This window comes from Punica granatum, chromosome 7 (assembly GCF_007655135.1).
Source record: "Punica granatum isolate Tunisia-2019 chromosome 7, ASM765513v2, whole genome shotgun sequence".
Lineage (NCBI taxonomy): Eukaryota > Viridiplantae > Streptophyta > Magnoliopsida > Myrtales > Lythraceae > Punica > Punica granatum.
In genome coordinates this window covers 25,910,254-26,155,449 of record NC_045133.1, presented here as the reverse complement: position 1 = coordinate 26,155,449, position 245,196 = coordinate 25,910,254, and the positions used below count along the sequence as shown (strand labels likewise).

The 245,196-nt window shown below is 38.1% G+C and overlaps 33 protein-coding genes, 2 long non-coding RNA genes, 1 other non-coding gene and 3 pseudogenes across 56 annotated transcripts; 31 read left to right on the top strand and 8 right to left on the bottom strand.

Annotated features, from left to right (window-relative positions):
- The first annotated feature begins 6,613 nt into the window (after positions 1–6,613).
- Positions 6,614–10,850, top strand: LOC116214759 (LRR receptor-like serine/threonine-protein kinase). Its single transcript, XM_031550211.1, has 2 exons — positions 6,614–10,015; positions 10,148–10,850. Exons 1-2 carry the CDS (start codon positions 7,201–7,203, stop codon positions 10,606–10,608), a joined length of 3,276 nt encoding a protein of 1,091 aa, XP_031406071.1. The 5' UTR covers positions 6,614–7,200; the 3' UTR covers positions 10,609–10,850.
- A 310-nt stretch (positions 10,851–11,160) lies between these two features.
- On the bottom strand, positions 11,161–14,173 carry LOC116214760. 2 transcript variants are annotated; one of them, XM_031550213.1, is made up of 7 exons: positions 14,008–14,170; positions 13,574–13,869; positions 13,365–13,433; positions 13,102–13,282; positions 12,850–12,942; positions 12,625–12,712; positions 11,161–12,252 (listed from the first exon to the last, which is right to left on the bottom strand). In XM_031550213.1, the coding sequence occupies exons 1-7, from the start codon at positions 14,079–14,081 to the stop codon at positions 11,959–11,961; spliced, it is 1,095 nt and encodes a 364-aa protein (XP_031406073.1). In that variant the 5' UTR covers positions 14,082–14,170; the 3' UTR covers positions 11,161–11,958. The 2 variants fall into 2 exon arrangements, with proteins under 2 accessions (XP_031406073.1, XP_031406074.1); XM_031550214.1 differs by lacking the exon at positions 11,161–12,252 and adding an exon at positions 12,259–12,406 and having other exon boundaries at positions 14,008–14,173.
- A 9,987-nt stretch (positions 14,174–24,160) lies between these two features.
- Positions 24,161–30,955, top strand: LOC116213412 (uridine kinase-like protein 3). 3 transcript variants are annotated; one of them, XM_031548329.1, is made up of 14 exons: positions 24,161–24,356; positions 25,185–25,345; positions 25,517–25,608; positions 26,268–26,337; positions 26,583–26,701; positions 27,022–27,118; positions 27,779–27,858; positions 28,027–28,221; positions 28,376–28,459; positions 28,558–28,618; positions 29,268–29,328; positions 29,898–30,145; positions 30,392–30,474; positions 30,590–30,955. In XM_031548329.1, the coding sequence occupies exons 2-14, from the start codon at positions 25,195–25,197 to the stop codon at positions 30,767–30,769; spliced, it is 1,521 nt and encodes a 506-aa protein (XP_031404189.1). In that variant the 5' UTR covers positions 24,161–24,356; positions 25,185–25,194; the 3' UTR covers positions 30,770–30,955. The 3 variants fall into 3 exon arrangements, with proteins under 3 accessions (XP_031404189.1, XP_031404188.1, XP_031404190.1); XM_031548330.1 differs by lacking the exon at positions 24,161–24,356 and having other exon boundaries at positions 25,086–25,345; positions 29,898–29,991; positions 30,073–30,145; XM_031548328.1 differs by lacking the exon at positions 24,161–24,356 and having other exon boundaries at positions 25,083–25,345.
- Positions 30,956–31,121: 166 nt separating this feature from the next.
- Positions 31,122–33,027, top strand: LOC116213413 (fructose-bisphosphate aldolase, cytoplasmic isozyme 1). The gene is made up of 3 exons (XM_031548331.1): positions 31,122–31,472; positions 31,635–32,317; positions 32,427–33,027. The coding sequence occupies exons 1-3, from the start codon at positions 31,445–31,447 to the stop codon at positions 32,787–32,789; spliced, it is 1,074 nt and encodes a 357-aa protein (XP_031404191.1). The 5' UTR covers positions 31,122–31,444; the 3' UTR covers positions 32,790–33,027.
- Positions 33,028–39,651: 6,624 nt separating this feature from the next.
- LOC116213254 (receptor like protein 22-like) lies at positions 39,652–43,472 on the top strand. 2 transcript variants are annotated; one of them, XR_004158030.1, is made up of 2 exons: positions 39,652–43,036; positions 43,170–43,472. XR_004158030.1 is itself a non-coding variant. In XM_031548126.1 (2 exons), exons 1-2 carry the CDS (start codon positions 41,589–41,591, stop codon positions 43,189–43,191), a joined length of 1,470 nt encoding a protein of 489 aa, XP_031403986.1. In that variant the 5' UTR covers positions 39,684–41,588; the 3' UTR covers positions 43,192–43,472. The 2 variants fall into 2 exon arrangements, 1 of the variants encoding a protein (XP_031403986.1); XM_031548126.1 differs by having other exon boundaries at positions 39,684–43,036.
- A 6,382-nt stretch (positions 43,473–49,854) lies between these two features.
- On the top strand, positions 49,855–50,373 carry LOC116213255 (sufE-like protein 1, chloroplastic/mitochondrial). Its single transcript, XM_031548127.1, has one exon. The coding sequence runs from the start codon at positions 49,909–49,911 to the stop codon at positions 50,284–50,286; it is 378 nt and encodes a 125-aa protein (XP_031403987.1). The 5' UTR covers positions 49,855–49,908; the 3' UTR covers positions 50,287–50,373.
- Positions 50,374–50,430: 57 nt separating this feature from the next.
- LOC116214561 lies at positions 50,431–51,534 on the top strand (annotated as a pseudogene).
- A 2,456-nt stretch (positions 51,535–53,990) lies between these two features.
- LOC116212678 (receptor-like protein Cf-9) lies at positions 53,991–57,527 on the top strand. Its single transcript, XM_031547320.1, has 2 exons — positions 53,991–57,169; positions 57,299–57,527. Exons 1-2 carry the CDS (start codon positions 54,048–54,050, stop codon positions 57,318–57,320), a joined length of 3,144 nt encoding a protein of 1,047 aa, XP_031403180.1. The 5' UTR covers positions 53,991–54,047; the 3' UTR covers positions 57,321–57,527.
- A 2,988-nt stretch (positions 57,528–60,515) lies between these two features.
- Positions 60,516–61,905, top strand: LOC116214784 (sufE-like protein 1, chloroplastic/mitochondrial). Its single transcript, XM_031550243.1, has one exon. It carries the CDS (start codon positions 60,542–60,544, stop codon positions 61,661–61,663), a length of 1,122 nt encoding a protein of 373 aa, XP_031406103.1. The 5' UTR covers positions 60,516–60,541; the 3' UTR covers positions 61,664–61,905.
- A 768-nt stretch (positions 61,906–62,673) lies between these two features.
- Positions 62,674–64,011, bottom strand: LOC116214785. Its single transcript, XM_031550244.1, has one exon. The coding sequence runs from the start codon at positions 63,964–63,966 to the stop codon at positions 63,184–63,186; it is 783 nt and encodes a 260-aa protein (XP_031406104.1). The 5' UTR covers positions 63,967–64,011; the 3' UTR covers positions 62,674–63,183.
- A 1,718-nt stretch (positions 64,012–65,729) lies between these two features.
- On the top strand, positions 65,730–67,241 carry LOC116214560 (annotated as a pseudogene).
- Positions 67,242–80,410: 13,169 nt separating this feature from the next.
- LOC116214558 (uncharacterized protein At4g26485-like) lies at positions 80,411–81,166 on the top strand. Its single transcript, XM_031549948.1, has 3 exons — positions 80,411–80,555; positions 80,767–80,803; positions 80,968–81,166. The coding sequence occupies exons 1-3, from the start codon at positions 80,411–80,413 to the stop codon at positions 81,164–81,166; spliced, it is 381 nt and encodes a 126-aa protein (XP_031405808.1).
- Positions 81,167–82,368: 1,202 nt separating this feature from the next.
- LOC116212838 lies at positions 82,369–83,298 on the top strand. Its single transcript, XM_031547554.1, has 2 exons — positions 82,369–82,767; positions 82,958–83,298. Exons 1-2 carry the CDS (start codon positions 82,476–82,478, stop codon positions 83,014–83,016), a joined length of 351 nt encoding a protein of 116 aa, XP_031403414.1. The 5' UTR covers positions 82,369–82,475; the 3' UTR covers positions 83,017–83,298.
- Positions 83,299–85,077: 1,779 nt separating this feature from the next.
- LOC116212839 lies at positions 85,078–85,976 on the top strand. The gene is made up of 2 exons (XM_031547555.1): positions 85,078–85,545; positions 85,754–85,976. Exons 1-2 carry the CDS (start codon positions 85,275–85,277, stop codon positions 85,810–85,812), a joined length of 330 nt encoding a protein of 109 aa, XP_031403415.1. The 5' UTR covers positions 85,078–85,274; the 3' UTR covers positions 85,813–85,976.
- Positions 85,977–86,727: 751 nt separating this feature from the next.
- LOC116212837 (disease resistance protein RGA5-like) lies at positions 86,728–87,714 on the top strand. The gene is made up of 2 exons (XM_031547553.1): positions 86,728–86,928; positions 87,313–87,714. Exons 1-2 carry the CDS (start codon positions 86,835–86,837, stop codon positions 87,633–87,635), a joined length of 417 nt encoding a protein of 138 aa, XP_031403413.1. The 5' UTR covers positions 86,728–86,834; the 3' UTR covers positions 87,636–87,714.
- Positions 87,715–92,410: 4,696 nt separating this feature from the next.
- Positions 92,411–93,216, top strand: LOC116214557 (annotated as a pseudogene).
- Positions 93,217–93,543: 327 nt separating this feature from the next.
- LOC116212836 (uncharacterized protein At4g26485-like) lies at positions 93,544–105,768 on the top strand. Its single transcript, XM_031547552.1, has 4 exons — positions 93,544–93,985; positions 104,504–104,862; positions 104,990–105,188; positions 105,342–105,768. The coding sequence occupies exons 1-4, from the start codon at positions 93,645–93,647 to the stop codon at positions 105,613–105,615; spliced, it is 1,173 nt and encodes a 390-aa protein (XP_031403412.1). The 5' UTR covers positions 93,544–93,644; the 3' UTR covers positions 105,616–105,768.
- LOC116212840 lies at positions 101,680–102,175 on the bottom strand. Its single transcript, XR_004157943.1, has 3 exons — positions 102,125–102,175; positions 101,891–102,019; positions 101,680–101,814 (listed from the first exon to the last, which is right to left on the bottom strand). It is a non-coding gene; the product is annotated as an uncharacterized LOC116212840 (long non-coding RNA).
- Positions 105,769–108,473: 2,705 nt separating the features above from the next.
- LOC116214031 (uncharacterized protein At4g26485-like) lies at positions 108,474–111,420 on the top strand. Of its 2 annotated transcripts, none has more exons than XM_031549246.1 (6): positions 108,474–108,963; positions 109,710–109,874; positions 110,131–110,254; positions 110,353–110,487; positions 110,607–110,805; positions 110,961–111,420. In XM_031549246.1, the coding sequence occupies exons 1-6, from the start codon at positions 108,775–108,777 to the stop codon at positions 111,232–111,234; spliced, it is 1,086 nt and encodes a 361-aa protein (XP_031405106.1). In that variant the 5' UTR covers positions 108,474–108,774; the 3' UTR covers positions 111,235–111,420. The 2 variants fall into 2 exon arrangements, with proteins under 2 accessions (XP_031405106.1, XP_031405105.1); XM_031549245.1 differs by having other exon boundaries at positions 108,475–108,963; positions 110,128–110,254.
- A 3,120-nt stretch (positions 111,421–114,540) lies between these two features.
- Positions 114,541–117,288, top strand: LOC116214032 (enhancer of mRNA-decapping protein 4-like). The gene is made up of 5 exons (XM_031549247.1): positions 114,541–114,967; positions 115,368–115,835; positions 115,953–116,072; positions 116,552–116,722; positions 116,965–117,288. The coding sequence occupies exons 1-5, from the start codon at positions 114,839–114,841 to the stop codon at positions 117,133–117,135; spliced, it is 1,059 nt and encodes a 352-aa protein (XP_031405107.1). The 5' UTR covers positions 114,541–114,838; the 3' UTR covers positions 117,136–117,288.
- Positions 117,289–120,259: 2,971 nt separating this feature from the next.
- On the top strand, positions 120,260–126,942 carry LOC116214556. The gene is made up of 9 exons (XM_031549947.1): positions 120,260–120,730; positions 121,130–121,600; positions 121,699–121,818; positions 122,287–122,457; positions 122,643–122,807; positions 122,977–123,115; positions 125,856–126,017; positions 126,145–126,343; positions 126,483–126,942. The coding sequence occupies exons 1-9, from the start codon at positions 120,260–120,262 to the stop codon at positions 126,754–126,756; spliced, it is 2,172 nt and encodes a 723-aa protein (XP_031405807.1). The 3' UTR covers positions 126,757–126,942.
- A 3,041-nt stretch (positions 126,943–129,983) lies between these two features.
- LOC116215375 (varicose-related protein-like) lies at positions 129,984–132,566 on the top strand. The gene is made up of 5 exons (XM_031551062.1): positions 129,984–130,089; positions 130,354–130,524; positions 131,364–131,499; positions 131,598–131,732; positions 132,169–132,566. The coding sequence occupies exons 2-5, from the start codon at positions 130,372–130,374 to the stop codon at positions 132,219–132,221; spliced, it is 477 nt and encodes a 158-aa protein (XP_031406922.1). The 5' UTR covers positions 129,984–130,089; positions 130,354–130,371; the 3' UTR covers positions 132,222–132,566.
- Positions 132,567–136,304: 3,738 nt separating this feature from the next.
- LOC116215373 (enhancer of mRNA-decapping protein 4-like) lies at positions 136,305–139,648 on the top strand. Of its 7 annotated transcripts, none has more exons than XM_031551059.1 (6): positions 136,305–137,887; positions 138,283–138,642; positions 138,725–138,844; positions 139,156–139,280; positions 139,379–139,510; positions 139,630–139,648. In XM_031551059.1, the coding sequence occupies exons 1-4, from the start codon at positions 137,048–137,050 to the stop codon at positions 139,207–139,209; spliced, it is 1,374 nt and encodes a 457-aa protein (XP_031406919.1). In that variant the 5' UTR covers positions 136,305–137,047; the 3' UTR covers positions 139,210–139,280; positions 139,379–139,510; positions 139,630–139,648. The 7 variants fall into 7 exon arrangements, with proteins under 7 accessions (XP_031406919.1, XP_031406917.1, XP_031406916.1 ...); XM_031551057.1 differs by lacking the exon at positions 139,630–139,648 and having other exon boundaries at positions 136,305–136,575; positions 136,881–137,887; positions 139,153–139,280; XM_031551056.1 differs by lacking the exon at positions 139,630–139,648 and having other exon boundaries at positions 136,305–136,575; positions 136,670–137,887; positions 139,153–139,280.
- LOC116214555 (uncharacterized protein At4g26485-like) lies at positions 139,387–140,241 on the top strand. The gene is made up of 3 exons (XM_031549946.1): positions 139,387–139,510; positions 139,630–139,828; positions 139,968–140,241. The coding sequence occupies exons 1-3, from the start codon at positions 139,387–139,389 to the stop codon at positions 140,239–140,241; spliced, it is 597 nt and encodes a 198-aa protein (XP_031405806.1).
- A 3,192-nt stretch (positions 140,242–143,433) lies between these two features.
- On the top strand, positions 143,434–145,683 carry LOC116215559 (uncharacterized protein At4g26485-like). Of its 3 annotated transcripts, none has more exons than XM_031551309.1 (4): positions 143,434–143,596; positions 144,570–144,758; positions 144,878–145,076; positions 145,212–145,683. In XM_031551309.1, exons 1-4 carry the CDS (start codon positions 143,506–143,508, stop codon positions 145,504–145,506), a joined length of 774 nt encoding a protein of 257 aa, XP_031407169.1. In that variant the 5' UTR covers positions 143,434–143,505; the 3' UTR covers positions 145,507–145,683. The 3 variants fall into 3 exon arrangements, with proteins under 3 accessions (XP_031407169.1, XP_031407167.1, XP_031407168.1); XM_031551307.1 differs by having other exon boundaries at positions 144,405–144,758; XM_031551308.1 differs by having other exon boundaries at positions 143,455–143,596; positions 144,400–144,758.
- Positions 144,774–146,260, bottom strand: LOC116215560. The gene is made up of 3 exons (XR_004158497.1): positions 146,103–146,260; positions 145,712–145,870; positions 144,774–145,427 (listed from the first exon to the last, which is right to left on the bottom strand). It is a non-coding gene; the product is annotated as an uncharacterized LOC116215560 (long non-coding RNA).
- A 2,379-nt stretch (positions 146,261–148,639) lies between these two features.
- LOC116215321 (heavy metal-associated isoprenylated plant protein 47-like) lies at positions 148,640–149,806 on the top strand. Its single transcript, XM_031550979.1, has 2 exons — positions 148,640–148,924; positions 149,468–149,806. The coding sequence occupies exons 1-2, from the start codon at positions 148,834–148,836 to the stop codon at positions 149,614–149,616; spliced, it is 240 nt and encodes a 79-aa protein (XP_031406839.1). The 5' UTR covers positions 148,640–148,833; the 3' UTR covers positions 149,617–149,806.
- A 6,154-nt stretch (positions 149,807–155,960) lies between these two features.
- On the bottom strand, positions 155,961–158,480 carry LOC116215512 (UPF0481 protein At3g47200-like). Its single transcript, XM_031551249.1, has 3 exons — positions 157,387–158,480; positions 156,868–157,305; positions 155,961–156,703 (listed from the first exon to the last, which is right to left on the bottom strand). Exons 1-3 carry the CDS (start codon positions 157,912–157,914, stop codon positions 156,236–156,238), a joined length of 1,434 nt encoding a protein of 477 aa, XP_031407109.1. The 5' UTR covers positions 157,915–158,480; the 3' UTR covers positions 155,961–156,235.
- A 5,743-nt stretch (positions 158,481–164,223) lies between these two features.
- Positions 164,224–167,074, top strand: LOC116214873 (BTB/POZ domain-containing protein At1g55760). The gene is made up of 4 exons (XM_031550356.1): positions 164,224–164,823; positions 165,150–165,295; positions 165,982–166,100; positions 166,228–167,074. The coding sequence occupies exons 1-4, from the start codon at positions 164,705–164,707 to the stop codon at positions 166,828–166,830; spliced, it is 987 nt and encodes a 328-aa protein (XP_031406216.1). The 5' UTR covers positions 164,224–164,704; the 3' UTR covers positions 166,831–167,074.
- Positions 167,075–169,665: 2,591 nt separating this feature from the next.
- LOC116215588 (RNA-binding protein pno1-like) lies at positions 169,666–170,739 on the top strand. The gene has a single exon (XM_031551348.1). The coding sequence runs from the start codon at positions 169,858–169,860 to the stop codon at positions 170,515–170,517; it is 660 nt and encodes a 219-aa protein (XP_031407208.1). The 5' UTR covers positions 169,666–169,857; the 3' UTR covers positions 170,518–170,739.
- Positions 170,740–171,167: 428 nt separating this feature from the next.
- On the bottom strand, positions 171,168–171,922 carry LOC116213020. Its single transcript, XM_031547820.1, has one exon. The coding sequence runs from the start codon at positions 171,658–171,660 to the stop codon at positions 171,445–171,447; it is 216 nt and encodes a 71-aa protein (XP_031403680.1). The 5' UTR covers positions 171,661–171,922; the 3' UTR covers positions 171,168–171,444.
- A 2,461-nt stretch (positions 171,923–174,383) lies between these two features.
- LOC116213258 (enhancer of mRNA-decapping protein 4-like) lies at positions 174,384–181,697 on the top strand. Of its 2 annotated transcripts, none has more exons than XM_031548130.1 (12): positions 174,384–175,365; positions 175,754–175,803; positions 175,883–176,045; positions 176,127–176,345; positions 176,493–176,621; positions 176,734–178,314; positions 178,710–179,069; positions 179,152–179,271; positions 179,776–179,946; positions 180,124–180,288; positions 180,538–180,663; positions 180,872–181,697. In XM_031548130.1, the coding sequence occupies exons 1-12, from the start codon at positions 174,649–174,651 to the stop codon at positions 181,178–181,180; spliced, it is 4,110 nt and encodes a 1,369-aa protein (XP_031403990.1). In that variant the 5' UTR covers positions 174,384–174,648; the 3' UTR covers positions 181,181–181,697. The 2 variants fall into 2 exon arrangements, with proteins under 2 accessions (XP_031403990.1, XP_031403989.1); XM_031548129.1 differs by having other exon boundaries at positions 174,385–175,365; positions 180,535–180,663.
- A 240-nt stretch (positions 181,698–181,937) lies between these two features.
- Positions 181,938–182,854, bottom strand: LOC116213259 (chaperone protein dnaJ 11, chloroplastic). The gene has a single exon (XM_031548131.1). It carries the CDS (start codon positions 182,724–182,726, stop codon positions 182,262–182,264), a length of 465 nt encoding a protein of 154 aa, XP_031403991.1. The 5' UTR covers positions 182,727–182,854; the 3' UTR covers positions 181,938–182,261.
- Positions 182,855–189,714: 6,860 nt separating this feature from the next.
- LOC116215592 (cytochrome c oxidase assembly protein COX15) lies at positions 189,715–192,918 on the top strand. Its single transcript, XM_031551352.1, has 7 exons — positions 189,715–189,972; positions 190,658–190,956; positions 191,301–191,526; positions 191,634–191,879; positions 191,972–192,082; positions 192,244–192,375; positions 192,511–192,918. The coding sequence occupies exons 1-7, from the start codon at positions 189,787–189,789 to the stop codon at positions 192,682–192,684; spliced, it is 1,374 nt and encodes a 457-aa protein (XP_031407212.1). The 5' UTR covers positions 189,715–189,786; the 3' UTR covers positions 192,685–192,918.
- An 862-nt stretch (positions 192,919–193,780) lies between these two features.
- LOC116215752 lies at positions 193,781–193,883 on the bottom strand. Its single transcript, XR_004158552.1, has one exon. It is a non-coding gene; the product is annotated as a U6 spliceosomal RNA (small nuclear RNA).
- A 1,604-nt stretch (positions 193,884–195,487) lies between these two features.
- LOC116214949 (vacuolar cation/proton exchanger 5-like) lies at positions 195,488–199,990 on the top strand. Of its 6 annotated transcripts, none has more exons than XM_031550472.1 (13): positions 195,488–195,691; positions 196,838–196,944; positions 197,066–197,345; positions 197,452–197,519; positions 197,637–197,665; positions 197,756–197,952; positions 198,044–198,256; positions 198,545–198,694; positions 198,802–198,918; positions 199,008–199,061; positions 199,148–199,264; positions 199,400–199,493; positions 199,600–199,990. In XM_031550472.1, exons 2-13 carry the CDS (start codon positions 196,874–196,876, stop codon positions 199,620–199,622), a joined length of 1,413 nt encoding a protein of 470 aa, XP_031406332.1. In that variant the 5' UTR covers positions 195,488–195,691; positions 196,838–196,873; the 3' UTR covers positions 199,623–199,990. The 6 variants fall into 6 exon arrangements, with proteins under 6 accessions (XP_031406332.1, XP_031406335.1, XP_031406333.1 ...); XM_031550475.1 differs by having other exon boundaries at positions 195,490–195,691; positions 197,082–197,345; XM_031550473.1 differs by lacking the exon at positions 195,488–195,691 and adding an exon at positions 195,723–195,973.
- Positions 199,991–212,374: 12,384 nt separating this feature from the next.
- LOC116215632 (probable amino acid permease 7) lies at positions 212,375–215,435 on the top strand. 2 transcript variants are annotated; one of them, XM_031551416.1, is made up of 8 exons: positions 212,375–212,757; positions 212,864–212,978; positions 213,161–213,397; positions 213,715–213,808; positions 213,871–214,085; positions 214,175–214,308; positions 214,416–214,643; positions 214,762–215,435. In XM_031551416.1, the coding sequence occupies exons 1-8, from the start codon at positions 212,752–212,754 to the stop codon at positions 215,161–215,163; spliced, it is 1,431 nt and encodes a 476-aa protein (XP_031407276.1). In that variant the 5' UTR covers positions 212,375–212,751; the 3' UTR covers positions 215,164–215,435. The 2 variants fall into 2 exon arrangements, with proteins under 2 accessions (XP_031407276.1, XP_031407277.1); XM_031551417.1 differs by having other exon boundaries at positions 212,376–212,548.
- A 6,512-nt stretch (positions 215,436–221,947) lies between these two features.
- On the top strand, positions 221,948–225,039 carry LOC116215108 (probable amino acid permease 7). The gene is made up of 8 exons (XM_031550688.1): positions 221,948–222,096; positions 222,295–222,413; positions 222,609–222,845; positions 223,190–223,283; positions 223,346–223,560; positions 223,652–223,785; positions 223,888–224,115; positions 224,235–225,039. Exons 2-8 carry the CDS (start codon positions 222,317–222,319, stop codon positions 224,634–224,636), a joined length of 1,407 nt encoding a protein of 468 aa, XP_031406548.1. The 5' UTR covers positions 221,948–222,096; positions 222,295–222,316; the 3' UTR covers positions 224,637–225,039.
- A 17,055-nt stretch (positions 225,040–242,094) lies between these two features.
- Positions 242,095–244,849, top strand: LOC116215107 (probable amino acid permease 7). Its single transcript, XM_031550687.1, has 7 exons — positions 242,095–242,239; positions 242,446–242,682; positions 243,004–243,097; positions 243,160–243,374; positions 243,466–243,599; positions 243,707–243,934; positions 244,055–244,849. The coding sequence occupies exons 1-7, from the start codon at positions 242,158–242,160 to the stop codon at positions 244,454–244,456; spliced, it is 1,392 nt and encodes a 463-aa protein (XP_031406547.1). The 5' UTR covers positions 242,095–242,157; the 3' UTR covers positions 244,457–244,849.
- The last annotated feature ends 347 nt before the right edge of the window (positions 244,850–245,196 follow it).

Below are 245,196 nucleotides of genomic sequence, written 5' to 3'. Positions count from 1 at the left end.
CGAGCGTATTGACCTCTCTGATCGGCAAATCCCAAACCTAAGGGATAATGCTAGCAGCATTGGAAACAGAATTAAGCCATGAATCGAGTAATTAGACTTGGACTTCCCCTCGACCGGTCGAAATAGCCGAGCGTCATAGGAGTTGTTGGATGATAATGTTGGGGGGGGAGGGGTGAGGGCGGCCCATTGGGCTTGGTGTGAAATGATCGGGCTGTCTTTGATGGGAATGGGGGTAATGAGTCTGAGAGTAGCCCAATGGGGGCCCGTTTTGTACTTTGAAATGGTCTATTGTTTACTGAACCGGCCCACTACCAGTATAGATTTTGGACCGGGCCGAGGGAAATAGGCTGGGCTATCATGTAGTGATTGAAATTGTCAGCTCCATTTCTAATGATTTGATTGATAGACTATGAATTTCCATAGCAATCAGATTGGGCTTTGATCACTAACCGATCAGGGCCGGATACATGGACCGCTTATACCGGATGAGGCATTGCTACTATTCATAGTTCATTCTCCTTTCCATGCGGAGTATTAGGGGTGTGCATGGATATCGGGGATAGCGGAGATATCCGGAACCGGTTGGAATTTACCCGTTAGAGTAGGGTTCAGGTAACTCCAATTGAAAATAAAGTAGGGTCCATATAGTAATTTAAGGAACTAGTGAAAGTAAGTTCTGGTTCCAGTTGCAACATACAGGATACTCACGGAACCGGTAAACTATGTCGATATTTATTTGTTTTGCAGGATTGCAAATGAGATCTTTAATATGGTAGCCGGAACCTGTTATATAATTCAGGTTCCGGATAGGTTATGGTTTCAATTTTCAACAAGGTAGGGTTCGGTTCTAAAATCTTGGAACTTATCTCCTACAAGATAGGGTCCGGGGTATCTTGAGAAAAAAACAGGGTACCTGGATCCCTACACCCATACGGAATACATGCAATATGTCGGTGTTGAACTCAAATAATGTACGTATAGACTGGTAGCACAAACTCCTCTCTCGAGCCCTAGATGTCTAGTCTCAGCTCACGACCCAAGTCATAATCTTGAATCAGCGAAACAATGCGTACCTTTCGAAAGGAAGAAAGGAACCGGGGCTACACGATCTTTGACTGAAGATGTTTTGATTAGCTTTATCCTTTCAGTAATTTCTATCATTTATTTATATTCGCACTGTGCCGTTCCGAAACAAGTCCATGGACGATTGATATGGATATAACATACGACATATAAAAGGGGGATAGGAGACACAAAGACCCGAAATTAAGGAATGGATTAGGACAGGAATTATATATGTTGTGACTAGGATGCATTAATGATTTGACCTTTAACTTAATTAAGGTTTATTTTCTTAAATTATATGTTTAGGTGTGACAAAAGCTTCGATCCCAAAAAAAAAAGAGCCTTCCTGCATATAGTTTAATAACAAGATTAATGGTGATTGAAAGCCAAAGCCCACGATCACACCCAAAGAGACACAACAAAAAGATGAAAGTGACAATGTCAAAGGTTTTCTGCAAGTCTTTCGAACGTATACAAATGGACAGAAGATTTAACTCCTAAAAGGCCAAAAGCCAGATAGTATCACCAATGAATATCGGTCGTAAAGAGATGGCTATAAAGTCACTTCCGCGCCGGGTTCGGTTAATAAATTAATCCTCACACGCAGGTCCCCGAGTCGAACTTGATCATTATAGCTGCTAGTGGGAAGTACTACATCATCCGCTCCCTTGAGCCCTCGGGCTCACTTTTGGACGCTCCAAACTTCAGAAATTATGTATTGAATTGCTTAAGGTCGTCACCATATATCTCCATAAATGGATAATGTATCAACAGGTCGATTCTAGTTCAGCACGTAAACCCTCCTCATCATCTCTATCCATATCGGTGTAAGTGTAACAACTGTAACGAAGTAAGAAAGAAGGCAACGCATCAATCATCTTTCACGTTCCCTTTCTTTTACTATGTTGTCCAATACACCTCGAAGTTCACCTTAATCGTCTCATAATGCACTCCAGAAAGTTCAATTTCGTCAGAATGTTTAAACGAAGCTGAAACTTTTCTACTAAACAGATCGGGAAATAATTTTAAGTCGCTCTAGATAGATTATTGAATTATACGTTCTGATGCATCGACTATCTGCGACACATACGGATTGGTTCTCTTCAGATACGAACTGAACAAGGAGCGAACTAAGTTACATGGATATTTAAAGATCGGAATATAATTTAACCAAAAAAAAATTACCCAAAAAAAAAGAACGGAATATAAATGGAATGCTATTCCTAAGTTGGCCTAATAAAGTTGGCATAAACGTTGAGTTTGGAAGAGGGACCATTGGGTTTTATATAATTCCTCCTCCCTTGTTTTATCTCATTTGATTGTCTCTTCTTTTGATGTTTGTCCTTTGGGCCCTTCTTCTTCTTCATCTTCATCTCCTCCAAAATTAGGGTTCTTCGAAATTTCTCTTTTTTCCTCCCAAAGAAATTCTTTCCAATTTTACTCAATTCTTGAAAATTGAAGTACCTTTTTACTTGCCAAAGTACAAATGCGGAACTCATTTCAATGTCATGTTCCTATCAACACCACCGGCCAAAAGTGTAAAATGGTAACTCAAGTTCCTAACGTTAGTATGTGAGAGCTCATAAAGCAAAATGGGAGAAGAAGGGAGAGCATTCCTATTCCCAATTGATTGACTCGAATTATATATATATACACACTTCAAATCAACTTAATCATCATTTGCCCCCCAACCTAAGGGCCAATTTTGGGACTTGGGGGTTGTTTCTTTTATTTTACGACAGGTGCCGACATTTGAGTTTTTTTTAGGTCAATGAAACTAGAGTGTTTTGATCACTCATAAGCTCCTTCAAGTCGATTTTCAGATCTTTATGGTGCGTTTGGTTTCAGAGTTAAAGTAATTTTGATTTTGATTTTAATTTTGATTGTAAAAAATAACAAATGAGATGAGATTATAAATTTGACTTGGGAAACGTGTGTTTTTGTTGTGTAGTGTGTTGAGTTAAAGTTAAAGTTAAAATTTTTGACTTGGGAAGTGTGTGTTTTTGTTGTGTAGTGTGTTGAGTTAAAGTTAAAGTTTTTTAATCCACAATCCAAACAAGGCCTTAATGATTGGTTGATAAATAAATCTTTATTTATCAATTTGTAATGGTGCGTTTGGTTTCAGAGTTAAAGTAATTTTGATTTTGATTGTGGAAAAGGATAAATGATTATGTAGTGTGTTGAATTAAAGTTAAAGTTAAAATTTTTAACTTGAAAGATGTGTATTTTTGTTGTGTAGTGTGTTGAGTTAAAGTTAAAGTTAAAATTTTTGTGATTTTAACTGCGAAATCAAACGGAGTATAAGTTTTTATTATTTATTGACTCATGAGCCTATTTTAACTTTCATCCATCTTATAATTGAGAAACTCGTAGGTTATTTATAGGTCTCGTGGGTGTCTATTGGGTTCATAAACCTTGAAATTCTAGAACCCGTAGGTTTATTATTAACCTTGTGGGTCTTTATTGAATCCGTAGACATTGAGATTTTGGAACTCGTGGGTTCTTTATTGACCTCATGGGTCTTTACTGGATCCATAGACATCGATATTTTGGAACTCGTAGGTTCGTTATTGACCTCATGGGTCTTTATTGGGTTGGTATTTATTGGGTTGGTAGACCTCGAGATTTTGGAACTATGAGGTTTTTTATTGACCTCGTGGATTTTAATTAGGTTCGTAGACCTTGAAATTTTGGAACCCATAGGTTCTTTATTGACCTCATAGGTCTTTATTGGGTCCGTAGACCTTAGAATCGAGGAATATGTAGTCCCATCGTACATCTACTTTGGTGTATAAGTGTGATAATAGTAATACAATACTACAGTTATTTTAATTACCTCAAAGGTTTCTTCCATTCTCACGAGAGTGTTGAAACATCTTTTTGCCCCCACTCCAAGTTTCAATGTCTCAAGTGCTTAGAAGTTTGTGAACATCAAACTTTCATTTGATGCTATTTTCTTTTTCCGATCCTTGATAGTCTTGATCCCATATGCTTTCCAGCGACTCATACATTTCTGATACACATTTCAATGATGTGGCTTCTTCGGCTTGGTGGCAATATCGCGCCCTTTCTAATAATTTTGCCAAGTCTTTTGGGGGTTTTTTGTAGAGCGAGTAATTGAATCTTGAGTCTCTTAACCCGTTAATAAATGCAAATATTGCTATCGATTCTTCCATTTGTGGGATCTCCATTTTAGTCACTAAGAATCATTGGATATAGTCTCATAGGCTTTCTTCACTTCTCCACAAAACCTGCATTAAATTTCCCAGGTTTTTGTTATGTTTCATGAAGCTTGTGAAGTGTTTCAGAAATGCTTGAGACAATTCTTAGAATGAGCCGATTGATTTGGGTCTTAGATTTCGAAACCATGCTCTAGCATTTTTTCCAAAGTAGAAGGAAATGCTTGACACAATGCGGCGTCCGAAGCATCTTGTAACACCATGCTATCACGATAGCTTTCAATATGTTCCAATAAATCAGATGTTCCATTGTCTTGTTTCGATACGGGTACTTTTAGTTTTGATATATAAGTCTGGGTAATGCTATCAATAAAAGGTGATTCCCCTATATAGATTTATGAAGACGAAAATTGCATATCTGACTATTTTTGAAGGCCATTGAAATCTTCTCTTTATGATTTCGCGTTGGACCTCCCAACCTTTTTATTCCTTCTTTTTTGCGAATTGGCTTGTCGTCTTGATATTCATCTTCGCATGTTGCTGCCACGAGCGGGCTTCTCAAGGGAGCCCGATCTTGTTCTGCAATCCATTCTTGGAATCGTTCAAATAGTGCAATTATGGCGTGTTGATGATCATGCATCTTCTTTGATGCCGTCAATTGGTTTAGCGAACCTCTATTGCTTGGAGAAAGCGCATTCTTACTTGTATTTTCTTATTGAGCCATGACCTTTCTTTTCGAAGGTTCCCATAGACGACGCCAAATGTTGATACAAAAATCGGACTACTGTTTTACATCATCAAATACATAACTCAGGGAAAACTTGAAGCATCCCCTCTTGCTCACTTCCATTAGACTTCACTGCCTTCCCTCCTTTATCTAAATCTTTGTTATAATTTCATGGGGAAAATGCCTCTGCTTCCCCCATTAGCCGAAGATGTGAGCCTCCTTTCATAGAGTGGAGATATTGCAAATTGCAGCAAGTTGCAATGCAAGAGGATTAAAGAATCTTCTTCTGCCCTTTGCAACTGTATCGAGCAATTGGATGGGTTTCAGCAGTTTAGCAAGTAGGACAGAGCACCATGAGCCCATCAATAATCCCATACAAACACACGTATATGTGTATATATATACACTTCAAATCAACTTAATCATCGACAACCGTATAGGTTATAATAATTTTTTTGATCTTTCCGCGATGGGGTCCGGTAAAAAAAGGATGATATATTTTAGGCAAGTAGTTTTTTTTAGTCTCACCATTACGCAGTCCGATTCTTTTTTCGAGCACATTTAGAGTAATACATCCTTTATCGAGAGCTTCAATAAGCTTAACAAAAACAAGCATAAATTTTAATTGTTAACCTTTTGGCACCTTTTATACGGGTTCGGATAGCTGAATATAGAGCCTTAATACCACTCTACTTATTAGAGGGCTCCCCATAATCATATGATATATAGGAACACCGCCCCGACCATGCCTGCCTTAATCTAAATTGAGACTGATCTAATAATTGATTAATCAATTAATTTCTTGGATCGAACCACATGACCAAAGTTTTGATATGGGAAGATAGGTCACCCGTCATCTACTTTCTATTAGAATAATATACTATTGTCTTTTACTTAGTTGCAGGCCATGTTGGTTTCTAATTAATCAGTCACGAGAAGGTGAAAATTAATTATTATAATTAAGAAAATCCTAATCAGGTGTGACATTGTCCCTCCCACTCAAAGGCCACTCTCTATCTGTCCATTTTATTTTTAGTTTTTCGTACATATTTATCAATTCTTTTAGCTTTCCTTTTGGTCCTGCCCGGCAAAAGCTACCCGACAACCTGACCAGATTTGCATTCAAATGAATTAAATTAACAACGTTATTTCCTTATTATCACGAGATTTTGTCAATCTATTAATTGATACTAGCATCGGTTTATCTTAACAATGAGGTGCTCCAACGATTTTCAAATTTTTATTAAAAGTTGTTTGCTAACAGTGTAATTTATTAACTGGACAACATTTATACATTACATTTATTTTTTTATTATTTGTTCATTCAAACATACTCATCATATTTAGTTCCTTGCATGTGCATTTCACCACTCATCCCATTACATTAATTCCCCGACCGCCACAAATAAACAAACACTAATCTCCAGATCCCCAAAAATTCTTGTAAACTCAACGCTCTAAAGCATATTAAAAGACTTTGTTTGGGCTTCTTCTTTTTTATCATAATTCAGTTGACTTATTGGTTAATTTTTGTCATGCAAATTCATGAAATTTTACTCAATGCATGTAAAATGCTGTTAGCCAATGGGGTGGAAATTTTATTTATTTTCAATTGTTTTGATCCAAATTATGAAATATAAATAAATAAGCAAATAAATAGAAAAGAAAGAAAAAACAGAAAAATCAAGCAGTGGGAGGTCCTGTTATGCAACCATAGAGTGATGGACCACTTCTGGAGAGACGTTAAATGCTTTCTTAAGCAAATATGATTAACAAATTACAGTTGATAAGTCGCTCCCCGTGCCTTTGCTTCGATTGATCAGGCCTCAGATCCTCAACCATTTTCGAAGACAACAGCAGAGTCAGGATCAACCGAATTTCATGTCGATGTCATGGTTCAGCCAGAAATCCAATGGATAGCAATACTGGAGCACAAATTCCGTCCCTTATGTGCAGCCTTTGCACGCCGGATAAGAAACTCGAAGGGTCTGTTTACTTGACAAAGAACTCAGGAAGACATCACAGCTCCATCTTTGATTATTTTAATGATCTCTGTCATTAAGGAACAGCATTAAAAAACAAAAGGGAAGGTCCAATTCTTGATTCAGATCGTCTTCCTCCTCTTCTGCAACTTTTCCTTTTCCTATAAACAAATCATGGGGTTCCCCCCTCAACAATCCCAAAACAGATCATTCTGCAGCATTGCACTCCCCTCCATCTGCTGCAGCAATGCCTGCAATTCCAAGGAATAACAGTCACAATCTCCTCCTCATAATCATCTCTCTTCTCCTCCTTTCCACTTCCGCACACTGTATAGACTTGCAGGGCCAAGCTCTCCTCTCATGGAAGAACAGCCTGGACAGCTCGGCCGAAGTGTTGAGTTCATGGAAGCCTTCGGATTCCTCCCCCTGTCAGTGGTTCGGGATCCGCTGCGGCTCCAATGGGGAAGTGGTAGAAGTGAGCATAAAGGAAGTGGACCTGAAAGGATCGCTGCTGTCGAACTTATACTTCCAGCAGCTCAAGTCCCTCAAGAGCCTGGTCCTTTCCTCAACCAACCTCACTGGGACGGTCCCGAGGGAGCTGGGGGACTATGCTGAGCTACGTCTTATCGACTTAAGCGATAATGCTCTCTCAGGAGAGATTCCACCGGAAATATGTGGGCTTAGGAATCTCCGGAGTCTTTCCCTCAACTCGAATTCTCTCGAGGGTGGGATTCCTTCTTGTATTGGTAACCTCTCGAGCCTCGAGTACTTGACTCTCTATGATAATCAACTGAAGGGAGAGATACCGAGGAGCATTGGCGAGCTGAGAAACTTGCAAGTCTTCCGGGTAGGAGGGAACCAAAATATTAGGGGCGAGCTACCGGACGAGATAGGGAACTGCTCGAACTTGATCTTGCTTGGACTCGCGGAGACGAGCATTTCAGGAGTCCTTCCTTCTTCTATTGGACAGTTGAAGAGGATCCAGACGATTGCTATATATACTTCTCTCCTTTCGGGTCCAATTCCTGAGGAGATTGGGAACTGCAGCGAGCTGCAGAACCTGTACCTCTTCCAGGCTTCCCTCACAGGACCGATCCCAAAAGGAATTGGTAGGCTCAAGAAGCTGCAGAGCTTGCTTCTGTGGCAGAACAGCTTAGTCGGGTCGATCGCCGATGACTTGGGCAGCTGCACCGAGCTCACAGCCGTGGACTTATCAGAGAATCTTTTGACAGGCTCGATTCCAAGAAGTTTCAGGAATCTCCTGAAACTTCAGGAGCTCCAGCTGAGTATTAATCAATTATCAGGTACGATCCCTCCGGAGATCTCAGACTGCAAGGCCCTGACTCTTCTTGAAGTTGACAATAACGACATCTCTGGGGAAATCCCAGAGACTATTGGAGATTTGAGGAACTTGACGCTTTTCTTCGCTTGGAGAAACAGGCTAACGGGCAAAATTCCAGAGAGCCTGTCCAACTGTGAGGAACTCCAGGCTCTTGATCTTTCCTACAACGATCTGACTGGTCCAATCCCGAAACAGATTTTCAGGCTGAGAAATCTAACGAAGCTTCTATTGCTTTCCAACAATTTATCGGGTTTTGTTCCGCCCGATATAGGCAATTGCGCGGCTTTGTATCGGTTGAGGTTGAATGGGAACAACCTTGGAGGCACCATTCCATCACAGATCGGAAACTTGGTGAACCTGAATTTCCTTGATCTGAGCAAGAACCAGTTCGTGGGAGGAATTCCTTCATCGATATCGGGATGCAGAAATCTCGAATTCATTGATCTCCACTCGAATGGGCTAACAGGTCAAGTCCCTGACAAGCTGCCTCAGAGCCTACAGGTGGTGGATTTCTCAGGAAATAGTCTTAGTGGTCCATTGAGTGGGGATATTGGGTCGTTGATGGAATTGACCAAGCTCAACCTTGGAAAGAATCAGCTTTCTGGTCAGATTCCAGGCGACATTGCCTACTGCAGTAGGCTCCAATTGCTCGACCTTGGCAATAATGCATTCTCCGGTGAGATTCCAGAGGAATTAGGCACTATTCCATCATTGGGGATTTCGCTCAACCTGAGCTTCAATCGATTATCAGGCCAAATCCCGAAACAGTTTTCCAGGCTCACCAAGCTGGCAGTCCTGGACCTCTCTTACAATGAGCTCTCGGGGAATCTCAGTTCTCTTGCGAGCCTCCAGAACCTCGTCTCCTTGAACATCTCTTTCAACAAATTATCTGGTGAGCTCCCGGACACTCCATTCTTTAGGAATCTCCCACTCGAAAACTTTGCTTCGAATGAAGGCCTGTACTTCCCTGATGGGACTGTGGGCGCTCTTCAAAGGCCAGGGTCGAATGCCTCGGTGAAATCAGCCGGAAAAATGTTGATGCTGGTCCTTGCCACTTCCGCCGCCGTACTTTTTGTACTCGCGATCTATATCCTACTTCGAGCCCGAGCCAAGGGATTCGCTTCGGGAGGTTATGAACCATGGGACATGACCCTTTATCAGAAAATGGACTTCTCCATTGATGACATCCTCAAGAATCTCACATCATCCAACGTGATCGGCACCGGGAGCTCAGGAGTTGTATACAGGGTTGTCCTTTCTAACGGAGAGTCCCTGGCTGTGAAGAAGATGTGGTCAGTGGAAGAGTCGGGTGCATTCGGTTCAGAAATACGGTCCCTAGGCTCAATCCGGCACAAGAACATTGTCCGGCTCTTGGGATGGGGATCCAACCGGGGCATGAACCTCTTGTTCTACGACTACCTTCCAAATGGAAGTCTAAGCTCCCTTGTTCATGGAGCTGGCAAGGGAGGAGCAGAGTGGGAGATGAGGTACGATGTTGTCCTAGGAGTCGCGCACGCACTTGCCTACTTGCACCACGACTGCGTCCCGGCAATCCTGCATGGAGATGTTAAGGCCATGAATGTCTTATTAGGTCCCAGGTTCGAACCTTACCTAGCTGACTTTGGACTGGCTCGGACTTTTTGCCTTGGTGACGGTGAAAATCTCTCGAAACCGAGCCAACGGCCCCGCCTTGCCGGTTCTTATGGCTACATGGCTCCAGGTATATTCTCCTTGCTAGTTGATACTGTCACTTTTTATTTACATTTGGTCTAGACAATAATATTTTCCGACCGAACATGTTATTGCTTTCCATTCAGTGACGTTCCGTTTCTCCTTTTCTATGGTGAAACAGAACACGCATCGATGCGACCTATCACAGAGAAGAGTGATGTGTACAGCTTCGGCGTGGTCCTTATGGAGGTGTTAACGGGAAGACACCCTCTAGACCCAACCTTGCCTGGGGGTGCATCCCTGGTCCAGTGGGTCCGTGACCACCTATCGAGCCAGCGGGACCCAATCGACGTCCTTGACCCTAAGCTTAGGGGAAGGGCCGACCCTACAATGCACGAGATGCTGCAGGCACTGGCTATCTCGCTGCTCTGTGTGAGCAGCAGAGCAGCAGACCGTCCAATGATGAAGGACATTGTCGCCATGCTGAAGGAAATCAGACATGTCGAGACTGAAAGGACTGATTGGGGGACACTGAAAAAGGGTCTACCAGGTCACGGTTCATCCATGCCTCCACCAATGAGGAGCGCGGTCTCTCAAGGCTCGTCAAACTGCTCATTTGTCTTCTCCGACTGTTCCGTTTGATGAAAAAGAGCAGGTAGCAGGTTTCTAGGAAAGACTAGTCGTCGACATGTATGTGGATAATCGATATAGAAGGATCCGTTTGGTCGATCAGGGCAGGGAAGAAGATTTAGCTGCATGTTCGGTTGCTATTTAATCAACTGCAGCAAACACAAGTTCAGTTACTGTAAATTTCTGCATTATAATGGCTGATATTCGATGATAATCTTTATTTATCCGAAATTTAACAAGATTCAACTAGAAAAGTTTGTCCTCGTAAAACATACGGCTTCCCGAGAGGGATGATCCAAGGAGCCATGACTTTCAAAGCAGTCGAACAATGACCGAACCGGCACTGCCGGCTCTATTTGGATCTTTCTTGGACAGGCATCTACAGATGCAATGCATGCACTTACCTTTCGATGCAAGTCAAACCAACTCACAAACCAATGAATTCATTTAGATCGACGCGACTCGAATCCGTGCCAAAGACATTCCAGCCTTGCTCACATGGTCCCTACCTCTGCTGTCACGTGCCCATGTGCAGCCTAATAAACTTCTCCCCACTGACAAAAATTAAACCAGAAAGCATCATCTTGTTCACCTTTTCCAAATAAATTTACAGCAAAAGTACATACAAAAGCTTTGTTTCAAATGGCTGCCACATCTTTCTGGCAGGGCCATTTGTACAGAGATCTACAAGAGAATGCCAAAGACAAAAAAACAAATAAGACAACAAAAAAGTTGTATTTGTACAACCATGCTCTTCCTATGCTTGTTCGATATGAAACAATATCTCCACAAAAGAAAATGGAAGCAATCGGAACTCGGGATTTGAGTATTGATTATCACACATTGGTGAACTGGGGGAGGAAAATAAAAATTTCAGTATGTCCGTCAACTTCAAGGGCGGGATGCAAGGGTAAATCGATTCTCGAGCGCTGCCTTCGATGTGGCCTTTGTGTCTTGTAGTACACAAAATTACCTTCGGGATGATGGTGAAAACCGTGGCATGTTGGAAAGCATTCCTCCATAATGTGTGCCAGGCAAGCCATTAGAGGTGGATGAATAATATATGCTTGTAGTAGCGACATGATTTGGAGTTCAAAACAGTAAGAACAACTTCCCACAAAAGCAATTGAATTGGGAATTTTGGGTGGTGACGGGGAACCAGATGGGGGTGAAAGGAAGATATGATGGCCGACTTTTGGGGAAACAATGGAAGATCGTTGAAGCACATAGCTGTTCCTTTTAGACCTCTTCCCCTATTGAAATTCCTTATCTGCTGGCAGGAAGGTATCCCTCATTTCATGTTCACTTGGTGCAGTTTCGCGGCTTAAAGGAATAATCCATTCGGAATAATCCTACAAAGACTTATCTCATTTCGGAAGATTCTTGACATTCTAGCCTTCTCAATATGATGCTTGTAACCCCCCAGTTGAACCCGCGATACTGAAGCCACCTAACAATCCTTGATTTACGAGTCTCAACAGCTACGCCTTGGCTTCGAAGCCACTGCTTCGAGGCCTGAGCAAACAGACGATCCAACAAATCCCTCGATAAACCAACCCTGGATCCCTCATCAGAAGTAGAATTTTCATCACCCTCAAACACTTGTCTCACGGCTTTGTCCACATCGACTCCACTAACTCCTTTCCTTAACAGTTCCTGGTTCAACAACAGCAGCCACAGGGCATAGGCATTAATTCTCAAATTGAATGCCCTTCAATGATAACATGAGACTCGGAAATCCAGACTTCGCTTGGTTACATAGAATCAGGAAAAAGCTTTCCACTTTTCCCATACATTCTTTTCATAAAACCTGAGGAAGTAAGAAAGTATGTATTGAATTGCACTCTTTGAAAGATGTGGGGATTATAAGTTGTAACTATCCTATGAAGTGCAATTGGCACATTTTTCCTAGGTGGTTCTAGAAGAGAAAATTTTCCTATTCACTTTCTAGAACTGAACAAATCCTGTAATGCCTATTGGTACATGATCTAGGAATTAAATAACTACAAGAGGTAATAAGTGACATACTTGCTTTATCCGCCTGGGTCCCCAACATGACGAAGACCATCTAGACTGGGAGAATGTTTCCGCGTAGAGAGTGTCGTTAATCAAACCTCTACAGACAATTTAAGAATCAAGGAATTTACCTACATCTATATGCAATTTTAAATCTTATCATACATAATATAATATGAACATATACGTTGTACAAATATATGAGGGAATGACTTTTCTTGTTATTCTTCAACTCACCTTCTCTCGAAATCATCTATTACAGAATCAATGATAGCAGGGGCAAATCTCTTTCCATGCAACTTCTTTCTCATTTCAACAGCTGTATACGCCCTGCAGTAGAGGGATTTGGAATTCATTAAGAGGGAAATGTCACCTAAAGGAACATGCACGTAACAGCTTTTAAATTGGACGTTAGACGACATTTTCGTTTTTGGACAGTAAATACTCTAAACCTCTGAAATGTTGCGCAAGCAGAAAAAAGGTAACAACCTCGTGGCGAGTAGTTGAATTGCCATGTCCGACGCATCTTTTCTAGTTTTCCCATTGAAAGGGACATCCCTTTTGCAGATATTCTCTTTGTCAAGGTTGTGCTCTTCACCAGACTCGACCGGCCCTGTCATGAATTCATCATCTCGGGCTTCTTGATCGTGGCTCATCTCATCTTCCATCTCTGAGAATCTGATAAGGCTCAGCACATTTTCTTCACTAAACCAATAAGGGAACACATAGCTGTAAAGAGAGAGACCCAGTACCCGAGAACGGCAATTCAATAACCTCATCATCCACTTGCACTACCTCACGAGTCTTCGTGAACCCTTTCTCTGTAACAGAAAAGGATTACCCATCTGCTTATGATTGACCTCTCATGCCTAAGCAGTGCATTCGCACTTTGCTCAATATATGCTAACGATGCTTATGCAGATAAAGTGGACGAAAACAAGCTCAAGAATTAAACACCAACCTGCCAAAGATGAACCAATCACAAAGCTGTTCATGGGATTCCGCTTATCATTAGAATCCCAGCGCTCCTTATTCGATAAAATCACTTTAGCTACCCCTCCTTTATCCTCATGAGACAATCCGAACCTCATCGCATTTGCATTTGCTCGACGAGGAACATGTTCCTCACAGCCATTTGTCGGAGAAGACCTTTCTTCCTTGTAGCCTTTCGAAGATTTCTTTGGAATGTATCTCGTGGGAATCGAAGAACCATACTCCCTGCTCCCCAAGCATCGGACGGCACCACTCTTCCTCACCCTGAGCAGGAAAAGCAAGAACCCCATCAACAGAGCTATTCATTTACACAAAGGGCAGAAGAACTTGGGATTTCCCAATTTTCTCGGCAATCAAACGTTGGTCAAAGTAGCTGAAGCTAATTTTGATTGAATTACTCACCCGTTAATCAGGAAGACTCGGTTTTGAAGCCGGAGAGGGGCTCTGAGACTCAGAATCCCGGCGAAGGTCGCCATTTCGGATTTCAATTTCAAGAGAAGAGGTCGATGGAAACCTGAAATTCGTAAATTAGGGTGGCGCGTGACATTCAACCAACGGAAGCCCATAATAGGAATAGAAGGAAATTCTAAATATTATTATTATTATTATGTGTCGCCTAAATATTTTAGTTAAATATCTGGTATTTTAATTAAAGCGTCTAATATTTTTTTTATTGACTATATAAAATAATAAACACTTGAATCGTAATATTAAAAATCAAAAATTAAAAATAAATGTAAAAAATGCTTGTACAAATTACGATTACTAAAAATACTAAACAGTTGAATTGAAATAATAAACGTTTGAACTGAAAGTATTAAATCCGTCACGAAATCATGTTAGCGAAATGGAATATTATATATAGAGAGATTGATGATATATCACCGCGTGAAATTCAACCAACCCATCCTCTGAGTCTGAGACCCAAAGGCCCGAGCACGAAATCCCAGCCCGAAACCCCGAAAGCCCAAAATAGAAATATTTTATATTTTTTAAAAGAGTTTAGAATTAAATATTGAAATTTGTTTCTTAATTAAAATGGTTTTGATCGTGTCCTATAAAGAAAAGGAAAAAGAAAAATTTTAACATCCAAAAAGTACATTAATAATAATATTCCTTTTAACACTAACAACTATTGGTATTTGCAGGTTTCGTGAATCTCTTGTGGTCCAATGATCAATGGGTGCGTCGAAGGACTGGAGGGTCGAACTTATGTCCACTTAGCCCGAAATTGTCACACGTGCTCCTCGACTGCGTGTTTGTTGGGACAAGCCAAGGATTGCGACTAACACTGGTGCTATCTTTCTCTTCAATGCCTCTATCTACTTGGCTCCTTTCGAATTTGAGGCCATATAACCTGCTATGGTTTATGGTCGTGGAGAAATAAAAACTCTATTCGAGAGGGTTTTACATGGCCTCCGAACACACCTCACTAATTTTTTTTTCCCTTCGAGTTGCTCAAGAGTTTTCTCGTGCTCGAAGGATTTTGGTGGAGGTTGAGTCGAGCTTAACATGAATGATTCCTCTAAAGGTAATTTGAGAGTTGCTGGGGCAAGCGGCTTGATATCGGGATCACAACGGCAATTGAATTAGTGGTTTCTCCCATAATGCTGGTTTCATTTTCAGCCGTTTATAACCAAACTTTGGAGTGTAGCTTCAGTTTAGAGCCGGCCTAGGCGCTCGGCATTAGACGAATCATCGTACCATCATAACTTCAATCTAATGGTTCCTATTAGCTAAATATTGTATGTAGTAAGGACAATTCGGCAATAGTAGAGATTCGTCGTACTTTTAGGGTGGATAATACATGTGCATAGACTGACTAGCGAGACGAGCATTTTCATTCCCTTAGGACCTCCATGCGTTTGATGCTGTAAGACAGTAGAAGTAGGTCGGACAAGAGGTGGGTCGGCCGACCTAACTGGTGGGTCCCAGAGACAGATTAATCCTAACTATTCTCACAGACAAGACAAGGTGGGGCCGGGCCAATTTCATCCCGTCCTACAGCATGTCGGAAAATTATTTAATTAGTCGTATAATAAAAAAAATGACGCTTTAATCAAACGTTCTCGGGAGAGAAATCGACACGTATTATCTAAATCTAGTGCATGAATAATCCATGGCTGCTTGCCGCTGCCCTTCTCATGTTCTTCACGTGAAGACAAATATATTGAGTGGCCCAATGGCCTTTCGTCGGTCCCTTGACATTTCCTTCTTCTTTTTCTTTTTCTTTTTCTTTTTTGTAATACAATTAATCGATGATTTATTCCCCAAACTAAATAAGAAAAAAAGAACCTTTTCTGCAAATGAAATAATAAATAGTCGAATGGTCGTGGACCGCGATACGGTGACCAGAGTATTGATGGGTATGATTCCTCATGCTAGAATCTTTCGTAGATAAATATTTATATGCTAAGAGCTCATCTTCCGAAATTTAATTAAAATTACGAAGTAATAATGGATATTGCGTATTATTTTTTTTTTTCAATTTTTTGTTTTTTTTAATAATCGCAAAAGAAAAATAAATATCATTTTGCATTTTAGACAATATTCTCATTCTTTTGAATTTCTAAAATAAGAAAACCCATATTTTCATTTTTTTTAAAAAGAAAAAATGTGCTTGACATGCGTATGGCCACAAATTGGAGCCTTTTTTGGTATTGGACCGAATGATGCACACAATAACACATTTTGGATGAATAGTAAACAAAATAATGACAGGAGAAAACTCGAATATGAGCTTTTATTTTTCTAAAATGTACAAAAAATCACGTCCACATTAAAAGTATCTATTAATTCATTAATTAATATAGAATTTCTTAAAAAGAAAATTAATTTAATGAAATGGAAGATCTTATCGTATCAATTTCATTTATGAAAATAAATTATATTCATGAGGGAAGAGTAAAATTTAAAAGAAAAAGAAAAAAAAGGAAGAGTGGCGTTGAAGCAAGGGTGTATAGCCGAAAGAAAATTGGGGTAGGTTTTTATGCTAAGTTATCATCATAACCATAATCCAATAATCACCATTAATTACGTATAATAGTTATTACGGATTCTTTTGAAAACTCAAAGTTACGTTGATAAGGAGTTCTCCGATCTAAGCTGTAAGAGATAAATTTCTAACATTTTTTTATAATTTAATTTAATCTTATAATACAAGTTTCTTTTAATGTACATCACTTGATATTGCGAAGTTCAGAGAGATCTCACACAAAGTGAGTAAGGTGGATTTCCTGACCCATGGGAACCTACCTTTCTATCTCTCTTTTTTTTAAAAACTTTTTAGTTATACAAGTTTTTTTTTTCAATGCGCACCATCTAGATTCTAGTGTTTGAGGATTCAATGGATTTTATTAATCTAGGTTTGACAAAGATTGCCCACTAAGGTATAAACTCTCTTGTTCGTGAATTTTCGCCAGTAATAAAATTAAGCACTCAATACCTTGATTAATGATAATGGACGTAGAATCATATAAAACCAACCCATGTTAATAAAAAAAACTTATTTTAATAGATTACAAATTTAAATAGTCACTTTTTATTTGCATCGCTAAAAATGTCCTTGTAATCAGTGAACCACAACATTACGCCACCCTATTGATTGATATTAATTCTCGTGTGGTCATTGACTTGTTTGTGACTATGAGATTCTTTTAATAAATGACAGAAGGAAAGTTCGCTCACTTAAAATTAACGAGTTACTTAAGACCTATAACGTTGCGATCATGGTTTTCTAATAAAAAATATTGAATACTCAAATTTAAATTAGCAAGGAGAAATGTTAACTTTTATACCCTAAGAAAGATTAATTAATACAATCTTTAAAAAATCTGAATAATTTATTATCAATTGTGAGTTTATAAATTTTACTCATAAGTAATTTTATAGTTAATTTCAATTATATTTTATACACAAACTATTATGATGAATCAAAATATTAAGATAAATTTTTTTGACCCGGGACGTCGTACAAGTGCCTACTCTGGTACCATTAAATTTCCAAACTCACACAGAGTTCATAGTTTCGTCATTTATTAACCGTCCCAAAAGAGAAAGCTGATTTTGTTTTAAAAAGGAAAATTCATTTGCATTGGCTTAGATATTTTTAAATTAAGAAGAAAAGAAATTCTCTTTCTTCGGTTAAAATCAATTATTCAGTCTGTTTAAAATCTTATCATAGTAATATGCCTACGTAGAACGTTGTTTTACCTTATATATATATATGTGTGTGTGTGTGTAGAAGCAAAAGCATGAAATATGTCTTTCATTAAACGAAATAAGATGGCCTAAATTTGAATAAGAATCGGAGCACAATCACATAAATATTTTAATTTGTAACGAGATCCAGTATACATGGGAGTATGATTTAATCATATGTGGCTTTGAGACGTTGCTCATTTTCTGCTACATATGTCAAGTTTAGAGGTCATTTTTACATATATCTCTCATTTCACAAGCCATTAGTCCGATGTTAATACTAATAGGATAAAAGATTCGTGCATAGGCACGGGCTAAAATTATTAAGATAACGAAGCAATGACTACTATTGAAAATGATGTGTACGTAGCATAATTTGTAGCTCATGTAAAAAATGAAATTTCATCTCATCAATTGATCTACATAGTAAGTTGTTCAATCAATAAAATATTATATTTTATTGAGTATAATATTAACATTTAGAAATTAACTGAACCACAAATATAATTTTCAAATGTGAAATGGGAATAGACATATGATATACAAGTATGCATAGTGTGTATATAACAATTTCTTCATTCAGATAATTACTATTTTGAGTATTTTCACAAATTAGTAAATCATTTTAACTTAATAAGACTATTGACGCCAATATTAAATCACGTCAAAATAGAGTAAACTCAAAAATAAAAACTTAACAATTATGACAAAGTCCACTGTCATTTTAATGTACTAACAATAGAGGTCGACAACCAATAAAATCAGGACGGTATATTATGGGCCGTTTGGATTCAAAATTAAAATTACTTGGATTTTAATTTTTTATTTTGATCTTGAAAAAGGACAAATGGGATGTGATTATAAATTTGACTTGAAAAACGTATATTTTTATTGTGTTGTGTATTGAGTTAAAGTTAAAATTAAAATTTTTGAATTGAAAAATATATATTTTTATTGTGTAGTATATTAAATTAAAATTAAAATTAAAATTAAAATCAATTAACTCTCAATCTAAATCAACCTTACAATCTTATCAATTTAAATTCGCCGTCATTCCATCGTCATTTTTATGCATAGCTGCCCACTGGTCCAGCAGCTGAAGGTTTTGACTTTTGGACTTCGTAAGTACAAAACTTTTTGACTTTATGCGTTATGACAATAAACTCCCCTAAGTTAGAATCTTTTGGAACGAATTAAAAATTCTAGTATTTTATTGAACTAGGGACATAATTTGAAATTTTATGAGTAAGGTGACACCATAATTTTGTATCATTTGCAATATCTTCATTTGTAATGACATTAAAAGTCATTCAACCGTAATGTTACTTCGTCCTACATGACATCAATATATACTTCACTCCATCTTTTTTATGTGTATAGATTTTCCTTAATGACTTTCTTCCATCGTGTGGCAGATAAACTCAGTTTTAAGTATTGCTTATGTACATATGTATTTGATTATGATAACTACTTTAATGTGTTATTGAATTGCCCGTAATGTGAATGAAATCTTTTTTTTATGAATATAATGTTGAATTAAATCGAATACAAGCATAAGGAGTTAAAATAGAGAAGGAGACGAGGTGAAACCGATTGGAGACAACAAATGGAACATCAAATCACCTAGAAAATTACACCCGCATTGAATCGACCAAGGTGACAATGGGACCCGCGCGTGATTTGGAGCTGACGTGGATTCTCAGCTTGATGACTCCTATCTGACTCAGCCGATCCACAAATAGCTCTTCCTTAGTTAATACCACATAATAAGATCACAGTGTCCAAATTTTCTCTCTCTCTCTTTTATTCTAAAATTTTAAAAGGGGTGTTCGAATTTTGTTCAATTATTTCCATTTGCTCACAAAATAAGTAAGTCCCGTCCCACAAGACGCGCAAGAGATCCTATAAGGGGTATTTTTTAATATGATTTCACAGTAAGTCAAATATATTTTTATCGATAAAGTTGAACTATTCAATAGCAAATCGATCCTATAAAGTTTTACCTTTTTTTTAGTATCCAAAAGTTTTAGAAAAGTATGCTTGGGAGCTTTGAAACAACCACGTATGGAATCCCTCTAGTATATGACGTATCCGTACATAGAAAACTATGACAGATAAACTTTTTTTACTTTGCTCTGCAATGACATAAGGAATCCATATCCTTATCCATAAATAAAACTAAAACTCTTGCTTGATGGGACACATGTCAAGCTAATAAATATTTGCTTTTTTATTTTTATTTTTTATATTAGTTTATATAATCTCATTAAGGCTTATATATATTTTAATAATTTATTTACCTAAATATAAATCCATATATCCAACTAAAACTCTTGCTTGAATGGGACACATGTCAAGATAATAAATATTTACTTTTTTTAATTTTAATTTTTGATATTAGTTTATAGAATCTTATCTAAGGTTTACAAATATTTTAATAATTTTTTTATTTTAAGCCACACCAATTTTCGATGAAATGCAAGGTTACTTCAGCTTATTGACAATCTTAGCTTGGGTTGGTACTTGGCTGTGGTCGTTAGATACTTTATATGAATTTCAAATACTACTTGAAATTAACGAAGTTTTTAATGATGAGTTTTCAATTTAATTTGTACTGAATAAAAATTATAAAAATTATAAATACTCCCTATTTATAGGTTTGTTGTATTATTATAATGTGGTGCATATTTTCAAAAGCTATAATGTACCCCTTATATTTTTTTGCTTTTTATTACTAAATAAAAGAATCCTCATAATTTTACACAAAAATAAAGAATCCTCATAATATTTGAATACATTCTAACATAACATCATGCGTCAAAAAGGTATCGGGATCAAATGAAATTTATTGTAGCAAGACAAGTTACAATAGTAACATATAAAAAATATGAGATACTTAAAGTAGAGGAATTAAGTAGAATTGTATACTAATAAATACAGTGGCAATTCTATGTTTAATATAAATAGATATGCTATAGTTATATCTATAAACCATGCATCAATATTTTATTTTTTATAAAATTAATTATATCTCTATATTTAATATTTCATATAAACTTTATACTTTCTTATCATGTTATCTAATTAAGTTTCTCATTTTTTCTTCAAGTCTATATGTTTATTAAACTAAGACAATTTCAAAGTTAGAACCTTATATCAATTTTAAAATAAGAAAAGCAATGTCAATTTGTTAATATTTTATTTTTTTCAATATTACTAATCTCATTTCTCTCATTTCTATCATATAAAAATATTATTGATTGAGATCTGTTTTGAAGACTCGTGGCATCATGCGGGCCCCTTTGCTAGTTCATGACTATGATCAAATTATAAGTAAAAGTGCGACTCTTTTAACAAAATTGTTTGAGTTATTTCAAATAGTACATATGACTTGAATTCAAAAATATATTACTCGTCAAAATCAAACTTATTGAATACTAGTATTTTATAAAATAGACAAATTACATATACTCAACTCAATAAATAATAGTTTAGCCATTGCGTGCACCCGTACACAGCGTAAGCTTTTACACTAGTAATAAATAAAACTAAAACTCTCGTTTAAATGGACACATTCAAGCTAATAATTTTTTGTTTGTTTTGATTCTTTTGATATTAGCTTATAATAATATCATATAAGGCTTACATATATATTTAATAATTTCTTTACCTAAATATAAATATTTTTATTTTAAGTTGCCACCAATTTTCAGTGAAATGTAAGGTTATTCTCACCCATTGAAAATCCTCGCTTTTAGTTAAATTTATACTTAATAAAAATTATAATATTTCATATTTATGGATTTGTTGTACTATTATAATATGGTGCGTATATATTTTCAAATGCTATAATGCACCCATATATTTTTTGCTTTTTATTACTAAATAAAAGAATCCTCATAATTTTTAACTAAAAATAAAGAATTCTCACAATAATTGAGTACATTCTAGCATAATATCATGTGTAAAAAACGTATCGGGATCAAATGAAATATATGTAGTAAGGACAAGCTATAATAGTAACATATAAAAAATGTGAGATACTTTAAATTGAGGAATTAAATAGAATTATATGCTAGTAAATATACTAACAATTCAATGTGTAATACAAATAAATATGGTATAGTTATGTCTACAAGTATGAATTAATATTTTAATTTTTATAAAATTAATTATATCTATATATTTAATATTTCATATAAACTTTTGCATTTTTATACTTTCTTATCATGTTATCTAATTAAATTTATCATTTTTTCCTTCACGTCTATATGTTCATTAAATTGAGACATTTCGAATTTAGAGTGTTATATCAATTTTAAAATAAGTCACGCAATATTAATTTATTAATATTTTATACTTTTCAATATTACAAAATTATTTCTCGCACTTCTATCATATGAAAATATTATCGATTGAAATCGTTTTTGGAGTCCTATGGCATCACACAGGCCCTTTTGCTAGCTAAATGTAAAGGAACAACACAACGTCAACTTTGACTTTTGTGAAGTCGGTACACTTATCGCAATTATGATTACAGTTGATGAATCAATTGACATTTTAATTATGTTAAGATGCAAATCCAAAAATTGATTGAAGAAAAATTTATTGGTGGTCCAATCTAAAAGTTCTCTTGACATAAAAAAACATCATTTAATTATCAGATATAGTAACTTTAAAGATAATGGTAAATAATTGAATTGATGTTAATTTCTTCTTCATCTTCTCATATAATCGTCAGGTATAGTAACTTAAGATTTTCTTTTTTGGCATGATCCTTTAATTTGTTTATTTTGAATAAAATAAATTATTACTGACAAAAGAAAAAAAAGAGGGACAAAGAACCAAAAAAGGAAAAGAAAAATCGTGAGTTTACATCAACTTAACGACACGGAAAACTCGTGAAGGCCCTCATTTATTCCCCTTTTTCCTATTTTTTTCTTCGGGTTTATTTATTTATGGAAGCTCTTGGCTCCGGCGCTGGACCCTCTGGTCAGAGAGGGCCCTCATTTTTATTTATTGAGTATTGATGTTTTGATTTATTGATTATTGATGATTATTGATTTATCAAATATTGATTATTGATATTGAAGCGAATGAGTATGTTTGGTTTGCATAATCTAGAGGGGTGGTGAAGGTCTCCATTTTCCCTTATTTGGATTTGTCAATTTCAAGAAGAGAGAGGAAAACAAATTGAAACAAAATTCTTCCTTCTGTCGTACCTTCTTAAATTTGTAATAAGGGGAGGATTTGAAGAGAAAATACGTCATTAAAACATTAAAAATCTAAAAATACTGATTTACTATCATCTAACTTAGGAAAATTAAAATCATAATATAATAGTCAATTAGTTTACTATTCATGTGTTGCACTGATTTATTTCATTTATATTTAGTATAGTATTTATCTATTTATCACGCTAAAATATGTATTATTAATTCTTTCAATATTTTAACGCGATCTTCAACCTTGTGTATATGAATCCAATAAAATTGAAAATGTTTGATATTATTTTAATTATAGGTTTTTTTAATTTATATTATATGTTATTTTGATAAAGTTATAAATATTTCATATGAAAAAAAATTTCAGATGATGATTAATTATTACTTATTTTTTATAATAAAAATAATTTATTCCTAATTAACGTTTCATTATTTTAAATTATTTTTTTACATAATATTATTTTTTTCCTATTGCGTTAATTGAATCACAGTTACTGCTTATACAAGTCAATTTTAATATTATATATAATAATAGGATTTTTTTTCTTTCATTTCCTTTCTCTCTATTATTATTTCTATCCAAACAATAAAAATTGTATTGCTCCATTTTCCTTCCCTTTCCTCCCATCCCTTCCCTTTTCCTTGTTTAATGAAAATCAAACATAATATATAAGACTGTAAGTAGGAAATAGGGGTACAATAATCCACTTATTCCTTGTCACACGCAATTCCGATTCCATATTATATACTACTCGTACATGTCTTGTTTTAGCAGGGGAGGTGCTTATCGATCGGGAAATTCTTTGATAATCTTATTTCACTAAGTGACTTAATGAAACACTAATCAAATCACAAGAAATGAGAGAATGGTGTTAACTGCTCGACCCACTTTTCCATAATTATTCTTAATCGTATGAATGAATTTAACTGTCCTTTTCCTGACTACATCATTATTATTGGGGTACGATCATCTAAAATTTTATCGTGTTCCTCAATTCAACTGACTAGTATTTATGGGGAATAGTTATAAGACATCAAAGTCAGAGGACTTCGGTTGCAATATCGGCGTCATTCCGATCCTCCATTTAAAATCTGCCGATTCATTTCGCTGAAAGGTCTCCCTCCCTCCCTCCCTCCCACCGCACTATATAAACTCTCTCTTTCTCTCTCTCTTAACAGCAGCAGCTCAGCTCCAAACCGAAGAGGAAAGAGGAGAGAATCCCCAAAAAAAAAAAAAAAAATTTAAACAACGCACAAAAATCTCTGCGTCTCTCCTCTCCCTCTCTCTCTCTCTCTCTACATCGCAGCTCGCCTCGGCCGCTCCAGGTATATTCAATAATCCGCATTCATGCTCCTCCCGCCGGCGTTTACTGTTCCGCATTCATTACGCTTTTTTGACTGTGACACTTCGGTACTGGCGGTCCGGCGGAGCTGAGCCCGCTTCCGCCGCGATCTCGTTCGGCGATCGGACCTCGCCATTGCCGACTCCCTATCGCCGCCCGATCCTCATTGGATCTGGCTGCTGGAATCCGATGGAGCTGACCGATCCCGTGGAGCTGATTCCACGATCGGAGTCTTTATCCGATAGGCTCATGCCCGCCAGCTCCATGAGCGAAATCTTACTTAGTTATGCGTTACGCACGTAGAGAGATACGTGCGGGCTGCGACCGACGGGGCTGAGATAAGGTGTCGCTGTAGTGCCTTTAGTATTGGCTTTTTGCTCCAGTGGAGGGTAGTGAATCCTTCGGAATATCGCGTTGTTCTACGTTTTGGCGCCCAATGGAAGTAATGCGTCAAGGAATATCCCTCTGCTTTATTATTATGAATTTAAAATGACCGGTGTGAGTCTTTTAGCATCTCCGTCTTTTTTTTTATTCCATGATCGAGACGTCTGAGGGTAAATACTCAGATCTATGGCTCTGGTCCGTCGACGAAAAGTTATTGAAAAGCTGCAAGAGCTTTGATTTTGAGTTGTTGGGGTGGAGGGACTCTATTATTGCTATCGACTGGTCAAATAGATAAGAACGGATAGACATCGCAAGAGGAAGCAGCGTAGGCACCGGGATCAGTAGAAAATCCAAGAAGTTTCTTTGTTCGAGCTGTGATCTTGATTTCTGGAACCATGAGCCTCCGTTTTCTGGATTTCCTGTCCAGGTCTTCCCCTATGGACTCTAAATCCGTCGTCGACATGATCGAGGCATCGTCTGGTGCCCACTTTTCGGGGTTTCACATGAATGGGTTGCAGCGTACTGTTGCAGCCGAGCAGCCATCAACCTCCTCCCCTGACAACATGCACAAGCAACCGTTTGTGATTGGTGAGGACCCGACTCTGTAATTTTGGGTAATATCTAATTCTGTAGTAGCACGAGTATTTTCATGGATAAATTAGTATTAGTATGACAAAATTGATGGGGCACCGGCTGTATTTTGATTTTCTCCGTTTCTTCTATGGTTTGGTTTGGTTAACTGTGTTTGTTTCATGACAGGGGTTGCTGGAGGGGCGGCATCTGGGAAGACTACAGTTTGTGATATGATCATTCAACAGCTTCACGATCAGCGTGTCGTGCTTGTTAATCAGGTGATGTTTGAATACAAAATAAGCTGCTTCAATAAAGCCTTCTCCTCTTCTGCCCCGAGTGTTTTTTCATTTTTTCTTTACAACAGTATTTTTAGGTTCCGTCAGAGATTTTTCTGCTTTTCTTTCATGATTTGTACGTCTTGCTAGGTTGATTATGATAGCTAGTGCGGTTGTCTCAACTTCTTTTTGCGGATTGTAGTAGCTCAATAATGGACCCTTGTCTCTTTCTCACCGTTAACATGCACTAAGATATAATGGATATACATGAAATCATTGGCTTCAGGCGTTAGCATAAAAGTGATCCTCATACTTATGCCCTTGAGAAGTTGCCTGTCAACATAATATGCTGTCCCAAATATACCAAGTCACCGATTTTATTGGTTCTAGATTTTGTTTGTCAACTTTCAATCCGGTGTTTAGGAGTCAGATCTCTCTTTTTATATGTTAATAACATTCTTCTCTTGTCTAGAGGCCTTTTTTTTTTTTTATCATTACATTTCACATCTAGTCTTAGGTACCACTCGAGTTCCTTTACTTCCTTTTGTCGATTTGTTGCTGTAGAATATCCAGCAGTATATCTTTTATCACGCCCATTCTTCCTCATGCAGCATATCGATGAGCTAATGTGAACTTGAATTTTTGTGTTAATGATGTCACAGGATTCCTTCTACCATAATCTAAGCGAAGAGGAACTTACTCGAGTCCATGAGTACAACTTTGACCACCCTGGTAAGCATATTTCGTTGAGAAAAGAATGAGGTCAATTCATTTCTCATTTCAGTGCTACAACTGAGCATCAAAGAATATAGCTGATCTTGCATGTCTGTGGTTGATGAAGCATTGCCATAATGCAGAGCTTAAGTTTGTGATTTCTCTCTCTTTTCTCCTGTTAATGCTCCTCATGACTCACCACAATTCCTGTAGTGGTGAAGTATGAGCAAGCTTATGTTTAACATGATATCAATTTTTTGCAGATGCATTTGATACTGGGAAACTACTCTCCTCAATGGAGAAGTTGAAGCATATGCAAGCTGTAGATATTCCAAATTATGACTTCAAGAGTTACAAAAACAATGTGTTTCCTGCAAGAAGGGTATGCTTCTTGGGAAAAAAAAACATATGCATTCGTTAGACACAATTAAGATAGCTTCTCTCCTCTTCCATGGTGCTCTTTTCTATTTGACATATATTTTTTTTAGTCAATTGCTCCTCATAATGTCAATGGACTATTCATCTTTTTGTGATTTTGTATATGGAATTGCACCCTCTTGCTGCATGATGGTGATTCCGTTAACAAAAATCTTTTTGAACTGGTCTGAGTCATTTAGAGCTGGAAGAGTGCAAATTTCAGTTGTATTTTCTATCAAAAATTGCACATGCTGCTCCCCTCATTCTCTATGACATTATCAACAGGTTAATCCATCCGATGTTATAATCTTGGAGGGAATACTTATCTTTCACGATCCTCGTGTCCGAGATTTGATGAATATGAAGATATTTGTTGATACAGGTTAAATTCCTCTTCTCTCTGCTCCGAGGTGTTCGTACCATATATAATATTCCCTAATCAGGCAAGAACACTCTCCCAAAAGTTTGCGCAAAATGCTACACTGTATAAACACTATGCTCTAAGGCATCTGCAGCCTGCAGGTGTCTCTCCTGACTAATAATTTGTACGATATTTGATTAATGAAGCTGGAGCTTACTAGGATAGCCTTTTTAATCCTTCCGGATGTATTTGCTTATTATTCAGCATCTCCTCTCTTTAAATCCTGATTACTAGCATGCTCATAACAAAATGTTTATAGTACCACCAATGTTGCAATATCTGATACTTTTATCTGCTCATGGCATTTATTCTTTGCTCTTATAACCCTGAAAAAACAGGGTTACCCTCTGTAATTAACACTACTACCATCTTCAGGCAAATTTGTCATCATCCTCCCGACTTATTTTCTTCCTTGATAGTATCAGGTGTTATGAGTCTAGATTTACATCGTTTACTCTTATTATATATATGTTAAAACAGCCAAATTTGTTGCTTCCACTATGCTGCAAAGGCTGTTCCCTTCAAGCAAATATGCATGATTACCAGCCACCATATTTGGCATGACCCATGTTTTCAAATATGAAAGTGGCTATTACTTCACACTCCAAAATTTCAGTGCAGATGCTGATGTACGTCTCGCAAGAAGGATAAGGCGGGATACTGTTGAAAAGGGAAGAGATATTGGTGCAGTGCTAGATCAGGTTAGTGGCTTCTCTTGAATTTGTGTCTGGGGATGTTATTTATTTTAGTCAATCTATTTTGAAATGGTTTCCGTGTTGCACGTGATTAGCTTCCACAGATCATCAATAATTTTTATTATTGTTAAATCGTGTCATTTTAACTGTATTATCTTGAAATTTTTGGTGCAGTACTCAAAATTCGTAAAGCCTGCTTTCGATGACTTTATTCTCCCTACAAAGAAGTATGCTGATATTATTATTCCTCGTGGAGGAGACAATCATGTAGCGGTTGATTTAATTGTACAACACATAAGGACAAAGCTTGGGCAGCATGATCTTTGTAAAATATATCCTAACCTATACGTCATTCAATCAACTTTTCAGGTAGCTCTCTTTACTGGCTCCCTAAGCTTGTAACTACTTAATTACCCATTGGCCTTTACTACCTTGAAAATATTAGTTTTGGCATGTTATATTCACGTAAATATGCAGTTTCTCTGCATTTCAGTAACCGTTGTGTGCTTCTTGTCTCCTTTAGATACGGGGTATGCATACTCTCATACGTGATTCTCAAACCACAAAGCATGATTTTGTCTTTTATGCTGATCGTTTGATTCGTCTGGTAAGTGCTTGTTTGTCTTAACCTATTTCACTTAACTTCATATGCCCTTCACCTTTTAATTTAAAATTAGTATATTCTGGCAATGGTACCTGAAACAGGTGGTGGAACATGGCTTGGGACACCTACCATTTACAGAGAAACAAGTGATCACTCCAACAGGTAGGCTGATCAATTTGTTCAAATTTAACTTTTACTTCTTCTAAGTGGTCTAATTTGTTTGCAATTTTTGCTTCTTGTCTTATTTAGTATCCTTTAAGATGTCTCCTAGTATCATCATTTGTAGCATTGTTCATCATACTGTTCAGTCGGCTACATCTCTCTGCTGGCATATACATCTTGTGAAGATGGTCATGATTTCCGCCCAGAGTCAGCTTTTATAGCATTCTACTCTTTCTCAGAAATTTTCAAATATTAAATTTCGTATAAGGAACTGAAACTGTGGTTGGATGTAATATTGATCTTTCTCGCTTAGACTTGTTAGTAACTAGCCATCCTAAAAGACATGGAATGACACAGACCTTATTCTTCTAGATATTTTACAATTTTCATGGGAAATATGGATGCACTCTGCAAGTCCTATACGAAAAGGAGAAACCTTCAGTGAACTTTTGAGCACATTTTTCATAATGTTGGATCTCTTGAAATGATTGGGGTGTTAGTAAAGTGCATCTCTAATAAATTCTATTTAGTCCCCGTCTTTTGACCTTCTTTGTATTTAATTACTTTCTCTTCGAAGCTGGAATTCTGAGTTGCCTGCATCTCATTGGATTGCTCACTGCTGGTAATGTATGTACTTCTATTATTGCAGGCTCTGTATATACTGGCGTGGACTTCTGTAAGAGGTTGTGTGGTGTCAGTGTAATCAGGAGGTATTTTCTTTGATCCAGCTTTGTATTGCTTAAATGACATTATCTTCTTGAGAGAGCATATGTAATATATCCAAGTCGATGAGTTATTAGCATGAGATACGCTTTGAGTGTCCAGTATTCTTCTGCTAGTAATAGTCCAATTATTCTCTTTCGATTAAGATTCTATTTTCCTCCACTCACTATCAGAAAAGTAGCACTATGACTAAGATATAACATTTATTCTTCTAATATGAACATCTGCCAAGAATGATCCGGCGTGGGAAGTCTTTCTAAATGAAACAGTCATGTCACAAATTAAGAATTCAGAAGTTACTTTCCTCTAACTAAAACTTACTGTGAAAGTGATCCAACGGTAACCTACTAGCTTTCCTCTCACCCTTGTCTACATAACCTCATGAATAATCAGGTTTAATAACTTTGTATAGTTGGGGTTCAACTAGATCCCTTTTTTGATCATATTTCCTGTTGCGATATGCTAGCAATCACATCAAATCACGAGACCGATGCTTACCATGAAATGAAGCATGATGTTTTATGTTGTTCTCATTTGAGTTCATAATACATGGCAGTGGGGAAAGTATGGAGAATGCTCTCCGGGCATGCTGTAAAGGTATCAAAATAGGGAAAATTCTCATCCACAGAGAAGGTGACAACGGTCAGCAGGTACTAAACACTAGACAGTTCCCCCTTTCCTTCTGCCCCAGTCTACTCATTTTTGTAACCTCTTCTATATGTGGCATCCAGCTAATCTACGAGAAGTTGCCAACAGACATCGCAGATAGGCATGTATTATTGTTGGATCCCATCCTCGGCACAGGTTTGAATTTTGTTGGGAAATATCGGAATGCTTTTGCATATCTCCTATTAATGCGAGTTTTACTTCTTACTTTTACAAGCTAGCATAGTTCACATTACACGAGCATGACCAAGTATCCTAGAAAACTGTCATAATTCAGATTGTTCATCTACTGCTTACATCACTTTAAGATATGTAACCCACAAAAGATGATGGACTTTCTTTCTTTTCTGGGTGAATGCTGACATCAAGATTTCTCGTTTCCAGGAAACTCGGCTGTTCAAGCTATTTCTCTACTCATAAGAAAGGGTGTTCCGGAGTCGAACATCATCTTTCTCAATCTAATATCTGTAAGTGTCACATAAACCGTAATCCAACCTTCAGTTTACATCATATTTTCTCGCTCTTTATGGGGTATAAACTTCTCAATTCATCAATATACGGTGTTAAAACCTTTCTGGTCAGGCACCCCAAGGAGTGCATGTGGTGTGCAAGGCCTTCCCGAGAATAAAGATCGTGACATCTGAGATCGATATCGGCCTGAACGAGGACTTCCGCGTCGTACCTGGGATGGGTGAATTCGGAGACCGTTACTTCGGGACAGATGACGATGAGCAGCAAGTGGTGCTGGCCCCACCCCAATAATTCCCCGAGGGTGCCTCTCTCCCTCTTCCTCTCCTGTTCTTCATATCCTCCGTGTCACTTTCACCCGAACTTTCGTGCCTCATTGTGATGTATTTCTCCAGTCTCTAATTTTTTTTTTGATTCTGAAACAATTTTGACTCCCATCAGAACCTCCAGCTTCATATTTATAATCTCTGCTACTCGATACTCATCTCCTTTACTCCTTCCCTCGTTTCTCATTACCATTTTTCTAATTCCGAGGCGGCTGACTATGTCCCGTATTAGATTGTTACGTAAGATATAACAGAGGAAGAGACCGCCATTCAATTGCACCCGAATTATCCTATTGGTCGGTTTGGACGTCTTAACTGAGATAAAGGATTATGAAGTGAAATGTAAGGTGGGAGCTGGTCTTTTCCTCAAATGCAAATCGAACTGCCACTTGGGCAGGGGAGGGATCACTCGTTGCTTTTCTTTTTCTTTTTTTTTGGTTTAGTATCACTACTTGCTTTATCCGAGGACGATAACCTTCGTCGGGCTTAGACATTGCCACGCGTGCAGTATGATGCCACGGTGGATTCTGATGGTATATTCCTCCCAACGGAATGCTATATATGAGTATGGGATGTGTGGGTATATCTTCGCATTTTCGTCTCCTGTCCACTTCGCCCCGTCCAACCTAATATCTTCGCAGCCATGTCTGCCTTCGTCGGAAAGTATGCAGGTATTACTCTCACTCACTCCCCGACTCTCCTCGAGTGACCCGAACCATTAGGTTAACGTATCGATTAATGTTCAGATGTTATCGTGAGAGTTCCTGTTCGTGTACTGACATGTTCCATTGAAGTTGAACGTGGGAATTGATGTTTACTTTGTTATTGCACAGACGAGCTGATCAAGACCGCCAAGTACATTGCCACCCCGGGCAGGGGCATCCTCGCTGCGGATGAGAGCACGGGCACCATCGGGAAGCGCCTCTCCAGCATCAACGTCGATAACGTCGAGTCCAACCGCCAGGCCCTCCGGGAGCTCCTCCTCACCTCGCCCGGTGCCCTCCAGTACATCTCCGGGGTCATCTTCTTTGAGGAGACCCTGTACCAGAAGACCTCCGGAGGGAAGCCCTTCGTCGAGGTCCTCCAGGAGAATGGCGTGGTCCCCGGCATCAAGGTAGACAAGGGTACCGTGGAGCTTGCCGGCACCAACGGGGAAACTACCACCCAGGGGTTCGACTCCCTCGGGGCGCGGTGCGCCCAGTACTACAAGGTTGGGGCCCGGTTCGCCAAGTGGCGTGCTGTCCTCAAGATCGGGCCAACCGAGCCGTCCGAGCTCTCGATCCAGCAGAACGCCCAAGGCCTGGCCCGATACGCCATCATTTGCCAGGAGAATGGGCTCGTCCCCATTGTTGAGCCTGAATTGCTCACTGATGGACCCCATGACATCGCGAAGTGTGCCGCCGTCACCGAGACCGTGCTGGCCGCGGTCTACAAGGCCTTGAACGACCACCACGTTCTTCTTGAAGGCACCCTCCTAAAGCCCAATATGGTGACCCCCGGGTCCGACAGCCCCAAGGTATATCAAAGTAGCACGTTCGTTATTTAATCAATGGGCCCTCACGGGCCTCCATTGTTTATGGACTTTCACATCAAATATACTGAGAGCTGCTTGTTGGATGCTACAGGTGGTGGCGGAGGTCATTGCGGAATACACTGTCAGGGTGATGCGCCGGACCGTGCCACCAGCTGTTCCGGGGATCGTGTTCCTGTCTGGAGGGCAGAGCGAGGAGGAGGCGACGGTGAACCTGAATGCCATGAACAAGCTCGAGGTTCTGAAGCCTTGGGTGCTCTCCTTCTCGTTTGGCCGGGCTCTCCAGCAGAGCACCCTCAAGACATGGGCTGGAAAGAAGGAGAATGTCGCCAAGGCCCAGCAGGCCTTCCTCGTCCGCTGCAAGGCCAACTCCGATGCCACTCTAGGGAAGTACATCGCCGGAAGCGGTGGCGAGTTGGCCTCGGAGAGTCTATACGTGAAGGGTTACAAGTACTGATCGACGAGCTGATGCGCCATGTCAGGTAGCGGCCGCCAGTGCTGCCTTGGCTTGTCCAGGGAAAAAGTAAAAGTGCAGTGACTCAATTGTATTATTTAAAAACCTTTGTACTTCATATGTTCTTCTCCTTCCCTTCCCTTTTGGTACATATACTTTATATTGTTGCTTCACTTTAACTCTTTGGCGATAATCTAAACTAAAGCACTTCATTAACAGATGGGAAGTTGTATTATTCTGAGATCCTTACGCAGTTTCCTTCATTAGGTCTGAGTTGCTTATCATATGAATCAATATAATCATTAATATGCAGTAATCGATCACATACACATGTTCTATTTGAAATATTCACTAGAGATGAAACAATAATTAATTGGTATTATGAGATGATTTCGCAGTTACTAAGATAACCGATTCCCATGAATTTTTAACAATTTACATAATGACAAAATTATGTTTCGCTGTTTCTCTTTACTTCACTTACTTTTTACGATGACCTAAATAATCACAATTGTTTTTGTTTTTGGCTCAGACATTGTTTTTCCTTTTTTCATGTTACAAGACAAGGCCATCATCTCCCTGGTAGGGGAGAAGAGAGGGAAACTAATGGAACGTAAGAAACCCATTTTTGAGAATCGAATCTAAAACCTTTTTATTATTGTTCATCTGTTGACTGAATTCTTCTCTATGAACTATAGGCGCCATAAAGTTCAGAGTATCTACGATCTCAACCTTCGTATAATTAACTGCAGATGATAATAACCGATTACCTAATCGATCTTGTTTACTTATTAGCGGTAGGAAAGGACCCATAATACAGATTTTGGGGGTGAGGTTCTTGAGGGGGCAAAAAAGAAGATACTTTTCTCGCAATAGGGGGTGAATACAAGAAATTTAATCAAAATTTAAAATATAATCAGTTAATTTTCTTAAAACTTTCAAATTTTTAGGGGGCGACAGTTCCTTAACCCCTTGATCCATCCCTAATTGCATAGTAATGCTTATTTGGCTGAGCTCACGCCCTTCCAGACCACCAGTACAGATTTTTAGGTTGATCCTCTGCTTCTCCCATTAAAACATGGTAATAATATCGAATCAACTCCCCCAGGCAAATGTCACAAATAATTCAGATTACATCGTGCGCAGTTTTGAGATATTTGTAAACCCGGCAACTCAGTTAAACTGCTCCATCTAGCGATCAAAACAGTAAATATGTTCCATAAAAATATCAACCTTACTGAGTACTCATGACTATAAAAAAGAAATTCACGATCTTACGGTCATCCCCTCTTTCAAGGACATCCTTAAAAAAGTTCATTCGAATGTTAAATATATATATATATATATATATTGTGGAAAAAATGGATTCACTTGCTTTATCAAAGCCAGAAACTTAAAAAAGACACTTTCTTCATAATTTCCCTCTTTTATCTGTTCTCTTCTCATGTTTTAACTGAAAGGTGAAAAAGAAAGGCATGTTCTCTCTTCACATTTGTAACCATTTTGCAATTTGCACGCAGTGGTCTTTACTCCAAACAAGAAAGGTAAAAAAGAAAGGCATGTTCTCTCTTCACATTTGTAACCATTTTGCAATTTGCACGCTGTGGTCTTTACTCCAAACAAGAAAGGTAAAAAAAGAAGAAGAGAAGATTAAAAATAATGAAAAGGCAAACATGAACTTCCGATGATGTCCCCCGATCGACTTTTGAGATAATTGTCTATCTCTATGTGAACTTGCCGAATTAGTTTTCCATAATTTGGTGTGTCTGGAACTCATGGAAGCATCGAATTGGATCAAAGAGGAACGAGTCAGATGCGTGCTTTGCTTCGAGTCAATAGAATGATTGATGACTAAATCCAACTAAACCCGATCAAACTCGAAATCATATTGGAGAAGTTTAATTTTAATATTTATGCAACTACAATCTGTCCAAATTCAACAGAATAGAAAAAAATCCGAAACCGCTTGTTAAACAAACTGTTTATGTGACAACACATGAATCTATTCTTCATTGCAATTTCGACTAAGGAAAGAAAAATTTATTAGTGAGTTGCCTTAATCTACAGTCTACATGAATCACATGAATCTACTCTACACATCAAATCAAAACGGACTTCCATAACAAAAAGTTCAAAAAAGGAAAAGCAATGGGAAAAGGAGAGTTTCAAAAAAGGAAAAGGGAAAGGAAAAGGAAAAGGAAAAGGAAAAGGAGTTTTCTCAAGAAGATTGGGGTTGACTTAGACTGACCACTATTATCTGTCACCACCGCAATTAATATTATATATTCGAGTTATCGGTAAGCTATAGGAATTGGTTGCACATGTATTATTGAGAGTAGTGTTTTACACGTATTTTTCATGGGATTTTGACATGAATTATTTTTCAAAATATTGCGTGTTTAGATTGTACAATTCTTTATACTCATGTATAAATTTATTTTTAGAAATGTTGTTCATAATCGTATATATATACCTCATTCATTCTTTCATTACTACATAATTTTATTTTATAAGTATCCAATATTGTTTTTAAGATTTAGTATAAACATATTTATATATTGGGAATGTTTTGATATGACTGGTAAAACACGATTAATCAAATTGCTAATATAAGGTCTTTCGTTGCTTATATTTGAAAGTCCAGTGAATGGTTCACATAAAGATTTAATGATAGGTGTTTTGATATTTTCTTTTAACATTTGATCACGATCTTTCCATTTAGTTCTTTACCTTTTGCATTATGTCCAAATTATAATTTAGTACAATGAAAGATAAATCCTAAATAACTAATAAAGGGCATTGGTTGTCTCACTAGGTATCGAACTTGCGACCTCTAGGTCAATAGACAAGAGCGTGTGTCACTGCGCTGTACTCTCTTTTGATTACCTGGCTTACTTTATAATTAATTAAATAGAACACCAATTTTTGTTTGAGATAAATGGCAATGCTTCATTAGTAGCAAAATGTATTTACATCGATAAGCCATTCACCCCAATATAACCTGTACAAACCAAAATACCCCAAAAGTCTACCAATTAACTGTGAGCAACATCAGAAGAATGAAGCATATGACTTGCTAAGACAAAATGTATAATCTTAAACGAGACTAGAGGGTGAATAGACAATTTCGCTTGTACATCTACAAAGATCTTCCGAACTATAAAACACAATTTTATCTTATTACATAAATTTTTTATTGTTTCATTTTTGGATAAGTTACTTTTACTTTCTAATTATGATATTTTCAAAAAATTATAGGTAAAAGAAATTCTCCATTGAGTGATTCACTTAAAAAAATTGCGGAAAAATATTCATATATTTTATTTCATCTTTAACTAATATTTCCATTTTATAAATAATATTGATAATGCATGTCGATAATAACTAGTCTGGTTCTTTAAATCAAATTAACATATTGAACTTTCATATTGAGGTTTAATGGGTATTTCGATTTTCAGTTAAACAAACAACTACATTTTACTTTTCTATTAATTAAATGATCAAAATTGTACCCTTGGGTATTAATATTCTAATTTTTTTCATTTTTTGATTTATCGAGTGTAGTTGTTCAAAATTATTAATCAAATATCTGTTTTTATTTTTATTTTAGTTATATATAATAATAAATTGAAACCAATTCTCCTTTGCTATATAGATTATAGAATATGGATTAAATAGAACACAAAATTAATCTTATTATAGAAACTTTTGATTGTTATATTTTCAAATAAATTATAGTTACTTGATAATTATTATATTTTAAAAAATTTATAGGTAAAAGAAATTTTACATTGAGTAATTCACTTTATATAAAAATCGGAGACGATATATATATATTTTCCATCTTTTAACTAAAAATTTATATTTATAAATAATATTGATAATATATGTAGATAATAACTAGTATAATTCTTTAAATCAAATTAACACATTGGACTTTTTTATTCAGGTTTAAGTATTATGGGCATTTCCCTTTTCGGTTAACTATGCAACTACATATTTATCTTTTATTAATTAAATGATCAAAAATTGTACCTTTGGGTAATCATACTTTACTTATTTATCTTTTTTTAATGATTTATAGATTGTAATTGTTCAAAATTCTTAATCATATATATATATTACATACATTTTTTAATTTTCCTTTTTATATGATAATAAATTGAAAAATTTATTAATGCATAATTAATGTACCAATTTTCCTTTAGTATTCATGCATTGCACGAATTTATTTTTGCATGTCTATTACACATTTTATAGTAATTATCTATATTTTTGGAAGTTAAATTAGCGCTTAGGAATAACAAAACTTTTTAGTAATTAAATTCAACATTCAAAAAAATAAAATTTGTTTGAACCAAAAATAATTTTATATTGTTTCCTAATAATTTTGCAACTAATCGATCCTATTTAATATACACAAATGAATTTTCTATATATATCCACTTCATATATAGATTTTATACAAACTTAACCGTTTTCATTTTCTAAAAATAACATATTTTATCGATATTATTTTTATGTTACTATAAATTCATAGAAGCTGAGATTTGTGCTTCTTTTCAACTCTTTATACGTGATAACTTGAGTATATTTTAATGTACTAAAGTTGATTTATATTTCTTTGCATTAATTGTACAATAATAGCACTCAAGTCAATTTCACTATATATATATATATATATATATATACATATATAGCTTATAGATTAACTAGAACACGAATTTAATCTTATTAAACAAATTTTTATTGTTTCATTGGCTTGATAATTATGACATTATCAAAAAATTATCGGTGAAAGAAATTCTCCATGGAGTGATTCAGCTTATATAAAAATTGCAGACAATATATTCATAAATTTTATTTTATCTTTTAACTGAAAATTTATATTTTATAAATAATATCGATAATATATGAAGATAATAAATATTAAAATTCTTTAAATTAAATCAACGAATTGAAATTTCATATTTAGGCTTAAATAGTTTGGGTATTTTGATTTTCGGTTACTTAAGCAACCATATTTTACTTTTTCATTAATTAAAGAGTCTTGATAATTATGACTTTATCAAAAAAATTATCGGTGAAAGAAATTCTCCATGGAGTGATTCAATTTATATAAAAATTGCAGACAATATATTCATAAATTTTATTTTATCTTTTAACTGAAAATTTATATTTTATAAATAATATCGATAATATATGAAGATAATAAATATTAAAATTCTTTAAATTAAATCAAAGAATTGAAATTTTATATTTAGGCTTTTGTTTTCGGCTAATCATACTTTAACCTTTTGTTTTCATTTTTATGATTTATTAACCATAAAAATTGAAAATTCTTAATCGGGTATACATATTATGTATTCTCTTTGTTGTTACCTATATATTAAAATAAATTGACAATTAATTAATACATAATCAATTTATAAATTCTCCTTTTACTATATATGCATATTATTGATAACTAGTTTAATGGCCCGCGCAAGGCACGGATTTACTTTTTAACGCTAAATGTAATAATATTTTACAACGGTATCTTAATTTCATCATTTTGATCTTTTTATAGTTTTGTCTTTTTATTGTCTCTATTAACTTTTGTAGTATAAAGCATTGAACTATGTAAAATTATTTATAAGGATACCAAATTTTATAATCCCAATAAAATTTTAAAAAATACTATAATCTCAATAAAAGTGTTTGTCCACTCATGCGATTTCTATATCCTCATTATATAATTGATTTTTTTTTTCTCGGGAAAAGTGTTGGAATTTCCATTCAATCAACAATCTAGACAACCACCCTCCCGAGCCCAACAACACCGGGGCTGGACTATGACTATCAAAACAAAATATAACATCCAACTGCCTGGGCACGCATGCTTAGCTTGACGGCTAAAGATGAACTCGCTATTTTAAAAATGACTTTAGGCAAAGCATAAATTCTCCGACTAACACTATGAATAATTTTCTTTACCAACCCAGGAATTGAAGTAGCTGCCTTCTTATAATTTTGACGAAGCCCGATTCACCTCAAAAACCTTCAAATCACTCTTCAAAGACTGTTTTGGTGACTTCTCCATCGCACCGCAAAAGAGCTCGGTAATGACGAAAATTCACAGAGTAGGTGGAGGTTAGCCTGCTATATAATTAATTTTTTAAGTAATAGTTGGAATTTGTTATTAACTCTGTTTATTCCTTATCATTTCTAACAAAATGTTGTTTATAATAAATAAAAGATTAAATTAACGTGTTGTTTTTAGTTTAAAAAATAAAATTTATTATAATTTATTAAAATATTTAAAAATTATTAATTAGTCTTAAAATCACAAAGACTAATTATAATTTTTTATACTATACTCTTCTATAGAATTTCGTATGATTATAAAAATAGTCTTTGAAGGTTATTAATTAAGTAGTTTTTAAATCTATACTTCATATTATATTATTCTACATTGAGTGCTAATAATAACTATTATAACTGCGAGGTCTAATATAGCATATTTTAACCATAAAATATTTTTAATGTTTAATCATATGTGCAAATTAATCTGCATTTTTATTTCTGTTAATGCACCTCATCAAATGTGCCAATTCTCTTTTACATATGTAATAGATTAGTTTAGATTATAGACTCACGTTGATTTTCCCATGCATTCTAAGGCAGTAGCCAGGACCATATGAAATTGACAATATATATATATATATATATATATATATATATCTAGAGCCTCAGATGAAGTAAAAGTTTGGCAAGTATATTTACTTATCCCAAAAAAAGAGAAAAGGATGAAAACCAACTTCTTATCAAAGGTATACAGTGAGCCTGGAGAACAGACTTCTTAATTAAGAATTTAGTATTTCCAGGTAGTTACGAATCAGAATTAATAGGCCATTTCCTATTAAATTTAAGGAACTATAGGAGTCAAAACGCAATGAGAGACTACCAACCATATAATATAAATTTAAGGGATGGGATAATGTCATTCATTCCATCCTTATTTAGCACAACAAATTTCATCATCGCTTAGCGAGTTCTGGCATAACTTATAACTAGGACACGATGAGGATGAGAGATGTTTGGGTCTTCCCTTTCCTCTTCCTCTTCTCATCAGCTTTTCCGATCACCTTACCCCTCCATTCTGTATCAGCTGCTGCTGTTCTCACCACATCATACCGACATTATCTGAGCAATATCGGCGAGTGTGATGCCTTGCTTCAGTTCAGCAACTCATTCAACATCAAAGAGAATGCCCCTGGATACTACTGTGTTGTGCTCTCCTCCATTTCTTCACATCCGAAGACGGCCTCATGGAAGAACGGGACAGATTGCTGCTCATGGGATGGGGTCACATGCCACATCGCAACAAATCAAGTGATTGGCCTTGACCTCGCTTGCAGTTGGCTCCGAGGACCCCTTCATTCCAACAGCACCCTTTTCTCCCTTCCCAGTCTTCAACGGCTCAACCTTGCTGGTAATGATTTCTACGGCTCACCAATATCCCCCAGCTTTGGTATCTTCACTGGAATGACACACCTCAATCTCTCATATTCCCAATTCTCGGGACCTATTCCTCTGGACATGATCTCTCAGCTTTCCTCCCTAATTACACTTGATCTCTCTTACATAAATCCTCTAATAACAATAGGAGATGATCATAGTTTGAGAAGGCTTGTGGGTAATCTCACTCAGCTGAGAGAACTTGTTCTCGATGGTGTAGGCATGTCCAGAATTTCTCTTGTTTCCTTGTCCAACTTGTCTTCCACTCTGACATCTTTGAGTCTTCAACAATGCTCTCTCACGGGCACTCTCCCAAACAACATCTTCCATCTCCCACGCCTCCGTAGTCTCTCTCTTTACGCGAATTCTGATCTTATCGGTAGTCTCCCCCAGACAAACTGGAGTACCAGTTCGCTCGTCTCCTTGGTTTTATCGGACACAAAGTTCCACGGGCCAATTCCTGCTTCAGTGGGGAACTTGACATCCATGAAAATTTTGGACCTCTCTTATGCCAAATTTACTGGCCCCATCCCATTGACACTAGGAAACCTTGCCCATCTCACCGACTTGGACCTTGGTTCTAACACCCTCGGTAGTACCATGGAATTTGAAATGTTTGCAAGGCTCAAAAGTCTCCAACTTCTTTCCCTTCAATATAACAACCTCTCTGTGTTGTTGCAAAGTAATGGCAACTGTTCCTTCCCCATGCTCAAAGTTTTGATGCTGTCGAGTTGCAGATTGACCGGCGCCACATTCCCATATTTCTTGAATTCTTCAGCTGAGCTGGAGGAGTTGGACCTTTCTAGAAACATGATTAGTGGTGGGATTCCTGATTGGATTGGGAGAGTAGGGAGGGACACATTGGCACTGTTGGATCTCTCATCCAACAATTTCACAAGAGAGATCCCATCCTCAATTTGCCAACTGAGTTCACTAAGTGATTTGGACCTCTTTGATAATGGATTCAGCGGCAGCATTCCAAGGTGCATTGGAAATTTAAGCAACCTCTTGAAGCTAGATGTCTCAATTAACAGTTTCGCTGGAGAGATCCCATCTTCAGTGTGCCAAGAGAGTTCAATTATGGTTCTATGACTCTCAAGTAACAGACTCGACGGCACCATTCCCAGTTGTTTGGGAAATTTAAGCAGCCTCACCGACTTGGATTTGGGCGACAATCAATTGCAAGGTCGATTGCCCCAGTCTCTTGCAAATTGTACAAGGTTAGCTTATTTAAATGTCAGTTACAATAGAATATCCGACACTTTCCCACAAGGGTTATTAAATGCTACCCTCCACAGCTTGATGGGTCTAAGTTTGCAGTCAAACAAGTTTCATGGGGTCATTAACGAAATTCCCCTCCCTCCTCTGCTTAAAGACTTCGGAGTCTCCGACAACCATTTTTCAGGACCTTTCCCTACAAACTTCTTCCGAAATTCAAGTGTATACTTCATTGACTTAACCGATAACGATTTTGATGGATTACTTCCCATTCCACCACCCACCGTTCAGTATCTTTCCGTTGCAAACAATAAGTTTGGTGGAGACATTCCTTATGAGCTCTGCAATGCCACTGAGCTATATCTCATCAACCTCTCCAACAACAGCTTCACCGGCACTATTCCTCCTTGTTTCCCAAATTTAAATTTATCTGTATTGGACCTTCGAGCAAACAAGTTTGTTGGTCAGATACCAGATATTTTCCCCCCCGGAAACATCTTGAGGACAATCCGCTTAAGCCAAAATCGACTTGGGGGTACGGTGCCACGATCTTTGGTACATTGCAAGGAGTTGGAAGTTTTGGATCTCAGTGAGAATGAGTTGGGCGGCCGCTTCCCTCATTGGTTGGACACTTTTCCGAATCTGCAAGTACTTGTCCTGAGATCCAACAAGTTCCATGGGCCGGTTAAGAGTTCTAGCAAAAGTGATCATCCCTTCCCCAAATTGCGCATTTTTGACCTCTCTAACAATAGACTTTCGGGTCCATTGCCAGCTAAGTATATCGCCAAACTAAAAGCCATGAAAAATGAAGAGAGAAGCGGTTTACATTACATGAATGAGAATAGCTACTGTAAAGATGCCATTGAGGTGGTCATAAAAGGAATGGAGATTGAGCTGGTGAAAATTCTGACTATATTTACAACCATCGACTTCTCAAGCAACTGCTTCGGAGGAGAGATTCCAGAATTAATTGGAGATCTGAAGGCACTCAAGGGACTCAACTTTTCTCACAACAATTTGACTGGCAGCATCCCTTCTTCTGTCGGGAATCTAACTAACCTTGAGTGGCTGGACCTCTCCTCAAACAAGCTCAATGGGAAGATTCCTGGAGAACTCGCGGATGTTACGTTTCTCACCACCTTGAATCTCTCAAACAACCTGCTTTCGGGACCAATTCCCAAGGGCCCACAAATCGATACATTCGTGCACTCATTTGATGGGAATCCTGGATTGTGTGGCCATCCCTTGCCAACGGCATGTGGGCTCGATGGGCTGCAGTCACCGCCTACAACTTCTCCTGCAGAAGAAGAAGAGGAGGAATCTGCACATTGGATTGAATGGAGGGCAGTGGCAATCGGCTATGGATCTGGACTTGTCATTGGGATATCAGCAGGGTACATTATGCTGGAAATTGGGAGGCCAAGATGGCTGGTGAGAATGGTTGAGAGATGGCTGGTGAGAATGGTTGAGAGGAAAAGACGCAGAAAGACAACTAGGCCGAAGAGAGATGCGGCTCCAAGAAATCACCCGAGGTAATTATCCATGACAGATTTTGCATTAACTTGTGGTTATATATATATATATATATATATATAGTGGCCATCAAGGTGCGTAGTTATTAATCTGAACCTAATTTTCTCCCTGCAATAAATACAAAATAATCAGGAGGAGCACTAGAGGCCAGTAAGATGGGAGGCCAGTAGAAAAATGGTGCATGGAGGCTTCCATCGACCGAGGAGATTGGCAATTTATCAGTGAAGAGGAAAGCTTAAGCACTCTATTCCTTCAGCATCTTTTTCTTTTTTTCCCAGTTTCAAGTAAGCTGATGTAATCATGTATATCGTCGTTCTGCATGATAAATTAAAGTGCATGAATAAAAAAGCCTTCTGATGCCTCTGATGATGTAATCATGTATTTCGATAGCAAATCACTCTGCTCCCTGGAGAAAGTGACGCTTCTTTGTCAATCGATATGTTCCTTTTTGTCCCACAGAAAGGCTGAAGCCATTTTATCCTATGAATTTCATCGACAATCATACCGCGGATGTGCACTTCAATGTCACCACAGGCTCCTGCCCTGTCTCTGTCTCTGTTCCTGCATTACAGTCTGAACTTAAGAGAGGTCACATGACAAATATTTTCTCACATTCCGGAGACATTTCCAACCAGCAAAGTTCTTTTATTTGGAGAAATATCTATCTGATCTATGTCACTTTTGATTAGGACGAATCTAATAGTCAGTTGCCTTAATCTATGCTCCAAATGAAAATAGACCTCCGCACAGCCAAAAAAAGTCAAAAAAGGAAAACAAGAATCCATCACCCCTAATTTTATCTGAAGAGTGTTTTCGACTTGGGGTTGACTTATTAATAATTAGCTAGAAAATAAGTGTCATCATAAATAATTCAGATTAGATCTTGCGCAGTTTTGAGATGTCTGGAAACTTGGCAACTCTGTTAAACTGCTTTGTCTAATGATCAAATCCGTAAATACGTTCCATAAAAGATGTCACCCCTTGCTGAGCACTGAAAACTATCAAAAAAAGAAATTCAGGGTCTCCATACGGTCTCCCCTCTATCGACCTTGGTTCTGCAATGGATTCATGTGCCTTATCAAAGCCAAAATTTTTTTTTTTAAAAAAGGGACACATTTTGAAATAAAGTAAAAACTGAACAGCTGTATGGACACTTTCTCCAAGTTGATTTTTCAAGAATAGCATGTTCTCTCTTCACAGTTGTAACAATTTTGCAATTTTGCAGTGGTCTTTACTCCATAAAAAGACCGGGCAAAAAAGAAAAAAAGAGAGAAGTATAAACCTTCTGAATAGGCATACACGGACTTCCGATGATGTCCTCTGACTTTTCAGATAATTGTTTATCTCTACGTGAATTTGCGCTGAATTAATTTTCCATAATTTGGTGTGCGGACAACCCATGGAAGCATCTAATTGGATCTAAGAGGAACGAGTCCGATGCACTCTTTGCTTCGAGTCAGTAGAATCATTGATGACTGCATTCAACCAAACCCGATCAAACTGGAAATCATATTGAAGCAGTTTAGTTCTATTTATATAAAACCTGCAGAGTTTCCTCTGTATTCCCTCAATATCCAATATCACATAAACTATTTATATAAAACATGCTTTCCACATTTCCCAAAAACATATGATCAATCCAGCAAGTTCTAATAAACATATACATCTCCAAGAGGATATTTTCTTCTCAACCACATCACTAAACCAACTAAACAAAAGTTTCAAGTCGTAACATAATCATAGCATTCTACAAGAACTTATTACTTATACTATGAGTGAGCTTAACTGCAAAAATCCTCCAAGCTGAACCCCGTTGTCCAAAAAGTTATCCTGTGCGGCTAGTCTAGCTCCTAGCTCATCTGAAAAATATATGTAGGGGTGAGTTGCATCTCAGTAAGTATTAAATTCCACAATAAAATGAAGTATCAAACTTGTTTATGCATTCACAACAACAATTACAGTCATATCATCTACTTCAAAATTTCTAATGATATATATACCTACTTTGCTGCCTTAACCTTTCTCTTAACAACCGATTCAATATCACATAACTCAAGCAATCATTCTAAAGCAACAAATAATAGTAGCCATAGGGTCGCAATCCTCGCGACAAAGTTTTGACGGTACCGTGACATCGCACTCATATCCACAAATTCCTCATTTCATTTCTCATAAACGGGGGCTGCCCATTATCCTCCAGCAGTAGGAGTCTAGGCGTCCATTTTATATCCCGTCGGATCAGCGGTCTAAGTATCCCTTTTTGTATCGCGCCGGATCAACGGTCTAGGCGTCCATTTTTTGTATCCAGCCGGATCAGCGGTCTAAGCGTCCTATTTATATATCGCCAGATCAGCGGTCCCATGGCTATACACAATAATATCACAACACCGCAATTAACCGACTTCATTTACAATAAATCTTCAAAATCCTCATACTATCTTCATTCAATTTATCTCATTCAAACAAGCATTGATATAATTAATTTAAGAGTTAGTTTCATTCTATAGTAGAATAAAAATACTCACAAAGATCATAACTCAACGAGTCGAGCCTTCTGGGTGTAATGTCTCAGTCTCCTCAGCTCCTAAAAGTCCATGTAGCAAGAAAACAAGTTATATCTCATACTCATGTTCTCTTAAATTTTACATAATGAATCACACTGAATTGGCCTTAAAATGATCAAAGAAATGGAAAGGATATAATCAAACCAATAATAACAACCACTTAGCATTCATACAAGAAACCTAACACAATCAAAGACATCAAAGAAGCAAAAATCAGTACTGCTTTAACCATCTTCACAACCAACTCTTCATTGTACCCGTAGGTAGGCAAGAATAAGCAAGAGAATATCAAAGCAAATTGCTAACAGGACAACCCAAATACAAATAAACAACTTCAAGTCTACTACTACTAACAACATGGACGATCCACAGAGTAATTTCAGTGAAAAATATACAGAAAACTGGAGTAATTAACTAAGCAAGCAAGCTGAGTTCCACATTTGCAGGGCTTAAACCATTTCCTGATTCTCATTCTACTCCGTTCCTTACTTCTTTCTTGTAGAATTCTACCTAGAGCTGTAGTAAAAATCCTTTTTTTTTCCTCACTCTCTCTATTTCCTGTTACTCCTGCTGAAGTTATCCCAACCTACAGAACAAAAACGAAATTCACACTACGTACCCGAAATTGGTCGACAATTGAACCAGAGGGCAAAGTCGAGCTCTTCCTTGTAAGAGGATTTCCTATCTCAATACTTCTCCCTCTCTCTCTATTTGATTTTGTTTTAAGCTCATTCCAATATCTCTCTCTCCCTCTCTCTGTGTTTCAGACAAAATGGCCATGCAATCTCTTTCCTCCCTTTTCTTTTCGACAACTCAACCACAACAGTATAAAATAAAGAAAAGTTATATGAGTAAGGCAGTGGAAATGTAAGGAGGAAAAGGAAATATATCATACCAACAAAAGTGTTGGTTGAGTGGTAAGCAGCTCACCCCCGTAAGGAGGAGAACACAAGTTCGAATATCGGAAAACGCACTTGTTGGGAGGGAGAATAACCTTTAATGCTCGATCTCCCGACTAGATTAGTCAGATCCCATTAGGCTCTGGATACCAGGATACACACCGAAAAGGAAATATATTATGGGTTCACTGGGCTTAGGCCCATGAAACATTTAATAAGCCCAATTCATATGCATATATACTTATAATGCAAGAGCGTGTATATTTATGTATATACGTTTGTCTATACGAAAAATATAGGTGTTCCCAATATTAGACAAAACAAACAATCAATTGATGCAGATGAATAAGAATTGCAGATTCTGCCAATGGTTAAAAGGCATATGCAATTTTTTTAAGCTCTTGAGAACAAGTGCATCCCTGGTACGGATAATCTCCTCAAGTTCAGCCGCTCCCAATTGTTCATCCAAAAGGACCCAATCATCTTCAAGTCGCATCTCACCAACAGCCTAATTTGATGTTAGGTTAAATTACGAGGCAGTAAACAGATTACTGAGAAGAGCCATTGATGGAAAAGTTTGGATTCTATCATGACCTCATCTTACGGTTTCCTTTAAGAGAAGTATCAGGAATCAAATCGGCCAGCTGAGGAGGGTCATCAAAAGGATCGTCCAACATATATATGTGTTATATTTTGTTTAAAAATAACCAAAAGGCAAGATAAGTAAAATAAGATCATTTGAATGCCCCTCACAAGGTAAATTAACAAGGATACTAGGTTAACAGCCTTCTTCTATAAAAAATGAAGCGTACAGGATATATGTGCAGTGGAATGCTGTGGATCGAAGCTTGACTACTGCAGTACGCATATGATTGTTCTGTGCAGGATCGAAGCAAGGCGCGAGTACAATACGAGTTGAAACCTTCACTATATGCTGCAACCTCATTCAGTCTTGACACTTAAATATCGATCTTATGCATGCTTCAACAGCTATCGGTGGGGAAGTGAAGCTCGTCTCAAGAAGAAATGGAGTTTCTCTGATGAATCACCTTCCTTCCTGAGACAGGATTCGTTTTCTCCTTGCCCCTTTGGCCTGCTTTCTAGTTTTCTTGGCTGCACTATGGTTATATGATGTATCAGAAAGTTCAAATGGTCGCATGATATCATGATGTTTCAACGATGGAAAATAATTCCACACCTTGAAACTCTTTTGCAGGCAGAGCAAGATCAGGGATGCAAATACAGTGTCTGTGGGCTGCCTTCCAATTCATGATGTCGTCAACCATAAAAGACACATACAGATGCGTCATTTCATTAGTGGGCAGGAAAAGATAATGTAATTCCACAATGAGCTGAAACGTGATTTTGCTTCTCAGTCGACTACTCCATTCCAAACTTCGGGTGCAGATTAGGCTGATCCCCTGTTCCACCTCTACCCTCTAAAGATGGTAGAAGCATTGACTGTCATAAATAATTCGGATTTCATAATATGCAGTTTGGAGACATCTGAAATCTCGCAAGTCGGTAATTGTATATGGGCAAATAACATCTCATCTTAGGGCTTAACAGCTCCATCTAGTGATCAAATCCGTAAATATATCTGAATACTCACAAAAAAAAAAAAAATCATTGCACTTATTACAAACTGTTTAACCTATGAAGACGTCCTTGGCTCTGTTATGGATTCATTGTCTCATCACAGCGAGAAATTATAAAGTGATACAATCTTCATATTGTTTCCTGTTGTTTCTTCTCTTCTCATGTAAAAGTTACTCCGATGCACTGTACAGTGGAACAGTTTCCAAGCTAATCTTTATCAGACTTGCAGCGAATGCAAACCTGAAATGGGAAAAGAGTGGGAAAAAGAAAAAAGAAAAAGAACATTATAACTTATGAGATGATGCCTTCTTAACTTAACTATTTGGATGAATGTCTTTCTGATCTATGCGAATTCATGGAAACATTGAATTGGATAAAAGAGGAACGAGTCAGATGCGCGCTTTGCTTCAAGTCGATAGTAAAATTTATGACTACATGCGATAAAGCACAATCAAACTCAAATCATGTTGAAAATACATAGTTTTAAGATTCATGCAAATGATGCCTAGTTAAACAAACTTTTTTATGTGACAACATATGAATTATCATAAAATTGCAGTTTAGACTAAGACAACTGTTAAATCTACCAGTTCAGTTGCCTTAATCTACACTCCAAATGAAAGTAGTTCATTTGTTCTGACTCCTAATTGAGAAACATTAATTTGAAGAGTGTTTTCTCTCAAGAAATAATTCATCTATAGTGTTCCGAGTCATTGGCTAGCTGGGAAATAAATGTACATGTATAATTGAGATTAGTCACATTGATTTTCCATGCAACCTAAAGCAGTAGCTAGGACCATCTGAAATTGACATAACAGCAAGCATATCGTCATGTCACGATTTGCAGAATAATCTTCTTCTAACCCCTAAGGAAAGCTACAAATAGACTTGTAAAATGATCTTCTTCCCCACATATCATCAAATTTGCATGTCTTCTCTTGTTGCTACCTAGCTAGCTCTACATACTTACGATCATTAGTTTGCATACGGTCTCTGTCACCGCTACAGGTTGAATACTCTAGGTTTGCAGTCAAACAAGTTTCATGGGGTCATTAATGAAATTCCCGTCCCTCTGCACCATTCATTCTCAAGGCTCTCCAAGATCTAGTTCCCTGGAACATTTCCAATAAACTTGGACCCAAACTCAAGGGTTGATTTTGATAGCATCGATTGATACATATCCCGATTGCATGCTATATGGAATTTGAAACCAAATACTGATAAATTTAAATTCATGAAATAGTGAGAAATTGAAAGGGAGGGAAAATTGTAACCTTATTTTGGATATATACTAGTAAAGGAAATGGAAGGGAATGGAAGGAATTTGAAATCAAATTATTATATTATCATTTTATATGAACTTAATTAACAAAGAAAGATGAATAGTTCATCTTTTTATATTAACCTGAATGTTTCAATTTTGTTTCACCTTCATTCAACCCCAAATCGGGTTGAAAGAAAATGAGTTCATGAAAGAGAAAGTTTCATCCTATTTCCCTTACCCCTCCCCCTCCCTCAAAATTTCAAATCCCATGGACTGCATCGGAATGTGTTTTCCCTTGGGTAATAATATCTTGCAGTTGTCTATCGTCGACGACCGCATACCGGGACTGACCTCGAATTTGGACATAAGAGGCGAGGTTTTTGAGGACTCCGTCCTCACCAAGAGCCTCATCGCGTTGCTTGTGCAGGGCCTCTTGGGCTCCCTGGTCAACAAGATACAACGGGGTCTTGAACATATAATTTGTCATCACCCTGCTCGGGCTGCAGCAGAGCTTGACTCCTTCTAGGAGCAACGTGGTCTTGAACATGCTGAGGCTTATGCAGAAGAAGGCCCTGCTCTTGCTCTCGGAGGGTGAAAGCGAGGGAACTGAGTCGAGCTCTGATACGGGTGCTGATGGTTCTCCGGTTTCGGAGCCCAAATTCGATGTGGGCACCGATGGTTTCAATAAAAGTTCGGTCCTTGAAGCTGAAAACGATGAGATTCAAGTGAACTCTGATGTGGGTACTAATAGTTTGGCAGTTTCAGAGTCCAAGGCTTCAACTTCTGGACCCGAGACCGAAGCCACGAGTGGTTTAGGAAGCAGGGGGCAGAGGATTAAGGGGATATTGGAGAGGGAACTCAGCCCCGTTGTATTGGAATTGGAAGACATCTCGGACCAGCGCGCCGGGCATGCTGTTGCCTGAGGGAGCGATGGAGAGATGCATTTTAATTTGAGACTAGTGTCGAAGGAGTTCTAAGGGAAGAGCTTGGTTAAGAGGCACAGGCTTGTTTAAGATTTGCTGGAGGAGGAGCTACAGAGTGGGCTTCCCGCTCTATGCATTGTGGCAATGACACCATCTGAAGTTTGATTGATTTTGAAGGGGGCCTAAGTGGTCCATTCTGCTCGAATCTTGTTGGATCATCGATTCTTTTTTATTTCATTGCTGAGTTTATAAGATTTTTGTTTGCTTAACATAGCAAGATGGAATAAATGAGACGAACTCTCCTTATAGTTAAATTAACACTTGTTAATGGCGTATCCTTGAAATAAAAAGGATATTGAATCAGAAAGGATATAATCCGTAGGATTATACCCCCATCATTTGCCAGGAGAAAGGGCTCGTCCTTATTGTCGGGCGCCCGAGTTGCTCACTGATGGGCCCCATGACATGAAGAAATGTGCCGCCGTCAATGAGACCATCCTTGCCGCAGTCTATAAGGCGTTGAACGACCACTGCGTTCTTCTCGAAGGGACCCTCCTAAAGCCCAATATGGTCACCCGCGACAGTCCCAAGGAATATCAGAGTAGCATGTTCGTTATTTAGTCAATGGGCCCTTACGGGCCTCCATTGTTTATGGACGTTCACATCAAATATACTGAAAGAGCTGCTTGTCGGATGCTATAGGGGGCGGCGGAGGTGATTGCGGAATACACTGTCGGGGCGCTGCGCCGGACCATGCTGCCAGCTGTTCTGGGGATCGTGTTCTTGTAGGGAGGGCAGACCAAGGAGGAGGCAACGGTGAACCTGTATGCCATGAACAAGCTCGAGGTTCTAAAGCCGTGGATGCTCTCCTTCTCGTCTGGCCGGGCTCTCCAGCATTGCACCCTCCAGACATGGGCTGGAAAGAAGGAGAATGTCGCCAAGGCCCAGGAGGCCTTCCTCTTCCGCTGCAAGGCCAACTCCGATGCCACTCTAGGGAAGTACATTGCTGGAAGCAGTGGCGAGTTGGCCTTGGAGAGTCTATACGTGAAGGGTTACAAGTACTGATCGACGAGCTTATGTGCCATGTCAGGTAGCGGCCTGCCAGTGCTGCCTTGGTTTGTCCAGGGAAAAAGGAAAAAGTGCAGTGGCTCAATTGTATTATTTAAAAACCTTTGTACTTCATATGTTCTTCTCCTTCCCTTCCCTTTTGGTACATATACTTTATATTGTTGTTTCACTTTAACTCTTTGGCGATAATCTAAACTAAAGTACTTCATTAACAGATGGAAAGTTGTATTATTCTGAGATCCTTGCGCAGTTTCCTTCATTAGGTTTGAGTTGCTTATCATATGAATTGGGATAATCATTAATATGCAGTAATCGATCACATACACATGTTCTATTTGAAAGATTCACTAGAGATGAAACAATAATTAACTGGTATTATGTGATGATTTTGCAGTTACTAACATAACCGATTCCCATGAATTTTTAACAATTTACAGAATGACAAAATTATGTATCATTGTCTCTCTTTACTTCACTTACTTTTTACGATGACCTAAATAATCACAATTTTTTTTTTGTTTTTGGCTCGGAAAATGTTTTTCCTTTTTTCATGTTACAAGACAAGGCCACCATCTCCCTGGTAGGGGAGAAGAGAGGGAAACTAATGGAACGTAAGAAACCCATTTTTGAGATTTGAATCCAAAACCTCTTTATTATTGTTCATCTGTTGACTGAATTCTTCTCTATGAACGATAGGCACCATAAAGTTCAGAGCATCTACGATATCAACCTTCATATAATTAACTGCATATGATAATAACCGATTACCTAATCAATCTTGTTTACTTATTAGCAATAGGGACAGACCCATAATACGGATTTTGGGGGCGAGGCTCTTGAGGGGGCAAGCAAGAAGATACTTTTCTCGCGTTGGGGGGTGAATACAAGAAATTTCATCAAAATTTAAAACATAATCGGTTAATTTTCTTAAGACTTCCAAATTTTTAGGATGACTGTCCTTAGCCCCTTAAAATTTCCTAATTGCACAGTATTGCTTTTTTGGCTGAACTCACACACTTTCAGACCACCAGTACAGATTTTTAGGTTGATCCTCTGCTTCTCCCATTAAAACATGATAATAATATCGCATCAATTCCCCCAGGCAAATGTCACAAATAATTCAGATTACATCATGCACAGTTTTGAGACGTCTGTAAAGCCTGCAACTCAGTTAAACTGCTCCATCTAGTGATCAAAACAATAAATATGTTCCATAAAAATATCAACCTTATTGAGTACTCATGACTATCGAAAAAGAAATTCAGGATCTTACGGTCATCCCTTCTTTCAAGGACATCCTTAAAAAGTTCATTCGAATGTTAAATTTATCTTTTTTTGTGGAAAAAATGGATTCATTTGCTTTATCAAAGCCAGAAATTTCAAAAAGACACATTCATAATTTCCCCCTTTTGTCTGTTCTCTTCTCATGTCCAAACTGAAAGGTGAAAAAGAAAGGCGTGTTCTCTCTTCACACTTGTAACCATTTTGCAATTTACACGCAGTAGTCTTTACTCGAAACAGGAAAGGTGAAAAAAAAACGAGAAGATTAAAAATAATAAAAAGGCAAACGCGAACTTCCGATGATGTCCTCCGATCGACTTTTGAGATAATTGTCTATGTCTATGTGAACTTGCCGAATTAGTTCTCCATAATTCGGTCTGTACGGAAGTCATGGAAGCATCGAATTGGATCAAAGAGGAACGAGTCAGATGCATGCCATGGTTTTAGTCAATAGAATGATTGATGACTGCATCCAACTAAACCCGATCAAACTCGTAATCATATTGGAGCAGTTTAGTTTTAATATCTATGCAACTATAATCTGTCCAACTTCAACAGAGTAGTAAAAAAATTCGAAACCGCTTGTTAAACAAACTGTTTATGTGACAACACATGAATCTATTCTCAATTGCAATTTATACTAAGGAAAGAGAAATTTATTAGTGAGTTGCCTTAATCTACCGTCTACACATCAAATAAAAACAGACTTCCATAACAAAAAGTTCAAAAAGGAAAAGGAAAAGGACAAGGAGTCTTCTCAAGGAGACTGGGGTTGACTCATACTGACTCCACTATTATGAGTCGCCACATGTATTATTGAGAGTCGTGTTTTACATGTATGTTTCATGGGATTATGACATGAATTATTTTTTAAAATATTGCGTGTTCAGATAATACAATTCTTTAAACTCGTATAAATTTATTTTTAGAAGTGTTGTTCATAATCGTACAACATCACGACGTGCCTCTATATAATTAATTTTTTAAGTAATAGTCGAAATTTGTTATTAACTCAAGTTTATTCCTCATCATTTTTAACAAAAATGTTGTTTATAATAAAAAAATATTAAATTAACGTGTTGTTTTTAGTTTAAAAAATAAATTTTCTTATAATTTATTAAAATATTTTAAAATTATTAATTAGTCTTAAAATCACCAAAACTAATGATAGACTTCTTAATTAAGCAAAGCTATAGCTAGAATTTAGTATTTCCAGGTAGTTACGAATCAGAATTAATAGGCCATTTCCTATTAAATTTAAGGACATGAAGGAGTCAAAACGAAATGAGAGACTACCGACCATATAATATAAATTTAAGGGATGGGATAATGTCATTCATTCCATCCTTATTTAACACAACAAATTTTATCATTGCCCAGTGAGTCCCGGTATTACTTATAACTCGGACACGATGAGGATGAGAGATGTTTGGGTCTTCCCGTTCCTCTTCCTCTTCTCATCAGCTTTCTCGATCACCTTACCCCTCCATTCTGTATCAGCTGCTGCTGTTCTCACCACATCATCCCGACATTATTTGAGCAACATCGGCGAGCGTGATGCCTTGCTTCAGTTCATCAACTCATTCAACATCACAAAGAATGCTTCTGCAGGATCCTACTGCGATGAGCTCTCCTCCGTTACTTCACATTCGAAGACAGCCTCATGGAAGAACGGGACAGATTTCTGCTCATGGGATGGGGTCACATGCCACATCGCAACAAATCAAGTGATTGGCCTTGACCTCAGTTGCAGTTGGCTCCGAGGATCCCTTCATTCCAACAGCACCCTTTTCTCCCTTCCCAGTCTTCGAAGGCTCAACCTTGCTGGTAATGATTTCTCCGGCTCACCAATATCCCCCAGCTTTGGTATCTTTACTGGAATGACACACCTCAATCTCTCATATTCCCGATTCTCGGGATCTATTCCTCTGGATGTGATCTCTCATTTTTCCTTACTAATTACACTCGATCTATCTCACCCAAATACTCTAACAATAGGAGATGATCATAGTTTCAGAAGGCTTGTGGGTAATCTCACTCAGCTGAGAGAACTTGCTCTCGATGGTGTAGACATGTCCAGAATCTCTCTGGTTTCCTTGTCCAACTTGTCTTCCACTCTGACATCTTTGAGTCTTCAACGATGCTCTCTCACGGGCACTCTCCCAAACGACATCTTCCATCTCCCACACCTCCGCAGTCTCTCTCTTTCCGGGAATCTTGGTCTTATGGGTACTCTCCCCCAGACAAACTGGAGTATCAGTTCGCTCGTCTCCTTGGTTTTATCGGACACAAAGTTCCACGGGCCAATTCCCGCTACTGTGGGGAACCTGACGTCCATGAAAATTTTGGACCTCTCTTATGCCAAATTTACCGGCCACATCCCATTGACACTAGGAAACCTTGCCCACCTCACCTACTTGGACCTTGGTGCTAACATCCTCGGTAGTACCACGGAATTTGAAATGTTTGCAAGGCTCAAAAGTCTCGAATATCTTTCCCTTTACAACCTCTCTGTGTTGCTGCGAAGTAATGGCAATTGTTCCTTCCCGATGCTCAAAGTTTTGAAACTGTCGAGATGCAGATTGACCAGCACCACATTCCCATATTTCTTGAGTTCTTCAGCTGAGCTGGAGGAGTTGGACCTTTCTGGAAGCATGATTGGTGGTAAAATTCCTGATTGGATTGGGAGAGTAGGGAGGGACACATTGACACGGTTGGATCTCTCATCCAACAATTTCACAAGAGAGATCCCATCCTCAGTTTGCCAATTGAGTTCACTAAATTATTTGCACCTCTTTGATAATGGATTCAGTGGCAGCATTCCGAGGTGCATTGGAAATTTAAGCAACCTCTTGACGCTGGATGCCTCAAATAACAGTTTCATTGGAGAGATCCCATCTTCAGTGTGCCAAGTGAGTTCAATTATAGTTCTACGACTCTCAAATAACAGACTTGACGGCTCCATTCCCAGTTGTTTGGGAAATCTAAGCAACCTCTTGACGCTGGATGCCTCAAATAACATTTTCACTGGAGAGATCCCATCTTCAGTATGCCGGGTGAGTTCAATTACGGCTCTACGACTCTCAAGTAACAGGTTCGGCGGCACCATTCCCAGTTGTTTGGGAAATTTAAGCAGCCTCGAAGACTTGGATTTGGGTGACAATCGATTGCAAGGTCGATTGCCCCAGTCTCTTGCAAATTGTACAAGGTTAGCCGAATTAAATGTCAGTTACAATAGAATATCCGACACTTTCCCACAAGGGTTACTGAATGCTACCCTCCACAGCTTGATTAGTCTAAATTTGCAGTCAAACAAGTTTCATGGGGACATTTCTCTTGAGCTCTGCAACGCCACTCAGCTATATCTCATCAACCTCTCCAACAACAGCTTGACTGGCACTATTCCCCCCTGTCTCATAAATCTAAATGTATCTGTATTGGTCCTCTGTGCAAATAAGTTTGTTGGTCAGATACCGGATGTATTTTTCCCTGGAAACATGTTGAGGACAATCCGCATGAGTCGAAATCAACTTGAGGGTACTTTGCCACGATCTTTGGTACATTGCAAGAAGTTGGAAGTTTTGGATCTCAGTCAGAATGAGTTGGGCGGCCGCTTCCCTTATTGGTTGGACACTTTTCCAAATCTGCAAGTACTTGTCCTGAGATCCAACAAGTTCCATGGGCCGGTTAAGAGTTCTAGCAAAAGTGATCATCCCTTCCCCAAATTGCGCATTTTTGACCTCTCTAACAATAGACTTTCGGGTCCATTGCCAGCTAAGTATATCGCCAAACTAAAAGCCATGAAAAATGAAGAGAGAAGCGGTTTACATTATATGAATGAGAATAGCTACTATAAAGATGCCATTGAGGTGGTCATAAAAGGAATGGAGATTGAGCTGGTGAAAATTCTGACTATATTTACAACCATCGACTTCTCAAGCAACTGCTTCGGAGGAGAGATTCCAGAATTAATTGGAGATCTGAAGGCACTCAAGGGACTCAACTTTTCTCACAACAATTTGACTGGCAGCATCCCTCCTTCTGTTGGGAATCTAACTAATCTTGAGTGGCTGGACCTCTCCTCAAACAAGCTCAACGGGGAGATTCCTGGAGAACTTGCCGATGTTACGTTTCTCACCACCTTGAATCTCTCAAACAACCTACTTTCGGGACCAATTCCCAAGGGCCCGCAAATCGATACATTCGTGCACTCGTTTGATGGGAATCCTGGATTGTGTGGCTGTCCATTGCCAAAGGCATGTGGGCTGGACGTGCCGCAGTCACCGCCTACAACTTCTCCTGCAGAAGAGGAAGAGAAGGAATCTGCACATTGGATTGAATGCAAGGCAGTGGCAATCGGCTATGGATCCGGACTTGTTATTGGGATATCAGCCGGGTACGTTATGCTGGAAATTGGGAGGCCAAGATGGCTGGTGAGAATGGTTGAGAGATGGGTGGTGAAAATGGTTGAGAGGAAAAGACGCAGAAAGACAACTACGCTGAAGAGAGATGCAGCTCCAAGAAATCACCCGAGGTAATTATTCATGACAGATTTTGCATTAACGCGTGGTTATATATATATATATATATATAATGGCCATCAAAGTGCGTAATTTTTAATCTGAACCTAATTTTCTCCCTGCAATAAATACAAAATAACCAGGAGGAGCACCGGGGGCCTGTAAGATGGGAGGCCAGTAGAAAAATGGTGCATGGAGGCTTCCATCGACCGAGGAGAATGGCAATTTATCAGTGAAGAGGAAAGCTCAAGAACTTTATTCCTTCAGCAACTTTTTCTTTTTTTCCCAGTTTCAAGTAAGATGATGTAATCATGTGTATCGTCATTGTGCACAATAAATTAAAGTGTCTGAATAAAAAAGCCTTCTGATGCATCTGTTTTGAGTTTCTGGACATAGCGGTACCTATCAAAATTCAGGAAACTAAATCTACGAACCCGAAGATGCATATGTATCAAGAGGAAAAACACTAACGTCTCTGTCGAATGTTATTTATGGCCAAAACTATGGTTTCTTACCCCCTAAAAAGAATCAAGGAAGTGAATTGAAGCACTATCTAACAGCTTAGGCATCGATACAAAGATGACAGGTCTGGTGTGTCAGCTGTACTAACATAATGCAGTTCTCAGAACTCACAATTTCGAGGGCAAATCACTCTGCTCCCTGGATGAAGTGACGCTTCTTTGTCAATCAATATGTTTCTTTTTGTCCAACAGGAAGACTGAAGCCACTTTATCCTATGAATTTCATCGACAATCATAGGTCGTTCCGCAGATGTGCATTTCAATGTCACCACAGGCTCCTGCCTTGTCTCTATCTCTGTTCCTGCATTACAGTCTGAACTTAAGAGAGGTCGGTCACATGACAAATATTTTCTCACATTCCGGAGAGATTTCCAGCCGGCAAAGTTCTTGCTTTCTGGAAATGAAAGGAATACAGAAGAAACATAAGAGGCTTTTACTGCAGGAAATTGTTTTCTTCTGGATTATACAAAATATCTCGTTAAGCACAATTCAATCCCTTCTTTCCTTTTCATCTTGCTTCAAGTAAATAATGAAGTGAAAATGTGAAAATTTGAGAACTAATTTCTTCATGGCGGACATGAATGAGGCAACCCCATATCGTTTTCATCAAAATAACAGACGATTTTCAAATCAAATGATTTATATATAACAAACAAGAATCTCTTCATCACATAAAATAAGTCGAACAAGTATGTAGAAAGATCTAAACATCTGCCTCGAGCTTTCCTGTTGAGCTTGGATAGATCCTGTAAAACCTACATAAACTAGATGTAAGATCAAATATGTGCCATGTCAACGTCACAGCAAGCTTCAATCGTTTCCCTTGAAGTGCAAAAAAATAAATTATATCTAATCAATAAACACTCCAATGGAAGTCTAAGACAAATGGAATGAGATGGCCACCTTAATGAAGAATTTAAGCACGTATCTTCAACTTACTCGGATACATTCTACTCAACAGCCTTGATATGTATGAACTGAAACATACAGAATATACTTGTGGTGGAATGCTATCGAAGCTTGATTACTGCAATATGCATATGATTGTTCCGTGCAGGATAAAATCAAGGCACATGCACAAATTCAACCCTTGCTCACTACATGCTGCAGCCTCCTTCAGGCTTGACACATTAATATTGATTTATGCATGCCTCAACAGCTATCAGTGGGGAAGTGAAGCTCGTCTCAAGAAGAAATGGAGTTTCTCTGATGAATCACCTTAGGTAGGATTCTTTTTCCCTTCCCCTTGCCCCTTTGGCCTGCTTTCTATTTTTCTTGGCTGCACTGTGGTCTTATCAGAATGTTTCACTGGTCGTATCGTATCAAAACATTTCAACAATGGGGAATAATTCCACACCTTGAAACTTTTTGCAGGCAAAGCGAGATCAGGGATTCGAAAGCGGTGTTTGTAGGCTGCTTTCCAATTCATGCCGTCATCAACCGTAAAAGACATACAAATGCTTCATTTCACGAGCGGCCAAAAGGGTTATGTAATTCCACGGTGAGCTGAAACGTGATTTTGCTTTTCGGTCGAATCCTCCGTTCTAAACTCCCAGTGCAGATTAAGCTGATCCTCTGCTCCAGCCTCTGAAGAGGGTAACAGCATACACTGAATTCCCTGAGGCAAATATCAGAAATAATTCATATTTCAACACATGCAGTTTCGAGACATGGGATCAAAACTCAGCAACTCGGCTGATTGTATAAGGACAAATAACATGTCATCTTAGGGTTTAAAAGCTCCATCTAGTGTTCAAATTTGTAAATATACTATGAATACTCAAGACTGTTAAAAAAAAAGGAAAAAAAGAAATCATGGATCTTTAACCTATAGTCGAGTGCAATGTCCATGATTTTTTAACTAAGCCATATACAATACTCTGCAGGATCTATGAAGACATCCTTGACTCTGATATGGATTCTTTGTCTCATCAAAGTGAGAAATTTTAAAATGATACATTCATGCATAATTTTATCCTGTTGTTTTCTTCTCTTCTCATTTAGAAAGTTACTTCGATGCACCGTACAGTAAAAACCGAACAGCGAGACACTTTTCCAAATTAATCTTTCAAATGCACGAAAGGCTCCTCTCGTTATAGTCATAATCTTTTCCGGAGTTGCAGCAGTCGCGAACCTGAAATGGGAAAAGACGAAGGAACAGAACGGTAAAACTTATGAGATGATGCGGCCTTCTTAATTATTTGGATAAATATCTGTCTGATCTATGTCACTTCTAATTAGGACGAATTTACTAGTCAGTTACCTTAATCTATGCTCCAAATAAAAATAGACCTCCACACAGCCAAAAAAAGGAAAAAAAAGAAAAGAAGAATCCGTCATCACTAATTTTATTTGAAGAGTGTTTTCGACTCGGGGTTGACTCATTAATAATTAGCTAGGAAATAAGTGTCATCATAAATAGTTCAGATTACATCTTGCGCAGTTTTGAGATGTCTAATGATCAAATCCGTAAAAACATTCCATAAAAAATGTCACCCTTACTGAGCACTGAAAACAAAAAAAAAAAAAAAGAAATTCAGGATCTCCATACGGTTTCCTCTATCGACCTTGGCTCTGCAATGGATTCATTTGCCTTATCAAAGCCAGAATTTTTTTTTTTTTAAAAAGGACACATTTTGAAATAAAGTAAAAACTGAACAGCTGTATAACACTTTCTCCAGCCGTATAAATATATATATATATATATATATCTTTAAGATTTCAAAATTTTAATATTAGTTGGGCCTTCTGGGCCGGGCTCCAGGACCTTGGATGAGCCCGACAGCCCAAGTAGGCCCAGAAGTTTGTGGCTGGCGAAGTTCTTCTCCTTCTCCATAGCTCTCCAGCAGAACGACAAGAGCAGCCATGGCTTCTTCCGCAACTTCTTCCCTCTCCCTCCGCTTCTTCTTCACCAAGAAGCTCTCCGCCTTCACATCCCCCTCAAGCTTCCCATCCCCGAGAGCCCTTTTCCTCTCTCCCTCCAGACCCTTCTCCATCTCCTTCCAGCGGATCCAGCCAACGACCAAATCCTCCGCCTCCTCGCCGCCATCCACCGGAACCTCCGCATCCCTCCAGCCCATCGAGGAGCTCCCCCCGAACCTCCAGCAGATCGTCGCCCTCTTCCAGTCCGTGCCCGACCCCAAGTCCAAGTACCAGCAGCTCCTCTTCTATGGCAAGAACCTCAACCCGCTCGACCCCCGCTTCAAGACCCGCGAGAACAAGGTCGAGGGCTGCGTCTCCCAGGTCTGGGTCCGCGCCTACTTGGACCCCGGCAAGAACGTCGTCTTCGAGGCGGACTCCGACTCCGTCCTCACCAAGGGCCTCGCCGCGTTGCTTGTACAGGGCCTCTCGGGCTCCCCAGTCGACAAGATCATCCGGGTCTCACCCGATTTCATCACCCTGCTCGGGCTGCAGCAGAGCTTGACTCCTTCTAGGAACAACGGTTTCTTGAACATGCTGAGGCTTATGCAGAAGAAGGCCCTGCTCTTGCTCTCGGAGGGTGAAAACGGGGGAACTGAGTCGAAATCCGACACGGGTGCTGATGGTTCTCCGGTTTCAGAGCCCAAATTCGATGTGGGCAGTGATAAAAGTTCTGTCCTTGAAGCTGAAAAAGATGAGATTCAAGTGAACTCCGATGTGGGTACTAATGGTTCGGCAGTTGCAGAGTCCAAGGCTTCAACTTCTGGAGCCGGGACCGAAGCTAGCAGTGGTTTAGGAAGCAGAGGGCAGAGGATTAAGGAGATATTGGAGAGAGAGTTCAGCCCCACAGTATTGGAATTGGAAGACATTTCGTACCAGCACGCTGGGCATGCGGGTGCCCGGGGGAGCGATGGAGAGACGCATTTTAATTTGAGAGTCGTGTCGAAGGAGTTTGAAGGGAAGAGCTTAGTTAAGAGGCACAGGCTTGTTTATGATTTGCTGAAGGAGGAGTTGCAAAATGGGCTTCACGCTTTATCCATTGTGGCAAAGACACCATCTGAAGTTTGACTGATTGTGAAGGGCGCCAGAGACTCTGCTTGAGACTTGTTGGATCATCGATTCTTTTTGGTTGCATTTGGGAGTTTAGAAGATTTTTGTTTGCTTAATATAGTGAGATCGAATGAGTAAGACGCACTTTCTGTATAGTTAAAGTAACTCTTGTTATTGGCGTATCCTTGCAATAAAAAGGCTACAATCCTACAGAGTTCCAAACTTCTGTTGCTATATGTCTTCGGAGATGCCTATTTCTACTTTGGCTTGTTTACTTAAATTCCGGGATCATTTTAATTTTGCTATTCAAATTCCTTTTGTGTTGGAACTTTTATCGCAAAACCAGATTATGAATACGAGACTGGAACTTATGAGTTATTACCTGGTTAGGGAGGTTTGTGGTTCGTGAAAGAGATTGTATCGAGCTTCTTTGATTTTTGGGGAATGCAGTCTCTTTGCTTGTAAAATTCTGGTGACATAAATTCTGATGAAGTCGTGCTTTCTTTTAGTGGGAGGATTGTTCTTTTGGTTGATAAGTTCTGCAACCCACTAAATGACAGCCTTATGTTTGTCACGTCTTATGAATCTTTTATGATGAAAGTGCATAGTCGATTTGTTCAGAATATGAGTGCAGGAGTTGCAATATCCTTTGCTGTTCATTTTCATGGATAAGTGATGGTATAATCTTGATTCCGTAGTGGCTTTTGCTGAGAAAGGTAAGTTACTGAACTTGATAAGCTCTTGCACTTTGAGGCAGGAGACTCACGAGACAGTTCATCACTGCTTTAAGCAATGCCCTCAAGTTCTTGGGGTATTGCCTGTCTATATATTTCTTGACGCTGAGAAGCTGCCACAGTGGCTGAATTCGAGATCACAAGGTTCAGCATTTTCCGTTTTCTGCCTACCTTTTCCTTCCTTCCTCTTTTGTCCCGTGCTTAATTGCTCCTGATGCAAATGAAAATCCTCTAATGTTTTATAGATGCTTACTTAGCTGGTATATATGTGATGCTAAGTTCTTGCCCGTTATCTAGATTATGTAGGACATTCTTTTCTTAAAAAAGTTTGCAGAAACCTTATAATGGAGAAATTGAATAGAAAATACTGACATATATCATTTGAAGAATATTCAAAGGAGGGGACATAAATCTGCTCTAACAAACATTTGATTCCTTCTCCATCTTTTCCCAACATTTAGCTGCCCAATTTCCGGCTTCTGGAGTTATAAATATATCAGAATTTGCTGGATATCAGCTGGAGTTCTGTGCCTTACTATTTCAGTCTTAAACTGTTCTTTTTTTCAGCTTTATCGAGCTTTCTTGCTTCCCATTGTATGAATCACTTTGACCTCAACCGCTGGGAAGCCTGTGGAATTTTTCAGGATGTTGCCTTGGAAGTGTATCAGATGGCTCTCATCCGATTTCAATGCCTGAAATTTTTTTCTGCTGATAGTTGATACATCTTTGGATTACCCCAGAAGGCAAAAGAGAAGGTCTCAACCAAGAAGAAGAGAGATAAAGGTCCAAGAAAAATCTGATTTTTCATCTCCTCCTTTTACAACTGGTGGTTATGAGTACTCCCGTCGGTGGACTGGTCATATCAATCTGGCACCGAGGATGCAACCAGTACGAGAAATGGAAAATACCTAGATTTGCTCTTACCTTGAAGTTCCCTCTTACATTGTAAATGACTCTGTTCTCCTGTACCTGCTTCTGGAGTTGCAGGGCTAGCACCGGCGGCAAATAAACCAAGCTCGATAAGAAGTGTACAGAGTCCAGGCTCTTCTCTCCAGGCTTCAGACCAAAAGGCTGAACCACCTGAGTTGCTACGAGCCTGTCGGAGAAGTAGAGCCCTATGTCAAAGTACTCAAATCTCAAATCGAGCTTTCTGTTTGGGTTAGTGAAGTTTGCGAGGAAGATGAAGTCCCCATTGAAGTACTCGGGTGAGTCGAAGTAGATACTATTGAGGTTCGCAGCAGGTATCTCGAACGAAGGGTGCCGTGGCTTTATTGTGAGAAAGACGATGAGAGTTGCAATCCCAAAGAAGATGAGGATGAGGCTGAATATAAGGCAGAATATTGCCCCACTCCATACCAGTAGGTTAGTCTTGTGTGGTCGGGTTCGGTGAATTAGTAAGCCTGGTCTCGATTTCTCGGGTTTGATTGCACTGGTGGACCTGTTTGGTGCCAAGATTAGCGGGCTTCCCTCTAGCTTCGAGATTACTACTTGGTCGAGGGAAACTGCTTCTGGCTTCCGTCGAGGATTATGGGGCAGCGGCTGTGGTGCTCCTGGTGGCGGTGGTAGACGAGGAGGCAGAGTCTGCATTTTTCCGTAGGAGCGTCCTGAAGACCAATGATAGGAGAAAGATGAATGAAGAATGGGTGTTGTTTAAAACAGATAGAAGTTTGATTATATAGTAGATCAATAAAGCAAGCAAAAGGAGGAAAGGAGGCTTTTGATTGTGGTATAGTGGGACCAACATGTTCTTGAACTTGGCAAAATAATGTGTCCTGTTGTTGGATTTAAAGCATAAAAGGAAAATCCCTATGAGCTGAGATTTGAATTGCTTTTTCCCAACTTTTGAATTTGCTGCTTTTTTGAGGCCATTACTAATTGTCTTGTGTAGTAAAGGGATTGTCCCTGTGATCTGTCCAATGGGGCTTGGATTCTTTGTTGTGTAATGTAAAGGCCCAACCCCATCAAAAGCTAACCCTTTATCTTACTGCCTAAGATAACTTAATGGTCATCTGAGGCGAGAAAGTACTTACTCTAGAAGCCGGTGGGGTTCTCCATGATACGATCCTGTTCTGAGAGAGTGCGATTTTGTTGGTAATAGTTACCATTGCATAGGGTCATGACTTAAATTATTTTCAGTACCGGAAATCATGTGTGACTTAAAGCTACGCTGGGTTTTATCCATCTGTGCTTCCCTTAACAACCTACAAGGAGGGTAAATCCTTTAATTGAATTTCAAGTGCAGCGTGGGGGAGCTGCTATTACTTGACCGTATGAACCGAGGAAAAGGCAGCTTCGGATGTGGTACGAGTTCGGTCGGTCACCCTGCACTCTGTAGTAATGTAGCAATCACTAATGAGGCCTGGTGGATCCAGGAAAATGCTTCGGAAGACAAGTCCATGAAATATGTAACTGCAATCTCCGCATTTGCATTGCATTTCACCTGAGTCTGCTGTCCTGGACATGCTCTAAGTTCCGGTGGCAAATAAAGCAAAGCCTGAAATGGAGTGATGCGAGCCCAAACTTATATCTGTTATTATATCAGGCTGAAAGGATGAATTGAAAAAGAGCATACCCCCTGTATCGATATACTGAAACATCAGAGATCCAGATCTTGGTATAAATGAGAGAAATTTGCCAGAAAGACAGAGTCACGGCTGAACTGAAAGTAGTTGGATCCGGTGACTGAGAGAAGTCGCTTGTAGCGGATTTTTCTTATAATGAATCACTAGGCGTGCTCTCAGACAAAACCTATGGGTTGATGACTTGGTTGAGAACTGTAAAACAAGGGCTTCCACGGCTTATCATTCCACAGAACTGTCAGCAGAGGTAATTTTCACGGCTATAAGCCCATGGGAACCAAAAAGCTGCTGGACCTTGCATAGACTATGCAGCCCACCTTCAATGATTATGACAAACATAAAAACGAAATAACCATTACGGTGGAATAGTCAGGACATTGAACAATTAATCAGATTATCAGTTTCCTTCGCCGCACTGGCAGTAAGTTCTCGGAATGCATAAATACAATGCGATGACTTTGAAGAAGTCAAAGTCGATGAAAAAAAAATCAAGAAGCCAAACAATGCTTCATCTTACTCAAATATCTCGAGGGCTGTTAGTCTGTTACTTCCCAGCACCACATATTTACCAGACAGAGTTTCTCACCTGTACGAGGATATGCAAAAAGAAAATGGCAGATGTTGCTGTTGCAGGAGCTCTGGAGCTGTTGCCAATGGTCTTTTCCTTCATACAGAAGGAAGTTAACCTGAAAAATGATGTCTGGTCCAATATCAACTGCATTACGAGTTGGTTACCCACGATGAAGACATTCCTGCAGGATAAAAGAAGGAATGGAACGGACCTGGGACCAGGTGAGGCAGATCCGAGATTTTGCATACGATGTTGAGGACAGTATTGATCAGTTCCTGTTCCATGTCCTCGGCACTTCCACAAGCTCCGAGACTTGCAGCTCGCCCATGATTGGTAAGAGGGACATAGATGGGTGGGTGAAAAGTTGCCGGTTCCTGAATCTTCCGAGAGAATTAATCAATTCAGCAGCAGAGGTTCATTCGCTTATGGGCTGCAGAAGGATTTGTGAAAAAAACAAAGACACTAAAGCTTGGAGGAAGTAGCAGAGAAGAGAATCTCAACAGCATGTCCACAGGAATTTGCTTTCTGTTTGTAAGAGGGAGATCGATGGGCAGGTGAAAAGTTGCCGGGTCCTGAATCTCGTCCTTGAGTTCATAATCTCTAAAGCTAAGGAAGAGAACTATGTTCAGGTTTTGGCCAAACGATCAAGGAAAAAGTTCGTTGCAGTGTCGCTGGCTTTCTTGCCAAATGACAACTTGGATCATACTCACTCGGCCTTTTTCTTTGGGAAAGCGAACTTTTGTTCCTTCAGTGCACTCTTCAAGTTGTTAAGGGTGGTAGACATGAAAGGAGCACCACTGGAAAGCTTTCCTCAGGGCACCCTAAGACTCTGCCTTCTGAGGTATCTGAGCGTACAGAACACAAGCATCCAACAGATACCGAGGTCCATAAAGAAGCTCTCTCTCTTGAAAACCTTGGACCTCAAGCAGACTCTTATCACGCAACTCCTGAATATTATGTTGTGGCTGCATAATCTTCGCCGGCTTCTAATTTAACACTATGAATTCAGCAGCTACTTGCCTTTCACTGGCGTGACAGGAGTCCAAATAGGTAATGGTATTGGAGCTCTATCTTCAATCGAAAAGTAGTCTCTTATAAACTTGAACTCAGAGATAATCAAGGGATTGGGGAGTTTGATCCATCTGAGGAAGCTGAAGAGCGTAGATCTCAAAGAGAAAGATGGGAAAGGATTGTGCAAGTCTCTCCAGATGATGCCTGACCTTTCGACTCTTGATGTCAGGTAGGAACGAGAGGCTGTCCCTCTTGACTTGGACAACATCCCGAACAAGCCTGCATTTGAGTTTCTGCAACGGCTTTACCTGAAGGGACGTCTCGAGAAATTGCCCAGATGGGTCTGTTCACTCCAGAGTCTGATCAAGATTCACCTAAAGTAGTTGAGACAGGAATATTCTCCGGTCGAGGCTCTCCAGAATCTCCCAAACCTGATGGAGGCTGGAGCTCAAGACGGTTGATAGTTGCACCAAGAGTTGCTTGGCTTTCAAGGCAGGTACCTCTAGGAAGCTGAAGGTACTCGTCATCAAGTGGTTTGAACAGCTTACTATGATCATATTGCTGGAGAGGACAATGCTGGATCTCGATAAGCTGAAGATGAGCAAGTGTTAGAATCTAAGGTCCTGCCTTTAGATATCAACAGCCTCTCTCATCTCAAGGAGCTTACCCTGCATGATAGGCATGAGGAGTTTGTAAGCTAAGATACAAAGACTGTTCGACAGTCAGAAATATTGGAGTTATCGAATCATATGATCTGAAAAGCAACCAACTGTGGTCGAGGAGAACCGCTTCTTGATTTCCATTTCCATTTGGAAGGGAGAAATGGAAATGGAAAATAATCATAAAACCAAAGAAAAATTGTTTCCCTTTTTCCGGATGCATCCATACTAGAAAGTTTCGATTTCTTCATACCAATCATTACCAGAGTTCTTGGAGAAGGAATACTGATGATGAACGGCTGCACCTGCAAGCAATAACTGTGGAATGATGGAAGAGGGATGAAGTTTTCATGTTTTTATCTTTTATATTTCCCCCCCTTAAGTCCCAATTTTCTTAACTCTCAGACACACACACATACACACACTCTTATCGTTTATTATAACCTTTGAATTTTCTGCTGTATTGAGGCAATTACTAATTGTGTTTTGCAGTAAAGGTATTGTCTAAGATAACCCCATGAAAATGGGTTAGCACAAAAAGCTAATCCTTTATCTTACTGCCTAAGATAACTAAATGATCATCTGAGGCAAGAGATTGCTTATGAATTATCTGTTTATCGATTAGAGCAGTTACTCTATAAGATGATGGGATTCTCCATAAATAATCCTGTTCTGAGAGAGGTGCCCGCTGAGGGTAGGATTTGTTGGTAGTAGTTATCGTTGCATGGATCACGGTTTCAATTAATTTCGGTCCCATAAGCCATGACACCAAATGCTATTACCCGGTTTTCTTTGATCTGTCTTCCCCATAACAACCTGCAAAGAGGATGGATCATAGATTTGCAATCTTGAGTGTGGCGGCCAGGAGCTGCTACTTATCGGCAGTATGAACTCAGAAAAAGTGAAGCTTGGGATGTGGGATGAGTTCGGGCAGCCACCCAACACTCTGCAATAATATAGCAATCACTAATGAGACTGGGTGGATCATGAAAATTATTTATGGAGACGATAGAGTCTGTGAAATATGCAACTGAAATGCCCGTGTTCCTCTTTGAATTTTAGCTGCCTTGGCTGTCATAGACATGCTTCTGAAGCTGCCCAACAAGTTCCAGTGCCAAATAAAGCAGAGCCTAGAATGAGGTGAACCAGCCCCAAACTTTTCTGTTATTCTCCGAGACTGACAAGAAGAAAGAGTAGACCCCCGACATCCATATGCCGAAGTATTAGACATCAAGCTTTTATTATGGATGGGAGAGATTCCATGGAAAGATGTAGTTCATGGTTGAGCTTGATGTAGTTCGGTGACTCAGGATAGCTGCTGGCAGCAGAGTCTCCGGTTCAAGGAACTGGAGAAGCAGCAAACCAGGTCACAAATTTTTACATGATAATTACTGGTGTGTTTGGTTTTAGAATTAAGTAGAGCTGAATCTTGATTTTAATTGGGTTGTAATGATTGTGTTGTTGAATTATGGAAAAAGTAATGGATAGTTGAGATAATTTAGTATTAAAAATTGAATTGAATGGTTAAAAAAATTGAAGAAAAAAGGAAAAAGTAATAATTGTGTTGATTTTTATTGTGTAGTAAGTAGAGTTAAAGTTAGAGTTAAAATTTTGAAAACTTGATTGTAAAATCAAACGGGGTGTTACATCATTAGGCCTGCTCTGAGCCAAAACGAACGGGCCTTGTGTCTCGCTTCCACATGGTGACTTGGTCGAGAACTGTAAAGCGCAGGACTTTATGACCTATTGGTCTGCAGAACTATCACTGCATTTTTATTATCATGATAAATAAACCTGCAGGGGCCAAAGACTGCTGGAATCTCATGTAGAATACGCAGTCCACCTCCATTGATTGTGACAACATAAACATGGAATGATTAGTTTGGCGCAATAATCGCGTTTCAAAGCTTAGAACGTGCAATGAGATGATCTGTTCCTTGCACCAGCAATAAATTATCAGAAGGAATACAATATAGTATAATGACTTTGGAGAAGTCAAAGTCAACCAAAGATTCCAGAAGCGAAATATGGCTTCATCGTTTTTCGCTATCTCAAGGGCTGTTACTCCCCAGCACCACGTATACTTCACAGAACCAGACATAGTTCCTCAGCTGGCAGAGGAAAACCGAAAAAAATGGCGGACATTGCTGATCCCAGAGCTCTGGCATTGGTCGGGATCATCTCTTCCTTCCTCTACCAGGAGTTCAACCGCAAAAATGACGTCCAGTCTGATATCAACTGCATCACGAACTGGTTGCACACGATGCAGGCGTTCCTGCTCGATAAAGGAGAGGAATAGACCCAGGTGCTTCGTGACCAGGTGAGGCAGATCCGGGATTTCGCATACAATGTCGAGGACATCATTTGATGAGTTCCTGTTCCATGTCCCTCACCACTTCCACCAGCACCTAGTGTCGCAGCTCGCCCATGATGTGTATCGCTATCTCGAGCAAAGGAATGCCCTCTGTGAGCTGGCTTCCAGGATACAGGACATCAGGAAGAAGATGGGAGAACTTCGGGGCCATGAATCAGTTTCGGTTCAGTCGAGCTTTGGGGAAGCCTCGAGCTCGGGAAAAAGGCCAGTGAGTCATTTCGCTCACGTGTATGCTGAGGAAGACGAGGTTGTCAGCTTCCAGAAGCTCGCAACACAGATCCTTAATCAACTGCTGTCAGAAGAGCAGATAAGGTTCACCGTCCCCATCGTGGGCCCTGCCGGTTCAGGAAGCAAAGAAAGTCTTCCAGGATCCTAGGGTCCATTAGGCATACAACTTCATTTCCTGGATTAGCGTTTCTACTTCATTCCATCTCGACAATCTATTGAGAAGCATAGAGCTGCAGCTATGGGGGCAAGTTGAAAATGACCCGCTTCCCTTCCCAGGAAATAGAGTTGGCACGACGGATAAATTGAAGAGACACTTAGCAGACAGGAAATGTTCTGGATGACGTCTGGAGAAAACAGGACTGGGAACGTATCATCAATGAATTGCCTCATGGGGCCCGAGGAGGTAGAGTGATCATCCCTTCCTGTAATCGTGATCCTTCTGCATCCATGAACTGGGTCATCTCCATGAGCTGAACGGGTTAGATTGGAAGGATGCACGGAACCTCTTCTGCAGGAAGGTCTTCCGGCCTAATGGTGGAGACTGCCCGCCCAAACTAGAGGAATGGGCCGAGAAAAATAGTGAAGAAATGCGAAGGACTGCCTTCAGCTATCGGTACTGTTGGTCCTTTGCTATCAAACAAACCCCAGATTCCGGTTGAGTGGAAGAAGTTCTGCGACAACCTCGGGATGGATCTTTCTGTTATTGGGAGTCTCTTACCAAGCTACAATGATCTCCGAGCTCGGAGTGACCTCAAGAGTTGTTTTTTGTACTTCGGAATCTTCCCCGAGGATTACTCAATTCAGCAGGAGAGGTTAATTCGATTATGGACCGCAGAAGGATTCGTGAAGAAACAGAGGAACAAGAACTTGGAGGAAATAGCAGAGGATAATCTCAACGTGCTCATCCACAGGAATTTGGTTACCGTTTGCAAGAGGGACATCGATGGGCGGGTGAGAAGTTGCCTTCAAATCTTGACTCAGTCTGTCCCGCAGTAGACGGACTCCAGCTCCTTCAGGGAGAGATGCTTCTCCACCTGCATCACTCCAAAATTGTACTGCCATGCTACTAAAAAATTCCTTCTCGTCTAAGGAAGAAGATATGGGAACCCAAGCACGTCAGTTGAATTGTTCCTTGACCATCTGGTCTTCGTAGATATCCCGGGCAAGGACTGTCTTACCGGACCCAGAGGGACCGACTATAGATACCATTAGGCGCCTCAGTTCGTCGGACAGTAGCTCGTCAATGATGTCTGCTCTCACCTTGAGAAAGCCCACAATCTCGTCTCCTTCTCCCAGGCCATGGTAGGCCACAGAATAACCCTCCAGCTTCGGATCAGAGCTCAACCTTGGCCCCAAGGTTGCACTATCACTACTTGTGTGGGCTCCTAGATCCTTCATCGTGAGTAAGTTCTTAACCTGGTTCTTAATGTCATCAATCTTTGTGGACAACTCACCAATGGCTTTCTGCTGCCGGGATTTGTAGTGCACGTTGTGAGCAAGCTGACTGACTTTATGCTGGTGGAATTGGCACTCGACATGGAACTTGTAACTCCTCATAACATCCTATATGCAAGATCTCGCATCTGCATCACGTTGTTCTGGAACAGCTTATTCCCGCCGGTCCCATCACTGTCTTGCAGAAACTGTTGGGGTTAGGGATGTACTCAACCAAACAATAACGCAGCGATTAATCTTCCTCCCCTTCTAGTGTAATCGAGATAGGAACTAATCAAATCAACCAACAAGCAGTAAAGTAAAACAACACCAAGAATTTTACGTGGAAAACCCCAATGTGGGGAAAAACCACGGGACCAACTCCGAATCAACGATCCACTATGAAGATTATACAATGTCTTTCATCAAGGGTAAACCCTTGGATCACCAAACTCAAGAGAAACACTCTCTTGGATCACCCAAATACTAAATTCGTCACCCACACCGGGTGGTTCACAAAATCAGCTGAAACAGCACCTACAGAGCTCGAATAGAAATTCTGACCGTTCAGAAGTTAGCCCCACGTGTTGTGAAGCTGCTGTCAAAATTTCGTCCCAATCGGAGTTCGTTTGATGTCCCGATCGAGGTTTGATCTCCAGCTGCGCGCTGCCCCTGTTGAGCAGAATTCTCCTCTGCTCTTCCTCTGTTCTGCTGTGCTGTTCTGCTGCCCCTTTGCTGCTGCTGTTCTGCCGCTGCGGCTGCTGCTTCTGCTTTTATACCTCAGCTGATTTGCTGAAGAATAAACCCTAACAAAAATGGGTTCTTGGGCTTATTAAGGCCCGATAAAAGCCCAATACAATTTGAGCCCAACTTCCTCCAAATTGGAGGGATACCCAACAAACTCCCCCTCCCGACTATTTGGAGGCTTCAAGCATACCGGCTATACTTCGGCAAACATGAAGTTTCTCCCTAGCGAGAGGTTTTGTCATCATATCAGCTCCATTCTCATCAGTGTGTACTTTGTCTAGCTTCACCAGCTTAGACTCCAACACATCTCTAATCCAATGAAACTTGATATCGATATGCTTCGACCTCGAATGGAAAGTAGGATTCTTGCAAAGATGAATGGCGCTTTGACTATCACAGTGTAGAACATACCTTTCTTGCTTCAAGCTCAACTCCTGCAAAAACTTTTGCAACCACAACATCTCCTTGCAACCTTCGGTCACCGCAATGTATTCGGCTTCCGTTGTAGACAAAGCGATGCACTTTTGAAGCCTTGATTGCCATGAGATAGCTCCCCCTGCAAAAGTCATCAAGTATCCCGAAGTGGATTTCCGGGAATCGATATCTCTTGCCATATCTGCATCCGTGTAGCCCACTAACTCCGGCTTACCAGTGCCAAAGTGTAAACACACCTTGGATGTTCCTCTGAGATACCTCAGAATCCACTTAACTGCATTCCAATGCTCTTTCCCCGGATTGGAGAGAAAACGACTAACCACACCAACAGAATGAGCGATATTTGGTCTTGTACAGACCATGGCATACATCAAACTTCCTACAGCTGATGAGTAAGGAACTTTCTTCATCTCTTCTTTCTCCTTCTCACTTGTAGGACATTGCTTCGAGCTAAGTTTGAAATGAGAAGCAAGTGGTGATGAAACTGGTTTAGCATTACCCATGTTGAACCGATCCAAAATCTTCTCGATGTACTTCTCTTGAGAAAGCCAAAGTTTTCCACTTGATCTGTCACGAGAAATATGCATCCCAAGGATCTGCTTTGCCGGTCCCAAATCCTTCATGGCAAAGGACTTGTTGAGCTCCTTCTTCAACTCTGTAATCTTGCTCATATCATGACCGACAAGCAACATATCATCCACATATAACAGTAAAATGATAAAATCACCATCCGAGAATTGTTTCACGAACACACAATGATCTGAAGTTGTCCGTGTGTAGCCATGGCTCAACATGAAAGAGTCAAACTTTTTATACCACTGCCGAGGTGCTTGCTTAAGCCCATACAAGCTCTTCCTCAGCCTGCACACCAAATGCTCCTTACCTTTAACTCGGAATCCTTCAGGCTGCTCAATATATATTTCTTCCTCCAAGTCACCATGTAGGAAAGCTGTTTTTACATCGAGCTGCTCGATCTCCAAATTTAGACTAGCTGCCAGTGCGAGAACAACTCGGATCGATGACATCTTGACAACGGGCGAGAAGATCTCCTCGAAGTCAACTCCTTTCTTCTGGTTGAAACCTTTCACTACCAGTCGAGCTTTGTATCGAGGTCGCGAGTTCTCTGTCTTCAACCTGTAGACCCATTTGTTCTTCAATGCTCTCTTACCTTGCGGTAGCTTCACTAGGTCATACGTGTGATTTTCAGACAAGGAGTTCATCTCCTCATTCATCGCCTTCAACCAGTGCTCCTTGTACTCATGTGCCACAGCTTCATTATAGCACTCAGGTTCTCCCCCGTCAGTCAGTAGCACATATTCATGAGGCGGATATCTTGTAGATGATCGTCTTATTCTATCAGATTGTCTAGGTAGATCTGCAGGCTCTAACTGTAACTGCGAGCCTGTATCATCCGTAGTCACATCATCATCTACCTGAGGAATCTCACCCCCAGTCGTGGTTTCTTCATACTCACCAGGTACCTCTTCCATTGGATGCTCTACATCAACCGGTACAGGAATAGAGATCTCGTGAGGATTGCCTACACTGGCCTTCTCTAACTTTTGCAAATCCTCGATTGTCTGGTCCTCAAAGAAGACAACATCCCTGCTCCTGATGATCTTCTTGCTATCAGGGTCCCAAAACCTGTACCCGAACTCTTCATGTGCATAACCCAAGAAGATGCACTGTTTTGCCTTGGCATCAAGTTTTGATCTTTCATCTCGAGGAATGTGAACAGATGCCCTGCACCCGAATACTCTGAGATGCTTGTATGATACTTTCTTGCCGGTCCACACCTGCTGGGGTACATCTCCATCAAGTGCAACTGACGGTGTAAGATTAATAAGATCAACCGCTGACGTCATTGCCTCGCCCCAGAAAGGCTTAGACAGTTTCGCTTGAGAAAGCATACAACGAACTCTCTCAACAATTGTGCGGTTCATCCTCTCTGCAAGCCCGTTCTGTTGTGGTGTCTTCGGTACCGTCTTCTCAAGTTTGATACCGTGAGTCCTGCAATAGTTCTCGAAAGGACCTCTATACTCACCACCATTATCAGCTCTGACACATTTCAGCTTCATGCCTGTTTCTCTTTCCACTGCTACATGGAAGTTCTTGAAAATCTCAGTCACCTGATCTTTAGTTCTCATAGGGTAAGCCCAAACTTTCCTGGTGTGATCATCTATAAATGTCACAAAATAGAGAGCACCACCAAGAGATCTATCCGACATAAAACAAACATCTGTATGCACAAGATCAAGTATATGATGGCATCTAGAGGGACGACTTCTAACAAAAGAAACTCTCCTCTGCTTACCAGCTAAACGGTGATCACAAGTGCTCAAGTGCATACCTTTAACGGGCAAAGACTGCTTTCTAGCAAGAATTTGAATACCTTTCTCGCTGATATGCCCAAGTCTCCTATGCCATAGCTCGATAGGATAATCCTCAGCAACATTAATTTGACCGGAATTGTGTCTGGCACGCAGCCTGTAGAGAGTGTCGGTCTTCTGACCCCGTGCCACAATCAACGAACCCTTGGAGAGCTTCCATCTCCCATTGCTGAATTCATTACTGTAGCCTTCATCATCAAGTTGACCCGTCGAGATTAGGTTAAGGCGAATTTCTGGAACATGCCTCACCTTCTTCAAAAACAACTTGCAGCCAAGCTCGGTCTCTAGACAGACATCACCAATACCGACAATCTTGCATGATTGTCCATTCCCCATTCTCACATAACCATAGTCCCCGGTAGTGTAAGATGAAAAGAAATCCCGATGAGGAGTGACATGAAACGAGGCACCTGTATCTGCAACCCAGGTAGAGTCCTGACATGTGAAATTCACATAGGCTTCATCACAAATGATGTAGGTCTCTCCATCAGATGCCACTGCTGTAGTACCTTCTTCCTTCTTGCTCTCACCGTTGCCATTCTGATTTTTCTTCAGAGCTCTACACTCCCTTTTGTAGTGTCCCTCCTTTCCACAGTGATAGCAAGTGACCACTTTCCTCGTCTTCGACTTTGATCTACCCCTCGATTTGCCACGTGAGTTACTATGCTTGGAAGAGAAATTTCTGCTTTGACTTCTCCCCCGTTGTTCAGTAACCAAAGCTTCAGACTGAATGGAAATCCCCGAGCCTTTCCTTCTAGTCTCCTCATTAAATAAACTGTCTGTCACCGTGGCCAACGATAGCTTCCCGTTTGGCGCAGAATTGCTTAATGCAACCACAAGTGTGTCCCAATTATCCGGTAGAGTCCCTAAAAGTAGACAGGCCTGCAACTCATCGGGTAATATTATCTCCAGGTTCGTCAACTGGTTAATAATATCCTGGAAATTACTCATGTGCGCAGCCATATCACCTCCATCCTGAAAACGAAGATGAACCAGCTTCTTCACGAGGAATGCCTTATTTTGCGGCGTCTTCCTCGCATAGAGATTTGTCAATTTATCCCACAAAGCTTTTGCATTTGTCTCCTGAGCAACATGATGATAAATACTATTGTCTATCCACTGCCGAATCAAACCAATAGTCTTCCGATTTGTGCGTTCCCAAGCCTTGTCATCCTTATCTTTGGGTTTCGCGGAATCCCCTTCAATAGGATCGTACAAATCCCTGCAAAATAGAAGATCCTCCATCCGAGACTTCCATATAGAGTAGTTGGTTGCATTCAACTTGAACATAGATCCTGTAGATTCCTCCATCTCGAAAACACCGAAAAAACTCAAACTTCTCTAACCCGAAGCTCTGATACCACTTGTTGGGGTTAGGGATGTACTCAACCAAACAATAACGCAGCGATTAATCTTCCTCCCCTTCTAGTGTAATCGAGATAGGAACTAATCAAATCAACCAACAAGCAGTAAAGTAAAACAACACCAAGAATTTTACGTGGAAAACCCCAATGTGGGGAAAAACCACGGGACCAACTCCGAATCAACGATCCACTATGAAGATTATACAATGTCTTTCATCAAGGGTAAACCCTTGGATCACCAAACTCAAGAGAAACACTCTCTTGGATCACCCAAATACTAAATTCGTCACCCACACCGGGTGGTTCACAAAATCAGCTGAAACAGCACCTACAGAGCTCGAATAGAAATTCTGACCGTTCAGAAGTTAGCCCCACGTGTTGTGAAGCTGCTGTCAAAATTTCGTCCCAATCGGAGTTCGTTTGATGTCCCGATCGAGGTTTGATCTCCAGCTGCGCGCTGCCTCTGTTGAGCAGAATTCTCCTCTGCTCTTCCTCTGTTCTGCTGTGCTGTTCTGCTGCCCCTTTGCTGCTGCTGTTCTGCCGCTGCGGCTGCTGCTTCTGCTTTTATACCTCAGCTGATTTGCTGAAGAATAAACCCTAACAAAAATGGGTTCTTGGGCTTATTAAGGCCCGATAAAAGCCCAATACAATTTGAGCCCAACTTCCTCCAAATTGGAGGGATACCCAACAGAAACGCCTTCATCGTCTGCAACCAACTTTTGATGCTAGCCACGTCAGGTTGGACATTACTGACCTTCGGGTTGACTTCATCAGATTTGGATGTGATGGACAATAATTGGTTGGCGATGACGGATGAGATTATCTGCTGGGCTGCTTGAACAGCTATGTCAGCCATTTTCCGGTTAAGTGGAAGCAACCTCTGGTGTGGAAAGAAAGAAGTTTGTGTTGCAGTCCGGGAACTTCCCCGTGGAAGTAGGCTGTTTTTTTTCCTAGGAATCTTTGATATTGGACCTTGCTTTAAGGATGAGGATGTACATTCTATGTATCAGGCTGCTTGTTGGGAATTTTTTAAGCTGCATTTGGAGAAGCCATTCTCCATTTCCATTTCAATAATCAAAGTCTTCTTTTTCCACCCAGATACCACCATTGCTCAGTTTTGGAATCGGGTTTAACTTGTAAACAGATCATGCTTGAAAGATCGAACCTTAAAGAATCATCTTTTTTTCAACATAGAAAAACCCACTTTCGTGACTGTTCTATTGTGATGGATGCATGGAACATCCATGCAGTCGGTTTTCTAAACAAATCGGAAGCAAAAACAGATCAAAGATTAACAGAGCTGTAAATTAGAACCAACTCTTATCTAGATGGTCTTCATTTAGGCGGAACCAGAATAACATTGAAATTGGGAATATCCTAGAAAGCAACAGCCTGTAAGGACGGAGTACTTGGTTGGAGGGGGCGCAAATGATTTGGGCGAAAGGGGAGGTATATCAACGTGCCGCTTTGGTCAGCTCTAGCGGTCATGTTTCCGTGTTCGGGTAAGTGAATCTGCCTCCGGAATGTGAAGAGTGACATTTTGCCAAGACCTTGGGCCTATCTTTCGCCGGAAATAGGCACGTTGATATTCCTAATCCTAGGAATCTCTCATGGACCTTTGACTCTTCTTTTTCGATGATCTTGGGGGCCGACCTTTGACTTTGATTATGGATGTATTTATCTATCTGCATAGCTGTGGTTCTTGGAAATTTTCCACTTTGCAGTAGTCTGTCAATATCATTCGACTAATCAAAGAGTGCCCTTTGCACTCAACAAAGTTAAGTATCGTGCCGATGTACACGTTTTACCTGCATAAAGCACGCACAGCTTCGGGCCGGGTCTGTCTGTTTCTGAGCACAGGACCAAACTGTATCATGTTTGGAAATTTGGATTTAAACCCAGTCACGTTTACTGAGAAGGAGGAATTATGCTATTCAGCCGGATTTTATACATGAGTTTGAACCAGAATTAGCAGATCATGAAGCTAGTAGCTTAATGGAGGCTAGAGCTACAATTAAGTGGGCCTGAACAGTTGATCCGGTCCAGTCCAACAAATCTTGAAAGTGTAGATATTTGGCGGGGAGGTAATATCGGGTGCAGCTCATGAAGTAAAGATAAGACCGAACTCGACTTAAACCGGCCCGAGTGCAGCCTGAAGCGATACGCGCAGGACTTTCATCGGAGGAGCGAGATAGCCGGGAATCCTGTCGATAAGTCCAAGAACTGAACCGACCCATGGGAAACATCGAACCATCGACCTCAGTCCAATATGTTATTTATGATTGCAATACATGAAGCTAACGCATAGTTGGGCATCCACACTAGCAAATAAACTTTTTTGACAACCTAATCGCGAAATTAGAAATATCCGGAGTTTTTCCCTTGGAGCCGAGAGTTGGTAAATTACTTGAGGAATCGAGTACTCCACACAGTCCGGATACCATCTCACTTGCCAAGGTTGAAAAACGAAACTTTGAGGAGGTTCGGATTCAAAACTAGGTCTTGAATATAGTCCTGAAATCTTACCCGTAAAAGCCAATGAATTCGAAGTGGAGGGGTGAAGAATTATTTATATTAATAATTGTAATTGTCACAGAACGAAGTTTCTCAGATGCACGATATATTAACAAAATGTGTCTCCACGTTATGCACATATTTTATTGTTAAATTAATAGAAAAATTGTCTTCGGCTAAGACTAAAAGTTTACATTCAACCTGAAGAGAGCTTGGAGATGAAGTATTCAAGGGCCAGCAGAAATTTAAAGGAGCTCATGGATCGGGGATGTGGACGCCAACACGATGAGCTGCCATCCGAACCTCGTCCATGAACGTTTCGACCCTTTAGTATTTAATTTCCCCCATGCAGGTTCATCTACAAGGGGCATGACCTTCAACAGGTCAAGTGAGTAGACGTTTATGCTAAAATCAACAGGTCGGACTGCACTTTTTTATTTTAAAAAAAGATATATAATCTTAATCTGACATGAAATAGTGATTCAGAATTCACTAGAAACTCATCAAAGGGTTCCTCAACAGTGCAAGTTCGATGCTGAGTAACGATGGACAAGTTCATATTACCCACAAGATGGGCCATCCTTTCAGTGCGTGGAACGTAGTCAGTCTGGCCAAGGAAGTTGGGTTGTACTTGTTCGACAAACACGAGTTCAAGCTCTCTGATTACCAAGGGTACCAGAATAAGAGAGAAGCTGGGGATCAATCTGATGGAACTTTTCCCAACTACGTACCTATACGTTCATCAAACGCATTTAATGTGGAGAGAAAGGGGCATTGTGCGGTGACACACGCCCACTTCTGAGGATTCTCATAAAAAACACATATATTGCAAAGAAAAAGAGGCATTGAGTGGTGACACATGCCTTCCTCGAACAATCCGAAAGATTTTCATCTAAAACACATATAATGAGGAGAAAAGAGCGCGTTGTGCATTGACACATACTCTCGTCTAAAAATCCATAGGATTCTCATTAAAAAAAAGCATCTATCGCAGATAGAAAATGACATTGTACAATGACACATATCCTTATTTTAGAATGCAAAGGATTCTCATTTAATAACGCATCTAACACGGAGAAGAAGGGGCATTGTACAGTGATACAAGTCCTTACCTAAGAATCCAAAAATTCTCATCTAAAAACGCATCAAATGCTGAGAGAAAATTAAGTTCTGCAGGGGTACACACATTCACTATTGGACCAAGAGGTCCTGGATGATTCTTATCTAAATTCGCATATGATGCGAAGATAAAGATGCATTATGCATTAGCACACGCTCTCGATTAGAAATCAAGAGGTTCGGGTTCAATTCTCGTAGCATCACTACAACTTCGTACCGGGGTAATATGAATGTGTGTATAATACATATATATAATTTTCCACAGTTTTTAATCCAAAAGAGAAAAGGATTCTCATGTGAGATGTAAGTACAGATATTTATACCATCGTGGTTTGGTTCAAGCGGTTCGGCCTTGTTCTGCTTAAGAAAGGTCTCGGGTTTTACCTCTCATGGGCCGACCCGTCTCGACTGGATTAGTCGGGGCCTAATTGGACCTTCGGATACCACACCAAGAAAAGTATAAATATTCATAGAGAAGACATTGCCGGTGTTTTGGATGGCAAAGATGGGATAAATGTGGAGGATAATTCATCATCAGAAGATCATGCAATCAGGGCAACAAGCCTAGAAGAGGTTAAGATAACCAATAATGGAGAAGAAGAAGTAATGAAAGAGGAGGAGAAGATAATGCACTACAGCAGCTATCACAGGATACTGCTGGTAGGAGAAGGTGATTTCTCCTTTGCAGCCTGCTCAGCTCGAGCTTTCGGCTCTGCACCGAACATCATTGCCACTTCCCTCGACTCTCAAGGTATGTGCGCATGCATTTGGTAGGCTGTAAAGGCCATCGTCCTTCTATATATATGTGTGTTGTGGTTTTGGTCCATATCAAGAGGTCTCATGTTCGATATTCAGTGGGACTACCCGTGTCCCTTTATTAGATATTTTAGATTTTTATTTCAATACACTAGGCCCATGAGTCTCCCTTATAATAATAAAAAAATTTAATATCCCCTATGCAGGTTTCATCTACAAGGAGCATTCTTTTGAACAGATTAGGTAAGTATTATAATAAAATCTCTTGGACTGCTGCTCCATACGTCGGTGTATTAACTAAAATAAATATCTTAGATTTTACTATGAACAATTTGAGCTTTTTACGCGCCAATGAGTACATTGGCAATCCCAATACGTACTAATTTCCGAAAATATGGTAACCTCAGGCTTCACCAGGAACTGGTACAAGGATTTCTCAGTAATGCGAGTTCAATGCTGAGTTACGATGGACAAGTTCATATCACCCACAAAACAGCCTATACTTTCAGTGCGTGGGACAGAGTTGGTCTGGCCAAGAAAGTCAGCATGCGCTTGGTCAGATCAGTACAATTTCTCGCGCTGGTGTTGCCCGGGGTATGCAAATAGGAGAGTGATGGCTATCGATGTGATGAAAGTTTTCCCATTGGGAGATGCAGTACGTTCATGTAAATCAAAGACATTTAATCCATATTCTTCCGGAAGGAAAAAAAAAAAGAAAAAAACTAATGTTGGCCAGTTATTATCATTAGTTGTCGTTTGATATATAGCCGTATAGGGTATATAGCTTCCATTTGTTGTTTGTTAATTATCATGGCAAATCATTTATAAAGAGACCTTCATGGACATAACGGTCTCACTTCCCTCACCGCTTGTGTTGGATCAAATCGAAGACAAGTAAATTATGGTATTATTTACTAGAATATATTCATATTTATACCTATTCATTTATTTATTAAAACCCTATATATAAATATATTAAAATATTAATTGACAGCCTTAATAATGAGAAATTATTGGGTGATCCTATCTCGCCACGTGGCGTGAGGAAGTACCAATTAAAATGCATAAAACTAGGGAATTGGTGCTAGTCACTCGAATAATTGTTATAATTATTATTCATTAAAGTATTATTATTGATTTTTCCTCACCACATCATTTGAGGTATGATTATCTAAAATTTGCTCAATTGAACGTGATATCAGTTAAAATCTAGGCTTTAAGAGGATTGAAAACTTAAAATTGTCAAATGGAATGTGACCAGAAAAACAGACAGTCTAGTATTTAATTTTCTCATTAAATGGGAGGCATTTAATTTCTTTCCTATTGAGAATATCGAAGCGAAAAATGCCATTCATGTAATTTATTTATCCCAACTAGCTTTCCCTCCTTTGGTAAGTATATATTCATATATGGTTGGAGGGGAAGAAGAAAAAGGAAATTCAATTAATAGTTGCCTAAAAAACAATATAAATGTAAATTAATGACCGGGAAAGTTTTACTTTTTTTTTTTGGGTGGAATAAAGTTTTACTCTTTAATTATTTGACTTGACTTGAATTAAATTACTCGGTCCCCATTGTACTTTCAGATATCAAGTACACCGAAAAAAAGAGGATTAATTTTTTTTGGTGAAATTGAAGTAATTATGTGTATAATCACGAGGAAGAATTGCAGCGGATAAGAAAATGTCAGGTTAATACTAGCTAAGCATGCAGGTGGTGGACCATAATTACGTGTATAATTGTATAAATCTTATCTATTTATTCCCCGCATATCTTTGTAAGGAGACTTTACTTATGGTTAAGCCTCTTCTCCTATAAATGAACCCCTTTGGCTTTTAGAAGATACAATCGCATCACAAGGCTTCACTTCTTTTTAGAATTAAAGCAATTGCGCAAGTCTACAGTCTGCAGAGGAATGGAAGAGGGGAAGCTAGCGATGGGATCTATTAAGTCGAAGGCGATTATGGTTTTCTTGGTCATAACACTTCTGACGATTTCTCCGATACTGACGGCCTTTGCTAAAGAGCAACCGAACATCAGTAAAAGGGAGTGGTGCATGATTGCATGCGAAATGAGTTGTTATCCGAAAACCAGCCCGGACCAGCCTTGTATGCAAGAATGCATGAAGCGCTGCATGGGACATTCGCTGGCCATCAACTACTGCAACCTTGGTTGCGTGATTACTTCATGTCTCAAGCCAAATTTCGGTATTAACTCTTTTAATCTTATAAATTCCTAGTGTATATATATATATATTAACTTTCTTAACGTGATCTAGGGACAGACCGTACGAGATCTAGCAGAATATAAACGTTAATCAAATAAACCTGTTTACTATATATATGACCTCGTTAATGAATATAATGATTCCCGGTTGCTGCCTTCTTCATTTTGCAGATATGAAGAGCATGGAAGGCTGTGCCAGTTTGTGTCCGAAGGACTGCAAGGCATCTTAAGTAACATGTGCAATGAATTATAAATGATCGAGGATTTCATTTTGCTGTTGTGTTAAATCCATATGTATGAATAAAAAAAAAAAAGGAGAAGAAACTCGCATAGTTACAAAAGAATGGGTTGGAGGAGTTAGCCAGCTATTTACCCATATTATAATGTATGTCAAAAATATATCGACCTTTATAGATGATACCATCAAGCACAATCCATTTCCATGAAATTCTTACAATATGAACATGTAAGACAAATACGAGGTGGTGATTTGGGTATGCCTGATTCCGAGTGTACGTGCATGTCTTACCCGACTAAGCATTGCTCCTGGCCAGATCAGTTTCAGGGCGAGGGCCGCCAAACCGTGTTATACTTGAAAATCCTGATTTTTGTTTTGGCCCACCAGAGAAAAAAAAAAAAAACATTTTCCCTACTGCAGGAGCCTAGGAGGCATGTTCGTGTTCTATTAAACGAATCAAATGAGATTGGTTCATCAACAACCATATATCTAATTTTAAACTGATGCCGGGTCCGGGCTCGTGAAATTAATCTTGCTCAATTTGGGCCTTGAACCATATATCTAATTTTAATAGATATGTGATTGATAATTGTTATTGTATTATACAGAATTTTTCCCGTCGGAATTCCGTAAAATGACTATTTTCAACCGATCTTTGGCGCATCCTTTGTTGCAATCATAGCTTCCCTTTAACGTTATATTGACCGTGGCATATATTTTGTAAAAGGGACACATTCATAGTCATTGACACAGCATGCACGTTCCTCACATCCGTACCAAATCAACCATGTATATAAATATATAGTTTTTAAATTATATTGAATTAAATTAAATATATACACATATATATCATGTATGTGTTCATGGACAATAGTATATTTTTGGGTGATTATGAACAATAGTATATTGATAGTTCCGTTTAAGATTTTATTCTAATTTTAAGGGAATTTTTATGGGCCTAATTGATGATTAACAAAAAGTGGAAAATAAATGTATGCTAGGAGTTCCGTTCGCGAGTCCGTGACTTTAACATGAGATTTCTTGAAAGTCGAGGGCGAAGAAAATTGAGACACACCACATTTTCTCTATTTAATTTTAAAGTTTGATAAAGGGATGTAATGCATTAAATAATCCGAGATGCCTATACAGTTAATTGCAATGAGAAGAAGTGGGGACAAATCATAGGTACAACACTTTAAAATGACTGTACGTGCACGCAAATAATTTTTTTTTTACCATGTCTAGTATTTGAATATCAAATAAATTATTCATATTTGAGTAAATCTCACATAAATCAAGTACATTATATTGAAGTAACAAAAATTACTTATATTCCTAATAAGTTATTCACAAATAATTTAAGGATTGTTTGGTTTCAAAGTATGATTTTAAAATCCTACTTTAATTTAATTCTACTCGCGACGAAACAAAATAACTTATACAAAATCAAAGGATGGACCCCATTTATACCACTCTTTTTCCACAACAAAACAAAATAACTCATACAAAGTCAAAGGGTGGCCTCATTTATACATTTCTTTTTCAAAATTAAAATCTAATTTTAAAATCCTACTTTGAAACCAAACGCAGCATTAAATTCCTAATAAGTTATTCACAAATAACTTAAATTCCTAATAATTTATTCACAAATAATTTAAAGTATACAAATAATTTTTAAGATTTTTACAATATTAACCAAGACACATGGATTTTGAAGATATTTTATTTAAATTTTAGTAAATTGCTTGGCTGTAATATATAATTAACCATCTTATAGAGAATAACATTTATTTCTTTCTTTCTCTCATTGGATGAGGCGCATTTAATTTCTTTCTTATAGAGAATAATGTAGTGAAAAATGCCATTCATGCAATTATTTTTCCAACAAACTTTATATCCTTTGGTGAGTATATTCACATATGGAAATGGTTGGTTGGAAGTGAAGAAGAAAATCAAAATTCAATCAATATTGCATATATAATCTAATAAATTTTTTTTATTTTTTATTTTTTGCTAGAAAGCACCAACATAATTGCAGCAGCATGGGAAAATGAATGCATTGTTATCGCTAGCTAAGCATGCGTGTCGGTGTGCATGTTTGTATAAATCCCGTTGGTTTGTTCTTAACGAGTACACTTACGCGAAGTCAATCCTCTTCTAGTCCTATAAATGTCCACTTTTGGGTCTTAGAAGCTAGAATACATCACCATCACAAGGCTTCAGTTCTCTAATTCGAGCTGCAAACTGCAAATGGCATCCATTAAGTCAAAGATTGTTATGGTATCCGTGGTGATGACAATCCTGATGTTATCTCCGATATGGTCGGTCTCTGCTGATGAGCAACCGAACATCGGACAATCAGACTGGTGCAGGATGTTGTGTGCCTTGAAATGTTATCCCGTAACCAGTCCCTTACAGCCCTGTATGCTTGGATGCATGAAAGGGTGCTTAGGGAATTCGCTGGCCATCAACAACTGCAACCTTGGCTGTGCAATAACTTCATGCCTCAAGCCCAATGCCGGTATCATGATCCATCATGAACTCTATTAATCTTATAAACTACCTATATATATATATATATACATATACATATGTGTATCCAATTTTTTCCTAACACGATCAAGGGACAACCACATGATCTAGCAAGCTGGTTTGTTGGTTGAAAGAAAACCTATTTACTATACGTTACCTCTCGCTATTCGGCCTACAATTTCACTTTCATCTTGCAGATATGAAGAGTTTGGAAGGCTGTGTAGGGTCGTGCTCGAAGGACTGCGGGGCATCTTAAGATGTGAAATCAATTGCTAAGGGCCGGGATTTCATTTTGCTAGTGTCAAATTCATATGTACGAAAAATAAGAATTCCGTAGTTTAACAAAAAGGATCAGTTTGAGGAGTGACGACTTGTTATAGCCATGTGCATGTCATATATGTTTCAACCTATGAAATACAGTCCGTTTCCCATGAAATTCTATGATTCATTTATTTATTCATTTATTTGGCAAAAGATTTCTTTTTCTGGAATATATTTCGATATCTGCAAGCCCAACATGACCGACTAATTCAATTCGAATCGGTTTGACCAACAAATTAGTAAAACTCGCCCAACATGAATTTTTTCCTTTACATAACTTAAATTAAAAATTTTATTTAAAAAGAACAAATACTCAACCATTTAAATCAATTCCCGATAATAGATTTAGTAAAAGTTTAAATTGCTATATTTCATATGAGAAATGTCAGCCATCTAAGGCGAATGTGCGCCTGACACGCAGAGTGGGAACCTTGGACAGGGGGCCCACATGCATAGGGCCCACCATTTAGTTTCCTTGCCTCTCAATCAATCAAGCAGAGCAGAGCACATTTAAGAAGTTGACTTTAGCATCTTGACTTGCAATTTCCAGACGAAGACTTCCCCCCAGGTCCGCCATTGATTCTCTCAACACTAATTAAATCATCTTAATAATCGGCCCTCTGATTTTTCAGTTTAATTTGAACTTCTTTATTATTTCTAAGTTCCGGTAATATTCCCGCGGTTTGGGACAAAATGGTTACATTATTTTATTTTATTTTTTGGTTTTTAATAAGTAATTTTAAATAATAAATCGTCTGTGGCACCGTGTGTATATCAAAAACCACGCTCTTCCAGAGCTATATATATATCATACGCCTTTTCAACTGATCATGTCAGAGAATCATCCCACTCTGGATTTCTTTGAGTTTGTATGCTTATCCTCGGGATTTCTTCGATAACCTGCAAACTGTGTTCCGATACTCGTAAGTAGTACTGTGCACCGCACACGATCACGAAATGGCTCATCGGCAGGAGATCATCATAGAGCTGTACTCAGTGCACTGCGATAAATGCAGGTCCAAAGCTATGCAGATCGCAGCCACAGCCGATGGTAATTCTCTTCACTTCCTTTTTCTCTTCAAGCCAAAGCCTGGGGTAGCTAGATTAGTCATTACTGCGTAAATTCAGTCCATTTCGATTGCTCCTCATAGGTATCTTGAGACCCAGTCCTTTCTCGGTTAAGTCATGAACCCGACCTGAGATCTCCTAGTTCTCGTTGAATAAGTAACTATGCACACATTCGAATTACACTGCACGAGATCTGCTTAAACCACATGATGAACTTTTACTGAGAGCCGGAATTTGCTTGGACCCGATACTTCCCTACTCAAATTGCATTTTCATTGGTAGCTCAATGATTGATGTATTAGTTTACTGTTTGTTCAAATGACGAGCCACTGACTATAGTTTCCTTTATGGGACTGTGGATGGACAGGTTCGGTAAATTCGGTGAAGATACAAGGAATGGACAGGGACCAACTGGCGGTGGTTGGGGTAGGGATCGATTCGACAAGTCTGACCCAATCCCTGAGAAAAAAGTTCCGGCATGCTAATATACTGAGCGTTCGGCCAATCACATCGTCACCAGGAAGAAGCAGCTGGAGCAGTCAATATGAATCATATGATCATTACAACACGTTCCCTTCAATGGGCTATCAACAACACCATCAATGCCCGGCTCCTTCGTATTATAGTAGCTGCCCTCGCGTGTACACAGAGGCTTATGATTCGAGCGCAAGTAACTGTATTGTCATGTGAGAAAGATCTGTTGTCTCAATGTAAATTTGTATGTGAAATGTTTTTGTGTGAATGTAATTTGTGGTTTGTTTATAGTTTACTTCTTATTTACTAGTTCGAGCGCTTTTTTCGTGGTACACAAAGTTCATTTCCATTCTCTTTGATTTTGAGATTCGTTCGATACATAGAGCCATCAAGATGTTGGTTATCGTCATTAATTATTATAGTTTTTTACTCATAGCTTTCATTTCATGTTACACGGCGATGGCAAATCCTTTCAAAGGCGACACCTATCCTTCCATATGAGAGCAATGTTCCTCAAATCTGCTGTTGGATCCAGTTAAGATTCGGGCCTACTCCGAAGTCAAACTTCAAAGAAAAATCCCTATTTGCAATTATGTTTCCGCCTACGTTACCTTCTTTGGTAAGTATTCGCATAATATTCAGAAAAGGAAGTTCAATCGACGTAGCATAAACCCCTAAGATAACTCCAAGGAATTTAGCCTACTGGTAAGGAGGAACTTAAGTATCCATCCGATCTCGGGTTCGAAACCCTTTGGAGCCACCGGAGCGCCTTTGGAGTGATTACATGTTCCGCACGCCGCCGGGGGTTCATGGAGCCTCGGAGATTAGTCGGGCGAAGCCCAAATATCCCGGATTAGCAAAAAAAAAAAGATAATAAATACAAAAATAAACCCCCTAAGATAAAAGTATTTGCCACATTTACCCCCAAAAAAAAATTGCCATGAATTTTGCATCAAAAGATAATGGTTCTCATGGGAGATGTAAGCCTAGATATTTCATTGCTTACAACCACCTTCCTTGTCTGTGGGTGACTAGGTATCCATCGTAAGCCTTTCCTCCTTCGAACGTTCGCCCTTAACTTTAAGGTTGTGCCATCATAAGGTGCTGCTAATGGAAGGATCTATTCAAAGCGAAGAGATATATAGCTAGTGTTTTGGATGGCATAAATGGGATAAATGTGGATGATAAATCATTATCAGATCAAGGTCATGCAATTAGGGCAACATGTCCAGAAGAGGTGAATATCATCAACAATGGTGAAGAAGAAAAAGATCAAGTAATAGTGAAAGAGAAGAAGAGCAAGCACTATATGTATAATGTTGTTCAACGGTTTTTACACACCATTAGAGATTTCAGAGTCGGGGTATTGGGTATATATTGCTTCTGTTTCTTGTTTACGAACATGGCAAAATCTTTTGTAGAGGAGAGAACTTCGTGAACATTAGATAGGATAGTCACGTCAGTCGTTGGATTAAATCAAAGACAAGGAAAATCGCTTATTCCCAGAATCAAGCGTATACATGTTATCTCTGATAAATTAAGTTAGTAACCAGTACTAGTGAAACAATTTATCAAAGTTCATATCTAAGCGAAATAAGAAGAGCTCCCTCATAAGATGATGAAAGAAAGAAAATAGGTCAAATGCAATGTGAGAAAAATGAGAATAGGCTAATAATTAATCCTTTTATAATCAAATGATTGGCATTCATCAAAGAGGGTGTTGGCGCTCGCTTTCGTCTGTTAACCAAGAGATTCTTGATTTAATACTCTTGATGGGATTATTCATACCCTTTTCTTAACTTTTAAAATTTCTATTTCATTATATTAGACTCATAAGCCTGTTTGATAATAAAAAAATGAGGAGCATTCAATTTCTTTACTATTAAGAGTATCAGGGAAAAATGCCACTCATGCAATTGTGTTTCTAGCTAGCATTCTCTTCTTTGTAACATTCGTGTTAAGAGACGTAGTTGGGACTTGTGAAAAGTCATAAAATTTCTATTAAATTTTGTCGAGCTTATTATTTTAAAATTATCTTATTTTGCCTTCTTTGATTTTTACAAATATAAAGTCTTTTTGAATTTCACCCCCTTAAACAAAATTCCTAAGTTCGTGCCTAGTTTGGGCTGTCATACTCCGTTTTTGTTATGTTTAATTTTCCTTGGGCACTTGGCCCGTTACACTATCAGAAGAAAGGAAAAAAAAAAAACTGACATTCCATTCTTTGGTAAGTATTAACATACGGTTGTAGGAGAAAATGGAAGTTATTCAATAAAGGTTGCCTCAACAACCTAACAAATGGAGTAATCTCCACGAGAAGCAACGACCAAATTGAAACAGACAAAAGAAGGGGTCTTCATGTAGTATTGTAAGACATCGACTCGAAATGAAGAATTTCTTTTTTTTCATTTCTCATTAATTGTATAATTGAGGATTAAATTTTCATCAATAAAACTTATGCGTTTTTTTTTTACTTTATTTCCTATCTCATACTGGATCTTCAATAAGTTTTTACGATAAAAAATTATCAAAAAGAAAATTGCAACAGACATGGGGATATACTGTATGCTAGCTCAGCATGTATGTGGTGAACCATAATTATATGTTTTAGTATAAGTCTATCTATCGATTTCTCCTGAGCATATTTTCGTAAGGAAAGTTAACAGATGGGTAAACCTTTTCTCCTATGAATTACCTGTTGAGGATTTGTACTTTAGCATGGACGGTTCGGAGATGAATACGAAACCGAATTCGGATTTAAAGAAGACGAATTTCGGAGACGGTCAAAAAAGACAATGTCAACCATGAACTTGGAGTCGAAAAAAATGATAAACACGATTTTCTATGTTGAATAATTGCTTCAAGGCGCAGGACAACGTTTTTTAAAAAGAGTTATTCGCCTCCACACAAAGTTGAATTTCTTCGAGGATACAATGAAACCATTGTATATTCTACCATAGCAAACTTGTAGAACACCTTAACTCTCTCACTCAATATTCTGAAATTATTTCGATTAATCTCCGTGTCAACTTTTGGCACTAAAACCTGTATTTATTTATATTCAACGAACGCTATCAAGAATGATGTGGCTCTTGTTTGGGACGTGTCCCTCGTACGTATCCCACAAAGGAACTTTTGTTAATTAATCAAAAAAAAATTCTTTAACTATTCGGTCAAATACACGACCGTTTTACCAAATATATAACGCTTGTGCCACGAATACAAAGCTTCTGTCTTGAATTCCTTCGGTCAAGGCGGTAGAACTATTTTGCATGAACAAACCGCTACTTGGACAGCACTAACAGTTAATGACAATTTGATTCATTTATTTTATTTTATTTATCAACCGAAATTTCAATTTCATCCGTTTAGTACGAGAATTATAATAAATAATTTATCAAATAAACAAGCCCATCGAATTTTACTTCTCTAACTTAATGGAGCAATTGCAATCAAGTTAGATTATGGATTTAGTATAGTGAGTTATAATAAGTATAGTGAGTTACGCCTTTGCCCAGTAATAAAAAAAGATTATGAATTCTATACTCGTTATAAGACTGTCTTTGTTCATTTATTAGTTATTAGAATTTCTATTTTATTACACTAAATCCATGGTCACAAGCAAAAAAAAACAAAAAACAAAAAAGTTAAAGCAGTAGCAAGTCCACGGTCTGCAGAGAAGGGGAAGAGGGGAGCCATGGGAGCTATTAAGTCGAAGGCGATTATGGTGTTCATGGCGGCCTTTGATGGCGAGCAACCGAATATTAGTAGAAGGAGCTTGTGCACGTACTGGCTTATCTTGAGTTTTTATCCTGATGCTAGAACAGTACACCATTGTGTGCAAGGCTGCATGAAGGACTGCATGCATGGGTTAATTCTCTAGCCATTAACAACTTCCTGCAACCTTCATTGCACGATTACTTCATGCCTGAAGCCAAATTCCGGTATCGCAACCGATAAACTCTATTAATCTCATAAAATCTTAATACATGTATATAAGTTCGTCTACTATGATATATGTATAACGAATTATTTTCGGCCCCTCTATTTCTTCATTAATTGTGCAGGGAAGAAGAGCATGGACAATGGTCCGGGGTTACGTTTTGATAGTGTTAAATTCATATGCGCCAAAAGAGAAATTCGTTAACAATTTAGAAAGGATGAGTTCGAGGAGTGACTAGCTAGTCACATATGCATGTCATATATATAAAATCCAATCCCTTTCCATGAAATTTTATGAATCATTTATTTATTTAGCAAAAACGTTTCATTTCTCATTAAGAAACGCCATGCTACCGATGATTGCGGGCTTGAGTAGACCCAGAAAGGGACCCTTATACTATGGGCCTACATGCACCGGCCTCACTTTATAATTTCGATGCTTCTCGCGCGTATCAGCTTTCTTAATAAAAGAGGAAGAGGAAGACGACGACGACTTTAGTGCGTTGACTTGAAATTTCCGTAGTTCACAACCAAAATCCTTTTTTTTTGTCCTCAATATAAGTATAAATGGGAAATCATGTGGGCACCGTGTATATCTAGAACCGCGCTCTTCCAAATGCCACCTATATATTGATCAGTATAAAGGTGGTAGTTCAGTTGGTAACGGAGTTCGTCATCCAAAAAGAAGGTTAAGGGATCGAAACTCGATTTAAACACGAAAGCATTTGTATTAATAAATACTTGTCATCTACCCTATGAGATCTGTTCTGGTTCACTGTGTACTTTGGTGGGGTCATAGTGACCTAAGTGAACTTCTCACCAAGTCATTTACTTATTCGAGCGAATATAACATTTCATGGCGGCTGTAGAGCTCATCTGGTCTTCACAAGGGGATTGTTACGCTGGTCTCCTCCTCCCGGCCTTTTATTAAGCTAATATATATATATATATATATATATATTGATCAGTAAATGTTCGAAAATTATCGTTCTCCGATGACCTGCTACAAAACGTAATTGAGATACTCATCAGTTGTATATGATCCCGAAATGGCTCAGCGACAAGAGATCGTCATAAAGCTGTACTCAGTCTGCTGTGATTAGTGCAGGGCCAAAGCTATGCAGACTGCTACCACAGCTGATGGTAAGTCGTGGTCTCTCCTTTTGCTTCTTTCACCCAAACGCAGCGACGACGTGTGATCGAACCTCCCCGCCAATTTGAGACAGTTTGATATGGAGATATCGAGGCAAGTGTAGATCGCTGCATGAATTCGGTCCATTTGAGATGGCTCCTCTCCCGCCTACTAGAGGTGAAACACGAAAAAGTCCATGAGAGAAGGAATACCATAATAAGCCCAAACATACATGGACCGCAGTCTAATCTAATTACGAGAATAAGTAACGAACGCGACCTGGGAGCATTGTGTCTGTGCTCATCGAATAAATTATTTCACATGTTCAAATTAATTGCACGGCAAAGAATTTGCTTATATACCACCAGAACTATTACTCAGAATTTGCTCCGACCCAATACTTCTACACTTTGTATTACATTTTCATCGGGGTATTGATTCGATCATCGTTGCATTAGCTTACTATTTATATTTGTGTGACAAGCCACTAACTAGTTCGATCATCGATGCATGCTTACTATTTATTTGGATGACGAGCCAGTAACTCGCTCCCTTTACGCCTCTAGATGGACTGGTACAGTTATTTCGGTGAAATTACATGGAACGGACAGGAACCACCTCGTTGTGGTTGGGAAAGGAATCGATTCGGCAAATCTGACTCGATCCCTGAGAAAAAAGTTCCGGTGTGCTGACATACTGAGCGTTCGATCAATGACATCATGATCTCTGGAATAATCAAACAGCTACAGCTGCATATACGAATCGTACTATTACAACACGTATCCTTCAATGGACGACTATCAACGATACCATCATGTGAGAGATCAATCAATCAATAATCCATAAATAAAACTAAAGCTCTTGTTTGAATGGACACATGTCAAGCTAATAATTTTGTGCTTTTTTATTTTTATTTTTGCTATTAGTTTATAATCTCATCTAAGGCTTAGTCTAATTAATAAAGAAAATTTTACGTTTTCCACGTAGAAAAGGAAAGGAATGGATTCTTTAGACCTTCCGGGCACATCATCAAAAGCAAAAGGAAGAATTTGATGCCCAAGAACCTCACAAAAAGCTCTCATCACCCAATTCCGACCAAACCCCCGGGGTAGTGCTGCCTTTTCTCCTCTCCTCCTCTCCTCCGCCTCGACATGGCCCTGCAACTGTGGCAGACCCTGAAAAAAGCGATCTTAGCCTACACGGGGATGTCGATCTTGGCCTACTCCCCCGCGACCTTCTTCACGGTCCTTGCCCTCGGGCTGGCCGTGTACTACGTGATCTCTGGCCTGTTTGGGTCGCCAGAAGCTCATCAGAGGCCGAGGGACGACTGCAAGGAGCAAATGCAGCCCCTGCCTCCTTCTGATTCAACTGGGGGAGCTCGTGGAGGAGGAGCTGAAGCAGAAGCATGGGACGACGCGCCCGGTTCCATCAAGCCCCCTTTTCCAATGGCCCCCATCATCAAGCGCCAAATCTCTGACGTGTCCCAGAGCAGGTACGGTGGATTCAACTGTTTTGAGGCCCGTATCAGGTTATATATCAATAATGAATGGATGTTCTTATCAGTGGCAATGGCATACATGTACCTGATACTGATGCTGATCGATGGATTCCGATTTAGGGTACATGAAAATAATTAACGAGCTTTATGAAGCTTTAATCCCGAAGAATCATTTGGTTTATGGCTTAGTTATTAGGATTATTTTCTTGATGGTTTGGTTGTTTGCATTTTGCTTGAAGATGAATGACATATTTATGTTTTCTTTTTGTTTTGGTTAAAGGGGGGCCAAGGTCTAGTAGGCTGAAAGAAATGCTTATGCTTTTGCTCGGCTCTCCTTGGCTTTTCTTGGTGTTTGTAGCTTTTGCATAGTTGGATTTGCTCTCTCTCTCTCTCTCTCTATTTGTACTTTCTAACTAAGTTTTGCCAAATTAAAATTGAAAATAAGGATATCGGCAAAACACTGTATTTAAAGCCAAAAGAAAAAAGAAGTAAAGTAGATGCATAAATTGAATATCTCCTATGTTAAATCTTTATTATGTATCAATGATTAAATATATATATATATATATATATATTAGTTTTTTGCCTCGCGCATTCCACATGTTCATTTTAATATATTTTTTATAATCTTTCTTATACCGAAATTATTCTCATCTTGAAAGACCAATTTTTTATTAGGATCAATAATATTCAATTATTATTAGTTTCAAGTTTCAAATAATAATTTTTCATAATCTTAAATTAAAAATTAGAGTACGTTAAATAGTTCAATAATAATTTTTGCAACTAATACTCTTATTTAATATGTATAATCGATTTAAGTTAATTATTAATTTGGATTTAACATATATACTTTAATTCAGAATTTAAAACAAAAATTTATATTTAAATTTACCAATTTTATTTTGAAAATAGTTTTTATGACATACGTGTTTTTAAGTTTTTTTTTATATTTATTATTGACGAGCATAAGTTCATATATAGTACGTAAAGTTTTTTCTACGATAAAGCTTATAGCATTTCTCATAGAAATTCTATAAATGGTAAATAAATTGTTTCTTTAGTGTAGCTATCCTTTGTGTTGTATTTTTAACGCATATATTTTTCATTTATTGTAATAATTATATTCTATTTTTTGCAAATATTTTTATCCCTTCATATAATAAAATATACTGAATGATTGATTTTATATTATATAATCAATGATATATTATCGAAATTGAACTAATTTTAAAATTGTTCAATAACAATTTTGTAACTAACTCTATTAATTAGTATGCATAACATATTTTATGATCATTTATAAATTAGGTATATTTCTCTATAGATATTCTAACAAATTCAATTATACATACTTTAAAAATTAATATTTTATTACATTCTTATTTCAAATATTTTAAGTTTATATTACCATAACTTCATAAAATAATTATAACAATTTATATTTGCTCGAAATTATATTAAGATCAGCTTAAATATTTAGTTGATGGTATAATAATTTATTCATAGACATATATACATATATATATATATATATATCGTAGTTCGAAAATGAAATATCAAATATTAGGGGCATTAAATGAGTGAGTATATGTAGTCTTTCGACTAATTCTTTAATCTTTTTATTTGTCATATGGTTAGTTACGGTACTTTCTTTATATTTTGGGCTATTAGCTTAGAAAATCATAACTTTCACAGTGTGTTTGGTTTTAGAGTTAAGTAGAATTGATTTTTAATTTTAATTGTATTGTTGAATTATTAGAAAAAGTGTGAAAAAGTAATGAATAGTTGAAAGAATTTAGTATTAAAAATTGAATTGAATGATTAAAAAAATTGAAAAAAAAAGGAAAAAGTAATAATTGTGTTGTTGACTTTTGTTGTGTAGTGAATATAGTTAAAATTAGAGTTAAAATTTTAAAAACTGACCCTAAAACCAAACGGGTCCTCAAAAATTCTCTAGATCTACAATTTTTTTTTTCATTTGTTGACCTATAAATTCACAAAATTTCATTGTATTACCACATCTATCAAATCGTTAGTTCTCCAATTAAATAATGTGGAAGATAGCGGAGCATATGTGGCTGATGAAATCCTAGGCCGCCGTGCTGAATGGGCCAAAACCGAGTAGAATGAACTGAGTTGGTCAAAATCGATCTAACTAGTCGGAATTTTGACCGAACTAGTCATACTAGTCAAATTGACCAAGTTTGACCATATTCTTCTTCCTCTCATAATCCTAATGCCACCTCTCTCGAAACCCTAGCTCATTGCAACTGGAAAGGCTGCCAGTCACTGTTATCTTTCTACAGCGACAACAACAGTATTATCACTGACCGTGACCATTGCCACATCAAGCTAGACTAAATTGGCTCGAGGAAGAATTGGCTCGGACAAGGATCAGGGATGACGATAACAACTACGAATAGCCGAGCCCAACCACAATCTTGACTCAAGGACGCAGTAACCGACGACTCTAGATCATAAGGTGAAACCCGTAGTCACAATTTTCTTGCACTTCACAGGGCTGCGATCGCGTTCCAATGGGTGGGTTGCAAGCCCTGATCCTCCTATGATCTATTTCGTCTACCCTGTGCCAACTACAGAAGACATGCCCTTAGACATGGCCAAGGCTGACATGCTTGTTGGTCGTAATCCTTCTACCGCCCAGAAGGTTGTCACAGCCACCTTTAGCCGGGTAAAACACCGTCCACAGCCACCGAAAACCTAAACATCACTGATTGAACCTTAATTAAACTCTAATCTAACCTTAATCATAATAAGCAAATCCTAATCGGAATCAAGCATTCATCAGGATTCCGTCAGCCACATATGCATCGTTATCTTCCACGTCATATATTTAATAGACATTTAGCGATTTGATAGACGTGACAATGAGAATGAAATTTTGTGAATTTACAGGTAAAAAAAATTATAGATTTAGTATTTTTTTTGAAAGTTTATGATTTTTTAGGCTAACAACCCTTGTATTTTCTTATTTATGTGCAAAGTGACTATTCTAATCCTATTTAACATGCCTTTATTTAATGCAAGACGTAATTAATTTTATTTATATAGTATAGACTTATGTATATAAAATAAATATTGTAATTAGTTGCAAAATTAATTATTGTTTCAAATTTAAACTTAAGAAAATTTATCATTGAAATTTATGAATAATTAGTAAAAGAATTTATACATTATATAAAACTAATTTGAAAGTAATAAATGCTTCTTAATAAATGATGGATTATTAATGGAACAAAAAAGTATTGAAATAATTTATTGAAATAAATATTTTAGCTAACATAATAAATATTAGAATAAATATTATAGTTAATCTAATTATAGTTAACTCCTAACAAAAAACGACGCTTATTATAATTAATTTCAAAATATCGATATTGGAAACAACAGTAAATGCTGCTGGTAATTGTGAAAAAAAATTAAAGACTTACTGATGTTTATTGGAAGGCTAAATATTCAATTAGAATATAAGAAACAATTAAAAGAATTTTCCTCTTATATATGTACATATAGAAAAATGACCTATACTTTATAGTAGATATGATCATATCATATAGGATTAAAATAGTCCATTTATATTTAGATAATAATATTAACTAAACTCAACTATAAATATTTTTTATATTGTCATAAAAATTATATTTTAAAATTCACAAAAAAAACTTATATTGTAAATGATAGATTCATATTGATAAAATAAATAAGTATTGAAATGATTATTAGAACAATTGCTATAAGAAGCGGATTAAATTTCAAATTGAAATATTGAAAACATTTGAAGTTGATATTGCATAAAATTTCAAATTAAACATTGGAAATATTTTATCGTGGTAAGAGACAAATATGTGCTCAAAAAGGAAAATACAAATTTTTAGTCTAATTATTAAACTTGACATATTTGACATATCTAATTAATAAATTATCTCAAAATGCGATGCATATTAATGGAAACAATTAGTTTCAAATTTTTATTATAATAATTTAGTCTTATATGTAAAGAGATTATTGAAGATTCTTATTTGACTAATGAAAATTAATAAATGGAAATATTTTTGTTTTCATAAGAAAATTAGTGCTTCAAAATGTGAATTTGTACAATAAAAATGACATTTATATTTATGAAAAAAGAAATCGTGTAATGTACAAGACATAAAGTCTATAAATAATGGAACAGATAAATAAGAAAATAAATATTATAATGATATTTACTCGAAAATGATTAAGCACATCTACAAATTATCGTAACACAATAATTAAATAAAATTACAAGAATATATTTAAAAAAATTAAAGTTTGAAAATAAGGATTTTCAATAGCAAAATCTCAAGCAATGTCTATAACATATATCCAAACGATATATTATTAACATATATTAGAATTGTATCGATTAGCTATATATATATATATATATATACTAGGCATATTAAATAAAACAATTAGTTACTGATACAAAGGATTTTCATAAAAATTAATTGAAGACACTAAATCTACGAAATTAGGGGCACAAAAATAAGTTTAAAAAATAATAATTGAAAATAAGGATATAACACATATTATTTCAAATAAAGAAATTTACAAGATCAAGTTTATATACCTGCATTTAATAATATTGCATAATACCTACGATGAAATAAATATTAAATACACCTTATATTAGAGATTATAGTTGTAAAATTGTCACTGAACTATTAATAATTAAACTAATATATTAGAATTATTATTTAATATTTTTTTGTTATTGTTGAAAATTCTAGAAAATGGTAATAATTACAATTAAAACAATCCCATGTAGCGCACTGATTAGAACACTAGAATTAAGTGTCCCCAATAAATATAATCAATAACAAAAAAAAATGACTGATATTATAAAATATTAACTATATATATAACTAACCAATATGATTAGATGTTAATATAATTATTCCCATTGGAAAAAAAATTAGTTGATTATAAATATAAAATTGAAATCAATTATGAAAATATGCTAAATTTTATAAAGTTATGGTAATATAAGAATATCAAAGATAAATTTTGAGACGAACAAGTAAATATTTAAAATGTACTGTATAAGAATTTCTAAATGTAAATGATATCGTAAATTCATCTAATACATGAACAAGTAAATAGATCATAATGCATAGTGAAAGATCCAAAAATTATTAAATTATTCAAAATTAGTCCAACTTAATAAAAAAATTATTGTTCAAATTTGATGATTTATTTTTTTTACTGTAAGCTAATAAAATGAGTAATTATTATAAAAATGGTATAAATGTTCAAAAATGAATATATACAATCTAACTGATAAAAATACTAAAGAAATGAACCGACCACATATAAATTTTTCATATATATTACTACAAAGCACTTTTTTTAATTTATGGTAAAGTAAAGGGAAAAGTCACTATGAACTTATTGTGATAATATTGAAAAAAGTTAACATTTGCAATTAGGGATGTCATAAACTTTGCTTCAAAGAAAAGGTGCAAAATAAATTTTCAATATGATATTTGAGCTAAACATATATGAGTATGCCGTAATAATAAAATTGAACATAATATAAACATTAAAAAAGATAATTCGTTGCAAAATAAGCATAAATCTTTTATTAAAAAGTACCAAATATGAAATACTCGTTCGAACTTTTTAAATTATAAATTGAAAAATGTTATGTTTAATAAGAAAATCTATTTATAATATATAAAAAGCTTAATAGCGATATTGTGAGAGCTCCATTAGCAAACCTTGAGCTCACAATTAATCGTCATTTCGATTGCTCGAAAAAATTTAATTCTAAATCAGAAATTCATGTATTTGTCCTAGATTTCATAAGTACATTTATCTATAATCTATGCATTTAGAATATCGAGAAGGCATTTTCTACATTCAATGTATTCATGATATCGAGAATTTTTCACGATTACTAAATAGAACTCCTTGAGAGATGTGATTTTTCCGAGTTCAATATTTTAGGGGCCGTTTGGATTCAGAGTTAAAGTTATTTTGATTTTGATTTTAATTTTGATTGTGGAAAAGGACAAATGAGATGTGATTATAAATTTGACTTGGAAATGACACAATGTCGATCAAGCTTTTTGAGATGCTAATTTATAATTTATATTTAAAAATCTTTGTTCTAGGGGACTATATATACTTTATTGTTCATAAATTATCTATACTTCAATTCAATTCTTTGTATATATTATTATCTTTTAATATATGTGTTGTTTGTATTTTCATAAGAGCAAGAGTAAATATTGCTAATCAATATGATGTTCTCTCCTTTCACTCTCGCTTATAATTGTTATGTTTGTAATATATCTTCAATAAAAAAAATTTATTATATTTTTTGTCTATATAAATTATATTTTCATAAATGTTGATTTCCTAATTCTTTGTCATCAAAAGTAATGTACGTCAAGATCCTGTGAAACGCATTGGCAGAAAATTAGTTATAATAGACATATGATAATGAATCCGTGCAACACATGAGCTGAACACCTGAGTTCAATAAATGCTATTTAATGATTCACTAAGTAGACGACATTTAATTAAATAAATGAATTTTAATCATATAAAAATAATTGTAGAATAGTGAATTAAATAAATAACATTTAATTAAATGAAGCAAAGGAACCATCAACCTTTGTCCAATATGGCATCAAGATATCAATACATAACATGTGTATCTGCCTGTTTACATACGTTGAGTCCATGAAAATGGTAGCAAAACACATTAAAATCCACTCTGATCTGTCACGAATCCTGAATATAACTTTTAGCTAGCCATAAGGAGAATACCTCGATCTGAATAGTCGATCGGGACGAAGAAATTATCTTACCACTATATCCTTGAGAAAGTAAATGGACAGCGGCATGTACGTAATTCTATGTCCAAATGGAGAAGACTAGAAGACTCAATGAATTGCTTGTTCAACCCCAAACATATATAAAATCTCCTTGGAAATTTGAACAATTCTCAGTCAATGCATCGAAATTTTAGACGACTGTGTTAATGCATTACATGCAAAACAAGGCAATGTATATATACATGGGTAGTTTGGAGAAATGACACCAAATCCCATTTGTTGAAGAAATATTCATTTAGATATACCGAAGAAAAAAAATGCACTTAGACCTAGTTGACTTCTTTGACTACACCTTTATATTTTTGAAAAAAATTATATCATAATTTTGCTTCCTTTTTTTCCTTCTTAAGTCATACATTTATTTTATACTGAGTAAAGCCTCCATATTACATACAATGGTCATATAAGGATCTTTCTTTATTTTTACTATATTCTTTCTAATTTGATAAATAAACTAATTAAAAGATAAACCAAAGAAAAGAAGTTGGTCGAGAGAAGAGAAAGGCCTTTGACGGCATTGCCTGGGTCGAAACCAACTCTTAATTCTGATGTTACAAAGCTGAAGACAAGACAGAGGTAAAGACTGATAATCAATGTAGCTACAAAGAATTCTTCCCCCAAATCTTCAGGAGCTCGGTTCAGAGTTAAATAACCCTGAACGATTCATTCACGTTACAATTAACCTTTCTCATAACCAGCAGCAAACAAACAGCTTAAACCATGAGTAAATAAACTGCTACTATACCGTCCTTATCTTGCTGAGGCGGCTAACCTATGACCAACGAAGTGTATGGGCCGGGAACTAGGGCTCTCCTAACCTTCCTCATAGTGCACAAAAATCTTCGAGCTACGAACAGCCGTCGTTATACAGATATTGGTCTATTACAGGAGTTCGTGGGCATGTCTGTAGTAATGGTTTATGAATGTCGACTGAAAAGAAAGCGCATAGACGGAGAGTTAGCATATAGTAATGGTTGTAAATGCTTGATGCACAGTATAATCGTACCTTAGTGTTTGATAAATCAGGTGTATCCGGTGTTGGTACGGGATAAAACTTGTAGAACTTCATATTTTGAAATGCTGTTTTGGTCTCCTCGCTCATGTCTTCAATGGCTTTCTTGCTAGCTTCTCTTGCCTGCAAAGAGGAGGATATTTTTAGACTTCCCTGGCATATATACAACCAAAGCACCGTCCAAAATTCGAGTGTTGGCATATAGTATTTGACATGGCATAGTCATACCTCTCTGTTGGCCTTTTTGGCCTCACGAACTTTTTTCCTTGACAAAGTCCTGAAAAACAAGAAAGGAACATGCTTAGTAAAACCCTGCGATAAGTCAAAGAAAAAACCGAGATAATGGACAATCTCAACATCAGTACCTTGAAGGCATCCTTCTCTCAACCGCCTCTTCCTCCCTCTATTCCTTTCTCTCTTTGGGAAGAGAGAGAAGGAGGAGAAAGAGGAGAATTGGCGGTGGTGCTAGCAATCAACCGCAATCAAACGGAGAGAGGAGAAAGGGAAAGGGCACGGTGGCCCCCCGTCGACTACCATCGTTGCAGACAAGGTTTTTAGTGGTTTCCGATGACATCGCGTGAGGTGAAGGTGGTTGGCGTCCCTTTCCTCTCAATTTCTCCTCTATGTAATTTAAAACTTTTAAACCTTTTTCGTTTATTCTTAGATATTTTTTATTTCTACTAGTTGGTACGCCGATATATTAATGAAATAAGAATTAAAATTTATTCTACATATGTATATAGAATAAATGTGGAGAAATAAAACAAAACCTCACACTTTTGTAATTAGTACATATATATGTATCTGTATATATTATTGATTTAAAAAATACATTTAGAAACTGATGATTAGTGCGTAGGATATAATTTACATGAAAAGGTACATGCGGTTATATTTTAGAAAATTATAATTGAATAGACATATAGAGGGATATAATGCCTATTTTTCAAAATTGAAAGGGTATTTTCATAAAGTAAAAATCGAGAAACACTTTAAATGATTTATACTTTTATAAATGTTATAAATTATAAATTATTATAATTTTGATATGATTAATATACTTGAATAGAGAATTTATTGATGAAAATATGTATTTAGAATGAGGCGACTGGTGTAAATGGCTTAATATATGCGAAAAGGTACGCGCGGTTACATACTTTTGAAAGTTTGAAGAATATTTTTGGAAATGTAAATGAGGAGTAGAGAGTAAGTAAACAGATGGCCAAAAGAACTGCCTGATAAAAGACTAGAAACAAAAATCTGAATATATATATATATATATATATGTCGCATGTCTTTTAGGATTGATAAGGCATTGTGATTTAATTGTGATTTATGACGCACAATTGGTAGCTATAAATGTGAAACATTTTATGAGTTAGGTATATATTGTTGAATTTTTATAAGACACTATTTTTTTCTTTCAATGGAAACCAATACAAAGGGTCATGCAGTATTTTAAATATAAAAATATATAATATGTCTCCATTCATTGAATGAGCGAATGAAGTCTGAAAAGATATCCACATACATTGAATCGACAAAATGGGAATTAAGAAAGCTATCTACATACATGAAAGAGTAAAATGAAAATTTTGAAATGTGGATAAATAAAATAATGAGCTCCGGACTTTTATATTTATAATAAAAAATTGAGGAAAAAATTTAAAAATATGTACGAATATTTTATGTATAATGGGTGGCCTTATTCGATAAAAAAACTTAAAGAAAAGGAAAATGACAAAAGTTATGTCATAAATTGGTACATTTCCCAAAATATAAAGGTGTGGTCAAAATAATCAATTGAGATTAAGTACATATTTCTTCGACAAATGAGATTGACTGTCATTTCTCCAAACTTTAATAGAGAGGTCATAGCATATTACCTAGGGGTGTGCACAGGTACCGGGTATACCCGGAACCGATCGGAATTACCCGTTAGGGTAGGGTCCGAGTAGCTCGTATTAAAAATATGGTAGGTTCCGGATATTAAAATCAGTAACCGGTGGAAATCGGTTCCGGTTCCAGTTTTTGCTTACAGGGTACCCAGAACCGGTTATTTATTAAAAAAAAGATAAAAGAATAAAGTTACTGTCTCCTCTAATGAATCATGTACTTTATTGTCTCACCGTAATATGGATGTTTAATTTTGTCGATGGATTGATGAGATATATATATATATTTTTGTTACGAATTAATCTAAATTTTATTAATATTGTGATTACTGATTATTTATGTGACATTTTCGGTTTTATTTAGCGATAGAAAAAAATTTACAAGTTCCAACAGGGTACCTGGAACCTGTGGACCTGTGATATAATACAGGTTCCGGGTAGGTTCCGGTTTCAAGATTCAACAAGGTAGGGTCCGGTTCCAAAATCTTGGAACTTGTTCCTTACAGGGTAGGGTCCGGGTATCATGAAAAATACAGGGTACCCAGAATCGATCATCCCTAATATTACCCTATATTCATATACATATATATCTTATCGTCTCCTGCTTAATTAATTTTCTCAAAAACCTAGCACAAAATTATAACTTTGTATCGTGTAATATACATGCATGTATCTAGTTTTCTCTAAGTAATTTGTTTTGACTTTTGCACAGCGAAGGTCAGCTTATGTTTCTCAGGGGAGATGTGAGTTTTGATTTTCGAAAAGAAGAGACCATCGGATTAGATTTTATAAATGGGATAAATTTAAAGGAAAAATCATCATCAAAAGATGATACTGTTAGGGCAACAAACCCTCAAGAGGTGAAGATCATCAACCATGTAGAAGCAGAAGAAAAACAAGCAAGGAAAGAGAAGAAGAGAACGCGAGCGAGGAAAAAGAAGAAGATAATGCACCACAGCAGCAATCACAAGATACTGTTGGTTGGAGAAGGTGACTTCTCCTTCGCAGCCTGCTTAGCTCGAGCTTTCAGCTCTGCTCCTAACATCGTTGCCACTTCCCTAGATTCCCGAGGTAAATAGGTACATATAACTTGATTCGTAGGTTGACACTATGCTCATTTTACTATTTATTTGTTTTGGCCCAACATACATACATATAATAATATGATTTATATAATGCCACCTCTTACGGATTGAAGTGAGCTTGAAGCGGAAGTATTCGAGAGCCAGCATAAACTTAAAAGAGCTTGAGGATCGGGGATGTACGGTTCTGCATGGAGTGAACGCCCACACAATGAGCAAACACCCGAGCCTCATACTTAAGTCTTTCGACCGCATCGTATTTAATTTCCCCCATGCAGGTTTCTTCTACAAAGAGGATGACCTTCGACAGATTGAGTAAGTGTATCTATATATATATATATATATATTCACACTAAAATCTCTCTTGGACTGCATTGTACATAACTATATATAACTAAAAAGAATTTTACTTGAAACTCGTTGATATTGTCAAATGATGTGTTTACCTACTGTGAAATAATAATTCAGGATTCACCAGAAACTCGTCAAAGGGTTCCTCAAGAGTGCAAGTTCGATGCTAAGTTACAATGGGCAAGTTCATATTACCCACAAGACGGCCTATCCTTTCAGCACATGGGCCATAGTCAGTCTGGCCAAGGAAGTTGGGTTGTACTTGCTCGATGAAGACGAGTTTATGCCCTTGAGGTACCCGGGGTATGTCAATAAGAGAGGAGATGGGTCTCGATGCGATGAAAGTTTTCCCATTGGACCGTGCAAAACATATAAGTTCACCAAAAGTTAGATGGGTTCTTCTAATCAGTTATAGTGACTAGTGATTTCCATTGTAAAGTCGATTTCTACGTTATTCCTAGGATGAAGTGTGTGTATATATACTTATAAGATGCATTACTCCTTTAAAATCTGTGCAAATGTATAATTAATTTTCGCTAGAGAATCGTTCCATCACTACTTATGGGACTAAAAAATAAAGTCAGTTTTTGAACAAGGGGGTGGGCGGCCAAAAAGGAAAGAGAGGAAAATGAGTAAAAAGTGGAAAAGTGAGAGAAAATAGGATGAGTGGGAAAGAGATAGCGAGTAATTTTTTTCTTCTTCTTTTATCGTGATTTGGAAGCTTTGGTCGAAGCCTGAAGTCGAATAACTTGGTGATTTTGAAGCTTGGTTTCCCCCTCTTTTTTTTTTTTTGACAGATCGAGAACTTGGCTGAAGAGGCTTCGTGAAAGAGCTTGCCTCTGCTGCTCCAGTAGAGCTCAGAACATGGCAAAGTGTATTTGAAAGAAACAATTCTTCCGCTTCTGCTGATGTTGAAGGAAAGTCCTCTGCAGAACATACTAAGCTGGAGCCATCACAACCTTCCTCTAGATAATCGATTCATACTAACCACGCAACAAATTAAGCCCTAATTTACAAACCTCTGAAATATGAACCCTAATGCGAAACGCCATCCGATTGCTTCGACCAAAGCTTCAAAATCACTAATTTCACTGCGATTGCTGTTCGATTTCTCCAGCGAAGCTAGCAAGATCAGTCAAATGGGAAGATGAAAACATGGCCTGAGCTAGGTGAGTGAAAGAGGAAGATAAAACGCGGCCTGTGGTTGGATAAAAGTCCATATTGACGTAACTAGTGCTCTATTCCGTGCATTGCATGAGATAATTTTCATATATATCAGTTATCATGTTATTTTAATTAATCACCTTTCGAAAGATCAATTTAATTATTTACAATAACATTTTTCATAATTAAATGCAATTAGAAAAAATAATTTTTAATAAAGTAGAGTAACATTTTGCGTATGAATTAGAGTAATTTACAATTATGATTTGAGTAATTGCAATACTGATCGATTGTATACGATATCCTGAAATGGTGTGGCAACAGCAGATCATCATAATGCTATACGTACGTACTCCGTGCACTGTGATAAGTGCAGGGCCAAAGCTATGCAGATTGCTGCCACAGCCAATTGTAAGTCGTGGTCTCTCTTGCTTCTTTCACCCAAACGCAGCGACGGCGGGTGATCGATCGCTTCACGCCTATTTAAGACAGTTTGATGTGGAGATATCGAGGCAAGTGTGGATTGCTGCATGAATTTGGTCCATTTTCAGATCGCTCCTCTCCCACGTACTCAAGGTGAAACACGAAAAAAGTCCATGAGACCATCTCCAACGAGTAATTTGAGCGCGCTTCTCCGCGCCACGTGGCATGTGCAGAGATGCGTCCTCCTTCTCTCTCCGGTGGAGACATCCCTGTGCATCTACACGCGGGGGGATGAGTCTCTCTGCGGAGAGACTCAAAGCAACCATACATGAGGCATCACGTGGTGGCTCATATCAAAAAGCTGCTCGCAGTTTTAATATTTTTTTTTGCTCTTTCTGCTTTGTGAGACCCGTTACTTCAACACGTGACATGTAGTCGGCTACATAATAATAATAATTATTATTATTCAAAAAAAAGTGGGGTCCTTTAACTATAAAAAAGGTGTGGAACCACAACGGATATCCAATCAAAAATCAATTATTGGAATCCAAAGTCTCTCTCTCTTTTTTTTTAATGTCTTTCATTTATATGTGGCATCTATGTGACAAATATCGAACCCACTTTAGAGATTTATGGAGAGACTATTGCTAAAAATGGTCTAATAAGCCTAAACATAAATGGACCATAGTCTAGATTCTGTCTCCAATAAGTACCGAACACGACCAGGAAGCATGGTGTTTGTGCTCATCGAATAAATTGTTTCACATGTTGAAATTACACGGGGAATAATTTGCTTAAACCACCAGAACTAATATTTTGAAATTTGTTCGGACTTGATACTTCTGCACTTGGATTACATTTTCATCGGTATTATATTTGTTTGACGAGCCTCTAATCAGTTCGATCATCGATGCATGCTTACAATTTATTTGTATGACGAGCCACTAACCCGCTCCTTTTATGCCTCTGGATGGACTGGTATGGTGATTTCAGTGAAATTACATGGAATGGATAGGGACCACCTCGTGGTGGCCGGGGAAGGAGTCGATTCGGCAAATCTGACTCGAAACCCTATATGTCGCCTAGTTCAAGTTCTTTTTTTCTTGGGAAATTATTGCCTCTCTTCTATTCATTTATTTATAACTGTATATGGTTGGAGGAGAAAATGGAAATTATACAATAAGTGTTGCCTCAACCACCTAACAAATGGAGTAATCTCCATGGAAAAGTCCCGATGAGATTGCAGCCGACATATATGTGTTTTTCATGCACCCGGTGAATGTAGGCCTCCCTCCCCAATGAGTAAAGCCCAGAGAGGGACCTTCTGTTCTGGGCCTACATGCACCGGGCCCACTAAATATAATTTGGATGCTTCTCGCCAATATTAGCTCGCTTAAGAAAGAAGGAGGTAGGAGAAGACGAAGACGAAGAAGAAGACAACGACTTCAGTGCATTGACTTGCAATTTCAAGACGAATTGAGTTTTTTTTTTTAATTCAGAAAACTCGAATATGAGATTTTATTTGAGGAAAATTAGGACCAAACAAATATGAACCGACCTTTTTTATGATTGTTCTTTGTTTGCGACAAATTATAAATATGAAATCGGGCACCGTGGACGTGTAGAGCCATGCCCATCCAAAAGCCACATATATATATGATCAGTATTCGATGCTTGTTGCAAATATTAGCTTGCTTAAGAAGGAAGGAAGGAAGGGAGGAGGGATGAGGACACTTTAGTGCATTGACTTGCAAAGGAGAAGAACAGAAAAAATCCAGAGAAGAAGGAAACTTTCGTTTCAGTCAAGGCGAGTGCTTCATCAGTTCACATCTCTCTCTCTCTCTCTCTCTCTAGAACACTCACTGCGAGACCTTCAGCTCTCACTCTCACAGCGCTCTCTCTCTCTCTATCTCTCTCTCTTTCTCTCCCTCCCCGTTTGTGAGGGATTGAGCTCATCACATCCATGGCTTCTCCGGGGGCAACCCAGAACCCGTCGTCTCCGGCGCCGGTCCCTTCCTTCGACATGCGCAAGTTCTTCAACCACCCGAGTACCTTTAGTTCAACTGATGCTTCTGGTGAGGCTGTCATCAGTTCGAGTCTTCATTCTGTTGAAGCTGCTGTCCCTCAAATTATGCAGGAGAAGCTTAATCGGGTGAGTAAGTAAATTTTTAATCATGATTTGTTGTATCTGTGCCGATGCTTCGAAATTTATCTGATCTGATGAGTGATGCAATTTACAGAGAAACTAGGCTAATGTTCCTTAATCATAGATAGCATTATAAGCTCACCTTCCTTCCTAATCGTCCATTTGCTTGAATCTTGGGATTTCTAAACTTACTAGGAGTGCGTTTGGTTTCAGAGTTAAAATAACTTTGATTTTAATTTTGATTTTGATTGTGAAAAATGACAAATGAGATGGTATTATAAATTTGACTTGGGAAACGTGTGTTTTTGTTGTGTAGTGGGTAGAGTTAAAATCAAAATCATGATTCTAAAATTAAACTTCGAAACCAAACGGGCCTTAGATCTTTGCATCGCACGCTGGATGCTTTGAAGTCTAGTATGGTAGCTTCCATGGTCCCTGCCTTTGAGAAGTCATGCAGAGCCATGTTTGAGCATTTTGATGCTACGTTTCCGAGAGGAATGACCGAACATACTTCCGCAGCTATGCAGCATTTAGAGAATGCTAACTCTCCGCTTACACATGCTTTAAGGGTATCTCTGTTCTCGCTTGCTGGGAATTTAGGCATTTCACATACGTAAAACCAATATCCAGCTCGAGGAGATCATCGTTTCTATCATTTTGCTGATGGCATGTATATAGTATAGGTGTTAACATTGGAAATGTTAAATTACGACTTCGTTTTTCTAATGGTCCCTGTTTGCCTGTTATTGCAGGATGCGATTAATTCAGCTTCGTCAATGACCCACACACTGAATGGAGAACTGGCGGAAGCTCAGAGAAAGCTTAGATGTCTTGCACTTGGTGGAGCAAACCCAAGTGCCATAAGCCCATTAGTTACTCAACCGAGCAATGGGCCTTTGGGTAAACTACATGAAAAGGTTTGCTGCTTCCTTATACCGATGTATTGCTATCCTTACCAGCTAAGATTTATCTATCCTTGTCCCATGTCTCAAATAAATCAGTGAAAATAATATATAATGTTTCATACTGATTGATTTCGTTGAAATTCGTAAAAATATCAATCTCAGCCCAGGTTGAATGGTTATAAAATTGGAAGTATCAAACTTATCCTGTGAAGCTCTTTATGTTGTATATCCAAATTCATGGTTGGAGACCATTTGCTTTCTATAGCAGGTTATTGATCCAAGAAAAGAACTGTCAAGATTAATATCCGAGCGCAAATATGAGGAAGCATTCACCTCAGCCCTGCAGAGAAGGGATGTCTCAACCCTCAATTGTCCCCTGGTTATGCCATCAGGTATATTGCACGACTCATATATAAAACCGTTTAATTTACTGAGTGCCTGTGTCGTCTTCTCGTATGACGTGAGAACCAATTGCATCCTTGTGGTATAGAGAAGAAGATAATGCACTACAGCAGCAATCACAACATACTGTTGGTTGGAGAAGGCGACTTCTCCTTTGCAGCCTGCTTAGCTCGAGCTTTCGGCTCTGCTCCTCACATTGTCGCCACTTCCCTAGATTCCCGAGGTACATATAACTTGATTGATAGGTTGACACAATGCTCATTTTACTATTTATCTGTTTTGGCCCAACATACATACATATAATAATATGATTTATATAATGCCACCTCTTACGGATTGAAGTGAAATTGGAGTCGAAGTACTCGAGAGCCAGCATAAACTTGGAAGAGCTTGAGTATCGGGGATGTACGGTTCTGCATGGAGTGAACGCCCACACAATGAGTGAACACCCGAGCCTCATACATAAGTCTTTCGACCGTATCGTATATAATTTCCCCCATGCAGGTTTCTTCGACAAAGAGGATGACCCTCTACAGATTAAGTAAGTATGTATATATATATATATATATATATAAATACACTAAAATATCTCTTGGACCGCATTGTGCACAATTAGATATAACTAAAAAGAATTTTACAAGAAACTTGTTGATATTATCAATTGATGTGTTTACCTGCTGTGTAATAATTATTCAGGGTTCATCGGGAACTCGTTGAAGGGTTCCTCAAGAGTGCAAGCTCAATGCTGAGTTACAATGGACAAGTTCATATTACCCACAAGACAGCCTATCCTTTCAGCGCATGGGACATAGTCGGTTTGGCCAAGAAAGTTGGGTTGTACTTGCTCGATGAAGACAAGTTTATGCCCAAGAGGTACCCAGGGTATGTCAATAAGAGAGGAGAGGGTCCTCGATGTGATGAAAGTTTTCCCATTGGGTCGTGCAGTACGTATAAGTTCATCAACCTTTGACGGGATCTTCTAATAAGTTATTAGCGACTAGTGACATATAATTGGGCGCATGACTTCCATTGTAATGATCATTAGCACGATTGGCATATTAGTCTTTTGTATGTCGATTTTTACATTATTCCTAGAATGAAGAGTGTGTATATTTATATATATAATGCAGTATCCGCGCGATGCACCTTTGACATTTTGGTTTTTACTCCTTTAAAATCTGTGCAAATGTATAATTACTTTTCGCTAGAGAATTTTTCATCCCTACTTGTCAACAAGGGTGTGGGCAGCCAAAAAGGGCAAAGAGAGAGGAAAATGAGTAAAAAGTGGAAAAGCGAGAGAAAATAGGTTGAGGGGAAAAGAGATAGCAAGTAAATTTTTCTTATGTTTTTACTTTTTTGTCCCTAATTTGATGGTCCTAATTAATTAAATAATAAATGATAAGGGTGATTTGGAAAAATAAAAGTGAGATGAAATTCTCATCTCTAGCTTTATATAATAGTATAGATAATATTTAAATATATATAAATTGTTTTGTAGAATTAAAAAAGATTTTTATTTAATAATAAAAATAAAATTAATATCGAAAAAAGGAAGTGGTAAAATGAGAGAAATAATAGTGACCATGGAAAATAAAATGAGGAGAGAGAAAAAGAGGAGTTAGGAACTTAATAGAGAAGAAGAAGATAGATGAGTGATGATTGCAGGAATTTATACCAGCAGTTTGATACAATCATTTCCAGACATACTTATAGGGTGGACAACAAATGTGCAGACCACCTCGCTAATATAGGAGCTGAGTTACCAAATAACTTTGATACTTTATCCCATCATTCTCCTTCTGTTAGAAAGCTCTTACTTGAAGATGTCGTGGGACTATCGTCCTCAAAAATGGTAAATACTTTGCATACATATGATTAAATTTTTAATGCATATGGTTATTTTACCAAAAAAAATCTGACTCGATCCCTAAATGTCGCCCAGTTCAAGGGCTTTTTTCTTGGGGATTCTTGCCTCTCTTCTATTCATTTATTTATAACTGTAGGATCAACTTTTATATTAAAAATTTCTTTTTTAAAAAAAAGGTTGATTGAATGGTTCAACGAGGCGGGCTAGATAAGCGTCGGGGTTTTGTTATCCTTTTTACTTGTATCAAAGTTCAAAATAAGCTGGAAATAAGAAGAGCTTGCTCAAAAATTTATAAAAGGAGGAAAATAGATCAAATGCAATGTGAGAAAAAATGATCAGGCTAATATATATATATATATATATATTGTGAATATTTATTTTTTTTATAATCAAATGAGGGGCGTTTACAATTTATTTCATATATATTGAGAGTATTAGTGAAAAATGCCATTCATGCAATTCTGTGTCTAACTCTCACTTCTATGATACGTAAATATATATTAGCATATGGTTGGATGAGAGAATGGAAATTATTCAATAAATGTTGCCTCAACCACCTAACAAATGGAGTAATCTCCATGACAAATCACTGATGAGATTGCAACCGACATGGGGTTATCATATTAGTGCTAGCAACGCATGCATGTGGTGGACCATAATTATACGTTTTAGCACATGAATCTTATCGATTTCTTATTGGCATATCTTTATAAGGAAAGTTCTCATATGATTAAGCCTCTTCAATTCTCATCACCGCCCCTAATTAATTAAAGCAATTGCAAGTATACAGCCTTAAGGGAGAAGAGGAGGAAGGGAGCCATGGGAACTATTTAGTCAAAGTCGATTATGGTGTTCATAACAATGACAGTACTCTTAATGTTTTCCGACAGCAGCCTTCGCTGGTGAGCAAAAGCCAAATATCAGTAAAAGGAGATTGTGCTCGTACTGGTGCGCCTTGAGTTATTATATATATCTCGATCCTAATCCTACACGCCATTGTGTGGGAGGCTGCATGAAGGACTCCATGGGTTATTCCATGGCCATCAACAGCTATGGGACTACTTCATGTCTAAAGCCGAATTCCGATATCCTATTGTAACCGATAAACTCTTAATAATCTTGAAAAATCTTAATACTTGTACATAAATTTGTCTAATATGATGAAGGGGATAGATGTGCAAGTGTAACGAAAGATTTATAAGCCTCTCTACTTGTTCATTTTGGAGATAGAGTATGGAACTTGGAAGGGTGTCTGGGGTCGTGCTTGAAGGACTGCAAGGCATCTTAAGATGTGAAGTCAATTACCAGTGAGGCTTTGGGATTTCGTTTTGATGGAGTTAAATTCATATAAAGACAAATTCGTAAACAAATTTACAAAGAATGAGTTCGAGTAGTGACTAGTTAGTCATATATGCGTGTCATATATATATATATATCGATAATATATCGAACCTTATCGAATACAATCCTACCCATGAAATTCTGCATGAATTTATTTGTTTAGCTGTTCATTTCTCATTAGCTCCATGCTAGACCAATAAGTAATGTGTGTTTTCATGCACCCGGTGAATATCGGCCTCCCACCCAGTGAGTGGGGCCCAGAGGGGACCTTCTATTCCGTGCCTACATGCACCGGGCCCACTGCACATAATTTCGATGCTTAGCCTTGCACATAAAAGTTGCTGATTTTAGGGGATATGTGGGGGGAAACTAGCACCTAGCATTAGATCATACATTCGTAAGATTGTTGGGTTCTGATTTTTGATCTTCCTGCCTTGTGAGACCCATTGCTTCGACACGTGGCATATAGCCTGCTACCCAATTAGTTTTTTTTTCCCCAAAAAAGTGGAGGCTTTTAATAATGAAAAAAAGTGTGGAGTCCCGATAAAAATTCAATCAAAAATCGATCATTGGAACTCGAGAGTCTCTTTTTACATATTTTTTTTGGATGTCTTTCATTTTTATATGTGGCACGTGAAAATGGGGCTCACTTTAGAAATTTATGGAGAGAATATTGCTAAAGATGATCTAATAAGCTTCAACGCACATGGACCATGGTCTAGATTCCATCTCCTATAAGAACCGAACACGACCAGAAAGCATTGTGTTTGTGCTCATCGAATAAATTGTTTCACAGGTTGAAATTGACGGCCAATAATTTGCTTAAACCACCTAAACTATTACTTTGAAAGTTGATCGGACCTGATACTTCTGCACGTGGACTACATTTTCATTGGTATTAATTCGATCGTCGTTGCATGCTTACTATTTATTTGAATGACGAGCCACCAACTCACTTCCTTTACGCCTCTCTTTACCCAGTGAGTGGGGCCCAGAGAGGGACCTTCGATTTCGATTCTTCTCCCAAATATTAGCTTGCTTAAGAAAGAAGGAAGGAGGAGGAGGAGGAGGAGGAGAAGACTACGACTTTAGTGCATTGACTTGCAAAGAAGAAAACAAGAAAAAATCCAGAGGAGGAGGAAACTTCCATTTCGCTCTCATCGCTCTGCGTACTGTTCATCATCTTCTCCACTTCAGTCGAGGCGACTGCTTCATTCGTTCAGCTCTCTCTCTCTCTCTCTCTCTCTCTCTCTCTCTCTCTCTAAAACCCTTACTGCGAGACCTTCAGCTCTCACTCTCACAGCGCTCTCTCTCTCGAGGGGCAACCCAGAACCAGTCGTCTCCGGCGCCCGTCCCTTCCTTCGACATGCACAAGTTCTTCAACCGCCCGAGTACCTTTAATTCAGCTGATTCTTCTAGTGAGGCTGTCGTCAGTTCGAGCCTTCACTCTGTTGAAGCTGCTGTCCCTCACATTATGCAGGAGAAGCTTAATCAGGTGAGTAAATTTTTAATCATGATTTGTTGTATCTGCGCCGATGCTTCCAAATTTTCCTATAACAGCAAGGTTAATGTTCCATGAAAGATGTCCTTAGGGTCTTCAAGATATTGTAGCCTCTACTTAGCGAGCCTCTTTTAAATATTGTTTTCTGGTAATCAGAGTTCTTAAGTTGGGTAGCTTGCCTGCATGTGTCATTACTCTTATGCTATTAAAAGTTGCTGATTTTAGAGGATATGTGGTGGGAAACTGACACCTAGCATTAGATCCTACATTTTTAAGATTGTTGGGTTCTGATTGTATGTTTTCCATTTTAGGCTCTGATGTCTTATTGCTCTGAATTGATGCTGTTGTGACACCATATAGTTGAATGCATTTAACTTCTGCGCTTACCCTGCAGATAATGGCTATGCAAAAAGAAGAGGGCAGACGACTAGAGACTTCCCTTGCACAAAGCATGGAGAAAATTGTCAAGGCAAATAGTGATGCTTTGTGGGCTCGTTTTCAAGAAGAGAATGTTAAAAACGAGAAGCTACTGCAGGATCATGTACAGCAGATAATGGCTATGCAAAAAGAAGAGGGCAGAAGACTAGAGACTTCCCTTGCACAGACCATGGAGAAAATTGTCGAGGCAAATAGTGATGCTTTGTGGGCTCGTTTTCAAGAAGAGAATAAAAACGAGAAGCTACTGCAGGATCGGGTGCTGCAGAGAATAAATATTCTGGCCAATTTCATGAACAAGGACTTGCCTGCCACTATAGAGCGAATAGTGAAAAGGGAAGTTGCTACAGTTCAAACAAATGTTCTTCGTGCCATTACACCAGCTATTGAGAAGACAATAGTTTCAGCTATTACAGAATCCTTCCAGGTAGAATTCTGCGACTGTCACTTTCTATTGTTTTTTTTTTTTTTTTGGGTGGGGGGGGGGGGGGGGGGGGGGTGGAAGGAACATATTTCTTGATGTTCTTTGCCTCTTAAAATGCAGAAAGGGGTAGGTGATGAGGCCATCAGTCAGCTTGAGAAATCCATCAACTCTATACTGGAAGCTTCAGTTGCTAGGCAAATCGTAGCACAGTTCCAAACATCTGGAAGGCAAGCGCTACAGGTGTGTATATGGTTCAGTAGTTTTTTTTTTTTTGCTTCTTATCTAGTGACTGGGATTAGCTTGGTGTATCAGACTTCACGCAGATAATTGGTATGGCAGTTAATAGCACAAAAGTAATGAATATTGATCCTATTTTAGATCCATTCTAGGTGAGAATGTGGAAGGGGGAGTGGCATCTGGAGTGAATGGGTGGAGCTGTAACAAATTAACCGAATTCAGAGCATATTTTAATTTCTTATACAAGCATGACCTTTTTTCTGAATGAGTTTGAATGTCCATGAGCTTTCGGATATTCGAGATTTATCTGATCTGATGAGTGATGCAATTTACAGAGAAACTAGGCTAATGTTCCTTAATCATAGATAGCATTATAAGCTCACCTTCCTTGCTATTTGTCTATCGTAGCTTTTCTCTGATGCAGTCCCATTTGCTTGAATCTTGGGATTTCTGAACTTACTGGATCTTTGTATAACACGCAGGATGCTTTGAAGTCTAGTATGGTAGCTTCCATGGTCCCTGCCTTTGAGAAGTCATGCAGAGCCATGTTAGGGCATTTTGATGCTACGTTTCAGAGAGGAATGACCGAACATACTTCTGCAGCTATGCATTATTTAGAGAATGCTAACTCTCCGCTTACACATGCTTTAAGGGTACGTCTAAACTATTACACGGCGAATAATATGCTCGAACCACCTAAACTATTACTCTGAAATTTGTTCGGACCTGATACTTCTGCATGTGGATTACATTTTCATCAGTATTAATTCGATCATCGTTGCATTAGCTTACTATATATATTTGTATGACAAGCCACTAACTAGTTCGATCATCGATGCATGCTCACTATTTTTTTGTATGACAAGCCACTAACTCGCTCCTTTTATGCCTATAGATGGACTGGTACGGTGATTTCGGTGAAATTACATGGAACAGACAGGGACCACCTCGTGGCGATCGAGGAAGTAATCGATTCGGCAAATCTGACTCGATCCCCAAATGTCGTCTAATTCAAGGGCTTTTTTCTTGGGGGATTCTTGCCTCTCTTCTATTCATTCATTTATAACAGTAGGATCAACTTTTTATATTAAAATTTTCATTAAAAGGCTAATTGGATGGTTCAACGAGGCGGGCTAGATAAGCGTCAAGGTTTAGTTATTCTTTTTACTTTTATCAAAGTTCAAATCTAAGCTGGAAATAAGAAGGAAAATATGTCAAATGCAATTTGAGAAAAAATGATCTGGCTAATATATATACATATATATATATATATATATTGTGAATATTTAATTTTTTGTAATCAAATGAGAGGCGTTTACATTTTCTTTTTTATATATTGAGAGTATTAGTGAAAAATGTCATTCATGCAATTCTAACTCTCTCTTCTATGATAAGTACATATATATTAGCATATGGTTGGAGGAGAAAATGGAAATTATTCAATAAATGTTGCCTCAACCACCTAACAAATGGAGTAATCTCCATGAGAAAGCACCAACGAGATTGCAACCGACATGGGGATATCATGTTAGTGCTAGCGACGCATGCATGTGGTGGACCATAATTATACGTTTTAGGGCATGAATCTTATCAATTTCTTATCGATGTATCTTTATAAGGAAAGTTCACATATAATTAAGCCTCTTCAATTCTCATCACATGCCTCTAATTAATTAAAGCAATTGCAAGTATACAGTCTTCAGAGCAAAGAGGAAGAGGGGAGCCATGGGGACCATTTAGTCGAAGGCGATTATGGTGTTCATGGTGTTCATGGTGATGATAGTACTCTTAATGTTTTCTGACGGCGGCCTTCGCTGGTGAGAAACAGTCAAATATTAGTAAAAGGAGCTTGTGCGCCTTGAGTTGTTATATATATCTTGATCTCAATCCTGCATGCCATTGTGTGGGAGGCTACATGAAGGACTCCATGGGTCATTCGATGGCCATCAACAACAGATAAAGTCTATTAATCTCAGAAAATCTTAATACATGTATATAAATTTGTCTAATATGATTGAGGGGATAGATGTGCAAGTGTAACGAAAGATTTATGGCCCCTCTACTTCTTCATTTCAGAGATAGAAAGAGTATGGAACTTGGAAGGCTGTCTCGGGTCGTGCTTGAAGGATTGCAAGGCATCCTAAGATGTGAAGTTAATTACCAGCTAGGGTCCGAGATTTCATTTTGATGCAGTTAAATTCATATTTATACCGAAAGATAAATTCGTTAACAAATTTACAAAGAATGAGTTCGAGTAGTGACTAGTTAGTCATATATGCATGTCATATATATATATATATATATATCGAACCTTATCGAATACAATCCCTTCCATGAAATTCTACATGAATTTATTTATTTAGCTAAAGCATCATTTCTCATTAGCTCCATGCTTGACCAAGAAGTATGTGTGTGTTTCATGCACCCGGTGAATGGGGGCTTCTCACCCAGTGAGTGGGGCCCAGCGAGGGACCTTCTATTCTGCGCCGACATGCACCGGGCCCACTGCACATAATCTCTATGCTTCTCGCAAGTATTAGCTTCCTTAAGAACGAAGAAGAAGACTACGACTTCAGCTGAGTGGGTCGGGTCGGTCAAGGATTCGGGTTTGCTTAAGTATAGGATTCGAGTCGGATTAAGTGCACAGTCATAGACGTGGCAGCTTGTGGTTGGATAAAAATCCACGTTCGTGATATTGGATGGAAAAAGTAACAGGAGGACAAAATCCAACAAATCTCGTAAGGTTTAGGACTAGGATAAACAAAGAAGACGGGTTAGAACAAAAACAAAAAAAGTAATAAAAGTTCGAGGACCAAAAATGAGATTTTCTCTTTATAAATTCCAAGTGGCCCAACATGAGAATTCCTTCTAGTAATAGTTTTCTTATAAATTAATAGATTTATTAGTTATCATTTATTATTGTAATATACTTTGTAATAAGGTAATAGTTTTTTTTTATAAATTAAATATTTCTTGATAAATATCGACCAAATTATGATTTAGTAAATTCACTTACGCACGCCCACGCAAGGCACGGGCCTATACCTAGTAACCTAGTTTATATTTAATATATTCTGATTAAATGAGAGCATTTATTTTCTTCCCTAAGAGACTATTTATAAGTTCCATATTAATGTAACTAGTGCTCTATCCCGTGCGTTACACAATATAATTTCCATATATATCATCTATCATGTTATTTTAATTAATCACCTTTAGAAATATGAATTTAATTATTTAGAATAATATTTTTCATAATTAAATGCAATTAGAAATAATAATTTTTCTTAATAAAGTAGAGTAACCTTTTGCGTAAGAATTAAAGTAATTTACAATTATGATTTGAGTAACTGCAATACTCATTGGTTGTATACGATATCCCGAAATGGTGCGGCGACAGCAAATCATCGTAAAGCTATACGTACGTACTCCATGCACTGTGATAAGTGCAGGGCCAAAGTTATGCGGATTGCTACCACAGCCAATGGTAAGTCATGGTCTCTCCTGCTTCTTTCACCCAATCGCATGACGATGTGTGATCGGCTTTTCAAAAAGCTGCTTGCAACTTTAATATATATATATATTTTTTTTTATCTTTCTGCCTTGTGAGACCCATTGCTTCGACACGTGGCATATAGCCTGCTGTCCAATTAATTTTTTTTTTTAAAAAAAAAGTGGGGGCTTTTAATGATGAAAAAAAGTGTGGAATCACCGTGGAGATTCAATCAGAAATCGATCCATGAAATTCGGGAGTCTCTCTTTTCATAAATTTTTTTGGTGTCTTTCATTTATATGTGGCATCTGTGCGGTGAAAATGACGCTCACTTTACAGATTTATGGAGAGAATATTACTAAAGATGATCTAATAAGCCTCAACACAAGTGGACTACAGTCTAGATTCTATCTCTGATAAGAGTCGAACACGACCAGGAAGCATTGTGTTTGTGCTCATCGAATAAATTGTTTCACGGGTTGAAATTACACGGCAAATAATTTGCTTAAACCACCCAAACTATTACCTTGAAAGTTGATCGGACCTGATACTTCTGCACTTAGACTACATTTTCATTGGTATTAATTCGATCATCGTTGCATGCTTACTATTTATTTGTACGACGAGCCCCCAACTCACTCCCTTTACGCCAGCCTTTACCCAGTGAGTGGGGCCCAGAGAGGGACCTTCGATTTCGATGCTCCTCGCAAATATTAGCTTGCTTAAGAAAGAAGGAAGGAGGGAGGAGGAGGAGGAGGAGGAGGAGGAGGAGGAGACTACGACTTTAGTGCATTGGCTTGCAAAGAAGAAAACAAGAAAAAATCCAGAGGAGGAGGAAACTTCCATTTCGCTCTCATCGTTCTGCGTACTGTTCATCATCTTCTCCACTTCAGTCGAGGCGACTGCTTCATTCGTTCAGCTCTCTCTCTCTCTCACTCTAAAATCCTTACTGCGAGACCTTCAGCTCTCACTCTCACAGCGCTCTCTCTCTCGGGGGGCAACCCAGGACCAGTCGTCTCCGGCGTCCGTCCCTTCCTTCGACATGCCCAAGTTCTTCAACCGCCCGAGTACCTTTAATTCAGCTGATTCTTCTAGTGAGGCTGTCATCAGTTCGAGCCTTCACTCTATTGAAGCTGCTGTCCCTCAAATTATGCAGGAGAAGCTTATGGTGAGTAAACTTTTAATCATGATTTGTTGTATCTGTGCCGATGCTTCCAAATTTCCCTATAACGACAAGGTTAATGTTCCATGAAAGATGTCCTTAGGGTCTTCAAGATATTGTAGCCTCTACTTAGCGAGCCTCTTTTAAATATTGTTTTCTGCTAATCAGAGTTCTTAAGTTGGGTAGCTTGCCTGCATGTGTCATTACTCTTATGCTATTAAAAGTTGCTGATTTTAGAGGATATTTGGAGGGAAACTAGCACCTATCATTAGATCCTACATTTTTAAGATTGTTCGGTTCTGATTGTATGTTGTCCATTTTTGGCTCTGATGTCATATTGCTCTGAGTTGATGCTGTCGTGGACCATATAGTTGAATGCATTTAACTTCTGCACTTACCCTGCAGATAATGGCTATGCAAAAAGAAGAGGGCAGACGACTAGAGACTTCCCTTGCACAGAGCATGGAGAAAATTGTCAAGGCAAATAGAGATGCTTTGTGGGCTCGTTTTCAAGAAGAGAATGTTAAAAACAAGAAGCTACTGCAGGATCGGGTACAGCAGATAATGGCTATGCAAAAAGAAGAGGGCAGAAGACTAGAGACTTCCCTTGCACAGAGCATGGAGAAAATTGTCAAGGCAAATGGTGATGCTTTGTGGGCTCGTTTTCAAGAAGAGACTGTTACAAACGATAAGCTACTGCAGGTTCGGGTACAGCAGAGAATAAATCTTCTGGCCAATTTCATTAACAAGGACTTGCCTGCCACTATAGAGAGAATAGTGAAAAGGGAAGTTGCTGCAGTTCAAATAGATGTTCTTCGTGCCATTACACCAGCTATTGAGAAGACAATAGTTTCAGCTATTACAGAATCCTTCCAGGTAAAATTCTGCGACTGTCACTTTCTTTCTTCTTCTTCTTTTTTTTTGGGGGGGGGGGGGAACATATTTCGTGATGTTCTTTGCCTCTTAAAATGCAGAAAGGGGTAGGTGATAAGGCCATCAATCAGCTTGAGAAATCCGTCAACTCTAAACTGGAAGCTTCTGTTGCTAGGGAAATCGTAGCACAGTTCCAAACATCTGGAAGGCGAGCCCTTCAGGTGTGTATATGGTTCAGTAGTTTTTGTTTTTGCTTCTTATCTAGTGACTGGGATTAGCTTGGTGTATCAGACTTTATGCAGATAATTGGTATGGCAGTTAATAGCACGAAAGTAAGGAATATTGATCCTATTTTAGATCCTATTCGAGATCCATTCTAGATGAGAATGTGGAAGTGATAGTGGCATCTGCAGTGAATGGGTGGAGCTGTGACAAATTGCCCGAATTCAGAGCATATTTTAATTTCTTCTACGATCATGACCTGTTTTTCTGAATGAGTTTGAATGTCCATGACTGCTTTAGGATAATCGAGATTTATCTGATGAGTGATGCAATTTACAGAGAAACTAGGCTAATGTTCCTTAATCATAGATAGCATTATAAGCTCATAGTATTATAAGCTCACCTTCCTTCCTATTTTTCTGTCATAGCTTCTCTCTGAACTTACTAGACCTTTGTATCACACGCAGGATGCTTTGAAGTCTAGTATGGTAGCTTCCATGGTCCCTCCCTTTGAGAAGTCATGCAAAGCCATGTTTGAGCATTTTGATGCTACGTTGCAGAGAGGAATGACCGAACATACTTCCGCAGCTATGCAGCATTTAGAGAATGCTAACTCTCCGCTTACACATGCTTTAAGGGTACGTCTGTTCTTGCCTGCTCGGAATTTAGGCATTTCACATACGTAAAATGAATATCCAGCTCGAGGAGATCATCGTTTCTATCATTTTGCTGATGGCATGTATATAGTATGTAGGTGTTAACATTGGAAATGTAAAATTATGACTTCGTTTTTCTAATGGTGCCTGTTTGCCTGTCATTGCAGGATGTGATTAATTCAGCTTCGTCAATAACCCACACACTGAATGGAGAACTGGCGGAAGCTCAGAGAAAGCTTATATGTCTTGCAGTTGGTGGAGCAAACCCAAGTGCCATAACCCCATTAGTTACCCAACCGAGCAATGGGCCTTTGGGTAAACTACATGAAAAGGTTTACTTCCTTATACCGATGTCTTGCTATCCTTGCCAGCTAAGATATCAAAATCAATCTCAGCCCAGGTTGAATGGTTATCAAATCGAAAGTATCAAACTTATCCCGTGAAGCTCTTTATGTTGTATATCCAAATTCATGGTTGGAGACCATTTGCTTTCTATAGCAGGTTGACATTCCCATTGATCCAAGAAAAGCACTGTCAAGATTAATATCCGAGCACGAGTATGAGGAAGCATTCACCTCAGCCCTGCTCCTGCAGAGAAGGGATGTCTCAACTCTCTATTGTCTCCTGGTTATGCTCTCAGGTATATTGCACGACTCATATATAAAACCGTTTAATTTACTGAATGCCCGTGTCGTCTTCTCGTACAACGTGAGAACCAATTGCATTTTCTACAGTCAATGTATTTATGATATCAATATTTTTTCTCGATTACTGAATATAACTCCTTGAGAGATGTGATTTTTCTAAGTTCAATGTTTTAAATATCTTATAAGTAGAAGATTGGAAAATTCATTTTATGTATCATCCTATGAGGTTCATGGAACTATCCACCCAATTCTCAAGCTAATGACCCACTCTTCTTTTGGTTGAGGGATTCTCTCAGGCCTACTTCAAAATTTTCGATTTGATAGGAAAGAGCATAATGGCCATAAAGCTTTTTGAGATGTTAATTTATAATTTATATATTAAAAATCTTTGTTCTAGGGGACTATATATACTTTATTGTTCATAAATTATCTATACTTAATTCAATTCTTTGTATATATTATTATCTTTTAATATATGTGTTGTTTGTATTTTCATAAGAGCAAGAGTAAATATTGCTAATCAATATGATGTTCTTTCCTTTCACTCTTGCTTATAGTGGTTATGTTAGTAATATCTCTTCAATAGAATATATAATTTTTATCATATTTTTTTATCTATATTAATTATATTTTCATAAATGTTGATTTCCTAATTCTTTGTCATAAAAAGTAACGTACGTCAAGATCCCATGCGCACATGCAGAAAATTAGTTAAAATAGATATATGATAATGAACCCGTGCATCACATGAGCTCAACACTTGAGTTCAATAAATGCTATTTAATAATTCAAGACGACATTTAATTAAATAAATGAATTTTAATCATATAAAAATAATTGTAGAATAGTGAATTAAATAAATAACATTTAATTTAATGAAGCAAAATTCTTTGATATCATAGAAACAATGGAACCGTCAACCTTTGTCCAATATGGCATCAAGATATCAATACATGGCATGTGTATCTGCCTGTTTACATACGTTGAGTCCATGTAAATGGTAGCAACACGCATTAAAATCCACTTTGATTTGTCACGAATCCCGAATATAAATTTTAGCTAGCCAAAAGGGGAATACCTCGATCTGAATAGTCGATCGAGACAAAGAAATTATCTTACCACCATAACCTTGAGAAAGAAAATGGACAGCGTCGTGCATGTACGTAATTCTACATCCAAATGGAGAAGACTAGAAGACTCAATCAATTGTTTGTTCAACCCCAAACATATATAAAATCTCCTTGGAAAATTGAAATTCTTAACCAGTGCATCGAAATTTTGGACGGCTGGGTTAATGCATTACATGCAAAACTAGGCAATGTATATATGCATGGGTTGTTTGGAGAAATGACACTCGATCACATTTGTTGAAGAAATATGCATTTAGATATACCGAAGAAAAAAATGCACTTAGCCCTAGTTGACTACTTTGAGCACACCTAAAAATCGAGAAACACTTTAAAGAATTTATACTTTTATAGATGTTATAAATTATAAATTATTATAATTTTGTTATTATTAATATACTTGAATAGAGGATTTATTAATGAAAATATGTATTTGGAATGAGGCGATCGGTGTAAATGGCTTAATATATGCGAAAATGTACACACGGTTATTTTAGAAGAATACAATAGAGAGAGAGAAGGAGGGATACAGATACATACTTTTGAAAGTTTGAAGAGTATTTTTGGAAAAGTAAATGAGGAGCAGAGAGTAAGTAAGCAGATGGCCAAAAGAATCTCTTGGTGAAAGGAGTGGAAGTAGAATGAATATATATATATATATATATATATATATATAGAGCGAGTCTTTTAGGATTGGTGAGGTACCATGATTTAATTGTGATTTATGATGCACAATTTGTAGCCGTAAGTGCGAAAACATTTTATGAATTAGGTATATATTGTTGGATTTCTATATAAAAAAAACTATTTTTTTCTTTCAATAGAAACTAATACGAAGGGTCATGTTGTATTTTTTATAGAAAATATAAAATATGTCTTCATTCATTGAATTAGTGAATGGAGTCTAGAAAGATGTTCACGTACATTGAATCGATAAAATAGGAATTAAGAAAACTCTCTACATATATGAAACGTTAAAATGAAAATTTTGAAATGTGAAGAAATAAAATAATGAGCTCCCGATTTCTACATATGTAATAGAAAATTGAGGAAAATATTTAAAAATCAGAAGGACCTTATACGAATATTTTATGTATAATGGGTGGCCTTATTCTATAAAAAATAAATGCATGACTTAAAGAAAAGGAAAGAGGCAAAAGTTATGGCATGAATTGGTACATTTCCCAAAATATAAAGGTGTGGTCAAAATAATCAATTGAGATTAAGTACATATTTCTTCAACAAATGGGGTTGACCGTCATTTCTCCAAACTTCAATAAAAGTGATAGCATTTTATCCTATATACATATACACATAATCTTCTCGTCTCTTGCTTAATTAATTCTCTCAAAAACCTAGCACAAAATTACAACTTTGTATCGTGTAATATACATGCATGTATCTATTTTTCTCTGAATATTTGACTTTTGCATAGTAAAGATAAGCTTATGTTTCTCATGGGAGATGTGAGTTCTGATTTTTGATAAGAAGAGACCATCGCATTAGATTTGTATAAATGGGATAAATTTATAGGAAAAATCATCATCAAAATATGATACAATTAGGGCAACAAACCCTCAAGTGGTGAAGATCATCAACCATGCAGAAGCAGAAGAAAAACGAGCAAGGGAAGAGAAGAAGATAATGCACTACAGCAGCAATCACAACATACTGTTGGTTGGAGAAGGTGACTTCTCCTTTGCAACCTGCTTAGCTCAAGCTTTCGGCTCTGCTCCTAACATTGTTGCCACTTCCCTAGATTCCCGAGGTACATAGGTACATATAACTTGATTGATAGGTTGCCACAATGCTCATTTTACTATTTATCTATTTTGGCCCAACATACATACATATAATAATATGATTTATATAATGCCACCTCTTACGGATTGAAGTGAGCTTGGAGCGGAAGTATTCGAGAGCCAGCATAAACTTAAAAGAGCTTGAGGATCGGGGATGTACGGTTCTACATGGAGTGGATGCCCACACAATGAGCACACACCCGAGCCTCATACTTAAGTCTTTCGACCGTATCGTATATAATTTTCCCCATGCAGGTTTCTTCTACAAAGAGGATGACCTTCAACAGATTAGGTAAGTGTATTTATATATCTACACTAAAATCTCTCTTGGACTGCATTGTATATAACTATATATAACTAAAAAGAATTTTACTTGAAACTCATTGATATTGTCAATTGATGTGTTTACCTGCTGTGTAATAATAATTCAGGATTCACAAGGAACTTGTTAAAGGGTTCCTCAAGAGTGCAAGCTCGATGCTGAGTTACAATGGGCAAGTTCATATTACCCACAAGACAAACTATCCTTTCAGCGCATGGGACATAGTCGGTCTGGCCGAGGAAGTTGGCTTGTACTTGCTTGATGAAGACAACTTTAAGCCCTGGATGTACCCGGGGTATGTCAATAAGAGAGGAGATGGGCATCGAAGTGATGAAAGTTTTCTCGTTGGGTTGTGCAGTACATATAAGTTCACCAAACTTTGACGGGGTCTTCTAATCAGTTATTAGTGACTAGTGACATATAATCGGCACATAGCTTCTATTGTAATGTTTATTGGCACAACTGGCATATTAGTCTTTTGTAAGCTGTCGGAAACATTTCTATGTTATTCCTAAAATGAAATGTCTGTATACATATATAAATAAGATGCAATACCTGCTCTATGCGCATCTGACATTTTTTTATACTTGTTTAAAATATGTGCAAATGTATAATTATTTTCGCTATGAATTTTCGTCGTCACTTATGGGACCAAAAAATAAAATCAGTTTGCGAACAAGGGGGTGGGCGGCCAAAAAGGGGAGGGAGAGGAAAATGAGTAAAAAGTGGAAAAGTGAGAGGAAATAGGATGAGTGGGAAAGAGATAGCAAGTAAATTGTCTTGTAGAATTAAAAAAAGATTTTTATTTAATAATTAAAAATAAAATTAATAACTGAAAAAAGAAGTGGTAAAATGAGAGAAAGAAGAGCGACTATGGAAAAGAAAATAAGGAGAGAGAAAAAGAGGAGTTGGGAAGTTGATAGAGAGGAAGTTAATAGATGAGCGATGATTACAGAATTTGTGCCAACAGTTTGATACAATCATTTCCAGGCATGCTTATAGGGAGGCTAACAAATGTACAGACCACCTCGTTAATATAGGAGTTGAGTTACCAAATAGTTTTGTTACTTTATCACATCGTGTTAGGAAGCTCTTACTTGAAGATACTAGTTCAAGGGCTTTTTTCTTGGGGGATTCTGGCCTCTCTTCCATTCATTTATTTACAACTGTAGGATCAACTTTTTATATTAAAATTTTCATTTAAAAAAAAAGGTTGATTGGATGGTTCAACGAGGCGGGCTACATAAGCTTCAGGGTTTTGTTATCCTTTTACTTGTATCAAAGTTCAAAATAAGCTGGAAATAAGAAGAGCTCGCTCGAAAATTTATAAAGGGAAGAAAATAGCTAAGTGCAATGTGAGAAAAAATGACCAGGCTAATATATATATATATATATATATTGTGAATATTCATTTTTTTATAATCAAATGAGGGGTGTTTACAATTTCTTTCATATATATTGAGAGTATTAGTGAAAAATGCCATTCATGCAATTTTGTATCTAACTCTCACTCTATGATAAGAAAATATATATTAGCATATGGTTGGAGGAGAAAATGGAAATTATTCAATAAATGTTGCTTCAACCACCTAACAAATGGAGTAATCTCCATGAGAAAGCACTGATGAGATTGCAACTGACATGGGGATATCATGTTAGTGCTAGCAACGCATGTATGAGGTGGACCGTAATTATATGTTTTAGCACATGAATCTTATCGATTTCTTGTTAGTATATCTTTATAAGGAAAGTTTACATATAATTAAGCATCTTCAATTCTCATCACATGCCTCTAATTAATTAAAGCAATTGCAAGTATATAGTCTTCAGGGAGAAGAGGAGGAGGGGAGCCATGGGAACTATTTAGTCGAAGGCGATTATGGTGTTCATAGCAATGGCAGTACTCTTGATGTTTTCCGACGGCGGCCTTCGCTGGTGAGCAAAAGCCAAATATCAGTATAAGGAGCTTGTGCTCGTACTGGTGCACCTTGAGTTGTTATATATATCCTGATCCCAATCTTGCGCGCCATTGTGTGGGAGGCTGCATGAAAGATGTAAAAATACCACTGGACCTATAAGCAATTGGATCCAAATAAGTAACGAATGCCACCAGGAAGCATTGTGTCTGTGCTCATCGAATAAATTATTTCACATGTTCAAATTAATTACACGGCAAAGAATTTGCTCATAAACCACCAGAACTATTACTTCTACACTCTGTATTACATTTTCATCGGATATTAATTCGATCATCGTTGCATTAGCTTACTATTTATATTTGTATAACGAGCCGCTAACTAGTTCGATCATCGATGCATGCTTACTATTTATTTCCATGACGAGCCACTAACTCGCTCCCTTTACGCCCCGGTGAAATTACATGGAACGGACAGGAACCACCTCGTGGTCGTCGGGGAAGGAATCAATTCGGCAAATCTGACTCGATCCCTAAATGTCGCTTAGTTCAAGGGTTTTTTTCTTGCCTCTCTTCTATTCATTTATTTATAACCGTAGGATCAACTTTTTATATTAAAAATTTCATTAAAAAGAATTGATTGGATGGTTCAATGAGGCGGGCTAGATAAGCTTCGGGGATTACTCTGGATTATTCGATGGCCATCAACAGCTACGGGATTACTTCATGTCTCAAGCCGAATTCCAGTATCGTATCACAACCGATAAACACTATTAATCTCAGAAAATCTTAATATATGTATATAAATTTGTCTAATATGATGAAGGGGATAGATGTGCAAGTGTAACGAAAGATTTATGGCCCTTCTACTTCTTCATTTTGCATATAGAAAGAGTATGGAACTTGGAAGGTTGTCTGGGGTCGTGCTTGAAGGACTGCAAGGCATCTTAAGATGTGAAGTTAATTACCAGCGAGGGTTCGGGATTCGTTTTGATGGGGTTAAATTCATATTTATGCCAAAAGACAAATTCGTTAACAAATTTACAAAGAATGAGTTCGAGTAGTGACTAGATAGTCATATATGCGTGTCATATACATACCGAACCTTATCAAATATGTTCCTTTCCATGAAATTCCACATGAATTTATTTATTTAACTAAAACTTGTCTTGTTTGATTTCACAAACCTATTTTAACTTTAATTTTAACTCTATTTCATTTATATTCAATTCAACAATACAATCATTATTTTCCCTCAACTATTCATTACTTTTTTCACAATTCAACAACATAATTATTACTTTTCCTTAACTATTCATTAATTTTTCTAAAATTTAATTATCATTATTTTCTTTTAACTATTCATTACTTTTTCACATTTTTTCTCATAATTCAACAATACAATTATTACAACCCAATTAAAATCAAAATTCAACTATACTTAAATCTAAAGCCAAACACACCGTTCACTTCTCATTTGCTACATGCTTGACCGATAAATATATGCGTTTTTCATGCTCTCGGTGAATGTGGGCCTCCCACTCATGAGTGGGGCCCAGAGAGGAACTTTCTATTCTAGGCTTACATGCACCGGGCCCACTGCAATAATTTCAATGCTTCTCGCAAATATTAGCTTGCTTAAGAAGGAAGGAGGGAGGAGGAGTCTTTAGTGCATTGACTTGCAAAGAAGAAGAAAAGAAGAAATCCAGAGAAGAAGGAAACTTTTCATTTCGCTCTCATCTCTCTCTCTCCTCCGAAAGCTCTGCGTACTGTTCATCTTCTTCTCCACTTCACTCTAAAAGTAAGAAGCAGAAGGGGAAATAATTTGTCGTATCTGTGCCGATGCTTCCAGATTTCCCTATAACAGCAACGTTAATGTTCCTTCCTGTTTTAGGATATTCGAAACTTTTCTGATCTGATGAGTGCTGCAATTTACGGAGAAACTAGGCTAATGTTCCTTAATCACCTTCCTTCCTATTTTTCTATCGTAGCTTTTCTCTGATGCAGTCCCATTTGCTTGAATCTTGGGATCTCTAAACTTACTGGATCTTTGTATCCCACGCAGGATGCTTTGAAGTCTAGTATGGTAGCTTCCATGGTCCATGCATTTGAGAAGTCATGCAGAGCCATGTTTGAGCATTTTGATGCTACGTTTCAGAGAGGAATGACCGAACATACTTCCGCAGCTATGCAGCAATTAGAGAATGCTAACTCTCCGCTTACACATGCTTTAAGGGTATGTCTGTTCTCGCTTGCTTGGAATTTAGGCATTTCACATACGTAAAACTAATATCTAGCTCGAGGAGATCATCGTTTCTATCATTTTGCTGATGGCATGTATATAGTATGTAGGTGTTAACATTGGAAATGTATAATTACGACTTCGTTTTTCTTATGGTCCCTGTTTGCCTGTTATTATAGGATGCAATTAATTCAGCTTCGTCAATGACCCACACACTGAATGGAGAACTGGCGGAAGCTCAGAGAAAGCTTAGGGCCCTGTTTGGTTTTAGGATGTTATTTTAGAATTACAATTCTAACTTAACTCTACCCACTACAAAATAAAATAACTCATACAAAGTCAAAGAGTGAGCCCCATTTATACTACTTTTTTTCCACAACAAAACAACATAACTCATACAAAGTCAAAGAGTGGGCTCCATTTATACAGTTCTTTTTTAAAATCAAAATTTGATTTTAAAATTCTATTATGAAACCAAACGCAACCTAAATGTCTTGCACTTGCTGGAGCAAACCCAAGTGCCATAAGCCCATTAGTTACCCAACCAAGCAATGGGCCTTTGGGTAAACTACATGAAAAGGTTTGCTGCTTCCTTATACCGATGTATTGCTATCCTTACCAGCTAAGATTTATCTACCCTTGTCCCATGTATCAAATAAATCAGTGAAAATAATATATAATGTTTCATACTGATTGATTTCGTTGAAATTCGTAAAAATATCAGTCTCGGCCCAGGTTGAATGGTTATAAAATTGGAAGTATCAAACTTATCCTGTGAAGCTCTTTATGTTGTATATCCAAATTCATGGTTGGAGACCATTTGCTTTCTATAGCAGGTTGACATTCCCATTAATCCAAGAGAAGAACTGTCAAGATTAATATCCGAGCGCAAATATGAGGAAGCATTCACCTCAGCCCTGCAGAGAAGGGATGTCTCAACCCTCAATTGTCCCCTGGTTATGTTCTCAGGTATATTGCAGGACTCATATATAAAACCGTTTAATTTACTGAGTGCCTGTGTCATCTTCTCTTATGACATGAGAACCAATTGCATCCTTGTGGTATAGAGATGAAGATAATGCACTACAGCAGCAATCACAGCATACTGTTGGTTGGAGAAGGTGACTTCTCCTTCGCAGCCTGCTTAGCTCGAGCTTTTGGCTCTGCTCCTCACATTGTCGCCACTTCCCTAGATTCCCGAGGTACATATAACTTGATTGATAGGTTGACACAATGCTCGTTTTACTATTTATCTGTTTTGGCCCAACATAAATACATATAATAATATGAATTATATAATGCCACCTCTTACGAAGTATTCGAGAGCCAGCATAAACTTAAAAGAGCTTGAGGATCGGGGATGTACAGTTCTGCATGGAGTGAACGCCCACACAATGAGCGAGCAAGCGAGCCTCATACTTAAGTCTTTCAACTGTATCGTATTTAATTTCCCCCATGCGGGTTTCTTCTACAAAGAGCATGACCTTCAACAGATTAAGTATATATGTGTGTGTATATATATATATAGCACACTAAAATCTCTCTTGAACTGCATTGTATATAACTAAAAAGAATTTTACCTCAAACTCGTTGATATTGTCAATTGATGTGTTTACCTGCTGTGTAATAATAATTTAGGATTCACCAGAAACTCATTAAAGGGTTCCTCAAGAGTGCAAGTTCGATGCTGAGTTACAATGGGCAAGTTCATATTACCCACAAGACGGCCTATCCTTTCAGCGCATGGGACATAGTTGGTCTAGCCAATGAAATTGGGTTGTACTTGCTCGATGAAGACGAGTTTATGCCCTTGAGGTACCCGGGGTATGTCAATAAGAGAGGAGATGGGCATCACTGCGACAAAAGTTTTCCCATTGGGTCGTGCAGTACATATAAGTTCACCAAACTTAGACGGGGTCTTCTAATCAGTTAGTAGTGACTAGTGACTTATAATCAGGCGCATGGCTTCCATTGTAATGATCACCGGCACAATTGGCATATTAGTCTTTTGCAAGTCAATTTCTACGTTATTCCTAGAATGAAGTGTGCAAATACATATATATACCTATAAGAAGCATTACCCGCGCTATGCGCGGTTTGACATATTTTTTTTATACTCCTTTAAAATCTGTGCAAATGTATAATTATTTTTCGCTAGAGAATCGTTCCATCACTACTTATGGGACTAAAAAATGAAATCAGCTTGTGAACAAGGGGGTGGGCGGCCAAAAAGGACGGAGAGAGGAAAATGAGTAAAAAGTGGAAAAGTGAAAGAAAATTGGATGAGGGGGAAAGAGATAGCAAGCAATTTATTTCTTTAGCTTTTACCTTTCTTCCCTAATTTGATGGTCCTAATTAATTGAATAATAAATAGTAAGGGTGATTTTGAAAAATAAAAGTAATATTTAAACATATATAAATTGTTTTGTAGAATTAAAAACAGATTTTTATTTAATAATAAAAAATAAAATTAATAACTAAAAAAAGAAGTGGTAAAATGAGAGAAAGAAGAGTGACCATGGAAAAGAAAATGAGGAGAGAGAAAAGAGGAGTTAGGAAGTTGAGAGAGAGGAAGTAGTCTAGTAGGCACTTAAAATTAGGGGTGAATAAGGGTACCGGGTATACCCGGAACCGGTCGGAACCTACCCGTTATGATAGGGTCCGGATAGCTCGTATTGAAAATAGGGTAGGTTCCAGGTATTAAAATCAGGAACCGGTGAAAATCGGTTTCTGTTCCTACCTACAAGGTAGTCGAAATCGGTTATTTATTAAAAAAAAAGAGAGGAAAGAATGAAGTTTCCGGCTCCTCTAATGAATCAGAACAGATACACTTTGTTGTGTGTTATCGTACTATGGATGTTTAATTTTGTCAATGGATTGATGAGATATATTATTTTTTTGTTGTTGTGGATTAATCTAAATTTGATTGATATTCTATCTGACGTGATTACTGATTATGTATGTGATATTTTCGATTTTATTTAGCGAGAGAAAAAAAATTACAGGTTCCAATAGGGTATCCGGAACCTGTGGTATAATACAGGTTCCGGGTAGGTTCCGGTTTCACGGTTCAACAAGATAGGGTCCGGTTTCAAAATCTTGGAATATGTCCCTTACAGGATAGGGTCCGAGTATCGTGAAAAATACATGGTACTCAGACCCGATCACCCCTACTTAAAATGATGTGAATAAGTTAATTTACCCTCAACTTCTATCTATTTAGTGGCTCATAATTTTCTATCTTATTTTACTATGGATAATATCGTAAAGCAAATGTTATTCCAACTAATTTCTTTTCTAATTTGTAATATATAAAATATATGAACTTTAATAAATTAAAAGGTTATATCATGGTTGTTAGAATCGCGATTCGAATCGTAGAATCGTAAGATTCTACGATTCAAGGGGTGGCTACCGATTCTGATTCCATGGCATGAATCGGGAAGGTAGAATCGTGGCTAAATCGCGATTCAAATCGCAGAATCGTAGAATCGAACCGATTCTACGATTCTAGTTTCAACCCAAAGTCATATGCCCCCTCTCTCTCCCTCCTCATCTCTATCATTGTGCAACAGTATTGTTGATCGGTTCTCTTATTTTATGAAAAGTTTGAAACTTGTCTCCTAACTATTAATGATAGGGACTTAGAAAGTTTCTGGAGCTGCTTTGAATTGGGTTACAGCCGATTCCTTATTGCCGTCTTGTTTGAGATAATTTAGCCTGGAATTTTTTCGACTTTTTTAGGTGTAAAGATGATTCCAAGAAGGGACAGACCAAGAAGTTGGAGAGGAAAAACAGTTTCGTCTACATGATTCGTGACCATAAGTATTATATCAATTTTCATTTGAGGTTATTATAGTGGGAGCGCTCTCTTGTGAAGATTAAGCACCATCTGATTTTGACGAACGATATAGGAAGTAACAAGATTTATCATTTGATGTTTACTATTTCTGACATGATATTTGGTATATATATATGTGTGTGTGTGTGTTTTTTTTTAAATTATAGGTAGAATCTTACGATTCACGATTCGATTCTACGATTTACAATTCCACGACCCTCGACCGATTCTAGGTAGAATCGCGATTCTGACAACCTTGGTTATATCAATGTTAATTAATTGAATATCATCTAGAAGTTCAAATCTAAATTAGAAGTAAAAATGAGCTCAAAGTACTATGAAACCCCCAAACTTGAAAGTGTTGGCATGGAAATTGACTTGGCTAATCAATTTTAGATTGTAATATATAAAAGTTGACAAATGATACATAAATGTGCTATATAAATTAGGTTAGAAAACTCTTGATTCCACATCGAGAGTACTTTAAGTTTTATTTTTCGTAGATTAAACTAATTTTATCTATATTTCTCATTTGGATTAAATTTAATGAGTACTTCTAGTATAGTCCATATCATTGGTACATATTAGCTATTTGTTAATAATCTTTCTTAAAAATTAAAAATTACTCGATAAATGTCAAGGACATATTATGAAATATTTAGTCTTTTATACAATATAATTATCCGCATTCTGAAAACCCTATATATAAAGTTAGTTTTCGTAAGTCAAACACAATAAAAATTAAGTTTTTTCTGGTACTTTTTTCCTCCAAAGTTTCTGACAAGAAGAGTGAAGTTAATACTAGGGAGTGTAAGAAATCTGTAATCAACAACATGAAGGATCTGCACACTGATGTCATACGTGGTTCAAGGAGTGTCTCAAGTAACGGTAGTAATAGGGGCAGTGCAGGAGCTAGATATACGGATTCCATGAGGGTACATTTGATCTCTCCTTCAAAGGCATGAAGTGAAACTAATTTTTTCACATTTGAACTCTGGTATCTAGCCCTACGAAAAAAATGGGTTTTTTTGGTTGATGAGAATTTTTCCCTTGATTTTCACGTAACTAAAAATCGTACTCTCCATCAAAATATCCTTATAATATATATATGTTGTTGAGCAGTTGAATCATTAAATTATTTCATTCAATGGTATATGATTCAATGAAAATTGTTAAATAGTTAATTCTATGAGGGTGCCTTCCATGAGGTAGCGCCGCATTAATTTTCTGTGTCTGGAACTGATTCATGAAGGAGTATCTCACCAAAATCTTGGACGTTGTTAATTTCCTGGTGAAATAATTTCATAAATTAATTTTTGTGGTTACAAATGAGGCACAAGGCCTAATACAATAAAAGAGAAATCATAAATAACTAATATACAGACACGGGTAATCCTGTGACCTCTAAGTCAACAGGCGAGTGCGTGCACTATTGCGCTACACCCTGTTTTGATTTCATGAATTAAATTAGTTATATATAAGTCAGCTTCGCCATCCGAGATGTACAAATTTTGCTTTTATCTCGCACATAAAAGTGAGAGAGTGTGGGAGGAAACGCCAAGTAGGCCCAAAATCTAAAGTCTTTGAAAATTTTATTTTCCAAGTAATTAATTACTCCTTGAAAATGTATAAGAAAATCTATAAATTTTATAAACATTTAGAGTTTCCATGTTAATATTAAATAAACAACTAACTATACTTAAAACTAAAACCAAAAACACAGTTCACTTCTCATTTGCTACATGCTTGACCGATAAATATATGCGTTTTTCATGCTCTCGGTGAAATGTGGGCCTCCCACTCATGAGTGGGGCCCAGAGAGGAACTTTCTATTCTAGGCTTACATGCACCGGACCCACTGCAATAATTTCAATGCTTCTGGCAAATATTAGCTTGCTTAAGAAGGAAGGAGGGAGGAGGAGTCCTTAGTACATTGACTTGCAAAGAAGAAGAAAGGAAGAAATCCAGAGAAGAAGGAAACTTTCATTTCGCTCTCCTCCCACAGCTATTCGTACTGTTCATCTTCTTCTCCACTTCACTATAAAAGTAAGAAGCAGAAGGGGAAAAACACTCAAGCGATGGCACCTTCACCGTCCCCTACTAACTTTAATTCAGCTGATTCTTCTAGTGAAGCTGTCGTCAGTTCGAGTCTTCATTCTATTGAAGCTGCTGTCCCTCAAATTATGCAAGAGAAGCTTAATCAGGTGAGTGAGTCAATTTTTAATCATGATTTGTTGTATCCTTCCTGCTTTAGGATATTCGAAATTTATCTGATCTGACGAGTGCTGCAATGTACAGAGAAACTAGGCTAATGTTCCTTAATCACCTTCCTTCCTATTTTTCTGTCATCACTGGAGAATGCCGGTTTGGAAAAGTCAGATTCCATGGCCCCCTTGTGATGTAACTAACATTGAAGGATCAGCAGCTGTAGACTCTTCCCAAATGAAACCAAATGGCATATGCTCAACTGGTTCAGCTACTAACTTGAATGAAAAAATTGTGTCCTCAGATGCAGCAAATGCTGCGAGTTACCCTGTCTCTGCTGCTACCGAGGCTTTGGGTACACGGCAAATAACCATACTGAATGCAGAACCGCGGACCTCTGCCATGGGGCGGGCAGTCAGTGACACAAATATTGTATCAACTGCATAGCCGCCGCCGCTTCCGCTGAGTCCTATGTTGTCCAGGCAAGCTTCTGGTCTTAGAAGTCTGAGTACTTTCGAGCCAGCCTTCCTTTTAAGTGATCACAGCCGGAACCAAGCGATAACTGACTTTTCGGTTCAAAGGGTTTCCAGCGGAGACATGTCTCATGGACCTTCATCAGATAATGATTTGAGGAGCAGGGACGATAAAGTTTCAGAGGAAGAGACGCATAGTTTTCGCAATCCTCCAGCTTCCTTCAAGCATCCAACTCATTTAATTACACCTTCAGAGATTTTAGGGGCTGCTCCATCTTCAGGAACAAATGATATTATGAGAGGGAAGAGTGACGTAGAGAAGAGCATTCAAGATGTAGGCGTTAACAATGAAGTATGCAATGTTGAGGTGGAGGTTAAAGTTGTTCCAGATGGATCTTCTCGAAGAGAAAAATTCTCTCCCGAGGAGTCTCAGGAGTCCATTGCTGATAATAATGAGAAACTCTTCTGCTCCCAGGCTTCAGATCTTGGCAATCAAATAGCCAGAGAATGCCTTGCAGGATCTTCGGCCGGACAAAGTCAGCAAACTAATGATGCTGAAGTTACAGAACGATCAACCCAACTTCCTTGTTTGGATGAAGTCAATGCCTCTTCAAATGCGACTGAAGAAGTTTCTTATCAAGCTGTTACTTCGCAAATGCTGGTATCGGCTACTGCTAAAAGTAAGAAGCAGAAGGGGAAAAACACTCAAGCAATGGCACCTTCACCGTCCCCGAGTACCTTTAATTCATCTGATTCTTCTAGTGAGGCCGTCATCAGTTCGAGCCTTCATTCTATTGAAGCTGCTGTCCCTCAAATTATGCACGAGAAGCTTAATCAGGTGAGTAAATTTTCAATATGATTTGTTGTATCTGTGCCGATGCTTCCAAATTTCCCTTATAACAGCAGGGTTAATGTTCCATGAAAGATGACATTAGGGTCTTCAAGATATTGTAGCCTCTACTTAGTGAGCCTCTTTTAATTATTGTTTTCTGGTAATCAGAGTTCTTAAGCTGGGTAGCTTGCTTGCATGTGTCATTACTCTTATGCTATTAAAAGTTGCTGATTTTAGAGGATATTTGGAGGGAAACTAGCACCTAGCATTTCGTACATTTTTAAGTTTGTTGGGTTCTGATTGTATGTTTTCCATTTTAGGCTCTGATGTCTTATGCTCTGAATTGATGCTGTTGTGGACCATATAGTTGAATGTGTTTAACTTCTGCACTTACCCTGCAGATAATGGCTATGCAAAAAGAAATGAAAAAACAGATGACTGCTACTATTAATGTCCCTGTCACAAAAGAAGGCAGCAGACTAGAGACTTCCCTTGCACGGACCATGGAGAAAATTGTCAAGGCAAAGAGTGATGCTTTGTGGGCTCGTTTTCAAGAAGGGAATGTTAAAAACGAGAAGCTACTGCAGGATCGGGTACAGCAGATAATTAATGTTCTGGGCAATTTCATCAACAAGGACTTGCCTGCCACTATAGAGAGAATAGTGAAAAGGGAAGTTGCTGCAGTTCAAACAAATGTTCTTCGTGCCATTACACCAGCTATTGAGAAGACAATAGTTTCAGCTATTACAGAATCCTTCCAGGTTGAATTCTGCGATTGTCACTTTCTATTTTGGGGGTGGGGTGGAACATGTATCTTGATGTTCTTTGCCTCTTAAAATGCAGAAAGGGGTAGGTGATAAGGCCATCAATCAGCTTGAGAAATCCGTCAACTCTAAACTGGAAGCTTCAGTTGCTAGGCAAATCGTAGCACAGTTCCAAACATCTGGAAGGCAAGCGCTTCAGGTGTGTATATGGTTGAGTAGTTTTTTTTTTTGCTTCTTATCTAGTGACTGGGATTAGTTTGGTGTATCAGACTTTACGCAGATAATTGGTACGGCAGTCAATAGCACAAAAGTAACGAATATTGATCCTATTTTAGATCCATTCTAGATGAGAATGTGGAAGTGGTAGTGGCATGTGGAGTGAATGGGTGGAGCTGTGACAAATTGCCTGAATTCAGAGCATATTTTAATTTCTTCTACAAGCATGACCTTGAAGCTCTTTATGGTGTACATCCAAATTCATGGTTGGAGACCATTTGCTTTCTATAGCAGGTTGACATTCCCAAGAAAAGAACTCTCAAGATTAATATCCGAGCGCAAATATGAGGAAGCATTCACCTCAGCCCTGCAGAGAAGGGATGTCTCAACCCTCAATTGTCTCCTGGTTATGCTCTCAGGTATATTGCACGAATCATATATAAAACTGTTTAATTTACTGAGTGCCTGGGTCGTCTTCTCATATGACGTGAGAACCAATTGCATCCTTGTGGTATAGAGAAGATAATGGACTACAGCAGCAATCACTGCATACTGTTGGTTGGAGAAGGTGACTTCTCCTTTGCAGCCTGCTTAGCTCGAGCTTTCGGCTCTGCTCCTCACATTGTCGCCACTTCCCTAGATTCCCGAGGTACATATAACTTGATTGATAGGTTGACACAATGCTCATTTTACTATTTATCTGTTTTGGCCCAACATACATACCAATAATAATATGATTTATATAATGCCACCTCTTACGGATTGAAGTGAGCTTGGAGTGGAAGTATTCGAGAGCCAGCATCAACTTAAAAGAGCTTGAGGATCGGGAATGTACAGTTCTGCATGGAGTGAATGCCCACACAATGAGCACACACCCGAGCCTCGTACTTAAGTCTTTCGACCGTATCGTATATAATTTCCCCCATGCAGGTTTCTTCAACAAAGAGGATGACCCACTACAGATTAAGTAAGTGTATATATATATACACACTAAAATCTCTCTTGGACTACATTGTACATAACTATATATAACTAAAAAGAATTTTACCAGAAACTCGTTGATATTATCAATTGATGTGTTTACCTGTTGTGTAATAATAATTCAGGGCTCACCAGGAACTCGTTGAAGGGTTCCTCAAGAGTGCAAGCTCGATACTGAGTTACAATGGGCAAGTTCATATTACCCACAAGACAGCCTATCCTTTCAGCGCATGGGACATAGTCGGTCTGGCCAAGAAAGTTGGGTTGTACTTGCTCGATAAAGACAAGTTTATGCCCAGGAGGTACCCGGGGTATGTCAATAAGAGAGGAGATGGTCCTCGATGTGATGAAAGTTTCCCCATTGGGTCGTGCAGTACGTATAAGTTCATCAAACTTTGACTGGATCTTCTAATCAGTTATTAGTGACTAGTGACATATAATCAGGTGCATGGCTTCCATTGTAATGATCATTGGTACAATTGGCATATTAGTCTTTTGTAAGTCGATTTCTACATTATTCTTAGAATGAAGTTTGTGTATATTTTCTTAGAATGAAGAGTGTGTGTGTATATATATATATATATAAGATGCAGTACCCGCGCTATGCGCCTTTGATATTTTTTTTTAATATTCCTTTAAAATCTGTGCAAATGTATAATTACTTTTCGCTAGAGAATTTTCATCCCTACTTATAGGACTAAAAAATAGAATCAGTTTGTAAACAAGGGGGTGGGCAGCCAAAAAGGGCAAAGAGAGAGGAAAATGAGTAAAAAGTGGAAAAGTGAGAGAAAATAGGATGAGTGAGAAAGAGATAGCAAGTAAATTTTTTCTTCTGCTTTTACTTTTTTGTTTCTAATATGATGGTCCTAATTAATTGAATAATAAATAATAAGGGTGATTTTCCTAATTAATTGTATAATAAATAATAAGGGTGACTTTGAAAAATAAAAGTGAGACGAAATCCTCATCTCTGGCTTTATGTAATAGTATAGATAATATTTAAACATATATAAATCATTTTGTAGAATTAAAAAGATTTTTATTTAATAATAAAAAATAAAATTAAAAACTAAAGAATGAAGTGGTAAAATGAGAGAAAGGATAGCGACCATGAAAAAGAAAATGAGGAGAGAGAAAAAGAGGAGTTAGGAAATTGATAGAGAGGAAGTTGATAGATGAGCGATGATTGTAGGAATTTGTGCCAGTAGTTTGACACAATCATTTCTAGACATGCTTATAGGGTGGCCAACAAATGTGCAGACCACCTCGCTAATATAAGAGCTGAGTTACCAAATAGTTTTGTTACTTTATTCCATCCTCCTCCTTCTGTTGGGAAGCTCTTACTTGAAGATATTATGGGATTGTTGTCCCAAGAAATTGTAAATGCTTTGCGTATAGATGATTAAATTTTTAATGCATATCATTATTTTACCAAAAAAAAATAGACTCGATCCCTAAATGTCGCCTAGTTCAAGGGCTTTTTTTTCTCTCTTCTATTCATTTATTTATAACTTGTAGGATCAACTTTTTATATTAAAAATATCTTTAAAAAAAAAAAGGTTGATTGGATGGTTCAACGAGGCGGGCTAGATAAGCTTCGGGGTTTTATTATCCTTTTTACTTGTATCAAAGTTCAAATCTAAGCTGGAAATAAGAAGAGCTCGCCCAAAAATTTATAAAAGGAGATAAATAAGTCAAATGCAATGTCATAAAAAATGATCAGGTCAATATATATATATATATATATATATTATTGTGAATATTTAATTTTTTATAATTAAATGAGGGGCGTTTACAATTTCTTTCATATATATTGAGAGTATTAGTGAAAAATGTCATTCGTGCAATTCTGTGTCTAACTCTCTCTTCTATCATAAGTAAATATATATTAGCATATGGTTGAAGGAGAAAAATGGAAATTATTCAATAAATGTTGCCTCAACCACCCAACAAGTGGAGTAATCTCCATGAGAAAGCACCGATGTTATTGCAACCGACATGGGAATATCATGTTAGTGCTAGCAACGCATGCACGTGATGGACCATAATTATACACTTTGGCGCATGAATCTTATCGATTTCTTATTAGCGTATCTTTATAAGGAAAGTTCACATATAATTAAGCCTCTTCAATTCTCATCACATGCCTCTAATTAATTAAAGCAATTGCAAGCATACGGTCTTCATAGAGAAGAGGAGGAGGGGAGCCATGGGAACTATTTAGTCCAAGGCAATTATGGTGTTCGTAGCAATGACAGTACTCTTGATGTTTTCAGACAGTGGCCTTTGCTAGTGAGCAAAAGCCAAATATCAGTAAAAGGAGCTTGTGTGCGTACTGGTGCGCCTTGAGTTGTTATATATATCCCGATCCCAATCCTGCACGCCATTGTGTGGGAGGTTGCATGAAGGACTCCATGGGTTATTCAATGGCCATCAACAGTTGCGGGGATTACTTCATGTCTAAAGCCAAATTCCAGTATCGTATTGCAACCGATAAACTCTTAATAATCTTGGAAAATCTTAACACATGTATATAATTTGTCTAATATGATGAAGGGGATAGATGTGCAAGTGTAACGGAAGATTTATGGCCCTTCTACTTCTTCATTTTGGAGATAGAAAGAGTATGGGACTTGGAAGGGTGTCTAGGGTCATGCTTGAAGGACTGCAAGGCATCTTAAAATGTGAAGTCAATTACCAGCAAGGGTTCATGATTTCGTTTTGATGGAGTTAAATTCATATTTATACTGGAGGACAAATTCATTAACAAATTTACAAAGAATGAGTTCGAGTAGTGACTAGTTAGTCATATATGCGTGTCATATATATGTATCGAACCTTATCGAATACAATCCTACCCATGAAACTCTACATGAATTTATTTATTTAGCTAAAACATTTCATTTCTCATTAGCTCCATGATTGACCGATAAGTATCTGTGTTTTCCATGCACCAGGAAAATGTGGGCCTCCCACCCAGTGAGTGGGGCCCAGAGAGGAACGTTCTATTCTGCGCCGACATGCACCGGCCCACTGCACATAATTTCGATGTTTCTCGAAATTATTTGCTGGCTTAAGAAGGGAGGAGGGAAGAGAAGAAGAAGACAACGACTTTAGTGCATTGACTTGCAATTTCCAGACGAATAGACATTAGCTCTCAACCAATCTGCCGACGATGCTCTCAGCGCACTAAATAAAATTAACCAGCCATCTATTTTCTTTTCAGCATATGCCCCACCTGATATTTGAATGTCCATAGTACCCGATTAATCCAGATTCGAGCCCCATCGACTCATTAAAAGATAACGCTATTTTAATTGATTTTTTTTTTTTTCAGAAGGCCTGAATATGAGATTTTTTTAAGAGGAATTGGGGCCAAATAAATCTGAGCTAATGCATGTTGAGTTTATTTTATATTATTCAATTTCTGCATGTGAATTCTCGCTGTTTGGGACAAAAATCTAACACCTTTTTTTTCTGTTTGTTCTTTTGTTTTCGACAAATCATAAATATGAAATCGTGTGGGCACCGTGTATGTGTAGAACCACGCACATCCAAAAGCCACATATATATATGATCAGTATATGTTCAAAAATCATCATTCTTCGATGACCTGCTACAAAACATAATTCCAATACTCATCAGTTGTATACATAGCCCGAAATGGCGCGGCAAGAGATCGTCATAAAGCTGTATTCACCGCACTGTGATAAGTGCAGGGCCAAAGCTATACAGATTGCTGCCACAGCCAATGGTAAGTCACGGTCTCTCCTTTTGCTCCTTTCACCCAAATGCAACGACAACGTGTGTCTTTTAGGATTGGTGAGGTATCATAATTTAATTATGATTAATGATGCACAACTGGTAGCCGTAAGTGTGAAAATATTTTATGAATTAGGTATATATTGTTGAGTTTCTATAAGACACTATTCTTTTCTTTTAATGAAAACTAATACGAAGGATCATGTTGTATTTTAAATAGAAAATATGTCTCCATTCATTGAATGAGTGAACAGAGTATGGGAAGATATCCACATACATTGAATCGACAAAATAGGAATTAAGAAAACTGTCTACATACATGACATGGTAAAATGAAAATTTTGAAATGTGGAGAAACAAAATAATGAGCTCCAAACTTTTATATATATAATAGAAAATTGAGGAAAAAATTTAAAAATCAGAAGGACCTTATATGGATATTTTATGTATAATGGGTGGGCTTATTCGATAAAAAATAAATGCATGGCTTAAAGAAAAGGAAAGTGGCAAAAGTTATGGCATGAATAGGTACATTTCTCAAAATATTAAGGTGCGGTCAAAATAATCAATTGAGATTAAGTACATATTTTTTCGACAAATGGAGTTTACTGTCATTTCTCCAAACTTCAATAGAGGTATAGCATTTTACCCTATGGACATATACATATATATCTTATCGTCTCCGGCTTAATTAATTCTCTCAAAAACCTTGCACAAAATTAAAACTTTTGTATCGTGTAATATACATGCATGTATCTAGTTTCCTCTGAATAATTTGTTTTGACTTTTGCATAGTACAGATAAGCTTATGCTTCTCATGGGAGATGTGAGTTTTGATTTTCGAAAAGAAGAGACCATCGTATTAGATTGTATAAATGGAATAAATTTAAAGGAAAAATCGTCATCAAAAGATGATACAATTAGGGCAAAAAACCCTCAAGTGGTGAAGATCATCAACCTTGTAGGAGCAGAAGAAAAACGAGTATGGAAAGAGAAGAAGATAATGCGAGCAAGGAAAGAGCAGAAGATAATGCACTACAGCAGCAACCACGACATACTGTTGGTTGGAGAAGGTGACTTCTCCTTCGCAGCCTGCTTAGCTCGAGCTTTCGGTTCTGCTCCTCACATTGTCGCCACTTCCCTAGATTCCCGAGGTACATATAACTTGATTGATAGGTTGACACAATGCTCATTTTACTATTTATCTGTTTTGGCCCAACATACATACACATAATAATATGATTTACATAATGCCACCTCTTACGGATTGAAGTGAGCTTGGAGCGGAAGTATTCGAGAGCCAGCATAAACTTAAAAGAGCTTGAGGATCGGGGATGTACGGTTCTGCATGGAGTGAACGCCCACACAATGAGCAAACACCCGAGCCTCATACTTAAGTCTTTCGACTGTATCGTATTTAACTTCCCCCGCGCAGGTTTCTTCTACAAAGAGCATGACCTTCAACAGATTAAGTAAGTATATATATATATATACACACACACTAGAATCTCTCTTGAACTACATTGTATATAACTAAAAAGAATTTTACCTAATACTCGTTGATATTATCAATTGATGTGTTTACCTGCTATGTAATAATAATTCAGGATTCACCAGAAACTCGTTAAAGGGTTCCTCAAGAGTGCAAGTTCGATGCTGAGTTACAATGGGCAAGTTCATATTACCCACAAGACGGCATATCCTTTCAGCGCATGGGACATAGTCGGTCTGGCCAAGGAAGTTGGGTTGTACTTGCTCGATGAAGACGAGTTTATGCCCTTGAGGTACCCGGGGTATGTCAATAAGAGAGGAGATGGGCATCACTGCGACAAAAGTTTTCCCATTGGGTCGTGCAGTACATATAAGTTCACCAAACTTAGACGGGGTCTTCTAATCAGTTAGTAGTGACTAGTGACTTATAATCAGGCGCATGGCTTCCATTGTAATGATCACCGGCACAATTGGCATATTAGTCTTTTGCAAGTCAATTTCTACGTTATTCCTAGAATGAAGTATATATATATATATATATATATATACACAATTAATAAAAAATAAAATTAATAACTAATAAAAGAAGTGGTAAAATGAGAGAAAGAAGAGTGACCATGGGAATCGATTATCTAGAGGAAGGTTGTGATGGCTCCAACTTAGTACGTTCTGCAGAAGACTTTCCTTCAACATCAGCAGAGGCGGAAGAATTGTTTCTTTCAAATACACTTTGCCATGTTCTGAGCTCGATTGTTTCTCCAGCCAAGTTCTCGATCTGTCAAAAAAAAGGGGGGGAAACAAAATTGTTTTCAAGAACCATACTGTTATCAATGTTTTCCATTGAAACTTCATCCTTGTTGGCAATATTAATCGGAGGAGAATAATGAAAAAGCTGCAAATTTTCATCGGATAAGAAAAATGAAAAAGCTGGAAATCCATTGCAATCGAGAGCTGCTTGTGCTCGATTCATACTAAACATCCAACAAATTAAGCCCTAATTTACATACCTCTGAAATCGAAGCTCCAATATGAACCCTAATGCGATATGTCATCCGATTGCTCTTCGACTCTCCAGCGAATCGAGCGAGATCAGTGAAATGGGCTTGACCGAGGTCTTTCAGTGAAAGAGGAAGATAAAACGTTGCCTTTTGTCTTCAGCTGAGTGGGTCGGGTCGGCTTAAGTTTAGGATTCGGGTCGGATTAAGTGGACGGTCATACACATGGCATCCTGTGGTTGGATAAAAATCCACGTCCGCGATATTGGATGGAAAAAGTAACTGGAGGGCAAAAACCAACGAATCGCGTAACATTTATGACGAGAACAAATAAAGAAAAATGTTAAAGGATGAAAACGAAAAAGTAGTGAAAGGTCGAGTACCAAAATTGACTTTTTCCCATTTATAAATGATAACTGATAAATAGATTAATTTTGAAAAAAAATTTAGAATATGATTTTTTGCATTATATATTGAGAGTAATGTGTCTTGATAGATATATAAAAATTTCAATAAAAAAAAATTGATTGGATGGTTCAACGAGACATGCTAAATAAGCTTTAGGTTTTTGTTATCCTTTTTACTTGTATCAAAGTTCAAAATAAGCTGGAAGTAAGAAGAGCTCGCTCAAAAATTTATAAAAGGAGGAAAATAGGTCAAATGCAATGTGAGAAAAAATGATCAGGCTAATATATATATATTGTGAATATTTAATTTTTTAAAAATCAAATATATTGAGAGTATCAGTGAAAAATGCCATTCATGCAATTCTATGTCTAACTCTCTCTTCTATGATAAGTAAATATATATGAGCATATGGTTGGAGGAGAAAACGGAAATTATTCAATAAATGTTGCCTCAACCACCTAACAAATGGAGTAATCTCCATGAGAAAGCACCGATGAGATTGCAATCGACATGGGGATATCATGTTAGTGCTACCAACGCAAGCATGTGGTGGACCATAATTATATGTTTTAGCGCATGAATCTTATCGATTTCTTATTAGCATATCTTTATAAGGAAAGTTCTCATATAATTAAGCCTCTTAAATTCTCATCACACGCCTCTAATTAATTAAAGCAATTGCAAGTATACAGTCTTCAAAGAGAAGATGAGGAGGGGAGCCATGGGAACTATTTAGTCGAAGGCGATTGTGGTGTTCATGGCAATGACAGTACTCTTGATGTTTTCTGTCGACGGCCTTCGCTGGTGAGCAAAAGCCAAATATCAGTAAAAGGAGCTTGTGCGCGTATTGGTGCGCCTTGAGTTGTTATATATATATATATATCCCAATCCCAGTCCTGCACGCCATTGTGTGGGAGGCTGCATGAAGAACTCCATGGGTTATTCGATGGCCATCAACAATGGCGGGATTACTTCATGTCTCAAGCCAAATTCTGGTATTGTATCGCAACCGATAAACTCTTAATAATCTTGGAAAATCTTAATACATGTATATAAATTTGTCTAATATGATGAAGGGGATAGATGTGCAAGTGTAACGAAAGATTTATAGCCCCTCTACTTCTTCATTTTGGAGATAGAAAGAGTATGGAACTTGGAAGGGTGTCCAAGGTCCGGGATTTCGTTTTGATGGAGTTAAATTCATAATTACACCGAAAGACAAATTCGATAACAAATTTACAAAGAATGAGTTCGAGTAGTGACTAGTTAGTAATATATGTGTGTCATATATATATATATATATATATATATACACATCGACCCTTATCGAATACAATCCTACCCATGAAATTATTTATTTAGCCAGAATGGCCCGTTTGATTTGATAAAATGATTTTAGAATCATGATTTTGATTTTAACTCTACCCACTATACAACAAAAACACACATTTCCCAAGTCAAATTTATAATACAATCTCATTTTTCATTTTCCACAATCAAAATTAAAATTATTTTAACTCTCAAACTAAACGCCCTTCATTTCTCATTAGCTCCATGCTTGACCAATAAGTATTTGTGTTTCCATGCACCGGGAAAATGTGGGCCTCCCACCCAGTGAGTGGGGCCCAGAGAGGGACGTTCTGTTCTGCGCCTACATGCACCGAACCACCGCACATAATTTCGATGCTTCTCGCAATTATTTGCTTGCTTAAGAAGGGAGGAGGCAGGAGAAGAAGAAGGAGAAGACGAAGACGAAGACCACGACTTTAGTGCATTGAATTTCAATTTCTAGCCGAACAGACATTAACTCTCAACCAATCTGCCATCTATTTAATGCTCTCATCGCATTAAATAAAATTAACCGGCCATCTATTTTCTCTTCAGCTATTTTCTCTTCAGCATATGCCCCCACCTGATATTTGGATGCCATTAGCTCCCAATTAATTCAGATGCAAGCGTGATCGACTCATTAAAAATTAACGTTATTCTAATTTAGTATTTTTTTCATTCAGAATACTCGAATATGAAATTTTATTTAGGAGAAATTGGGTTCAAACAAATTTGAACCAATGCATGCTGTGTTTATTTTATATTATTCAATTTCTGCATGTGAATTCTCGCGGTTTGGGACAAAAATCTAAACCTTTTTCAGTTTCTTCTTTGTTTTCGACAAATTATAAATATGAAATCGTGTGGGCACTGTGTATGTCTAGAGCCAAACCCATCCAAAAGCCACATTTATATATGATCAGTATATGTTCAAAAATCATCGTTCTTTGATGACCTGCTAAAAAACATAATTGCAATACTCATCAGGTGTATCCGATAGCTCGAAATGGCGCGGCAGGAGATCGTCATAAAGCTGTGTCCACTGCACTGTGATAAGTGCAGGGCCAAAGCTATGCAGATAGCTGCCACAGCCAATGGTAAGTCCCGGTCTCTCCTTTTGTTTCTTTCACCCACATGCAACGACAACGTGTGATCAATCCTTCCCGGCGATTTTATACAATTTGATATGGAGATACCGAGGCAAGTGTAGATCGCTGCATGAATTCATTCCATTTGGGATCACTCCTCTCCCACGTACTAGAGGTGAAACACAGAAAAAGTCCATGAGTTTCATCCAAAAAAAAAAAAAAGTCCATGAGAGACTGAGTACCATAATAAGCCCAAAGACACACGGACCGTAGTCTAAATCTAAATAGGAGATTCTATCTCGGACAAGTCACGAACACGACCAGGGAGCATTGTGTATGTGCTCGTCGAATAAATTGTTTCACATGTTCAAATTACATGGCAAAGTATTTGCTTAAGCCACCTGAAATATTACTCTTAATTTACTCAAGCCCGATACTTCTGCACTTGGATTACATTTTCACCGGCATTAGTTTGATCATCGTTGCATTAGCTTATAATTTATTTGTATGACGAGCCACTAACTAGCTCCCTATACGCGTTTGGATGGACAGGTACGGTGATTTCGATGAAGATACAAGGGACAGACAGGGACCAACTCGTGGTGGTCGGGGAAGGAATCGATTCAGCAAATCTGACTCAATCCCTGAGAAAAAAGTTCCGGTATGCTGACCTACTGAGCGTTCGATCAATGACATCATGATCTCTGGAATGATCAAACAGCTGCAGCAGCCAATATGAATCTTACTATTATAACACGTATCCTTCAATCGGCAATTATCAACGATGACATCATGTGAGAGATCAATTGTTAATGTAAAATAAACTCGTGCATGAAATGCTTTTGCCAATGTAATCCGCATGGTTGTTTTAGTTTACTTTCTGCGTCGTAATTCAAGAGTTTTTTTTTGTGAGAAATTTCTACAATTCCCCTCTCGGTCTTCTATAAGTTAACTTTATAATGATCAGTATCTAAGGAAAAAAATCGATGTGATAATTGAACAAGACGGGGCAGGATTAGCTTTCGGGTTTTCGTTATTCTTATATTTATCTTCTTCTTTTTTTTGGTAAATATATTTATCTATTCATAAGACTCGAATTCGATATCTTATTTAAGGATGATAAACGCCGAACCGCTTGAACTAATCCACAGTAAATATATTTATCGTATTTTGAGAGTGAGATTTCCCTGCATTGACTCTGAATTAATCAACTCAAAGCGCAGAGTGGTTCTTTTTCATTAATTTGTGCATACAGTTAAAGTTTTTTTATTTTCCTGTTAATATACATTCCATTTTGGTACATAAATTCAATTAAACCCCCATCTTCCTATATGCAATGATGTTATTAATAATTCGTGTCTCTTTTATCTAAGATTCATTCGACGTGGAACCGTCAAGATGTTGGGTATCACTAAGTTTGTACAGATAATTACGTATGTTACGATTGTGGCCAATCCTTGTCAAAGGCGATGCCTCTCATTTGATACAATAGTCATGTTCCTCAAGTCTGCTGTTGGATCTAGTTAAGAATTGGGCCTACGTCAAACTAACTAGATCAAAGGAGAATCCCATGCAATTATACCTCGCACTAGCGCTACCTTCTTTGGCAACGATTGGCATAATATACGAAGGGAAGTGTGAAATCGACAACAAGTCGACAGTGGGAGCAAGAACAATTGACAAAAGATGAACTTTCTGTATTATTCACTCAATCCTTGTTTTGTACAAGCCGTGAGATAAATACAATCTACCTATCATTTACAAGGAAGGAAACACTAAGAAGTAAAAAATGAAAACTTAATAATCTAGAATGAAGATAACATGGAAAGATGAAATCCACATAATCTCGTCAAAATCTTTCCTAAGTAATCTGAATCTTCCATCACTCCCCCTCAAGTTGGAGCATGGATGCTAGTAATGCCTAACTTGCCAAGTAGAAACTGAAATTGATCACGACCGAGGGCTTTCGTGAAAATGTCTGTGAGCTGGAGCTTTGAAGGAACATGGCATGTAATAATGGACTTCGCTTGAGCATATTCCCTGATGAAATGGCAGTCGATCTCTATGTATTTAGTCCGCTCATGAAAAACTGGATTTGCAGCTATATGCAGTGCAGCCATGTTGTCACAGTACAATGTCATAGCCGATGCAATAGGCACACCAATTGAAGCCAGCAAAGACAGTAACCAAAACAGCTCCGCAGTGGTGGATGCCATGGAACGATATTCAGCTTCTGCTGAAGAACGAGCAACAGTGCTTTGTTCCTTGGTTTTCCACGAAATAGGACATCCGCCGAGCATGATGAAGTAACCTGTAAGAGACATTCTTGTCATTGGGCAAGCTGCACAATCAGAATCACAATATGCAGTAATGGACAAGGAAGATGGTCTCCGGAGTAATATGCCATTCCCTGGACTTTGTTTTAGATAACGAAGGACCCGTAGAGCTGCATCCCAATGTGCTTGTTTCGGCCTCTGCATGAATTGGGAAAGAATATGAACCGGATAACTCAATTCGGGTCGTGTGATGGTGAGATAAATAAGTCGTCCTACAAGGCGACGATAACTTGATGGATCTTGCAAGTCTTCCCCCGATTCTGAGTTGAGCCGTAAATGCTGCTCCATTGGAAAAGATGATGGCCGAGCTCCAAGCATCCCTGTCTCCTGCAAAATATCGAGACTATATTTCCTCTGACAGAGGAACAAGCAGTAAGGTTGTCGAGCCACTTCAATCCTCAAGAAGTATCTGAGTTTGCCCAAATCTTTGATGCTGAAACAATCATCCAAATACTTCTTGAACTTTTCACAATGAGCAAGGTCATTACCAGTTAAGATCAAGTCGTCAACATAAACAAGTATGACCAATATAACTCCGGCTTTGTTGTAAACGAACAACGAATAATCAGCCGAAGATTGATTAAAGCCATAAGACTTCAATGCAACAGATAACTTCGCAAACTAGTTACGAGATGCTTGTTGTAATCCATACAACGATTTCTGAAGGCAACACACTTTGTTAGAACCTACAAAAGTAAGTCCATGAGGCAACTTCATATAAACTTCCTCCTCAAGATCTCCGTGCAAAAATGCGTTATTCATATCCAGTTGAAATAACTCTTAGTTCTTATAAAGAGCGACAGTAAGTAGTACCCGAACACTCACCAACTTTGCTACTGGAGCAAAAATTTCATCGAAATCCAGTCCTTCAATTTGTGTATAGCCCTTCGCGACTAGTCGAGCTTTATAACGCTCGATCGATCCATCAACATTCCGCTTGACTTTGTATACCCATTTGCAACCGATCACTTGCTTTCCATGCGGTAAATCAGTGATTACCCAGGTCCCATTTTCGCTCAAGTGCAGACAACTCTGCTTGCATAGCTTCCCGCCAGTGACAATAACGAGTAGCTTCAGAATAACTCCGGGGCTCAACATCTCGATCAATAACCGACAGATAACATCTATAGTAACTCGATAACGTGGAATAATTAAGAAATTGTTCTAAGGCTAGGGACGAACCTAGGGAGATTTTGGAATCGGTGAGAGCCGTAGATGGAGGGGGTTCTGTTGTCGCAATACGGCAGTCGTAATCCTTCTGCCAAGCCGGTGGACGACAAGTGTGTTTCAACCTTGAGCTCGAACTATCAGTGGTCACTAGTAACAATCGTTGATTTTCGCCTGAGTCTGGCGGAGAAACTATCAGTAGATTTGCATTCGGGGTCTCCCGTAACTCAGTCAAGTCGGGTGAAGAAGGTGATGTCAGCGAACTCGGTTCGGTATCTTCTGTAACCCAGTCAAATCGGGCAGAGAAGTTGAGGACGAACTTGGGTCCGTTTCTCCCCCTGAAGTAGACGGACTTGAGGGCTACGCCATTGACAAATGGGCCTGGATTGTCTGATGGCCTAAACATTGGACTAGTCTGGTCCTCTTCACTAGACAAATTCAAATCAAAATTGCCCATTTGATCTCCCCAGTTTAACTGATTTCCAGGGCCCAAAACTGGCTGGACTGGAGCATTTTGCATTTTGTTGAATGGGAACACTTCTTCATGAAAAACCACATCCTGCGAAACGAAAATTTCCTCAGTCTCAAGGTCATACAACTTCCATCCTTTTTTACCATATGGATATCCCAAAAAAATACAACAACTTGCTCGGCTTTAAACTTATCAGTAGGCCTAGGTCTCTCGGTAGCATAATACAGGCAACCAAAAACCTTGAGGTGATCAAGCCTTAACGTCTTTTGAAATATGACTTCTACTGGAACTTTTCCAGATAGCACAGGCGTAGGTGTATAATTGATCAAATATGCCACTGTAAGTATGCATTCTCCCCACAACTTAATTGGTAAATGTGCGTCAAAACGCAGAGAATGTGCTATCTCAAGCAAATGTCAATGTTTTCTTTCCACACGCCCATTTTATCGTGGCGTGTCTACACAAGACATCTAATGAACTATCCCGTTTATATTATAAAAATCACGCATTGCCTTAGAAGTGAATTCTCATCCGTTATCTGAACAAAAAATCTTAATCGACTTCCCAAATTGATTCATTATCATATTGTAGAAGCCGAGCACCCATGTATTTGTTTCAGCTTTGTCTTTCATCAAATACACCCATACACAACGACTGCGATCATCAACCAAAGTGAGGAAATATTGAGCACCCGACAAAGAGGCTACACGATAGTGGCCCTAAACATCTCCATGTATTAAGTCAAAACAAGTCTCAGCATTATTCAAACTTTCAGGAAAAGGACTTCGAGAAATCTTTGCACGTGCACAAGCATCGCAAACAAATTTATTATATGTTTTTATCGCAATACCAGGGATAGAGTGCAAGACTTTACTAGACGGATGACCCAAACGTTTATGCCATAGGAGATGATCACTCGTGTTAACTGTCAAGTGAGCTGATGTAGACTGTCCATGCTTGAGCCAATACCCCCCCCCCCCCCCCCCCTCCATAGCTCACCCGATCCAATCACTCTCCCCGTGGCTTGATCCTGCAATTTGCAATATTGAGAACAAAACGTCAATACGCAGTCACGATCCACCATTAACTTCCCAACCGATATCATATTGCAATTAAGTCCAGGAATATATAACACATTCTTCAGGGCAAAATCACTCAAATAAATACTGCCACTTTTAGTAGCAAAAACAGACTTGCCATCCGGAATACCGATCGAGATTGTGTGCGTTAGGTCCCTCACATCCAAGAGCAAATCGACGTTTCCTGTCATATGCATTGATGCTCCGATATCTAACACCCAATCTGTCAAGTAGTTAGGTAAAATAACGTTACCGGCTATTTGCTCCGACATGGTTGCACAATCTCCAAATAACGTGACCAGTTTGCTGAGCTGGTCCTCAGATATCCCAATGATCGTCACATTCCTCCCGGTTGTCCCTTGATGCACTATTGCGTGACCAGCTTGGTTGCTGGTTGCCTTCTCCGAGGGTTGTCCCTGCAATGTTTCAGTTGAAGCAAAATGGGCTTTATACCCTCTGTTGCCTTCCGTTTTCTGTCCATGCTACTGCTTCGACCAACCTCCTTGTCTTGTCCTGTTTCTTCCTTTTCCTCTGAAATCTTTATCTGCAGGGTAGCCGTGAAGTTTCCAGCAATCTGATCTTTGATGACCAGTCTTTCCACAGTAATCGCATTGGAATCTCGGACCTCTCAATTGTGTCGAATCTCTTGCATAATACGCTAATGAATCCAGTTGCTCATTGCGTCCTCCTTGAGTCATCGACCAACGCAATTCTTCATCAGCTACTTGTGCAAAAGCCCAATTTAATGGAGGCAATGGGTCCATATTCATAATTTGTGATCGTACCGTTGCAAAGATATCCGTGTCTAGACCCATCAAAAATTGGTGGAGCTTATCAACTTCCTTGTTCCTTGCCATTTGATCTACTGCTCCGCATGTACAGCCACCACAGGAGCATTCCGCGGTCTTGAGATATCCTTCCAGTTCGTCCCAGAGGGACTTCAGCTTAGAGTAATAATCAACCACCTGTTGTCCTGATTGCTTCAAGTTGCATATGCTTGTTTTGATCTGTTGTCCTCGTGGAGCATTACCCCGTGCAAACTGTTGCTTTATTTCATCCCACATCATCTTGGCGTCATTAGCATGAACGACTGCCCCCCTGCAAGCTCTTGTCGAGTGAGTTGAATATCCACAAACTTATCATGGAATTATTGATCTTCCATAGCCGGCATTTTGGACTCATCGGGTCTGGTTGCTTTAACGATCCATCGATGAATCCGGTCTTGTTCTTAGCTTCGAGTGCTCTAATCGTGGCCTTTGCCCAGGTCTGGCAGTTCTGTCCATCGAGAACTGCAGGGATGAGAGCTACACCCGGATTGTCCGAATAATTCACGAAATAGGGTGAAGTCACATCAACCGGTTTCATGTCTGCCATGGCTCCTTTCTTTCTTTCAATGCTCTGATACCATGTGAAATCGATAACAAGTCGACAGTGGGAGCAAGAACAATTGACAGAAGATGAACTTTCTGTATTATTCACTCAACCCTTGTTTTGTACAAGCCGTGAGATAAATACAATCTACCTATCATTTACAAGGAAGGAAACACTAAGAAGGAAAAAATGAAAACTTAATAATCTAGAATGAAGATAACATGGAAAGATGAAATCCTCATAATCTCGTCAAAATCTTTCCTAAGTAATCCGAATCTTCCATTAGGAAGGACGAAAAGGAAGTTCAGTGCGGCCCATCGAACCTCCGGTTGGACACCTATACCCCGACCAATTCAATATCCTTTTTGGTTCTGATAACACTGGTTCAAAGTGTTCGTTATCATCGGTAGTTATTATAGTTGGTTACGTATGTTATGATTGTGGCCGACACCCTGCTGTCCTACAGTCATTTGACACGACAGTCATATTGCTCAAGTCTGGTGTTGGATCCAGTTAACAATCGAGCCTATAACGAACTAACTAGATCAAACTTCAAAAGTAAATCTACGTGTCGGTCTACCTTCTTTGGCAACGGTTCGCATAATATTAATCGAGGGGAAGGAGGAAAAAGAAGTTCAACTGATATTGCATATAACAACCTAAGATTGGTTTTTCTCTAGACATATATTTCACAAGGAAAGTTAATTAAATCCTCTGCTATATATAAATGATCCACTGCTTCAATTCTGTAATCAGAACTGCACTGCTTCAATTCTGTAATCAGAACTGCAAGTATACAGTCTGCAGAGAAGGAAAGGGAGAAGGCAATGGGGGCTATTAAACCGAAGGCGATAACGATCCTAGATCCACTGGCCGAGCAGCATGACAGTGATTTCTATGAAGGTTTATAGTAAGGGTAGACAGTGTAAAATGTCTGAAGAGCTGTGAGTACGAGGAGAGAGATGGCAGCAAGAAGAGATATCAAAGTCCAGGGGCTGCTAAAATACTCATTCACCAAGTTGGCCCACCAGACATGCCACCGGTTCCGGTAGTACCTTTCGCAGTAGTCGTTGATCTCCTTCATCTGGTTCGACAGGTAGCACTCGTCCATATCATAGACGATCTCCCTGCAGAGGTTGTTCACAAGGCGAGCAACGTCCTTGTTGGTCCCGAGGACATGTTTGATGATCCCACACTTGTGGAGGATGTCGACATCGGTTGGAGAGTTTATAAGACTGTCGAAGAACATGAAGAAGTTTGTGAAGAAGGGCTCTGATTCCTCGTCGCACTGCTCGTACGCCACGAAGTTGAGGAACAGGGGGACCGTGTTGTCGTCGATGTACAGAGGCGGGATCTCAAGAACCTGGACCAGTCAGAAATGATTTTGGAGTGAGGCACGTATGTCAGATTTAAGTCGATAAGATCTTACTTCAGTTTCTGAGTGTCTGGCATCCGCCATAGAATTAAATGGAATGAATTCACGGATTGCTAGTATTAATCTGCATTAAGTCGATTTATGCGCATTACCCGACCGCAGAAGGATATGTCGAGGAGGTCGAACCCATCCCGTTTCTTGACCTTCACCCCTGCCTCCTGGAGCTCCTCGATGCAATGGATTAACTGCCTCTCTTGAACAAGCGAGATGTTATTAGGAGACTGGAGCTGTTGCCACCCAAATGATGTAACTTTACCTTTGACAGATGTGAGGAAGCTCGACCGGAACACATCGAGCATGTGGTCGTACTGTTCCTTTGGGTCCAACTTCGGGATGTCGGCATCCCTCGGCAGCAACGGGTCAAAGAAGGTTAGTACGAGATCGATCAAAGATGGCTCTTTGGTAGTGGAGGTTAGGTTGAAGAGTTCCTGAAGGATGAGGAAGGGAAGCTGATTCTCGAGCATCAGCAGATCCCGCTGAAGAGTTCGCAGCATCCACCGAGTCGTGAAGATCGGGTCGTCCACGTCTTCCTGTAATGTATGCCACACCAATAAGAATTAACATCGGCATGTACTACATACTAGTTTCAAACAATTCGAACCGGTCAGCACCTCCCGATCAAACTTGTGGTAGAGGCGCAACAGCTCGATCACGAAGCACCCATCAACCACCATAATCCGAACAAACTCATCAGTCTCGATACCGAGAAACTCCGAGTAGCATTGCCTCGCTCTCTGCTCCAACCCCCTTACAGCTGCCTCGAGTTCCTCCAACTGCCGAACTATTCCCAGATGGTGAATCTCCGATTCCTCACCCTCCTGCTGATCCTTGCCTCGATCGAACTCGTACCCCAGCATCCGCAACAAGTACCTCATCTTGTGCTCTTCCATGGCACGGAGGTGCCTCTCCCCGTGGTGAAACGGCCCGATGGAGATGAGCTTCGGGAGGTAAGCCTTCCGGTAGACTTCCCTCATGCTCCGTGGGACCCGGTATATGGTCCACGACCTCCCGAGGTCGCACTTGATCCCTTCCCTGAGACAGTTGTGGATGTCTATCACCCACTCCGACGGGGGCCCGCTCTTCTCAGCCTGCTGGCTCCTGTGAGTTCTGATCCATCTCGGATTCCTAGAGCTACCCATCTCCAAGAGCTCTCGTGGGCCGACAAGAAAAACAAGAATGAAGAAGCACAGTGAGGAAATTCGTCCAGCAGTTCCCGGGCAGATTGAAGAGATGCCTCCTCCAAATATCAGATAAAATTGACTAATTTAATGAATGAAGACTTATGAGGCTTTGATTGTTAATTAATTTTTGGATTCATTTTATAATTATTAAATATAATAATTAATAATAACATGACAAACCGAAAAATTAATGGCCTAATTTGTCTGTGGGGCCTTCCTTGCCAAATGGGAAGAGCCGCCCCCTGGCCACTGGGTGGGAAGGGAGGCGTGATGTCAAACAACGTTGAAGCACCAATCAACTTGCTTCACGCAAAGAAGAAGAAGAAGAAGATTCTTCGTGGGCAAGGAGTCAAAAATACAACCTTTGAAGCTACAACTTCTTCTTCTTCTTCTTCTTCTTCTTCTTCTTCTTCTTCTTCTACTAGCTGTCGGGTTTCTTGAAATCCGAAAACTTTTGCTTGTCGGAGACATTCAATCGCCTGTTTCCTAAGCATCAAACAAACAGGACAACGGTAGAGACATTGCTGCTTGCTTTCCCTCTTTCAACAGCCAACGCCGGGTCTGAAGTCTGATCCACTCTTATCTGAAAATCCAAATCCAACACATCCGGGTAATTCAAGTTGGAGCTCGATTTACTTGTTCACAAGTAAAACTCTTGCGGTCGTATTTTTTTTTTTCATTCACAATATTCAAATGCTAAATTCCCTTTAGATGAATAAAAATGTGAGTAACTGTGAACATTATCGTTACCCATTATACAATATTTGGATTATCATGTTTAACTACGTAACACCACAAAAAGGCTATGAAGCCGGTGTCATTCAAGTCTAGAGGGAAAGAGCATACTTTTAAAAAATATTTTGACACGAATGTCTAGAGAGAAATCGAACATAAGATTTTGGGATTACCAAACCACATAAGATTAAATTTGGAATCACTAGATCCACACTTTTCTTTTTATGGTCTCAAACGCTATACCTTACTTTTAAAAGCATGTTCAGATTGCACATTATGGAGGCTTAATCAGACGCACCCTCGATAACCTTCTATAACCAGCAAGTCTAAACGAACCGTAAAGGAAGGGGTGTCAATCGACCGAAACCAACTAAATCGATGCCATGTATTATTGGTTTAATTCCTTTCCGTTATTTTGCTCGTTGCATTCCGCACGAAATGGCTGAGGCCCATTTGAAGCCTTTTTCAGAGCGATACAGCCTGGCCCAAATGTACAGTCGTATCCTGTCCATTGGGAACAAACAATAACGGGCCCAGTATTTAATTTAATGAGCCAAAATTGGGCCTTCAAACATGCGATGTCGTTGTAGAAAATGTGGGAAATTTGCATGTCACGATGGACTAGAATATCTTCGGTCGAAAGCCGACTCGTCTCTAGAACTTTCCATTAAAAATTGCCCGAGGCCGGAGCGGTCTCGGTGTCGGTCCTATAATATCGTAACCGATAATGATCTTTCTGAAACTTTCTCACCCTCATTTTAATGCAAATCAAATGAAAACTTTGGAGAGAGGATTTGCGAAAAAAAATGAATTAAAGTAGTCATTGTGGAGTCAAGGAGATGATTAACAACAATTCTAACCATTTACGCAAAGGTGCTGATAGGTCGAGGCTTGCTAACCCTTTTCAGCTTTTGTTTAACTAATACACCTTTGTTTTTCTTTTTTCTTTTTTTTCTTTCATTCAGCTTATAAATCAATTATTATTGTACCCTTTAGAACACCGAAAGGATATTTAAATGTATGATTAAGAGACGAAAATTCTGTCACACCTCCCTAATATTGATTGATAAGTCCGAATGACTCGATTACGGACTTGTCGCAGTCGATCGTACATGGACAAGTGTCGCGGCGGTGCTCATTACAAGATATGGCAATGCCCGATGGAGGAAGGAGGAATGATAATAATGTCTTCAAAAAAAGGATGAATGAAAATTGAGAGATGCTATCTGGTGAATCTGCTTCTGCCATGTGTCTCCCGGGGGGCCATGCTCGAACTACCATTCCAACTTCGGCAGCCGACGGTTGATTGATCGGTAGAGAAACAGATATACGACACTGTCTCTTTCGTTCTCCCCCATTTTCACTTATTCCAATAATAATTATACGGGAGGCTCGTGATCCTAATAAAGGAGTAAGTAAAAATAAAGGAACGCAAAAAATCTTAATAGTGAGAGTAAAATTTTTGATTTTTTTTATTTAAAGAGATAACACATATTATGTCTCTTTTTTCTAATACAATTTATTTTATTTTATTGTTTATTGGCAAGATATTTTTGCCTTTTTTTTTTTTTTTGGGGTGATGGAAATGTCCTTGTCAGTTTATTGTTACACCCGGATGATCTGTCTACCAATTTTCAACGTCAGGAGGATGATCAATTAAGGTCCTCTTCATTAATTACTTCAGAGATAAGAGGACAGACAATTCAACCACCTTCCATATTTTTACAATTGAGAATGTCATACACGAAACCTCATTCTTTGCAATATTAAAACACCAAAATCCGATTCTGGTACCACACGACCGATCCCACATTGATGTTCCCATGCCGTTCTTGTCAACAATAAGAATGTCATTGCTCCTAAGCGTTTTCCTACGTTTTCTTATAACAGTCAAAAGACGAAAAACGAAAACCCCCGCGACGCCCTACTCCAGTCTATCCGATACAGTCTGAGATCGCCAAGTTCACCAACGCGTATATCATGTCTTATATTCAACACCGACTAACTTGATTGAGTGTTGCGAGATCTCCGAAGGAGGAGCAATGGCGTCGCCATAGCCAAGAGTCTTTACGTGATCACTAATTAAATGGTTTTACAAATTTATAGTAAGAACCCATGTTCCTACTCTAATCAAACACATACATATATATATTTACATAGGGATGAATGTCCAAAAAAATCACCAACTTTACATTTTTCTTACATTTTATGCACACAAGGCCCGAGAAGCATCACAGAGAGCCATTAACGTTGTTATGCTAAAAAAAAAAAATCAATAGAGAGACTAAAGATAACAACAAAGATGAAGTGTCAAGGGACTCGATCGAAATCACATGGGGTTCGATGGAGTCCTTTGCGTGCATGACAAAATGCTCGATAGATCCAACTAGCTTTGAGACTTTGATCGAGCCCCGTGTGATTTGGATCGAATCCTAAAGGACTCGATTGAGACCTCAGGGCTTAAAATTTCAAGTCATATATCTACCAATCGTCAATCATCCAATCATGTAAGACATGCCTCTTAAAAGACAATCATCCCTTACACCAATGTAAACTTTGGCCATTTCTTATCTTTAGGCTGCAAATGTGGGCAATAATTGCATCAATTAACAGTCCTTCTAGAAAGTATAATTTCATTTGGTCTATCTCAAAATCAAATGAAATGAAAAATTCCAGGAGTTAGTTGAGGTGGAAGCTCGTATCCGATTTTCAAACCAAAGACTTTGTTTATATCCGAGGACCCGATTTTTATTGAAGATGCATGTTCAAGTGACACGAATGACTTAATATGGACAATCGATGGCACAATTATAAGGAGTCCGGTCATTAATTTGTCCGTTGCTATCGGACATGTTTGACATTGAGCGTTACGTCTTAACACTTGTCGTTTGACTAGCCACATATGTTGATTAATTAGACCAGTCATCGAGGGGATGCCTACATTAACGTCTAAACCTACTTCCTATGGCAGCATATGAATGATCCTTTGATAGTCGTCACTAATCGGATCGGGTATACAATTCATCAGTCGGGGCATGCTAGTCCATCGAAACATGCCATGTCTACGTCTGCGTAGATAGGCACCATGTATAGGGTCATATCCGCACCCTTTGCTTCGGCTAAAGAAGCACCCGGGCAGCAAGCAACAAAAGGGGACGGGAGAGCCCTACATAACGAGTCAGTGTCCAATATAAACCCATTCTTTTACGAAAACACAAAACTCAAATGATATGGACCGCATCCCACGACAGTTGAAATTGGGTTTCATGAACGGTCCACTGAACTTTCGAAGCTGTCAACTAAACACTAGAGAGTGAGGAGCAACGAAGATTTAACAGTTTATGATGTACGAAATGGTCCCTCGAATCTCCAGATTTGTCAAATTAACGCTAGAGAATGAGAAAGTGTAAATCTGACAGTTTTATAATGTACAAAAAAAAAATCGTCGGAATAATTCTCGCACAACGAGTAGGTTTTCATCTTTTCCATAATTTTATAAAGCAAGACGAGAAGATGGACAATGGTTTCTTTGAGAAAACATTAGATGAGACCTACACACCAAGATGATATGTGCAAATTCACTTAAATAATAAGAAAATTGTAATATATGTATATATAATGCGTCAAATTTTAGATGAAAAGTTGTATGTCTGAGTGTATACTTCGTTCACTAAAAGATTTAATTGATTACGCCATATAATCAAAGTAAATTATTTAATTTATTGTAAATTACTTGAGTTTTTGACAAATCACTAGCAAATGTAATAAATTATGTAAATATCAAAATAAATTGTACAAATTTCAAAATAAGTTATACATGTGTCAAAAAAAATTACTTAATTTTCTAATAAAATACTTAATTATTACTTAAATTAATTTAATAATTTCTTTAATTATATGGTACAATCATTCATTTTTATTGATTGGCTTCGTGAAATCCCCCCCAATTATTTTGCCAAATCTCCCCTTATAATTTCATAATTGCTCGGTTTCTTTTTCGTGCAATCTTTGGATTCACAATAAGATTCTACTCGAGGTGGGGCCCACAGGGAGATACCTTTCTTGGCTGATCCAATGGCATCCATTAATGACATCGTGGGAGAGTTTTATTGTATTTGGGCAAACAAATGAAACAAGAGCAAAGAACCCACCAAAGGTTATAAACCCTTTCCCCATCAATGCTCCCACCCCCAACTTGCGCTCAATTTCATGCTAGTGATATTCCAATTTTTCTCTAATCTAATCCAACTTTGTTCGCATAGTCTAATATACAATGATGGATCCTTTCCTTGTCAAAAGGAAAATAAATAAAGGTAGAAAAGATTGATGCACCAGAGCAAATTGAACATAAGAACATAGACGTGTAAATTAATCTAATTTTGAAAATGAGTACTCGATATGAAATGATCTAAGAGGTTTAAGATCATATGAATCCCCATGACATCACATAGGTTACAACGTGATTTAACATGTCAAGACGGCTTTTCATATTAGATAATTAGGAGTCTATCGCGTTCATATATAATGATAGAAAATTAAGATGCTATACTATAATCAGAAAAAAAAAATGCTTATAGTTAATCATGGAAATTGATTGTTTGGGGGACAATGGGATCAAATCATTTTAAGGCTACAATAAAACGAATTTAGCATTAGCCCGAATCTAATCCTCTATATATTAGATTCTCTCTTAATTTGCTTTCCTTTTTTTGGCTAAAATCTTAATTTGCTTTCCTTGACAAGGGATAATGTGACTAAATTGCTTTCATCATCATCCCCTCATATTTCACTTGATGGCCCCTCTTGCATCACCTACACTATACAAACTCCTCTAGAGAAAGCATACGAGGTTAAAGAGTTTGAGAAGACAATTCGTACACTCATGGATTTGAAATATGTGCTTTACACTCTTTGGAATCTTTACACTATTGCCCAATAGATTCTAAAATCCTCCTGGTCTGGTATGTTAACCGAGGATAGAATTTTGGAACTAATACTAGTTTTGCTATCAAGCAAATACATGTTTAGGAAGAAAAATATATTTTGGTGGCCTATATACCAATCTTAAAAGTCTTAGACGATGTATTGTGCAATGAAATATGCCCTCCCTTGAAACTTGGCATAGAACTAGAATTAGATACTTTGCTTGGAAGGACCCAAAAAAAAATATAAACAATTCTTTTCCTTTCAAGCACACCTATGCATGCACGCAAGCAATGCTTTCCTCCTCCCCATGATACTATCATATTGAATAACAAAAATTATTATGATCCCTTTCAGTGAAATCACGAGTATTCTCAACCGAATGATTGAAATCAATCCCGTTCGAACATTGTTGGCCTGACCAATAGATACTTTCAATGAATTTTGAATTCTCATACACATATCAAGTCCATCCACTGAGAGGGTAATTTGTCGTTACACCGCATCATCGTCATTAAATAATAATAACGATTATTAAATACTGGAAAACATTAATGGGGAACCAACGAAAAGAGCCAATCCAATAAATGATCCACACGCCAACAAAGACCCCGTCCCTAGCCCTCTCCCCTGAAGTGCAGTGTAAGCTAACAAATCTATCACCAAATCCCACCCTTCACCTCTCTCTCTCTCTCTCTCTCTCTCTCTCTCTCTCTCTATCTCAAGACCTCTGCTGAGGAGAGAGCTCCATATGAATGGCGTAAAGCAAGACCCCCAATCCTTGCTTGCCCGAAACCGTTGAACAAAAGACTGGAAAAGGACATGTTAGATCTTTGTGTATAGGTGTTTTTTGGGTTTTCCTAGAATAATCCTAATCACTTGACCAGAGTGGACTTGGAACAGAGCAGAGGAGGGAGGAGGAGGGGAGGAAGCAGTTTGTTACCTGTTCTGTTCCAACAACATACGCTTATCTTTATGAGGAGGGAGAGCATTGAGAGAGGCAAACCTGGGAAAGCCCGGAGAGTTCCTGCTGGATGGTATCTTGGACTGCATCCATGAGGTCACGGCAGCCCTTGCGTTCGCTAATAGGATGAGCGACTCCGCCTACCGGGTCGAGACTACTTCCCGGCTTGCCCAATGGAGGATCGACAACTTGGCTTCCTGCACCTACCGGAAATCGGACCCTTTCAGGATCGGCAAGTGGAACTGGTGAGATGAAGGAATTCATAATTGCTCAGCTCCTTTTCATGTAAATATGTGTTTTTAAGATTGATTATAACATGGATGGATCGGTTTTATTTTTAGTAATGATCACTTGGGTTCTGGCAAGGATCAGAGGATATTCCAATCCGTAACCTATGACTCTGTGTTTGTCTTAAGTTGTTTAGTCTGCAGTTCCTATTGGTGGAGGCGATGTCATGAGGGGAATAGAAAACTAAGAGCATGAATCAGCTCTGTTTTGTCCTGTGTGCTGCTGGATTCTTCCATCAACGGAAAGGCAGGAGTTCTAACTTCTTTCTGTTTCGATTTTGAAGGCATTTGTCAATCGAGAAGAACCGGACGTTACTCGTTAAATTGTACCCGGAGATATCTAGTCTGACCAGAGACAACCCTCCGATTGCTTCGTTCATCATCCGAGTGATCTGCTCCACAGGAGGTCGAAAGTCCCTGACCCACCCGGGTAATTCATCTAAACATAGATACTCGAGTCTCCACATAATGCATCTTTGAATGCCAAGTTCTTGTGCTGGGACAGGCCGATAATACTAGGCCAAGGCATTTCTTTATGACATGGTTAGTAGGAAACGTTCCCGACTTTGGGCTAGGTAGTTCTTCACCGGATTAGGGGCTGAGATCAATCTATCTTCTTGAGTTTAGTTCCCCTTTTGTATGGCTGCAATTTCATCTGTTATTTTTTGTTTCATTATTTATGTAGTTACCGAGATGAGAGCACAAAGTTCCATTTCTTTGCAAAATATAATATAATAGTCATCAATGTTATCTGCGAATTTGGAATTAAGAATGGGCAGGGAAAGTTACCAAGGGGAGCTGAAGATAAGAGATCACGCCCACCTCGAAGTGACAAACTATTCCCATGCCTCATTAGCAAAATTGTCCTCTTATGCTCCTATGCTTTCAACAAGCAACCATAAATGCTTCAAAACCATCACATCTTATCCAGCCGAGTGAAAATTATTGATTCAACATTCCAATGCACGAATAAAATAACTTACATCATCGTATCGAGTTGGGTCATCATGTGCTTCAACTGTTAATTTGAGAAGTTCGTGAACGGCATAATAAGATCTTACTCCATGCTGCACCTTTTGTTCAGTTTCAGTTAACTTATCATTTGCCTGTTTGCAGAAATCACAGATAAGCAGCTGAAGAAGAACGACGATTTTGTTTGGGCAATTGAGATTCCATTCACTGGGAAATTCATAATCGATGTTGAATTCCTTGATTTGAAGATTGCATCCCCCAACGTTAGCATCTCATCTCATCTTTATTTTCCACTTTTATGAGAACTTCACTGCAGAGAAAGCTTAGATTATCAGACGATGTTTTACTCCATAACTTCTCATTGTTGTACGCTTGAAAATGAATGTGCAGGGTGGAGAACCTTGTTCTATCTGGGGGGAAGGATACGCAGAGAAGCTATCAAATTCAACAGCGCTTTCAACTCTCGGTCGAATGTTAACTGAAGGAATTCATACTGACATAGTCATTAATGCTTCCGATGGAAGCGTTGGAGCTCACCGTGCTGTCCTTGCTTCACGATCACCCGTTTTCCGCAGCATGTTCTCCCATAACCTCAGAGAGAAAGAGCTCTCCACGATAAACATTTCCGACATGTCAATGGAAGCGTGCCAAGTATTCCTGAATTACATTTATGGGAACATGGAGCATGACGAGTTTCTGATCCACCGACTTTCGCTTCTTCGAGCAGCTGACAAGTACGATATATCTGACTTGAAAGAGGCATGCCATGAGAGCCTTTTAGAAGATATCGACACGACGAATGTCCTCGAGCGGCTTCAGACTGCACATCTGTATCAATTACCAAAACTGAAGGCCAGCTGCATGCTGTATCTCGTGAAGTTTGGTAAGATATACGACATTCGAGACGAGTTAAACACATTCCTGCAAAGTGCAGACAGGGAGCTTATTACCGAGATTTTTCATGAGGTTCTGAATACATGGAAGGGTTTCTAAGACTCTACCTACCAAATGAAAGAATCAGAATCATTGTGTGAATTGATATTGGATTTGTTCTGTCCATGAAGATGGATTTCTGGCTTCTATAGTGTGCCATTTATTGCATTGAAAGATCATTCTTTTGTTCACATGGAATTTGTTTGGTTATCCAGATGTACATAAATTTGTGAAAGACACACTTATAACCATGTAAGGTGAAAAGGAAAAAGAAAATATCTATGGATGCTGATGATTGATTGCAGCTGGAGGTTTGGTAAATTATGTCACTATTATTCCATTGAAGCGTAATGCCTGATTAAATTTTCATATCAGTATCAATGCAAGTGATATACGAATGCACCAGAGACAATTACACTAGGATCAATAACAACGGCAAATGGCAAATGGTGCTTTTGATTATGAGCTTCGAGCTCTGGCTCTGCTGAATCCACGGAAATAATTTAAAGGTAATAAACCAATTGGAGGGGGTCGAGGGCCGGTGAGGTAATATGTCGGTCACATTTGCAGACTAGGTATAAACTTATAGACTGCAGAAAGTAAAGAATCATTGACCACTGGCTCAGTAAAGCAATTAGAAATTATAACTACTCCATGTATGCTTAATATGTGGAGCTTCCACTGCCCCTGTAAACTGAACTTTATTAGCATCACTCCTTCAAAGCTAAAATATGATCAACTTAGAACTCGGTTGAGCTAACATGATAGGAATTTGTGGAGGAGAGCTAGTTACGTGTTTTTTTCATTCGTGATGGTACGAGAAGTTAGGCATACCTACGAAAGCATCTAACTCGAAAGTGTTTCCTCAGGTGTGTGAAAAATGAAACCTCCGACAGTCCAACTTTATTGGTTTTGAGAGTATAAGGGGCTTAAAATCTCATTTTGAATTGCGACTATAGACTCCAAAAGATGTAGACTTATCTTGAGAACAGACCAAGTCGATCACACAGCGGCTTAGCAATCTGAATATTGCAAAAGAACGTATCAGTAGGCACCGTAGATTAAGTTTGGAGCGTAAAATTTCCACTGGAACATGAAGGACCTTTATGGACATGGATTTGGTTAACCGCAGAATTTAGCTAGCTCAAACTTTGGAATCACGATTTGATTTTACTTGGATAAATAAACATCAAATGAAGATCCCAGTCACTAATGAAGATCACACAAACAGTTATTAGAAGATCATCACATTAATGCACAGTTCCACCTATATACCTAGATAGAGAAACTAAGTTAAAACATATCCCTATTCCCGGTTTCCTTGTTCTAGAAAACGGTAAAACGGAGAAGAATTTAAGCTGAACTTTACAACTAGATGTAGCAAAAGGTCACACTAAGAACATCCGGATTTGGTTTGCTAGAAGTTTTAGCAAGCTCAGGTCTCGTGCAACTCGGATTAATGTTACGATATAAACACAGTAACCGTTGCCAAAAACAGATGCAGATGAAATCAAAAAGTGACGAAGGCTAAAAGTAAATCAACAATAGCAACAGATGATCGATCAGATTTGGTTTTCGACAAGATTGACGGGCTCGAACCTCAAAGTCACTTCAGTAGATATAAACACCGTAAGCATCATGTGGAGTGAAATCAACAACCGGCTGAAGCTCATTCCAGTAAATAAGCAATTGGAGAGAGCTAAACAAAATCAATAACTAGGAATCGAGGATCAATCAGCTTTAGCTACCCCTATCCAGCCAAGTCAGATATCCGATAAATCCTGTCAATATTAGTTTGAAGAATCAACAATAGCCAGTCAACGATGAAGATGAAATCAGCAGCAGAAACGAAAATCTTTACCCCTGGTCTAAATGCAATCCCAACAGCGCTAAAAGCTAACTCAATAACTAGAAGCAGGCATCGATCCGATTTGACTTTGCTACAAGTTTCAGCTATCTGTACTTCCAACGACTCATATCAGCCTCAGTTCAGCAAATCAACATCGCAGGCAAGTCGAGTCGCTCGAGAACAATGCACACGCAATGTATAGGAGAGCTCAGGCAAAGCAGAACTACTTACGGTAAGTCGGCGGAGAATCTCAGAATATTTGATGTTGAGGTTGAAATCCGACGCTTCGTGAACGCCATGAAGAAAAGCGAACTACTGCTTCGGATTCCGGCGATGAAGCTCCCGTGTAATCCGAGAGGAAGCTTTTGCTGTGAAATAAAATAATAGCGGGACGAAGTTGGAGGGAAAAGGAAGTGGCGCTCCGGGGAGCATATAAATGGAATATTATTAGCATCCCTATCCTTCCGGTTTGAGAATATTCAAAATTCAGTTGTTTTCATTCCACTCCAAAGTTTCTATTCTATGCCTATTTGGCCCCTTAACTTTGTATTATCTTATTATTGTGACCCTGCGATTGGGATTTTCTCCCTTTTTGGACGTCCAATGTAGCTCCATAAATCGGCGCTTGGATGGGTTTGAACCTACCACTTACAAATATTATGGTGAGTCATTCTTGGAGTGATCTATTAGGGTCGGTCCAAGCTCAACTAGCCCGATTGATCGTCCCAACTTTTGTCCCAGGGACCAAGACCATCGCATGCATCAAGCAAATCTGTGTCGCGACTTTTGAGCTAGTTCGACAACTTGCATTTTTCATGAGGCCACCCCTTTCCCAATTATAAACACAACCATGTACCCAAAAGAAAACAAGAAAACCTATTGACCATTCTTGCTTGTAATAATTTGAACCCTCGAGGAGCTTTGGTGTGAAGTCTAAAAAGATTCATTCACAAAAGGCCCATGTTATTTCCTCCGGCCCATTAATGGCATGAACTGAAGCCCACGGCCCAGACCATTCTTGACCTGACAATAAATATGCAGAACCTAGAACCCTAACAGTCTCTTTTCCCGTCGTGCTAGTCGGAGCTTCTGTTCGTCGACGGCCGCCTCCGGCGAGAAGGCCTATCCAGGATACTCATCTCTGGCAGTTTCTTCGAATTCCTCGTCCGTATATTTACTAATATTGCGGGAAACTCAATTGGGATTCTTCTCCTCTCTGTATCAGACTCAGAAGCGGGATGCAATCGACCGAATCACCAGCCTCCATGGAGGTGGAGGCGGCAGGAACGGCCGCCGCGCTGCCGCCGAAGCCTCAGTTCGAGCCGCTGAAGCCGCATGAGATGTCCGACGGGAGGGTCCAGTTCAGGAAGGTCTCGGTCCCGCCGCACCGGTACTCGCCGCTGAAGAAGGCGTGGATGGAAATCTACATGCCGGTATACGAGCAGATGAAGATCGACATCCGCATGAACCTCAAAGCGCGGAAGGTGGAGCTGAAGACGAGGTCGGACACCCCCGACGTCGGCAACCTCCAGAAGTGTGCCGATTTCGTGCACGCCTTCATGCTCGGGTTCGACGTCGTGGACGCCGTCGCGCTCCTCCGCCTCGATGAGCTCTATGTCGAGTCCTTTGAGATCAAGGACGTGAAGACCCTGCGGGGTGAGCACCTGTCCCGGGCAATTGGGCGGCTGTCGGGCAAGGGAGGCAAAACGAAGTTCGCTATTGAGAACGCGACCAAGACCAGGATCGTGATCGCGGATACGAAGATTCACATACTCGGGTCGTTTGCAAACATTAAGGTTGCAAGGGATTCGCTCTGCAGCTTGATCCTGGGATCGCCGGCTGGGAAGGTTTACTCTAAGCTCAGAGCTGTCACTGCTAGACTCGCAGAGAGATTTTGATTCCGATGATCCTCGCTTTGTATCGTCTTACATTCGCGAATTAAGCTCGATACATCCATTTTTGGCCTCGGAGTTGTATAATGATATTTTCGTATGACTGACGAATTTACTTATATAGCGCAAAGAAAATGGTTGTGGTTCTGTTGCGTTTATGGGTGTTCGTCTCATTCCTATGGTATGTTGATTGATCGATATCGCATCGCATTAGTCGGGATTGGTTTCTCTGTGTTCATCTCATTCATATGGTATGTTGATTGATCATTGCTCAAGTCTGGATTGAATCTACTGTGGCCATACCCATATCTATTCCCCCGTGCCAAACATGATCCGAGCTCCTTTACTTAATATGGCCTGTGGCCATATCTATTCCGTCGTACCAAACGTGATCCGAGCTCCTCCACTTAATAGGGTGTCTGGCTTTTCAAGTTCGAGGTTGGGGCTCGAATTAGGCGAACCATATCCCAAGACTCGATCTCATTACCGACCCATTTATTGTCCATCTTATGTTTACTTGATGATGGCCTGCGACATTCACTTGCGAGGCAGGCTTTTCTCAAGCCGACTCAGTCACAATCAACCCTCGAGCCGACTCAGTCACACCGGTTGATTGCGATAAAATATGATAATGGCCTAGCATGGCGATTCACTCATTAAAAAGGGAGTTGTGATGTTGGATTTATTCTCGAACAACATTGCGATCCAGAGAATCAGTAACAATGATAGTAGTAATTCCGATAAATCATCGAATGAGGATCGATCAAACCATAATTTGAAAATCCATGACCCAACCAAGATTATCTACACCAGCTGCCCGCCAAGAAATTCAAAACCTAACGGAATAAACTGAAAACACGGGGAGAGGGAAACAATCAAGCGGAAGCCGGCGATCAATGGATCAATCAGATTCGGATATCATATCTAGTTCAGTTACTGAAGGGGGGGAGGAGCGAAGAAGGGCCTGCCGGTGACGCGAGAGCCGCAGAAGGTGGCATTGAAGTGGTGAGGGTCGCAGGCGTCGAAGGTGTCCTTGACCTTGTGGAAGCCATGCTTGAATACGCCGAAGCCGAAGAGGAGCCCGATCAGGATCACCACAAGGATGAGGCACGTGCACAGCATGCACATCCTGCTCCCGCAGCAACACATCCTCTCTCTGCTTCTTGCTTATATTCTCTCGCTGCCTCCGACTGTGTGATGCTTGAGATCGATGAATGCGAGCAGAGTTCCGGCGAGAAAGGTATATAAGAAGGCGGAAGAGAGGTGAGATCTGAGGCGGAGGGAGAGGGGTTTTGGTTTGGCGTGGTGTGAGGGAGAGGGAATGGCGTCTCTGTCTCAGTCTCGGAGTCTCTATCCGTTGAGCAGAGCAGAGAGAGAGAAGAGAGATGGCCGGGACGTTATGGAAACTGATCGCTTAGAAGAAAAGCTATAAATCTTAAAAAATATATCTATTTCCATTTTTTATCTTTTAATTTCTTTCATTTTTTTGAAATCATACCATAACGGTCCTCTTCCTCCCTCTCGAGAAATTGCACAATCCTCAGCTCGCCCACCGGCGAGACCGTGTGCGATCGCCAGTTTAGTTTTCCGCATAATCAACTTGCAGGGTTTACGCTTAATTGAGGGTTGCACGTGAAACACAGTCAGTAGAAAATTTTCCGATACGATTTACGCGATAATAGTATAGAATCTTTGAAAATATTTGTTAACCGCGGTATCTATATGAGTTATATATAGTACCTCATGCACCTTTTCAGGAAAGTTGTGTGGTGCAAGTCATGTAAACACTAATGGGAATATATAGTTCCCAGAAAGTATCTATGTGAAGCAATACGATTGTGAAATTTACGTGGTTATTGGTCATGATATGTTCATGAAAATGGAAAAAAAAAAAAAAGCGTTAACATCCAGAGTGCAAACTTTGCTCTTCCATCTACGCTGCCTTTTTGGTAATTCGAGGAGTCGTGAGATGATCCCACCATGTATTGAACGTGCCGTAATTCCATATCGCTAATACGTGCAACGTTTGCTATCTATCTGTCTATCTATTGATCTATATATATATTTAAAGCAAAGATGCCATGGATTTTACTAATTTCCGGTTCTTCCCCCCTTTCTTTTTTCCCCATGACGTTTTGCTAGTGGTTCTATTATTGGTGAGCCTAAAACACCCATTAATGCTGTCTTCATATGTTTGTTTGGAGTCAATTTTCTTGCCTGAAACTTGGAGCATTATTTTCACATGGATCGATGATTCCATCCCATTGTTAGGAAAATTCTTGATCTAACTCAACCATATCGATTCCTTTTACTTCCATTAATAGCACATATATTTGATGCGCTTTTCATTTCTTCCTCCTCGTTCGACGTGGCACATTGCGTACAAAATGCATTCGCATGCCTTGTACCGAGAAATGAAATGGGTGGGCTAGAACTGCTTCGCTTCGTCTAGAAATGGATCTGCATCGATCATCAGCATAGGACCCACAACACCCGAGATGTAACAATTGAAGCGGTTGTTTCTTTTCGATAATCGTTGGATTAACTTTAAAGATTTAAGCAAAGCTTTTAGAGTACCCCATGTTGGCCCGATAGCCGTAGGGAAGAGTAGCGGTTGCTTAATAGTCATCCTCTAACATGGAAGTCAACTACGTAAAATTTCAATATCAAGAAGTTTACTTCAAATTTCTAAATTTCCATATATTATCAACCTTCCCTTCCCGATTTGGGTGAATCCCTCCCTATTATTATTTTTTTCAATCGGTAAAAAGTGATCGGGAGCAATTGGCATAGCAATCCCTCCCTATTCGACCCCTAAAAGTCCATTCCATCCCTCGTTCAAAATCCTCGATTCATCGTCACTTGAAGTGATCATAGAATATCTCCAAAAACGACAGGTCCGGTTATGGACTTTTGGGCCGAAGTGGAACTTGTTGAACAGCTAATGGGCCCATTGTTTGGGCCGAGTGGACTGGCCCATTTTCTCCCACAATGGCTACCATGCTTTGTATTGAGGCCCATCTAAATCTATAAGAAGGTCAGCATTTGAATTATTCAAAAAAATAATAATAATAACAGCATAAAATAAATTTAGTAAATTTCGAGTAAATGAGTTGACTTGTATAAAAATGCAAGGCAGACTCGCTTTTAGTGATTGTACAGTGAAACTTCACCTATTGTTTGGTTTTGATTCTTGCTAAAATGGCATAGTTTAGCTAGCCTTCCTCGGGATGATCTCTTTATTCGATTTGCTTAATCTGCACTCAAATGTATTGTGAAATAAGTCACGATAAGATGAAAAGTGAAACTCATATTCTCAAATAAAATGAATTTCCTCTCTCTTCATATCATTCCAGATCAAGATCCAAAATGAATTTATCTTTATGGGTAGATCCGAGATGTCACATGATCTCATAAGTCTAGCATACCACTCCCCTTGGTATAAAGTTCTACAATCCCAAATTCGTAATCCAAAGACTTCAATCGTCATATCAAAAGTAAAGAAAGCACTTTCTCAGCCTCTAGTCGAGTGAGAAATCATCGAGCACAATTCTTATCGAGAACTCTCTTACCTTTTATTTCTCAATTTCATATTTTCAACTAAATTCACAGTCATTTTTCTTCATCACGAAAAAAAAAGGAAAAAAATTTCGATAATTTTGTTCCATCACATGATATGAAAAAATATGGAGGAGATTATAATATTATAAACAATTGGATGAGTTCATCCAGTTCGATAATTTCCAAAATTATCCCTAATTTCAAGAAATTTTATTAATTTTTTATTATATTATTATAAGATAAGATTATTTAAAATTTTCTCAAGAAATTAACTTCTCATGGAAGGGAGAAGAGAAAGTGAGAATATCCAAAGAAGAAGAGAAGAAGAAATCCAGGGAGGAAGGAAACCTTTTCATTTCGCTCTCATCTCTTTCTCTCTCCTCCTCACACCGCTCTGCGTACTGCTCATCTTCCTTCTTCTCCACTTCAGTCGAGGCGAGTGTTTCATTCGTTCAGATCTCTCTCTCTCTCTCTCTCTCTTAAAACCCTTACTGCGAGAGCTTCAGCTCTCACTCTCACAGCGCTCTCTCTCTCTCTTTCCCTCTCCGCGTGTGAGGAATTGAGCTCATCGCATCCATGGCTTCTCCGGGGGCAACCCAGAACCAGTCGTCTCCGGCGCCGGTCCCTTCCTTCGACATGCATAAGTTCTTCAACCACCCGACCCCTCAGCCACCCCAGTTCCCACCTTACCCTACGCCCTCCTCCTCTTATCCTCCGCCCACCGCCACCTTCCCTTTCCCCCCTCAGCTCCACCCCCACCCTCACCAAATCCACCCCCCTCCGCCGTCGCCCCCTCCTCCGTTGGCCGCCCCCGAGGACCCCCTCTCCCAGCTCCTCATCCAGCGGTCCCTCTCCTTCCCCACTCCCCCGCTAAACCCTAACCCTAACCCAAATGCGAACTCCAACGCCAACGCCAATGCCGGGGCCCGCCTCATGGCCCTACTTGGCACCCCTCAGCCGCCTCCTCCCGCCGCTTCATCCTCCCCTCGTGCCCTGTCCCCGTCCCCGCCCCCGCCCTTGGGCCCCGCCCGACTGCCGAGCAGCAAGGTCCCGAGAGGGCGGCACCTGATGGGGGACCACGTTATGTACGACGTGGACGTCCGGGTTCCCGGGGAAGTTCAGCCCCAGCTCGAGGTCACGCCCATCACCAAGTACGGGTCCGACCCTCAGCTCATGCTGGGGCGGCAGATTGCGGTGAATAAGTCGTACATTTGCTACGGTTTGAAGCAGGGGAACATTCGGGTCCTTAACATGAACACCGCCTCCAGGTCCTTGTTACGCGGCCACACTCAGGTTCAGCACTTACCTTGTCTCTGTAGTTTGTGGAAATGTTGCATTGGGATTAAGCTGTTCCGATCCGATGGGCCCAAATGCCTAGGCCGACTGTTTGCCGTACCTGTGCTATGCCGAATGGCTTCTGTTTCTTATGAAATAGGGCATGAGAATGCCGTGAATTATTCACAGCCTCAGATATTGATAACTGTATGATTGTTTGTAACACGCTTCTTTTGGAATTCATCGATTTTAGATAACTTCCTGTTGCTTTGTTTTCCTTTCCGTGATTTGTCATTACTGTTTTACCCGGCTGCTTCGGCTGTGAAGTTGAATTTAAAAGCTTTTGGCATTTCTGTGCCAATATATGTCTTTGAAGCCATTTGACTGATGGCTTGTTTTTGTTCAGAGAATCACAGACATGACTTTTTTCGCTGAGGATGTTCACCTCTTGGCGAGGTAAAAGTTTGCTTTTGTTGCTTTCGAGGTTGTTTCTGTTTCTCTTTCGCTGTCTCTACAAAGGCGTGCTTCTCTACAGCGCCAGCACAGATGGAAGGATCTGTGTGTGGAAAATTTCGGAGGGTCTAGAAGAGGATGACAAGCCACAAATTAGTGGAAACGCGGTTATCGCCATTCAAGTCATAGGAGGAGAAGAGGATGAATCTGTACATCCGCGAGTTTGTTGGCATTGTCACAAACAAGTAGGCATTGCGCTTATGTTATATTAAGAGACCTGTTTGTGTGGAAGACCATTACGACCAACCTTCTCTGTGTTTCTGCAGGAAATTCTAGTAGTTGGAATTGGAAGGCGTGTCCTGCGGATTGATACTATAAAAGCAGGGAAGAGTGATGTTTTCTCTGCTGAGGAACCGCTACTTTGTGCTGTTGACAAACTGATCAGTGGGGTTCAGCTCGTTGGTCTACATGATGGAGTAGTTACTGATCTATCAATGTGTCAGTGGATGACCTCTCGTTTAGTTTCATCATCTACCGATGGCACTGTAGGTGTTTCGATATTTGCAACTTGATGTGCTTCTTTATCTATCCTTGCATTGGAATTCTTTGCTAGTTTGTGAGCCCTAATTGTTCTTCTAATTGATTGTGGGAGATCTTTGCTAATAACATGTCAATTATGTGTCGTGTGACAGATAAAGATTTGGGAAGATCAGAAGGCCCAACCACTTTTTGTCCTGAAACCGCACGAAGGCCTTCCTGTTAATTCAGCCACCTTTTTGACTTCTCCCAATAGGCCTGACCATATCGTACTTATAACAGCGGTACTAGTCCAAATAGCCTCAGTTTCATAGATCAAGCTGCATCCCACAAGCATTCTGCCGTCTGAGCAATTCAACCTGATTTCATTTGATATATTACTTTCCTTGTGCTTAGGGACCATTGAATCAGGAAGTCAAGGTTTGGGCTTCGGCAAGCGAAGAAGGTTGGCTGTTGCCAAGTGATGCTGAATCATGGAAATGCACCCAAACCTTGGAATTGAGAAGTTCATCTGAAGCTCAAACTGAGGATGCATTCTTTAATCAAGTCCTTGTATTGTCTCAAGCAGGCCTCCTTTTGCTTGCAAATGCTAAGAAGAATGCTATATATGCCGTGCACTTGGAATATGGTCCAAATCCAGCCTCCACTCGCATGGACTATTTAGCAGAATTTACTGTTACAATGCCCATATTAAGTTTTACTGGGACAACTGATATATCACCTTTTGGCGAGCAGATTGTCCAGGTTTATTGTGTCCAGACACAGGCGATTCAGCAGTATGCTTTGGATCTTTTCTTGTGCATGCCGCCATCACTGGAGAATGCCGGTTTGGAAAAGTCAGATTCCATGGCCCCTTGTGATGTAACTAACATTGAAGGATCAGCAGCTGTAGACTCTTCCCAAATGAAACCAAATGGCATATCCTCAACTGGTTCAGCTACTAACTTTAGTGAAAAAATTGTGTCCTCAGATGCAGCACATGCTGCGAGTTACCCTGTCTCTGCTGCTACCGAGGTTTTGGGTACACGGCAAATAACCATACTGAATACAGAACCTCGGACCTCTGCCATGGGGCGGGCAGTCAGTGACACAAATATTGTATCAACTGCATCGCCGCCGCCGCTTCCGCTGAGTCCTAGGTTGTCCAGGCAAGCTTCTGGTCTTAGAAGTCCGAGTACTTTCGAGCCAGCCTTCCTTTTAAGTGATCACAGTCGGAACCAAGCGATAACTGACTTTTCGGTTCAAAGGGTTTCCAGCGGAGACATGTCTCATGGACCTTCATCAGATAATGGTTTGAGGAGCAGGGACGATAAAGTTTCAGAGGAAGAGACACATAGTTTGCGCAATCCTCCAGCTGCCTTTAAGCATCCAACTCATTTAATTACACCTTCAGAGATTTTAGGGGCTGCTCCATCTTCAGGAACAAATGATATTATGAGAGGGAAGAGTGACGTAGAGAAGAGCATTCAAGATGTAGGCGTTAACAATGAAGTATGCAATGTTGAGGTGGAGGTTAAAGTTGTTCCAGATGGATCTTCTCGAAGAGAGAAATTCTCTCCCGAGGAGTCTCGGGAGTCCATTGCTGATAATAATGAGAAATTCTTCTGCTCCCAGGCTTCAGATCTTGGCAATCAAATAGCCAGAGAATGCCTTGCAGGATCTTCGGCGGGACAAAGTCAGCAAACTAATGATGCTGAAGTTACAGAACGATCAACCCAACTTCCTTGTTCAGATGAAGTCAATGCCTCTTCAAATGTGACTGAAGAAGTTTCTTATCAAACTGTTACTTCGCAAGCGCTGGCATCGGCTACTGCTAAAATTAAGAGGCAGAAGGGGAAAAACACTCAAGCAATGGCACCTTCACCGTCCCCGAGTACCTTTAATTCAGCTGATTCTTCTAGTGAGGCCGTCATCAGTTCGAGTCTTCATTCTATTGAAGCTGCTGTCCCTCAAATTATGCACGAGAAGCTTAATCAGGTGAGTCAATTTTCAATATGATTTGTTGTATCTGTGCCGATGCTTCCAAATTTCCCTTATAACAGCAGGGTTAATGTTCCATGAAAGATGACCTTGGGGTCTTCAAGATATTGTAGCCTCTACTTAGTGAGCCTCTTTTAATTATTGTTTTCTGGTAATCAGAGTTCTTAAGCTGGGTAGCTTGCTTGCATGTGTCATTACTCTTATGCTATTAAAAGTTGCTGATTTTAGAGGATATTTGGAGGGAAACTAGCACCTAGCATTTCGTACATTTTTAAGATTGTTGGGTTCTGATTGTATGTTTTCCATTTTAGGCTCTGATGTCTTATGCTCTGAATTGATGCTGTTGTGGACCATATAGTTGAATGTGTTTAACTTCTGCACTTACCCTGCAGATAATGGCTATGCAAAAAGAAATGAAAAAACAGATGACTGCTACTATTAATGTCCCTGTCACAAAAGAGGGCAGAAGACTAGAGACTTCCCTTGCACGGACCATGGAGAAAATTGTCAAGGCAAATAGTGATGCTTTGTGGGCTCGTTTTCAAGAAGAGAATGTTAAAAACGAGAAGCTACTGCAGGATCGGGTACAGCAGATAATTAATGTTCTGGGCAATCTCATCAACAAGGACTTGCCTGCCACTATAGAGAGAATAGTGAAAAGGGAAGTTGCTGCAGTTCAAACAAATGTTCTTCGTGCCATTACACCAGCTATTGAGAAGACAATAGTTTCAGCTATTACAGAATCCTTCCAGGTAGAATTCTGCGATTGTCACTTTCTATTTTGGGGGTGGGGTGGAACATGTATCTTGATGTTCTTTGCCTCTTAAAATGCAGAAAGGGGTAGGTGATAAGGCCATCAATCAGCTTGAGAAATCCGTCAACTCTAAACTGGAAGCTTCAGTTGCTAGGCAAATCGTAGCACAGTTCCAAACATCTGGAAGGCAAGCGCTTCAGGTGTGTATATGGTTGAGTAGTTTTTGTTTTTGCTTCTTATCTAGTGACTGGGATTAGCTACTGGGATTAGCTTGGTGTATCAGACTTTATGCAGATAATTGGTACGGCAGTCAATAGCACAAAAGTAACGAATATTGATCCTATTTTAGATCCATTCTAGATGAGAATGTGGAAGTGGTAGTGGCATGTGGACTGAATGGGTGGAGCTGTGACAAATTGCCCAAATTCAGAGCATATTTTAATTTCTTCTACAAGCATGACCTTTTTTTCTGAATGAGTTTGAATGTCCATGACTGCTTTAGGATAATCGAGATTTATCTGATGAGTGATGCAATTTACAGAGAAACTAGGCTAATGTTCCTTAATCATTGATAGCATTATAAGCTCATAGTATTATAAGCTCACCTTCCTTCCTATTTTTCTATTGTAGCTTTTCTCTGATGCAGTCCCGTTTGCTTGAATCCTGGGATTTCTAAACTTACTAGATCTTTGTATCACACGCAGGATGCTGTGAAGTCTAGTATGGTAACTTCCATGGTCCCTGCCTTTGAGAAGTCATGCAGAGCCATGTTTGAGCAGATAGATGCTACATTTCAGAGAGGAATGACCGAACATACTTCCGCAGCTATGCAGCATGTAGAGAATGCTAACTCTCCGCTTACGCATGCTTTAAGGGTACGTCTGTTCTCGCTTGCTTGGAATTTAGGCATTTCACATACGTAAAACGAATATCCAACTCGAGGAGATTGTCGTTTCTATCATTTTGCTGATGGCATGTATGTAGGTGTTAACATTGGAAATGTAAAATTACAACTTTGTTTTTCTAATGGTGCCTGTTGCCTGTTATTGCAGGATGTGATTAATTCAGCTTCGTCAATGACCCACACACTGAATGGAGAACTGGCAGAAGCTCAGAGAAAGCTTGTATGTCTTGCAGTTGGTGGAGCAAATCCAAGTGCCATAAGCCCATTACTTACCCAACCGAGCAGTGGGCCTTTGGGTAAACTACATGAAAAGGTTTGCTTCCTTATACCGATGTATTGCTATGCTTACCAGCTAAGATTTATCTATCCTTGTCCCATGTTTCAAATAAATCAGTGAAAATAAATATGTTTCATACGGATTGATTTCGTTGAAATTCATAAAATATCTAACTGAGCCCAGGTTGAATGAATATAAAATCAGAAGTATGAAACTTATCCTGTGAAGCTCTTTATGTTGTATGCCCAAAATTCATGGTTGGAGACCGTTTGCTTCCTATAGCAGGTTGACATTCCCATTGATCCAAGAAAAGAACTGTCAAGATTAATATCCGAGTGCAAGTATGAGGAAGCATTTGCCTCATCCCTGCAGAGAAGTGATGTCTCAATTGTCTCCTGGTTATGCTCTCAGGTATATAAAACCGTTTAATTTACTGAGTGCCTGTGTCGTCTTCTCGTATGACATGTGAGGACCAATTGCATCCTTGTGTGAATTTACAAGTCGTTAAGCACACGATACTGCTCTTTTGCTGCAATCGTACTCTGCTTGCTCTATGTGGCCTGGAAGGATGGAATGTATGATTTTACAACGGTGATGGAATTTCTCTTTTGTATTACAGGTGGATCTACGAGCTGTGCTCGGAATGGCCCCTCTACCGCTGAGCCAAGGAGTGCTCCTCTCCCTCCTCCAGCAGCTGGCCTGCGACATCAACAACGACCCACCCAGGAAGCTCTCGTGGATGACCGACGTGGCTGGAGTCATAAACCCATCGGACCCAATTATCGCGGTTCACGTACGGCCCATCTTCGAGCAGGTCTACCAGATACTGAACCACCAGCGGTCTGTGCCCACTCTGGGTGGATCTGAGCTCTCGACAGTCCGGCTCCTCATGCATGTTATCAACTCAATGATCATGACCTGTAAGTAAGTGATCAATATCCAACCCGGGGACATAAGACGACGAGTACGGCTACGAATTATGAAAATTTCAAGGAGGGTTTTACTCAAAAGAGTTAGGGACCTGTACAGAGATATAGCAGAAAGTTACTAGCTTTTGTAAAGTTAGTAGTAGTTTTTATTCGTGGAGTGGAGTTGCCTTGAGATGTTAATCTCAGTTTTCCTTTTTTTTTTTTTTTTTTTTTTTTTTTACTCATTCCCTATTATGGGGCAAAAGAAGTGTCCAGGAATATAGTTCAGACATCAGGGGCTCATTTGCCGTATCAAAGAGCTGTTTCTTTGCACTCGACAAACATTGGACACATGCGAGGAGTTGCTATCGCTCTCCGATTCGGTTCAGGCTTGGTCGTGGCAGCATGTGGTTACGATTAAGGGATTCATGTAACATTTGACGATGCGTGTAGACATTTCAACCCCTTTTTAACAGTTGTTGAAGCATATGGCTGTATTTAGTATCTTAATTAAGAATAAGCTCCAGATTCAGAAGATAGAACCGATTGACACTGTTCTTTTTCTCCTCACTTCCTCAGCGCCCCGCCCAACAGTAATGTCCGTTTTTGACGAACAAGGTATGAGGCGATCGACGATTCTATGCTCTGCTCGAATCTTAAGTCATACGGGTCCGGCCGAGACAATCGCATTGGCGGAGGATATTTACATTTTTTTAAACTATTAGAGTTAAAATGGAAAAAAGAAAAAGAAAAGAAAAACAGAGCAAATAGAATAACTTAATATACACTTGGCCGCGAAGAGATTTTCTATTAACAAAGGCTGAAAAATTACAATTTCCTCGATAATGAGGGGAAGGAAAATAATAATTAATAATAATAGAAGAAGAAGAAGAATTTACAAAGCTCTGCCTACTGCATTGAACTGCCTTTGCCCGTATGGTGGAACATGCGCCGGACGCTATATGATACCTTCCGCCCCAACCCCCCCCCCCCCCCCCCCCCCCCCCCCAATTTAATGAAAATTTCATCATTCATTAAAAATGGAAAGGAAATTATAAACAAAAAATAATAAGAAAAAAGATCGGAAAATCAACTAATCTACTACCAGCATTGATCGGTCTCCCATCTCCGGGACGGGTAGAACCCGGCCCTGCCCCCGGGACTCAGGTGCGCTCGCCCCAGCGACAGATCGTACAGCGCCCTGGCCGCCGGATCGGACAGGGTCTCGTACGCGCTGTGGATCTCGATGAAGTCCCTGCCGTCGTCGTATTCCGTCTGGCTCAACGCATCGGGGTGGTACAGCTTCGCGAGCGCCCGGTAGGCCGTCTTGATCTCCGTCGTGGTTGCCGTCCGCTTTACCTGCAGCACCTCGTACAGGCTCGCCGGCCGCCTGCGAGCCGCGGCTGGCAGGCTGATCTCGGCTAGAGGCGGCGCGTGGCACGTCGCGTGGCAGCGGACGGGCATCCGCATGGTTGAGGAGGCTCTCGGGGAGACGGAGGAGAGGAAGGAGGAGGCTCCGGTGGGACTGGAGGCGGGCGGCAGCGGCAGAGTGAGGGCACCGAACATGGAATGGTTTCACGGGTAGAGGAGGAAAGGGTTTTGAGGGCAGAATGGGGAATCCGACTGAAGTGTAGAGAGAGAGAAAGGGTCGAATGGAATTGTGAAGAAAGAAAGATGGTGTGAATGGGGAAGAGGGAGGAGAGAGAGTTTTTATATATAAAAAGAGTCAAAATAAATAAATAAATAAGTGTTGAAAAAAATAATTATTTCAGAAAAAAATTCCTTTTTCTTTTTTAATTCCTCATTCCTAAAAATGCTGAAAGTTATTGCACTGCATGCCTCCAATTAAATAAATTCCAAAATATGAGTTTTGTCCAATATCTTCTTAAATTTTTAAAAATCTATGCACATAATGAACGCACCTTTTTTTTTTTTTTTGATAATGTGATTTTGCTTTGTCCGACGCTAATGCGGGAGCCTTCAAAACTTACAATCGAAAAGTACCTAATCGGCGTGCGATCGCGCATATTAGCAAATTATTATTATTATTATTATTATTATTATTATTATCATCGGTTCATTGCTATGCAAGGCATTAACGGGGAATAAAATACTATCTCCTGGCTTGCTGGTGGATTTTTAGGTTCTAGAACCTCTGTCCTTTTCCTCTTTTTATTGAATTTTTTTCTTTTTCTTTTTTAAATATATTTCCTTTATCCTATTTGCCTAATTTCTTTTATCTTCCACTGGTGGAATCCGGTGTCGCTGAGCAACTGCTGATAGCTCAAAGCTTGTCTCTTCTATCTTTTTTATTTTTTTACCTTTTTTTTCTATTTTCTATTGATGGCTAAAGAATATGTGTTTCTTTATTTATTATGTTGCAACTTTTTCTTTTTGGTAATTAATATGTTATGTGGTCTGGCTTGACTGAGTCAGAAATTGGATTTTCTACTTTAATAAGAAGGGAGTATTGATTTACTTTTATGCAATTAACCAAAAAAAAATCCCAGCCTTTTTCCCCTTTCTTTTTTGTAACTAACACAAACTTTTCCAACATAATGATATCAAAGTAGTAATAATTAATGAACTGGAAATGTTTTATGTGATGTTGACCCCTGAAAGAAGTGACACATAAAACGGGTTGCGGCCAGCCCCTTGGAAATTTAGATGGGTTTTAATAATAATTTGAAAGAAATTAACAATATAAAATATAAATTACATTAGAACAACATAAAAAAAGCGGCTCGGCTTGGCTGGAAAGCTTGGCTTGGATTCTACGCCCGATATCATAATATGCGCGCTTCTTTTCTAACCAAAGGATCAAAAGGACAAAAAGAAAAAGAAAATTAATAAATAATAAAATGAGGAAATACATGATTCCCTTTATTTCTTATGTTCCACTGTGGGAATTGACATTTAATTTTCTTTACTTTTTCCCTTTATTTTTTTTGTTTCATTTGGGCAGAAGAATAGAACGTCGTCTTACGTATGCGCTTACCTGCTGCCTGCTGGTATGTCCCACACCTCTGCCCCAAGTACTTTAAAGAACCGGAGGCCTAAGGTCTCGCACGTGCGAGTCGTTCTAGAAGGATTAGGGGAGGAAATATTGGGGAACTAATATATAGCTAAGTGACTATGTAAAACTTCACCCCGAAATGATACGTGTAAAGTAAGAAAGAGAGAATTGTTCAGTGTGACACTTGTCATTCGATGATAGAGTTTTATATAGCCATTTAATTGTATATTACTCACCCAATATTTTCTCGAATTATAAGAGTGATATATATATATATATATATGAAAATAGGAGAAATTCTGCCATGTCCGTGTCATGTGATACTAGGCGATCACAGGCGTCCATCCGCCGGATCCACGAGAACCCACATGTAGTGAACGGCTGAAATCGCGGTATCATGTGACCCCGGGTCATGTTAGCAAAAGCGATGAAAATGGAGAAACTCTTTGAGTGGCCATGGATTCACTTTGGTTGGAGTTAATCGACTGATTTATATAAATCCACTCGAATCGGATTTGGGTCGATCAGGTTGGTCCATAGCCGAAGGGGTTAAATATTGAACCCAATGGTACTTTTAGATGGATAGTTTACATTAAATTTCACTTAGTTTACTTAGTTAAGAAAAAAAATTAGGAGTTATCCATTTTCATTTTAAACAATTATATCGTTGAATTTTTAATTTGTTGTTGGAAAATAGTACATTGATGGTTAATAATGTCTAAAGATAGTTACGATGTTGTACCTTAATATACACGCATCAGCAGCTCATTTGTTATCACTTGATTATAAGCTGAGCATAATTGATGCTCAGTGTGTCAAAGAGCATTTTTAATCGATCAAATATATTTTCCATTTCCATTCTCATTAGACTTCTATAGTCGTTAGTCATTTGATTTTTTTCGATGTGAACCTTATTATTCGAAAACTCAATTGGGTCTTGACTAATTCAGTCGAATCGACTCAATCCATTAAGAAGTAAAGCTTTCTTAACGTGAATTTTCTCCATTCACAAGACTCGAACTCGAGACTTTATTTAAAAAGAGTAAGCGCCTAACCGCTTAAATCGATTCACGTTGATTAGTCATTTGATTTTTGATCTGTTAACTTTCCTCATTAGACTTTTATATATGCTATGTTAAGTACTACATAACATAAAAAAAAGATTAATCACAGTATATAACAGTGTTATCAGAACCGGACCGGATGATGAACCGGAAGGGATACGGGGTCATGGGTTTATGGGTCCAACCGGGGGTTCGATGGGTCGGACCGCTCGTTTATTTAAAATAAAATAAATATTCATATTATTAAAAAAATTGTGATAATTAAGATAAAAGTATGATGATTTTAAAGAAATATAATAATAGTATAAGAAAGTATCTATATATTTAATATTTCTTACTTCAAAATAAATATTTTATTTTAATAAGTACTTAAAAGTAGAGTTAAAAGAACAAAAAAGTGGTGGTGGCTTGGTTGCATAGTATGCTAATATGAAAAGTAAGAGGTCATGAGTTCAAATCTTTACACAACCAACCAATTTTTATATTAAATAGGAAACCCATAAAAACCCATAGAACCGGCCGGTTTAATGAAATTTTACTTAAAACCGGCCGGTTCAAAGGGTCCGGCGGTTCAAAGCTGCCATTTCGGTTTTTAGGCGAACCGGACCGGACATGGTGCCGGTTTCCGGTCCGACCGGTCGAACCGGCCGGTCCGGTCCGGTTCTGATAACAATGGTATATAAGGTCATATTGTAATAAATGATTTTATTGATATTAATTGAATTTCCATATATGAAACTTACATATTTTTTAATTGAGATGTGCTATTTCAGCCGAAAAATATGCCGACAATTCTGCCAACAGTAGACATTGTGGCAGGGTTTGTAATTTTTGATAAAATCAGGTTCAATCATTTCACCCCCTCACATCCGGCAGTTCGCAGGATAGCATTTTATTTTCCCTTTTCAATCCTGTAATTCTCCCTTTTTATATTTTCCTTCAATATAATAATAACCCATTTAGCATTTGATAATGGAATTAAATGAGGTTGTAATGATGAAATTAAACTCTATTATCAAACATAAAAGTATTTCTGGATAAGAAGAGTCCCGTATTATATTTTTTAAGAGAGTATGATTCTGCGGTCCCTACTCTCTCCAAGATTGAAGTGGTCTATAACCAAACCAAATCTATAAAATTGCGTGGCTCTCATCTACATCGGTAGAGGCAGGCACGTGCGAGGGCTTCTAGAAACCCTTGTCTCCATCCTTGAAATTTGGAGAAAGAATTTTTTTTTTTGTAGTTTCTTCTTTACATATATATAATAATATATATATATATATTGTCATTTAAAAAATATATATTATATAATAGGACTAATGAAACCATTGAGAGAGAATACGATAAATTTTATTTAAATCAGAAATTTGTAGGTTTCATGTGAAAATTTGCGCCCATACATTACTCATCATTTTCATGTTTGTGATATTTCTTTTTTTTTTTTTAACGTGGAAGACGTGCTAGTAAATCGTAAATGTTAGTAGTATCTGCCAAGGCCGCTAATCCCATGTGGGATGAGATACGCACATGATTGAGAATCCAACTCAACTTGCCCACTGTGGAATGGTTTGGCCCCTGAAACTGCTTTTCTAGAAGGCTTTGATGCCCATGTAAAGTGGTAATATGCACGCGAAATCTAAGGCTCGATTAGTAAATGTCTGTTTGTTTTGAGAGTTAAAATCATTTTAATTTTAATTTTAACTTTAACTCGATACACTACGCAATAAAAATACACATTTTCCAAGTCAAAAATTTTAACTTTAATTCAACACACTACACAATAAAAACACACATTTTCTAAGTTAAATTTATAATCTCAACTCATTTGTCTTTTTTCACAGTTAAAATCATAATTACTTTAATTCTGAATCCAAACGCACCGTAAATCTATGCCCGATAGCTATTGACAAGTGACGGGTCATTTTGTACCCACTTAATGTAATGCCAATTGTGGCATCATTCCAGAACTGATTTATTTGACGTATTGATGCTGAATATATATCGTAAAATATGAAGTTTCGTTGAGTATCGTTATTTTATTTTATTTATTCGACATATCGATATTGTACACGACAATTTATACGGAGAACGAGTGATTCTTGCCTGCGACAACAATATTACCGTGCTGAATGGGCTAGAGAAGTCAAATCCTAATTCATATTTGATATTAAAAGGGAAAGGAAAGAGATTCGATCGAGCTTTATCACGAATTCTTCGATCAATTCGCTTTGGACTTCTCGGACATGTGTTCGAGTGTCTTCATTGACAGTGACACTACAGCAATTTATCTTAAACAAGAGAAAATCGACGTCATTGGTTTAGAATTTTGGGGCTAGTCACTGATTTCTTATTAGCCAGTCAATGTTAGCTTTGGAATTAGACAAATGTCGGTGTTTAGTGATACACGTATTGAAGTTGAATGTTTCATAAATCATAGATTAAGGATGATGATTGATGAAAATCATCCCTTAATCCCTCATATAATACATATTATTCATAAATAGATAAAGTAACAATCAAGCGGCGTAACACATTGCCCCGCAGAACTGCAGTTGATTGGGAAATGATGTAATGATGCCCGACAGTGGTGCTTATTTTGTGTTTGACTCAATTTATTTGTTTATTTTTCTTTTTCGAAGGCTTAGCACCACAATGTTTGTTAATTGATAGTAAATTAAGTTTTCTAGTTTCCCTAAAAAAAGTTATCTTTCCCCTTAATAAACAATTAATATCTCTACAATCCCTTTTCGCTTTATTGAAGGGTATCTGTTTACGTTCATTTTTTACTGAAAAAAAAATCACAACGAACCGTTAATATAAAAAATAAACGAAAAAAAGGTGTACTTTTTTTCTTTTGATAATCTTTTCAAATGACTAATTACTTCAAAATGAATAACCTAGTGATGTTGTAGGATGTTAACAACGCATTTAGTTTGACAATAGGATTTTAAAATGAAATTTTAATTTAAAAAAAAAGTGGTATAAATGGTTATATATGGGGTCCACCATTTTATTTTGTATTGTTGTGAATAAAATTAAGTTAAAGTAATCACACTTTAAAACCAAACAAGTCATAAATCACCGAAAAAGTCAAGAAGCAATACGAATAGGCAAAATATAACAAGTCGTTTGCAGATAATAGCTAAGGTTCGAGGCACGAGAGAAACGGAATTATGATGAGAATTTTACAAGAGATTGGTGAATTTGACGAATTAAATGAAGAGGGGATTTTTTTTTTATTCCAATTTAAATTTTTTTTCAATTGATGTATATGGGTAGAGTGCAATCCACGTAGGAGTACATGGAAGGACCTCATTTGAGAAGTGTCTATTTTGATGTCAACCATTGAAATTAAGAGAGCCCACTCAAACACACACACACACCACCACCAAATCCCCATAAAGTGATTCTAAAAAAAAAACCAACAGCGAAGGTAACCATTAACAACCCCAAAACAATGGGGCGCACGCCGCTTTTGAACTACGCATAATCATATCATGTCCTTCTCAGCACTTATCCCAAACGCTTCGCTTCGTGAATGTTGTTTTCATATTTTGACCGTTCGATTACCTTGTCTAACCATCAAAGTTTATAAAAATCTATGATTTTAAAAGCGACAATTCGGATTAGTATGCTATATCCCCTCTTTTTGAGAACGCTTTATGCATATCGGCTTTGGAGTTTTATCGGCCTAGAGTTTTCGTGCGTCGTAACTACTTATTACGATAGATGGGTTTGTCCGTACTTTGTGTCGTACAGTTGGGAGGTTTGAGCATTTTATGATGTTCAAGTTGTTATTTTTATTATATTTTTCGTTCGAGGGGCACTCATTGATTCGAATCTTGTAGCGAGCTGGCTATGTTTGAGTCCTTGGGTAGCCGTGTTGCATCGACCGGGAGTTCGAGGAATCGAACCTAAGTTTCATTGCCAACCCCCTTGGTCCATGGGCCAGCCCAATAGTTGACCCGGCCCAACATGTGGATTGTGGTGGACTCAAAACTTGGGCTCAAGGTCCAATTAATTGATTGGAGGCCCATTTGAATGGAAAATCATATGTAACCCATAAAAATATATTTTTTTTTAATCTCAAAGGTCAAAATACATTGGAAGCACCTCGTTATCAAGTTTTACAACAACATTTGAGCGGCCAATCACTAAGATGATGATACCTCATGGCTCGTTTTTCCTACCGAAAAACGATATAATTACTGGGAGGAAATGAAAATTGCAAAATCTATTTTTCAAAATAAAAATTGACTTTGGGGAAAAATGATTATAATGAAAAAGAGCAATAAATAACTTACCGAAAAAAAAAGAGCAATAAATAAAGCCCAGTGCTCCGTTTACTAACGGCAGCCATGTGCTCGTTGAATGAAGAGCGGCGCCATCTAAACGACGGGATGAGAAGGAAAACGACGCCGTCGAGAGCTCACCAACGGAGTGAACTCTGGTCCGTCTTCCTCCTCCGTGCTACGTAGACCCTCGCTAAACCCTTCGTCGGAATTTACAATAGAGAGAGAGAGAGAGAGAGAGAGAGAGAGAGAGAATGTGGCAGAGGATCCGGACGATACCGACGATCCTGAAGAAGAGCGGAGCACTCCATGGCACGGTTAGGGAGGCGACGTCTTCATCGGCGGTGGGTTCAAGAGCTCTGCTCCGGGGGACGCCGTACAGGTTGTTCCCTTCGACAGTAGCAAGGAGCTCGGGCTTCGGGTTCAGCTCTCTCCCTAAGGTTCCAGTTCTCCTCCCTCTTCATCGATCCTCTACATTTCCGTCGTGATCATAATGAGATTTGCTCTTCGAAGCTCGTTATGGATGTATCGAGATTCATAGTTCCTCTACGTCAAGGGACGTGTTTTTGCAGCAATTCATCTGTAACTCTAATTCAATGGAGTTTTCGATATCATCAATTGAAACGATGACGCAATGTTCTATTTCCATTTGCTCCGTCTCCTCGTGATTTTGGAAAGTTGGAAATGAGCTGAACTGACTATTCTGATGAAGATCAATGGCCTAGGATTTACAGTAGGAACCTCAACATTGTGCTATCTTCACACATTCATAGTTTCCACTTGTTAGGTACTTGCTTAAGTTCGGTGGCACGGAAATTAGGTCCCCATATATAAGGCTATAACAAATGCATTAGGACAGCAGTGTGGGGAATTTGTTCTCTAACATTTGATATTCAATGAAGTTGAGAATTCAGTTCACCACTTATGATTCCAAAATCACGTTCTTCAAACGCCTGATGTTCTTCCTCGGGTACCCCGTGGGCTTGATAGGAAAGGTTGGATGCCCTCAAAAGACCAATTCTTTTGATTTCCATGAGTTTACATGAATTGTTGCTTAGCTTGTAGTTTTGGCAGTTTACTGTACATCTACTCAGTTTGAGATTGTACTGTCTGTGCTTCTTACAGGGTAGCAGTTTGCCTTGTTGGAGGAATATGTCTACTGCCTTTCCTGTTGCCGCGGGAAGCAAGGGGGGCTTGAAGCTACTAGTGACTGGAGGGCCAAAGGCACAGAAATTGGTTGGCATCTGGCTCTTTGGTTCTGCTGCTTGGGTCTTTAGTATGGTCGTACTAGGGGGTGTCACACGACTAACCCGCTCCGGTCTCTCAATGACTGATTGGAAATTTACTGGTAATCTTCCTCCTCTCACGGACGAGGATTGGTTGAAAGAATTCGAGAAATACAAGCAGTCTCCTGAATATAAACAGTAAGACTTTGCAAGAATCTGTATCCTCTTAATATTTGTATGTATGTGTGTTCCTGAGCAATTCTAATTCCTTACCATTGGGAAACTCTTTCTGGTTTCCTTTTGACCAAACCCCTGCAACATCTAAATTCAGTTCAGAGAAAGTAATAGAAAAGTGGCTAGGACCTTAACTATTTTGACTTCTTGCTGCATAAATATTACGTACTGTACTCTGATGATGTCGCCGTATTTCTGTCATCTGCCTGCACAAATATTGGTTTGCTAGGATGCGTCAATTGCTACTAATATGCCATTTGAAGTAGTGCTGTGCTGCATTTTCTTAATGTGCATATGGTGCCTCACAGGGTGAACAGAGGGATGAGCATTGAAGACTTCAAGTTTATATACTGGATGGAATATGCCCATCGTATGTGGGGAAGGGCTCTAGGCATCATGTTTGCTTTACCCTTCTCATATTTTCTCCGAAAGGGATACATAACTGTACGCCTCGGTCTAAAGCTCTCAGCTCTTTTCGCTCTCGGGGCTGGGCAGGGTCTGATTGGTTGGTGGATGGTCAAGAGTGGCTTAGAAGTAAACATTGCTGAATTTTTCTGATTTCCACTAAGGTTTCAATTTCGTACACTAGAAAAAGTAAGAAAGATGTATTTTTCTCTTATTTAGCCTCTTTTTACCATCAGGAGCCACCATCTGAATACGTCCAACCACGGGTAAGCCCATATAGACTCGCCGCTCATCTTACTTCTGCATTTGCTATTTATTGTGGCCTCTTTTGGACTGCTTGTTCTGTGGTTATGCCTGAACCACCTGCCGAATCAGTAGCATGGGTCCGTGGGGCAGCTAAAGTAAAAAGAATCGCCCTCCCTGTGAGCTTGCTTGTTGGTTTAACAGCTATCTCAGGAGCGTTTGTTGCTGGAAATGATGCAGTATGTAACATATCTCACTTTAATTTTGGTTCTCGGATTTATTTTCATGTTTCTACGTAGGACGTAATGATGATGTTTGTTTCCATTGACAGGGTCATGCGTATAACACTTTTCCGAAGATGGGAGACACGTGGATCCCCGATGACATTTTCGAAATGAAGCCACTGCTCCGGAACTTCTTTGAGAACACTTCATTAGTCCAGGTATCTGTCTATTAAGTGCCTCGTCAATAGTATTCCATCCTTCGTAACTCTGTTCGCTCTTTTCTTGGACAGTTGCATCAGTTCCCTTATCGGATATGAACGTTGAAAAGAACATTATAGGTTTTGCCTGATGATAGTTGATGATCCCTGTTTATGTACAGTTTGACCACCGTGTTCTCGCAACCGCAACTTTGGTCTCAATTGGCGTTCTATGGTGGTCAACCAGGAAGTTGGACATACACCCTGCGGTTAGATCTTTAATCGGGACCGCCCTTGGCATGGCTGCTCTGCAGGTAATTTTTTCTCCTTGGTGATTTCTCTTATTACCAAGGACATAAAAATAACAAGCAGTAGCTGGTATGGTGGTGTAATGATTTATGTTTTTGATGGATATGAACATGCATAACCTGTTTAATGCGTTTCTTCAGGTCACTTTAGGGATATCGACACTCTTATCATATGTGCCGGTCTCTCTCGGCACTGCCCATCAAGCTGGGGCTCTGACGCTTCTGACCTTAATGGTCTTGCTCAATCACACCGTTCGCAAGCCTTCTGCGTCTCTCCTCAAATCTCTGCCCCAAGTCGTAAAGGCGATCCAATGAGTCAAAACTCAACCGCTTATGACAGTTTTGTGGCGGCTTCTTTTTTTTTTTTTTTGTGTGGGCAGTCTAATTAGGTGTGCCATGTTAATTATTCATTGAACATCCCACATGTATCCCCTCTCCGGGAAATTGATTGGATTTCAATTTTTTTTTTTCCCCTGTCAGGGGATTCCATTTTTCCGCCGCTTATTATACTGTTGGAAAAGGGACGATGGAATATGAATGATTATGATACAGGAGAGGATGGAAAGGCAATAATGAAAATTGCTATATAACATGCGAATATAGCAATTGCATTTCATTCTTTTTCAATCTTTGATACCGATCACGGGCCTTAGATCCCGAAAATGAGTTGCTCAATGCCTTGCAGATTCTCTTTTAACCTGAAGAATCTCTATTAAACTGTGTTTCCGTCACCAAAACTAGAGTTGATTGTCGAAATTCTTGAAATACAATATGCAACGAAAGCTGAATATTTAGGGGTGAGCACAGGTCAGGTTGAACTGACCTTTTCAGGTTAGGGATTTAATTATAGATCGTCTCCAAGAACCGAAATCAAATGCCATGAAAAAAGAGTCCCTGGAAGGGTACTGTTTTTTCTCGGTCCGATTCTCGGGTTACTTGAATTACTAGAAAAATATGCTAACGTAATTGCAAATCTTCTTATTTCAACAAAGTAACCCCGCTGTACAACTCATTACTTCACATTACAACATTCACTCTGTATCATAATGATTATAATGTCAACACGCTAACTATGCAAAACATGAGTTTCAAAACGATAAACACACCTCGATATATTTAAATAAACTCGAAGCGCGTCGGAGTATTTCTTTCCCATTTTGAAACCGAATAGGTCTCATAACGCGAAAAATAAATATAAAACTAAACCCTACGACCAAACTAAGTTCCCAAAAAATTCTATTATTTGAAGCACATTGGCTAGGATCAACTCGAGGATTTAGATCCTGCGGTTTTTCTCCTCGGCCCTGCTGGAAATGATTTTTATGCTGGTGCTAAAATCGACTAAATGCACCTGCTTAGGTTAAAATTGTCCTCCTATGTAAAAATATTGGGGCAGAAAAATAAGATAAAAAAAAATTTGGACCATTTCTCGATTTGTGCGTGTCATCCTTGCGCAGGGGCCATGCTAATCTTCTCTGTATCGTTCCAATTTTATCGGATGTCTCCGAAGAGACAACCGTTGCTGAACTCCCCAGTTCTTATAAAGGCGAGATACCGAGTATGTTGTTTCGATGTGGGATAAGATTTGCATGAAGGCAACGGAGCGGGCCCAAAGCAGAATTTTATTAAATTTATTATCTATAATTTAATGGGCTGGGCCCAGATTCCATTCGGCCGGTCCAAGCAATGCCGAGGTTGGCGACTTCCGACCGGCTTTCTCCTTCTGCTCTCCGATTCCTCCGGTGCAGGAAGAAATTCTTCGGGGAATTTCAAACAGAAAAAAGTAAGTAAGATATGAAAATCTTCGAAAAATTCACCTTTTTTTATTATAAATTTCAGTAAAATTTACTTTATTCAAGTGACTTACAAGATGGATTGCGATCGGAGAAAATTCGCGAAAAGCATCAACATCTCGTGAATCGATTGATCGCGATGTTTAATAAATCCCCCCAACTTCTATGCTAGCCATATTAATTTCTTAATTATTCGGGAGGATATATTCCGTTTTGACACTACACGGGGCACCTTCCAAGTAATTTCCAAGCCATAAATTTCAAAATTAATTTGATGAAAAGTCATCACGATGCTGAGTTAGCGTGGAAGGCGAGAGGAGACCGAAATGCTGATATAGACAGCCTTTGATCATAAAAAAGGACTTCCAAGCTTTTCATGTAAATTGAAAATATGGGCTTTGCATCCCGCAGCCTTCTAAACAGTCGATCACCTGTATCGTAAGGCATTCCCAATTTAAAGGCCCCACGTTATTGTGATAACTATATTTGATCAGATATTTTTATCTATATAAACACAGACATATATATATATATATAATGAAAAAATTCGAGCAAAATAAATAAATAAATAAATATATATATATATATATAATGAAAATTAAATTAAAGGACTTAGAAAATGTCGAAAATGTTTTATTGTAAAACCATCAGTGTTTGCGGAAATATACAGCACTGATAGAGATTCCCCAAAGCGAAGGTGCCGGGAAGGATGCGGGTCGCATGTCAACGAATGCAGGGCGACTCCTTGGCTATAAAATATCTACTTAAAGACAGTGGGTGTATTTGTTTTGGGAACAATATTCAACTCAACTCAACTCTACTTCACTTATTTTCAATTCAACATCACAATCATTACTTTTTTTTTTTTTAAAAAAAAAATATTTTTAACAATTCAATTCAATTTTTAATATTAAATTCTCTTAACTATTCATTACTTTTTCATAATTCCACAACACAATCATTACTTAATCATTATTTTCTCTTAATTATTTATTACTTTTTCACACTTTTTCTCATAATTCAACAATACAATCATTACAAACAAATTAAAACCAAAATTCAACTCAACTCAACTCAACTTTCAATCCAAACGAAATCTAAATACGCCATTGGCATATTGGCATGTCAGAGAACCCAGATGCGAACGTGCAAAGGTTTCTGTTCTTTCTCCCTTAACCAATAGGTGAGTTTTTCTTCTTGTTTTTTTTTTTTTGGGAAAACAAGAAATAGTAATAATATAAAAAGTTACTAATTTATCTTTGGCGGGCGAGGTTTTTAATTTAAGTAATTGTGAACTATTATTTCTAAATAAGTAAAAAAAAAATCGAGGGACGGACCGAGGAATAGGAAGAAGAAGGTACTGATGAAAGCAGAAGATTGGAGAGTAATGGTGGAACATTATGTTTAGCAACCGCCGAGGATTGGGCGGTATAATAACCCTATTCATAATACTCTCTCTCTCTCTCTGTCTGATGCTCAAACCTTCCATTGAAGAGCAGAGGAACCGGAGGAGACCGAGTCGTTACTCTGTAAATCTCTCTCTCTCTCTCTCTCTCTGCCGCTACATCTTCTCTTTTGTCTCTGCCCGTGATTCATCTCTCTCTCCCTCTCTCTTTCTGTCTCTGTGTTGCGCGCTAATTATGGAACAAGTTCTAATTTTTAGTACATAAGAACAAGGCTGAGAATCCGGTGCCGCTCTCCAACGACAAACTCTCGGGAATTCCCTGATTCTTTTTCTTGTTGGGGGCGAAATGCGTGTCGTATCTTCTCGGTTTTGGTGATTTCTTGAGGGCAATCCTTGTCTTGGCGAGGTGGGCTTGTATTCTCAGATCCAAAGGTTTGGTTTTTCCTTGTCAATGGTGGTCGGGAGATTCTGGGTTCGTGTTTGACTTTTGGGTTCGGATCGCATGTGAATTTTCCATTGGATTTTAGGTTCCTGCTCTCATCTGGGTCAAAAGGTAAAATATTTCGGGGCATTCGGGAATGAACTAGGATGTTTGATCGGCGAGGATAGTTAGAGGTTTGTATTCGGACACTTTGATCGAGTATGTGCTGTGGAGTGGGGAAGAGCTTTTGCAGATTGCAAGGATCTATTGTGATGATTGAAGGTTTCGGACTTGTGGATGAATTTTCGGGGTCAAGCATGCAATTGGAGATATCAAAGAAGATGTATGAATTATAGAGGGGATCGAGCCAGGGAAAAGTTTTGTATGGGCAGTTATTCTGGCCGGGGATGGGTGGCTAAAGAGTTGGTTCCGTTCAAGGATAATTACATCGCTGTTTTTCAAAGCAGTTACGGATTTAGAAGGAAATCTGGGCACTGAATTAGTAAATGCATTAGTATAATGGAAGTCTGTCCCTTGCTGGTATTCAGATGGAGAAATTGATATGTCATTTACCAGAAACCGCGGTCAGTTGTACAGGCTGCATCTCCTTGCAGCCTGGAACCGGGGGAAGATTTAAATGGATATTTGACTTGAATGGATATTTATGTGCCTTTTGCATAATCAACTTCCGTGGTCTTTGAATTCACTTGGATATAGATGTTAGAATGCCGAAAACTATTTCCCGCCAACAGTATTCTTTCTTGTTATCCTCCTTATTTCCTCTCTTGTTTTATTAGAGTAGATTAAATTCTCATAACTGGGATTCCTTTCTTTCCCTAAACTTGACAGGGCAAATGATGCGGTGATGCTTTTTGGTGGATATGGATGTTTTCTTGTTCTTTTAGCAGAAGAAAATGGATCCCAAGTTGCAACTCAACGCCATTCCCCAGCTCGAGGTACATGCGATTGTCCTTCATGTTATAGTTGGAGGAGCACTTTTTCCGTAGCAGTCAACTGTAGATGCCATGAGTTATTGTTCCTTGAATACATGCCGCCAAGTTGTAATGATTATTGAAGGAATTTAATTTGGCAGATGGGATCACTAGATGAAAGATCAGTCCGTGGACGCGAGGACAAATCGCACCTCCACGGCATGGACAACGTGACACAGAAGTCTGATTTTATTTGTGTGGCTGATGAAGGGTCTTTTTCTGGGGTTTCACGAGTCAGTAGTGTGAAGATGTTGAGCAACGGTGTATGTAGGAGTATAAAGACCGTTGTCTTCTCGAATAAGCTAAACTTGCTTATGCCTTTTGGACCTGTAGCCATTCTCGTTCATATATTAACTAGTAATCAGGTGAGCAATTACCTATTATGTCAGGAAAAGAAGTAACTGGATTTTTTGTTTTCCATTACTGCATCCTGTGGTTATTATGCTGACCTTTCAATTACGTGACATGCAGGGTTTAGTCTTCTTTTTCAGTTTGTTGGGTATAACTCCTCTAGCTGAGCGATTAGGTTATGCTACCGAGTAAGACCTTGCCACCCCGATTTACGTTATATTAGACTAGATATGTACATGGTATAACTGATATTGTTTGCATACAATTGTTTGTGCTGATGTGTCTTATTGATTTCTTTCGTGTAGGCAGCTGGCCTTCTATACTGGTGCTACTGGTAAGCTTTTATGTCCTTATGCAAGATTTGGTTATTATTTTAGCTTGGGCGATTTCTCACTGACTTGGCTTCATGAACTGCAACCTGCAGTTGGGGGTCTTCTAAATGCTACTTTTGGGAATGCGACTGAATTGATTATATCAATTCATGCACTGAGAGGTGGAATGATACGCGTAGTTCAGCAGTCATTGCTGGGCTCGATCTTATCGAACATGTTGCTGGTGCTTGGATGTGCTTTCTTTTGTGGTGGGTTTGTCTTCATAAAAAAGGAACAGGTGTTTAACAAGGTAGGGCATATTTTCATCCTTTATTTTGTGTGTTTGGTTTTTGTCCTTTTGGGGCGCCCGTGCCATTTCTGATGTGAATTTCCTTATACAGTCAACTGCTGTAGTGAATTCGGGATTGCTGCTAATGGCAGTGATGGGTTTACTCTTTCCTGCTGTTCTTCACTATACGCACAGTGAGGTGCATTTCGGGAAGTCAGAGTTGGCTCTTTCAAGATTTAGCAGCTGTATTATGCTTATTGCATATGGTGCTTATCTCTATTACCAGTTAAAGACTCAAGTTCATCAATATGTACCACTGAATGAGGTTGGTGTTTTCCTCCGGAACATTTTATCAATTAGCATTCTTCGGCCTGACAATAATAATAGTGCTGATAAACCCTGTGAAGTTTATGGGGTTCATCTTCTTTGTTTTTATATCTGTTATGAGTTCTTCATATCTGGTTTCCTGGTCAGCTTTTGTGATTCATTAGCTTTTACTCTCTTCCACGTATCCCTCATAAAGACTTTTTTTTTTTGGTGATACAAATAATCTCAAAGCAATTTATTGATTTTCCATTGGTGTTTCATGTATAAATAAAATGGCTTGAACTAGGAAGGGAGTCCAAGTCCGAGTGGAGAGAGTCAAAATGCTGATGACAATGATGAGGAGCCTGAAATCTCTAAATGGGAAGCAATAATTTGGCTTGCTGTTATGACTGCTTGGATCTCATTTTTATCGGAGTACCTGGTTGATGCAATTGATGTAAGATCCCTTCAAAGCCCTATTTCTTGTGCCATTACTAATGTTTGGATAAGAATCTAATCATTCTTGCCAGTATTAATCAGCTTATCCCTTGTTTATGATTCCAGGGGGCATCTAAAGCATGGCATATACCCATTGCATTTATCAGCGTGATATTGCTTCCTATCGTAGGGAATGCAGCAGAGCATGCAAGTGCCATAATGTTCGCGATGAAAGATAAGCTTGTAAGCAATTTGTTTAACCGTACTTGATTTGCAGCAGTTTCTTTTTCACAAAATTTTACATGATTTAAGGCTTGCGTGTTTCTTCCCAGGACATCTCTCTGGGAGTGGCAATAGGATCTTCTACACAAATTGCGATGTTCGGGGTATGGAAATTCATGTGAAAATTGTTTATTTGCCTGTATTTTAAGGCGTCTGTGCATGTTATAACTCTTTTGGCATTGTTGTGCAGATTCCATTTTGCGTTGTCTTTGGGTGGATAATAGGGTGTCCCATGGATTTGAATTTTCATCTGTTTGAGACTGCAGTGCTCTTCATCACGGTTATAGTTGTAGCCTTCCTGTTGCAGGTTGGTATCGAGAGACCCGGCTGGTTTCTTTTTATGCAACAGGCAAAGCCAATATATTTGTTTGGTCGATGAGTCTTCCATTAGACATTATCATGTGTGGTATTTGTCCTTCTCGGTAACTCTCTTGATTTGCAGGAAGGAACTTCCAACTACTTCAAAGGACTAATGCTGATTCTATGCTACCTAATAGTTGCTGCCAGTTTCTTTGTACATGTCGATCCGACCAAAGGTAGGGATACGAAAACCCCTCTCAAAAATCCTTAAAGAGTCTTTCTGACGCTAAAAATTCGTAAAACTAAAATAAAACGAATATCTTTCTTTTTCCTTTTCTGTAGATGATGCTTCGTTAGAAAATTGAGGTGAAGCTTATGATTTGCTGGTTGCCGCTCAACTCCTGATGTATATAGAAGCATACTCATCGACCGGTACCATGCGAAAACTGAAGCTTCTGCAGCCTGCTTGCATTTGTTCAGTGAATCGTATCGATCGAGTGCCTCGGGTGAATTTTGTTACTCTCTTCCTCCCTCCCCAGCTTCTGCTCTTAGATGGAGAAATATTTGTACAATATATGCGATATAAAGATTAAAGTATCTTTCACAGTTTTGTTTAGCCTTGAATTATTATGTTGAATTTCCTTTTTTTATTATCTTTTCTGCTTGTCCAACAAATGAATCTGCTGCTTTTCTCAGCAATTATGATATCAAGAAAATGTCTTTTTTTTTCCCACGAATGTTCTATTTATATACTATTATAAAAACCGATGTTCTATATCTGTACGTACTATTACAAAGGTCGAAGACCTCTTTTCGTCTCACTTTTGGCTTCCGATATTATTCATGTCATCATAAATTTTACTAATTACTATCATTAGATTGAAGTTATGAAGGTAAATTCAACATGATAACTATCCGTTACTGCCATATTTCTCTCCTCACTCTCCTTTTTGTAATTCATGCAATTTCTGATATATTTTTTCCCTTCTAATTTCGATCGATTAGTATTTTAACAATAGGGTGGTAAATACATCTATATATTCATTCGTTCTTATATCATCACCGCACGTATCACAATTTAATAATTTGCATCATTTTTTTTAGAACAGATGGGGTACAAGGGATACCAGAAACATCATCGACAAGATTTAAATTTAAAATTTTGTGTTTCCAAGTCGAGGAGAAGTATCACTATACCAACTATATTTTCATATCAAATTGAAAATCCGCTCATAGTGCGAGCTCACGTCTGATATATACTACATATACAAGATCGATACTCGTGCTATGTGCAGCTTTTGTCAAATTTTTATCAATGTAGTCGTCGATTTAGGATATTAATTTTGAATAATTACTACTTAACAAAAAAGAAAATTGTAGAGGCAATACCTGGGTCGAACTTCGAAATCGAGTAAATTTCTTGGGCTTTTTTGTGATCGATCCTCTTTTGAGCTTCACCCTCATCTTACATACATAAAATACGTGAGAGGAATGTGATTAATAATCTTGACCTAATATCTGAGAGATAGTCACCCGTGAGACATAACATGTTGTTGATAGTCCACTGCTAATATTTCTGCATAGGATACATCTTCAAGCAAAAACATTTTCCCAAAGGAGCAAACTGGACGTACACACTTGGGAAAATTTAATCAGTCTTAATTTTTTCTTTTTGTAGGTAATATTTTTTTTGGGCCAATTTTTGCATGTAGTAATTGATCGAGTGATATTTTGCCCCTTTTCAAAATGGCATGCGAGTGCCATGTGCACTTTTTTTAGCTGGAAATTCGGCCGAAAATGGAATTTGATTGAAGAGTCACATATCTTATTTATTTTCGAGTTAGGTTTTATGGCACTCGGCAAAATTTCGAAAATCGAGGGCAAACCCAATTTCATATTATTGTTTACGACACAAAGTGCATTTAACTCTACTCCTGGAACATGCATTTAGGTGACATCAAATTTCGTGTTTTTACTATGATTCGTCTATGAGGAAGTTCAATTTAGTTCTTTTTTTCTTTTTTCTTTTTTTTTTCTTTCCATTTCAAATCGCATATTTGATTAAACTTTATTTTTACTAGTTATATTTTGATAAAGCGTCTTTGTTTTTCTCGTGAGGCCGAGAGTGTTTTCCAATTCATAGGGAATTAATTAAAATTTTTTTTTATTGCGGACCACCATATAATGAATATTTTCATTTAAACATTTGTATATCTATGTATAAAGAATTTGCGACTTCTACGACTAAACAAAGCTTTTAAAATTGGAATTCCACTAGTGACAAGGCAAGAGAGTAACATATCATTTGTTGCGTTATAATTAGTTAAAATATTAAAAGTCACTCAACGATAAATTTTTTACGTTCTACATGGCACTGGCTGGGAAGTAACTCTGACTTTTATAATCGTATGTATATGTGGTGAAAATGGAAAACAATGATGGATATATTGAAAAAAATTATAACGAATATAATTTATAATGACTAAAAAATACTTCACTGGGTTCGTCACCTGTCATGTTTGCCTCTTCCTTGACTTGACACATTGCTTTATTACGTTTCTCATATGTTATGTTTGGCTTTGCTTTCATATGGTTTGGCACATCGCCATATTAATAAATTACAAATAAATAAGGGCAAATATCAATATAACTTTCTAAACTTTTCCTCATTGATAAATGTCACTCCCTAAACTTTCAAAAGGAATTTCACTTCCCGAATTAAAATGAAAAAGATATATTAGTAAATGATCCTAAATGCTCCTTCTCTCCTTTCTCCTTTCTTTAAGCCGAAATAAATGAATTAAAATATATATCATTGTTGAGGTAAATAATATTAATGGCATGACTTAAGCTTTAACATGAAAAAATATAACTTTAAAAAGTACATTTTAGTAGAAAAATGAATGTAAAATAATCACTTTCATTTATAAAAGATGGATTGTTTGATAATAAATTTTTGACATTTTTCAGAATTTTAGAATTTTCAAAAATAATGTGCTCATATATGTTGCTTCTACCTCTTAACTGATATCATTATTCTTAAAGCCCTTTTTTTTTAAATGACAAAAACTAATCACTACAATGCCTTGCTCTTTGTATCAATTTAATTTTTGTAAAATATAAATCATGGAACAAACTTAATAAATACTCAAAATCAGATGCCAATTGGTTAATAATTTACTGTCAAAGATGTCTACCTAGCATTACGTAAATGCTTATCACTTATCGATTTTTCATTACGAGAGAGTCACGGATTTAATTGTGGGTAGGAGAAAATGAAATAAAGATATATAATAACTAATTAACGAGATTTAGTAAAAGCCCAAGCCGTGTGTACGTAGCACGTGCATTCCTATAGTCTTTTTTTAAACAAAGGATTTTTCGAACATAATCTTTTTAGAGATCAGCCTGCTAAGGAATAATAATTTTTTAATCATGAATTGTTTAAGGAGAAAAAGCACGGAACCGATTGTAACGGTTTCTTAATCTTGATCTCATGAGTTACTCGGCCCACCATCAGATCCATTCATTTCAGCAGAGATCAGATCGATGGGTGAAGTGGGTTGGGATAAATTAATAAGGGCCAAAGTCCAGAAACCTCGACAAATCTGATTCTTTGATTATTTGCTTTATTATAATCCGGTTACTCTATTGTAATATGTACCTATATAAAATCTATAATACATACATATATACAATAAAGTTTAATACATATAATACATATAATACATGCTATGTACTCTAAATGTGCCTTTTGACATAATTGATTAGACATATTCACGAAATATGTAGGTTTTTCCTAGGAAAAAGATTGATCCAATTTAGATTTATAGTTTAAGTAAATTGTTCACATAAAAATGTTATATGAAAATTTCACTGTCAATATTATAAGTTACTAAGATTAATACAATACAATACATTTTTTTTAAGAGTCTTTCTATTTTGAATAAGATAAAAGGGGCTTTTTTTTCATCACTGATATATCAAATTTAAGTGTTTTAATATTTTACATCGATTGTCATGTATTATAGTATAATAATTTTCCTTAATTCAACATTAGTCTAGATTCGAGTAAGGTAAGTACATTAAAGGATTAATCTCTCGCGGTCATCAATTTTCTACAATCACAAAAACTTGCACATGAGACCGTATTTTAAGGGAACAAGCACGATGGTATCCTCCCCGACTTTATTTCTCAAAACCAGTGTGCTTTTGTACATGGTAGGAGTATTGGGGATAATATTTTACTAGCTCATGAATTAGTCAAGGGTTTTGGGAGGAATGGAGTAAGCCCAACGTGTGCTATTAAAGCTGATATTAAGAAGGCCTTTGATTCTGTGGACCGATCCTTTCTCAAGAATATTTTCTTGGCAGTTGGAGTGCCTATGGTTTTCACTGACTGGATCTTTGAATGTATTACGGGTCCGAGATATTCAGCTCAAATTAATGGAGAGATGGATGGTTATTTTAAAGGTTTTAAGGGTCTGAGGCAAGGCGACCCTTTATCTCCTATTTGTTTGTAATGGTCATTGAAGTACTTAAAAAACCCCTCTCAGAGCAGCTGATTCAGGGCATCTAGTATACCATCCTTTTTGCAGGAAGGTTAAGCTAATGCACCTTGGGTTTCCGGATGATCTTATGATTTTTCTTCATGGTATAAGTTGGTTTGGTTCAATTATTGTATTCCTAGGCACAGTTTCATCAGTTGGCTTCATATAAACAACATGGTCAACACTATGGACAGGGTCTGTAGGTGGAATCCTATGGCTAATCCTATTTGTAAACTCTGTGGGGAGGACAATGAAACTGGAGATCATCTCTATTTCACTTGTTCTTTTGTCAGAGAGATATGATGTAAAATTCTGCAGAAGTGTGGCATTGACTGGAGGGTAGGATATTGAAGAGAAGAGCTTAGTTGGGCTGCCATACATCTTAGAGGGAAAGCTGTATATGCAATCTTGATGAAGCTTATATGACATAGTCCTGTATACTTTGTTTGGAGGGAGAGAATTGCTAAAGTTTTTTGAGATGAGGAACCTTTAAAGGAGATTGTTTTGCACTTCAATCGTTGCTCAGTTCGTGATAGGTTGTTGGGCATTAAAGACCTGCAGCACAAAGCCATGAAGACTTCGCAGAAGCTGCTGCTGCCGGAGTGGGGTGTTCTCTAAAGATATATTATAGTCTCTCGTTTTTGGTGATAACAAACTGTCCCTCTGTAATTCTGTTTCTACTGGGCCTGCGAGGAACTCATTCGCTTTTATGTCCTTACAGCCTTTGGGTTTTAGCCTTTAGGCTTTGTATGACTGTTTGAAGTTTGTTAATAAGAGCATTGCTAGATCTTGGATCCCAAAAAAAAAAAAAAATTCTCTCTTTATTTTTGATGTTGAAAATACTGTTATTTTTTTATTATGCCGTTGGAAATACCATTATTTTATAAAAGTTTTTAATTTTTTATCTAATTTATTAATACAAGCCTTTTTTTTAATGTACCACATGGTATTCGGAAGTTCAATGGGTCGGATTAATCTAGGTTGAAGCAAGGTTGACTCACTAAGAAATAAAACTCTCTTGATCATATATTTTCTCCAATCACAAGACTCACACTCGAGACGTTACTTTAGAGGAATAAGTACCAAACCGCCTAAAACCAACCCATATTGAGAAAAAGATCTATTTCAATTTATGACCAAGTTTAGTAGTCTCTTTATATTTCTAATGTTAGAAATGCGTTTTTTTTAATGAAATGCAATGACAAAATGATTACGACATGCCTTTAATGAATATCGTACCCATATTGCAAGTAAATTTCGTACAATTAAAATTACAAGGTCACTGTATATTATATTGTGATCATGATTTTCTAATTAGAAATATTGAGAATTCAAATTAAGATTAACGTGAAAAATGTTGACTTTTATACCATATAAAATATTAACTGGTATTCTTAAAAAATGTGAATAATTTACTATTAATCAAAGATCCATGAGATTTGCGCATAAAATAGTTTTATAATTATTTTCGATTATACTCTATATATTGATTATTACATAAACTATCATGATAAAATAAAAAGTCGATGGAAAAGATTTTTGACCCGCGGCAATGCTACGGGTGTTATACCGTTGTGTTCTAATAAATTAGTATACCGCAGATCTGATATATGTCCAACCCAGCCGTTCCTGTTCTCTCTCACTCTCGTCACCAAGAACATGGCATTTGGACTTATTATATTCTAATAAATTAGTATACCATAGATCGATATAATTCTTTAGGTAATTTCTAATTGAGTGGTTTATAAGTCTGATAATGGGTGGGTCCACTTAATTGAATTTGTTGAATTAAGTTGCTGTATCCATATATATATATATATGTATGGGTGTATAGCGCCAAACCGGCTCCATATATTTTCGATAGGCCAAAATGACTCCACATTCATTCTAATACATTAGTATACCATAGATGTGAATCGATATATATCAGTCCAGCTGCTCTCTATCATTCTTATCACCAAGAACAAGGCATTTGGACTTATTTTATTTTATTTCATCCCATTTCACAATTATTTACTCACTGACTTAATCGAGTCATCTCAATTCCGATGCATATAATTAATACTCATTCTTTGATTCGTTTGAATTAATGCTTTCTCACTTCATGTAACGAGATAGAATCATTGAGGAATTTCTCATTGTTGAGAGGCAATTATTGCTCTACCGTTTATGCATATGAAATGAAACCTCCTATAATTACCATAAAAGCTGTTATATATTGTAATCAATATATATAAATAACAAATATTAGGATAATTACCATAAAAGCTGTTATATATTGTAATCAATATAAAGAAGTAGCAAATATTAGGAGTGATTGTGTTTGTTTATAATTTAATTAAATAAATATTTAAAAGTTAGTTACAAATTAGTTACATGAAAAAATTAAAAGGAGAGAGAGAAAGATTAAAGATAATGATCTCATCTACTTAATCATTAATTAAAAAATCACTTAATGCGTAAGTAAAATTTTTTGACTTAGGTGGTATTTGAAAAATTAAGTGCTTAAAAATTAAATATTTAATTAGTTAAAGAAAGAAATGTATAGGAAGAAAGTAATAATGATAAAGGTGAAAAAATATTTTGTGAGGGATATAGAGTATCAATAAGTGAAAAACGACTTATTTCATTAAGTCAAAATTTTTTGCTTACTCATTAAGTGGATTTTGACTCAATCATTGAGTAGATAAAACAATTACCTTTCATCTTCCTTTTTCTCTCCTATTCATTTTCCCATGTAACTAATTTGTAGCTAACTTTTAAATACATATTTGATTAAGTTGTAAACAAACACAACCTTAATGAAATAAGTTGTTTTCACTTATTAACGCTTCTTTCTCTTACAAAATATTTTCTCATCCTTATCATTTCTTCCTTCCTTCTATACATTTCTTTCTTTAATTAATTAAGTGATTAATTTTTAAGTACTTAATTTATCAAACACCACCTAAGTTATATTGGAGCAAATTAGTTCGCCCAGAAAATTATTGGTACAGTGGAACAAATTATTGACTCGAATTCAATATTCCAAGTTCGATTCTCGTATTTATTATTTCTAAAACTTGTGCCCATCCGTCTAAATAACAGCTTAACTTCAAAGAAGTAAAAAACAGAAAGCAACCGAACTTGTAAGATGTAAACGGTCCTATCTACTAAACTGGGTTAGTTTAGGGCAATTACACTTGTTTTTTTTAAATAAGATCTTAAGTTTGACTCTTACCAATGAAAAAAATCTATGATTAAAAGTGTTTCATCTCTTAATGAGCCGGTTACACAGCTTGAACCTACATTAATCATGTCCTATTTGACTTTTGAATAACATGCCATATGCACAAGGGAAAAAAGAAAAAGAAAAAGAAGTCGTATGTGGAAAATTATCCCAGGATCAAATCAAACTTTCTCATGTTTGTTCTAACAATATTTGAGGAAATATTGTAATAAAGACCAATTAGGCTTAGCAAGGCAAAAGGTAATAACGTGTCTTGAAATTTTACATACATATATAAGTTTTGACTACCGCACGCGGCCTCAAGCTGGTTTTTGCTCACTTTCGGTCAGGATTTACAACACGCTCGACTTCATGCTATTTGCGAGGAAGCAAAGCGAGGAGTGGACCTTGATGGAACCGTCGAATTCGGAGCTTCTATATATGTGACCATATATGTGCATTGAAGCTACAATGGCCACTCATGGTGCGCACACTGTTGAGATCACTATACTGTTGAGACCACTTTGAAGGGGAAGTAAAGATTGAGGCAGAATTTAAGTGTCACAATCAAAACTGGGTGTAGCATAATAGCGCACTCGCCTGTTGACTTGAATATGGCAGGTTCGATACTTGAAATCTTAATGACATTGGAATAGATGAGGGGTATACCAACAATCCTACTCTGATGGAAAAGACTTTTACTAATAAGAAGTATATATATATGTCTGTTAGAATATATCTTATGGGTTATATCTTCAATCCATAAGCACTATGAAAAGTCTCGTTACTTGTTAGTAAAAAGCATATTCCATCAGATTTGAACTGTTGATATGGTCTCAAAGATCTATTTTAACAAATATCAATATGTACTTCTAAATACAACCATTAGTATAGTATACATGTCTACTAATTTGTTCAATCTTCTCCTCAACATCATAGCCCGACTAGACCTTTACCTCCCGAAACTCTCGAAAGTGTTACTTGTGGTGGTGGCTCTTCCTCGACCTCCCGAAACTGCTGTTTCTACTGGTGTTGCCTCTTCCTTAATCTCCCGAAATTGTTGTTGCCGCTGATGCCTCTTCTTTCACCTCTCGGAGTTGTTACTGGTGGATGTCCCCCCCTCGATCTCCTAAAACTACTGCAGTTCTTCCTCCCTTCTTGAAACCACTGCTGTTAGTGGTGATAGCTCTTCCTCTATCTCTCGAAGATGCTGTTGTTGCTAGTATCTCTTCTTCGACCTACTGAAACTGTTGCTACTAGTAGACGCTCCTTCTCGATCTCCCAAAGTTGTTTGCTACTTCCCCTTCCTTGATCTCCCGAAATTAATTAGTTATTTCTTGCTTTAATTGTACCTATATATACATATTATATATGATTGGGAAATTATTTTTGAAATGAATCTTGAATTTTCTTGTCTTGATGTTATATTACTGGTGTTTGATTGAGATTTTTAGGATTAGACAACATATTGTCTATAAATTTATAGCATGTTTTTAATAGTTTACCAGTGACAACATGTTGTAAATTTGTAGACAATTTGTATTGTCTATTTTCTAAATTAAATTGACCCGAGTCGATGCTTTAAGCGTCTTCTCAGGCCCTTTTTTTTAAAGAAAAAGGCTTGGGCCGACCTTTTTTTGCATTGGCCTAGGCATGGATTATGCTGACGCAACAAAGGTTGGCTTAGGCACAAATTTAGTGTTGCAAAAAACGTCGGCATAGGCATGGATTGGACCGACGTGTTAGATGTTGGCCTAGGCTTGGGTTTTGCCGACGTTTGAAACTTCGGCCTAGGGGATGTTTTCTCCACATTTTTTCAAAAACGTCGGGAAGCATATACCGCAATCCTGATGTTTTTGGAAACATCGGGAGGGTTTAGGCCGAAGTTTTTTGCGTCGGCAAAAATAAAAGAAAACGTCGGCCTAGCTCAGTTTTTCTGAAGCGGTAAAATTTGGAAACTTTATGGTTAATTAATACGAGGGCATTGCTTTAGGATCGGTTCGTCTTATGGAACCGGATAATTTCCTGGCCCTGATATGGAGCTTGGAGCACGTCCAATCCACCCACCCATCCATCAGTCCGTCCATCCATCCACCAGTCAATTAGATCACGTGTAATTCCATCCCATTACATATTTGGATTTGGATTGGATTGGGAAGGGAAGGGACTTCTTGGTTCTTGCTTGACTTATGTTGGACCCGCTTATGTTGAAATTCTCTTCCCAGTATATATGACTGACTCGTACAATCGATCATGCATACCAGTACGAACCCATAACCCGCACAAGAGAATGAGAGTACGTGCACAAGATCAAATCCCAATATACCAGACATAAGTGGGATGTCCGTACCCAAAATCAAAGTCGGGACCAATTAGGTGCTCTCGAGTCGTCCCATCTCCCGTTACGCCTTCGTGTTCTGGTCCCATTGGGCTCGTGGAAGTCTGTGGATTTCGGAGTTACATGGAATGATGATTATCTCCCTAGCTAATATATTCCTTTTGATCTTTCAATTGATGTTTCTCTATTCGATATGTTTCTTCAAGCTCTCATCAATATTTGGGAATTAAGGTGTGGCGAAGGGGGGAGGGAATGGGAATGAGAGTTTTATTTTATTAGCCGAATTTTGGACTGAACTTTTTCGACAAAATGTAAAAAATATTTTGTTGCAATGTGACCCCTCCTTAGATTGCTTAATAGTCACGTACCTCTTTAATTCTCATTTTTCCCGGCCATTACTTAACTCGTGCACCTTCTTTATAATTGGGAAAAAAGGGAAAATCCATTGCACATCACGGGCAAATCAAATGTCAGTTAGGTGGGGGATATTGCATTAATATAACACATAAATTGTAATATCAAGATAACTTGCAAGCCTAAATGTCCACATCGAATGGATAATATAATAATGATCAGTGAACTACCAGCAACTAGGGGTCAACTGTTCGATGGTCAACTCTGGAGTTAGGGCAGTTCAATTCCCCGAGTGCCCCCCGCCATTGCCCTAGTGGACCCTACCACTGTCCATGACTAATGGTCGTTTCCTAGCTTTCCATCTGCTTTCACGTGGCGTGAAAGGTGCTGCGAGGAACTGATATGCCACGTGTGGTATTATTTCGCGAGATATATAAAAAATTCTAATTTTATTAACAATAATTTTTTCCCGACATTTTAAAAGACGATTAGATATTCGTCGAGTACTTATTGATTTTGTGATATTGTTACGGAATATACTTATTATATATGACTTTTTATGGCCATTCCACCTCGAGTTCCTCAATTCCACTCTTATGGCCCTCTTCACCAGCCGAACCAAACTCTCTATCTTCTTCAACCAAATCTTCAAGTCTACTCTTGTGGTGCCCACACCAGACCATAAAAAGATGACCCCAAAGTACCGTAATTGGGAGGAAGTGATCTTAATTTTGTGACACAAAATGCTGAGTCAAAATCAAGAGATTCAAAATTTAATCTTTATTAATAAGGTTTATGTTTTATTTTTACTTTATTTTTCATCTTTGTATTAGATCATAGCCTCCAAAAAAAAAAACCATAATCCGGTTTCTGCAACTTTTTCATTATTTTCCTTTGACATTTAATAAGGTTTAGCGGTTGAGAGAAATTAATTCAATTTAATTCAACGGCCCATCTATCTCTGGTCTTATTTCCCTCTCTATCTCTCTCTCCTCTTAAGGTGACCTCTCCAATCAGATCTTATCATTGATTGGAATTTTCTCATGAGCTGTTCCCTTTGCCCCAATTTGGTTTCTCAATCCTCTCCCAGATATATAATTTACCTTGAGCATAGCTATTTATGCCCATCTAGGCACGTGCGGCAATGAACTTTTTGGGTGGCATGTATAGTTATGTCGAGGTAATGTCACACCACCAGGTTGCCATTGGAAGGCAATCGTGGATTCATTAGATCTACCTGGGTCGAGAGGCCATCGAGTCCTCCAACATCCTAAGCCTTTCATTTGCTTCTTCTAGATGAAAGTTTCACATACAGAACTTGCGCGTTAAGGAAATTTCCATAACTATAGAGGCACGAAAGATTGACTTAGAACGTCCTACATCTCAGGCTAATTGTTAGTTTTTCATGAACCATTCAGCCCCTCTTCACCTCTGAACTCATTTAATTTATGTTTGATAAGAGGAAATTGGCCCTTTGGCGCAATATCAAAAATATTCCTAACGGTAATGGATGGTATCTTTTAAGCTCCTACCAATATGTCGCAAAGGTCTTCATTACTACCAACATGTCGCAAAGGTCTTCATTACTTTATATAAAAAATATTTGTTCAATACATTGTGGATAGAAATTATAGTTTTTCTAGAACATGTTTACTGATACCTGACGTCCGAATAAAGTGGACCGATTCTATGCTCGTAACTCGAGATCTTATTTAAGCGAAACAAGTGTCGAATCGCTTGAACTAATCCACGATGGTTATGCTCGCAAATTTCAAATAATTGTTCTAAGAACATGACGATTGTCGAAGCCCTTTTCATGACTCATTATCCAATTATATATGATAATAATATCATTCTATACAAGGATTAATACCATAAAAAGATCCAATATTTTGGATAAATAAAAAAAAGGATCCAGTATTTGCAATTAATTATATATCTCGATTTTTTTTTCGATGCAAAGGGGGCTAAAGCCCGGCACAATGAAAAGAAATTAAGTTACACAAAGGCGGGATAAGGAGGCCCTAGATAGATCTCCTAGTAGGAGTAAATGAATTCTTGGTGGCGGGTTGACATAAAAATGAGAGCCCAAGGAACAATGTAAACTCTACTGGTCTATCCAGTCTGAGCACATGTTGCATTTTCTGTAGGTGTGATTGACCTTTATTTGCCAGTCTCTCTCGAGAAACTCCTGAATTCCTCTAATGAGCGGGTCAAGTTGTAAGTTTGGCGTGGTTGGGTTCCGAATGAGTCGCACGACAATCTCCGAGTCAAGTTCCAAGATGATTCTTCGTAACCTGAGATCCCAAATGTATTGCAACCCCTCCAGCACACCCCAAAGCTCCGCTACTGTGGATGATGCATAGCCAATATTCCGCACGTAACCGCCCAGCCAATGTCCATCTGCATCACGAACAATCCCTCCGGCACCCAACAACCCTGGGTTTCCCCGCGCGCTATCCCGTTATCATCATTGCACTGACTCGTAAATAAAGAAAGTTGTCGAGCTAGGTTTGTATAATGTCATGGTTTATAATAATACAGTGATGCTGTGATTTACACAAATGATTTTTTTTATGAATATTTACACATGATATACGGATGTATTCATATAACAGTAATAACAGCCAAAGGGGAAAAAAAAACTACAAAAACAATACAGTAGGATTGTTGTCCTCCCAAGTGAATCTCTCTGCTACGGACTTATGACATTTATGTCTCTCTCCCTTCTCCTCTCCCGTTCCCTCTATCTCTTCTCTCCTCAACCGTCTGCCCGATCCCTTACTCCTTGGTGATCGGCTGTGGAGCTCGTCTCCGGCGGCAGTCAGAAGCTCGAAGCTAGTCAGAGCCCCCTCTCTCCTCCTTCTCCCTCTTTTTTTTTTTCCTTGACTGAATCGAGTCAGGACTTGAGAGAATTGGGCTCTTCCATATCCCTCGGATTGGGGTGGGGAACCCCCGCCGGCACCGAGCCAGCTGGGGCGCCCCCACCCCGAACCAGAGATCTGGAACCTCATATCTCTCAAGTCCTGACTCGATTCCGTCGAATGCAGGTCAGCATTGTTGACCTTTCCGACTTTCCGCGAGTCTTGAGGAGAAACCAATATTAAAAATTCGCATCGAATAGTACATAGAATTCAAGAAATCATTGTTCTGTAGGTGACAAAGAGGAGAAAAATGGGAGGTGAGGTTGTGGAAGAAGAGAATGCTGATCTAAACACGAGCTTTATCCGTAGGGGCGATGCTTCCGAGGTCGACCTTCTTGAGAGAACCGGTAGGTCCTTCTGTGAGATACAGGAATGTGCTTTATATGCAAATGGAACGCGTGTTATCTGCCTTTTTGGAGAGATATGCTCCTGAATGCTAGAAAATTCTAATTCATTTTTCGGTTCATAATATAAATCGACAATCCTTTTTTTCAAGTCAATTTTCGCTTGTCTTTTCGGGGATGTCAAGGTACAACTTGGACAGCAGTGGCACATGTATTAACAGGGGTGGCAGGAATAGGAGTGCTGTCCTTGGCATGGAGCGTTGCGCAGCTCGGGTGGATCCTCGGTCCTCTCTGTACAATCATCTTTGCGGCAGTGACTCTTTTTTCTTCTTTCCTTCTAGCTGAATGCTACAGACATCCGGATCCCGAGCACGGACCTATCAGGAACAAGTCTTTCATGGAAGCTACTAAGCTCTATTTAGGTAAGTAAATTGTTGTTCTTGGAACGGTCGGCAATATCGGCCTGCATCATTCCAGGAACCTTCGTAGCTTTCAATCTGGCAGCTGGCTCCGGAGAATTTTCGCCGTTTTCCATTTTCCATCTATTTAAAAGATGAATATGATTGGTTTGTCTTTTCAGATGAAAGCATATGTGCCAGTCTTTGTTCTTCTTAAAAAAAAAAAAAGGTGAAAGGAAAAGGAAGCTGCTTCCTGGTCTCTGTCTCAGGCAGGAATCTGTTCTGCATATAATTAATCTTCTAGTGTGAACAGTGCAGCACTAAAGAAGTTTTCATAGCAGGTGACAAGCACCACGCGGTATTCGGATTTTTGGTCCAGTTCACCATATTCGGGATGGCTGTTGTCTTCACCAGCACCGCCGGTAGCAGTCTACGGTAAGAAGCCAATTCGTTGGCGAGAAACGCTAGGCCAGAAAACTGACCAACTCAAATTGCAGGGCAATTCAGCAGTCAAACTGCTACCACAAATACGGGCATGATGCTCCATGCCAATATGGGGATAATCTGTACATGATGCTCTTCGGGTTCATCCAGATATTTCTTTCTCAGATACCCAATTTCCATAGCACAAGATGGATCTCTGTAACGTCCTTGGTCATGTCCTTGTGCTTCTCATTCATCGGCATTGGACTAGGACTGGCAAAAGTAATTGGTGCGTGATTCAACTGTATGTTACTCTCCAGAAATGTTCTGTGAAAGCTGAGTTGTGTCGATATCTTCACTGCCTTCCCCTTAATGCAGAAAATGGAACAGTAAAGGGCAGTATCAAGGGGGTCTCCCGTTCCGATTCTGCTAGGAAAATATTTGTAATATTCACGGCGCTTGCAGACATTGCTTTTGCATATCCGTTGGCAATTATTCTTTTTGAGATCGAGGTTCGAGTTTGCTTTTTCCTTAATCTTTGCCGCCTTTCAACTTCAAAAATGGAAAGTTGATTGAGGAATTGAATCGTGGGTTGTTGATTTAATTTTATTGAATGAAGGACACACTGAAGTCGCCTCCACCAGTGAACAAGACAATGAAGGCCGCCTTGACGGTTGCGCTCTCCATCACCGCTTTATTTTACCTCTCTTATGGATGCATTGGGTACGCAGCATTTGGTGACAGCACGCCTGAGAATCTCCTCACGGGCTTTGGTTTTTACGAGCCCTATTGGCTTGTCGACTTTGCAAATGCCTGCGTTGTTATCTATCTGATGGGAGCATATCAGGTAACCTCCACTGTCCATTTGTCTGTCTAAAACTGTCCGAGTTTTTTGTTTTCCTTTTTATCAATGATTGAAAGAAAGCTAAACCGATGGTCGTTTTCGGCTTCCTCATGATCATCAGATTTACGGTCAGGCGGGTTTCTCTATGCTGGAGAGAGGGTTCCGTGAGAGATTCCCAGACAGCAGGTTACTAGACAAGTCCTATTCCTTGAAGTTTCCATTATTACCGACAACCCAGATGAACCTCTTTCAAGCCTGTTTCCGAGCACTGTACGTCGTAATAGCGACTGTGATAGCAATAACCTTCCCGTACTTCACCTCAGTCATCGGGGTCTTGGGGGCCATAATCTTTTGGCCATTTTCGGCATATGCTCCCGTGCAGATGTACCTTGTGCAGAGGCAAGTCAGAACTTGGAGTAGGAAGTGGATTCTTCTCACTGCATTTAGCGTAGTCGGGTTCGTCATTACAGTCATAGGAATTGTTGGGTCACTCGAGGAACTTGTTCGTGCCAAAATCAATTGAGAAATTAAAGAGCTAGGGGATGATGGATCAACTTAAGGACCTTCCCCTTGATAAAATCCTAATATATTTATAGTCAAAGAACCTATTTCCAATTGGTGTTTTTCTGGCGCCTTTCAAAGCATTGGCAAGAGTGTCGACGTGATCAGTTGTTAAGAAGAAGGTAAGAGATCGATCCTGTTATATATCATGTAAGGTCAAGCGTCAAAAGAAAATCCCACGTCGGAAAAAAAAGAAAGAAAAATGTAATTACATGAAAGGAGATGGTTCTTGAATATTTATAACTTATTAATTTCGAATTTGTGTGATAGATTTCGTTTAGGCATGTGACCATGACAATATTTGCGATTAGGCACGGCAGTTAGGCCGTTGTGGTTATCTCAAAATTTCACATGATATCATTGCACATACTAGATGCAACGTCCACGCATTTGCCTCCCAATATAATTTTGACCCTATGGGCCTTCAAAAACTATGCATGAGTGGAAGTGTAAGAGAATAAATAATTAAACCCCATATCGAAGTTAATTTTTTAGAATAGAAAGCTGTGCAAATGGTTTTTGTTTGTTTAAAATTCCTTCATCGCACATGAAGAAGTTTTGTAGTTTGCTAATGCACCGTATCTCGTGGTCATACAAATGGTATTTTACAGATTTCAACATCAATATGCTCCAAAGGGCATCGTTTTTTTTTTTTCGTCTCTTCGTACCGACAAATGGTATCTTCTAAGCTCCTACCGACATGTTGCATAGCTCTTTATTACTTTGTATCAGAAACATCTCTTTATAGATAGTGGATCAAAACGATCGTTTTTCTAGGACATGTCTACGAAGAACATAACCTGACGTTAGCATAAAGTGAACTGATTGTCTCTATGTTCACATTTTAAATAATTGTTCCAACAACATGACGATTGTCGAAGCCTTTATCACGACTCATTTTCCATTTCTGTATGATAATAATATCATCTAGTATCCACTTAGACAAAATGTACCGGCATAAAAAGATTTAACATTTGCAATTAATTATACATACTGAATATACAAATTGTTACAGAATCACCCGTCTGGACTCTCCACAGAGAGAGAAGGGTGGGTTTCCCCACCCTTGCCTCTCTCTCTCTCTCTCTCTCTCTCTCTCTCTCTATTTTTTTTTGTTTTTTATTCAAATTACTTTTTAATATTTTTCTAATTTTTTTTAATTTAATATATCTACATCAGCTTTTTATTTTATTTTATTTTATTTTATTTTCGTGTACACCTCCTAATGGTCCAATTAATTTGGGTTCGAGCGAGGTTGGCATAGTAAATGATAAATCTCTTGTGGTTGGTGGATATATGCAATTATAATGATTTGCACTCGAGATTTTATTTTAGGAGAATAAATATCGAATTGCCTAAAATACTCCCACGATAGTAAACAACTTGTCTCAATTTATTGTTCATTTCAATAGTATTTTTTTTATTTGTGATGTTAGACATACCATTATTTTTTATTTGTGATGTTAGGAATATTGTTATTTTTTATTTAATTTAATTATACAAGCCTTTTTTTTGTATGTACCACATGGTACCCAAAAGGTTCAGTGGGTTGGATTAATTTAGGTTCAAGTGATGTTGGCCACTAAGAGATAAAATTCTCTTAATTATGAATTTTCTCCAATCAAAATGCTCATATCCGAGACCTTGCTTTGAGAAAACAATCACTGGATCACCTAAACCTAAATCATATTGATAAAAAGCCTATTTCAACTTATCAACAATTTAAATAGTCTCCTTTTAATTGTAATGTTAGAAATGTCCTTATTTTTCCTATAAAATGTGACTACTGGAATGATTACAACATGCTTTTAATGAATATCAAACCTCTAATGCATGTAAAGTTCGTAAAATTAAAATTAGCAGGTCACTTAAGGTCTATTATATTATGCAATCATAGTTTTCTAATCAGAAAAATTAAATATTCAAATTAAGATTAACGTGGAGAAATATTAGCTTTTTATACCTTATGAAATAATAACTAGTACGTTTTTTTGAGAAATCTAGATAATTTACTATCAATAAAAAATTCATAATTTTACACATAAATAGTTTTATATTCTATATTAGTTATTACCTAAACTACATGGTAAGGCAAAAAGTCGATGAAATTTTTTTCATCCCGCGACATCATGCGGGTGTTGTTAAAGTATACCATAGATCTGATATCTGTCCAACCCAGCTGTTCTCTCTCACTCTCATCACCAAGAACATGGCAGACTTTATATATATATATATATATATATATATATATATTTGCTTGAAGGGACTTATTATATTTTAATAAATTAGTATACCACAGATCGATATAATTCGTTAGGTAGTTTCTAATGGAGTGGTCTATGAGTCGATATTAATGGCTGGGTCCACTTAATTGGATTTTTTTTCTTTTTTGGTTGAAAGTTAGTTAATTGATTTGTTGAACTTGCTGTATATGTATATATGTATATATATATATATATATAGCGCCAAACTGACTCCTTATAATATCATTTCTAGGCAAATTAAAGGATTATTGGTGAGAAGTGTGATTTACGTTCCTTGCACGTGATAATATAATTTTTTTAGCATAATGTAGTTCAAGTTTGATATTTTGTATGGCACATTATACATAAGTGATTTATTTACTATGCTTTTCTAATGATATGCTTAATTTATTATCATAAAAGGGATCCCTTGAATGTGTCTATTTTTTATTATAATTTGCTTGCTTTCATATGTAACACGTTTTTTTTAATTAATAAATTTAAACTAAAATTTGAATTTGTAAGTGGTGGTAGAAAATGATTAATTAATCCAAATGAGTGAATCGATCGTGTGCATTCATAATACAGAATCAATTACATAAGGGTTGGCAAAGCGCAATGAATGGTTTACCTACCCAATATTATAAATAAATAGACTGAGATAAAAATAAATTATGATATCTGTATAAAATTTAAGTTTACTGAGAGAGTAAGGATAAGTGGTAACCATTTCTTTTGTATTAAGGTCATCAAATCGCAAGAGCTTATATGGTATCTTACGAAAATTCTCTGAAAAATATATAACTGAGAGAGTAATACAATAACAAAAATAACTATGATCATATCTAAAGGGGTGAAGATTGGAACATGAGAATTAAGAATTCGACTTTTGTTCTTTTTATTTTTTTTTGGGCCAGTGACTTTATTCTTGTTATATTTTGATCATATGTGTTACTTGCAGGGATTAAAAAAAAAAAAATTCTGTTTTGCACTTACAGCACGAGTACTTTAACTATGTCATATGAGCTCAAAACTGATGTGCCGATCTCAGTCCAAGCAACAGTTCTGTTAGCAAATAAACTTTTGGTTTCAAGACCTGTGAATACTTCATTTAAATAGCAATATTGTCGGATTCCAAGAAGTGATATGTGAGGAAAAACATTCGAGAACAATCGATACATCAACATCCATTTCCGAACATTTCTTCGGATTATCAATCATCTTCAAGAAAAGCAAAATGTGTACTCCATCTTATGCAACCAAGCAAGATATGTAAGGTGCTCTTGGATGCATGTGTATTGTACTTCCTTGACTGTATTAAAAATGATGCTGTCTTTTCCTCCTTGATCTTTCCGAAAAAAGAAATAGATAAATAAAATAGAAGTTCTATAGGCTGTAGATCTTCATCAAAGAAAATATCATCTATCTAAACGTGATAAACAACCTTATCCATGGAATAATTGGAATTCAAGTGTTTGAATTCCCTGGACTAACAAAACACGAGGTGATGTTGGAAAATTTTGCCATCCCTTTTTCATAGAGTCTTTTGGATCCTCTGAACCATCATATTAATACATTAGACTTCATCTTTGACAATACAGAAGGATCGATGATGGGATGCGAGAAACTCTTGGCAATGCATACGTGGAAGGACGATCCAAAAAGTACCATACGTGAATTGATTTTCAGATTTTTCTCTCGACTTCCTTGAGGCCACCCACGTCTCCCAACTCGATCACAAGTGTGCATGAGCCTGTGGATGAGAACCACCATTTCATGCAGGACCATCCCTTATACTGCCTAAGATGAAATGGTCATTATCACAAATTAAATTCTTAAATTGGATGCTCTTTTCTGGAGTGCATCATGTTATTCGAAAATCCAATGAATTCTAACCAATTAATAAAAATGTGAAGAAACACCAAAGGCAGCTTCACACTTTTTATATATTGTATAGATAAGAATCGTATCTCGTTATGTGCGGTCTAACATTATTTTTTTTCTTGTTGTTTATTTAAAATTGTTGCAAAATATAAATATTCCCGTTACATTTAGAACTTAAAGTAACTTTTCGCATAGTTTTAGGACATCTACATTTATTTTGCCCTAATTCAAAAGTAACAGTAAATGAACAAAATTTGAAAAAAAAGAAAAAAAAACCTTTTCAAGACATTTTCTTCCATTATTTTGGCAGAAAAGAAAAGACGTTTTCCTTTGGTTTTCAATTATGTCTTTCTCCTCCGTTCCATGCCTACAGATTCTTTTATTCTTTTCCCATTTCTCAAAGTGGAAAGCTCTTTGCTCCGTTTCTTCTCTCTCTCTCTCTCTGTTTTTTTTTTTTTGCTTGAATGCTCCGTTTCTTCTCTTATTGCCCACATAATCGAGTTTTCATATACATTAATCATTGAGTTGTTTAGGATATATTATTGACTATCGACTTATTATAGTCCAATAACCTCGAATGCAGTTTCAATCTACGCAATGATCTTGATAAAGTGTAATTTATATGGCATTATACTAGAAATATTTATTTGCAGTTCGAGTTTCTCTTATACTTACATTCATAAAATTTTTATTTGTCTAGTTCTACGCGCATTCATAGAATTATTATTTAAACGATGACCAATTTATGTAAAGTTATAATTTATATCAGATATGGTATATAGATCATATGTGTGGTGCCGGTATAGGTCTAACTCGCAAAACAATGAGGATCCCACTTGTTAGATATGGTAGATGACATTATATCATTCAATTAATGACATTAATATCCCATTCATTTAATGAGATATATCGACTGCCAAATTTTTCTTGCTTTTCTCACACATAGCAAACATTAAAAAGATTTTTTAAAACGTACATCATTATTGGGTCTCCTTCACTAATTTTTTCAATCATAGGTTGAGCTAGGAAGTTGTAATAAGAAAAATTCTAATTATATGAGTATCAGTACACTTCACTCCGTGCTACCAAGCTACTAATTTGGACTCGATTGCACAGCTTGTTACCCCTATAGTATCGAGGCTAGGCACGGATTGAATTTTACTATCTAGCTTTGAATCTTTGATGCATATCTTCATCTTAGCCAAATAAGCATTGAAATACGACTTTCTTCTTTAATAAAACGAAATTCATTTGATCCAATCCAATATTTACTTAAGAATAAATCGTAAATTAATTCATCATCCCACCATATGAATCCAAAATTCGACCCCGTGCCATGAAAATGAAATGTGACCAAAATAATCCACGAGGCAAAATTTGGGGACGATGCTGTGGTGCGTGATGAATTCTCGAGGGGCGCTGACCATTCAAAATCCATCAGTGGGAATCACGTGCTTTTTCGAGCGTGTATGCAGAAGGGAGTAGATACGATTTATTTGGCATTTTTATTTCTTGAAAAAAGTACAAAAAAAACTTGTTGTGATTTGAATTTGAAACAAATTGGATTATATATTTTTTTTAAGGACAAATAACTTCATTTCATGAGACATAATGTACATCACCGTTAATTTTTTCGTCACTTTTGGTCCTCAAACTTTTCTTTTTACAATTATTACCGTCAAACTTTCAATTTGGTCCTAAAGTTTGGAAAAAAAGGGGGAAGGGGCCATCGATCGGCGACCTCAACCCCACCGCTGAGGTCGCATGCACTCACAGAGGATGTCAGCGACTATGGAGGTGGGGTCGGAGCCGCAGATTGGTGGCCTCCGCCCCCAAATCGACTAGGATCTCGAACTCGGGATCCCGGTTGATTCGGGGGCTAGGGCCACCAATCGGCGATCCCGACCCCACTCTCGAGGTTTCCGGCGTCCTCTGTGGGTGTCAGCAACCTCAGTGGTGGGGTTAGGGTCGCTGACTGAAAGCCCAAGCCCTTTCCCCCTTTTTTTTCCCTCGAATTTTAGGACTAAATTGAGAAAAAGTTGAACATTTAAGGGTAATAATGACAAAAAGAAAAGTCAGAGGATCGGAAGTGATGAAAAAATTAACGGTGAGGTCTATTATGTTTCACGAAGTGAACCACATGGTGTTATTTACCCATAAAAAAATCACATGATCCAATTTATTTCAAATTCAAACCATAATGGGGTTTTTGTACTTTCTTATTTCTTTTATTGCAAAATCCAATCAATACCTTGTCTCTAATTACTTTATTACACATTTGGAAATAGTCCCGAATTGGCATCTCAACTAACAGTTTGTCTAGAATGACATTGTACCATCTTAGGTGTTGGATAGTTTCAGTTTGAGTATTTTCAATTTAAGTGTTTACTATCCTGTACTTTTCATCACGAACAGTAAAGGTGCTAAGCACCCAAACTCAAAGTCCCAAATATGTCACTGTGATAGAATGCCGTGTTAGAATTTCCCCCAACTTCTTAATGCATTAAGATTGTCTTAACCCAAAAATCTTAACAAATAGAACATAAAATAAAAAAAGAAAACAAAAGAGAGTAAAAAAAAAAAAGTAATATTATATATGTAACAGTAATAACTGTCCGAACAAAGACAAAAAAACTACTAAAACAGTACAGTTGGATTGGAGAATTCCAAGTCTCAAGTGAATCTCCCTTTTCCCTCTCCCTTTTTCTCCTCAGCCGTCTGCCCGATTCCTCAGTACTCTCCCAGCGGCCGTCAGAAGCTCCAAGCTAGTTAGAGCCCTCTCTCTCCTTATCCCTCTTACACTTTGTTTTCTTTTCAATTACTTTTTCGACTTAATTATCAAGTCATGAATTCAAGAATTCTGGGCTTCGCCCGGATCCCTTGGGTCGGGATCAGGTCGCAACTTTGCGTGAATCTTAAAAACGCATCGAATAGTATATAGAATTCAGGAAATCATTTTGCTGCAGGTGAGAGAGAGAGAGAGGAGAAATGGGAGGTGAGGTCACGGAAGAAGAGAATGCTGATCTAAACGCGAGCTTAATCCGTAGAGATGATGCTTCAGAGGTCAACCTTCTTGAGAGAACCGGTAAGTTCTTCCATGGGATTCAGGAATGTGCTTTATAAGCAAATGGAATGTGCGTCATCTGCTTTGTCGGAGAGATATGCTCCCGGTCACAGAACATGAGACAATCCTTTCCTAATTCACTTTTCGGTTCATAATACAAATCGCCAACCCGATTTTAATTCGTTTTTTGCTTGTTACTTTTTTGGGGATGTTAAGGTACAACATGGACAGCAGTGGCGCATATATTAACAGGGGTGGCAGGCGTAGGAGTGCTGTCCCTAGCATGGAGCGTGGCGCAGCTCGGGTGGATCCTCGGCCCTCTCTGCATCATCATCTTTGCAGCGATGACGCTTTTTTCTACTTTCCTTCTGGCTGAATGCTACAGACATCCGGATCCCGAGCATGGACCTCTCAGGAACAGGTCTTTTATGGAAGCTAGTAAGCTCTATTTAGGTAAAGTAAGTTGTTGTTCTTCGAACTGACTGCAGCATTGGCCTGCATCATTCCGGGGATACAACGGAATGTTTGTAGTTTTCAATCTGGCAGCGGGCTCTGGAGAATTTTTTACTGTTTTCAATTTTCCTTTCCCTGTTTCAAAAAATGAGTATGATTGGTTAGTCTTTTTCGATGAAAGCTTATATGCCTGTCTTTGTACTTCATAAGAAAGGTAAAAGGAATAAATTAGGAAGATCAGTAAGTTTTTCGTGTCTGACGGTAAGTTGCTTCCTTGTCTCTATCTCAGGAATCTGTTCTGCATATAATCCTAGGGCAGCACTAACGAAGTTCCTATATCGCAGGTGACAAGCATCAAGCGATATTTGGATTTTTGGTCCAATTCACCATATTCGGGTTAACTGTTGTCTTCACCAGCACCGCCGGTAGCAGTCTACGGTAAGAAGCCAATTCGCTGGTGGGAAACGCTGGGCCAGAAAACTGACCGACTCAATTTGCAGGGCAATTCAGCAGTCAAACTGCTACCACAAATACGGGCATGATGCTCCTTGTCAATATGGGGATAATTTGTACATGACTCTCTTCGGTTTCGTCCATATATTTCTGTCTCAGATACCCAATTTCCATAGCACAATATGGATCTCCATAACGTCCTTGGTCACGTCCTCGTGTTTCTCATTCATCGGCATTGGACTAGGACTGGCAAAAGTAATCGGTTCGTGACTCGACCGTATTGATGTTTCCCGAGAAATATTCTGCAAAAGCTGAGTTGTGTCAACATCTTTACTTCCTTCCCCTTAATGCAGGAAATGGAACAGTAAAGGGCAGTATCACGGGGGTCCCTGGTTCTGATTCTGCTAGGAAAACATTTCTAGTATTCACAGCGCTTGCAGACATTGCTTTTGCAACCCCTTTCGCAATTATTCTTTTCGAGATCGAGGTTTGAGTTCGCTTTTTCCTCAATCTTTGCCGCCTTTCAACTTCAAAAATGGCAAGTTAATTGACGAATTGAATAATGGCTTGTTGATTTTATTGAATGAAGGACACACTGAAGTCGCCTCCACCAGTGAACAAGACGATGAAAGTCGCCTCGACAGTCGCGGTATCCATCATCACTTTATTTTACCTCACCTATGGATGCATTGGGTACGCAGCATTTGGCGAGAGCACGCCCGAGAATCTCCTCACAGGCTTCGGTTTTTACGAGCCATATTGGCTTGTCGACTTTGCAAATGCCTGCGTTGTTATCTATCTGATGGGAGCATATCAGGTAACCTCCACTTTCCATTTGTCTGTCTAAAACTGTCCGAGTTTTTTGTTTTCCTTTATATCAAAGATTGAAATTGAGCTAAACTAACGTTTTTTTTTGGGCGTCCTCATGGTCATCAGATTTACGGTCAGGCAGGTTTCTCAACGCTGGAGAGATGGTTCCGTGAGAGATTCCCAGAGAGCAGGTTGCTAAACAAGTCCTATTCCTTCAAGTTTCCATTATTACCGACAACCCAGATGAACCTCTTTCGGACCTGTTTCCGAACATTCTACGTTGTAATAGCGACATTGATAGCGGTAATCTTCCCGTACTTCACCTCAGTCATCGGAGTCGTGGGGACCGTAATTTTTTGGCCATCTGTGGTGTACGGTCCCGTGCGGATGTACCTTGTGCAGAGGCAAGTCAGAACTTGGAGTAGGAAGTGGATTCTTCTCACCGCATTTAACATTGTCGGGTTCATCATTACGGTCATAGGATTTATCGGGTCACTCGAGGAACTTGTTCGTGCCAAAATCAATTGAGAAAGAGCAACGGGATGATGGATCAACTCAAGGATCTTCCTCTAATTGATAAAGTCGCTATATATGTGTATATAGTCAAAAGAATGCAGTAAAACGAGAAAGGGGGTATAGTGCAGTGGCTAACACCCTCATCTAGTAATCTAGAGGTTTCGAGTTTGATTCTCATTAGTGGGACTACCCGTGCTCATTTATTTAGATTTCCTTTTCAATTCCAATGGGTGTTTTGCCAATTGTCGGCGCTTTTCAAAGCATTGGCAAAACATTCTATTAAGTTGAAAGTGGATGGTCTTGTCTACCTCATAATCAGTTGTAAAAAAAGTGTAATTTCACGAAAGGACAAGGTTCTTCAATAATTGTAATTTATTAAGTTCATTGTGCAATATATTTCAGACATTTGCGTGCTTGCCTAGACGTAACAATATATATATATATATGTATATGTATTTACACGGATGAGACATGTATGTCCCTTCACATTTCCATTTTAATTACTTGCTTCGTGCTAATAGAGAAGAACAGAGAGGGACAGTACCAGTGTTATCAGACCCGGACCGGCCCGGGCGGTTCGACCGGTCGGACCGGAAACCGGACCTGTGTCCGGTCCGGTTACCTAAAAAACCGAAATTGCATAAAAAAAACCGGTGAACCTAGAAAACCGGCCGGTTTTTAAACAAACCCATCAAACCCATTCGAACCGGCCGGTTGATGGGTTCACGATTTTTAAGTGAAATCCGGATCTCCCGACCCGAGCCCGAAACCAAATTCGGTGTTCAGTCGCCCAAACTGAACAGAGAAGGATTGAATCGAAGAAAAAATCGAAAGCTGAAGTCTGAAGGTGAAAACCCTAGTCAGCGATCCTCTTCGATCTTCCTTGTTCTCGTCAGTGTCGATCTTCCTATCGATCTTCCTTCGATCCTCTTCGATCTTCGATTCTGCATCTTCCTTCGATCCTCTTCGATCTTCGATTCTGCAAAGTACTTGACCCCCTCCATAGTCTTCATCGCCGCTTCTTCAGATCAGAGGACCACAGTTAACAAAGGTAATCGACACTCTTTCTCTGATCCGTTTTGAGTAATTGATTTGCAGGGTTAATGTTCTAATTGATTGTGTTGCAATGTTTGCTAAAAGTAAGGCTGAAAAATTTGACTGAAGATTGGGTAGTTGCTGAGGTGATGGTGGAGTTCATCAGCTGGTCTTGATTTATTGTCTTTGGTGATTGGGTTGTTGCAAGTAGAATATAATCAGTCTTAATCCTGGTTAACTGTTGCTGATGATGCCGTGGATTCGATTTGCCTTTTTCGTAACAGTGTTTTACTGCTTTTGTTTTGCTAGAATACGATATGGCTATACCGAGAGGATAGCACGCACATATATTTACCGGTTTTAGTTAATAGTATGAACTTATTCTATGCAGCTGACCCTACCAGAAAATGCTTTGTAAGTAATACCAACTACAGACCCCGACTGAGATGCAAAACGGCTAAAGCAATTCGCATGATGCTTTGTCACATCGCCAACACATAATTGCTCGCTAATATGAGTTGATTGTTTTGAAAAGCAGCGCCAGTTTCTGAACTTCTCTAATGCTCCGATAGAAGAAGAACGAATAATTATTAATTTTTCCATTCCAAAGAATATCATTTTGGTATACAAGAAATGGCTTTTATACCACATTTTCTGGCACATGCGTAATCAAAATGCTTCCTTTTGCTTTTCCTCAGCTTTTCATGCTATTCTTGAGATTCCGCACGGTCATCACAAGCTGTTGCCTCTCACGGTGAGACTAATCTACCTCGGCAAATCTGAGACTAATCTCCGAGTATCTCTCTTCCATATCTTTCAGCTATTTCTCCATGAGTTTGTTCCTTTCTTTGAACACTTTCAGCTCAGCCAGCAGCTCATTAATGTTGCAGTTGTCGTTCGTGTTTGAAGTGGATTGTTGGCTTCCTTTTTCTGAGCGGTCTTCTTCTTGCCTGAAGAAAGAGTGGAAAATGCTGAACATAGAGGCATAGACTATTCCGGATGATATACTTAAGCTTCATAAATATTCGGTTATCCCCAGAAGCAGAAAAACTAAATCTAACAACAAAGGTAAATACATACCTTCTGAGGGATGCTTCACTATCTCCGCTGGCAGCACTTTTGACCCCCTGCATATGAGTGTCATGATTTATGGTGTCAGTCTGTTTCCAATGCGGACATTACGGAAAGAAGAGAGGGATAAAGAGAAAAAAAGAAACATGACTGATTCAGGAAGGAGGAACTAAGGAGGAAGAAAAAGAAAAGAAACAGCTAAAGAAATGTATAATGTACTGAGGAAAGGTTCCTCAAATATATTTCTAATTTTTATATTATTATTTTTAAATAATAAATATTTATTTATTTTTTAATTAAATATGCGGTCCGACCCATCGAACCCCGGTTGAACCCATAAACCCGTGACCCCATACCTCGGCCGGTTCGATGTCCGGTCCGGTTCTGATAACACTGGACAGTACACGTTCGAGGCCATTAGAGTGGTCCTTTCGAAGTAACTCTCAAATATATATCTATACAAGACTGATATCCATGCTATGCACGGACTAACGCAATTCTTTTTCATCATTTCACAATCATTGCAAAAATATTATTTTTCACAAATCTTACAAGGCCTGTATTTGTATTATGCACAGTCTTTTTTTTTAATCTCTAATAAAATATTATTATTTTTATACATAAAAATATAAAAAAGGTTTATTATTATTATTAATGTATTAATTAATGAAAACTAATTTAAAATAAAAAAAGTTGTTAAACAAAGGCGGCATCGACATGAGAGATTTAAAAGACTCGTTTATTTTTAGGTCGTTGCAGGCCTAGATCGACCGTAATTTGAGGCTTTCCACCCCAATTAGGCAGATACCCCTTGCAAAGACCACCTCCGACGAAGTCTAACTGTCATTGACCCTTTGGCGGTTGGAGTGCAGGAACTCGAGGAGCCTTTATCGTTGTCTTCTCATGATGATGTGGTAAGCCCGATAGTGTTGAGGTACGCTCAAAGCCCTGCCGTTTAGCTTTGCCGTGAAAATTCTTGCAAAGATCTGGAGCATATTCCTGAGCTGAATAGGGTTTATGGACTTGAGATATTCGCCCAGTTTTCACTGGGATCCTTGTAGCCGGTAGGAGGTTTAGTTCGAGACTGTAGAGGGCTTAACTGCAATTGTACTGTGCTAATTTGTAGGTGTTCTTTCACCTTGTTTTTTTCTTTGCAGTTGTCCTACGAGGTTCATCTATTGTCCTTGACTTGTAATATTGCTTGAGCATTTTCTCAGGTACCTTTATGAGTGATGAATGAAATCTCATTACTACCAAGCAAAAAAAAGAAGGCTGATTGGAAGGGTAGAGAGAGAGAGAGAGGAGAGAAAAAGGGAAGAAGGAGGGAGAGGAAGAAAATTGTGAGTGGATGGTTAGAAAATTGATTTTACTAATTTGTTTCTGACTTCTTTCTTTTCTAATTTAATGAATCCTAAATTTTCACCATATTTTCTCATGGGCAATATGAAAAAGAGAGTTACACCAATTTTCTTTTTCTCCCATATAGAATAGTATAGATGAATGTATAAGGTTTTTAACTTTTTATATAGATACTAGAATAGATTTTTATTGATTTAAAAATAAATAATGAAATAAATAATGAGAAAAAAGTATTAAAGGGGAGAGAAGAGAGAGGTACCAGTGAATGGATAAAAAGTAGTGAGAAAGGGTAGGGAGAGTGTTAGTGGGTGGTTAGAGAGTATTTCTTTTGTATTCTGTATTGGAGTGTAGTTTTATGGTAATACCAATTATCTTATATCTTATATACTATTATTAAAGAGAATCACGTAATTATAACCATTTTTCCGAATGTTATATCTTATTATATACATTAATTACTAAAATCTCCCTTATTTTCAAGGATAATACTGAAAAATAAAAAAAATTATAAGATTAACGCTCTATTTTCTTAATATTCTTCTCCATTATCTCCTCTAGCATGCATTTCTATAAATAAGAAAATTCTAAAAGGGTCCAAAGAGTACCCAAAAAAAGCCATAAAAACGTGAAAGCAATCTCGTCCAGAAGGGCTATGGTAATGTGAAAGTAAAAACACATTTGATTATAGGGTAAATTACAAAAAAAACCCAAATTTTGTAAAATGTCTCAGTTTTCTCCTAAATTTTGTTTTGTAAAAAAAAACCATAAATTTTCTAAAATGTCTAAAAAATAACCTCCGTTATAACTTCCGTCAATTTTTGCCTATGTGTGACCTATGTGGACCGTTAAAGGGACCCATTAGCCTACGTGTGACCTATGTGGACTGTCAAAGGGACCCAACATCAGTAGCAAAAATTGACGGAAGTTATAACGGAGGTCATTTTTTAGACATTTTAGAAAACTTATGGTTTTTTTTGTTACAAAACAAAATTTAGGACAAAATTGAGACATTTTACAAAACTTGGGTTTTTTTTTTTGTAATTTACCCTTGATTATAATATGAAATTAAGAAAAAAAACACATATTTGAACTGAAGTTTTGAATTGGAAAAGAAAACGAAGAGGAGGAATGACAAAGTTGGAGGTTATTGACGATGAGGATGCGGGGAGACCGAGTGAGAAGTGAGATAACTGGGAAAGTAGCATGTAGTTATTTTTGTGATTTTAATAATGTAATTTCATTTTGATAGCTTATATAATTTAGAGTATATCAAATACGGGTATTTTTAAAAGTAAAAGTTACACCAAAATGTCTTTCTCCCTATATAATAGTATATATATATATATATATATATATATATATATAATTCATGATTGGATTAGTATTTTACAGTTCAGCGGGGCTAATGAACTTAGTAAAGAAAATCGAAAACCTAACTAAAGGTCATGAGTAGACACATTACAAGAATTGAGCCTGGAACCTTTAGATACATTATAGTACTAAGTTCTCGTTTAAATGAGAACTTAGTACTCTGTCCCTTTTCTTGTATATTAGTTTTAAATGTAATATAAATAAGATTAATATATATTATCACTATACGGGATAAGGGATTAACGGTGTAACTTTTCACTTCAAAAAATTAGATGAGCAATCATGCTTGCGTGGGTGAAATATAAAAGATATTTGTAAAAAGTAATCTTATCAAAAAAGAAATTACCTTAATTATTATCAGAAGTAATAAAACATATAGATTCATGAATATTTCTAAAAAGTTACTCTACTAAATTGCTAACAAAGGGAATATGAAATGGCAATAGATATCGCAAAAACTGGTTCTTTTAGATAACTAAATATGGCATTGACAGAAGAATATTCCACACATCATAACAATGAAATAGAAAAAGATTAACTTGCACAAGAAAAAAAAATTCTTTGTACAGTTTTATTCCTTGATAATTATTTTTTGGTAATGAGTTGTAATAAGTTTCTCTCTTGCTATTATAAACTTTTATCTTGTAATCGTATTTTGTCTTTACGTTTTCTCATCATAAATTTCAGTCACTAATCATATTGTAATTACGGTATAATTTATAATTTTTCTATAACACTTTTCTGACTATATAACAAGTCCTGGCATATTATAACGATTTTCTTCTTTTTAAGGACATCAGATAAATTCTTCTCATATTTTAATATTCTGACGAAAATTGGTTGAGCAAACTAACCTAACCTAATGAAATTAAAAAAGAGAAAGACTTTGCAGCTATTAAAAACAAATTTTGGATAGAGGATAAAGAAATATTCGTGTTTGTACCACGTAACATATAAGAAGTCCAAAACTTTGCTAACAATTAAGAAGTCTTACTTTTACTTCTTCGATTATTACTATATATATTAAGATTATGTGTTATATCGAGCATTAATTAAATTACGATTACGATATTATTCGTTGAAAAATTGTAGTCCCGCGGCACCGGGCGGCACTTTCCCCTAGTGTAATAATTAAATAGATTGCATGTACTTTAACTTCCCTTGATCTATAAGCAATACATCCACACACATAAAATTAGAAGAACCTATACATTATATTTCAGGTCCCAAAAATACGAGCAATATATTATAGCAAGATTACATATAATAAAGTACTAGGAGAATGCAATATATGGTAAAAGATATATCTATATTACATCAAAGCAATTATTTCTAAAAATGAATTTGATGATGTGGCGTCGTACAAAAGCTGATGAATATGCCAATTGACTTCGTAATTTCGAATCAAGAAACGAATATTACTGTATTGAAAACCGTTTATGCTGTAATTAATTGACATGTTGGTCATTATTCAATAATGGGGTCTTCTAGAACTAGAATAGGAAAATGTAAGAGGTCTATAAAAAAAGGGCGAAAACGAGGAGGCACCCATTTTTCTCGAAAAGCGACCTACTGAGGGGCAAAGTCCGAATCTAATGTCAAATTTCTACCTAATCACCCTGTCCATAGAGTTTGTTATTGGATGTTTATATGTACCTGTTCACGCCAAATACGTCTAAACACCAAATTGGCAACAAGTAATAATTCTAGACGTGCCATGGAGCGGTTCAAGTAATTTGACGTGTTACTTGTCGATCCCACCGATACAGAGCGTTATACCACGGCCTTGAGAGATCACGGGACTAAATGACGGCTGGGTTTTAAGTAGTCAAAGTATACCTCAAACCATCTCACGGTTCGAAAATTTAACCGTTTCGAGTTTTCCACCTAATATGGATGCACAAGTCCGAAATAAACAAGTGGCCAGCAAGCCTGCCTATTATCTCGGCCAATTCAACTCAGTATAATGATTTGCCAGGAGAATTAGTCCACACAAGCGAGTGAACCCAATGATCCTTAGTGAAGCTTCGGCAAGCGTTACCAAAGAAGAATAAATTCTTGCCTTGAACACCCTGACTTCTAATAACTTTTCAAAAACAAAAGCTCTTTAATTTCGCTAACATTTACTAAAAAAATAAAATTTACATACCAAGAGAAATAATTGAATTCTCCTAGCCCAATAATTCTCACGACACTCACATTCACATGTATCCAGTAGCCCTTAGATGTTTGATCATTTGTCAATGCTCTCAAAATAATTGAGGCAAGGATATATTTAATGCAATTTGTTTTCGAATGGGGGGCTGAGGTGGGTGGGCACCGCTACGCCGCTACGCCTCGCATCAATCGCATCACTCACACCGATGTGAGAGTTGCGTGCCGTTTTTGATGGGCAACTGAATTTCATAGGCTATTTCGAAGAAGATTATTGCTTCTTGATTTTCATGGATTGGCAGTGGGGAAGCCTATTGACATAGTAGAGTACGAAATAGCGGAAAGGAAAATAAATGGCAAAAAAAAAAAATCTCGCGGGTGATATTTGAGCTCGTGATCTTTTAGTGTTGAGTGAATATTAAACATCCCTTTTGTTTGTTTTAAGGTAGGATTTGTATGTCAACATACCCCGGTTAATAATCAGTTAATTCACGTAAATTCGGCGATAACAAGAAACCTCATTGTTTGTTTATTTGAGCTTGCTTGTTACATTTTTGCACTTGTTTGTTATGCGGATCGAACCCGATCCTTTAGGACTCGATTCACACTGGGTCCAACGCCCATAACCTTCGATCAAGGGGTCCAATGCCCCCATACACCAAGTGCGCATTTAATTTAATTTTCGGTCTTTTCCAAACCATACGGTGAGCATGAGTGAAATAATGGCCGAACGCGAACCGACCGGGATTTAGTCATTATAGCTTGTCCTTTATTTATTTGAGAGAACAATGTAAGGGTTTATGATGTATATTTATTCATGTAATAATCCCGGTCGGAGAGCGGACGGTTCAAGTGTCTCTTCGAATTTACGGTGTCAAAACGAGCGAGTCGAGTGCAACCCTAAGTCATGCAGTAAATAAATAAAATGGCAAGCCTAGCAAGTTAGAGTACCGAAAGGGCATGTGGGATATAGGCCCACACGTAATAGAACCCCCGAATTCGGAATATTCGGTTCCGTACAAGACCATTGCCTTAGCATACTAGGTGTATCCATACCCCTAGACCCGGGCGACTTACCGGCCCTCGACCTTCGGGTGGTAAACAGGTAGTGGCGACTCCTTCACACGTGCGTCCGTCGCGCGTCCCCGGGAAGGTGGACACTCCCAAGCCGCGTTGCATAGGCGCGCGCATGCATACCCCGACGAGACGAAATTCGGGTGCGCATAGAAAACCGTTTATGCTGTAATTAATTGACATGTTGGTCATTATTCAATAATGGGGTCCTCTAGAACTAGAATAGGAAAATGTAAGAGGTCTATAAAAAAAGAGCGAAAACGGGGAGGCACCCATTTTTCTCGAAAAGCGACCTACTGAGGGGCAAAGTCCGAATCTAATGTCAAATTTCTACCAATCACCCTGTCCATAGAGTTTGTTATTGGATGTTTATATGTACCTGTTCACGCCAAATACGTCTAAACACCAAATTGGCAATAAGTAATAATTCTAGACGTGCCATGGAGCGGTTCAAGTAATTTGATGTGTTACTTGTCGGTCCCACCGATATAGAGCGTTATACCACGGCCTTGAGAGATCACGGGACTAAATGACGGCTGGGTTTTAAGTAGTCAAAGTATACCTCAAACCATCTCACGGTTCGGAAATTTAACCGTTTCGAGTTTTCCACCTAATATGGATGCACAAGTCCGAAATAAACAAGTGGCCAGCAAGCCTGCCTATTATCTCGGCCAATTCAACTCAGTATAATGATTTGCCAGGAGAATTAGTCCACACAAGCGAGTGAACCCAATGATCCTTAGTGAAGCTTCGGCAAGCGTTACCAAAGAAGAATAAATTCTTGCCTTGAACACCCTGACTTCTAATAACTTTTCAAAAACAAAAGCTCTTTAATTTCGACTAACATTTACTAAAAAAATAAAATTTACATACCAAGAGAAATAATTGAATTCTCCTAGCCCAATAATTCTCACGACACTCACATTCACATGTATCCAGTAGCCCTTAGATGTTTGATCATTTGTCAATGCTCTCAAAATAATTGAGGCAAGGATATACTTAATGCAATTTGTTTTCGAATGGGGGGCTGAGGTGGGTGGGCACCGCTACGCCGCTACGCCTCGCATCAATCGCATCATTCACACCGATGTGAGAGTTGCGTGCCGTTTTTGATGGGCAACTGAATTTCATAGGCTATTTCGAAGAAGATTATTGCTTCTTGATTTTCATGGATTGGCAGTGGGGAAGTTAATACCCATTCTCTGCTTGAATTTAGATTAGTTAGAGTGATGTTATTCATGTTTTAATTGGGAACTCATCATTTTCATTATAGTGAATTTACACTTTTGGACAATAACAACCTTGTCGTTGGATCATCTCGACATGATCAATAACATAGATACTATCAAGACAGGTACTAGTTCAAGCGGCATGCACATTCATGATTAATTTTTACGGACATATTAATTTTTTTATAATGAAAAATTTATGGAACATAATTGAGAATAGGAGAAAAGAAAATGAAGGAGCAAGACATTACACAGACGGAATTTTTTTTTCCAAAAAGTTCTTTTTTTTGTCAATTTAATAAAATTCGTTCTCAGCCTGTGTGCACTTTTAGAAGGAAAGTTACAGCAAAGGTCCTACAAATTTATCCTTTTTGTCAATTGAGTCCTATACAATTTTAGTCCAAATCGTTACAGAGTGTTAACAGGTAACGATGTACATTAACAGCATGAAATTTTTTCCTAGCTATAAACAAAATACGTACGTGGAATATATAAAAACCAACTGAAGCCCTATAAGTTTGCCCAGATTTTTAATCTAGTTATATAAATTCTAGTTTGGGCAAATTAGTCCTAACACGTTTTGTATGCTACACATTTTTAGTCCAAACCATTGCATGGGTTCAATTTTTATATATTCATACACCATTTCTTATTGTAATTATATATTTTTTGAAACACAAATATTTTGATTAAAAATAATAAAAAATTTCAAATATTAATTGTAATTTCAAATATTTATCCTAGCATTTTTTGTCAAAAATTAGAGTAATGATTCCCGGTATATTAGATGCTACCACACATACAATCATACAAGTTAATTATTATAATACTATTTTGAAACTATTTATTTCAATTGTTATGCATCATCATATTCTTATTAATTATCAGTATAGATTGACATATATTTTATTTAGTAATATCATAAAACTTCATTTCACTCATTTTTTTAAAGAATATTTATGAGATTCTAATTTTTAAGATTTTATTTTTTATTTTATCTATGAGTTTAAGCTCCATATCATTATATTTTTCATTCATAAGACCATTAATTTTTTGATAATCATATTTTTATTTATGAGTTTAAAATATTTATATATCATTTTTATAACAATTATTCTGAATTTTGAAAAACACATTGGCTTCTTAACACAAAAAATGTTAATATTTAAACTTAAGTTTTATACGATAATTAAATAATAAAATTAAACTAGTTTTGCATGGTTCAATATATGTTTTGTAACAAAAAATCCCATTAGTGAGCATTATATATTTATTTAGTAGTAAGCATATTAGAGAGATTTGTTGTAGATGACATCCTTGCGGTAAATTTTATATATTTACTTCACGATCATTTTTCAAATATGCAAATTTTCTTACATCATTGCTTAATTTTTTATTTTATCATGAGTCATAAATAACAATAACAATTTCAATCTTAATAGAATTTTGGTTAACATTAATAAATTTAATGAAATTCACTTGATTAAATCAACTTTATTAATTTTTTTAAAATTTTGTTCAGTAATAGGAGATCACTTACTAATATAGGAGTCAATTTTAGTTATATACCATAAGTTCATAGAATTAGTGATTTGTTATTATTTCTTGAAAATCTTTTATATGAAAAACTCATTATATATATATATTTTAATAATAATTTGTTTCTTAAGAACCATAAAAATATATAAAAAAAAGTTTAAAGTGTCACATAATAATCTTCCTTCGATGAAGTTGGACTAATTAACTTATTCAGTATTTTTAAAAAAATTTCTCTTACAAATTTGATTTATACATTTTTATACTCAATTCCATAAATTTTAATTTCTTTCACATGCCAATAGTTTATGGTTTAGTCCTACATTTGAACAATTTTTTTAATATTAGTTAAATAATAATATCCAATTAAAAATTTCATTGTTATACAATTACAAGTTGACTATCTTAATCCTACTAACTATGACCCTATTTAATCAAAAGAGATGTCAATTTTACTATATATACTAGTTTTCTATCACGTGCATTGCACAAGTTCGTTTACATGTATTCTTATACCATTTCTTATCGTAATTATTTACATTTTGAAATGCAAATTTTCTGATTAAAAATAATAAATATTTTCAATTATTAAATATAATTTCAAATATTTCCCTTAACATTTTGTTGTTAAAAGTTAGAGTAATTTAATTATTTTTGCACATACCAAGAAATTACTATAATAATATTTTGAAACTACTTATTTCAATTTATATGCATCATCATAATTTTTTCAATTATCAATATAGATTGACATATATCGAGTTCAATAATTAGAATAAAACTTCATTTCGCTCGTTTTTCAAAACAATATTTATAAGATTCTTATTTTTAAAATTTATTTATTATTTTATTTATAATTTAAGTTCATAATGCTTTATCATAATAATTTTCATTTATAAAATCATAACTTTTTTGAAAATTATATTTTTATTTATGAGCTTGAAACATTTATATATATCATTTTTGTAACAAATATACTGAATTATGGAAATATATTGGCTTCTTAACACAATAAAATATTTTTAATAATTATTTTTCAAGTTTCATACAATAACTAAACATTAGACTAATTTTGCATGGTACAATATATATTTTGCAACAAATAGTCCAATTAGTAAGCATTGTATTATATATTTATTTAACAGCAAGTATATTATAGAGATTTGTTGTAGATGACATCCTTATTATAAGTTCATATATATTTACTTCATTACCCATTTTTAAACATGCGAATTTTGTCTAATATTAGAAATTAGGTTAATATCCAACTAAATAAATGAAATTCATATGGTTAAACCAACTCTCTAAAACTTTTTAAAATGTCGTTCAATAATGAGAGATCATTTATTAATATAGGAGTCAATTTTAGTTATATGACCATAAGTTCGTAAAATTAAGTGATTTGTTATTATTTTTTGGGAAATTTTTATATGAAAAGTTAATCAAATTTTTAGTATTCTATCTTTATATTATACGGGATTTCATCTTTTCATACATTTATTTCAATTATATGATAATTATATATATTTCAAAAATAGTTTGCTTCTTAAAAATCATAAAAATATCAAAAAATTGTTTAAAATTTCACACAACAATCTTTGAATAATAACATTCGATGAAGTTGGCCTAACTAACTTATTTAGTTTTTTTTTTTGAAATTTCTCTTACAAATTTGATTTATACATTTTCATACTCAATTTTCTATATTTTAATTTCTTTGCCGATAGTTTATGGTTTAGTCCTATACATGATCAATTAATTGATTTTCAATATAAGTTATATATTAATATTCAATAAAATATTTTATTGTTATACAATTATAAATCATTTTAACCTTACTAACTATGACCCTATTTAATGCGAAGTGGAATCAATTTTACTATGTATATGAATATGGATGGATGGATGACGGATGATTCTATTAACTTAAAAAAAAGAAGAACTAGACATGTATTGTTATTCTGCTGATTGATGATGTCCCATTTGTAAAATATCCATTTGGCCTATATGTGATTGGCTCATCTCCAGCTCGTAAGTTGTGAAACTCAATTTATTATAAACTCATACTTTTCAATTCTATTTTTCCATATGTCTCAACATCCTCCTTCACGTGGCAATGTGAGGCTTTGAAATTTCACTTACATGTACTACGTGGACTTGAAGAACCCGTTCTCAACAACTTACCTCGAGTTGGGCTCTCCTCTCTTTTGAACTTGGGCTTTAACTACCTCGAAGTGTCTTCATCTTGCACACAAGGGCGAAGGGGTTCAAACCAACTACAAGCCCGACTTCCACTTCCAAACCCAAACTTCACTAGCCATGAGTTCCGCACTTAGGTCTCATATAAACCCAATTATTTTTCTTTCTCTTATCAATGTGGGATTAACTCTTTTTCCTTCTCAACATATTAAATTTTCATCGGGTTTACATGGATCTAGGCCCATATCCACGTAAAATTTCACGCTAATAAGTGGTAAAACCAAGTCTTATATAAACCCAATTATTTTCTTTCTCTAGTCAATGTGGGATTGACTCTTTTTACTAAATTTTCATCAGGCTTATATGGATATCCACTTAAAAGTTCAAGCTTATAAGTGGCAGAACTCAAGTTTCATATAAATCCAATTATTTTTCTTTTTCCAATCAATGTGGGATTAACTCTTTTATTTCTCAACATTCGGCCGCACGTGGTAACATGTGGCTTTTTTCTCTTTCACTTGCCTACACACGTGCCACGTGGACTTGAAGAGCCCGCCCTCAACAACTTACCTCAATCCGGGCTCTCCTCCATTCCTAACTCGGGCCATAACTACCTCGAGTTGGACTTCCTCTTCCACACTTGGACAAGGCACCCTTTCAATTGCTCTCGGACATACTGAGCTTGGTGTGATGCAAGCATACGAACGCGTGGAACTGTGGCTCTAATACCATATAAAATATCCGCTGAGCCGTTAAGTGATTGAGCTCATCTCTAATTCAAAAACTCGAGATTATAAGTTGTGAAAGCCAATCTTTATAAACCAATACTTTTCTATTCTAATTTTCCGTATGTCTCAACACTATTCACATCCACTCAATTATGAGCTTTTGCCCTATCTAATTTTATTGTTGAAATTTTATCCCAAACTAGTCTCTATAAAATAATTCCTAAGCTAAATTTTTTAGTTTCATAATAATCCCTAATTTTTAATTACTTTTAGAAACACCCCAACAAAAAGAGAGAAGTGAGGACATGGGAAGGTGGACAATGGCTGCCATCGCTCATCCGAGATCGCTTCTAATAAATGAGAAGTCGATGACATCAACTGGATAGATGGTGGTTGGCTTTTAGCCCCAACACTTTGGTCTTCCCCTCTCTCTTTATGCCTTAAGAAACTTCTAGAAAACCACTAAAAAGAGAGGATGCAGAGAGAGAGAGAGAGGTGTGATGAAGCTTAAGGACACCGCTATTTCAGTCGAGGTTGTAGGTGAACTTTAAGGTCATAAACAACCTAGAAAAATGGCAGCATTAGCTAATCTTGATCCCAGCGCTTGAGCCTTCTTTCCTCTTTTTAATGTGTGAGAGAGTGGCAGCGGGGGGCCAAAGCAAACACCACACAGTCGAGCTTGTGTACAACTATTGAGGCCCTTGGCAAGCTCGAGTGTAATTGGAGGGTGGGTGGTCAGCATTGGGCACTGCACGGGTCCTCCCTCCTCTCTTCGTATTAGAGAGAGGGAGAAATATGCGAACAGTGTGAGCCCGACACAGAATGGAGGTCGATGTCAGTCTCAGAGCAATCTTGACTGAGACAATGGCGGCCACCATTTTCCCCCATCACAACTTTTTCTCTGCACTCTCTCTTTTTAGAAGAATTTTTGAAAATTTTTAAATGTTAGGGGCTAATCTGAAATAAATTATATTGAAGTTTAGATAGGGATATTTTTGTGGATGAGTCTATTTTGGAAGTTTGAAAAATTAGACTAGAATGGACTTCTTGATTATTAGCTTAATCGGATGAAAAGTCAAACGAATGGCAAATGTTCCTGGGATTCCTGTGGTTGATTAATGCTGTTAAATGGGGTTTACTAACTACAAAAATTGATGTGATTAGTAATGTTGATGTTTGATCACTGTACGGGTGGTTATTGGCTTAATCAGATCTAGTACAAAAATTGATGTGATTAGTACTGTTGATGTTTGACCACTGTACGGGTGGTCATTGGCTTAATCAGATCTAGTACAAAAATTGATGTGATTAGTAATGTTGATGTTTGATCACTGTATGGGGAGTGATTGGTTTAATCAGATCTAATCAGGTGGCATCTTATGTTTCATTTTGATTTGAAATATGTGATGTGATTGTGTATGAGATATATGATGATAGTATGATACAATTATAATAAGATTGGAATTGTGCTTGGGTATATTGATATTGTTTACTTGATATAGCCATGGGACTGTCAGACCCAGCGGAATATGATTGGGGGTGTGGTTGACCGCTGATCCGGCGGGATATAAAATGGACGCCTAGACCGCTGAACCGGTGGGATACAAAATGGACGTTTATATCACTGAACCGGCGGGATATAAAATGCACGCCTAAACCGCTGATCTGGCGGGATATAAAATGGAAGTTAGGTTGGAGGTTTGATAATGGGTGGCCCCCGATGATAGGAAGTGGTAAGGTGAGTAATGGAGATTTAAGTCGAGGCGCATGGTCACTATGTCAGTTATCACGCTGTTGCGAAGAAATGCGCCCTATGACTATATTGATTGGTTGTGCTGTATATTGTTGTCTGGTCTGATTGTTATAGATGTGATGATTATTGAGGTTGTTTGAAGTTGTTCCGTGAAAGTCGTGTTGTTTGCTAGAACTTGATTTAGTCAGTATATGAATGTTAGGTGATGCTAAGTTAATGGTTAACTTGACCATTATTATATGGTTATAGAGATGACTGACTGTTTAAGAATCAATTTAGTAATTATTTGTGTATAATATATATCATACTGTGTTGGTGAATTAAAAGACAATCTTGGATATACTAATATTATCTTTGTTCATTTAAAAATATATATTTTTGGTTAATAATAGTTCATTTCACTTTAAAATTTTGACCCATCACAAGAAACTTCCTTGTTCAGCTTTTTCTGGCATTATTAACATAGTGATTAAAATGAATCAAGATCAAGATATAGGGTGAATTCAGTGTAGTGATGATACTCTCGACTCACGATTAGGAGATTCTACATATAGATTTCACCAGTCAAGCTCTCATGTCCCTTTATTTCTTATTTTTCTATTCTCTTCTGTAATTAAAAAAAAATAAAACAAGATTTTTCTTATTCCCTTGAAATTTGTTTTTTTTTATATGGATCTGATAGTAGACTTAGAATATCAAACAAATCAAAGGGGACCACTAACACACAATTCTCTAATGAAGGAATTTAATTTCATTCCGAAATTGAAAGCAACTGCCACAAAACCCATTCGTTGAACAAAAATAGGAAAAACTTCAAAGAATCTGTTAAGAACATTGCTTGATTATGATTTATTCATTATGCATCATATCTTTTTATATTTATTTATTTATTTTGCACCACTGGGATGCTGCCGTTGGGATTTACCATTATGAACAGGGACAGAGCCACACATTATATTCAGGAGGGGCAATATACTAATTGAGGCAACGATTATATTTCGATTACCAATATTTCCCCTACCGTAGTAAATTTAAATTTATGAACTGCTGATAAAATTTTGGAAAAGCTATAATTATATCCTGGGGGGAAAAAAAACAAAAGAATTTACTACTAGTCCTTAACATTTCTAAAACTCAATCCTGAGGTACAAATTCTATCCTTCTTACTGTGACTTGTGAGAAATTCTTGGGAGCAAAGTCGAATAGTAACTATCGTGTAGCGGCAATTTAGATTTTCCTTTTAGGGGCAAGACTTTCAAATGTGATAATCTTCTTATATATTAATTATTGAATTTTTACAAATGTCTGGGGGCAACTGCGCCCATCCCGGAGCTTCGATGGCTCCGTCCCCGACTACGAATTCCCCAATCTGAGCATGGATGACTAGAAGTCGAAGGATGCTCGAGCTGGTCCGGGCAATGCCTAATCACCTAGCCAAAAAAGGGGAAAAGGCACGGAGATGGAAATTCACTTGCCCGACCTTTTGGGTTTACAAGGCCCAGACATAATTTGATATATATATACACACACATAGTAAGGCATGAACTTTGCGGATACGGGGAATAGCACAGAACGTATTTACTCGAAAAATAAAAATAAAAACTCAAAATAATATCTTATTTAAAAACTTGATAAACTCAAATATACTATGTATATTGTCATGATAAGTTTGAATTTATATTCATACAAATAACGATTTTTCATTATAAAATATTTAGTTAAAACAAAAATCCAGAATCCAAAATTTTTTCGGCAATAATATGAGAAAAATTTAAAGGCTCGTTAATTTGAGATTTATTAATAATTTACTATAACTTACTTTTTTGTAGCACTTACTCGAATTGAGTTATTATATTAAAATCATAATTGAGTTATATTCATATACTAAGTTCTGTTTTCTTGGGTCTGGGTGGGGTCGCGACTTTGCGTGAGTCTTAACACGCATCGAATAGTGTATATATAGAATATTCAGGAAATCATTTTGTTGTAGGTGGTAACGAGAGGAGAAAAGGGGAGGTGAGATCATGGAAGAAGAGAATGCTGATCTAAACACCAGCTTACTCCGTAGAGACGATGCTTCCGAGCTCGACCTTCTCGAGAGAACCGGTAAGTCATTTCAAGAGATTAGGAATGCGCGTCATATGCAAATGGAACGTGTGTTATTGTTAACTGCTTTGTCGGATAGATATGCTCCTGGTCACAGAACACGAGACAATCCTTTCCTATCTAAATTTTTCGGTTCATAATATAAATCTCCAATCCTTTTCTTTAATTCATTTTTTGCTTGTTTCTTTTTTGGGGTCGATGTTAAGGTACAACATGGACAGCAGTGGCACATATATTAGCAGGGGTGGCAGGTGCAGGAGTGCTGCCACTAGCATGGAGCGTGGCGCAGCTCGGGTGGATCCTCGGCCCTCTCTGCATCATCATCTTTGCGGCAATGACTCTTTTTTCTTCTTTCCTTCTCGCTGAATGCTACAGACATCCCGATCCCGAGCATGGACCTATCAGGAACAGGTCTTTCATGGAAGCTACTAAGCTCTATTTAGGTAAGTAGATTGTTGTTCTTGGCACTGCCTGCAGAATCAGCCTGCATCATTCCGGGGATACAACGGAATTTTCGTAGTTTTCAATCTGGCAGCAGGCTCTATGGAGAAATTTCATCGTTTTCAAATTTTCCTTTTCCTTTTTTCAAAAAATGAATATGATTGGTTTGTCTTTTCCGATGAAAGGATATATGCCTGCCTTTGTTCTTCATAAGAATGGTAAAAGGAAGTTGCTTCCTTGTCTCTGTCTCAGGCAGGAATCTGTTCTGCATATAATTAATCTTCTAGTTGAACAGGGCAGCACTAAAGAAGTTTTCATAGCAGGTGACAAGCACCACGTTGTATTCGGATTTTTGATCCAATTCACCATATTCGGGGTGGCCGTTGTCTTCACCAGCACCGCCGGTAGCAGTCTACGGTAAGAAGCCAATTCGTTGGCGAGAAACGCTAGGCCAGAAAACTGACCAACTCAATTTGCAGGGCAATTCAGCAGTCAAACTGCTACCACAAATACGGGCATGATGCTCCATGCCAATATGGGGATAATTTGTACATGATGCTCTTTGGGTTCGTCAATATATTTCTGTCTCAGATACCCAATTTCCATAGCACAAGATGGATCTCCATAATGGCTTTGGTCATGTCCTTGTGCTTCTCATTCATTGGCATTGGACTAGAACTGGCAAAAGTAATCGGTTCGTGACTCGACTGTAATGATATTTCTCGAGAAATATTCTGTAAAAGCCGAGTTGTGTCGATATCTTTACTTCCTTCCCCTTAATGCAGAAAATGGAACAGTAAAGGGCAGTATTACGGGGGTCCCCGGTTCTGATTCTGCCAGTAAAACATTTCTTGTATTCACAGCGCTTGCAGACATTGCTTTTGCAACCCCGTTTACAATTATTCTACTCGAGATCGAGGTCCGAGTTTGCTTATTCCTTAATCTTTGCTGCCTTTCAACTTCAAAAATGGCAAGTTGGTTGAGGAATTGAATCATGGCTTGTTGATAGAATTTTATTGAGTGAAGGACACACTGAAGTCGCCTCCACCGGTGAACAAGACGATGAAGGTCGCCTTGACGGTCGCGGTATCCATCATCACTTTATTTTACCTCACCTACGGATGCATTGGGTATGCAGCTTTTGGTGACAGCACGCCCGAGAATCTCCTCACGGGCTTTGGTTTTTACGAGCCCTATTGGCTTGTCGACTTTGCAAATGCCTGCGTTGTTATCTATCTGATGGGAGCATATCAGGTAACCTCCACTCTCCATTTGTCTGTCGAAAACTGTCCAAGTGTTTTGGTTCCTTTTTATCAATGATTGAAAGAAAAGCTAAAAACCGACGGTTGTTTTTGGCATCCTCGTGGTCATCAGATTTACGGTCAGGCTAGTTTCGCAATGCTGGAGAGATGGCTCCGTGAGAGATTCCCAGACAGCAGGTTGCTGAACAAGTCCTATTCCTTCAAGTTTCCATTATTACCGACAACCCAGATGAACCTCTTTCAGGCCTGTTTCCGAACATTCTATGTTGTAATAGCAACATTGATAGCGGTAATCTTTCCGTACTTCACCTCAGTCATCGGAGTTGTGGGGACCGTAATTTTTTGGCCATCTGTGGTGTACGGTCCCGTGCGGATGTACCTTGTGCAGAGGCAAGTCAGAACTTGGAGTAGGAAGTGGATTCTTCTCACCGCATTTAACATGGTCGGGTTCATCATTACGGTCGTAGGATTTATCGGGTCACTCGCAGAACTTGTCAGTGCCAAAATCAATTGAGAAAGAGCAATGGGATGATGGATCAACTGAAGGACCTTCCTCTTGATAAAATCTTATATATGTATATATATATAGATATATATACAGTCGAAGAATGCAGGAAAACCTTTTCCAATTGGTGTTTTGCCAATTGCCGGCGCTTTTCAAAGCATTGGCAAAAGCATCGACATACTTTTTTGTCGATACTTTAAAGCCCTTTCTCATTATCTTGCAATCGTTGTAAAAGAAGTACAATCACATGAAAGGAGAAGGTTCTTCAGGATTTGTAATTTTTTTTGTTAAAAGTATTTGTAATTTACTAGTATAGAAGCACGCGCGTTGCACGTGTAAGATGTCGAAAACATTATCAAGTTGAAATGATATATTGTCACTAATAAAGTTTTAATTGAATAATGGTTGATGTCTCACTAAAATAATGGAATGTAAACAATGTACAATTTGGACACTTTATTATTTCTGGTATAAATGGAATAGCAGTATTTATACATACATATATATATATATATGATCTTTGACTTATTTTGATATGGTCAACGGTATAACCTATCAACTAGCAGGAAAAGATATAAATCAAAGAGTAAAGTAAAAAAAATATAAAATGATTGTACAAAAAAAAAGATATAAAAAATCTTATTGGTATCAGAAAAGAACAAAATAATTATAGTTCATTCACAGAGCAAAGGTACAACTTTAATTAATAATAGCTTTGAAATACCCTAATATATATATATAGAGAGAGG

What these genes read in the sequence shown, in the direction of transcription:
- LOC116215512 (XM_031551249.1), bottom strand. Translation starts at nt 157,914, where the DNA reads ATGGGTAGCTCTAGGAATCCGAGATGGATCAGAACTCACAGGAGCCAG. An exon ending in ACCACAAGTTTGATCGGGAG is followed by an intron (nt 157,306 to 157,386) that starts GTGCTGACCGGT and finishes CATACATTACAG; the next exon opens with GAAGACGTGGACGACCCGAT. An exon ending in ACATATCCTTCTGCGGTCGG is followed by an intron (nt 156,704 to 156,867) that starts GTAATGCGCATA and finishes TGACTGGTCCAG; the next exon opens with GTTCTTGAGATCCCGCCTCT.
- LOC116215592 (XM_031551352.1), top strand. Translation starts at nt 189,787, where the DNA reads ATGTGGCAGAGGATCCGGACGATACCGACGATCCTGAAGAAGAGCGGA. An exon ending in CAGTCTCCTGAATATAAACA is followed by an intron (nt 190,957 to 191,300) that starts GTAAGACTTTGC and finishes GGTGCCTCACAG; the next exon opens with GGTGAACAGAGGGATGAGCA. An exon ending in AGAACACTTCATTAGTCCAG is followed by an intron (nt 192,083 to 192,243) that starts GTATCTGTCTAT and finishes GTTTATGTACAG; the next exon opens with TTTGACCACCGTGTTCTCGC.
- LOC116215108 (XM_031550688.1), top strand. Translation starts at nt 222,317, where the DNA reads ATGGGAGGTGAGGTCACGGAAGAAGAGAATGCTGATCTAAACGCGAGC. An exon ending in TTATTCTTTTCGAGATCGAG is followed by an intron (nt 223,786 to 223,887) that starts GTTTGAGTTCGC and finishes TATTGAATGAAG; the next exon opens with GACACACTGAAGTCGCCTCC. An exon ending in ATCTGATGGGAGCATATCAG is followed by an intron (nt 224,116 to 224,234) that starts GTAACCTCCACT and finishes CATGGTCATCAG; the next exon opens with ATTTACGGTCAGGCAGGTTT.
- LOC116214785 (XM_031550244.1), bottom strand. Translation starts at nt 63,966, where the DNA reads ATGCAGACTCTGCCTCCTCGTCTACCACCGCCACCAGGAGCACCACAG.
- LOC116215559 (XM_031551307.1), top strand. Translation starts at nt 143,506, where the DNA reads ATGGCGCGGCAAGAGATCGTCATAAAGCTGTATTCACCGCACTGTGAT. An exon ending in CACTTCCCTAGATTCCCGAG is followed by an intron (nt 144,759 to 144,877) that starts GTACATATAACT and finishes TACGGATTGAAG; the next exon opens with TGAGCTTGGAGCGGAAGTAT. An exon ending in CATGACCTTCAACAGATTAA is followed by an intron (nt 145,077 to 145,211) that starts GTAAGTATATAT and finishes ATAATAATTCAG; the next exon opens with GATTCACCAGAAACTCGTTA.
- LOC116214760 (XM_031550213.1), bottom strand. Translation starts at nt 14,081, where the DNA reads ATGGCGACCTTCGCCGGGATTCTGAGTCTCAGAGCCCCTCTCCGGCTT. An exon ending in CGAGTCTTCCTGATTAACGG is followed by an intron (nt 13,870 to 14,007) that starts GTGAGTAATTCA and finishes TTTCCTGCTCAG; the next exon opens with GGTGAGGAAGAGTGGTGCCG. An exon ending in ATTCAACTACTCGCCACGAG is followed by an intron (nt 12,943 to 13,101) that starts GTTGTTACCTTT and finishes CCTCTACTGCAG; the next exon opens with GGCGTATACAGCTGTTGAAA.
- LOC116215321 (XM_031550979.1), top strand. Translation starts at nt 148,834, where the DNA reads ATGGCGCGGCAGGAGATCGTCATAAAGCTGTGTCCACTGCACTGTGAT. An exon ending in GATAGCTGCCACAGCCAATG is followed by an intron (nt 148,925 to 149,467) that starts GTAAGTCCCGGT and finishes TTGGATGGACAG; the next exon opens with GTACGGTGATTTCGATGAAG.
- LOC116214759 (XM_031550211.1), top strand. Translation starts at nt 7,201, where the DNA reads ATGCCTGCAATTCCAAGGAATAACAGTCACAATCTCCTCCTCATAATC. An exon ending in TTATGGCTACATGGCTCCAG is followed by an intron (nt 10,016 to 10,147) that starts GTATATTCTCCT and finishes ATGGTGAAACAG; the next exon opens with AACACGCATCGATGCGACCT.
- LOC116212678 (XM_031547320.1), top strand. Translation starts at nt 54,048, where the DNA reads ATGAGGATGAGAGATGTTTGGGTCTTCCCGTTCCTCTTCCTCTTCTCA. An exon ending in GCTCCAAGAAATCACCCGAG is followed by an intron (nt 57,170 to 57,298) that starts GTAATTATTCAT and finishes CAAAATAACCAG; the next exon opens with GAGGAGCACCGGGGGCCTGT.
- LOC116215588 (XM_031551348.1), top strand. Translation starts at nt 169,858, where the DNA reads ATGCAATCGACCGAATCACCAGCCTCCATGGAGGTGGAGGCGGCAGGA.
- LOC116212836 (XM_031547552.1), top strand. Translation starts at nt 93,645, where the DNA reads ATGGCCCTGCAACTGTGGCAGACCCTGAAAAAAGCGATCTTAGCCTAC. An exon ending in CACTTCCCTAGATTCCCGAG is followed by an intron (nt 104,863 to 104,989) that starts GTAAATAGGTAC and finishes TACGGATTGAAG; the next exon opens with TGAGCTTGAAGCGGAAGTAT. An exon ending in GATGACCTTCGACAGATTGA is followed by an intron (nt 105,189 to 105,341) that starts GTAAGTGTATCT and finishes ATAATAATTCAG; the next exon opens with GATTCACCAGAAACTCGTCA.
- LOC116215373 (XM_031551057.1), top strand. Translation starts at nt 137,048, where the DNA reads ATGTTGTCCAGGCAAGCTTCTGGTCTTAGAAGTCTGAGTACTTTCGAG. An exon ending in TGCACGAGAAGCTTAATCAG is followed by an intron (nt 137,888 to 138,282) that starts GTGAGTAAATTT and finishes CTTACCCTGCAG; the next exon opens with ATAATGGCTATGCAAAAAGA. An exon ending in CTATTACAGAATCCTTCCAG is followed by an intron (nt 138,643 to 138,724) that starts GTTGAATTCTGC and finishes CTTAAAATGCAG; the next exon opens with AAAGGGGTAGGTGATAAGGC.
- LOC116214949 (XM_031550472.1), top strand. Translation starts at nt 196,874, where the DNA reads ATGTTTTCTTGTTCTTTTAGCAGAAGAAAATGGATCCCAAGTTGCAAC. An exon ending in ACGCCATTCCCCAGCTCGAG is followed by an intron (nt 196,945 to 197,065) that starts GTACATGCGATT and finishes TGATTATTGAAG; the next exon opens with GAATTTAATTTGGCAGATGG. An exon ending in ACATGTCGATCCGACCAAAG is followed by an intron (nt 199,494 to 199,599) that starts GTAGGGATACGA and finishes CCTTTTCTGTAG; the next exon opens with ATGATGCTTCGTTAGAAAAT.
- LOC116213255 (XM_031548127.1), top strand. Translation starts at nt 49,909, where the DNA reads ATGCTGAGGCTTATGCAGAAGAAGGCCCTGCTCTTGCTCTCGGAGGGT.
- LOC116214032 (XM_031549247.1), top strand. Translation starts at nt 114,839, where the DNA reads ATGCACAAGTTCTTCAACCGCCCGAGTACCTTTAATTCAGCTGATTCT. An exon ending in CTATTACAGAATCCTTCCAG is followed by an intron (nt 115,836 to 115,952) that starts GTAGAATTCTGC and finishes CTTAAAATGCAG; the next exon opens with AAAGGGGTAGGTGATGAGGC. An exon ending in CGCTTACACATGCTTTAAGG is followed by an intron (nt 116,723 to 116,964) that starts GTACGTCTAAAC and finishes TTATGCCTATAG; the next exon opens with ATGGACTGGTACGGTGATTT.
- LOC116215107 (XM_031550687.1), top strand. Translation starts at nt 242,158, where the DNA reads ATGGAAGAAGAGAATGCTGATCTAAACACCAGCTTACTCCGTAGAGAC. An exon ending in AGCTACTAAGCTCTATTTAG is followed by an intron (nt 242,683 to 243,003) that starts GTAAGTAGATTG and finishes TTTTCATAGCAG; the next exon opens with GTGACAAGCACCACGTTGTA. An exon ending in AGAACTGGCAAAAGTAATCG is followed by an intron (nt 243,375 to 243,465) that starts GTTCGTGACTCG and finishes CCCTTAATGCAG; the next exon opens with AAAATGGAACAGTAAAGGGC.
- LOC116214873 (XM_031550356.1), top strand. Translation starts at nt 164,705, where the DNA reads ATGAGCGACTCCGCCTACCGGGTCGAGACTACTTCCCGGCTTGCCCAA. An exon ending in AGGATCGGCAAGTGGAACTG is followed by an intron (nt 164,824 to 165,149) that starts GTGAGATGAAGG and finishes TCGATTTTGAAG; the next exon opens with GCATTTGTCAATCGAGAAGA. An exon ending in AAAGTCCCTGACCCACCCGG is followed by an intron (nt 165,296 to 165,981) that starts GTAATTCATCTA and finishes GCCTGTTTGCAG; the next exon opens with AAATCACAGATAAGCAGCTG.
- LOC116215632 (XM_031551416.1), top strand. An exon ending in AGGACTGGCAAAAGTAATTG is followed by an intron (nt 214,086 to 214,174) that starts GTGCGTGATTCA and finishes CCCTTAATGCAG; the next exon opens with AAAATGGAACAGTAAAGGGC. An exon ending in ATCTGATGGGAGCATATCAG is followed by an intron (nt 214,644 to 214,761) that starts GTAACCTCCACT and finishes CATGATCATCAG; the next exon opens with ATTTACGGTCAGGCGGGTTT.
- LOC116213412 (XM_031548328.1), top strand. Translation starts at nt 25,153, where the DNA reads ATGAGCCTCCGTTTTCTGGATTTCCTGTCCAGGTCTTCCCCTATGGAC. An exon ending in GAAGATATTTGTTGATACAG is followed by an intron (nt 27,119 to 27,778) that starts GTTAAATTCCTC and finishes ATTTCAGTGCAG; the next exon opens with ATGCTGATGTACGTCTCGCA. An exon ending in GGATCCCATCCTCGGCACAG is followed by an intron (nt 30,146 to 30,391) that starts GTTTGAATTTTG and finishes TCTCGTTTCCAG; the next exon opens with GAAACTCGGCTGTTCAAGCT.
- LOC116212839 (XM_031547555.1), top strand. Translation starts at nt 85,275, where the DNA reads ATGGCATCCATTAAGTCAAAGATTGTTATGGTATCCGTGGTGATGACA. An exon ending in ATGCCTCAAGCCCAATGCCG is followed by an intron (nt 85,546 to 85,753) that starts GTATCATGATCC and finishes TTCATCTTGCAG; the next exon opens with ATATGAAGAGTTTGGAAGGC.
- LOC116212837 (XM_031547553.1), top strand. Translation starts at nt 86,835, where the DNA reads ATGGCTCATCGGCAGGAGATCATCATAGAGCTGTACTCAGTGCACTGC. An exon ending in GATCGCAGCCACAGCCGATG is followed by an intron (nt 86,929 to 87,312) that starts GTAATTCTCTTC and finishes GTGGATGGACAG; the next exon opens with GTTCGGTAAATTCGGTGAAG.
- LOC116214558 (XM_031549948.1), top strand. Translation starts at nt 80,411, where the DNA reads ATGAAAGAGGAGGAGAAGATAATGCACTACAGCAGCTATCACAGGATA. An exon ending in CACTTCCCTCGACTCTCAAG is followed by an intron (nt 80,556 to 80,766) that starts GTATGTGCGCAT and finishes TCCCCTATGCAG; the next exon opens with GTTTCATCTACAAGGAGCAT. An exon ending in CATTCTTTTGAACAGATTAG is followed by an intron (nt 80,804 to 80,967) that starts GTAAGTATTATA and finishes TGGTAACCTCAG; the next exon opens with GCTTCACCAGGAACTGGTAC.
- LOC116214555 (XM_031549946.1), top strand. Translation starts at nt 139,387, where the DNA reads ATGGACTACAGCAGCAATCACTGCATACTGTTGGTTGGAGAAGGTGAC. An exon ending in CACTTCCCTAGATTCCCGAG is followed by an intron (nt 139,511 to 139,629) that starts GTACATATAACT and finishes TACGGATTGAAG; the next exon opens with TGAGCTTGGAGTGGAAGTAT. An exon ending in GATGACCCACTACAGATTAA is followed by an intron (nt 139,829 to 139,967) that starts GTAAGTGTATAT and finishes ATAATAATTCAG; the next exon opens with GGCTCACCAGGAACTCGTTG.
- LOC116214556 (XM_031549947.1), top strand. Translation starts at nt 120,260, where the DNA reads ATGCTCCTCGCAAATATTAGCTTGCTTAAGAAAGAAGGAAGGAGGGAG. An exon ending in CGCTTACACATGCTTTAAGG is followed by an intron (nt 122,458 to 122,642) that starts GTACGTCTGTTC and finishes CTGTCATTGCAG; the next exon opens with GATGTGATTAATTCAGCTTC. An exon ending in GATGACCTTCAACAGATTAG is followed by an intron (nt 126,344 to 126,482) that starts GTAAGTGTATTT and finishes ATAATAATTCAG; the next exon opens with GATTCACAAGGAACTTGTTA.
- LOC116213254 (XM_031548126.1), top strand. Translation starts at nt 41,589, where the DNA reads ATGGGTCTAAGTTTGCAGTCAAACAAGTTTCATGGGGTCATTAACGAA. An exon ending in GCTCCAAGAAATCACCCGAG is followed by an intron (nt 43,037 to 43,169) that starts GTAATTATCCAT and finishes CAAAATAATCAG; the next exon opens with GAGGAGCACTAGAGGCCAGT.
- LOC116214031 (XM_031549245.1), top strand. Translation starts at nt 108,775, where the DNA reads ATGGCTTCTCCGGGGGCAACCCAGAACCCGTCGTCTCCGGCGCCGGTC. An exon ending in TGCAGGAGAAGCTTAATCGG is followed by an intron (nt 108,964 to 109,709) that starts GTGAGTAAGTAA and finishes CTGTTATTGCAG; the next exon opens with GATGCGATTAATTCAGCTTC. An exon ending in TCCCCTGGTTATGCCATCAG is followed by an intron (nt 110,255 to 110,352) that starts GTATATTGCACG and finishes CTTGTGGTATAG; the next exon opens with AGAAGAAGATAATGCACTAC.
- LOC116213259 (XM_031548131.1), bottom strand. Translation starts at nt 182,726, where the DNA reads ATGTTCGGTGCCCTCACTCTGCCGCTGCCGCCCGCCTCCAGTCCCACC.
- LOC116214784 (XM_031550243.1), top strand. Translation starts at nt 60,542, where the DNA reads ATGGCTTCTTCCGCAACTTCTTCCCTCTCCCTCCGCTTCTTCTTCACC.
- LOC116213020 (XM_031547820.1), bottom strand. Translation starts at nt 171,660, where the DNA reads ATGTGTTGCTGCGGGAGCAGGATGTGCATGCTGTGCACGTGCCTCATC.
- LOC116212838 (XM_031547554.1), top strand. Translation starts at nt 82,476, where the DNA reads ATGGAAGAGGGGAAGCTAGCGATGGGATCTATTAAGTCGAAGGCGATT. An exon ending in ATGTCTCAAGCCAAATTTCG is followed by an intron (nt 82,768 to 82,957) that starts GTATTAACTCTT and finishes TTCATTTTGCAG; the next exon opens with ATATGAAGAGCATGGAAGGC.
- LOC116213258 (XM_031548129.1), top strand. Translation starts at nt 174,649, where the DNA reads ATGGCTTCTCCGGGGGCAACCCAGAACCAGTCGTCTCCGGCGCCGGTC. An exon ending in TGTTACGCGGCCACACTCAG is followed by an intron (nt 175,366 to 175,753) that starts GTTCAGCACTTA and finishes GTTTTTGTTCAG; the next exon opens with AGAATCACAGACATGACTTT. An exon ending in TCTCCTGGTTATGCTCTCAG is followed by an intron (nt 180,664 to 180,871) that starts GTATATAAAACC and finishes TTTGTATTACAG; the next exon opens with GTGGATCTACGAGCTGTGCT.
- LOC116215375 (XM_031551062.1), top strand. Translation starts at nt 130,372, where the DNA reads ATGGTAGCTTCCATGGTCCATGCATTTGAGAAGTCATGCAGAGCCATG. An exon ending in CGCTTACACATGCTTTAAGG is followed by an intron (nt 130,525 to 131,363) that starts GTATGTCTGTTC and finishes TGCTTTCTATAG; the next exon opens with CAGGTTGACATTCCCATTAA. An exon ending in CACTTCCCTAGATTCCCGAG is followed by an intron (nt 131,733 to 132,168) that starts GTACATATAACT and finishes ATAATAATTTAG; the next exon opens with GATTCACCAGAAACTCATTA.
- LOC116213413 (XM_031548331.1), top strand. Translation starts at nt 31,445, where the DNA reads ATGTCTGCCTTCGTCGGAAAGTATGCAG. An exon ending in CTTCGTCGGAAAGTATGCAG is followed by an intron (nt 31,473 to 31,634) that starts GTATTACTCTCA and finishes GTTATTGCACAG; the next exon opens with ACGAGCTGATCAAGACCGCC. An exon ending in CCGGGTCCGACAGCCCCAAG is followed by an intron (nt 32,318 to 32,426) that starts GTATATCAAAGT and finishes TGGATGCTACAG; the next exon opens with GTGGTGGCGGAGGTCATTGC.